Source organism: Canis lupus, chromosome 9 (genome assembly GCF_011100685.1).
Source record: "Canis lupus familiaris isolate Mischka breed German Shepherd chromosome 9, alternate assembly UU_Cfam_GSD_1.0, whole genome shotgun sequence".
NCBI lineage: Eukaryota > Metazoa > Chordata > Mammalia > Carnivora > Canidae > Canis > Canis lupus.
In genome coordinates, this window is record NC_049230.1 from 23,239,370 (window position 1) to 23,519,767 (window position 280,398).

Here is a 280,398-nt window from a genome sequence, read left to right on the forward strand (position 1 = left end):
CAGCACAGGGTTTGCTCACTAAATCACTGGTTTTCTGCACACTGTGAGGATGACAAAGGGTCTGAAGCACCATCAGAGGAGTTTACCTGCTGGAGTCAGGGCTGAACACAGAACCGTGGTTAGGATTTTTACTGGCAGAAATGATGAAGAGATGGAACCATAAGTAGAAAGGCACAGAGGCAGGAACAGAGCACTTTCAGAGAAACCCACCTAGAGGGCGGGCTGCAGGGAAAGACAGGGAGAACTGTGGAGGAGTATCTGGAGAAGCAGGCTGGGTGCTTGATGAAAATCCATAAATACACGTTGAGGACAAACACAGACAATGGAGAGCTAATGAAGGGACTTTGCAGAATTGTCACCGTACCTTAGGAATGTTCACCTGGCACAGCAAGTATCATGCACTGGAACGGAGGGGAAAAAAACAGAGGCCTGAGACCAGATAGAGGGCCCAGAGTGTATGCTCTTCTGCTTACTTATCATGGCCCCTGCTGAAAACAAGTGGGCCGTATGAAATAAGCCTTCAGCTGGCTCTCAGGATCTTGGGGAGTGGGCCAGCACGCATTCTTTGTTTTCCCAGGGCCTGGCACATAGTTGGTGCTTGTTAAATAGTAGTGCCTGGCACATAGTAGGTGCTCAATAAAGAAAGACAGAGAGAGAGGAAGGGAGGGAGAGGGGGGAGGAAAGAAGGAAGGAAGGAAGGAAGGAAGGAAGGAAGGAAGGAAGGAAGGAAGGAAAAAAAAGCCAACCCTGTGATATGTTATGAAGATGGCTTGGGGAGAGGCAATGACGTCCTTTCTAAAGAAGCAGAGGAGTTAGAAGTGATAAGGTGTGAAGCCACAGATACTTCACGGGGGGGGGGGGGGGGTCAGGGGGAGAGGCTGGCAAGTGGGCTGACAGCAAAAACCAGAAACCAAAGATGACCAGGAGAATGATGGGGCCATGAATAAAAATAAGACAACGAGGAGGAGAAGCAGGTTGGCAGGGAAAAGGCAGTAAAAGGATGATTTTCATTTGGACACCTTTGAGTTTCAGGTCCCCCCGAAAGTAGCCAGGACGCAGAGAGGAAAAGCTGCAGAAAGGACCTGGTTCCAGAAAGTGCAGACTGCCGTGGTATCCCTCCGCAGAGCCGGTCCAGTGGCCAACATGCGAATGGGTGAGATCATGGGGCAGAGAAGAGAGAGGGGCCGAGCCTTGAAGGATGCCAGCACCATGGGAAAAAGAACAAGCAGTTTCTGGGAGACACAAAAGGGAAACCGGGAAAGTGCAGCCTGGCCCAGCCAAGGGGGAGGCTTCAAGGGGGAGGTGAACAGCAAGACCAGATGCTTCAGAAGTCCGGTGGGATGAGGTCTGAAAATGAGCCCACGGGATTTGGCAACAGGAGGTCACAGCAGCCCTTAGGAGGGCACAGTGACTGTGACGCTCCGGCGGGATCCAGATGGTGCCTGGTAAGCAGGGAGTGGGCGGTGAGAGCCCGGAGGCAGCCAACTAAGGCACTCCATGAAGGGCCCTGGCAGCCATGGGGAGACGTGAGGGAGGACCACGGCGGGAAGGGAGGGAGGGCTGGAGGAAGATGGGCTTTTGGAGTGGGTGAGATGAGAACAGATTTGTAGGCGGGAGAGAAAGAAGCGGTGAGGTGTAAAGGAAGGAGACACAGGGCATTTGGGCGAGCAGAGCAAAACAAGAGAGAAGGAGGGGGGAAATCAAGAGAGTATATATTCTGAAAAAGCCTACCAATCAAAGCAGCACATAAGTGAAATGCAATCTACAGAACATTTTAATGTGCTTTATCTGATTTAATCCTTGTGAGGGGCATATTATGATCCCTACTGAAATAGAAGGTTAAATGACTCACCCAAGATCACACATCTAATAAGCAGAACTCAAGATCAAAAAGTCCATCATGAGACATGTCTTGATTAAAGAGTCCATCGTGAGCCTGCTGTGCCAGCACAGTGTTTGGTGCCAAAGATCTCAAAGAGAACAGAAATGGCTCCTGCCCCCAAGGAGCTCACAACCCAGGAGGCTGACTGCCACATGACTGACCAATGTGCTCCAAGACATAATTGTGCTCAGACTGAGGAAGGAATTGGGATAGGAATCAAGGGAAGCTTTCCAGAACTGGTGATGTTTTGCTGAGTGTGGAAGGATAAACTAGAATGAGCTGGCGAAAGGCATTCCCAGCAAAGATTGGTGTGCAAGAGTCTGGAGCCTTTGGAAGCTAAGAGCAATTCGCTCTGCTGGAACACAGGGTAGGTGTGGCAAGGTACAAGAGAGACCTGTGCCAAGTCCAGGGTGGGGGAGCATGGCATGCTACCCCGAGGACCTCTGATCATATCCTTAAGGTGAGAGCACCAGCAGAGGATTTTAAGCAAGGGAAAGGTATCCGATTTGTGTTCTATCAATCACTCTGGAAGACTTCGGAGGCAACATGGAGGATGGATTAGAGCAAGATATTATGGGAAGCAGGGACACCAATTGAGATGCAAATGTAGTGATCTAGGCAAGAAAGGATGAAGCCAACCTGGATGGGGCAGTGGGATTTATAATGGACTAGAGGACAAATATTCCTATGTAAGTGATGAAAAAATGGGCCAGCCTTAGAGGAGAGCAGAGAGCAGAGAAATAAATTTCTCTTATTTTCCTTAGAGAAATAAGGAAATGGAAGGGTCTAAGATCATTCCCAGTTTCTGGCTTGAACAGAAAAGCAGGAAGAGAAACAGCTACTGGTTGGAGGTGGGACGTTGAGTTCAGAATGTACTGGGTTGAAAAATCCATGGACATCCAGGAAGAGGTGCTCAGTAGGTAGCTGGATATGGAATCTGGGGCTCCTGGGGAGGCTGACCTGAAGATATATCTTGTAAGTTACAGATTAAGGCAGTGGTGGGAACCACAGATGGGGGAGAGTAATTGGGAAAGAGAAAATGGTCTTTTACTCAGCCTTATGAAGCACTGACACTTAAAGAGTAGGTGATGAGAAGGGGCACCTGAGAAGGAGGTCAGAAGGAGAGGCCAGAGAGGCAGGAGAGGGGGAGACAAAGGAGAAAAGAATGTTCCAGAAGATACTGAGATGCAGCAGGTCACTTGGGAAGATGCTGCTGAGAATAAGAGTACCATCTTTAGGGGCACCTGGGTGGCTCAGTGGTTGAGTGTCTGCCTTTGGCTCAGGTCGTGATCCCGGGGTCCTGCGATAAAGTTCCACATCGGGCTCTCCACAGAGAGCCTGCTTCTCCCTCTGCCTATGTCTCTGCCTCTCTCTGTGTGTCTCTCATGAATAAATAAATGAAATAAAAAAAAAAAAGTATAATCTTCATTCCCTTCCAGGGGGAGAGGAGATGACTTCCTCTGGCTGGTCAGAGAAGCTTTGAGGAAACAGAAGGAAAGCGAAAAAAAGCAAAGCCCTTTTGGGCTGAGAAGTGGAAGGAGAGAAGGTTATGTTTACCGTCTCATCTCCTCTTTGCTCTGTTTTCTTGACTCTGGCTGCAATAATCATTGCATTCATAGAAAATAAAGCATGTTATTTGATGAAATGTGGAGAATCAGATGTTCAAAATGTTTCAGTGACGTGCTTCGAAACCAGACATGCTAAAAATGGAGACCATCCAATGCAATGTGATCATGCTGTCCTTAAAAATATTCCTTTGATAAACACTAAACTGTTCTGTATACCAGAAATGTTAACAAGGAAAATAAACAACAGGGCTATTTAGGAGTACTTCAAAACTGAAGTTTAAACCATTAAAAAAAAAGGCAAAAAAAAAAAAAAATCCAAAACTGCATGCACATTGCAAATTTCAGCTGCCCTTGAAATCTTTTTCTCCACCTAACATTACATTCTTCATCAGCCCAAGCCATCAGGTTCACATGCTAAAATTCGGTGAGTATGTCATACTCAAAGGACAGGGTATTGAGAGCGGGGAAATGATGTAAAGAGATGGGTAAAAGTTTGACACATAAAGGCCTGAGGATTTTCTAGAGGAACTTTAAGAGGATTCTTGAAAAATAGGGGGTGCCTGGCTGGCTCAGTTTGTAGAATGTGCACTCTTGATCTCAAGGTTGTGAGTTTGAGCCCCATGTTGTGTGTAGAGATTATTTACAGACATAAATTATTTATTTATTTATTCATGAGAGACACAGAGAGAGGCAGAGACATAGGCAGAGGGAGAAGCAGGCTCCACGCAGGGAGCCGGATGCGGGACTCCATCCCAGGACTCCAGGATCACACCCTGAGCCAAAGGCAGACCTCAACCGCTGAGCCACCTAGGCGCCCTAAGACCTAAATTTTTTTCAAAAAATAATATTATTAAAAAATAAGTGATGCAAAAAAAAAAAAAAAAAGAAAGAAAGAAAGAAAAAGAAAAAGAAAAGAAAAGAAAAGAAAAAGAAAAGTAAGTGATGCAGACTTCCATTTCACATGATATAACGAACCCGGGCACATTAACTGCTGGAAACAACTAAATGCTCTGGATAAAATACTAAAAATATCTTCCCCTAAATACATGAATAAAAGTAAGAAATAGCCCAAACCATGTGACAGTAGGAGTTCGAGAGATAAATGGAGCAATTGTCAAACCAGTTAGCACTCAGTTTTCAACTCAGCTCCTCACAAGGAGCTCCAGGGTCAGAAGACAGAGCCTGAGTCTGCCTGGAGGGGAGATTCTGGTTGGATATCCTTCCCTGTGGCCATAAAGACTATACCTTCACCATTAGGCTAATCTAGATATACAGATAGTCCCCGACTTGTGATGGTTCAGCTTGTAATTTTTCGACTTTACATGGTATGAAAGTGATGCCCATTCCATAGAAACTATATTTCAAATTTTGCATTTTGGTCTTTTCCTGGGCTAACAATATTCAGTATGAATCTTTCTCATGATGCTGGACAGGGCAATCAGGAATGTAAACAATCGATACACTTACAACCACTCTGTACCCATACAACCATTTGTTTTACATTTCCAGTAAGGTAATCAGTAAATTACATGAGATAGTCAACACTTTATTACAAAATATAGGCTTTGTATTTTGTCCAGTTGCAGGCTAATATATGTGTCCTGAGTACATTCAAGGGAGGCTAGGCTAAGCTACGATGTTCCGTAGGTTAGGTGTCTTAAATGCTATTTCGACTTAATGGTATTTTCAATTTACCACAGGTTTATCGAAGGTAACCCCATTGTAAATCAAGGAAGATCTGTAAGTCTAATGCTTCTACCTGGAGGGTTTGCAACCAAAATGGGCCATCTTGGTTCTTGGTACCATGTGCAAGTGAAACTAACTCCCAAGAATGTGTACCCAAAGCTAGTCCCCACACAAGTTTGCAGCCCACATCCATATTAGTTGTTTGGGCTGAAAGCCTTCAGCAGAAAATTTAATGTAAAGTGGCCCTGAGTGCCTGAAGTATTGGGAGAAGCAAATGCAAATCCTCTCTAGATGAACCCATCTTTATCTCAGGATCCCTCCAAACTCACATAGGTAAAGAAAGCTTTAAGAAATGTCTACTCTCAGTGAAAATCATAAAATCCAAGGAAACTAGGGACCATTAGCAAGAGAAGCTGAAACACAGCAGAATCAGATTTATAAACTTTAGATATAGGACTGATCAGAAACCTGATATAAAATAACTACTTTAGGGCTTTTAAGAAATAAAAAAATAAATATTTTTAAGAAAAAAAATTTATTTAAGAAATAAATGAGTAAATAATGAGACTGTAAAAAATGATCACACAGATGTAAAAAGGAAATAAAAGTTTGGAAGTGAGGGTGCCTGAGTGTCTCACTCAGTTAAGCATCTGCCTTTGGCTCAGGTCATGATCCCAAGGGTCCTGGGATCAAGCCCCATGTTTGGCTCCCTGCTCAGTAGGGAGTCTACTTCTCCCTCTGCTGCTCCCTGTGCTTATGCTCTCTCTCTCTTTCAAGTAAATAAAATCTTTTTTAAAAATCTGGAAATGAGAAATGGAATAATTAAAAAATGTAAAGCTCAGTGGACAAATTTAATAGCAGACAGACACAGTGAAGAAGGAATTCATGAGCTAGATGTCTAAAGAAATGATTCTGAGCACAGTGAGACAAAGAAATGGGAAACAGAAGGATACTCAGATTTAAGAATCCCAATGAATCCCTACTAGAAATAAAAGGAAATTTGCATTCCAACACATTGTAATAAAATTGCAGGTTACCAAAGACAGAATCTAGATTGTAAAAGGAGAGAAAAAAGTCAGATAACTTCAAAGCTGCAACAATTAAACTAATGGCTGGTATCTCGAGAGCAATAAGAGTCAAAAGATAATGGAATTCATTGTGTTGAGAGGAAATTACAATCAACCTAGAATTCTATACCCACTGAAAATCTGTAAAGAACAAAGGTAAAGGGCTCTGGGCTGGCTCAGTTGATAAAGTATGGGACTCTTAATCTCTGGGGTCATGAGTTTAAATGCCACATTGGGCATGGACCCTACTTAAAAAAAAAAAAAAAAAAAAGGTGAAAAGAAGGAATTTCAAACAAATAAAAACTAAAAGCATTTGCTACCAAAGAGTATCACCAAAGGAAATTTCAAAGTATTTTGGGGTAGGGGGTTTTAGAGTGAGAGAGAGTGCATGCAGGCAGGTGTGTGCAATCTGGTGGGAGAGGGGGGAAGGGCAGAGGGGGAGAGAGAGAGAGAGAAAGAATTTTAAGCAGCTGAGCATGGAGCCCAAGGCAAGGCTCAAGGCTCAATCTCACAACCCTGAGATTATGACCTGAGCCAAAATCAAGAGTCAGACACCCTATCAATTAAGCTACCCAGCCACCCCTTACGGTATGTATTTCAAGCAGAAGAAAAGTAATCTCCAATGGAAGGAATGAAGAGAGACAAAAGTGGTAAAATAATTAATCAAATATGGACTATCTACTTTACTGAACTTCTATTGACTGTATAAAACTATAATAATGTCCTATGGCATTGAAAAACTAACAAAAGGCTATCTATCTGCTGTCATCTGGCCCCTGGGGCTGCAGTACAGGTCCAGCCATGGTTCTGTACTATCCCATGGCCATGGATCTCAACAAGGGGTGCGAGGTGACCAAGAATGTGAACAAGCTGTGGAGGCCAAGAAAAATTAAGGCCATCCCACCTAAAGTTTAGCATTAGCACAAGTACAGCCATTTTAGGCCCCTGTGAATAATAGCTGAACTTTACCGGAAAAATTGCAGAATGTCCTCAATGTCCTTGGCAGGGAATCCCATATCAGAAAGACAACAGAGCTCAGAATTGCCCTGGCCAGAGAATCCCATATCAGAAAGACAACAGAGCTCAGAATTGCCCTGGCCATAGAATCCCATATCAGAAAGACAACAGAGTCCCCACCTGTGGTAGAAAGTCCCATATTAGAATGAGAACAGAGCTCAATGCCCTTGAAAGCCCCATATCAGAATGTAAACAGAACTTGAGAAATTCGTCCACCCCTTCTGAAAATCCCCTAGACCAGCCTATAAAAAACCCAGCTGTAACCCACTTCGGGGTCCAAGTCCCTGTTCCGCTGTGTCGGTATATACTTGGACCCAAGCTCAAGCTTGCTAATAAACCCTTGTGTGCTTGCATCGGTGTCGGCTCCTTGGTGGTTTCTCGGATTCGCAATCTTGGGCACAACAAAGCCAAGACATAGATGTAACCCAGGTGCCTCATCAAGCACACCATGCTCCAGTGGGGCATAATCCAAGAGATGTGCAATTTTTATCTAAATGGAATATGAACAACACACCATGGAGCTGCTCAAAGTCTCCAAGGACAGGCAGGCCTTCAAGTTCATCAAGAAAACAGTAGAGATACATAACTACACCAAGAGGAAACAAGAGAACTGAGCAGTGTCCTAGCCACCAAGAGGAAAGCAGCTGCCAAGAGGACCAAGCCCCCTCCTGGCTGTGCATAAGAAAGCTTTACAGATAAATAAATAAATAAATAAATAAATAAATAAATAAATAAATATAAACCTAGCAAGAAGTCAGAAGTCAGAATATGGGTAATGGAAATTATTGTCCTGGGATCCGTGGGTGGCGCAGTGGTTTGGTGCTTGCCTTTGGCCCAGGGCACGATCCTGGAGACCCGGGATCGAATCCCACATCAGGCTCCAGGTGCATGGAGCCTGCTTCTCCCTCTGCCTGTGTCTCTGCCTCTCTCTCTCTCTCTCTCTCTCTGTGTGACTATCATAAATAAATAAAAAATTTAAAAAAAAAAAAAAAAAAGGAAATTATTGTCCTTACAGTGTTTGGAAGAAGGCAAAAGAATAATGATTTACTTTGGGTTTGATGAGTTAACTATGCAAGATAAAATTTCAGATTAACTACTAAAAGTCTAGGAATAGAATATTTAGCTTCTACACTAATAGAGGGGGAAATGAGAAGTGATAAAAAGTAATTTTTTAAAAAGTTAAAAGAGAAGAGGGAAAATAGCATAAAAAGGGAACCAAATATAGTTGATCCTTGAATGACATGAGGCTTAGGGGTGCTAACCTCCTACATAGTCAAAAATCCACGTATAATTTTTGACTCCCCAGGGATCCCTGGATGGCGCAGCGGTTTAGTGCCTGCCTTTGGCCCAGGGCGCGATCCTGGAGACCCGGGATCGAGTCTCACGTCAGGCTCCCGGTGCATGGAGCCTGCTTCTCCCTCTGCCTGTGTCTCTGCCTCTCTCTCTCTCTCTTTCTCTCTCTGTGACTATCATAAATAATAAATAAAAATTAAAAAAAATAAAAAAAATAATTTTTGACTCCCCAAAACCTCAACTAATAGTCTACTATTGACCAGAAGCTTGACCAATAATATAGTCAATTAACACTTATTTTTATATGTATCATACACTGCATTCTTACTCTAAACTAGAGAAAAGACAATATTATTAAGAAAATAACAAGGCAGAGAAAATATATTTACAGGACTGTACTGTAAAAAAAAAAAAAACCCGCATATAAGTGAAATTGCATAGCTCAAACCCATGTTGTTCAAAGGTCAATTCAAAAAAGAAAAATAGAGGACCTGGCTGGCTTAGTCAATGGAGCACATGATTTGATCTCAGGGTCATGAGTTTGAACCCCATGGTGAGTGTAGAGATTACTTAAATAAATAAACTTTAAAAAATAATAAAATAAAGAAAAAAAGAAAAACTATTAGCAAACATAATGGTGGTATACAAAAATTATTTCCTTTAAGACTGGAAACAAGACAAAAATGGTTGATTTTCTGTATTGTCCTGGAGACCAGCAGAGTAAGAATAAGTATAAAATTTGGAATGAAAGAAAGAAAACTCATTATTAGTAGATAATAGTATTAGTCACTGAAAATCTCCAAGTATCTACAGAAATTATCACAAGAATTAATAAGAATTTAGCAAGCATTAGATGCAAAAATCAATAAATGAAAATCAAGTGCATTTCTACATACCATGTACTGATAGAAATTATACTTTTAGAAAAAGACTTATTTATTTATTTGAGAGAGAGAGAGTGCCCGTGGATGGAGTGGGGGGGGGGCGGGGCAGGCAGGGGACAGAGGTAGAGGGAGAGACAGAATCTCAAGCAGACTCCCACTGAGCATGGAGCCTAAGTCAGGGCTCCATCTCATGTCACTAAGAACATGACCTGAGCCAAAGCCAAGAGTTGGACACTTAACCAACTGTGCCAGACGGGTGGCCCAAAATTGTACTTTTAAAAGAGATATTTATAATCAAATAAATAATATGAAATACCTAGGAATAAATCTAACAAAGGATGTACCAGACCTCCATGAAGGAAAATTATAAAACTTTATCAAGAGATGTTAAAGAGGGCAGCCAGGTGGCTCAGCAGTTTAGCGCCGCCTACAGCCCAGGGCCTGCTCCTGGAGACCCAAGATCGAGTTCCACATCAGGCTCCCTGCATGGAGTCTGCTTCTCCCTCTGCCTGTATCTCTGACTCTCTCTCTCTCTCTGTGTGCCTCTCTCTCATGAATAAATAAAATCTTTAAAAAAAGAGAGAGAGATATTAAAGAATACTAAAATAAAGGGCTATACTATGTTCATAGACTGCAAAACTCATTAATAAAAATATCATCTCCTCAAAAAAAAAAATCATCTCCTCAAATAAACCTATAAATTCAATGCAATCTGCATTTAACAGATTAATTATTAAGTCTTTAAAAGGAAAGAAATTCTGACATATATTATAACAGGGATGAACCTTGAAGAATTTATACTAAATTAAGCAAGTCAGTCATGAAAGGACATATATGATTCCACTTACATGAGGAACCTACAGTGGTAAATTCATAAAGAAAGAAAGTAGGAAGGTGGTTGCCAGCTGCTGAGGGGAGAAGGGAATGGAGAATTAGTGTTTAATAGGTGCAGAGTTTCAGTTGGAAAGAGGAAAAAGTTCTGAAGATGGGTGAAGGTGTTGCAGTTGCACAACATTTTGAATGTACTTAATGCAACTAACTGTACACTTACAAATGGTTAAAATGGTAAATGTTGTGTATATTTTACCACAATGAAAATGGCTAATACAAAATTCCAGACAATATTCATCTCTGGGATGAAAATAGAAGATCCAGTTGGACAGATACATACATGAGTCTTCTGGGATATGATAATGTTCTTTCTTGGCCTGGAAATAGATTTACAAGTGTTCCTTTTATTGTTGTTTTTCAGAGTAAACATATACTTCCATGCATGATTTTGTTTGCATGCCATATTTCTTTTCAAATTTTAAACACATATAAACACATATGCTAAAACAATAATGAAAAGCAAGGACATGGGATACCTGGGTGGCTCAGTGGTTAAGCATCTGCCTTTGCCTCAAGGCATGATGCCGGGTTCCAGGGATCATGTCCCGCATCGGGCTCCCTGCATGGAGTCTGCTTCTCCCTCTGCCTGTGTCTCTGCCTATCTCTGTGTGTGTCTCATGAATAAATAAAATGTTTTTTTTTTTTAAGAAAAGAAAAGCAAGGATATTTATAACCACAAATTCAGGATAATGGGTACTTCTGAGGGGAGAGGGAACATCAGAGGTCATGCTGAATTATTTTCTAATACTGAGTAGTGGAGGTGCCTGGGTGGCTTGATTGGTTAAGCACTGCCTTGGGCTTAGTTCATGATCCTGGAGTCCCAGGATGGGGAGCCCCACATTGGGCTCACTGCTCAGCGAGGAGTCTGCTTCTCTCTCTCCCTCTGCCCCTCCCCACTGCTTGTGTGCATGCTCACTCACTCCCCGCCCCTCAGATAAATAAATAAAATCAATTTCAACCCTGTAACAAACTGGAGGAGCTGCAGAAAAACTTTAATATCCCCCAAAGGAGGGCATGTTCTCCTTTCCACCACTTGCATAGGAGAATAATAGTTTATTAGGCACTGAAGTTGTCCATTCATCACTTCACAAGTGCTATTTCAGACCACTGTGGTCATCCAATGGCATCACAAAGGTACCAGGAAAGAAGTAGCCTAGACAAGTAGCCCAATTACATAGCTGGCCTCAGTGTTTGACATGTGCCAGATTTACAAATAAAGCTGGACTTTATTTTTATTCTAACCGTTTTGTTCTTTTAAAAATTTTTATTTAGGGGCTCCTGGGTGGCTCAGGCGGTTGAGCATCTGCCTTGGCTCAGGTCATGGTCCCGGGGTCCTAGGATTGAGCCCTGCTCTGCGGGGAGCCTGGTCCTTCCTCTCCCAGACTCCTCGCTTGTGCTGTCTCTCTCTGTCAAATGAATAAATAAAAAATCTTTAAAAAAATAAAATTTTTTATTTAAATTCAATTAATTAACATATAATGTATTATTGGTTTCAGAGGTAGAGTTTAGTGATTCATCAGTCTTATAGAACACCCAGTACTCATTACATCATGTGACCTCCTTAATGTCCATCACCCAGTTGCCCCACCCCCCTCCTCTCCAGCAACCCTCAGTTTGTTTCCTAGGATTAAAATTCTCTTATGGTTTGTCTCCCTCTCTGATTTCATCTTGTTTTATTTTTTCCTCTCTTCCCCTATGATCCTCTGTTTTGTTTCTTAAATTCCACATGTGAGTTAGATCATATGATAATTGTCTTTCTCTGATTGACTAAAGCTGAACTTTAAAAATATACACATATATTAAGGTTTTCCTTAAAAATTACATTTATTAACTATTGAATAAATAAAAACGAATATTTTCAAAAATATGTGTAAGGAGTAAAGAATCATAATATAGGAGTGCCTGGGTGGCTCAGTGATTGAACATCTGCCTTTGGCTCAGGTCATGATTCCAGGGTCCAAGAATCGAGTTCAGCATCACACTCCCTGCTGGGAACCTGCTTCTCCCTCTGCCTATGTCTCTGGCTCTCTCTGTGTGTCTCTCATGAATAAATAAATAAAATCTTAAAAAAAAAAAAAAAGAATCATGCTGTAAGGGACTCCCAAGTCTATCCCACCACTCAGTTTTATATTTTAATTTTTATTTATTTTTAAAAAGATTTTGTTTATTTACTTGACACAGAGAGAGACAGAGCATGCACAAGTAGGCAGAGGGAGAAGCAGGTTCCCTGCTGAGCAGGGAGCCCAATGGGGGCTCAATCCCAGGATCCCTGAGATCATGACCTGAACCAAAGGCAGATGCTCAACCAGCTGAGCCACCCAGGAGCCCCTAAATAAAAATTTTTAAAAGAATAAAACGGTCAGAATAAAAATAAATAAAGTCCAACTTTATTTGTAAATCTGGCACATGTCAAACACTGAGGCCAGCTATGTAATTGGGCTACTTGTCTAGGCTACTTCTTTCCTGGTACCTTTGTGATGCCATTGGATGACCACAGTGGTCTGAAATAGCACTTGTGAAGTGATGAATGGACAACTTCAGTGCCTAATAAACTATTATTCTCCTTATGCAGGTGGTTGAAAGGAGAACATGCCCTCCTTTGGGGGATATTAAAGTTTTTCTGCAGCTCCTCCAGTTCTTTACAGGGTTGAAATTGGGCCACTATGTCCCTTGGCTGCATTCATCCCATTAGCTTCCTCTGCCTTTTTCCCAACATCAACAAAGAAACAATACAGAAAATACAATCGCATAAAAGATCCAGTCATATTTGACAAAGAAAACATTTTTCTAGGATAAAGTACCAATTATCTCTATTCTCTCAGAAAGTGAGTAGCCTATCACGGGTGGGGGGGCGGGTGGGGATGGGCAGAGGGCCATTTGGCTTGAGCCCTCACAGTCACAAAAGACCTCACACTTAGATCTTTGACTTCCTCTCCAAATGAGATTACAATACAGTCACAAAGACACACACACAAAAGATGAAAACATTTGTGATGCAGTTTTAAGTGTATGTCTCCCTATAGTGTCCTGAGAGTTAATAGTTGCTCTAAGCCCTATCATTATCTTGTGACCAGCATAAATATGGCAAAGTAGTTTTTGTTAGGAATTCTAGTTTATTAAATGTTAAGTATTTAAAAATTTAGCACAAATTTTATAACACTGCTTTGGCATTTCTTCATTTTGAAATAGATCAGGAGTCTTTAAGACTTAGAGTTGCCAGATTTAGCAAGAAAAAACACAGAACACCCAGCTAAAATTTTAATTGCAGCTAAATAACAAGGAATTTTTTTAGCATGAGTATGTAGCATGCAAAATTAGGGACATATTTACACTAAAAAAAAAAGTGTTGTTTATCTGAAATTAAAATTTAACTGGGTGTCCTGTATTTTACCTGGCAGCCCTAGTCATGAAGTACTCAGTCTTTCCATTTCTGTGTACCCTGGAGTGGGAGGAAAAAGCAAGTAACATTCATTGAGTGTCTGCAATGGATAAGCCAAGTACATTACAAGGGCAAGCTCATTGAAACCTTGCTACAGTCCTATGGCACAACCCTACATTCTCACTCCATGGTCCTATCTTATTGCTCCATTTTACAAGTAAACACAAAGCTTTATTACTTATTCAAAATAATTTGAATAATTTGAATTTTGGTTTATTCAAGGTGCGACAGCAGACATGGGATGGATGGAGAATCAAATTTGAGTTTGCTTCCCTAATCTATATTTTCTCCCTCTCGATACACTTTCTACCAGACAGCTTTCAGATGGCTTTTTAAAAGATTTTAATCAAAAAGAGACAGCGTTCTCTTGCCATTTTGCAAATACATGAATGGAACTAGAGAGTACAATGCTAAGCAAAATAAGTCAGAGAAAGACAAATACCATATGACTCTGCTCATATGTGGAATTTAAGAAACAAAACAAACATGCAAAGGAAAAAAATGAGAGTTAAAGCAAGAAACAGACTTCTAATCATAGAGAACAATCTGATGGTTACCAGAGAGGGGTGAGGGTGAGAGGGATGGGTTAAATGGGTGATAGAAATTAAGGAATGTTCTTGGGATGAGTACAGGGTGTTGTGTGGAAGTGCTGAATCCCTATATTATACACCTGAAACTAATATAACACTGTATGTTAACTACCTGGAATTAAAATAAAAACTTTTTTAAAAAGAGAGTTCCGGAAATACTCCAAAGATCTTTTTTATTATTATAACTTAATATTTCATGTAAAATATTTTCTTGTATCTAATTAAATGTGTTTGCATGGCATGGAATGTAATTATAAATTAAATCTGCATAGCCTGACATGTTTCAAGGAATTTTAATGAAGAGCTTTGCCTTAGGAAGGTCAGATAATTTCTCTGGAGTCAGTTTTCTTATCTGTGAAAGGAAAGTGTTCTGTGACAACGAAAGTGCTTTCCAGTCCTCTGCCTTTAGGATTTCCACACCTGGGGGGGTGGGGGGGTGGCGGGGGAGGGGAACATATTAAAATCTTATACAGCTCTCTGCTGCCACCTGCTGGAAAAATTGCAGAGCCCATTTCTGCTTGAAATGCGCTCTGTTCAGTAACCAGCCAGTATCCTTGATCCATCCTGAAGTTTATTTACTTAGTAATTTCAGTCAATTAATGAGAATTATAGTTTTCTGAGTTTTCCCAGTTTCAGTGTTTTCAATTTGTAAAACATTCCAAATGAGTCAAGCCTGAACTTTGACCATGTGGAAATTAATTTTTTAGCAGGTTTTCCCACAGGGATGTACTTTTTTATACTTGTCCAGTGTTTTGCAATGACTGTCCTGCCAAATCTACTCACATGGAATTTGCTTTAATACTTGCCATTAGTAAAAACAAAACAAAAAACCTGCCATTAGTGTTGCATTCATGAGGTCTGATAAAAAGAATTTAATAGAATAAAAAATATTTTTTTTCTTAAAATGTCTTTTAATTTCTGAAACATCTAATTTTTCTGCTTCAAGAAGACAAAGATACAGTTCTCATCTACTTTCCCACAAGGACACACAACCTTGGAATACGTGGGTTTTTCTGTTTGTTTGTTTTAATTTGAGTGCTTTATACCTAGAGTCTCTTTTCTTTAATCAGAAAAATAAAATCCATTGGGGAAAACAAAATTCCTAAATTAAAGGCTAAGTGGTATGTTTGCTATACTGGAATTAAAATATAAACTTAAAAGAATAAAGCCTTAGTGCTGGCCTGAAAATTTTTTTACACATAGACTATTTTTTAGAGCAGTTTTAGGTTCCCAGCAAAATTGGGTAGAAGTGGGTGCTTGGGTGGCTCAGTTGGTTGGGTGTCTGCCCTTGGGTCAGATCATGATCACCAGGGTACTGGGATCAAGTCCCATATTGGGCTCCCTGCTCAGCAGGGAGTCTGCCTCTGCCACTCCCCCTGCTTATGCTCTCTCTCTCTCAAATAAATAAATCTTTTTAAAAAATTTAGTGGGGCAGCCCCCAGTGGCGCAGTGGTTTAGCACCGCCTGCAGCCCAGGGCGTGATCCTGGAGACCCTGAATCGAGGTCCACGTCAGGCTCTCTGCATGGAGCCTGCTTGTCCCTCTGCCTGTGTCTCTGCCTCTCTCTCTCTCTCTGTCTCTATGAATAAATAAATAAAATCTTAAAAAAAATAAAAAATAAAATAAATAAAAAATAAAAAAATTTAGTGGAAGCTATAGAAGTTTTCCACATGTCTGTGCCCCCCCTCCCACCAATGCACAGCCTCCCCACTACCCCTGCATCAACACCCCACACCTGAGTGGTACACTTGTTAAAACTGATGAACTTTTATTGTCACCCAAAGTCCACCGTTTATAAAAGGATTAATTCTTGGTGGTGTACATTCTATGGGTTTTGACAAATGTATCATGACATGTATCCACCATTATAGTGTCATACAAAATATTTTCAGTACTGTAAAAATCCTCTGCGTTCTGTGTCTCAAACTGCCCCCCCCCCCCCAGCCGCTGGCAATCCCTAGTCCTTTTACTTTCTCCATAGTTTTGCCTTTTCCACATGTTATGTAATTGGAATCATACAATATGCTGCCTTTTCAGACCAGCATCTTTCATTTAGTAATATGCAGTTAAGTTTCCTCCTTGTCTTTTCATGGTTTGATAGCTCCTTTCTTTTTAGCACTGAATAATATTCCATTGACTGGATGTACCACAGTTTATCTGTTCACCTACTGAAAGACATCTTGGTTGCTTGCAAGTTTTGGCAGTTATGAATAAAGCTGCTATAAACATCTGTGTGCAGGTTTTTGCATGACATAAGCTTTCAACTCCTTTGGGTAAATACCAAGGAGCATGATTCCTGGATCATCTGGTAAGAATATGTTCAGTTTTGTAAGAAATCACCAAACTGCTTTCCAGAATGGCTACACCACTTTGCATTCCCACCAGCAATAAATCACAGTTCCTATTGCTACACATACTCACCAGCATCTGGTGTTGTCAGAGTTTTGGATTTCGGCCATTCTGATAGGTGTGTCCTGGGATGGCTGCTTAAATTTGCAATTCCTTGATCACAACATGATGGTGTGGAGTGTCTTTTCACATGCTTATTTGGCATTTGTATATCCTCTTTGGTGAGGTTTCTGTTCAGGTCTTGTGCTCATTGTTTAATGGGGTTGTTAATTTTCTTATAGCTGACTTTTAAAAGTTCTTTGTGTATTTTGGATAATGGTTCTTTATAAGCTATGTCTTGTGCAAGTATTTGCTCCCCGTCTGTGGCTCATTGGCCTTAATTTTTCAAACAATTAAAACCACTTTCCAGAATTCCCATCATAATGCTAAAAGTGCAGTCCAAATAATTCAATCATAAAATATAAAATATAGGACTAAGTATATTGCCAGTAGGGGTTGAGTCAGCTTCAGAGGGTGGGAGCCAATAGCCAGTCCCTTCATATCTGAATCCACATTATCTCAGGGTTTTGTTGTATAGCTGCCAGGAGCTTGATGTAATCTGAAGGGCATTAAATTCAGAATCCTACTCCTTTCTAAAAATTAACCTTGGGGGTAGGGCTTCTTGTGAAAGGAGATCAGAAAAAGATTTGAGGAAAAAGAGGAAATGCCCACTGACGGCTATTCTATTTGTTCCTTCTGCTGCTTGACTTCCTGGCAGAACTATCAACAGGTTTAGGTATTAGAATACATTTATTTATTACCATCTTTCAGTTGATGATGATACATGAAAACATCCAAAACTACTTTCCAACCCTTCCATTTATGGTACAGTAATATACAACAGTGCATATTATTAATATTTTTTTCTAATAAAATGACACAGGCTCCATACACAGAGCTTGGAAAACCGGAAATGTACAAAAGAAAAAAGAACTTAGTTGAAGTTCCCTTCCTATTGCCCTGCAAAAATAACTACTGCCCACATATTAATGGTGTCATTCCTTCCAATATTTTATATGCCAACAGACACGTTCTTCCCTCAAAAATAATAGTATTACACTGTACTTATGAATTTACAGTTGATTTGTTAACTATACAATTTTCCAGGCAAAATTTGACGTGACTCAAATGTGACTGACTCAAACTGGCTTCGTGCCAGGATGCTGGAGTTGAAAACCTTGGGAAAGACATTTAATTCCTTGGACCTCGGTGTCCTTGTCTGAAAAGTGAAGAATCTCTTGCCATTCTCCTGACAAAGCCTATTTTGGGATGAAATTTTGTCACTATGTCATATTCTGAGGACTCCATGTAACAGCCCCCAAGTTCCACATATCCTAAGTTTATACAGAGTTTTATTTTGTGTTAGTATATATTTTCACCTGCCCTATGCAAATCATTTGAATCTGCCTTATTATTTTTGCTGGCAATTTTTGTGATTCAGCTGACTAGCCTTTAAAAACAAAGAGTAAAAATAAAATATCCATCTTTTTAGTAAAAAAGGATGACAAAAGAAAAGTTGAAAAATCCATTATTGGGCTTTATTCTTACTGTGTAAAGAAATAAATGCACCAAAGTAGATGATGAAAATCACTATATTTCAATTCAATTCAGACAATTATGACTTAGTAAGAAAAAAAGGTACAAAATGTGGGGACCAAAATAAAGCAACATCAATAGAATACAACAAATATCCCAGAATGACAGAATAGGATTTGGAAACTCTAAGGAAATGTAACTAGAAAGGAAATTACTTTGTCTAAAGAAGGGAAGTGAGAGGTGACTTTAATTACATTCAATTATATAAAAGACATAAGCCAATTGTGTGTTTTCTCTATCAAGAACCAACAGGAAATTGGTTTAGGCTGTTGTTAGATTAATTTATACATTAAAAACTATTGAAAAAGGGATGGGAAAGAAGGCAAAGTGTACCAAAAATGGAAAATGTGCTAACCTATAGTACAAGAACTGCTGTTATACTCCGATATCTGCTCTTTCCTCTTCTTCCCTTCTTTTTTTTTTTAAAGACATGTTGGTGGGGTGGGAGGAGGCAGAGGGAGAGGAGAGAGAAAATTTCCAGCAGATGTCATGCCCAGTGCAGAGCCCAGCTCAGGGATCAATCTCAGGACCCTGAGATCATGACCTCAGCTGAAGCCGATAGTTCAACACTCATCCAACCGAGCCACCGAGGTGCTCCCTGCTCTTTCTTTCTTATATAGTAATAGAGTCCCCTATTTTTCAGTTGGACACAGGGCCCTATGAAATAGTTCCCAATTAAGAGTGGGAAGAGTGACTATGTTACTATATTCTGGCCAAATCTATGTCAAGGAGTATTTAAAAGGTCAAAGAGGGGGCACCTGGTTGGCTCAGTCAGTCAAGTGTTTGCCTTCAGCTCAGCTCATGATCTCAGGATCCTGGGATCGAGTCCCACATCGGACTCCCTGCTCAATGGTGACTCTGCTTTTCCTTTCTGCCTTTACTTTTGCTTGCACACTCCCTCTCTCTTCCCTCTCTCAAATAAATAAATAAATCTTAAAAAAAAAAATTGCAACAGATCTCCCTGGCCACACGTGGCACATCTGGGAGTCAAATATTTGGATCCTTGCAAACTTCTAAGTAAAACAACACCGGCACCATCTAGATTTGGGTGGTGTATGTGTGTGTATGAGGTGTAGAAGGAGCATGGAGAGAAATACCAAGTGAACTAACTCATCTCTAAGTTGAGACTCCATTGTTAGTGCTTTCAAAGAGCTTAAGGAATAAAAGGATAATGAAGACCTGTACATAATTAACCATGATTCAAGGCAGAATCAAGTGCCTATAGAGCAGTACCAGAATGAAGAGGGTTCAAAAGAAGGCACCTGGGTGGCTCAGTTGGTTAAGCATCTGCCTTTAGCTAAAGTCATGCTCTTAGGACCTTAGGTGCTCTCAGCACCTGTCTCCCTGTTCAGCAGGAAATCTGCTTCTCCCTCTACCCCTCCCCGCATCTCATTTTTTCTCTCTTTCTCTCATGCTTGCTCTCTCTCAAATAAATAAAATCTTAAAAAAAAAAAAAAAAAAGAAGGTTCAAAGAGGAAAAACATTTATTATAGGGATTTTTTTAAAGGTTTAAGACACTTAGAAGAAGTAGCCTGGGAAATGGCCTAAGTCTGTATATCTCAAACTTGACTGTGGATTTTGTTAAAATACAGGTACTGATTTCACTAGCCTGGAGCAGGGTCTGAGATTCTGCATTTCTAATAAGCTCTCAGGTCATGCTGTTGGTCCTGGGACTCCTCTTCCAGAAGCAATGGTCTATCTATCTTAGGATGTCAAAAGGTAGAGTTGGAAGAGAGGATTTCAGAGCAGAGAAAGCAGCATGAACAACTCCCCCAGGTGATAGCAAGGGGGTCAGTGTTGGGGAAGTAAGGAGAGTCTGGGGAGTCATCTGGAGACATAAAAGTCAGCCACATCGAGGCAGGTCTTGAAGGCCAGGTTGAGAAACTTCTACTTGATTAGAGGCAATAAGGAGCCATTGAAGGCTTTTGGGAAAGGGAATGATATAATCAGTAACTAAAATCTTCATATAAATTCCAGTGAATAAAACAAGCTTAATAAGTCAATAAATATTTGAAGGTAGTTAATTTGGAGTCCATCAATAAACATGTGTTCAACGTCCCTGTGCTCTTTATAAATACAAAATTAAGTGCAGGGCGTTGGAAGGTGTCTGTGCATGTAGGAGGCCCCAAAGCTTAAATTTCAGTTGGCTTATGGTTGATTCATCCCTGTATTTGTTGTTCTTCCATATATGAAGGCTACAAAAGAGATATAAAGCATCTCAAGGTCATAGTATTTATGAGGGAAAGCATACTTATTGAAGAAACAAGCTTCATGCAAGGTGTGAATCTTCAAGTAGGACCCAGAGAAGATTTAGAAAGGAGGGAAATCACTTTTTTTTTTTAAGTTTATTTTTTTATTTTTTATTTTTTATTAAAATTTTTATTTATTCATGATAGGCACACAGTGAGAGAGAGAGGGGCAGAGACACAGGCAGAGGGAGAAGCAGGCTCCATGCACCGGGAGCCTGACGTGGGATTTGATCCCGGATCTCCAGGATCGTGCCCTGGGCCAAAGGCAGGCGCCAAACTGCTGCGCCACCCAGGGATCCCTTTTTTTAAGTTTAGTTATTATTGTTTTAGTAATCTCTATATCCCATATGGGGCTGGAACTCACAACCCCTGAGATCAAGAGTCTCATGCTCTTCAAACTGAGCCAGCCAGGTGCCCTGAGATATCCTTTTGTTGTTTTCGTTTTTGTTTTTAAGATTTTTTTTTTTTTTTTTTTTTTTTTTTTTTTTTAAGTAATCTCTAACATGGGGCTGGAACTCACAACCCTTAGATCATCAAGAGTCTCATGCTCTATGGACTGAGCCAGTCAGGTACCCTGGGAAATCATTGTTGATGGAAATTTCAACACAAAGAGGTAGGGGTAAATCTGCTAAGGAGACACCTCCCCCATCCTTTCTCCCCTACCCCCACAGAAGTAGCAGGTTTGTCTCCTAGGGAGGGAAGAGAATATGTATCCGTCCAGGTCAGGTGCTTGTGACCTTGAGACACTGGAAGGCAGAAACTGTACTTACTCTGCAGTTACTACTGAGCTTGGCAGAAAGTAGGCATGGATCGAATGTAACATATGAATGAACAAGTAGAAGGAAAGAGATAATAGAGAACACTAAAGAAATGGCAGAGATTTGCATTTGATGTGGCTGGCAAGGCAAAGCCGCTGTACATTCTTGAAAAAGGAAATGACAATGTGGACCCAAAGTACTTCTACCTCAGCTGGACTGTCAATCCAGTGGACACTGGTAGTACTCATCTAACAGACACCTTGCGGAACTCAGCAGCACTCAGCACTACTGACCCCTCCTCATTCTTGAAGCACTCCGTTTCAAGTCTCCATGACTCCATTCTCTCCTGGTTTCTACAGTTTACTCTACCACGTGCTCTTTTTCAAATTCCTCTAAGAACTTGTCCTACTTTTCCCAATCTTTGAATGTCCATAAATGGATAGCTCCAGCCCAGAGTTTTTCTTTCAACCTCCAGGTTTGTAAATTCAACTACTTTCTTGATAACTCTACTTGGATGTCCTGTAGATACATTAAATTTACTATCTGCAAAATTAAACTCTTAATTTTCTGCTAGAAACACTCCTTCCCACTTGCATATCTCAGTAAATGAGATTAACATTCACCCACTCATTAAAATTAAAAGCCTAGGAATCACTTATATCTTCTTCCTTTCTCTCCCACCAGTGTCTAATTTATCAGCTGATTCAGTTACTTCTATCCCCAAAATACATCTCAAACCTATCTCTCCAGGGCCACTACTCTAGTCAGCCATCAACATCCTAACAGATCTCACCTCTTCTACTTCTACCAACTTCATTTATTCTCCACATAAAAGCCGGAGAAATCTTTCAATGACATAAATTAGATTCTATCACTCTGCTTCAAACTCCTCCATGACTTTCCAGGACACTTTGGATAAAATGTAAATGGCTGACCACTCAGAATCTTTGTATCCAGTAGGTACTCCTGGCCCACTGCCTAGGGGCTGAGATCTTTATGGACCTGTACAAAATGTTTGAAATTGGGGGTGGGGGGGGGGGGGGGAGAACTAGCTCCAAAAAACTGCAAAGTCGAAATTAATAAATGTTTCTGACTACATAATATAACAATATGTCAGCTAATCCTAAATAGAAAGTCAATCGTTATGTAGTCATTTGTGTATTTTATTTTAATGAAGGATGTGGGCTATATAGTGGAGTGGGTCCCCTAAAGCAAGAGTATTATAGTGCCTACAGGGGTTCTAAAATGACCCTTTTTTTTTTTAAAGGTCTTTATATAAGGTCCTGTATACCCCATCTGTGCCTACCTCTCCACGGTCTCCACGGTGCTACTTTACTACTTGCTCACTAAACTCAGCCAGGTAGCTTACAAATTCCTACAGTGTACCAAAATCTTTCCTGCTGTACCCCAAGTCCTTTTCCTGACTGGCTGCTTCTCCTCCACTAGTTCTTAAATTAAGTGTAACCTCCTCAAAGGGACCGCCCCGACCAGTCCATTTAAAGTAGGCACCCCTCTCGCCCAGTACCATCTTATTTTCTGTTGTCTTATTTTCTCCATAACACTCTTTATGCTATCTTTCCCATTAGACCAATAAACTCTACTAAGGCAGGAAAATGATGTGTCTTATTCTGTTGTATCCTTAGGGCCTACTCCAGTAGCTGGCCCAGAGAGGGCTTTAATAAATAGCTATTGAATGAATAAATGAATGAGGACTTCATCTTCGGGACGCCTGGGTGGCTCAGCGGTTGTGTCTGCCTTTGGCTCAGGGCATGATGCCTGAGTCCTGGGATCGAATCTCACATCAGGCTTCCTGCGTGGAACCTCCTTCAGTCTCTGCCTCTGTGTGTGTGTGTGTGTGTGTGTCTCGTGAATAAATAAAATCTTAAAAAAAAAAAAAAGAGAGAGAGAGAGAGAGAGAGAACTTCATTTTCAAGGGAAGAGGGTCAAGCTAGTAAGTTCTGTCTTGGACTCCACCTTGGGAGGCTGGAGGCACGTATCCACGTATCCTTGTCTGAATCTAGGCACCCAAGAGAGGTTTAAAAAGGAATGTTTGGAGGTTTCTTCCAACAGAAGTTTTGATGAAAGCGCTTGTAACTTACCCTACTGCGATGGGGGCAAGGGAAACAAACAAACAAAAAAATGGGCTCAAAACTAGGCTGAAGGGAAAGGAAGTGGTTTGGAGCTGATGCGTGGCGCGCCAGGCTGGGGCTCCCTTCCTTTGCACCCTCCCCTCCCCCTAGACTCTAACGGCTCCACCCCTTCCTGTCTGGAGCTTGGAGCAAAGAGTCGCTTTAGCCTCGGCTTGGGCTCCGAGGACCTTGTCCTCGTTAATTATTCATGAGGTAGGTGGGCACTATGGGCGCCGGGCTTTTACTATTCATGAGGAGGCGGGGCCTCCTGCCTCCGGGGGTTCCGGAGGGGGTTTTCTAAAATATTCCTGAGGGAGGAGGGCACTATGGGAGCCTGGGTTCTTGCTATTCATGAGGGGGCGGGGCTTCCTTCCCGCTGGGGCTCCTGGGAGGATTCTAAAATATTCTTGAGGCCACGGGGGCGCCTGGGAGGCGGGAACGCGGCTCCGGAGCCGACCGGAGCTGGGTCCGCCCTCTACCCGGCGGGAAAAACTTGAGGAAAGAGTTTTCTTTTTTAAACATTAAGAAATTTGAGGATGGTGGGGCAGAACAACTAAATCCCATTTGCCTGTGATTCCTTAGCCGGAAAACTGTCAAAATCTGTGGTAAAAAGAGTTTTTTTTTCTCCCCAGTACTTTCCTGAGATAATTTCACCTTTTCATGGACTGAGGGGATAAAAACCTCATCATCATGTGGTTTGATTCTTCTATGGGCCAAGTTTCTGCTTTGTGGCCTCCCTAGTTTACCTCTCTCTAGAGGGGTTTGGGGCCAGTATCCAAGCAGATGTGGTGGGTCTCTAAGGGTTTTTTGTTTGCTTTTTGTTTTGTTTGTTTTGTTTCTTAGATTAAAACAAAATAGAAATCGCGGGTGAATTGCTATTGGACGGTTTTCTCTGAAGGAGGGGCAAAGTTCAGCCAAGAAGGCCCTCAAAGCCTTTCAGAGTGGGGTGGAACGGAGGCATCGAAAATTTTTATTTATTAATATTATTTTGGTCAGTGATTCTCATTCTCTTGGGGGAGGAGAGAACCGGAAATAGTTTGGGTTTACACCTTCAGGGTTTTCAGAAAAGCCTGCATCCCCCCCCCACCCCACCCCCACACCCCCAGCACCAAAAGCGTCCAGGTCTGAGTGAGGAAAATTAGGAATTGTTAAGAGGAGACTTTAGTGTTAAAAGAATGGGCCCATTGCGTTTTAATCCCGAGAGGTTTCAATATATACACTCAGTGGTTGACACAACTGCAGTCCCCTGGGTCCCCAGGTGTCAGTGGGTCTCTGAAGAGCCCGCAGGTCCCACCCACGTCCCCACTTGACACGCTCCTCAGAACCAGGACAGATCCTAGGCCCGATTTATAATTCTGTTACAGTGAAAATGCTTTATAAAGTGCGTACTGTGAAAAGTTAAAAACAACCTCGTGGATTAAATAAATTAACATTCTTCCATTTGGTGTATTTACATGCAGCCTTTAAAATAGATATGCTTGTAGAAGTAGATTGGCATGGAAAGGAATTATTTTTACTTACAATTACAATGGGGAAAAAAGCAGATTACAAAAGCAGGGCATGAACAATGATCCTTTTTTGTTAGAATATATATTTATTTATTTTTTTTTTTTTTTATTTTTAGAATATATATTTATATATGTTTTTCACTAAGAGCCAAGTTTCTTGGCCATGTTTTCCGATGGATAACTGATTTTTAAATTGGAATGTAACTTTTTAGATACGTTAAGTAACATTGTGATTTTAGCAATTTTGTGACAAAAGGAGAAAGTGGATTTGGGTCAGATATATTTGTAACGCTTTGATGAAACGTCTTAGTTGTTACTTCAGAAACAGGGAGGCCTGGACTGGAGTTGTAGTTACGTATATGTACATATACTTATATATAAACAAAAGGCAATGTTTTCTGAATTGCAGCAATAGTGACACAAAGTCACTGGGTACTATGAATATTTTTTTAAGAACTTTTTTGGGGGGTAAGTAAATTATCAGTGATTTCGATAAGTTCTAAGAAGTGTTCATTTTGAAGTCAAATTGTATAGGTCCTTCCTCAGACTTATAAGTAACTAGTATTAACCAAATTGGAATTAGAAGGAAAATCATTGTTCATTTATTTATTCTATTCTTATTAATTTTACAAGACTTTAATTTCACTGTTTATTTGTGTTATATAACACATAATTGGTAATGGTAATGCACCCTTCTTAATCTATTAGAGCTAGTAAATTTTAAAAACTCCAAACTTAGAATTTCTACTTATCTCTTTATTTTTACTGTTTCCAACAAAGAAAATGTCAGTTTTAAAGAAATAGAAAAACTTTACTACAAATTTTTAAAGCTACATTGATATTTTGATTTTTTTCTAGAATATGAGGATTGTTTTGTTTTGTTTAGAATATAAAGATTGTAAAAGCAACATATTAATTGACAGATATCGAACGTTTTGAATTTGTTACATTGTTTTTTTGTGTCAAATCTTTTACTTTTTAAAGATTTTGAATATTTTCTTAGACTATCTCTCATCCAAATACATGTTTCTTATTCTTTTTTTTTTTAATTTATTTATGATAGGCACACAGTGAGAGAGAGAGGCAGAGACACAGGCAGAGGGAGAAGCAGGCTCCATGCACGTGGAGCCTGACGTGGGACTTGATCCCTGGTCTCCAGGATCATGCCCTGGGCCAAAGGCAGGCGCTAAACCACTGCGCCACCCAGGGATCCCCCCCCCCCCCATGTTTCTTATTCTGCTAAAATTCTTTTTTGTAGAATATTTAGCTAAGAGGGGAAAGACTTTTAAACATTTCATATCATGTGAAGTGAATAAATACACTCTTACTGGTGGAAACTCCATAAATTGGACATTATAAGTTTTGTAAATAGAGGGGCTCCTGGTTGATTCAGTAGAGCATATGACTCTTGATCTTGAGGTGTGAGTTTGAGCCCCACAATGGGGGTAGAGATCACTTAAATTTTTTTTGTGAATAGATAGACCATCAAAGTATCAACTTTTTGATTTTAAAAAACAGCTCTTTATTGCTATAATTTCCTTTCTTCTTTGTCTCTTGTGTTTTATTTTTCTAACCAGGGTAAATTCATGAGATAAGAAAAAGAATGGCGTCTAGAATAAATACTGGTTTCACTTTGATTCCCAACCAGAAATATAGACGCAGTAATCGTCGATCCACCAGCTATTTTTCCAACACCCTTGGCTCAGATTCTCAGCCTTTATCAACGCTTGGAAATTTTAAAGCCTTGCCATTGGAAATATTCCAAATAATCTTAAGATATTTGTCAGGTGAGGTCTGGGGACTGTGAGTAACTATATAGACCCTTGATTTTTTTTTTCCCCAAGAACTAATTTGTCATCTTAGACAAACTAGAATGCTAGAATGTTAATGATATTTACATTATGTTTATTTTCTAAAGTTTTGTCATTGTTAGGTAAGGGGTACAATGAAGAAAGTATGACACTCAAACTCTTTAAAGCATGCCTCTAATTATAACAATATGATAACTTGACTATTACATCCCTGAATATTTCCAATTTTCCCTACTTCTCCCCAGTTTTTTATGTATTTTATTATGTAGTATTATTATTAATGAGCTAACATGAATTAATAGATTGTACTGATAATGACATTCTTGTAATTAAGTTATTTTTTATATATGTATATGTATTTTTTTTGGTAGTGAAAGATATCAGCATGCTAAGTATGGTGTCCAAAACAGTCAGCCAGCACATTATTAATTATATCTCAACCTCATCAGGAAGCAAAAGACTTTTACTACAGGATTTTCATAACCTTGAGCTGCCTAGCAAGAGACAAGACTCTATCATACTGGAATATTACAGATCTCTAGGTAGGTAATTTATGTAATGAGAATTGTAACAAGTAAAGAACTACACTGAGTTAAGGGGATTTTATTAAACAATTCTGTTAAGGCCTGTGAGAAAGGGGATATTTCTTACAATGTGCCTATTTCTATGATGTTTTTTACTCTTCCCATAATAGTCCCTTATACTTATCTTTAAAGATGAGAGAATGTACTTTAATGTAAAGTATCAGTTCTTGTGATTTCATGTACCTACAATGTCACCTTTGCTTATTGTCTAGGTGGCTTGCCAGTGTGTTTTCTATGCTTTACTTCCTCTAGATCTAATGAGTTTTTTTTCTGAACTTTTCTCTTTCACCATAATCTAGTCCTTAAAATTAGAAAAGAAACGTAAATACCTTATTGTGGAAGATCACTTATTCTCTTATCAGAAATGATGTGTTTTCTTAAGTACTCCACACATTTACTAATAAATCATTATGCTATAATAAATTAATCTTATCAAAGGAAATTCCATGTAATCTCTTCCCTTGATTTATTGATTTTATTCTCCCTTCCTCAGAGTGCTGAAGTAAAATTCTAATTTTGACTTGACTGGTGACACCAGTTTAATTATGAAACTACCTAATAATTAACCAAAGCATGGCAATAAAACCAAAAATTAAGGTGATGTTTTCAAATTTTAAATAGAAGTGTAATAGTTAAGTGGTTATTACCTTTTAGTAGCCCAAGGATGCCTAGCTTTAAGACAATAAAATAAGACTATATACATGTGTAAATACATAAAAGTGTATTTGATAAGTGTATTTAATAAGATTAAATGAAAGATATGTAATCTGATTACATTATTGGTTTCAGTATTTGTGAGTAGACTTTGTAAAGCCTGTAACAGAGTATAGCAATGACTTTTTGCTACTTGTCATTTAAACATCTTTTTTCAAACATCCTTAATTGCAGAACAAGTGGTACGGTAAAAGAGCTTATTTTTTGGTTTTGATCTGAAATAATTTTTCTTCTCTCTGACCAAGACTCAATCACCTAAAGAACAAAAAAATTAAAATAATTATTTGGAAAATTCAGTGGAAAATACAAATATGTATCGATCTTAATAGCCAGGTTTTAAGAACAGTTTTATTCATGTAATAATTTCAACCCTCCATTTAATTTTGGTGCAGACACCTGGTTTATGACTGATTCTTTAGGTAAATGTTTGATGTACTTACCAATTTTTCATGTTGCCATTGCTATCTGATCCATTCTTGTTTTCAGACATTAAAATAACGTTTTCAGAATTCTGTGCTCTGAAGATTATAAATTTTAATTTGCTTCTTCATACAAATCAGAGCAGATGGCTAGTGTGAAAAGAACATTACATCTGACTCTATTTTAGTGGGAAGAAATTTTAAAAGTTGATCTCTAAAGGGTATAGCAGAGCACCTGTGTTAAAAAAATAAATAAGTCAGCCAGTATTGGTTTTTATGGTAAATTGCAACCCTTAAAAATAGGAGTTTTACATTAGAAAAAGCAACCAGCATACAATTATAGCTTACACTTCCCCAGCTATGATATGCCATGGGACTGGATGCCAAAACATGAAAGGAAAAGAACTCAGCTTAAAAACCAAACACTGAAAATGTCTTTTTATGTACAAAAATAAGGAAGGTTTATATTTCAAACTCAATTCTGGTCATGTGTTGCCCAAACATAGCAACTTCTAAAAATAAATTGGATTCCCATAGATTCTACAGAATTATATAAAGTAGCTATCATATATGTTGGAAAAAGTAAATGTAGAAAACATAAAAATGGAGAAATTCATGATATTCAGGTATTTATTTTCCTACTATATATCTTATTTTTAGTGTAAGGAAAACATTGCCCTTATAGGAATGTTAACAACATATTGCCATTTTAGGAAAACAGAACACATAAAGTTAGAAGAAACAAATCATACACTTCTGTCTCTGTAGTTCAAGTTACATGTCTCACTGGGAAATTGAAGAGTTTTTTCTTCTTTTTTAAAATATCTGAACACAAAATTCTATACATTCTTAACATGCATGCCCCATAAAAGGATATCATTGAAAAAGAAATGGATATTTCATCCAAACTGGATACTTTCTGTGAGCAAAAATAACTTCTAACCTCTGTATTTTAAGTACTTATGATTTAAAATTTTTTATATGGAGAAAAGAATATAAAATCTCTTTTCTCATTTTTTTCCCCATGTTCTACAGTAGTAACTCTTAAGGCATTTTGCTTCATGAACATGCGATTAATTTCAAGAAATAATTGGAATCTGTTTTCTATAGAATAAAGTTCCACTAGTGTATTTTTTGTATCTGTTATTATATATTTTTAAATCTAAATATTTTCTATATTTGTCTTTTAATATAATTTCATAGTTTTTGTAATATTTTACGCCACTTAGTGGATATCACATTACTTGGTAAACACCATATATTGTAAATAATTGGTGCCCTTGCTTCCAGTCTTCCTCTTCAGAACCATATCAGTTCACAGTCCACTGTCATTTACTATACTTGACTTTCAAGGAAATGTTATGCTGTGCTTTACAAATACTCTAAGTACATTAATTATATTGTTGTCATTTTTTTCATGTGTTCTCTTTACTTTCTCAGGTCTGCTATTTAAAAGATGTACGTTGCTGCTACCCACAAAGGAAAGACTAAAGTACATTCACAAGATACTTGCAGAAGTAAGATCATACTTCTTAATTGGTTCACAATCTTGATTTCTAGTAAAGATATTTCTTATATCTTACACTCATTTCAGATCCATCTTTAATTAGTAGATTTTCATGAAAAACCTAGTAAAAATTGATGATAATCTAATATTATACCAAGTACCTAGAGATTATAAAACAGCAAAATATAGTAGTCTTTTACTTATTATAAACAATTTTTACATATAGCTAAGAATATCATTCAAGTTTATTAGATTTATCAGAGAATAAAAGTGTTTTTTACCTTACATGAGAATCCTGAGGCTGTTTTAAAATAGTGATTTAGATATCTTATTAAAATGAAATAATTTCTGGGGCAGCCCAGGTGGCTCAGCAGTTTAGTGCCACCTTCAGCCCAGAGTGTGATCCTGGAGACCTGGGATTGAGTCCCACGTCGGGCTCCCTGCATGGCGCCTGCTTCTCTCTCTGCCTGTGTCTATGCCTCTCTCTCTCTCTCTCTCTCTCTGTCTCTCATGAATAAATAAATAAAATCTTTAAAATAAATAAATAAAATAAAATAATTTCTGAATGTTAACTTACTGTTTAAATGTACAAAAACATAGGAAACATATTTTTAATTTTAAAATGACAAAACTTTTGGAGGCGTCTGGGTGGCTTAGTTGGTTAAACATCCGACTTTCAGTTTTGGCTCAGATCATGATCTCAGGGTCATGGGATTGAGCCCTGTATCAGGCTCTGTGCTAAACAGGAAGTCTGCCTAAGATTCTCTCTCCCTCTCCCCTCACACACCTACATGTGCACACTCTCTCTCTCTCAAATAAATAAATCTTTAAAACATTTAAAAAATAAAATAACAAAAATTTTATGATAATTTATGACTTAGAAATGTGTATCTGTGTTTTTAGGCATAATCTCTGTATAAGCTTTTGAGTTTCACTATACAAACTCAAACATACATCCAACACTAATAGTTCAGTTCTACACTCAATAGCATGTGAACTGTTTCTGATGCATTAGCTTTGTTTCATGTCAGTATTTGCACTGAGTTCAGGTCTATATTATTACAGCAGCTTCTCAGATCTTTCTGCCATCTATTTCTTCACTTCCCAAGACATTCTATATGCTGAATCAAGGTTATTCTTCCTAAAGCATTCCTTTCATAGAGTTATTTTCTTACTTAAAAATCTTTCAGTGGCTACTCAGTTTTGGCAAGATAAGGTCCAAAGTCCATAGCTGGTATTTTTAGGGCTCTTCCTGACAATGCCGCCTTGCTTCCTACTACATTGAGCCTAGTTAAGCATGTCCCACATAAAGCTTCTTTTTTTTTTTTATTTTTTATTTTTCCACATAAAGCTTCTATACAATTTTGTCCTTATTTTGTTTCCCTCACTTATCTTTTCCATTCATTGTATTTGAATCCTACTTTGAGACAATGCTTTTTTCACATGCTTCAGAAGGTCTTTTGATCATTCCCAAATTTATCTTGTTTCTGCTTTCACAGTGTCTGATATAGTGTATATTCGGTCATTTTAACATTTATGTATATTCTAACCTGAATTATCAAAATAATTTCATTCGCATATATTTTATTCTTCTAAATTCTTCTAAATTAATTATGAACTCCTTGAAGACAGAGACACTGTTTTATACTTCTTTTGTGATCTCACCTACGTGATACAATGCTTATTAGTTATTTTACATTTTAATTATTTTCAATTAATATTGAAAAATTCCTGCATATTTACATTAAATTTGAATGTCCAATAATTGTATGGTTCGATTGGAAAAGGGGAACTAGGGGTGGCTGGATGGCTCAGTCAGTTAAATGTCTGCTTTGAACTCAGGTCATGATCCTGGGGTCCTGGGAATGAGCCCCCACCCATAGGGTTCCCTGCTCCAAGTGGAGCCTGCTTTTGTCTCCCTCTGCCTGATGCTCCCCCTGCTTGTCCTCTCTTGCTCACTCTCTCTCTCTTTATCAAATAAATAAATCTTTAAAAAAAAAAAAAAGAGGAATTAATTCTTGTTTTCTTTACAGGTTTCCTGTTTTAAATTCAATGGCTGTGCAGCTCCTATTCAGTGTTTAGGATTACCATGTTATGGCATGTTTTTACAGGTACATTTTTTTTTTTTTTTTTAGTGAAAGAAGAAAAAATGTTTTTTGAAGTGTTAACAAGTAGAGTATGTAGTCTACCTTTCTGTAAGTTAATAAAAATAATAGTAATCTAAAGGAGAACAAGATAAAATTATAAAGATTTGAGGAAGTGTTAGTCTAATAATGTGTCTGCCACCTCAGATTTTTTTTTCTTGAATTTCTTGAGGGGAAGAACATTTAACATTTATTTGCTCTACAGGAATATCCTTGAACTTTCCAGCCAATTGTAAAGACTAGAAGTCTTGTGGGTGGTGCATGTGTGTATAATAATTTTTTAGTTTTGAGCTAGTTATTTAAAATATGATTTTAGGGATCCCTGGGTGGCTCAGCAGTTTAGTGCCTGCCTTCAGCCCAGGGTGTGATCCTGGAGTCCTGGGATCGAGTCCTACATCGGGCTCCCTGCATGGAGCCTGCTTCTCCCTCTGCCTATGTCTCTGCCTCTCTCTCTCTCTCTGTCTCTCTGTGTCTCTCATGAATAAATAAATAAAATCTTAAAATATATATATATATAAATAAATAAAATATGATTTTAGAAGTGAAAAAAAAGTGTAGCTTTGGGAGATGGTAGATGTGTGTGTTAACTAACCTTATTGTGGTAATTATTTTGCAATATATACATATATAAAATCACTACATTGTACACTTTAACTTAGACAATGTTATATGTCAATTTTATCTCAATTAAGCTGATAAAATAAGAAATCAACTACATGATTTTTTAAAAGTTTTTGACTAATCTTTTATTATAAACAAAGAAGATAGGACACCTGGATGGCTCAACGGTTTGGTGCCTGCCTTTGGCCCAGGGCGTGATCCCCGAATCCCAGGATCGAGTCCCGCATCAGGTTCCCTGCATGGAGCCTGCTTCTCCCTCTGCCTGTGTCTTTGCCTCTCTCACTCTCTGTCTCTCATGAATAAATAAATAAAATCTTAAAAAAAAAAGAAGATAATAAGATAATACTATTATTTAATGTTATTCAATATTAATGATATATTATTAATCTATTATATTCTAAGTAGTTTAAATGTACAGTTTACCCTTGAACAACATGGATTTGAACTGTCCAGGTCTACTTATATACAGATTTTTTTTAATAAATACAGTACTGTAAATATATTACTTCTCCCTTATGATTTCTTTGTTTTATAATTTTCTTTTCTTTTTAAAGATTTTATTTATTTATTCATGAGAGACACAGAGAGATAGGCAGAGAGAGAAGCAGGCTTCTAGCACGGAGCCCGATGTGGGACTCGATCCCAGGACCCCAGGATCACATCCTGAGCCGAAAGCATAGGCTCAACCATGGAGCCACTCAGGCATCCCTGTTTTAGGATTTTCTTGATAACATTTTCTTTTCTTTCACTTTGTTGTAAGAATACGGTAGACAATACACATATCATACAAAATGTATGTCAATTGACTATGTTATTGGTAAGACTTGCAGTCAGCGGTAGATATTAAATAGTTAAGTTTTAGGCAAGCCAAAAGCTATATGCATATTTTTTACTGTGCAGGGGTGTCAGCACTCCATCCCCTGTCTTGTTCAAGGATCAACTGTAATAACTTATTTAAAACTTACACAACCTTGCAAGGTTTACAACAGTCTTGCTCTGTATCCCAGCTTGCCAGCCACCATCTGCAAGCCCAGATTCTGGTAGCCTACGCCCTCCTACCATCCCTTTTCTAAGATAGACTTTTGCTTTTGGGGGATGGGAGGTGGGTAGAGACGTAATATAAACATATATTTATATAAAATTCAAAAGGTACGAAGTTGTATAAAGTGAAAATTAAGTCTACCATCAAGGCCTGTTGCTGGTCCACCAAGTTCCTTTCAACAGAAGTAACCATTGTTAGCAGTTTCTTCTATGTCCTTCCACAGAGAAAGAGATTAATTTTTAAACTACTAAAATCCAGGGCACCTGGGTGGCTCAATGGTTGAACATCTGCCTTTGGCTCAGGTCATGATCCTGGGGTCTTGGGATCAAGTCCCACATCAGGCTCCATGCAGGGATCCTGCTTCTCTTTCTGTCTCTCTCTGTGTGTCTCTCATGAATAAAATATAAGTAAATAAATAAATAAACAACTAAAATCCAGTTCAACTGCTTTAAGAGAAACTTATTATTTTATTATTTTAAAAAAATATTTATTTATTCATGAGAGACAGAGAGAGAGAGAGGCAGAGACACAGGCAGAGGGGGAAGCAGGCTCCATGCAGGGAGCCCGATATGGGACTCCATCCTGGAACTCCAGGATTACTCCCTGAGCCGAAGGCAGACACTCAACTGCTGAGCCACCCAGGCATCCCTACTTTAAGAAAAATTTAAATCATTAGTCAACCTTTTTCAAAATCTAACAATAGTGGTGAGCCATTTGAATTTCCTTTCCTTTTTTTTTTTTAAGATTTTATTTATTCATTCATGAGAGACGCAGAGAGAGAGAGAGAGAGAGAGAGAGAGAAAGGCAGAGACACAGGGAGAGTGAGAAGCAGGCTCCATGCAGGGAGCCCAATGTGGGACTCGATCCCAGGGCTTCCAGGAATACACCCTGAGTTGAAGGTGGCGCTAAATCGCTGAGCCACCGGGGCTGCCCTGAATTTCCTTTTCATATATGTTTAACTGTACAGTCTGGTTGGCTCAAAGACAATTATTAAACTTTGTCCTAATAAAAATTTTTTGCTTGTTCACATCAAAATGTTAATAATAAATGCTCATAATTGTCACATTAAAATGAGATCACTGTCATTTGTAAGCAATATCATAAATGATTAACCAGAAGAAGACAAAGGGATTTTATTATAGTCTAAAACTAAACCACCGTATGGTTGTGAATCAGATCTCTAATGTGTGTCCTAGGATTTTGGCCTTTGTTATTTTACCCATACTGCCAGAGTTCAAGATTCAGTACCATTTGAAAGTTCTCTGAAATAATACTCCCTTTACAACCAAAAAAAAAAAAAAAAAAATTGGATCTTGGAGCATTTCTAGGATTTCTTTATGTAAATTTTCTTTTTAATTTTAATTTTAACATTCCATCGTGGATAAAAATTGTATGTTACTTCGATCATGTGCTACAGCAGTTATGCTCATAAGCTAGTAGTGACTTACATTTTGATTTGATGATCTGAACATCTGCAATGTTTCCTTTATTTTACTATTCTCAGACCTTAACAGCAGGTTGGGATGAACTTGAGTGCCATCGTGTATATAACTTCTTATGTGAACTGACTAATCTCTCCCGCAAGATGCAGACCGCTGTCTGCAGCAAACCAGGTAAAAAAAAAAACTATAGCTCACAGGTAATATTATACAGATATTAAAATAGAAAAAAAAAAGCAGAGCTCAAAAGTATATTTAAAAGTCAACCATGGGGGATCCCTGGGTGGCTCAGGGGTTTGGTGCCTGTCTTTGGCCTAGGGCGCGATCCTGGAGACCTGGGATCGCATCCCACATCGGGCTCCCTGCATGGAGCCTGCTTCTTGCTCTGCCTCTCTCTCTCTCTCTCTCTCTCTCTCTCACTCTCATGAATAAATAAGTAAAATATTTAAAAAAAAGAAATATAAGGGGATGATAAATACTGAATTAGATTTTGAGGCAAACATGGCATATGATTAGAGAAAGAAGTATTCGGAGGGCTCAACTGTATTAATAATATTTTATTGTTTAAGACTGGATGGAGGGGCACGTGGGTGGCTCAGTGATTGAGCCCCTGCCTTAGGCTCAGGGCATAATCCTGGGGTCCTTGGATTGAGTCCCACACTGGGCTCCCTGAGGAGAGCCTGCTTCTCCCTCTGCCTGTGTCTCTGCCTCTCTTTCTGTGTCTCTCATATAAATAAAATATTTTAAAAATTTTTTAAAAGAATGAGCATAACAGCATGTAACCATGAAAAACTGCCTACAGGGGCAGCCCGGGTGGCTCAGCGGTTTAGCACTGCCTTCAGCCAGGGACGTGATCCTGGAGACCCGGGATCGAGTCCCATGTCGGGCTCTCTGCATGGCGCCTGCTTCTCCCTCTGCCTGTGTCTCTGCCTCTCTCTGTGTGTCTCTCATGAATATATAAATAAAATCTTTAAAAAAAAAAAACTGCCTACAATCTAAATGCCCATCATCAGGAGAATGGATAAATGAATTAAGTATCCATACAGTGAAAACCATTAGTAGTTAAAATGAGTGAACCAAAGCCACATGTAGTAATATGGATAAATCTCAAAATGTAAGTTGAGGGTAGCCCGGGTGGCTCAGCGGTTTAGCACTGCCTTTATCCCAGGGCATGATCCTGGAGACTCGGGATCGAGTTCCACATCAGGCTCCCTGCATGGAGCCTGCTTCTCCCTCTGCCTGTGGGTGTCTCTGCCTCTTTCTCTCTGTGTCTCTCATAAATAAATAAATAAAATCTTAAAAATATATATATAAATTGAAAAAGATAACCAAAGGATATTTTCAATATGATATTATTTATATACAAATTAAAAACATGCAAAATAACTCTATGTATTTTTTATGGTAACATACATATATTAAAAAATATAAGACCATAGTTGGGAGATGTGATGTTAAGTTTAACTTGGCTGGGCCACAGTACCCAAATATTTGGTCAAACATTATTCTAGATGTTTCTCTACATTATTTCTTAGATGAGATTAACATTTAAACCAGTAGACCAGATGCGTGGTGGCTCAGTCAGTTAAGCATCTGCCTTTAGCTCAGGTCATGATCCCCTTATCCTGGGATCCAGCCTTGTAATGAGCCGTGCATCAGGCTCCCTGCTTCTCCCTCTCCCTCTGCCTGCCACTCCCCTGCTTGTTCTCTCTCTCTCTGTCAAATAAATAAATAAAATCTTTAAAAATAATAATAAATAAATAAATCAGTAGACTTTGAATAAAGATTACCCTCCATAACATGAGTAGGTCTCATCAATCACTTGAAGGACTTAGTAGAAAAAAACTGACCTCCCAAGCAAGAAAAATTCTACCAGCAGACTGCCTTTGTACTTGAACTAAAACTCTTCTCTGGTCTCTAGTGTGCCAGCATACCCTGCAGATTTTGGACTGCCAAATCTCTACAGTCTTGTGAGCTAATTCTTCAAAATAAATTTTTTTCTGTGTGTGTGTGTGTGTGTGTGTGTGTGTGTGTGTGTTCTATTTTTCTGGAGAATACTGACTAGTACAAGAAAGTCAAAACCCAAATTCAAGATGCTGATTACCTCTGAGGTTGAAGGGGAAGAGGATTGGGAATGATATACAAGAAGCTGTAACTGTACCTATGTTTTATTTATTTTTTAAAATCTGAAGCAAATATAGCAAAAAGTAAAGCTTTGACAAAGCTAAGTGATTGGTACACAGTATTTGTTGTAGTATCTCTGCTTTTCTGACAGCTTGAGCTATTTCATTATGAAATCAAATTATAGATCAAAAGGCAGATTAGAAGCCCAATGAAACAATAACAAAATTAATTTATCATGTCCCTCTCTGGATCAAAAAAATTTATTGGCTTCCTGATGTCTTCAAAATAAAATCCAAATGTTTATACTGGCCTTCACATTCTAATCCCAACCTACTTTTTTTTTTTTTTAAGACTTTATTTATTTATTCATGAGAGACACAGAGAGAGACAGAGGCAGAGACAGAACTAGGCTCCATGCAAGGAGCTTGATGTGGGATTCAATCCTGGGACTCCAGGATCACGCCCTGAGCCGAAGGCAGATGGTTAACCGCTGAGCCAGCCCCCAACCCACTTTTTCAAATTTATTCCCTACTGTTCTCTGTATCTGTTTGACATAAGAGTAGTCTTTATCACTCTCCTCACTGTATCTCACACATCTCTTAAACATTTCTATTCATATCTTTTATTCATCTCTCTCTCTTTTTTTATCCCCTAAAATACCATCTTTTAAGACCCAATTTGCCTGACTTCCTCTGTAAACCCTTTCCTGATCCTCAGGCCTTCAGTAATCTCTGTCCTCTAAACGTCTGTGTTACTCGGCTTACTACCTCAGGGGGTACTTATTTCATATGACCTTAGATTACTGGTGGACTTTCTATTTACTCTTGTCTTACCTACAAGTAAGTAGAACATAAGTGGTATAAAGATGTAAAACAATGCCACCACTATGGAAAACAACTTGATTGTTTCTCAAAAAGCTAAACATATTATTATCACATTGCCAAATAATTCCACTCCTAGGTATTCCTAAGGGAATTGAGAGCTGGGACTTGGAAAGATACTTATATGCTAATGTTCACCACAGTGTTATTCGCAAAAGCCAAAATTGGAAACAACCCAAATATTCATCAACAGATGAATGGATAAACAAAATATGGTGTATCCATACAATGGAATATTTTTCAGCCATAAAAAGGAGTGAAGTTTTGATACATGCTAAAATGGATGAACTTGGAAAACATGATAAGTGAAATAAGTCAGACACAAAAGGACAAATATTGTGATTCCACTTAAATGAAGTACCTTAAACAAGCAAATTCATAAAAACAGCAGATTTGAGGTTATTAGGAACTGGGGGCAGAGGGAAATAGGAAGTTATTGCTTAATGATTATAGAGTTTCTCTTGGGGTAATAAAGAGTTTTAGAAATAAAAGTTGTGAGGTGGAACAGCATTGTGAATGTAAGTGATGCCATTGTATTTTATACTTTAAAAATGGTTAAGATGGCAAACATTATGTTATATATTACTTATATGTATATAAAGATATAGAAATACATTTTTCTATAATTAAAAAATTAATAAGATAATATATTTTTAAAAGTTTGTTTATTTAAGGGGATCCCTGGGTGGCTCAGCAGTTTGGCGCCTGCCTTTGGCCTGGGGCGCGATCCTGGAGTCCCGGGATCGAGTCCCACGTCGGGCTCTCGGCATGGAGCCTGCTTCTCCCTCCTCCTGTGTCTCTGCCTCTCTCTCTCTTTCTATGTCTATCATAAATAAATAAATCTTTAAAAAAAAGTTTGTTTATTTAAGTAATCTCTACACCTAACATGGGGTATGAACCCATAACTCCAACATCAAGAGTTGCATCTTCCAACTGAACCAACCAGGTACCCCAATAATATAGATTATAAACTATTGAATTATATACTTTAAATGGGTATATTATTTGGTATGTAAATTATATGTATTTTAATAAGTCTGTTTAATAACACAACCACAAGATACCACTTCATTCCCAGTAGGATGGCTAGAATCAAAAAGTCAGAGAACAACAAATGTTGGTGAGAATATGGAGAAATTGGAACCTTCATACATTGCTGGTCAGAATGTAAGATGGTACAGCCACTTTGGAGAGCAGCCTGAGTTCCTCAAATGAGTAAAGAGTTACTGTATGACCCCAAAACTCCACTCCTAGGTATATCCACAGAGAAATTAAAACATATGTCCACACAGAAATTGGTACACAAATGTTAAGAACAGCATTATTTATAATGCCCAACAGGTGGATACTATCAAAATGTCCATCAGTGGGTGAATGGATAAGCAAAATGAGGTATATCTATGCAACGGAATATTATTTGGCCATAAAAATGAAGGAAGTACTGATAGATGCCATAACATGGGTGGAACTTGAAAACATGCTAAGTGAAAGAAGCCAGTCACAAAAGACTACATACTATATGATTTCATTCATATGAATGTCCAGAAAAAGGAAATCTTTAGAGATAGAGGGTAGATTATTGGTTAAGGCTAGGGGTGGTAAAGAATGGAGGGTTGGGGGTGATAGCTAAAAGAACAGGATTTCTTTTTGAAGTGATGAAAATATTCTAAAATTGACTTGGTACTGGGTGTACATCTCTGTGAATATACTAAAACCACTGAATTGTATGATGTGTCTATCTCAATAGAATTTTTTATTTTTAAAATATTTTATTTATTTATTCGTGAAAGATACAGAGAGAGGGAGAGACATAGGCAGAGGAAGAAGCAGGCTCCCTGTGGGGGAGCCCCATGTGGGCTCAATCCTAAGAACCTGGGAACACACCCTGAGCCAAAGGCAGACGTTCAACCACTGAGCCACCCAGGTGTCCCTCAATAGAATTCTTTAAAAAAGAGTCCCTTCATAATCTAAAATTATTACAGAGGAAAATGAAATAACACTTATAGTACAAAGTATATTACAGACATCTATCACTGACCATATCCACGTGCATATCCAATATGCATATAAGCCTTTCTTTTTTTTTAAGATTTTATTTATTCATGAGAGACACAGAGAGAGAGAGGCAGAGACATAGGCAGAGGGAGAAGCAGGCGCCCTGTGGGGAGCCCAATGTGGGATTCCATCCCAGGACCCTGGGATCATGAACTGAGCCAAAGACAGACGCTCAAACACTGAGCCACCCAGGCATCCCCATATCAGCCTTTCTAGGAAGAATGGTTTATATAATTATTTTGTCTTCATAGGAAGTGCCCGAAAACTGGAATTAAGGATCAGACTGTTCTGTAGGAACGTCCTGCTTGATCACTGGACACATCAAAGTGATTCTGCTTTTTGGTTGACACGTATATTAAAACCATGGCCAATGGTGAATCAGGCAAGATTATTGTATATCATCTTCGGACCAGTATCTCCTCAAGATGGTGAGCATACATTTTGGGGGGATGTATGTTACAAAACTGGTTAATTACTTCTATTTTAGAAAGCATATCTTTTTGTACCTGCTCACTTTCCTCATTCCTTATGACTGAACTATGTTTCATGATTTCATAGATGTACACAACTTTAGCTTATGCATAGCTTAAGCTTCAAGACTACAGGCCATTACCAAATATATTCCCATCATCTCTGGTATACCTAAAGATCACTATCTTTCATTTGTAAACATTACCTCACCTCGAGATTATGTTTGCTGCTAGAAGGGAATCACAGTGTCTGTAAAGCACAGTAGTAGTTGAAATTGACATTTACTTAATTTTGGATGCATAATATGATTATTTGCATTTTTTGTCTTTCTAATTAAGTTTTACTTAGATTATTGTTAATATTAGTGTGCAGTTCTTTGGTTTATGTTGACTACGTTAGGAGGTTACCAGTTTAAAGTATCAGCAGGAAACCGATCTGGGATTAAATTTTATTGTGTGTAATTCACAAAGAGAATTGGTCATAGGCAAATATTCAAAACTTGACTGGATTACTGTATTTTCATATTAATGTTTGGAAGATACTCAAATACAGTGTGGCCTCTTTTGGGGAGGTTATCAGATTTCATCTGATTTTAGTAAGATTATATTAATTGTTTATTATCATTTTTGTTACAGGAGTAGCATTATCTTTGAACTAGAAGTGCTGTTCTGCTTGGTGAAACTATGTTTTCTTTACTTCGTGTAGCTATTGTTGCTAAACTTCATCACAGCAGTCAGAGACATTCACATTTATACTGTTAGCAGAATTGACTTTTCACTATGAAAGTAGCATATATAAGCAATGGGATTCCATAATGCAATTCAATTTCCTTTCCATGAAGTCTTTATCACAAAGCCAACTATTCTGTCATAGCCTAGTTTTTGTTTCAATTATCCAGGACAGGTGGTTTGGCAGAAAATGATAGAAGGACCTACGGATGAATCCAGTCTGAAAGATTTGGCTGATGCTATTAAATTACTGTATGACACAGGCACCAAAGAGTGGACAGCAGATGATGTTATCAGTCTTGTAGATGAACTATCAGGTAAAATACATATTTAACACATAGAGTAGTTGAAATGTATTCTTAGAAGACAGTTATAAAATTGTAAGGATAATGCTACAGGTAACAAATGAATTGCCTATTCAAAATCACTAAATGTTCTAAAATATTTAAAGAGTTTGGCATTATATCTGAAGAGAATGCATATAGTCAACTTCCTTTCCTCCAGTTGCCAATTAATATGTATGTTTATTACTATTATTATTTGAAAGTTTCATAATTAAATTACCTTTATTATTCCCATTTTGCAAATTCTCACAAACAACCTCCTAGGTTGCATAAGAAGAAAGCCCTCTCCTGTTGGCACAGGAGAAGGAAAACAATTTTTTCTTAAATTCTTGCAGAATCTTTTAGATTCTAAATTTTATAAGATTTCTTTCCTTATACAGAATTAGACCATCTTGCCTTTTGATCTATGTGTAGGAGGAATGCTTTGACTATATTACTAGGACATTTGTAAAAGCCACCATAACTTGGCAGTAATCTCTGTCTCTGGTTGAATGCTGTAATTGCAAAACTAAAGCACTTTTTCTGAGCTTTTTCCTTGGCACTAGTATTTCCAATAAGGCGATATAATATTGCATGTATTTAATGATGTTTACTAGAACTATTATATAATTTCTCACCAAATAACTGTTCTTCCTCTAATAAAAGTGGTTCCCCGTGAATGGCTTCTAGAGAATAATGCACGTCTCCTAATCCTAAGTGGGAACAACATCTGTTTCACTTTCATGGCTAGTAAAGCTGTGAATGGACGGGCCATTGAACTGGCAAAGCTCATTGTCTTTTTGGCTTTGGTAAGTAAGAACAAATTTTTCTCTAGCAAATTGTTTACCATGATAGTTGGCTTACCAAGGAGCTGCCCTGAAGGAACAGAAATATGTTCAAAACATTTTGAAAGAATCAGTATTTAAGGGCAGCCTGGGTGGCTCAGCAGTTTAGCGCTGCCTTCTGTCCAGGGCCTGATCCTGGAGACCTGAGATCAGGTCCCATGTCGGGCTCCCCACATGGAGCCTGCTTCTCCCTCTGCCTGTGTCTCTGCCTCTCTCTCTCTGTGTGTCTCTCATGAATAAATAAATAAATAAAACCTTTAAAAAAAAGAATAAGTATTTAAGCATATATTTTTATGTATACTTAAAAATCTATATATTATCATATCATATTTGGAATTGTTCCTTATATTAACGTCTCCCCACTTTATGTCCATATTTTCATTATGCAGCTCTGCCAAGTTATATTCTTTTTCTAAAATTCCATTTAAAAACACTTTTTATGATTTGCTTCAAAATAATCAGTGGGCAGCAGGGAGAGGATGTGAAAGTAAATGGTAGTAAAGAGGAAACAGGATCAGTAAGTGATGAAACTAGGGAATGGCTATTGGAAGTTCATTATACTATTATCTCCACTTTTGTATAGTTAAAATGTTTCTCAAAAGAAAACATTAAAGAGGCATTAAACGGGGTGGCTCAGTTAGTTAAGTATCCGACTCTTGATTTTGGCTCAGGTCAGGATCTCAGGGTCATGAGATCTAACCCAGCGTCAGAATCCATGCTAGACATGGAGCCTGCCTAGATTCTCTCCTTCTCTCTCTGTTCCTCCCCCACCCCCCTCATACTCTCTCTCTAAAAATAATACTAATAAATAAAACATTAAAAATATATCAAATATTCATTCAATACAAATTGAGTGCTTTACTATGGGCCATATACTGTATGAGATTCTAAGACTATGGAAATTAATAGAAAAAATCTTCTACCAAAAGCTGCTTAAGGTCTTTGAGATATCAAGGTATATATAAATAAGTTCAGTGTGATAAGTACAAAAATATATGTACAAAAAAACACAAACAGAGGTAGCAGAGAGGAACCAATGTTGGGTGAATACAGAGCACAGACAGGGCTTCCCTAGCCTCAGTAGAAATATGTTTTTAAAAATGGATAGGAGGAATTTGCCAGGAGATTGGGGGGAGGTACAAATTATTCAAGGGTGTACCTGCATGAGTTACATAGAAATGTCATTGATTTGGCTACCATCACAGATGCCATCCCAACCAGTGCTTCAGAAGCACTGGAATAATCTTCCAGGTGACTCTTGTCAGGAGTGACTGAATGTAATCCATTTCCTATGGAATGGAGACAAGGACCTTTACCAGCCCAACTGCTTAAAACATGAGAAACCTCTGTGGCTCTTCTTATAATGTGAAACTGTGAAGAAAACTACTAAGTTAACTACATTCTCAGTGTAAATATTTATTTTAGTAATTAAGCAGATTGCCTCAGAGAGAGAGAAATGGAACTGCATGGCTATATGTGCAGGACTGTAAGCAGCTCAGTATTACTTCTGGAGTAATATGTGCAGAGGAGGAGGAGGAGGAGGAGGAGGAGGAGGAGGTAAGGCTAGATAGGAAGGGAAAGGCTAGGTAAGGAAGGGCTTTGTCAGCCATTCTGTGGGGCTTGAACATATCCTCTACTAGGAAGCTGCTGAAAAGTTTTAAGAAGGTGAGAGACATGATCAGTTTTAAGTTTTTGGAAAGTCACTTTGGCAGCACTATAGCAAGTAGAATGAAAAGCACGTCACTTCGGGTGACTTCCCTAGAAAATCTCCGATAAACATCTCAACTCTGATCACTGATTTTCTCTAAGTGGTTTCAGATTTGTCTTTTATCTTCGTTTACTACTAGTGTTCTTAAGCCATTGTATGTGTGGTAAATCATCTCCCAGAAGAGATTGAGAGTTCTTTGACATCCAGGACTAGGTGGCTTATTTTTTTCATAGTATCTGGAAGAGTGTGTTACACTTAATATATAGTCAACGAATCTTTCCTGCCAGGTTTACGTTATAACTAAATGTTGCACTACTATATGGTTTATCTTCATGCTGTGTATTATTTGGCTGAGTGAATTAAATTAGAATGTTAGTAAATAAACCTCTTTCCTTCTGGCCAGTTTTAATTAACATGTAATCGCTAAATATTTTATCTTTTATTTTTTTAAAGATTTTATTTATTTGAGACTGAGTGAGAGAGAGAGCATAAATGGGGGGGGGGGCGATATAGAAGGGGAAGAGAGGCAGAGGGAGAGGGAGAAGCAGACTCCCTCCCTGCTGAGCAGAGCAGCAGATGCTGGGCGGGATCCCAGGATCCTGGAATCACAACTCAAGCTGAAGTCAGACATCCAACCAACTGAGCCACCCAAGTGTCCTTAAATATTTTATCTTTTGGGCAGCACTGGTGCTCAGTGGTTTAGCACCGCCTTTGGCCCAGGGCGTGATCCTGAAGACCTGGGATTGAGTCCCAGGTCGGGCTCCCTGCATGGAGCCTGCTTCTCCCTCTGCCTGTGTATCTGCCTTTCTCTCTGTGTGTGTCTCATGAATAAATAAATAAAATCTTAAAAAAAAATTTTATCTTTTGGGGATCCCTGGGTGGCGCAGCGGTTTAGCGCCTGCCTTTGGCCCAGGGCGCGATCCTGGAGACCCGGGATCGAATCCCACATCGGGCTCCCGGTGCATGGAGCCTGCTTCTCCCTCTGCCTGTGTCTCTGCCTCTCTCTCTCTGTGACTATCATACATAAATAAATTTTTTAAAAATTAAAAAAATTTTTATCTTTTAAATAATAGGTAAATATTCCCTGCAGCTTTCATGGTGGAGTCACCATAGTTCTCTTGCCTATTAAAATTGCCTGTTTGTTGGGGCACTTGGGTGGCTCAGTTGGTTTGGGTGTCTGCCTTGGGCTTGGATCATGATACCAGAGTCCTGGGACTGAGTCCCACGTCGGGCTCCCTGCTCACCAGGGAGTCTGCTTCTCCCTCTGCCCTTCCCCTCTGCTCATGGTTTCTCTTTCTCTCTTAAATAAATAAATAAAATGTTTAAAATATGTAAATAGGGATTCCTGGGTGGCTCAGTGGTTTAGCGCCTGCCTTTGGCCCAGGGCGTGATCCTGGAGTCCCGGGACTGAGTTCCGCGTCGGACTCCCGGCATGGAGCCTGCTTCTCCCTCCTCCTGTGTCTCTGCCTCTCTCTCTCTCTGTGTCTATCATAAATAAATACATACATACATACATACATACATACATACATACATAAATACATAAATAAAATATGTAAATAATAAAATTGCAAAAAATAAAATAAAATAAAATAAAATTGCCTGTTTGTCACCCTTATTGAATTTCTGGAAAATAGAGGCCCTGTCTTTATGGCTTAACCACTGTATCTCTAGCTTTTAGCATCTGCTCAGTAAATATTAACCAAGTGAATAAATGAGCAGAAATCTTATTTTTGATGTGTTTAATATTTGCGATATTAGTTCTTACATTAATAAATAATGTGCTATGATAATCTTGAACAAAGCTTTTATTTACATCATATTTTTTGCCACTAAAATTGTACCATTTGAAAGCAAAGGAGAATTAGATGTAAAAGCATTTCCCACTTATAAACTCAATATGATGTCATGTGTAATAACTTCTGTAAAGTCATAAAGCATCATTGTCAGTACCATTTTCAAATTCTACAGTTTTCTTCACATGAAGATTTACCGTAACTCTTTTCGTTATCTAAATCAGGTATGTGAGAAAGAACTCTACTGCATGGATTGGGCAGTTAAAATGATGCAAAAAGTCTGTAAAGTCTTTAGCACTCCAGTGGAAAGAAATAACTTCCTACAGAGTGTGGCAAATGCGTTTGCATGTGTTATAATGGAAATGCTGCAGTCAGTTATGTCCGGTGAGTGAGAATGCGTGTAGACGGTGCACAGGTGTGACTAAAATGCATCCTGGTCTCCATTGAAAACAGAGCTAATTCCATGGAGACTTTTATTTCCAAACCAAGAATAGAAGAAGCAGACCTTTGTTTGTTTGTTTTTCCACAAGATATATTTAGCTCTTGGTTTTGCTCCTTTTTATATCTCATATGGATTTTAATGGAAAACCTAAAGAGTCTGCTCTGAAAGGAACGAGTTTCAGTTTTGCACAGCAAAATGCTCACTTGCTCACTTACCATCTATCATAAACATCATAATAATGCCCTATGTTGTTTTGTTGCAACATATATTATTGTATAGTTTTATTAGGTAGCCAACATGATAATTAACCCTGTTTTACAGATGAGAAAACTAAGGTGAAGAGAAATTATTTGACTTGCCCAGGGTCATGGAGTTAGAGGCAGTAAAGCATGGACCAGCATCCTTTTCTGCTGACTTCTTATATAGAGCTCTTATCTGATTCCCTGATTTCAGTGTTAACATCTGACTTAGTAAAGATCACTAAGAAGTCTTCTGTTACATATTATTAGGGAAAATTGGAACATCTTGTTCCAAATAAATCATGTATTTAAAAATTTAACTGTCATTTCCTTTTCCCTACTGTCCATTCCTGTGTGGGGCATACAGGAGACCGTGACGAAGATGACAGAAGCTTCTTGAATCTGTTCCATCTTGTGCATGCTCAGGCTAACTTCCATAAGGAAGTCTTGTATTTGACCATGAATACTCTTTCTACCTAAATACTCAAAAAGCCTTGCATTGAGAGAATACCTCACTGAACTAACAATTCCAAGAGTGCTACTTTTCCACCCTCAAAGAACAGCAGCCATGGGACTTTTTATCACCTAAGTGACCTAAGAACTCAAAAGCTGTACAGAATTTTAGAAGCAACTGCTTGCCCTATTACTAACATAAAAATTACAGGCAAATCCAAGAGTGTATTGAGATTTCTCGGGAAAACAAGCTGTGCCTCTCCAGATTTTGGTAAACCTCACACCCAACTCAATACAGCATTAGTGTCCGAGAATCTGGGGCTAACCTGTATGTGTGGATGTTTGAAGCAAGGGAAAATTGTTTTCTAGGTAGAGCTGACTCAAATTCACTAAATGGTTTATATCTGTTCTCTTTGCTGAGGTTCTGTAGACATAATCTAGAATGTTTTGTGAGGATCTGCAATATGATGTTTTGGAATGTACAGATATAAATCACATCTTTTACCACCTTTTTGGCATATGATTACAAAAACATTATATTTTGTTCATGTTTTGCATGAACTAATCAAAAACCAAAAACCAAAGGAAGTGGATCTATACATATTCATACATATATATGTGTGTGTGTGTATATGTATATATACATATACACATATACATTTTCCTCTTTAAGACAAAAGTCTATAAATAGAGGAAAGTATACGTTGTCTTAATACAATTAAATCATCTTTTATGCCTTCCTGGAGATTAGAGTAAAATGTTGCAAATAAGGGAAAATATAAAATAAAGTACCTGTTCTGCTGCCAGAACAATCTTTACAAATAATTTGCACTTCTTCCTAAAGCTTTCCTCCCTGTCTAAAGAGTGGAACTTGAAGGAAACTGGAAGCAGCATGCATTGGCTAGAGCAGCCCTGAGAGGGTGGAGTTTTCACTCAAGTAAATGGATTCCAGGAAGCTCCAGGACTATTTCAGTCTTACTAGCATTTACCCACTGCTTTTACTATTAAAATTGAAACTAATAGTGTAACAGGGCTGAAATCATGCCGGGGCCCTCCTGGATCTCCCATTTTCTTCTCCTTGGGTTTGATCATTTTATTTCTGTTAAAGACATACTCCTTCCCCCTGGACTTCTCAGAGTCTGGACTTTCTTTTCCTAAGCCCTTGACTTAACTCTGTAGCTGAGGAAGGAAAGGAACACTAGAAAATATAGAAACTACTCACAAAAATGGGGTGTAAATTATGGAAAATTCTCAGGTGTTTGGTAAGAGGGGCTCAGAGATTTAGTAGGATTGAGGAAGAGTGAACATTTTGGAGAAAATAGAAATTGTGATAAGATTTTACTATATTTCAGTAGCATAAACACTTACCTTCATTTTTGGAATGTCAGAAATTAACTACTTTTTCCTGATGGATCATCCAGCTATAATTCCATCAGTGGCAGGAATTTTTTCTCTAGAGTTCAGTATTTGTATATTCGTGTAGAAACAGAGTTCTTGCTTTTATCTTAGCTTCATTTTCTTCCTCTCATTTTAATAATTCACTCACCATTAAATTATAAAGATTAAAAATTGGCAGATACCAAAATACGAAGTAATACCTTGCTTTTAGCCTTTTCTTCCCCCTCTCTCACTCTTTTTCCTATACATGCTCTGAAAAGCCTAACCCACTTATTTATCAAAACACTGGTGATTCCAAGTTAGCAAAATATGCCCATTAAATTATTTGAGGAGGGATAGTAAAAACTTTAATATTAACAGTGAATATTTTTAGTATTTTACTCAATAGATGTTAAGTCTCATTCTCTTAGAGAAAGAAATCTGGCCTTGTGAAGTTTCCTTGAATTATCGAAGTCCCCACAGTGATTATTTTCAGCACATTTACAAAATTTTGAATCTCGTTATACACTTGAATTGACATGACTGCTGCTATAAAATTTTTCAAACATATTGTATTATCCTGGCTAATTGTGAGATTATTATCTCACTCTGCCCCAAAAGTTGGAACATAAAAAAATCGAGTTCATTCTTTGGATGCAACAGAAAATGAAGTTGTCTTGCTACCAATAAAAAGTAAACTGACAAGTTCCTCATTTGGTTATTAATAGATAAAAATAAAATTGCAACCAAACTTGCAATTTCCTCAATTTAGCAGCTCAGTGTTTTTTTGTTTGTTTGTTTGCCAAACGCATTTGTCATCAGGAATAAAGTGTGACATCAAATGTTAAAGTGGGAGATTAGCTTGCAAAAGTACATATGGTTATCACTGGTATCAATGTTTAAGGGACAGTATAGACACGGTGCCATCAAAAAAGGAGTATCGGTAAAAATGCATAGCCTAAAAAATGCTAGGAGATTGTCCATTTCTAACTAACTTTAGAACAGTCATAACAGAACAACATGAGCTGCTAACAGGTCTAATAATTTATCCTATTCTTTTCCTAAGTTAGAAGATTGACCTGGCCTTCTAGTTCTTTTTTTCCTTTTGATAGTGATTCCCTCATCTCCTTTGACTTTCATTTGAGGCTGATTTTTACTTCTACTAAAAAGCAAGCCCCATGATACATCATTATCTTTACTATTGATTCTAAACACACAATACCATACTAATAAACTAAGGACACTTCTTATAAACTCATTTAAAGCTTATATCTTATGATAAATACTCTGCACCTTAAGAAACCATGGAACATCTATCCTTAACACTTTTTTGAGTAATTTCTTCTGATGGCCTTCTGATCCCTCAACTTCTTTATTGTATTCACAATGCAGGCAGTAAATTGCTGTGTTTGGGAAGCGGTTTAATCACTCAGGAAGTTCAAGTAGTTGCTTATTGGGTTGCTCTCCACAGCATGAACAATAGACACCTTATTTCACACTTGTCCCGTCCTCTGATGACTTAGTTCATGCTTCCAGTTCTTCTGTTACGAACAAAGATTTTATTGCCAGGATAGTCATCTACCTGAAGTAGGATTAGAGCAAACATGAGGTGTGCAGGAAAAGATGGAACTGGAAGAACCATCTTATGGTAATAAAAAACAAACCTTTACCTCTTTGTGTGATTATTACTTAAGAGTTAATCTCTTTAAGTGAATAGTACTCAGTTATATGATTACAGATTTCTTTTCAATTCCACTAGCAGGTAGCAGTGAAACCTGTAAGAAATCAGGTTATGAACATATGCTCCTTGGTTTATTGAAACATCACTAAGATAGGAAAGATGACCTGAAAGACAGCTGTATTGGATAGTCTTCTCTAGATTAAAAAAAAAAAAAAAAAAAGTGCCGAAGTACGAAGAACACATTGTTTTTCCAACAAGAAAGCAAATATAACTCCAGAAATTTCCTCAAGTAACCAGAGACTTTAAAAAATTTTTAGGTTAGCCCTTGAAAGGCTTTCTTATAAATGTGTACAAAACTGAAAAATATGCATTGTTATTTTTTAAATATTGTATTTATGGTAAAATGTCTTTGATAACCTAAATATTTGCTAAACTTTATTTGTTATTTATTAATATTAATAAAATAAAACTTAAATTGGAAACATTCTAACTTGTATAGAGTTTGTCATTATGCAAATCATTGAGTATAATTTCTTTATTTTTTATGGAGGAACTTATTTTTATTTAAGCTGTTAGTTATAGCTCTACCATGATCAAAACACAAAACATCTTAATATAATATTGCAATTAGCTATATCTATGTCTATTTATGCTTAGTATTACAGTACATAAATCACTTTAGTCAAATAATTTCATTTCGTGGCAACAATTCACAAACTGAACAATAATCTAAAGTAGAACAGTAATCTGTACTATTCTATTTAATTCAGAGACCAAATTCCCAACAATTAATGTTCCAAATACTACAGTTATTGTAGTTTAACATTAGTTTCAGAAACCAAAATATGAAATTAAGTATCGTGGATTACCTGCAATTTCCCATAACTACAAGATCTGTTTTTCTAAGAACAAAGAACTTCTTACATAAGTCTAAATGTACTTGACTTAGCATGTTTGAGTTTATAATGGAAGTTGTGTCAATGGCTTTTTCTGTTTCTTCTTTTATATATGACTTTGTTTTTATTTTTGTTTAAAATGGATGGAAGCAAAACTAACTTAGAAGAGGTCATTCTAGGGATGCCTCGGTAGCTCAGCGGTTGAGCGTCTGTCTTTGGCCCAGGGCGTGATCCTGGGGTTGGGGGATTGAGTCACACATCAGGCTCTTTGTGTGGAGCCTGCTTGTGTCTCTGCCTTTCTCTCTCTCATAAATAAATAAAATCTTAAAAAAAAAAAAAAAAAAAGAAGAAGAAGAAGAAGAAGAGGTCATTCTAGGTTTAGCAAATATCTGTAGTGTGATAAAGCCAAAGCATGTAATCTACAAAGACAATTTTCACTTCACTAAGCTTGTCTTTTATTAAGGGAAATTCCCTTTTCTTGAGTAATTTAAAATTAAAATGATATTTTTAAGGGATCTGAAGTCTGAATAAGGCCAATTTAAGCCCTTCAAAGCAAATAAATTTTTTGAAATTCAATAAATCATGTCATGCCAAGTTGCAAACTCAAAAAGTTTAGATTTGATTCTGTATACCCAGAACAATGAGTCTTAGGTGGTTCAAGACTTAGTAACATTTATCTTTCCATTATTTAACTGTTTCTCAAAATATATCCTCTTTCTCCTGAAATAAAATACATCACTTTCTCATACAAATCCCTATTTTTTGTCAAGAAAGCAGAAATTAGTGTAATAAAAAATATTAATTTTTTCTAAGTAATCTACAATTATTTAGAGATGTTTTGACTGCATTGATGTGGGCCAAGTACAATACCCATTCTATAGGACAGGATTGCCTCATGACAAATTTATAAAATTTATACAAAACTTCCTTTTACAGATGTAACTTTTTTCAGTGTTTTATTACATATTAGGATGCCAATATATACCAATATACAAATAGTTTAAATGTGAAATTAAAAAATATCAAAATGATGAACACCATAAAACTCTATTATCAACTGGCATATTATAACACAGATATAGGCACAAAGTCCTAAGATTTTTTTCCAAAATATAGCCACTTATTTTTTTAAAACCATAACATTTCATAAGTAATATGGACACTCTTTCTGTCCTTACATTGCACCCAATACCAGTGATATGTGTCAATGGGGTATAACTGAAACTGGCTGCTTGTTTTCATTGAAATGCTTAGTGGTTTCAACTATGCATGAATACAGGCTAAAGAGCCTTGACCTCATAAAAGACTTCAGAGCAAACTTGATTAGAGACTAAATCTTGAAGAGTCATATCACTCTAATGAACTGTGTCACTCGGACCCCTCCAAAACACTGACACTTGCCTTGAAGTAGAAAAAAATTTAGTTTGAAACACAAAGTTAGCTAAAGAGTCAGAAGAATGTTTTAGTGGAAAATGTCATGTCAAGTCAAGGACTCCCCAGATAACCAAAGATCATCCCTGAATGTATTAATGTTCAGAGCCATGCTTCTCGACTTTAGCATGTCAGATCACCTTTATGTTACCACCACGTAGGACTGCACATGTTAATATTTCCTAAATGGCTTAGGCAAATTGTCACTGCCACATATTTGGAGTAAATAAATATTGTCATTTTCTCCTCACAGTGTGGTTGGTAGTGCCAACAAAAGAGTTTTGCAGTTGAGTTTTCATTATAAAATGTCATGTGGAGAGAGCAGAAAAGCGAACTACTGATAAACTATTTTAAAAGTTTATTCCATAGGAATTCTGTTCTCTGGGACGCCTGGGCGGCTCAGTAGTTGAGCATCTACCAGTGGCTCAGGGCGTGATCCCAGAGTCCTGGGATCAAGTCCTGTATCGGGTTCCCCACAGGGAGCCTGCTTCTCCCTCTGCCTGTGTCTCTGCCTCTGTGTGTCTCTTATGAATAAATAAATAAAATCTTAAAAAAAAAAAAGAAGGGACGCCTGGGTGGCTCAGTGGTTGAGCGTCTGCCTTCGGCTCAGGGCGTGATCCTGGAGTCCCGGGATCGAGTCCCACATAGGGCTCCCTGCGAGGAGCCTGCTTCTCCCTCTGTCTCTGCCTCTCTGTGTCTCTCATGAATGAATAAATAAAATCTTAAAAAAAAAAAAAAAAAGAAGGAATTCTGCCCTTAAAGGTGTGGTTTCCAAAAATAATGCATCCTAGAATTGTAGAATTTTAAAATGAAAAAGGGAACTTTAAAATTAAAATTAAGTTAAAATTTAATAAGTAACATAATAAATAAATAGCAATTTTTTAATCCAATCCTTTCATCTGTCAGAATAAACAGAAGCCCTGAAGGCTAAATGACTTATTGAAGGTCATTCATTTATTGCCAAGACAATGCTTCTAGAGCAGTGTTTTTTCTTGGCCAGAATTTTAAAACGCAAGTTTTCCATTTTAATTGGATCATATATTGTAGTGCCTCAATTTCACTTCCTTTTAAGACATAGAAATTGAATACAGTATTATAAATAAAAACTATTAAGTTAATCTTTCTCCCGGTTTATTTTTAAGCTAGAAAGGAAAATCAAATGTAGAACAATGATGATGGACTTTTCAAAGGACTGGGTATTACAGATTTGGAGCCCAATCTACTCTGGACTCTAAAATATATGGTTTCTTCAACCCTAATTGGACAAAAAAAAAAAAAGAAATATGTTGAAAGCTTTTTTTCCAGACAAGGAACATTTGACAATATATAAAAAAAAAAAAAAACACACTTATTTGGGAGTAAGAGAGAGATTTTTCCCCAAATAACAAGTGAGATGATGTATAGCTACCCTATTTCTATAATTTATAATTCAGCTAGTCACAACAATGAGGATTATGTAACAATTTCTCTCTTGAAACGAGAAGCTGGGGCACAAGTGGTATGGAGTGGAAGAAACTATGATAAATCTTAAAAATTCAAACGACAAGTTCCTTCTGGCTGGAGAGTGAGACAAGGGATACCACACAAGCTCACACGGTGCAGTCTGCAAAGACAGTGATAAAGTGACCGCTTCATAGATGAAGATAGACGATGAGCTCTTGAACTTACAAGGGGCCCCCTACGTGTGGAACGGAAAGGAAAGAACATGTTCTAGCATCATATGTTGCATTTACACCCTAAAGAAAGGCTGTCAAGAATGAATATTTGAGCAGTTCTCCATGGTAAGTTTAATGAGTCTACATTTCAGCTCTGTGCCTCAACACCCTCTATCTACAGTTAGAACACACAGTATCTGCCAGCCATGCCCACGAATTCCTGAGGTCCCAGATGAGGGCCTCTGCCTTGGAGCTCAGAAAGCCCCTTGCTCGATGGTGGTTAGCCATATCCGGAAGGCTCTGGAAGAGGTCTGCTGGGCAGCAGGACTGTTGCTGCTGATAAGAGGCCTCTGGCTGGACTGGAGACCGGGAGCTGTGGGAAACCCAGAAACAAGACTCAGATGGAAATAGGGTGACGCTATCAGCAGCCCAGTATTGGCTATGGATTAACAAATGAAGTAGTTCCTCTCTCTCGGCCACCAAACCCCACAGCTGGGAAAGAATGGACAGGTCTCCCCCAGGCCCCACCCCCAAGTACATTTCATTAGCCACTTCATCTTCAAGTGAAAATGAGTCACTAATTAATGCAACCAAGGAAGCGTAATTGCAAACCACTCTGTTGACATATAAAGATGTGTTTTACCTTTAATTACCAAGAGAGAGAGGGGAAAAAAAGATAACTTGGAGCCGGAGCACCTCACTTGAAGAAAAAAACTAGGAAATCATAGTCCCACCCCCCCAAGCACACCACTCCCGACCTGTCCTATCTAAAAATCCTTCGCATTGGGGGTTTTATTTTTTCATTTTAAAAAATCGTTATTTTAAATTAGGTCTCAAAGAAAGAGGTTGGCATCTCTTATTCTTTTCAGAGTGGTCTGAGAAAGGCTCTATCAATGCATCTGAGGAAGAAAAAAAAAATAGGATAACGAGATCTCTTTCAATTTTGTTTTGGAATCAATACCCGAAATAATGACCAGAAGCAAAAATCCACCGGTGCGTCAGCAAAGCAGGATGCTCGGCCAGTCAGCTTCATCCTTTCCCCCTGAGCTGTTCTGAGGGCTCCCGGCGCAGCTGCAGGCCACTAGAGCAGATAGATAATGTAGGACAGAATGACCAGGCCTATGATGGCAAAGAACATCAGGATGAAAATATCCAGCATTATGGAGTCCTGGGCTGAGGAGGCCTCTGGATTCCGGGCAGACGGGAGCTGGGAGCTGGGAGGTTGCAGCCAGTGGAGAGAAATGGCTCCCTCCTCCCTCCACTGCGCTCCCTTCCCCCTCCCAGGCCTGAGACTAAGATGCTGCAGCTCCATCAGCAGCTACTGGCCGCCCCCCTCGCCGCCCCCCAGCCAACCAATCACAAGGCCCGGGAGCGGGGTAACCAAGGCACTGCTCGATTTAGACCCGGCAGTAGCGAAGAGGCTCAATTTCTCCCCAGGAACCCAATCCCACCTCTTTGTATCTAAATGGAGTCTGCATGATAGGGACGTAGGAGGAGATCTGATCTCTATCCGGATCCCCTAGGAATGAAGCCTCCTGACTGCCTTCCGTCTCTGCCTTTTTCCTCTAACACATCCCTGGCAAATGATCTCAGCAAAATAATGGCTGGGAGTTGGGTGAGCCATGGGCAAGTGGTAAGGGTCAGGCTATGGAGGGACATAGACAGAGGTCTCTTCTGAGTCTCAGGTGGCACCCCTGGGGTGGGCGATTCCTGTGCTGTGCCAGGTGCTGCACACTGGCCATAGTTTCAGCCTCCCTGCAAGCCGTTTATAGATGAGGCTCCGAGATGGTCAGGAATTTGCCTGATGTTTCATTGGAAGGGGGGAGACCAAGATTTAACCTAGGCAACCAGGCTTACACACTCTGGAGTCCATAGTCCTTTAAAAAAAAAAAAAAGATTTTATTTATTTATGAGAGACACAGAGAGAGAGAGAGAGAGAGAGGCAGAGACACAGGCAGAGGGAGAAGCAGGCTCCATGCACAGGGAGCCCGACGTGGGACTCGATCCCGGGTCTCCAGGATCACACCCTGGGCCAAAAGTGGCGCTAAACCGCTGAGCCACCTGGGCTGCCCCCCTCCCCTTTTTAAGATGTTATTTATTTATTCATGAGAGACACAGAGAGAGAAGCAGAGATTTACGCAGAGGGAGAAGCAGGCTCCCTGCAGGGAGTCTGATAGGGGACTCTATCCCAGGACCCCAGGATCACGACCTGAGGCAAAGGCAGATGCTCAACCACTGAGCCACCCAGGTGCCCCAGGAGTCCATATTTTTCTCCTGTCCCCCTGACTGGCCCACCTTGTTAGCCTGAAATGCCCCCTCGGCCCTGCCTGCCCTGCTCAGATCACTCCGCGTACACTGTGAGCCCCGGAGTTCTCTCCTCCAGCTATTCCGAGGCTCTTTGTGGTCATCACCACAATCTTTGTCCTCCTCAGGGAGCTCAGGACAGTGTTCTACCCGAAGAGCATACCATCCAACTCCCAGGACCCCATTCCTGTGCAGTGAGAGTGTCTAGATGTGCAAATTCAAGAGAGGCCTTCTGGGAGGTATGGAGAATTAATGTTTTATTTTTTTAATCTAGGTGGTGGGTACTCAATTATGTCTTGTGTTGTTTTTATGCCTTTTTATGTTTTACTTATTCTCTGTAAAATGAGGGAATATCCTTGACTCTAAACAGTTCTTTTGAAAGCCCAGCAGGTGGGGGTGTGGAGGCGAGGGCATAAGTGACCCCCTTCCACATGCTAGAGGCGGCTTCTAGAAGGGGGTCTGGAAACCCTCCTGTTGGCTTGTGCCCAGGAGGTAGGGCCCAGAGCTTTCTGTGACCAGGGAGTGGAGTGGAGGCAAGGATTCCCTCCCAAGCTGACTGCCCCCTCCAATCGCTCTGGTGAATGAAGCCTCCAGGGAGGGAGGGAGGGAGGGAGGGAGGGCTGCTGCTCGGCAGACAGAGGGGGCAGGCCAACAGGAGGCAAGATTTGCCAACTCATTCCCTTCTGCTGGGAAAATATTAGGCGGCCTGCTCAGTCCGCTCGAGAGGGAGTGGGTGTCGGCACTGTCTTTAATTATCCCACCCGGGGCCTCCGATGCTCCCTGCACCACTCCCTGCAGCCCTGCAGCCCTCGCATCTTTCTTTCTCCCTATTACCAAGGCTCAGAGAGGGCCCTTCCACCTCCACCGCTGCTCCCCTGAAGCCAGAGGATGCCTTCATCCTGAGCCCCAAGTGGGAAATGCCCCCCCTGCAAAGCACCTGGACAGGAGGCTGACTGGCAGCACCATCCTGGGAGGGGCGGCTCCAGATTCCTCTACCACTGTCCCCTTCCCAGTCCCGCAGAAGAGGGAGAGGCCATCTGGCCCTCTGGTGGGAGGTCAGACCCAGGGCACCTGGAGCAAAGGACAGAGCAGGAGGTGGATACAGAGATGAGAGGTGCAAAGGGCATGGGTGCAGGGCCCACGGGGCAAGGTGGCATGGCCTGAGGCTGTTGTGAGCATTGCACTGGGGGTCCTAAGACCTCCGGCCCTGCCCCTGGCTGTGCAACTTCCACCAAACCACGCCCTCCCCGGGTTTCAGAACCCCACCAGTGGGATGGACATGGTGGTAGTTATTCAGCTTCTGAGTGGGTTAGGTTGCCAGATGCCCCCCCCCCCATAAGATGGCTTCATCCCATGTCTTACCCCACCCAGACTTTCCCTGTCATTTCATTCCTCACACAGCACCAAGCTCTTCCCGTGTCCCAGGCAGTGGCAGAGGGCTAAACCTGCTCCTATCCCTGGGCTGAGCTCATGCATTAGTGCAACAAATATTTGTTTCACAGCTATGAGCCTGGCCCAGGGCAGGCACTGGAGATTGAGAGGACTTAGACCCATTACCTGCCCCGTGAGTGCACTGGCTCGTGGAGAGACAGTGGTGGGTCAAACTAAGGAAGTCAGACAGGACGAGGGAGACAAAGGAGATCAGGGAAGCTTCTGGAAATGTCACCAAGGTGGCCTCAAACTGTAGCCAGGAGCAGACTGGCAGGAAGAATTCTCCACGAGAAGGAAGTAGGTGCCAAGTCCCCATCGCAGAGCAGACCGCTGCTCCATTCAGGCGGACAGCTCTCCAACTGGGCATCATCTCCTCAAGGGGGGGGCAGCAGGACTCCCGGGGGAGTGGGGCACAGGGTAATGGCGCACATGCACAGCACACACAGCAGCACTTCAGAGCCAGAGAGAAAACCAAGTCCGCAGGTAAAAATTATACTTTTATTATTTGAGTCACCAGGAGAAAGATTCACTTGTGGTCCAAGTCAAATGTCGAGAATCATTAACAGGCCAGAAAGAGTTGATCCCAAGCACAAGCCCACGAGGGAGAGGACCAAACAGACCAAGAAAAGACAACCACCCCATATAAAAAGATGAACGGACGGCTTCACACACACACACACACACACACGCACACACACACGGATGAAATGTTTGGACAAAGGCAAATTTCACATGGTCATTTGTTTCTTTTTAAATACAGGTTTGTGGGGTGGTATTTTTTTTTTCCAGCTACTTAAAAAATAAAAAATAAAAAGGCCCAAAAGTGCATATGTGAGAGGAAAAAGGCAGAAATTAAGCAATAGTTTTCCCTGGAGGGACATGAGGAATAGGAAGCAGTGTGACAAATTCACTTTTCTCACTATTGGGCTTCTTGTATTTTCTTATTGGTTGGTCCACTAAAGTTATAGTCACATTCTAGCTTTGATGTATCTGCTTTCCTGGGATTAGATTGGCCAAAGACCTTTGTGAACTGTAAGAAAAGACCTGGGACTTGGCCCAGCCCTCAGTTCTGTGCTCTTTTAGGGATGGATGGTTCTGGAAAGGAGCAAGGACTCCTAGCAGCCTCTGAGTCCCTCAGCACCAGTGTGGCAGTCCTTCTCTCTGGGGGTGTGTACAAAAAGGTCCCCTATTTTTAGGCCGGGAGGAGCAGAGTGGCCGGCAGCAAGATTCCAGTGGCTGGCCTGCCTTGTTTTGGAAGAAAAATTAAACTAAGGGAAGACAGGCTGCTTCTTGCTCCTCCAGGCTCTCCTCCCGCCTCACCGGGCTCCCAACCACAGGTCTTGCAACAGGACAGGTCTCTGACCTTGGTTCCCAAATCCAAATTGTGCTTTGAGATCAAGAGGAAAAGTAATGGCCAGGTGCCCCCTTCTCAAAGCTCCCCAGATTGCTCCTTCTCTGCCTCCTTCAGCTCCCAAATTGTCCAACATAAAGCCCCTCCACCTGCCTTCGCCTAGGTCGGGGCCAGAGAAGAGAGATGGGCCAGGGAGAGTTCTCCCCCCACAGTCGTTTCTTCAACCTTCTGATTTGGGGTAAATATTCCAAGGTTGACTCCCAAGCAGTGAAGACCTGATTGCCGCATCTGCCTGCAGGGTCCTCCCTCCCCCAATGGGACAAGGAGGCAAAGATGTCGAGGCTGAGGCAAAGACAGGAGGGGGAAGCCCAGAGGGATGCTGAGAGAGCCCAGAGATGAATAAAGCCAAGCAAGGGTCGTCACAGCCACCAGCGAACGAGAGAAGGGACTTGGAAATAGCACCATCTTTCCCTTCCTCATCCCGGGGTCTGTGCTTCCAGTTTTGTAGGCCTGGGACCTTCTCCCTCTGCTTCAAGGGGGCGTTAGGTTAGCGGGGAGATGGTGGGTAAGGGCAGTGAGGCACCCACACTGCGGGTGACACAGGGTGGTCTGCAGCCCAGGACACAGAGATGGGGGGAAAGAGGCCTAGAGCCACGAAGCCTGCCCCACCGACCCCAGCGAACTGTAGGCCCCAACATCAGCCTCGCCAACCCCACGACCACCCCCCTTACCTCTGGCCAGCACTCTGGAAGGGGAAGGGGGTGGGCGGGCTTCTGCTGTTTGGCAATTGAAGGAAAGGAGGAATCTTCACTCCACAGAAACCACGAGGCACGTGTCTCCCCCAGGGCCCTCCCCCACTGTGGGTTCTGAGGAAGCCATGGCAGGGAGGCGGCTCCTGTGAACTCTCGCAGAAGCCCAGGGGCTCCCGGCGGCCCGGACCCCGACTGCTTGCTCAGCTAGCCCGTCAGACACAGACGCGCCCCTTCCTCCACATGCGGAGTCCTGGAGACACAAAGCCCTGTGGCTTCGCACAGTTCCAGTCCACATGGCCCTGGGCCGAGGAGGGGTGCCCGTGGGAGGCCTGAGACATCTTCCCACGGGGAGGGGGGTGGGGAGGGGCCTACCTAACCCAGAGCTCAGGGGCCAGGAGACTGGGGGTGGAGGAATGAAAAGGGCTGTGGGAGAGAACACCCTGTTCCCCTCCTTCCTGCAACTGTCCCTAAGAGTAAGAAAGGTGAGCACTTGACCCAAGCCGTGCTTCCTGGGGAGCCCCTTGCCCACATGGCCGTGTGTGTGGGCACAAGAGCAAAATCACAGTGAGAGAAGGAACACGAATGAGGAGGGGCGAGTGGATCCCAGAGCAGGAACCTACCCTCCTCTGTGGTCCTAGAGACTGGGGGGGGGGGAGGAGGGGGGGGGGCGCAGCAGCCCTGTCTTTGAGAAGTAGAGGCCAAGCCCTTCCCAGGGGCAAGGGTGGTGGGGTCCCACTCTGGGAATGTATGGAGCCCCTCCCCCAGGAGTCCTGGAAAGTTGGGGTGTGTGAGGAGGGCAGGGAGATCGGAGGGGGGCAGGAAAGAGAGAAGCCATGGGTCTCCAATTCCAGACCCACTCCCTGTGCCTCAGCCTCCCCCGGAGAGGTCCACACCTTTTCCATCCAGAGAGAAAACCAAGAAGTTGGTCAAAGGGAAAACCTGCCAGAGGAAGAGCCTGCGAAAGTGGCAGAACAAGGCTTCGGTTGGCAAAAGCTGGAGGAGGGTGGGAATAAACAAGCTGTCGCAGATTAAAACAAAACAAAACAAACAAACAGAGACACTGAAGGGGGGACAGGTGACGCCCAGGACAGATGCGATGCCGTGGAATGCACTGAAGACGGATGGGGCAGGGAGGCCGGGCCAGGCGCTCAGATGGCCTCCACGTAGTTGGCCGGCAGCATCCCCGTGTCGCCCGTGCGCTCCACGGTCCCGTACATCCAGCCATCGTCGATCTGCTGCACGTTGACGATGGTGTCCCCGTCCTGGAAGGAGACTTCATCCTCATCGGCGGCGCTGTAGTCGTACACGGCGCGGTACCGCTTCTGCAGGGTGGGGGACACAGTCAGGGGCCTGGCCCGGCCCTTCCTTCTGCCCCCACAGGATGGGACAGAGCCTGGATGGGTCACGAACCAGGGGCCCAGGGGCCGAACCAGGGGCCGGGAGACAGACAGGCTCTGCCACGAATTTTCTCTCCTCTGCGCCTCGCTACCTGAGACCCACCACCCTTTCCACAACTATCTGGCGTCTACTAAGGGCCAGGCCCAGGACGGGGCCTGAAACGGCCACAGCTCTGCCCCACCTCTCGCGACAGGAATGCAGCAGGCCCAATGACTACAGGGCTCGGTAGTGTTTTCAAGACCTATTCTGGGGAGAAACATCTCCAGGTGACACAAGAGATTCCACCCTCAAACCTCAGCCAAAATCGTCCGCTGAAGCCCCGGCCTAGGAAACGGCCAGCGAAGCACCTGCAGTCCTCCTGTGGTCTTAGACGAGGGCCCGATTCGAACGTCCTCACCGCCCTTTACATGGACTTGTCTCTGGAGGGTCAGCTCAGCCTCTGTGGTCTCCCCAGCCCGGGCCCTGGGACCTGAATGCAGACTGACCCGGGACTGGAGGAGCCCCTCTGGACCTCCCAGGTGTACACCCACAGTCCCACTCCACTAGGACCCCTGCTCAGCCCTTCTGTTTCTGGCCTCTGATCTGTTCATCCGCTGTCATCTCAGGGGGATCTTTCCAAACTGCAAACCTGATCATGTCACTCCCTGGCTTTTAAGCATTCAGAGGTGTCCCACGCTCTTGAACACCAATTTTTTTTCCTTCTATTTATTTTTTAAGATTTTATTTTATTTTTTATTTTTTTTTAAAGTATTTTATTTTATAGGCACACAGTGAGAGAGAGAGAGGCAGAGACACAGGCAGAGGGAGAAGCAGGCTCCATGCACCGGGAGCCCGATGTGGGACTCGATCCCAGGTCCCCAGGATCGCGCCCTGGGCCAAAGGCAGGCGCCAAACCGCTGCGCCACCCAGGGATCCCAAGATTTTATTTTTTCAGTAATCTCTACACCTAATGTAGACCCTGAGATCAGGAGTCACATGCTCTATTGACTGAGCTAGCCTGGCACCCCAGTACCAAATTGCAAACTTTCTTTCAAGCAGCAGAAGCCAGATCCATCAGCCGCAAAGGCTGTGTGTGGCATAAGAGGTCACCCCCCCCCACCCCCCACAAAGTGACCTTGGTCTCTTATCACCAACTCTGCCTCTATCTCTTAGGCTGAATTGCCACCAGCTACGCCTCCATCCTACGACAGCCTCCTCCCTCATCTCCCTGCTTCCACCCTCAACCTTCTGTTGCCTCTTCTCACACAGCCGTCAGAGTGATCCTTTATTTTTCACTCTTTTTATTTATTATGCAAGAGAGAGAGAAAGAGAGAGAACAGGCACAAGCAGAGGGGAAGGACAGAGATAAAGGAGAAGCAGACTTCCCACTGAGCAGGGAGCCCAATGTGGGATTCAATCCCAGGACCCCAGGATCATGAATCATGAGCCCAAGGCAGACGCTAACTGACTGGGCCACCCAGGCACCCCAGAGTGACCCTTTAAAAAAACATAAATCGGGCAGCCCAGGTGGCTCAGTGGTTTAGCGCCGCCTGCAGCCTAGGGTATGATCCTGGAGACCCTGGATCGAGTCCCACGTTGGGCTCCCTGCATGGTGCCTGCTTCTCCCTCTGCCTGTGTCTCTGCCTCTCTCTCTCTCATTCTGTGTCTCTATGAATAAATAAATAAATAATCTTAAAAAAAATAAATACAAAATAAAAATTAAAAAAAACATAAATCAGAACCTGTCACTCTGCATAGCTCGGCAATCACAAAGGCATTCCTGTGGCCTACAAGTCCCTGCATGATCTGACATTATCTCCTACCCTCCTCCCTCCTAACCATTTTGGCCTTCCTGCTGACCCCAGGACCTTTGCAGTTGCTGTTCTTCCTCAACCACTCACTCTTTCATCTTGTTGAGGACTTTGCTGCTTTCCCTCACATTGCCCTGCCATATTTTTCTTCACAGCATGTGCCTCTATCCGACCTTATATTATATACCTACTTACTTTTTGCCTTTTTGTCTCCCTGACTGAAATATAAGCTCCAGGATTGCAGGATGGTGGTCTTTTATTCAGAGACAAATCCCTCATGTCCAAGACAGGTTTAGCAAGTATTTGAAGGACTGGCTGGCCTATCTAGAATCTTATCCTACAGATGACTTCTCCGTCCTGCCCAGCACCTCACACAGCATGGCCACTCCCTTGTTTACTGCCCTGTGTCCAGAGCATGAGGCTCCAGGAAGGCCTGTATCTCGGGCTATTTTACTTCTCTAAGCATGTCTCTCCTGCTCCTACATGAGCTACTTTGAATTCCCAGGAACCAAGCACAGAAGAGCCAAGCTCAGCCAGGAGCTCAGTATGGGTGGCTCAGAATGCCCTTCATTGGAGGACCTCAGCTCTAAGGACTGGTAAGCCTGATCCTGACACCTGTCCCACTCTGCTCATCACTAACTTGGCAATGTCAGTGAGTGCCCACTCTGTGCCTGGCTCAGAGTAGCTGAACCAAAAGGACACTGCCTGCCTGCACAGAGCTTCAAATCCAGCAGGGGATGCAACTGAAGTTCACAGACAGAACAGTTTTGAGTTGGGAATAGTGCTCTGAAGAAAACCAGCAGGGTGGAGTAATAAAGATGTCAGGGGAGACCTACTTGACAATTGGGGGCGTGGTTTGGGAGAACCCTTCAGAGGCAGGGGCAAGCTGAGATCTGAAGGACGTGTTGGGGGGAGTCACCCTCATGAAGACTGGGGAGTGGTGCCAAGGTTTGGAAGGCCCTGGACAGAAAGGTGCTTCTTGTGCTCCTGGGGAGCTGGAAAGGTACCCAAGATACACCCAGAGCTGGAACATTGGGCCCCAATCCCAACCCAGGGCTCTGTCCACTAACCACACATCCCCTGCTCAAAGGCTGTGATCCCTATCACCTGCAGTGGACAACAGGAGCTGGGGTCAAGGGTCAGGGGAAGCCAGGACTCCTGGGTGGATTTCTAAGGAGAATCTAGGAGCTATGTCTCTGGGCCCAGCTACCTCTGGCCTCCTCAGGCTTCTGACCCCACCCCCTCCCTCAACCCCTGACCTCCCAGCTCCAGGCTCTTTCCCTCTGGCCGGAGCTACTCACCCCACCCCCGCCTGGGGCGCTGCGTGGTATGGAGACTGGGGCCGCGGGCTCCTTGTAGCCACCATAGGACTGTGCCACCTGCTGCTGCTGGGGCTGCTGGTAAACTGGATGATGGAGGGGGGAGACGGGATTCAGAAACCATCTTGCCAAACCCAATCCCTCCCGGAGCCCCCTTCTTCCCCTGCGAAGCCCCCATCATGCATTTCCACCCCCACAACCTTGCTCAGCCCCCACTTCTCAAAGGCTCATCTGTGTGTGTGTGCACATCTGGTGTCGTGTACTCTAACGGGGGGGTGGGGGGGGTTGGATCTCTGGCAACACACCGGGACCCAGCACAGACCCTGCCCCTGGTGCCCATGGCCCTGCTGGGATGGGGCCTGAGACTTTGTGTGAGCACAGGTACAGGTGTGCATGGACATGGGGATCCCCTCCAGCATCCTCCCCAGCCCACGGCTGGCCTGGTCTCGGGCCCTCTGCTGCCACAGGCCTCAGGCTCACCTGGCGCGCTGGCTGGGATGTGGTGGGGCGGCTGCTGCTGCTCCTGGGGCCGCCGGTAGCTGCTGCTGTCCTGCGAATCTCGGCGCTCAGGTTCCACGCCCTCGCCCCCGCTGGGGCCCATACGGCTCTTCTCGAACTCCTCGTGGTATTTTATCTGCAGCGGCAGAAAGGTACTGGGTGAAGGACTTCTAGCAGATGGACCAAATCTCCCTTCCTGTTGCCATCTACTAGCTCCCAGGAGAGGAGACTCGCCGAGGGCCACAGGCAGAGAGAACCAGATTCTTGTCGGAGCTTCTTGGAGATGCTACTTAACCTTGCTGGGCTTCAGTTTCCACCTCTGTAAAATGGAACATCGGTGTCGACCTCAGGCCTTGCTGGAGGATGACAAAAACACCTGTTCACGGAGTACCTGCTGGGTGTCAGGCATTGCACTAGGTGTTTTACGTCACAGGCTTGTCAGCAACGATGAGGGGTTCCCCACTGAACAGATAAGAAGGACACGAAGGCACTGACAAGCTAAGTGAGTTGCTCAAGATCATGCAGATTCTCTTAATCATTAGGCAATTCTGCTTCTGTGGACCTGACCTCACAGAGCTCTACTGAGGACCCCACGCTGTGGGACCACAAATGCAGGATCCTCCCTCTTTGTCAAGGAAGGGAGAAGAGCACAGCCTGCCCTGTTATCTGGAGCAGAAGGAACCAGTGATTCTGTGCCTCAAGGCCTGATGGGAGTTGTCCCAGGCCAGGGCAGTGCCTTTTGGCCATCTCTTCCTACTTTCTCTGCTGCCTTCTCTCCCACTCCTTGGCATTCACTTTGCAAGGAGAGCAAGAGTTAACATTTGGCCAGGCGGGGCTCACACTTAATAGCTGGGCTAAAGGTCTGCAGGCGCGGCCGTTTAGAACACCCCATTGCTTCTACTGGCTAAATGACACTCACCACAGCCTGGGCTGGGAAGACAGGCAGGGCAGCAGCGAAGCCTCACTTAGGGGCTGGGCAGGACCAGCCCTTTCCTCTCATGCCCCAGCAGGGACCCACACCCCTGTGGTGAAATGGGCTGAGTGCATCCCTCACGGGGAGGCAGCTAGGCCTGGCCAGCCTGGAAACCCACGGATTCCCCTAACTCCTGCTTGGAAGGGCACTCAAGAGGGAAGTTTTCAGACACAAGGCCAGGGGCCTGCTCTCAAATTCCTAAGACAGAGCAAAAGGCGAGTGTCCCCGAGCTTCACTCCCTCAGTGATCCTAGTCCACTGGTGATGGGGGAGCGACAAAGAGGGGCCACCCCTCCTGAGGTCATTAGGCTCACAAGGCAACTGCCCTTCCGACTTTTGTCCTAGGGGTTAGAAAGGTCAGCTTCCTGTGTTTACTTTCTGTGAAAGAAAAGAGGCCTAAACCGGGGAGTCAGTGAGCAGGGGAGGGGAAGTGCATGTGTAGAAGCGGGGTGGGGGGGGTGCGTGCAGGCGTCCCTACAGCTGGGGGCCCGGCTTCCCTGTGTGACAGCCCCCTTCTCAGGGTGTGGAGGGTGATGGTGAGCCCTGGGGAGAGGATATGTCAGTCCCAGCTCCTTTTTCATACCAAGGCCCAATGCCTAGTGTCCCCCATCAGTGTCCTAGAAATTCAGTCCTTTCCCCACCCCTGCCTCATCCCCGGAAGATCATCAGTTTTTTGCTAACTCATGTGACCCTGGGAGAGTCTCCACCCCTTTGGGCCTCAGTTTCTTGCTCTGTAAACAAGGGCCTGGTACCATCTGTTCCCAGGAGGTCTTGAGGCTCCGGACCAGGTCTAGGAACCAAACTGGACTCTCTCACAAGCTGAAAGCAGGTATGGACACGTGTGTTTCCACAAGTGGCTGGGAGAATCAATCCTGTTCCTTACAAAGTCACTACACAGGAGTAAATATTTATAAAATTAGGGCCAGCTGCGTCAGATGGCTGGAGTCGTGGCAGCCGGAACACAAGAGAACCCCACCCCCACCAAGGTACACACCACCTGTTACTGTTAATATTAATAACCTTCACATTTGCTCCGTCATTCACACTGAGTGCATAAAGGCCCTTTGCACATTATCTCCCTCGGCCCGGGTGATAATCACCCCCTCATAAAGAAGCTGGACAGGTACACTTTAATTCCCACTTTACAGAGGAAAATGTGCTCAGAAGTTAAATGACTTCCCAAGATAGAGCTTTCATTACTGGGTAAGGGCTGAGGCTGGTGACACAGGGACAGAGTCACAGCTAGATGGGCCCTTTTCTGGGGGCAGGTGCGGAGCATGGTGACCAGACACCCAAGTCCGCCACTCGTCCCACTTCATGACTTCTGTTGTGGAAGAAATCTGAGTAGCGCCTCTCACTCGCAACAGGGATGATGACGATAAGGTCACCCTAACTTTGAGAGGAGAGGCAGTACGGTAGGGATAAGGGGGATGAAAAAAGTGGGGTACAGCCCCTCTGTCCGAGCCAACTGGGATAAGATGCCACTACACTCCATTTCCTCTTCCTCCCTTCCACGGCAATATGAGAAAATTGTGTTTTTCTTTGCCGACTGGCTGAATGGTGTGAGAAGCAAATAGGTACACTAAAGGGAAGCTAGGAGGGCACCTGGGGGGCTCGGTCGGTTGAAGTGCCTGCCTTGGGGCTCAGGTCATGATCCTGGGGTTCTGGGATCTAGCCTCACATTGGGGTCCCTGCTGAGCAGGGGCCTGCTTCTCTCTCTCTCTGCCACTCCCCCTGCTTATAACACGTGCTTATAACTCTCTAATAAATAAATAAAATCTATAAATAAATAAATAAATAAATAAATAAATAAATAAATAAATAACTAGCTAGCATATTTGAAAGGGAAAGAAACATTTTCCAGACTCTGGGGTCTGGCTGGTCCCTGCTCCACGGTCGGCAGTTTGATCTCCCAAGAGCCCTGCTAGGGGTCACCAGAAGCCCAGAGGTGTCAGTATGGCCTCAGCTTAAGAACTGTCATGGGTCCCCTGAACCCCGTCCTATGCCCAGAAGATGCAAGAGCGCGCAGGTGGAGAGGCGCATGCCCCTGCTAGCCAGGACTCCGGGATGACTAGCGGAGGGTCCATCCCAAAGCTAAATCAAGAAACTCCTTTTCTCTGCTAGCCAATGTTCTGTTTTCTGAACCCCTGGCCTCCTGATTATGGCGGAAAACAAAGGCCTGACACTGCACGATGCCGCCACATGATTCTACATCATGGTCAGCAAGGGAACGTGGGCTCTGAATGGAATCATCCACTCACTGAGCAGGGGCTATTTTTTATAACAATGTCTCCCACTTTTTGAGGGCCTGTTTTGTGCCCTTACACAGATGACTCATTTCCTTTTCTCCACCAGCCCTCAACTACGTGTCACTATCAACCCCATTTTTCTTATAGATGGGGAAACCAATGCTCAGAGTGGGTAAGTGGTGGGTTATCAGAATCCAGCTCTAATATCACATCCTTACTTCTCAGCTACCATGCAATACTGTTCCCTATTACAGACTAACGATATTTTGTTTATAAAACAAATGTAAACCTGTGTTCACCTTCATTAGTCATCAGAGAAGTACAAATTAAAACCCCAGGGCAGCTTGGGTGGCTCAGAGGTTTAGTGCCGTCTTTAGCTCAGGGCATGATCCCGGAGACCCGGGATCGAGCCCCAAGTCGGGCTCCCTGCATGGAGCCTGCTTCTCCCTCTTGCCTGTGTCTCTACCTCTCTGTCTCTCATGAATAAATAAATAAAATCTTAAAAAAAAAAAACAATAAGATACCACTACACCCAATCAAAATGGCTAAAGTGAGGGCAGCTGGGTGGTTCAGTGCTTGAGCATGGCTCAAGTCATGATCCCAGGGTCCCGGGATTGAGTCCTGTATCGGGCTTCCCACAGGGAGCCTGTTTCTCCCTCTGCCTATGTCTGCCTCTCTCACTGTGTCTCTCATGAATAAATAAATAAGATATATTTTTAAAAATGGCTAAAGTGAGTAAGGCTAAGAATGGAGAGCAATGGAAACTCATCACTGCTGGCAGGAAGTTAAGTCAGTACAACCACTTGAAAAATAGATCAGTATTATCTGGTAAGGTGGAAGGATCATAAACTCTAAGACCCAGCAAATTCCACTCCACACATACACCAGGGAATATGTATGGGAACATCCACAGCGTGTGGAAGCAATCTAATGTCCAACACCAGAATAAATAAAATGTGGTATAAGCATCAAGTTGAATACTATATACAGCAATGAAGAAGAATGACTATAGCTACACGCAAATATGTAGATGAATTTTAAACCCACTGTTGACCAAAGGAAGTAAGACACAACAAGAATAACTAGTATATGTTCAAAGTCATGGAAAACAAAACTATGGTGCTTAGGAATGCATAGTTGCATATTAAAATTAGAAAAAGAAAAACACAGCAGATGTTTTCAAAAACTACACTAGGGCTATTCCACAAGCCTGTCTCCAGGTCACTTGACCCTGGACATAGAATTTTTGTTTGACTTTACTATTTACTACCAATTAGGCCCAGCCTCTAAAGACGGAAGCTTACAGAATATGTGCTGCTAATTATTTTTCACTGTTAGAAATGCTTTGCATTTCTGCCTGTGGCAAAGATATTCATTCCCAAAGTTTATGGCTTTATGGTCCTGTAGAACATTACCCAGTTCTGCTGATAATGGCAGGGCACTAACCAGTTCTGTGTCTAATTGTATCCAGCACTTTCTTTCACTTGCTAGGCCTCACATCTGCCTGTCCTATCCTCCCACAGAATTCAGTGAAATATATGATAGGTACTCGCTGCATGAGAGTAAGGTTTTTAGCACTTTAAAAACTCTATTTTAAAAGGGAGTTTGGGCAGGGGGGAAGAGGAGTTCGGTAATGTTTCTTGACTTGCACGGTGAGTATGCACGCAGGTGTTCACTGTGTGTGTTACTGGGTGTTACATTTCACAGAAAACACAGAATTGTAGATAGAAAATCAATATATAAGCAGATATGTGGGTAAACAAAAGCAGAGCTTCTCTACTGGGAGGCAGGGGTTCCCATAAAAGGGTCTCAGTCATGAAAATGTCCTAGTGCATTACAGCCATTAGAGCTCATGACCAAAGGCCAGGAGTCCAGAAGGATACACTACATTCCAGAATGTGAGGCCCTGGCCTCTCAACCCTTTGCATGCCTTTAACGAAGACACAGTCACCTCAGAAGCATAACTTACGAGCACCCCACCTCAAAAATTTTCACACATTCTCAGTACCAGACAATTAATGGCCCAACTTTTCAACCAAAGCTTTACTCCCTGCCTCTTCTTTAGCCACAATGTGGAAAGCAGGCAGGTCTGCCTTTACAGGAATGATAATTATATTGACAACATTGATCTGAGGAATCATAGACTGCACACATCCAAAGCCTTTAAACACCACCTGGGGAGACCAGATACTTTTTCAAAATGTTCTTGCTTGTAAATCCTCTAATCTGGAGTATATTCCTCCGGGGAGGCAAATCCCATCTCTATGCCAGATGGTCTGACCTCTCTGGAAATAGCTAGGAGTCTTTGGGTACTGACCGCAGAGGTGAGGGACAAACTACATCTAGGACACTATTCTGGATGCAAACCAAAAGGTGTGGCTCTCTAAACACTATTTTTGCCAAAACTCTTCTGGAGGTTGGGACACCTTAACAATGACTCTAAGCATGGTTTCAGGTTCCCTTAGAGTCTGGGGATGTGGCCAGGTCTGGCACTCTCTGACTTAGGGCTGGGTGTAGCTTTTTCAGGCTTTTAAGTAATGGTTCTCAAACTTCACTGAGCACCACAGAAACCCAGCAAATGTGTTTACAATACTGGTTCCTTGATTTCGGCGCAGGTCATGATCTCAGAGTCATGGGATGGAGCTTCAGGTCGGGCTCCCCACTCAGTAAGGAGTCTGCTTGGGATTCTCTCCCTCTCCTTCTGCCCTTCTCACTGCCGTCTCTCTCAAATAAATAAATAAATAAATAAATAAATAAATAAATAAATATTTTTTAAAAATTTAAATGAAATAAAATGCTGGTTCCTGGGCCCCACTCCCAGAGATGCTCAATCAGGCAACCTATGCAGAGCCTGCCTGTGAGCCTGCATTTTCAAAAAATCTTCCCACATTGGGGCATCTGGCTGGCAGTCGGTTAAGAGTCTGACTTGGTTTCAGCTCAGGTCATGATCTCAGGGTTGTGAGATCAAGCCCTGCATCTGGCTCCAAACTCAGTGCAGAGTCGGCTTCAGATTCTTTCTGCCCCTCTCTACTCGTGGGTGTGCGTGCACTCTCTCTCTCTCTCTCTCTAATAAAATCTTGGGGCACCTGGGTGGCTCAGTGGTGGAGTATCTGCCTTTGGCTCAGGTCGTGATCCCGCAGGTCCTGGGACCAAGTCCTGCATCGGGCTCCCCAGAGGGAGCCTGCTTCTCCCTCTGCCTGTGTCTCTCTCTCTCTCGGTGTCTCTCATGAATAAATAAATAATCTTTTTTTTTTTTTTTAAGATTTTTAAAAATGAAAGAGAGAGAGAGAGGCAGAGACACAGGCAGAGGGAGAAGCAGGCTCCATGCAGGGAGCCTGACACGGGAGTCTTCCAGCTTTGCGGTCCACCTCAGATGTCCTAGCTAAAGCTGCAAAAGCAAAACCTGGTCAGGTTCAAGTTACCTCCTCCACCTCAGAGCCGAGTACAATCAGCTAATTGCAGCCCAGTGATTAATGATAAGATGGTTATCTCCTTAGGTGTAGATGTCTTGGCCACAGTGAGTTGTTACCAGAGCACCTCAGTAACACCTCCAATAACTGGGTATGGAATATTCTGGAAGCCTTCCAGAAAGGGAGACAGGGATGACTGGGCTTGCTTGTCTTCTGCCTCTAAAACCCACAGACTGGAAGCAATGAATGAATGTGCTGGGGTGTTGGGGTTGTAGATGAGAGCATGTGTCCTCACAATGAAAGGCCCCGAGACTAGAGTCAAGATTCCAGCTCTGTGAGCCACTCCAGGTTTTCCCCATTGCCCAAGGCTTCCCCCTCCCTCACACTTGCCATGTGGAGAGCTAGAAGAGACAGAGGTCTTTAACCCTCTTTACCCTTCTGAGGGTCTGGGCAGCTTAGGCAGGGAAGCTCTAGGGTATGAGGCCAGACCCTGGCTTCTAAAGAAGCAACTGAAACAGGCTTTATTTGTGTGTGTGTGTGTGTGTGTGTGTGTGTGTGTGTGTGTGTGTGTTGAGGAGGGTGAATTAGAGTCCTCCTAGCCCAAGGGAAGCGCTCCCATTTCCTCAAGCCACAAATTTCAAACTATAGGTTAACAGTCTTGTTGCAAAACCCACTTAGCTACCCATTTAGTTAAGTCTGCAGTAGGCATCTTTACAAAATAAAATAGAATGGAAAATATCTAAAGGCTCTCCAAGTAGTAAGGGCTCTTTCATGAAAGCTTTGATTTGGTTTTCTCTCTAAATAAATAAGCACGCCTGTTTGGAGGGTCACTAAAGTGAAATGTACTTCATATCGTAGGTTGCAAAGTTTAAAAGCCAGGGTCCTGAGCATGGTTCTCCTGGCCTAGACTCTGAAACCCACCTGAGCCACTGTGGAGCACAGCACCCCACCCCCACCCCCACTCTCCCCACCCCCACACCTCAGGCCGGGGAGGAGGAATGGGGAGGGATGTGGATCCTGGGGATGGGTGCCAGGTGGACCACCTGAAACCCAGGCCCTCAGTGACATTGGCCAACTTGCCAACTCCCTTCTGTTCTAGACATAAAGGCAATCGTTCGCCCAGGCTTCCATTTGTAGGACCTCCCAGTAGAGGCTGGCTGGCCACATGCTGCAACTCTGTACCCCAGGACTCTGGGTCACGGGTCTGCAGCCCATGCTCTGTGCTTGTGGCTCACAGCAAGTCTCCACCCCCACATGCCCAAAACCCCCCAGAGCTTCCCCACGAACCCAGATACACATGGGCTGCTAGTCCGTGGCTCTGCCAAGCAGGAAACCAATTCCTATCCCCAGCCACAGGTGCCATGGTCCCATCAATCTACTGCCCACTCTATATCCAGGGCTGCCATAGGCAGACACTGCTGACCATCCCCAGCCCAGGAAGGCCAGACCAGAGGGTATGGGGCCAGCCAGCAAAGCCGGCTGGGGTTTTTACACAGGAAGGAAGAGCAAGCCGAGGTGGGGGTGGAGGCCGAGGGAGGGCGGAAATACTGCAATATCAGCACCCAGAGACAGACAGGAGCGGGGAGGGGGTGGGAGCTGGCCCCACCCTACTCCTGCCACCCAGTTATGACTTTTGTGCTTAGACAAAACAGCCTGGACCCTGACACCCACCATAGCCGGGGGGGAAACAACAGAAAAACTTCAGAGAGGCTGGGGAGTGATTAGCACATAGGCCCTCCCTGTACACCCTCCCCCACCACTGCATAAAAAAAAATAGTGCTTTCATGGTAGAAATGCCAGGGTAAAGCAGAGAAATATGAGGGTACACAGAAAAAAAAGCTTCTGGGAATCCCAGACCTTTTCTTCCCTCTGCTCAAACAGCTGCCACCCAGGCACGCCCAGAAGAGCAGGGGCAGCGGAGAACCGGCCTCTCTCACGCCTGCCAGGCCGGCAGGGAGGGGGCGAGGAGGGAGGGCGGCGGGTCAGCGTGGGCACCGTGGCGGGCAGGGGAGCGTACGTTACTGATCTGGTCCTGGGTCTTCTTGATTCTCTGGAGTTCGGGTGTGTCTGCCACCACGCTGAAGCCTTTGCCCTTGTTCTTCTCAAACTCCTCCTTATAGCGCACCTGGAGGGCCGAGCAGGGGAGACGGGTTAGAGTGGAGACAGGGCCAGCAGAGAGGGCCTCGGCCTGTGGCCGCCTCTGAGGCAGCAAGCAGCTGGGAGGAAGGAAATCCCCCCGCAATGGCATCCACCGCCCAGCCCCGAACTCAGAGCGGGAGCCTTGGCCAAAAAACGGTAGGCCACCCACAATAACCCATTAAGACGTATTCAGTGCATGCTGAGTCCAAGTGCGTTACATGAATCATCTCATTTAAGTCTTACTGTATTCTAGTATTAGCTCCATTCTACAGATAAAGAAACTGAGCCAGAGAGAGGCGAAGTCCACTGCCAAGGTCACAGAGCTTGGCCACACACCTCCAGAGCCATCAGGGTGCAAACATTCATCTGCCTGACTCCTGACCCCTCACTGCCGGCCTATCCTGCCTGAAAGCGAGAGGAAGAAGGTTCTTTCCAGAGCTCCCAAAGACCGCCCCAGGCCTCACCCTAGCCAGGATGTGGCCCTACCAACCAAGAGCCTGGAAGAGTTTTTAAGCGACCAGCTGAGTGAAGGCTGTGCCAAGGGACAAAGCTGGCACCCAGAAAGGAGGGCGGTGAGACAGCCACTCGGAAGGACTCCATCAATGAGCCTTTGACAGGCCCGGTGGCTTCCTGGAGCCTGCCAGGCCCGCTTCTGAGGTCAATGCCACATGAGGGGAGTGAAATGGTGGGACACGGACAGGACTTCAGGACAAGGTTCCGAGCTCCAGGGAAGAACGCTTACAACTCCACCACTGCCTTCCTCTTCTAAGAAATCCACAAAAACTCAAGTGCCAGAGGAATGCCAGTCAGACATAAGAAAGGACTTCCCGAACACTAATGGAATTGAAATATGAAAAATATCCTGTTCTCCCCTGGGGAGTTTTAAAGAACAGAATGGAGGCTGGAAATGCCCATGGGACAGACAACTGTTCCCTGGCTTCCAGAGACTTCACCGTCCTCCTCTGCAACCAGCTGTTCCAATCCCACCAGCTGCCTGGACTTCCTCCAGGGGGCCGCACTATTCTGGAGGCAGGTCAGCCCAGGACATGAAGCCCAGGGCCTTGGGAGCTTCCAGGATGGGACACCCACCCAGGCAGCTCTCAGGCATGGAGTCGGGAGTCACCTGGCCACAGGGCTGAGCTGAGCTGCGCCCTGACCTAACTGACAACATGAATGTGTGCATCCGCGGCCACGCCTGTCTGTTCCTCTGTGCACTGCTCCAGGGTCAGAGGTCCTGGTTCACCCTCTAGAGCCCTGCTTACCTACCCACCCATGGGGTTCTATATCCTAAAAGGTTTCAGAAGCTCCTTTGTTCTTTTCTTTTCTTTTCTTTTCTTTTCTTTTCTTTTCTTTTCTTTTCTTTTCTTTTCTTTTCTTTTCTTTTCTTTTCAAGAAGCTCCTTTATTCTGATCCAGACTGAAAACAAAGGCCTGGATGTACAACCCATCAGACTAGAAGTTAAGGCAGTAAATATGAGGACTGATCCCCTGCAACCCTCCCAGCATCAGCTCTTCCAGGAAGCCCTGGAACAGCAGTACTGGAGGCAGGGAGACTCTTCAGGAAAGAAAGGCATTAGAGTCAGAAAAATGTAGCTCCAGGTGCAGAAGCTCCAAATCCAGGGGCTCTGGCCTTGATCCCTCATCTGTAAAAGGGTCGTCACAGGAATCAGTTAAAACATGGGGAGGGGGCACTTCCCATCGCCAAGCTGGGCAAAGAGCCAGAGGGACCTGGTTCTAACGTGCTCAGCCTCCCACCTGCCAAGCAATCGTAGGCAAATGACAACCTCTCGAGCCTCCATTCCCAATCTGTCTAATGGGGATAGTACCACCCATTCCAGTCAATGGTGCAGCCAAAAGACGGTGGCTCAAACACAGCAAATGCATCCTGGAGCATCGTGAAGTTAAGGAAGGGCTCACCACCTCCTGATAAGGGCAAGTGTGGAAATGTTTTGTCAACATTAAAGTGCTGAACAAGTGCCAGACCCCCACTCTTTCCTCCACTTCCTGGCCTTGCAAGGGTCAGGCCCCTAATCCAGGGCAATAATTGCCATGGCGACACGACAATGACATCAGCTAGTTCCCAGGCTCAGGAACTGCCTCTCCCCCGCTACTGGGGACTGGGGACGGAGAATTCATTTCACTCCTGGCACAGGCAGCCAGATAGGGCGGAGCCGGGGTGGAATGGAGACAGAAAGGATGGAGGGAGCTCGGGGTTCAGCACCTTTGTGCTGTGTGCCACTAGGCAAGTCAGTCCCCCTCTCTGGATCCCTGAGTGGGGGGCTGTCCAGTTGCTCTCTAAAAACCCACCTAGCAGTGGTTGTGTGACTCAGTTGGTTAAGTCAGTCTGCCTATGGCCTAGGTCATGATCTCAGGGTCCTGGGATCAGTCCTGCATCGGGCTCCCTGCTTGGCAGAGAGCCTGCTTCTCCCTTTCCACTGCTGCTCCCCCTGCTTGTGCTCTCTCTCTCTCTGTTAAATAAATAAATAAAATCTTTAAAACAAAAAAACCCACCCAGCTCTAGAGTTTGTGATCATTTTTAAGTACCTGCCAGCCTTCACTATGAAGAATCAAGGTGAGAGTCTCTGAGAGGCCTTTTGGTGCTGGAGTGGGTGGCAGAAGTAAAAGGTAGAGAGCCAGTAATGTGGGGTGGACTCTGCCCAAGGTCATTCAACCCAGTTGCTCATAAGGGCAGGATGCAACTCTGCACTGTGGGTGGATGATTCCACACCTGGGCCTCTCATCCTGAAAATTCCCAAGGCAGGGCCCAGTCTGATGCCCGAGGCTCCTCCCACCCCACAGACACTGCCTGTGAGACTCTACTTTCTCTATGCACCTGTATTAATAGCTCCCTGGGACTATCTTGTTCATTACTTACCCCAGCAAAGTAGGTACAAATAAATGTTTGCAGTGTGAATGATGAGTGGACTGAATAGACACAAAATATCAGAACAGACTATTTAGAAAGTGTAATTTAGAATTTAGAAAGTAACTGCTTTGCTGACCTAACCTAAGGAAAGATCATGACTTAAAAAAAAAAAAAGGGATCCCTGGGTGGCGCAGCGGTTTGGCGCCTGCCTTTGGCCCAGGGCGCGATCCTGGAGACCCGGGATCGAATCCCACATCGGGCTCCTGGTGCGTGGAGCCTGCTTCTCCCTCTGCCTGTGTCTCTGCCTCTCTCTCTTTCTCTCTGTGTGACTATCATAAATAAATAAAAATTAAAAAAAAAAAAAAAAAAAAAAGGCTTTTCTCCTAAATAAACCAGTATGAAACAAAACAAAACAAAAACAAAAATCGTTTTAAAAAAAAAAATACAATACCAATAATTTCCACTTCCTATGTGCCTTCTCTGTGCTGGGCCTGCATACTATGTAACTTAGCCCCTTCTAAACAAAAAAGAAATCAGCTTTAGAATTAGACAGACACAGGGGCTCCTGGGTGGCTCAGTCGGTTAAGCATCTGCCTTCGGTTCAGGTCACGATCCCAGGGGTCCTGGGATGGAGTCCTGCCTCTGGCTCCCTGTTCTGGGGAGCCTGCTTCTCCCTCTGCTCCCGCTCGTGTGCATGAGCTCTCTCTCTCTCTCAAATCAATAAATAAAATATTAAAAATAAAATAAAATAAAATTAGAGATGGGGAGGAGAACGAATGAAAAAAGTCAGTGCTGGAAGCAATTATCAAAAGGTCAGAGTCTATTCTGCAGCTCCATTGTGCCCAGGCTCCATTTCCTCTCCTTTCCAGAATAGTTAAGAGTGAACGTTTATTGAGCGCTGACTCTATGCCAGGAACTGTTCTTAATGCCTAAGATATACTAATATTCTCCATAACACATAATGTCATATATTCTACATAATACATACTATCCCCTCACGACCACCTTTGGAGAAAGGTAATCCCCATTTTACAGATGAAGCCACTGAGGCTCAGGAAGGTATAATATCTTGCCCAAAGTCACACAGCTAGTGGTGGCAGACCCAGGATCTGACCTTCAGCCGGCAGGTCGGAGTGACACAAGTATGTCGCCTGCAGTGCTGGGACAGATCATGCTGTCCTGAGTCTGGGATTGCACAGTGCCATAGAGTATGACAATAGGGGAAAGAATGAAAGAGGCATTCTCCTTGCACTTCTGCCTGGGTTTCGGGGGCCACACAGACATTCCCAGCTGAGACTCCCCCCAACGATGTTGCCTCTACTCAGCCTGGGTCCGGCAGGGGAAGGGGAGCTGCCTTGCGAGGAGAGTACAGCTGGGCCCCAACCTCCAGTTCCCTGCCTCAGCCAGGCCTGGGCAGGACCACCCAGAGGGTCATTTCTGGTCAGTTCTGTGGTTACCTCCCCCGCAGAGGAGGCTCCAGGTGTCCCAGACACCCAAAGTACCACTTTGGGAACCAACCTAGAGACAGGAAAACAAATAAAGTTGAAATAGCACTGGCAGCTTCCAGAGACTGAGGGGGGCTGAGACACCCATGAGGCCAGGAAGGGGTTCTGGAAAGAGACCAAGTGACACCCTGGTGGGGTGGGGCCGGGTAGGCAGAGGAGGCTCCCACTTCCCTTCCCGCCAGCCACATACTGCTCTAGCCAGCCCTGCCCCCCACAGCAGCCACAGGAACCAGAACCTGTCACTACCCCCGGCCGGGCCCACTCAGCCCTTCCAAACCTCAGCGCATCAGCCCAGCCCCCAGCCTCCAGGCGACAGGGGGTTTGCTGTCCCCACTTTCCCGGGGAGGAAAAATGTCCTCTGAGAGGACAGGAGCCAGGCACAGAACACAGAGCTGGGGGCAAGGCAGAGGGAAGACAGACCCAGGCTTGCAAAGAAGACAGGGCCCTGGCCTCCACCCTCCTTACCCTAGCCCCCAGCCCCAGGAGCCCAGCTGCAGGTTAGGGCTGTGTCCTTGGCACAGAGCCCTGACTTCACTCAGAGCAGAAGCAAGGCGAGCTCAGGTCAGTTCCACCCAGCTCCCTGCCTGCTCCCTCAGCCCCGGCTCGAAGTCTCTCAAAGTAAGTCCCTAAGGCTCATGAGAATCACCAGGATAGCCAAAATGCAGATTCCTGGGCATGGCCCAGACTTGCCAACCAGAAACCCCTGTGTGGAGCCTAGGAATCCGCATTCTAGTTCTCTCAATCTCTCTCTCTCTCCTCCTGCCCCCGACCTGTCTTTCTCTTCCTCTCCCCCCATCGGTAACCGTGCATCCTGTGGGCTGAGAGTAAAGCTGGGTGCCAGCCACATCAGGCTACGGAACTGGCAGGAGCAAAGAGCTTGAAATCTGCCTCTGTCACTGGGCTCTGGGCCAGTGGCATGGCCTATCTAAATCTGTGTTTCCATCTGCAGAATGGAATTAAAAAATCCCTGCTTCATCAGGTAGTTGCAAGGATTATATGCAGTCAGGGCCTGGCCCTCAGTGAGGACCTAATGGAGAATGATTGCCATTCTCGCCATTTCCTCAGCCTTCCTGAAAGACAGGGGGGCCCAGGAAGCCGGGAGGCAAGCAGCACAGAGGCCAGGTCCTGGGGGGATGGAGCGAAGGTGGAGCAGGGGAACTCAGGAGCCTGAGCCCAAGCCCGAGCCCGAGCCCGAGCCCGAGCCCAAGCCCGAGCCCGAGCCCGAGCCCGAGCCCGAGCCCGAGCCCGGTGCTTCCTCCTACAGACCCCACCCCTGGGGGACCTAGTTCCACCTGCAAAAAGAGCTACAACCACGCTTCTGTGGTGCTGCCAAAGGCTAAGGAAATTAACAGGGTTTGAATTTCTCCTCCTGAGAATAGGGGTGTGTGTGTGTGTGTGTGTGTGTGTGTGTGTGTGTGTGCGCGCGCGCTCGTGTGCAGGCCTGCCCTTGCCTCTGCCTGAGTATGCACACACTCTCGCACCTGTGGGACCTGCACCTTTTCAAAGACCTGAGGTCCCCTCCCCACACCTCTTCTTCCAGGTCCCTCTGGTGGGGCCCCCAGCACTCAGGGTTCTGACTGCCCCCCTCAAGCTGTGGGGGTGAGTATAGGTCGTCCTGGATCCTGTGGCCTGCACACCCCTGGGAGCCCCCTCCACCTCTGGCCCCCTGGGACCAGGATTGGGAGTCCCAGACACTCATCAGCTGTTGGCTAGGGTCTGACCGAAATCTTCACTGTGCAGACCAGCCCGAGGCCCCAGGCTGCCTCAGTCCCTCTTCCTGCCTCCTGGACCACCCTGGCCTCCTCAGCCAGCAGAGGTCAGGACTCCATATCGGCTCCCCCTTACTACAGGTTCCACGGAAAGCAGGTCAGCATCCGGGTTGGCAGATGTAACCTGCGGCCGACAGAAAACAGCTTCTCCTACTTGCTCCTCTGGCTGCTGTGGGACACGCAGGAGGTCACGCAGTTCAGTCACGCCTGAACGTCAGGCCGGGACTGTAACACGGTCAAGGTCATTGTACTTGGGAGTGGAAACTTCATGTGAAAATTCACTTACTGTGCGTGTCAACAGGCAAAGCGTCAGTCCCTCCTCTGACACCCACCTTGGAGTAGGGTCAAGGATGAATGAGGCCAAGTAACTAAAAGTGCTTGCTAAGCTATCAAAGTTCTCACTAGCACCAGGAACTACTGTGTTTATTATCAAGGTAGAGATAAGTTCTGCTTAGGGAGCTGGGTAGAAAATTAGAAAGAACAGAAGTCTCAGAATTAGCCAAGCCAGCCTTCAAGGTCAGCAAGTATCCCTTCCCTCAGCCCTACAGTGGTACTGACGCTGCCAACTGCACAGGCTCACGAGGTACCCAGGGCATGAGGCGCTTGATACCACAGCAGTTCATATCATTCTACCCCTACTACCCATATGGTCTTAGCAAGTCCCCTCATGTCTCTGGGCCTGCTTCCTCATCTGTGCCAGGGGAAAAACAGCTGCCAGGAAGAGTCAATGAGAGAATGCACATAAAGCCCTCGAGAGCACAGGGCTGGTTCTCCTTCCCATGACCTCCTGGGAGACAGGGACCCCAAGAGGTCATGTTAACATCAGACAGCAGGAATCCCACTCTGGAGGGATTAGGAGAGATCCCCCTCTGTGACCCAGGTGGATCCTCTGCAACATGTTCCCCGGCCTTGGGCACCCTGTCCACTTGGCTAAGTTCCTTGGTTGGGGGGGGGTCTTTGCCAGAGCCTCAACCCACCCCCATCCCCCACCACCTATCTGGGCCAGGATGGTCCCAGAAGCCCACCCACAACTCCAGGCAGAGGGACCTGTTCAGGTCCCAAGGCTCTGGATTCTTTGCTTATTCCTCGCTGTTCACTAAAGACCGGGTCCTTCCTGGGGCAGGAGGCCATCTTCTCCCCTGCGACAGTGGCAGGCATCACTCCCCACAAAGCAGGTGCTCAAAAAAAACCAAGCCCTAGGAGACAAAGGTGGGACAGGCCCCAGGGCAAGGCCCCCTCCACAGCCTGCCCTCTGAAGGGTGGAGGAGGTTCGGAGACATGGCCATAAAGGGTGGGCTGACCTCAGATTGGCACGAGCCTGGAGAGGTGAGTCCTGTCCTTTGAGGGAGGGCATGAGTAGAGAGTAGGGAGTAGTAGACAGGGAGGCCCTCCTGGAGGAGGTAGGCTTTAGAAGCCCCATGAGAATTCCTGGAGCAGAATCAGATATCCATATCTCTCCAAGGCAGAAGGAGGAGGGAGCATGCCTTCCTCCACTTCTTTGATAAAAATCAGGAAATATGAAGTAACCAGGCGCAGGGGTGTGGGGGCAGGGAGACAAGGCAAGTGCCAGGATTTCAGCACCTTGGGCTTGCTGAGTAACCACAGGAGGAAGGAACCCTTGCCAAATGCAGAGGTTACAACAGGCCTCCCTCCCTGCCAGGCCACAGTGCCACCCCGCCCCCTCACCTGACTCTGGAGCTCGCTCTGTTGCTTGAGGCGGAGGTTTTCCGGGGTGTCAGCCACCATGGTGAAGGACTGCTTGGGGTAGTGTCTGCAGGAAGGAAATAAAGAGTGAGGTCACTCTGGGGAAGGGGCAGGAACCTCTGATGAACACCATGTGATTAAAATAAAAACTTAAAAAAAAAAAGTAGTAGTAAAGGGGAATGGGACATGCATATCCAGGGGGACTTCCTGGAGGAGGTGGTGAGAGAAAATGCACACATCCGGAGTGGTGTTTCAAGAGGCTGACAAGGTCTAACTCAACTGAAAGGTGGGGACACATTAGCATGATGTCAGAAAATCAGCTTGAGGCCCCCGAGTGACAGATAACACTATAAGAAAGGCTGATGTTCGCCTGGTGCCTTAGTTCATCAAATCCCCACAAACACCCTCTTTTCCTGCTCTGACAGAAGGGAGAACTGAGGCTTGGACAAGTTGAACAATGTGGCCAAGGCACAGGGCCAGTAACTGGTAGCATCTAAATTTGCACCCAATCTCCCTAGGGCCCAGCATCCTGTACCAAACCCTCTAGTCTCCAGACACAGGACAGACCAGAAGCCTGTTCCCCAGAAAGAGCGCTGGCTTGGAGGTACCAGGAGCCAGGGCAGCCCTCAACGCCAAGCCTGCAGGGACCTCCAGGATCACAAGGGGGCCTCAAGGACCTCACTTGAGGGGGCAAGTGAGTGCCCCCTCACTTCCCAGAGGAGGAAATGGTGTGCTGGTGCCAGGCCCTTAGCACTTCGCCGTTTTCATAATTAACTTATTTATCACACTGGTTTCTTGTCCTCTCTCTACTTCTCCCTGAGGTGAGAGGTTTCTGGTCTCTTTTGTCCACTATTTTATCCCAAACTCCTTAGAACAGTAGCTGGTGTTCAACAGATGTTTGTTGGATAAATGAATGTCACACAAGGCACTGCACTGTTCTAGGCCAAGACTAGAACTCGAGTCTCCTATGTCCACTGGGGCATGAGCAAGTCCCTCAGCAAACCAGCTACTGACAGGCAGCCTTGAGTCACTGGTTTGTGGGTATGTGCTGCTATGTAACACGGTTGCGGGTCCACACAAGTTCCAAATAGTTCATAGACTGGTGAGCAGCTTCTCTGAGCAGGAGCTGAGGTCTGGCCGTCTGGTCATTTGCAGGCCTGGGTGACCATACCTCACCACAACCATGATCACCTGCGGATTTCCAATTCACAGAAGAAGGTCCTCAGCCTTCTTCTAGGTATGTTCCACCCCGGCTGGCTGATACGCCCTAGAGCCAGAAATGAACTGCCCTCCTACTGTGCGCTCACCAAAGCTGGAAGGTTCTTGCTGGCAACACGCTGAGCCAGAGGTACCTGTGAACACAGGACTTCCCTCCAGGCCACCACTTGTGAAGGGGAAGACTTAGGATTTGCAGAACTAAACCAAGGTGGCTAGGGAGGGGAGGGTGACTAGAATGGACACAGCGCTGGGCTCTGGCCCTGCCACTGACCCTCTGGGTGATGTTAGCAAAATTTTTTTCCGCCTGGGCTAGTTTCACTGTCCTGGACTGAGGTGATTCCGGCTGTACCCCACTCCCAGCCTCCACTGCCTCTCCTGGGTCCTCCCTCCCACATCAGCTCAGGCCTTCAGCAATCCCAGCAGAGGGAGAGGACAGAAAAATAAACACAGGTGCCTGCAGCTGGCAACAGAAATGGCCCATGGATGAATGAGGGGCTAGGGCTATGGATCCAGGCCCCAGGCTTGGCCCAGCTGCAGGAAGCTAGGGCCACCCACAGGTGAGGTGCTCCATTCAAAATTCCTTAGCAGTTCCAGAAAAAGGGAGGGTCATTGGGAGTCTGTTCCCAGATACCAGAAAGAGAATAGCAGGAGGCATCCAAGTAAGATCTTCAGCAGAAATGGCTAAGGTCGTGGGAGGGAAGGCTTCAGAGATGACCCTCCCACCAAATCAGAGTCCTTCTGAAGGTGTCATGGAGGTGAGAAGAGCATCCTGTAAGTAGAGACTCATGTTGCAGAGGAGGGAGGTAAGGTCCTGACACCAGAGGAAGGAAGGGAAGACACCCCCACCCCCACCCCAGGCAGCTCTGGCCCAGGACTTGAAGGGTCTGTTCCACGATGGCATTGCTTAGCACTTGGTGGGGAAGGGTGGCCGGTGGGCTCAGCAAACACGCATGCTCTGGAGCCAGTCTGCAAACCTGGGCTTTCCCATGTGCCTGAATGTACAAGGTGAAAATGGAGTGCCAGCTCCGGTGGTCCAAGGACAGCCAGACGCAGGCACCTGCCGTGCACCCTCCACTCTGCAGTTCTCTGAGGCTCCTACGGTGTACACATGCCGCCGTGTTCCTCACACGCAGTGAATACAGAGATGGGCCCTCTGCAACCATGCGTGTCTCCTAGACGCCTACGGCCAGCAGGTCCACACCCGACAGCACGCGTTCCAGGCCACATTCACGCATCTCTGCCACTGCACCAAAGGGTATCGGGAGATCCACCCCAACAGGCAGCAAGTGTCTCTTGATGATACTGCCAGGTGTTTCACCTTCTCTTTGGAACCATCATGACCACCCCCCCCCACCCCAGATCTAAGCACCCCACGGCCAAAACGCCAATCCCATCAGAAGGGAAGGGGAGCTGAACCTAGATGCGCATGCAGCTTAATCTGGCAGGAAGAGGGGGAAGTAGGGAAGATTTTAATCCTGCATCAGATTAACTAGATTATAGTGGGGCTCCAGAACCTCCAGTCTCTTACCCCACCTCCTAGACCCAACCGTGGGCGGGAGGAAGGCAGGCAGACATCTATTCCCCCTGCTCGGTCAAACCCATCCCCTCCCCACAGCCCCCAGCCCTGGAGAGACAACCGTGCCTTCCCCGCCTTCCCTTCCCTTCCCTTGCTCACTGCGCTTCAGGTTCCCATAGCAACCCCATCTTCAGCTCCAGGCAGGAGCAGCAGACACAGAGTCTGTGGGGGTGGGGGAGGCGCCCACGGCAAGGGTGTCCTCAGCTGCAGAGGAGCCCATGAGGGCCAAACCAGGAGACTACGGATGCAGGATCCTTGGAGACCGTGGCAGTGAGGACGACAGGAGACACTGTGTTTCGGGGGGAGGACCCCAAATGTCGGTGCTGTGCCCTTCCCCCACCAGCATGACTGCCTTCCAAGAGGGCTGCAACTGATTTGACCTCCTTCCGGAGAAGCTGCTGGGAATTCCACCTTCTGCCTCCCTCTCTCCTCAGACTGAAGCTCTCCCCACCCATCACCCTCAGATTCCGGTCGGCGAACAGATGTGTGTGTGTTTGCCCATGTGGGCGCTGAGGCAGATGGGGGGTCATCACCCCAGCTAGTGACCCTGCTGGCACCCCAGCCCCACCAACAGGCCAGACCATGGTGAGGGAGCAGGGAGCCAGGGTGGGAAGAATTGGGTGTCCCAACCCTACCTGGAGCTGGGTGCAGAGCATGGTTGTTCTTTGTCCTTTCTGGTGGCCGGGCTGCACCAGCCCCTTGTTATCATTCCAGGCAGTGGGCCCTCTCCTGACGCCCTTCCCCACCTTTGACTGCGGTATCAGCTGCTCTGGGGAGAGGGAGACATGCAGACTGTCCAAGTCCACTAGGGCAGGAAGCCTGGGGAGGGGTGGGGGTGGGGGGCTGCCGGGAAAGGGATCTAGCATCCATGAGGGCAAGATCAGGGACCAGCAGGGCAATCAGGCAGTGGCTGGCAGCAGCCTGGGCCTCTGGGAGAACCTAGAGGAACACCAAGTGACTTCTGGATAGACTGTATCCTGTGCACATTCTCTCGTGAAATCTGCTACAAGGCTTTGGGTTAGAAAAGGCAGGTATTATCACTGTGTCTGTTTTACAGATAAAGAAGCTGATGCTCAGTGTCAAGGACAAAGACCTTGCCCTGTGCACTCCCCCCTCCCCACCAGTGCCCAGGCATCTAGGGGCAGGCTGACATCTCTCTCAGATGGACCCCAGTCCACCCCCAGCTCTCAGAGCTCTGGGGAAAGATGTGCTTGGCAGGGCGGGTGGAGAATGAAGTACTTTATCTTTCAAACCCCACCAGTTCCCCCAGCTTGGTCATCATGAGAGACCCTCTGGAGGTCAGAAGGCAGGCAGACAGGCCAAAGCCACCTACTCCTTAAAACTTTTCTAAAGCAGGTATCTCGAGAGTCCAGCCAACGACCCACATGGATGCAGGAGGAGGGTCCTCCGCCTCTCAGGGGCTTTCCCTGAGGACCTCTGAGTCACCTTCCTGATCAGAAGGACTATGAGGACAGGTGGGATGCAGAGAAGCTGCCAGGCTCAGGCTTCAGGCACACTGGAGACAGGGACAGCTTAGAGGGCACGGCCCCACTCCCGCTCCTGCCCTTAGCTGCATTCCAGAGGCCAAGCTAGAATAGACCAGAAAGCCCGGCTCTCCCTTTCTACAAGCAACCTTGCCCCTTTCAGCCTTGGACCCCTTCAAAAACTACAGCTTTTTGTTCAGGGAGGAACAAAAATACATCAACAAAAGCAACAAGGAGCCTTTGGTTTTACCAAAAGAAAAAAAAAAAAATAGCCCCTGCATCCTGTCTCTGGAAGTAGCGGCCGATTCCCCTGCTGGGAAGGCTGCCCACGGGCCAGCGGGGAGGGCTACTTTCTAACCCAGTTTCTCCCCAGTCCCCCAGGCCTGAGGGGCTGAAATGGTGGGGATAGGAGACAACAAGGAAGCACTGTTTGACCAGTCGAAAAAAATGAGCAGCCAGAAAGATCAAGGCCAGACATGAAGAATTTACCAGCCCTCAGGTATCAGAGACCAGATGAAAAATCAAAGCTGGGAGCTGTCCCCAATGGCAGTACACCAAGAAAAATGATTCTGCCAAGTTGGGTAAGGCATGCAAACTGGGCCTCAGTTTCCTCATCTCTAAAATGGGGGCATCAAACCAAAAAAAAAAAAAAAATAAAATAAAATGGGGGCATCAGGGACGCCTGGGTGGCTCAACAGTTGAGCGTCTGCCTTAGGCTCAGGTCATGATCCCAGGGTCCTGGGATCGAGTGCCGCATCGGGCTTCCTGCATGGAGCCTGCTTCTCCCTCTGCCTGTGTCTCTGCCTCTCTGTGTGTCTCTCGTGAATAAATAAATATAATCCTTAAAAAAAATCTTTAAAAAAATAAAATAAATAAAATAAAATGGAGGCATCAAGAAACAAAGTGGTCTCTGAGTTTCCTTGAGGCCCCAACATCTCTGAGTGTAAGACTTTGGGGATGAGAGTGGTGGCCCGGGGGAAGGGGAGTGCTGCATCTGGCCATGTGGATGCCCCATTGAGCCTGCCTCCTCCCTCCCCAACTCGCATCACATCCTCTCACTCCCACTCCTGGTGCTACACCCACTCCTTGGGACATCAGATCCCATTTTCTCCCCATCAGAGGCAGGGAAGAGGGAAGCAGCAAAGCCCCAGGCCCCAGTCCTGGATCTACCCACCAATGAATCCAGGGACACTTTGAGCACCCAACCTCACCAGCACAGGCCTCACACACTCTGAGACCCGAGGGAAGGAGCAGGATGACAGTCCCTTATTCTCCAGAGCCATCTCCATCCTCATTAGCCCTTCACCACCTAGCTCAAGGAAACTGAAGGATGGAGGGAAGTCTGTAGGCGGTGAAGAGGGGGAGGGTGCTTCTGAGTGTGCCCCCTTTCTTCCCTGGCCTGCCTTGTCCATGTCCACCCCCACACTTGACAGCCCCAAAAGCTGGTTCCCCTAGTCTGAATCTCTGCCTCAGGTGTGCAGGCTACATTAACTCATGGCCCCGAAGAGAGAGGAAAAGGCCACATTCTCCCCACCCCCATCCCACCCCTGACCTCCACACTCCTAGACTATTTGCATGGAGACAAAGGGGCAGGTTTGTGCGTGCTAGCCCATAGCACATCAGCCACACTTTCGGAAAAGATAGTTTACAAAACAAAAAATGGAGGGCATAAATATTCCTCTAACAGAGGGAGCAGACTCACTCCACTTATCTAGAAATTTCACCAAAGAACTTGATTGACAGTGGTTCTTGCACCACCAGCCATGGTGCAAAAGTGGCACCTCTACCTTGCCACAGCAATGCCTGGATGGCTGTGCCTGGGGAATGTGAACACAAACGCAGCCTTTTCAGTCTGACTTGGCATTTCTTCCCGGCCCCACACCCAAATAAGTGTGTGTGTCTGGATACGCACCAGGTATGCATTTAAGGGCATGTCTGTGGGGGTCCATGATGGCCCAGCAGGCTGGCTGTGAGCTCTAGCCTGTGTTCTCTCTGTTGGCTAAGCCCAAAACAAGTCTGGTGCAAGGAGAGAAACTGAAGAGGCCTTTTTGCTGCTTACAGTCACTTTCTAGAAAATATTAAAATCTCAGTCTTGAGAAGCTACCAGGGAATGACAGACAGCCTTCTTCTCTCTTGACCACCCCCTTGCAAGATCCTGGCTCAGAGACTGGCCAGAAATAGGCACAACATAGAAGCCTCCCTGCACGCCAAACTCACACACTCACTCACCAAGTGGGTCCAACTTCCTAGCAAAGGGCCAGGAGAGATCACTGGTCCCTCTGAGTCTTGAGCAGGAGGTACTGCTGAGAAGGAAGGAAGCCAGGCCTGAGGTCTACAAAGCGAGGCCAGGATGGGAGTGGGGGCAAAGCTACACCCTGGGAAGCCCCACGACTCAGGAACCTGAATGTCACTGGAAGATGGGGCCAGAGGAGAAAAGACACAGGAGGGAATGAGGAGGGGACATCAGCCCAGTGCACATGGCACATGGCCGGTGCTCATACTCTTTGGTCTAGGGGCCAGCACCCCTGGGTAGGAATTTGTAACTGGAGAAACTGAAGCTCAGACAAGTCCAGAGGGTACTGCTCGCAAGCCAGGCCCACTACATCTGGCTTATTCTGGACTCGCTATGTCAGGTTTGCTGGCCTAGACTAGCTGCTCTACAGCGATGCAGTCGCCCTCACTGAGGGAATGTGAATGCCTGGGGCAAGGTGCTACTCTGCTCACTCCCAGCTGAAGTGAGGCCCTGCTGGGCCACACACCCACCGGAGGTCTCGAGATCTCGGCTCTCATTCAGAGTCCTCCCTAGATAACATCCCAGCTGAGCCAAAGGTCAACTGGGCAGAGGCTAGGGCTGTAAAGGCTGGGGAAACAGAGAAGGGCCAACCTGCTCCTATGGCCAGGGTGGGGGTGAGGGAGCCAGGAACCTCTGCCTGGGCAGTTTGGAAGCAACATCCCGGAAGCGGTGCTTCATCTCCTGCCTCTCCTGGAGACCCCAACACCTGCAGGAGTCCCCCAGCCCCCCTGCTTGCTGCAGCCTCTCCAGAAGAAGTTAGAAGAGCTAAGCTGGGACTCTGGCACCAGGCTGAAAAAACGCAGAGAAAACAAGGACAAACCTCTGACTTCTTTCACCAACTCCCAATGCTCACTGAATTCTAGGCTACTAGAGTCTTAGGAAAAGACGTGAGTAAGCATCAGTCTGTGCCCACCCACCAGGCTCTGGGCTAGGCCACGCTTCTGCCTAGAGAGGCAGAGGCTCAGCAGCTGCCCCCAGAGGAGCCTCAGAGCCCAGAATCTAGCTTTGAGTGGTCCAGTCCTGAAGGGGTTAAGCTGCCCCAGCCTCTGGGCTCTACTGAACCCCACCCCACTCCTCAGCGGAGGGAGGAGGGAGGAAGTGGCAGAGAATCAGGGCTTGTGTGAGCCTTTAAGAATCCTAAGAATGTCCCATTTCCCTTGGGGGGGTTGGGAGGGGTTGGTAGGGGGAAGAGGATCAGTGGAAGCTAATAGAAGAGCAGAGGCAGCTGAAGGAGGAGCCAGGACAGAGCTGTGACCCTCCTTCTACCCGGGGGCAACCTTCTGGTGCCCCAGTCCCTCACAGAAGGGACAATATCCAAGCTGCTTCTTGGGCTTGAGATTTGTGTCAGAAATCTCCTTTCCCAGCACCTGGCACCGGTTGGCACATAGCAGCTGGCAGGCAGTAGGTGCCTAATGAAGGTTCAAATCCCAGGGAGATGACACTGTGGTGTTAAGAGGGCACTGGGGGTGCCGTAAAGGAGAGACTGCCTTTCAAAGGGGTTTAAGCCCCCCATCCTTTTTAGCGAAGTCCCAGCGCTGCCCTCCTTGGCAAACTTCAGCTTCGGAGAGCCTCCTGACTGAGAAAAAGCCTAGACTCAAGTCAGATGCTGGATTCTCTGAATATTGATTTTGCCACTGCTTAGTGACTTGACCTTCTGAAGCCCTCACCTAGGACAGCGGGAGGGGGGAGGGGGCAGGGTGCCAGGAGGTTGTGTGTGTGTGTCCCCTCCCCCACACTGGGTTTACACTTGCTACAGATGAAGTCAACTTGCTACATATGAGGTCAACATGCAGGTGGAAGGTGGTGTGCTCTCTGGAACTGCATGGGACCGGAGGGGGGTGTCCTGGATGGAGTGAGTTCCCCACCTCTCCCTCTCTCCTCACAGCAGGATAGGCTGCAGGTCCCAGTGTAAAAGAAACAGAGCCCCAGCCAACTCCACTGGAATCCACAGCCTCCTTCACCAGGCAGGGAGGGAAGAGATCTGCCCCCAGGCTGGGCACCCCCTGAACATTGCCCCCAGTTCTCAAGGGATGAACACCGGGAAGTGCTAGAGCCGGAAGCCCCCAGAGCCTAGTACCCAGAACCTCTGGCAGGGGGCGGGTAAGAGAGAGAGATGAGGGGAGGCAAAACCAAGGGAAGGCAAAACTGACAATTCTCACAATAGGCCAGAGGACAGTCCCCTGAAGAACCAGGCTAGGCCCCTCTCGCACGGCGGGGTGCAATGGAAGGGTCAGGCCTGCTTCACAGCGACCAGAATGTCACTGGGTTCACCTGCTTGCCTGGATTTGAACTAGCCTCTCACGGCCACATCATCTGGGGCAAATCCAGTCCCTTCCCCAGCCTCAGTTTCCCTCCCTGTAAAATGGGCATATCAGCAGCCCTTACTTCATTCTGCTGAGGTGAGGACTAAGCATGACGAGTGCTTATCAGGTAGGGTGCAGGAGTGCTGGGCAGCCTCGGGGAACAGGAGAAAGGGGGAAGGGAGGGAGGGAGGCAGGACTCACGCATTGCAGTAGGGGATCTTCTCATAGCCCTTGTAGTTTTTCATGTTGAGTGTCATCTTGCAGGTCTCGCAGTGGAAGCATGCTTTGTGCCAGAACTAGGGACAGAAGCAGAGGGAGGACAGCCATCAGAACCAGGACTTCAGGGAGGGGCACTCGGTCCCAGGGACTGGAACATGGAATCACTCTGGGTGAGCTGGGGCCATCTCAGTGGTTCCGGCACCTGCTGACTCTCCCCTTCCTGCCCCCACTTGCCACGGGCCAGCTGTGTGAGCTAAGAGGGAGTGAGGAAGAGGCCAGATACAGCAGGGACAAGCTGCCCCCAGAAGGCGGGCCCCACCTCCCCAATACCACTGTGTTGCCCCTATGCGCCCGCTCAAACACACACACACACACACACACACACACACACACACACACACACACACACGCTGGAGAAGCCTCATTGCTTATGCAAAGCCGCACCAGGGTTGCTAAGAAGCCATTGGAAGAGTAGCTCCTCAGCTTTGACAGGGAGTAGAGAAGAGGAGGAGGGCCCCAGCCACCTTGGCACTCCTTGCTCCCGCTCCAGGGCCCTGAGACACCCATGACACCGACGATACCCATGAGGCCCCGGGACCGTTCCAGCTCTCACCTCCCACTTCCTGGGGAACCTGGAGTGGGAGGTGGGTGTCCCAAGCTCTAGTCACCATACCCAGACCCTTCCTACCCTTCCTCACCCTTCTCTCAGCCCAGCCAGACAACTGTGGGACAGCACGCCCCAACTGCTCTCCCTCTGAGGCACTACAGAGCCTTGCTTGGAGGTGAACACGCCCTACAGTGGACATCCCAGCTCCACCCTGACCAGCTTGTGACCTTGGTCAGGGCCTATGCCTCTGAGCCATTTCCAGGTCTGTAGAATGAAAATAAGAAAAACAGGGCAACCGGGTGGCTCAGTGGTTGAGCGTCTGCCTTTGGCTCACGCTGGGGCTCCACATTGGAGCCTTAGACCCCAAGATCCCGGGGTTCTGGGATCAAGCCCCACATCGGGCTCCCAGTGGAGAACCCGCTTCTCCCTCTTCCTTCGTCTCTGCCTCTCTGTGTGTCTCTCATGAATAAATAAATAAAATCTTAACAGTGAAGATTAAATGAGAAATCACCTGTAAAGCACTCAGCACAGCACTTGGCCCCTCCAAGGACTTGACTGTTAGGTGCTGAGCACTGAGACAGGTACAAACCCAGCCCAGGGAGCTCAGTGGCTCATGGTGGAGGTTTGCATATGCTGGGGAGCAGGTGGGGTGGCCCAACCACAGCTACATCGGGTGTGCCAATGAGTGACAGATAAGATTTCAGCAAAACCCAGGGACCAAACCAGGGAACAGAGTCAAAGACCAGGAGGGTGGATCCCTGGGTGGCTCAGTGGTTTAGCGCCTGCCTTCAGCCCAGGGCGTGGTCCTGGAGTCCCGGGATGGAGTCCCACGTCGGGCTCCCTGCATGGAGCCTGCTTCTCCCTCTGCCCGTGTCTCTGCCTCTCTCTCTCTGTGTCTCTCATGAATAAATAAAATCTTTAAAAAACAAAGACCAGGAGGGAAGGGGGCCCGAGGCCATAGAAGTGCCCCATCCTGAGAAATGCTGATGCTCAGGCCAACCCATGTAAATGAGATAGAAACTGACCGCCCGTCAGCCCAGGATGAGGCCCCAGGATCAACACAGCCCTGTGAGGCCAGCCTCCAGGACCCCCGAATCTGGGCTGTGTGGTAGCCTGGCTGGCCTATCTGCCCCATTTCCATTGATCAGAGGAAGACATTCCCGACCCCTCAAAGAAGGAGGCCAGAAGCCAGGGAAGGGCCCAGGGAGACTTCCGAAGGTGCCCAGCACAGAGCTGCTTGTCGGCCATCTGTTAAGGAATTCCCCAGAGTCAGTGCTTTTCAAAACGTGTTGCCCAGCCAAGGGGCGCTTCTGAGACGCTTGGGAGGAGGGGACAGAAAAAAAGGGAAGCTGAGGGACTGGGACATCACCTCTTCAACCCTGGCCCACTTCAACCAGAGACCAGAGGATAATTTGGGGGTAACTACCTTCCAACAGAGTCCTTTCCCTACCAAGTAGACTTGCCAAAGGTGGAATAGTAAAGGAAGTGATAGGAGAACCACACTTTTGGGAAGAAGGCCAGCTGAAGTCTGGGAGCAAAGGGATGGTTAGTGTAAGCTTGGCCCTCACCCCAACCTGGGCCTATCCCAGAGCCCAGCCCAGACTCCTCCCAGTACAAAACCCCGGCACACACAACCTGGCTGGGAAACCAGAACAGGGTAGGCCCTGCCCCCCATCAGCACCCAGAAGTGACAGCCCCTCTCACTCCCCCAATGCCTGGGAGGTGCTGGCAGAGTGCCCCAGCCCTGTCACCACCCAGTCTGCTGGCCTCTGCCTGCCTAGCTGCACAGGCCCCTGCCTGGGCCTCCTGGCCTCCCCCCCACCCCCTCAGGGGCCTGCCAGGAAAAACATTCTCTGGAATCCGGACCATGACCCACTTTCACACACACATATGCAGGAATATGCACTGTCCTAGGACTGGGGACCTCCAAAGCTGCCTCCTGATTGACGTGGGGGAGACACAGGGCAAGAGGGAGGCAGCTCAATCCTAGCAGATGGCCTAGTCCCCACCCTGGAGGTCCCCACCCTCAGGAAGGGGGGCAGAGCATGCTGGCCAGGCTGGGGGTACAGGAGCACCACAGAAACCTCCTAGCTGCCTTTTGGAGGAAGGGGAACCCCTAGCAGGGGATGGTACCCATTTCCATCAGTAGTTCTTCCCCCCCTCACCCCCAGAGACACCATGCTCTCAGCTAAGCACGTTAGAGGCCCAGGCAGTAGTGCCTTGCTCCCTTACAGGGGCTCAGGAGCAGGATAATGAAAATGAGAGTGGCCTGATTGCCTTCAGCGTGTCTACTGAACTCAGGTTCCATGCCCTGCAAAGTGGTCTCACAGAGGTGTGGGGTGGGGGCGTGGGAGGGATGAGATGACCCAGATGCAGGCTCCAAGCCCAGCACAGATCCCGTCACTTCCCTCCTCCCTCTAGAGGAGGGCTCCAAGGTTAAAGAAAATCTGGTAGCTCCCGCTACTGTGTCTCTTTGGACAAGGGTGGGCAGGGGGAGTAGATGGGGAGAGCAGAAGGTGGTAAGTCACCCAACAGCCCCTGTGAGCCAAGCCTGAGCTGGGGACACCAAGGGGATCCCAAGATCAAGGAAATCCCATCCCTATTTCAAACACGTCTGGCGAAGGGCATGGGGAAATAAATCAGTACAACCCCAGTGACCTGTCTGCTTCCCTCCTCTGCCCCATACGCCCTATCCCAGAGTAAGAGTGTCATCCCCCCCCACTCTCTCCCTCAGCCACCTTTCCTGGAGGCCCCAGGTAAGACTTGCGGAGATGCATTCCTGAGACTCTAGTCTCAGGGGAGCAAAGTACACCTCTGGGTGTGCCACTCTAATCCTTCCTGCTGCCCTAGAAGTCCACTGCTTCCCTAATCACAAAAACCAGCCTCTGGGGCCAGTTAGAAACCTCTGTCCATTTCCAGGTTCCAATGGTGCCCTCAGCACTCTTCAGGTGCATCTCCAAAGCTGCAACCCATTCTACTGAAAACCCACTCCACAGAAGCCCAAATGGAAGCTGAGCGGGGCAGAAGCAAGATCCCCCACACTTGGTCAAGGCCTTGGGCCAGCCTCTCTCTCTCTCTCTCTCTCTGAGATCACTGTGTAAGTGGGGGAAGTGGCTGCTCACAGTTCTGGGGGAGGGGGATGCAGTGATCTCCAGGTCACTGTGCCTGCAGCCAGGCACCCTGCCCTCTGAACCCAGGCTGCCTGGGGTGGCCATGACTCAGGGTTGGAGTATGAGGCCCTTTCCTCCCTCCCTGTTGCCAAGGGTTACAGTGTCTCCCCCCCCCCCCCTCCAGGAACAACACCAGCTGTACCCAGGCCATCCCCTGGCAGGGCTGGGTCACCATCCTAGTTCAGTTGGCCACCTGGGATGCTGGCTAAAAGGAACAGGCCTTGGGTGCACCTCCCCAATTTTCCAGGGGAAGATGGTTATTCCTAGCGCCCCAGCTACACACAGGAGCCCAGGCCCAGAACATTCCTCAGGCCAGAGTCAGGAAGGAGTGGACTGCTATAGACACTGTGAGACAGTGTCAATAAAAGTACCTTTTGCAAACACAACAAACACAAGCGCTGAGCATAAAGAACTTTAGATTAGGATTTCAGCTCTGGCTGAGCAGGGAATGAGCCACATGATCTGTCTGAGCCTCCATTTCTGGGCTTATCATCTACAGGAGCAATCACATCTGTTTTGTGAAGACGGAACCTGGCACGTAGCAGGAAGGAGTAGCTACTGTGAATGGATGATCACAAAGTGATTGTTGGGTATTCTCAGCTTCAGCTGGGAAAGTGGGACATTGAGGCTACATGGTGTCTTGCCCAGCTGCCTTCGGCCTTGTTACCCCCTGTGGGGGTGGCTCAGACCACCAGAGACCGAGAGCCCTACCAACGAGGCGTTCCAGGGGGAACTAGCAGCCTGCCAACCTAGCCTTCCACAAAGTCTCCACCTGTTTTCTGGGGCCTGGGGAAGTAAACCAGGGGACAGCACTCTTGCAGTACAGATCCCCAGATGCAAATGCTTCCCAACAGGGTCATTTCCCAACAGGGTCACTTCCCAACAGGGTCGGGGACAAAACTTCACCCTTCTCAAAATGTAGAGGAGGATGTTTTGAGACACAGACTCCCTTCCTCCCCAAAAGCCCTGCAGCAGCCATTCAGGGAGCCTGGCACAAAGCAAGTGCTCAATAAATATTTGTCCAATGAATGAGCGAATGAGGTCACCCATTTCTCCCCCAACTCTAAGCCCAGAAGTCCTCTGGGGAAGCACATTTCAACCTCCTTCCTTGAACGCCATCATCAGCAATACATATTTATTCAGCATGCACAGCACACTGGGTACTGGGGGCAGGTGGGGGGCAGGGTGGCTATCAGAAGTGACATGGCCTCTACCCACCTAAGCCCTTGGGGATAAGGCTCAGGGAGAAGAAAAAGCTAACAGCAAGGACGTAGTTTGTGCTCTGGGTCACATCGTGAGCTATGTACCATAGGGAAATCATAGTGAAATGAATCTAATTTGACTCTCTCCTATAGTAAATGGGAGGCCTTGGGAAGTTGGTTAGCAACCACACCTATAAGACTGTATGTTCTTCCTCCCAGGTTTCAGTCCTTTGGGCACGAGGTCCCTAGTCCAGGTGCTTGTCTTTATTGCCTGTAGAGGGTTTGGAGGAACAGGTCTGATACCTGAATATTCTAGGCCTCCAGCTCAGTGCAAGAGTGGGGGAGGTGTCCCCAGGGACATTTCCTGTAAGGAGAGCTCTAAAAAGAGGGAAGACTAACCAACACCCACTTCCCAGGGCAACCCCACCTGAATGTCCTCTTCCAGTTAGGGCAAGAGAACCGCTGGAGAAGGCACCTTGCAGGATCCCTACCCCCTCACCTCTGGCACACAGCACCAAAAGACCTTACGTGGGAGCTGGGTGTGGGGCTGGACCAAGTATCCCAGAAAGATAGGGAGGACACAGCCTATACCACATCCCCTTCCAGGCACTTCAGCACACTGCCCTGCCTCCAAGGAAATCATATCATTCATACCCATCTGACAGATGGTGACTACTGAGGCCTACAGCCATTCATAAAGCTGGTGGGAGCAGACCTGGAACCAGGGCCAAGTCTCCCAACTCCAGGCCTAGCAATCCCTCCACCATATATTGTTTCTGCCTTATATGGGTGAAAGAGCCCACAGCCTCTTCCCAGTTCATGACTATGGAGAATAAGAGGGTGGGGTGGGGGGCATATGGAACGTAAGATGCAGAAGACAAAATCCCTCCCATCAAGGAAAGGTCAAAATCCCAGTGCGCAAGGACTGTGAGTTCTTCAGCCAGTGCCTTCAAGTTCAAGTCCTGCCTGCCAGAAATTGGCGCGGTCTTTGGGAAGGTCAGCACCCCCATTGCTTGGGCCCACAATATGGCCCTCCTGTCCTCCTGCCCAGCCAAGCCCAGGAGAGACGATGGAACAGCAGCAGCCCCATATACCTCCTGACTCCAAAAGCAAGTTCAAATGTATTTCTGGACCTGGGAACGACACCCGTGGCCCTGACTCATAGACAGGCTAAAGATCGCTGAGGAAGCTTCAACAACAAGGGGGAGGGAAGAGACAAAAAGTATCCAATGAACTATCCTTTCCCAAACAAAACCTGGCTCCAGGTGTGCAATGAAGTTCGCCCCAGGGCCCTGCACTCACTACTCTTCCATTCCATGCCCCCCCAACCTCTGCCAGTTCAGACAGGTCAGAAGGGATATTTGGATTTGGAGTCAGCTTTGGAAGGAGACAAAACCACAGAGCCCTCTCTTCCAGAGTGGGGAGGAGATGCAGAGGGGAGGCATCGCCTTAGGATCTTAGGGAGCTTAAAAGACCTATCCTACCCCAAACTGCTGGAAACACCCAGTTCTACTCTTCAACCCCCTCCAAAAGTATAATAGCAACCAGATGAACAAGTCCAGCATGGATGGGGGGGTGGGGGGGAGACGACGAGTAAAGGCCCCCGGGGGACCGTGAATTTCCAGAAGGCCACCTTCCCTTCTTGGCTTCCCCAGAACTCAGCCAACCCCACCCTCCATTGGGGAAACCTGCTTTGAAAAGTTAGCTCTTTGTTCTACAGGCCAGTCTCAGGCTCTGCGCACAATTTCAAGAGATCTCTGCAAAGCACCCCCCACCCACCCTACTCCAGCACCCGACCCCGCCCCGTTCTGGCTGGGCGGCCTAGCCCCGGGAGTTGGCTTCTAATTTGAGGTGGGGGCTGGGAAGCGATGGAGGATATCTCCTAGTCCCTTAAGCCCTGAACCACCGAGGGGGGTACAGGTCGTCCAAAAAAAGGTGGGGCTTGGGTCCTTATCCGAAGCCCAATTCATCAGATGCAACACTCGCGGCTGATAGCCCCAGCCCCCCTGTCTCCAGGCCACGAAGTCCGGCCATTTGCGGCCAGCGCTGACGGTTTCGCTGGGCCCCCCAACCTCTGCCCCGCCCCCCCGCCGCCCCCTCCCCCTCCCCCTCCCCCTCCCCCAGCGCCCGGCGCTTCCGCCTACTTGGCGCTCAGCTCGGCGGGGAGAGGGAGCGGCCGTCTCCTCTCACTCTCTCGGCCCTAGGGGGCGGGACTGCACCCCTAACCTTCCCCCACCCCCCACCCGGGGCCTGGCCTCCCCACTCCTCTTCCGTCCTCCCAGCCCCAGGGCTCAGAGCCCACTATTCTCCAGTAGTGGCTACCGCCAAGCGTGGACTCCCTGCCGCGCCGCACATCCCCCGTCTCCGGACTGGGGTCTGTCCCCACACCCCATGACACCGCCCTCCCTCCCTCCTCCCGGGATCGCGGGGTTGAGGCGGCACAGACCCGGCCCTTCTCTCCTCCCCTAATCCGGAGCATTGCTCGGGGGTTGCGAGGACGCGCCTCCCGATCCCGGAGCTCACCTTATCCAGACAGTTCACCTTCTCCGTGGGGTACACGATCTTGCCGCACCGGGCGCAGTTGGGATTCATGGCTCCGGGAAGGGCTGGGGCGGGGACGCCCGAGCTCGCGCGCGTTCTCTTTCCCCGGAGCGAGCTGGCGGGAGGCGGCCGCTGCTGCAACTACACAGGCAGCGGCGACGGCGGCTGGAGCTAGGGAACTGGCCTCCGCCTCCGCCCTCCTTCCCCTAATAAACACAGCGGGGAGGAGGGGCTGCACCGGGGCGGGGACGCGCCGCGGGCGCGGGCAGGGGCGCGCGCGGGCGGCGCGCTTCCCGGGCGACGTGGGGCTGCGCGGGGGCGGATTCCGGGGAGGGCGGCTGGGCAGGGGGCGCGCGCCTAGGTGCGTCCAGGGGGTCCCCCGTGCGCGGGCGCCCTCCAGCAGAAGGTGCGGGGAGAAACGCGCCCGGAGGCCAGGGACCCCTCGGCGCTGGAGGCGGCGCGGAGCCGGTCTGGCTGCACATCTGGGGCGCCCGGGCTGCGGGAGGCGGGCAAAGCCCTCGCACCTCGAGGGTGGGGCTAGAACCCTCCTGAACGCCCGATCGGATTCACCAGATTCGGGGACTTTCCTTTGTGCCCGTCGGTACCTGGCGTGAACCTGCGGACGGAACGGGAAGCCCCTGCCCCGCCCCTTAGTTCGCCTCCCTTCCCCCCACATCCTTTCCCACATTTGTAGGGCGGAACCGGTACAGCCTGGACGCTGCGCCTTGTAGCCCCGGCTAGTTCTTCCCTCCCCGACCTCTGTCCTGTCGCTGTCCCAGGGTTCTCCGGGTCCGGACACCATCTGCTTTCCGCTTGGCCCCCTTTCTTCCTTCATTCCTTTCTCCTTATTCCCTACTCTTAGTGTAGTAATGTCTTAGTACCCAAAAGAGCCATGTCCAGGCGCAGCAGCGGCGTGGGGGTATAGCTCAGTGGTAGAGCATTTGACTGCAGATCAAGAGGTCCCTGGTTCAAATCCGGGTGCCCCCTTCGTGGTTTTTCCTCCACGCTGTGACGAGCATTTAACAACTTGGATTAACTATTGAACATTGGATTCTAGGTTAAGAGAAAACAGAAAGTAGGATTTTTTTAAATGCCTTCCGCGTTTTCCAACCTTAGCAGAAAGCTTTCGGTTTTGCTTTGAACCCAGCAGGAGAAGGACCGGGTGCACGCACAAATCCAAGTACAGAAGCTGCGTGTCCCTATTATCCGCGCCAGAAGCGTCAGGGTTTCTGTGGCCGATGCCAAGCAGCCTCACGCTGGGATCGGGGAACAAGATTACCCACCCACCCCCCAATTTGGCTTTCCATTTCCGATGAGGGAGGTGGATGGTCAAGATAAGGAAACCCACAAACACCTTTCCCCGACTTCAACTTTCTTTATTAACAATGTCATGGACCTGCTATATTCACCCTTCCCTATTGCTCATGACGCAGGCAGGATGAAAGCACACCCATAGGCTCATTTTAATTTATAAAAATAAAGTTACATCCGGATGCAAACTGATATATACTGATGACCCGACTCTCAAACTTGAGCGTGAATCAGAATTACCAAAAGAGCTTGTTAAGACACCCCCAGTTTCTGATTTTGTAGACCGGGAGTGGAACTTCAAGAATTTGCATTTGTAACCAGTTCCTGGGTGCGGGTGCTGCTGCTGCTGCTGCTGCTGCTGCTGCTGCTGCTGGTCAGGGTTCCACACTTTGAGAACTGCTGAACTAGTAATAGGGGACAATTGAGTTTCACAACCTGAAGGTAGGGCAGATATCTATTGGCTTCCTGACTGACAATTATCACTGTTGGGCCACAGGGAAACATTGTGTTAAATCAGCAAAGGCAACCCCCTCGACTAGATTTTGCCCAAAAAAAGGAAAAATAAAGGAGAAAGGGAGAGACATGCTGCCTGGGTCAGGGGGCAGCTGTGATATTTTAAACCGGGAATCTGGTTGTGTCATTCTTCGGAGCCCCTGGGGAATACTCCAGTGCATTTTTCCCCATAGCTTTCATAAATGTGAGAGGCATTCAAAGTCTAGATAGATATTGAGATTGAGCAGAGCCACTGTCGGGTGAAAAGCCCAGTCCCAAGAAATAGCCAGGTTTTCACCCCGTTTCTGGACACGAGGCCTCAAACTTACCACCTGTAGTTTTATCCAACCAAAGCCCTCCCTTTGAGCTAACATAAAGAAGGAGAAAGCCCTTCACTTTTGACATATCTTCTCTCTGTGTGCTGGGTCTTAAACTTCGCAACCATGTAGATATGCCTTCTGAACTTGGATTGTGTTCTCACAGTCTTCTCAGAGTATGAACTCAGCGCAATAATATTGCCCAAAGAGAAATATAAATAATATTAAACCAATAGATCTCAGTCTCAGAGATGAAAATAGTTTGGTGCCTTCTTTTTTACATACAAGTGGGCTTCTTGCCACTGAGTTGGGGTATATATACTGAGTGGGCAGAGTAATCACCATTCAACCTCTGGGGCTTTGCTCTTTGCTTCTCAGGTATAAGGAACAAGTACCTGCTGGGGGAAATCAGACAAGTGAAAGATTGGGATTCCAAAGAGTTTCGGATTCAGAACCTACAGAAGTCCGAGTTATACCTGAACAACTGCGAAAAACAGTAAAGGCAACCAAGGGGGCACCCGGATTTGAACCGGGGACCTCTTGATCTGCAGTCAAATGCTCTACCACTGAGCTATACCCCCTCTGCTGGTGAAAGCCTGGTAAATTCTCTTTACTGCAATCCTAAATTTTTCATCCTGAAAATTATTTGTTCAAAGTTAGTTTCTTAAAAAAAAAAACAAGTTTCTTCTTGCTAGGTGATACTGAATTTTCTAGTAAGGAGGAACAAAATTATTTTTTTTTTTTTTTTTTTTAAAAGGAGTCCCCAAGGCTCCTTTTTTTTTTTTTAATTTTTATTTATTTATGATAGTCACACAGAGAGAGGGAGAGAGAGGCAGAGACACAGGCAGAGGGAGAAGCAGGCTCCATGCACCGGGAGCCCGACGTGGGATTTGATCCTGAGTCTCCAGGATCGTGCCCTGGGCCAAAGGCAGGCACCAAACCGCTGCGCCACCCAGGGATCCCAGGAGGAACAAAATTAAAATACAGTTGAAGACATGGCATTTTGAAAATGTGTGAACTCAGATACCAATCTGCCTTTTCAAAATGGGCTCAATTCTTTATCCACAATCCAACCCATCTCTTTACCCAAAGAAGTCAGAAAACAACCTTTTGCAAAACTGGGTGGGGAATCCTTTTGCCTGGTCTCTCTAAAAAAGATACAAACACCAGCTAACAAGATACCCCTAGGAGATGTTCCAGGAGTATACTCTCTAGGGGTGGCTCTCCCCTTTTATGGAGCAACTTCTCTACTTTAGGTGCCAAACACACTTTCTGTTCTTACAACGAGTTTAAAATCTAGTGAACACAAACAACAAACTAGAAAGTTAAGATCTGAAAGACATATAAGAAACAGTTTGGTTATCTGGGAGGGCAGGAATGCTAGGTAGCAGAAATGACTACTGCAAATCCCTAGAGCCAGAGTGGCTGGACAGGTGGACAAGGGGAGAGCAATTCAAAAGAGCTGCACAGGTAGCCTGGGCCATAGAGGGGCTTGTAATCCAAGGTAAGGAGTTTGGATTTTATTTCAAATGGATGAAAAGCCAGCCATTGGACGGTTTTGAGCGGGGATTTGAAATCATCACCCACACTACTGTGGGACTCAAGAATTGGCATAGAGAATACATAAAATGGGATATTATTCGGCCTTAAAAAAAAAAAGGCAGGAAATTTTGCAATATTTGACAACATAGGACATTATGCTAAGTGAAATAAGCCAATCATAGAAGGACAAACACTGAATAATTCCACTTATATGAGGTATCTAAAACAGTCAAACTCATAGAAACAGAGAATAGAATGGCTGCCAGGGATGAGGAAAGAGACACATGGGGAATTGCTAGCCAGTGGCTATAAAGTTTCAGGTATACAAGATAAATAATTTCTAGAGATCTGTTATACAATAGTGTGCCTATAGTTAGCAATATTGTACTGTACACTTAAAAATCTGTATGTCTGGGTGGCTCAATTGGTTGAGCATCTGACTCTTAGTTTTGTTTCTGCTCAAGTCATGATCTCACAGTGGTGAGATGGAGCCCCACATCAGGCTCAATGTTCACTCGTTCTCATAAATAAATAAATAAATAAATAAATAAATAAATAAATAAATAAATAAATAAATAAAATCAATCTTTAAAAATCTATAAAGAGGGTAGATCTCACGTTAAGTGTTCTTGCCACAATAAAGGAAAAGAAAAAGGTGGACACAGAGACAGATTAGGATGCTATTGCAGTAGTGCAGGTGAGAGATGGTGGTGGTGTCTTACACTACAACAGTGTACTTATTTCCTATTGCTGCTGTAACAAACCACCATGAACTTATTTCCTTAAAACAACACAAAAGTATCATCTTACACTCCTGGAGGTCAGAATTGCAAATCAAATTCACTGGACTAAACTCAACGTGTTGACATGCCTGTATTCTTTTGGAGGCTTTAGGAGGGAATTGGTTTCTTTGTTTTTGTTTTTTGTTTTTTGTTTTGTTTTTTGGTGTTTTTTTGTTGTTGTTGTTGTTTGTTTTTTTGTAGTTCTCAGAGGCCACCTGCATTTCTTGGCTTATGGCCCCTTCCTCTATCTTCAAAGCCAGGGTAGTATCTTCTTACCCTCTGATCTCTGCATCCATCCTCACATCTTCTCTCAGTCTCTGACTCTAATCCTCCTGCTTCTCTAAGGACCCTTGTGATTAAATTGAGTTTATCTACATAATCCAAAATAATCTCCTAAATTCAAGATTCTTAACTGAACCATACCTGCAAAGTCCCTTTTATTTTATAAGCTAACATATTCACAAGAGGATTGGGACATGGAGATACCTAGAAGGCCATTATTTAACGTCCTACAGTGAGAACAGCAGAGCTGGAGAGGGGTATAGGTATCCAGATTGATCATGACAGAGGAGCTCCATGATTCCTGTATATTGGATGGCTTGAGGAAGAGGAGAGAAAGAGATAAATCAAGAGTGACTCTTCTTTTTTATATTCACTCTCTTGGTGAATGGTTATGTGGTTTCCTGAGATAAAGAACACTGGGAAAGGAGTATGTTAGGAGGGAAAAAAATTAAATTTATCTTAAAAACTCTTACCCAAAGTAAAACAGGATAGCCTCCTATCCTCATGGACTTCACATTCTAATATGGGTCAATATGTTAAGAGAGGGGTGCTGCCCCATAAATGTTGAAGAGGAGATGTTAAGAGTGCAGTTGAAGATCCTGTTAATTCTAGGGATCAGGGAGGGGTCTGGGTTGGAAATGTAATTCTGGAGTTGTCGGTGTACAGTGGGTAGTTGATGAAGGAGGTGGTCAACCCTAGAAGTGTGCTAGATTTGGCTCATACCGCTTGTGAGAGCTGATGATTGAATTTTCAGGAATTTAAAAAGCCAGTTGATTTCATTTGGGTAGCTTGAAATTGGCGGGTGGGATATTTGCACCATGGGAATTAGCAAATGCTATAAATCAGGTCCTCTTAAGCCAGCTGTTAGCCATTTACCAGCATACCACTGCTTCTGACAGATTCTAATTTTCTCAAAAAAGGAAGAGGCCAGCTTTTCAGCTAAGAGAGTGAGGAAAGATAAGATATGGAAGGTTTAAGACAGGAGAAAGTGTGTGGAATAAACATTTTGGAGACTGAGAAAGTGAACCTAGCTAGTCAGCCAGTGGTGTAGGAATACTAGGCAGGGAACACTAGCCTGTTTGAGACTGATGAAGTGACACAGAACTTGTGAGTTCTTCTCCGACAACATTCAGCTGCTTGAGTGCTAGCGTGGTGTAATGTAATAGTTGAGTTTAATCAGGATTGTGGTTTGGCTATCAAGTACAAACTAGGGCGTGTAGTGAACCAGGCACTGTGCCAACTACTGTGGGGGAATCCAAGGAGGAATGTAAAGTGATCCCTGCCCTCAAAGAACTTACAGTCTAGTTGGAGAAACAAGATACATACTCCAGGGGAAGAAATTAGTGACAGTCGAGAAGGCAAATGCAGAGTAGCAGAACTGCAGAGACAGGTAGTGGATAATGAAAGAAATGAAGTCACTGCCTTTCTTATAAATTGGTAGTGAGAAAGAAGAAATGCGCAGGCGACTGCAGCTGTACAAAGCAACCGAAAGGCTTTCTGATCTTGGGGAAACCTGATGATGTTTGAAGAAGCCAGAGAAAGTGACTGAAGATGCTGAGAACGGAGACAATAGAAGCTCGTCTGGTACAGGAGCGGAGAGGGTCTGAAGAAGGACAAGGGAAGCACTTCCTCTCTTGCACAAAGCACCGGGCTGGGGATTCAGTGCAGCTCAGGTTGCAAGCAGGGAAGATGGTAATGCACAGAACAGTTAATTCCCAGAAGCTAGAGGTAGAAAAGCCTGTAGTTGTTGGAAAGAAGGAATCCTATCCACACCCCTCCCACAGGACCTTCAAGCCTGGGTCAGAGCTGACTTTGCATTCCTCTCCCACCACTGGGTCCAGATCACCTCTGCAATCTTCTCTTGGTTCTTTGTATCACCCCCAGGAAACCTCAAAGAATCGATCACAGGTACCAAACCATTATTAATCACCAGAAAGGTCTGGTCAGTGAACACTACAATTAGGATATAATCCCTCTCCAGCCAGCAGAGGGGGTATAGCTCAGGGGTAGAGCATTTGACTGCAGATCAAGAGGTCCCCGGTTCAAATCCGGGTGCCCCCTGCTGTATTCACTTTTAAGCCTTAGCACCCTCAAGATGATTAAAAAAAAAGAGAGAGAGAGAGAGAGAGATAATACTAAGGAAATAGTCATCCTGTCCATTTCGCCCAGTGTTCTGGAACACACAGAGAAAGTAATGAACCACAGCACTGAGGATTTCATGTTCTAATACCTGAGTCAACATGCAAACAAAGGAATTAGTGTATGAGGTAATGATGTCCCTAACCATTGCAGGGCCCTTTTATGCAGGTCAGTGGTTCCCAAACAATGGTCTGAAGATTCCCCGGTGTCTCGGAGACACTTTCTAGCAAGAGAAAGTTAGTTTTACAATACTACATTATTTACCTGTTTCTTGAGTATTCAGTAGAGCTTTCCAGAAGCTACCATGTGTGATATCATAACAAATTTTGTATGGGAGCATGAAAATCCAGCTGTCTTCCTTTAACCCAGACATTAAAGGGATCCCCAAAAGGATGTAAAGCAAAGTCACTCTTCTCATTAAATTATTTTTGTTTGGGGACGCCTGGGTGGCTCAGCAGTTGAGCATCTGCCTTAGGCTCAGGGTGTGATCTCGGGGTCTGGGATTGAGTCCCGCATCAGGCTCCCTGCAGGGAGCCTGCTTCTCCCTCTGCCTGTGTCTATGCCTCTCTCTCTCTCTCTCTCTCTGTCTCTCATGAATAAATAAATAAAATCTTTTAAATAAATGAATAATTTTTGTTTGGAAAGATGTATTTTTCATTTTAAGATGTTATGTATTTTTAATAAGCGTAGACTTATTATCTTAGGTGAATTAACAAATACTTAAACATCTCACAATTTTAATGTCTAATCTGGTCAATGTCGATAGACATAACCTATATAAACAAAAACTCTTTGGGGTCCTCAACAATCTAAGAATGTTAAGAGGTCTTCAGACAAACACTTGAGAACCACTACTCTTAGTAAAGAGAGGGCTCAGGGGAGAGCATGCTTTGGTTGTGAAATGGCACAGGAAAGGTATGACATTTGAGCACAAATTTTGAAGAACATGAGGATAAAGCAAGAGTCCTGAAATTCTAAGCAGTTTGGTGTTGCTGGAGAATGAAGTGTAAGAGGCGAGGTGATCAGAGATGAGGCCAGAGAGAAGGTAAGCCATTTCAGAAAGAGACTCCAATACTGTGCTAAGAGCTTGGACTTTATTCTATAAGCCCTGGAGAGCCAGCTTGGTGTTTTAAGCAATAAAGTGTTATGGTCAGACACTGGTAGTAGCACCAGCTAAGACAAATACAGGGAAGCCTGGCTGGCTCAGTGGGTAGAGAATGCAACCACTGATCTTAGGGTTATGAGCTTGAGCCCCATGTTTGGCATAGAGTTTACTTTAAAAAATAAAAAGGGGATCCCTGGGTGGTGCAGCGGTTTGGCGCCTGCCTTTGGCCCAGGGCGTGATCCTGAAGACCCGGGATCGAGTCCCACATCAGGCTCCTGGTGGGTGCATGGAGCCTGCTTCTCCCTCTGCCTGTGTCTCTGCCTCTCTCTCTCTCTCTCTCTCTCTGTGACTATCATAAATAAATAAATAAATAAATAAATAAATAAATAAATAAAATTTAATAAAATAAAAAGAAGAAAAAAACTAATACAGGAAGAAGAGCAGATTTCCTGGGAAAAGGATGATTTTTGTTTTGGACATGCCAGGTTTGAAGTCCCTCTGCAGTAGAGGTATCCCAATCATCATTTCCGTATATTGGTGAGAGCTAAGCAGAAATGTCTGGGCTTGCAGATATAGATGGGGGAGCAATTAGCATATAGACAATGATTGAAGCTATCAGGGTGGGCTTGATCACAAAGGGAAATACAGGAGGAAATATAGCCAACATAGTGGTTAAGGGAATGTGTTTTGAAATGAGCCAGATTTGGGGGGACATTCCAGCTCCGCCTTTCATGAACTGTCTTCCTGGACTTTACCTTTGTATGTCTTGGTTTTCTCATTGGTAAGTGAGAATAAGAATACCTACATCACAGGGTTGTTGGGCGGATCCAAGAAGTCACGTTCCAGTAAATGCTTAACTCAATGACTAGGACTCAGTAACATTGCATAAATAGTAACTTCTTTTATTAGCAGCATCATGAAAACCACGGGTGACAAGATATTTAAGCCAAAAATCTGAAAAATTATAGGCATGATATACATGATGAGGGAAGGCAGGGTAGAGAGTTCCAAACATGTGAGAGGCCTAAGGGTATTTAGGAGCATGGGCAGTTTCCGAGACTAAAAAGCCAACTCGTCAGAACAAGAGCAAGCATGGTGTAAGATACAGTTAATGAGGTAGGGCAATGCCAGATCAGGGCCTAGTAGGCCATGATACAGATTTTAACTTTGATTCTAAGAGTGCTAGAAACCACTGGAGGATTTTCAGGAGGATGACTTTGTAATTGTATTTCTGAAAAATCATTCCTGGCCATTATATGAAAGGTGAGTGGGTGGAGGGGGAGAAACAGAGGTCAGGAGGTATGCTAGGAAGCTTCAGAAGTAGCTTAGGTTAAGACATGGACCAGAGTAGTACTAGAGGAGATGGAGAGAAGTGGATAGATATAACAGATTTTGTTTGAGATTTTTTATTATTTTTTAAATATTTTGTTTATACAAGAGAGACACAGAGAGAGAGGCAGACAGGTAGAGGGAGAAGCAAGCTCCCCGTGGGGAGCCCGATGTGGGACTCAATCCCAGGACCCTGGGATCAGGACCTGAGCCAAAGACAGATGCTCAACTACTGAGCGAGCCAGGTACTCCGAGGTTTTTTATTTTAATTTTTAAAAAATATTTTATTTATTTATTCATGAGACACACACACACACACACACACACACACACAGAAAGGCAGAGACAGAAGCAGGCTCCATGCAGGGAGCCAGACGTGGGACTTGATCCCGGATGTCCAGGATCATGCCCTGGGCCAAAGGCAGCGCTAAACCGCTGAGCCACCCAGGCTGCCCGATTTTTTATTTTTAAAGTAATCTCCATGCCCATCATGGGCCTGAAATGCACAACGCTGACATCAAGAGTCACAGCTCTACCCAGTGAGCCAGCCAGGCACCCCGTTACAGACATTCAGAAGACAAACTGAAAAGAACTCGGGCAAGAGTCTCAGATGGGACACCTGGATGGATAGGTGTTCTGTTCATTGAGAGACAAATTTGGTAAAGAAATCATAGAGAAACACATGGAAGTGAAGGAGAGCAAAAAAAAAAAAAAAAAAAAAAAGGTAGCTAGAGAAGTTGGCAGGACCAAATGAAGGCATTTTAAGAGTGTTAAGAGAGATTTATAAATGAACAGATTTACAGACTTCTCTACTGTTGAAGTGCCCCAGAGCTTAGATCATGGTCTTTATTTACCCTTATTTCTTCTTATATTTTTTTATTTTTAATTAATCTTTACACTCACTGTTGAGCTCAAATCCACACCCCTGAGATTAGGACCCCCCTGAGTCAGCCAGATACCCCTACCTTATGATATCATCCACCATTATGGTTTGAAATGTGCTTAATCCTCAAACAACATAGGTTTGAACTGCAGTCCCATTTTTTTTTAAATGCAGTGCAGTACTATAAATGTATTTTTTTCTTCCTTTTGATTTTTTAAAGATTTTATTTATTTATTCATGAGAGACACAGAGAGGCAGAGACATAGGCAGAGGGAGAAGCAGGCTCCATGCAGGGAGTCCAGAACTCCAGGATCATGCCCTGAGCTGAAGGGAGGAGCTAAACCACTGAGCCACCCAGGCGTCCCTCCTTTTGATTTTCTTGGTAACATTTTTTTCTCGATTTTATTTATATTGTAAAAATACAATATTGATACATATAACATATGTTAATTGACTATGTTATTGGTAAGGCTTCTGGTCAAAGTAGTCTACTAATAATTAAGTTAGGGGAGTCAAAAGTTATACATGAAATACATGGATTTTTGTATGTACAGAGGGGTCCATGCTCCTAATCCCAGAATTGTTCAAGGGTCAAATATATACCTATATTCTGACAACTTCCAAATTTATAGCTCCTCCTCTTCAGAACTCCGGGTTAATATGTCCAACTTGTTATCTGAATCTTGTTTGGTTATCCAAAATTGAAGTCCTATTCTTTTTTTCAAGATTTTCATCTATTTATTCATGAGAGACACATAAAGAGGCAGAGACACGGGCAGAGGAAGAAGCAGGTTCCCCACAGGGAGCCTGTTGTGGGACTTGATCCAGGACTCCAGGATCACACCCAAAGCAAAAGGCAGATGCTCAACCACTGAGCCACTCAGGCATCCCTGAAGTCCTATTCTTAACCCCAAACCTGTTCCTTCCGTAGTTTTCCCTATCCCAGTTGACTTCAACTTGGTCAGACTTAAAGCCTTGGAGACATTTTGACTCCTTCTTTTCTTACACACCCTACATTTTATTGGCTCTACGTCCAAAACACATCCAGAATCTGACCACATCACGTTACCTCTACTGCTACCACTGTAGTCCAAATCACCATCATTTCTTTCCTGGTTATTGCAAGAGCTTTCGTCCTCTCCCAGTCTACCCTCAGTTAGCGTGATTCTCCTGATATATTAGTCAGATCATGTCCCCTCACTGCTTACAGTGGGGCAATGGTTCTCCATTTCAGTCCACAAATGCCAAAGTCCATAGAGGCATACACAATCTCATTCCATTATTTCTGACCTTCTCTCTTACTACTCTTCCCTTCACCTTACTCTGTCCAGACACATCTGGCTTCCTTGCTGGTCCTCTTATTGCTCAGGCACACTTCAGCCTTGGGGCCGCTCATTGGCTGATGTCTATCTCCACTATTCTTTCCAGACATTGGTATTGCCAACTCCCTCACCTAAAGTCTTTGCTCTAATATCAACTTTGTCCATGGAGCCTACACTGACCATATTGTTTCATATTGCAATGTGCCCCTATTCCCACTTCCTGATTCCTCTTACCTTGTTCTTTTACTTTTCCATAGTACACATTATCGTCTTACATACTATACACTGCAGTTAGTGTATCTATTGTTTAGCGTCTAATACCGGGTATCACTGCCACTCTAGCAGAACGTAAGCTCCTCAAAGGCAATAATGTCGATCTGGCTTTTTTCCCTGAGGTAGTCCGAAGTATGACAGTACCTGGCATAAACCAGGTGCTCAATAAATATTTGCATGAATGTATTGACAAAAGGAAAGCCAGAAAAGGGGGAAGTTGAAGCTGTGAAAGGGATACTAAGCCAAAGTTATCTAAAATACAAATGGCGGTGCGCCTGGGTGGCTCAGCGGCTGAGTGTCTGCCTTTGGCTCAGGACATGATCCCAGGATCCCGGGATCCAGTCCCACATCAGGCTCCCTGCGGGGAGCCTGCTTCTCCCTCTGCCTGTTTCTCTGCCTCTCTCTTCGTGTCTCTCATGAATAAATAAAATCTTTAAAATAAATATAATTAATTAATTAATTAAGATACAAATGGGTATGGGACCAAACACACATATGTGGGATTATACATAGTGCTAGTGGCCCTTCTCAATACCACATCCTTTTTGGGGGACGAGGGTTGTTGATTTTTATTCGCAATCTCTCTTTCAACACAATTTTTTTTTCTTTTTTTTCAATACCACATCCTAACGACACCATTTGGAGCTCTTTCTAGCTCGGTCCCCCATTCCCTGTGTCCCCGGGGGCCCCTACACAGCAGACCCTTTTAATCATTCCCGAACCTCGAGTGTCCACCAGCGAAGTTCCGGACACATAGTACGTGCTCCGAAGAGGTTTCTGGGTAAATTAACCAATGTTTCTGCATCCCCAACTACCTCGGAGCTCGTCGAGAGGACGCTCCGAGAGGCATTGCCTCCGGCGGCCCTCTACACGCACGCCCTTCTCTTCGCAACCCGAACGCACGCCGAGGCGCAGAGTTTATTACGTAATAGGCCAGCGCCCGGGGCCGGAGAGAAGAGGCGGATTGAGCAAACTCCGGGCCACGTGACGATACTGGGCGGGGCATCAAAGTTCATATCCCAGAGTCCTTTGGTCTTCCTTCCTTTCTGTCCTTTTCCGGTGTTCAAGATGTCGAAGCGAGGTGAGGTTTTGAGTCTTGGGTATCCTTCGCCATCTGTCGCGAGGTGGCTGCTGGCCTCGCCCGGGCGGCGGCCATGGGCAGCTGAGGCACTTTGCTCTCCTCCGGGGCGGAGAGGGAGAGGAGGGCACCGTGAGAGCCCTGGAACGGCCCCCGAAAGCGGCGGGGGGTGGGTGGGTGGCTGGAGAGTTGAGGTGGCAGGATCCGGACAGGACTTTAGGCCAAACCCCGCGGGGTCCTCCCCCTGCGCCTGGCGCTCCTCCAGTAATGCTATTGAAGTGGGATGGTTTAGGCCCCAGAGTGGACGACTGCTGCCTTCGGGGAGAGCTACGTGGTGCAAAAGTTGGAGCGAGGATTGAGAGGCTCAGGCCCCTTCATCATAACGTAGGGGCGGTAATAGGAATTGGCTGTTTGCTATGGGGAGGGGTAGGCGTAGTCCCGGAGAGAGGCAATTGAGTATACCGTTGCCCAAAGCATGTGCAAATGAATTTATTTCTTGAGAGTGGGAGGGGAACTCCGAACCATGAGTAGACAGTGACCCCTATGCTGTTTTTCTTCTACCCGCAGGACGTGGTGGGTCCTCCGGTGCAAAATTCCGGATTTCCCTGGGCCTTCCGGTAGGAGCCGTCATCAATTGTGCTGACAACACAGGTGAGACCTTCAGCTGCACTGTGCCAAACTCCCCCTTTTAAAAGCACTCGGTGGGCCTTGACTGATGACCCACTGAGCCGTCAAGAAAGGGTAGAGTAAAAACACTGCTTTTGGGTGAAGCAGCAGCATATTGTGTTGTTTTGCTTCAATCGGTGGTGTGACAAGGTGTACCACCTTGGTTGGGCGTGGGAACTCACTTGGGAGTGTGAGCAGAGGGATAGGCTTTGGAAGTGCAGGAGAAGCATTATACTGGCCAAAGAACAATCACTTTTGTTTACACTCTCTAGGAGCCAAAAATCTGTATATTATCTCTGTGAAGGGGATTAAGGGACGATTGAACAGACTTCCTGCTGCTGGTGTGGGGGACATGGTGATGGCCACAGTGAAGAAAGGCAAACCAGAGCTCAGGAAGAAGGGTGAGTAGACACTGAATCCTCGTTGCTTGGTGGACAGGTGAAGGACTTTTCCCTTTATTGGAAAATGGAATAATTTTACCATTCTAAAGGTTTCTTAAACCTTGATTTTCTTTGAGAGGCAGTGCGAGATAAATACCTGGAATTGACGTTCTGCCCCTGCTGTCTTAGAGACTACTCTCCGCTACCTGGTCTTGCTGTATTTGGTTTTTTTTGTTGTTGTTGTTTTTAAGTAATCTCTGCCCAGTGAGGGGCTTGAACTTCCTACCCTGAAATCGAGTCACACACTATACTGGCTGAGACAGCCAGGCACCCCATTGTTCTATTTGTTCTTGCCCTCTTAACTCCTTAAATATTTTTGCCACATTGAAGTCTGGGCCCATCTTTTAAAAATGTAAATTATGGGGCACCTGGATGGCTCATTCGGTGGAGCATGGTTCATTGCTCATTGGTTGGCTATAAATGAATATGGTGGTATTTAGTAAAAAATTTTTAAAAAATATTTTATTTATTTATTCGTGATAGACATAGAGCGGCAGAGACACAGGCAGAGGGAGAAGCAGGCTCCATGCTAGGAGCCTGATGCGGGACTCGATCCCGGGACTCCAGGATCGCGCCCAGGGCCAAAGGCAGGTGCCAAACCGCTGAGCCACCCAGGGATTCCCCTAGTAAATGTTTTTTAAGTAATCTGTATAGTCAACATGGGGCTCGAACTCACAATCCGAAGATTAAGAGTCCCACACACTACTGACTGAGCCAGCCAGGCCCCCTAGTTAATGTATTTTTTATTGATTATTTGGTAGACGTTTAGAGTTGGATGAGGTGTCAGGCAAGTTTCCTTTTTCTGGAACAACTGATTTGAAGGAGAATAATATTTGCATAGTTTCTCAAGTGGTTGTGAGATTCGGGTAATAAGCTGAGAATGTAGAGCATTTGGCCTATGACCTGACAATTTGTAAGTAGAGAATAACATGCGTCCTGCTTTAGGACAGGTTCTTTATATAGATGAGATTTTTTTTTAGTATTTTATTTACTTATTTACTCATTCATTCATTCATTCATTCATTCATGAGAGACCCACAGAGAGAGAGAGGCAGGCTCCATGCCGGGAGCCCAACGTGGGACTCCAGGATCACGCCCTGGGCTGAAGGCGGTGCTAAACCGCTGAGCCACCCGGGCTGCCCTATATAGATGAGATTTACTCAAAATTGTGACTTGTCAAAGGTTTAGCATAGTTGCTTCTAAATTTCTTCTGGTAGAAACTATAATAGGGAACTGCTCATTGCTTAATTCCCCTAGGAGTAGGAGTTGGGTGGGAGAGGGTCTCAGAGCACTTCTGACTTGTAATGTAATAATGTTCTGTCTGGCTTTAGAGCTCATGATACTCCATGCACTTAACTTCAGCTCCTGAACTTTGCTCTTGTACCTGCTTAGTCTATCTCTGCCCTGGGACATCTTGCTTTTTTGAGAAGTCCTGGTCATCTCTTGATGTACAGTACGAATACGATGGGTTGTGACCACATACTGCAGTTATTCCTTTTAGGCCTATACAAGCAGCCCTCCCACCCCCTGCTTTCTTAGCCTTTGGGTCTGAAGTCTTTGCTCACCTTGAATACCCACTTGAGGGCTTGGAGTTGTGATTATTGATTAATCAGTGTGTAGATTGGGATCTGCATACAACTGGACAGGCTTTCCTTTTAGAACACTTGCTGGGTCTGCCCTGTGGCCTGGGAAGCTGTCAGAGAAGGGCAGAGCAGTCCATTGTCACTGATGAGATGGCAGCGGGATGTGTTGTTGGTCTCAATCAGATTGTTGTGGGACAGACCAGAGGACACTTAAATGGCTTTAAAAATCGTGAATTGCCAACACTGTTAATCTTACTGGTCCTTGTTTCTTTTTTTTTTTTTTTTTTTTAAGATTTTATTTATTTATTTGAGAGAGTGACAGAACAAGCATGAACAAGGTGGTGGGGGGTGGGCAGAGGGAGAGGGAGAAGCAGACTCCCCTCTGAGCAGGGAGCTGATGCGGGGCTTGATCCCAGGATCCTGGGATCATGACCTGAGCCGAAGGCAGATGCTTAACCACCTGAGCCACCCAGGCGCCCCTGGTCCTTGTTTCTGCTGAATGAATAGATCCCTTCACCTTGGCCTTCCATGTAACAGAAGTGTGGAAAGGGGCAGTTCTGGAGGTCCAGAGTCCTGGATTTGTGTGTGGCTATGAGTAGATGAATGAGAGTCCAATAGAGGAGGGTCTCAGTAAATACTAGTTATCTTTCAATGTGTATTTCATTGTTAAAAACCTAATCCAGAGGTAGGGGATTCTGGCTGGCTCAGTCAATGGAGAATACAACTTAATCTTGAGTTTAGGGGTTCGAGCCCCACATTGAGTATAGAGATTTTAGAAAGAAAAAAACCTTATCAGGGGCTAATTTTATGTATAGTGAAAGTATTAGCCTCAAGGATAGACAGGATCCGTGTCCTGTATTTGCAGTGTCTGATCTTGAATGTGGAAATGTAACTATTATCCCTATTTTACAAGAGGAAAACTTGAACCTCAGAAGATAAGTAACTTCTTCAAAAGTCTCTAAGCTAGTGACAGTCAAGGTTTGCATGCAGGTGATGTCCTGTCTTCAGTGCTTTCTTTTTTTTTCTCACTATTTTATTTATTCATGGGAGACACAGAGGCAGAAACATAGGCAGTGGGAGAAGCAGGCTCCCTGTGAGGAGCCTGATGTGGGACTTGATCCCAGGACGTCCCTGTCTTCAGTACTTCCGTGCAGTAGGTGAAGGTTTGGGCGAGTGTTTACTTTAGTGCAGGTAGGTTTTTTTAAGTTACTTAAGACCTTGGAAAACAGTTCCTCAAAAAGTTAAACACAGTTAAGTACATAGGAAGTGGAAGTTAAATTTCAGTTATCCAACTTTCAGACTTCCAAGAGATGATCACATAATATTTTGTTGTATGTCCTTTCTCTTTATTTTATTTTATTTTATTTTTTTTTTAAAGATTTTATTTATTTATTCATGATAGTCACAGAGAGAGAGAGAGGCTCAGAGACACAGGCAGAGGGAGAAGCAGGCTCCGTGCACCGGGAGCCCGACGTGGGATTCGATCCCGGGTCTCCAGGATCGCGCCCTGGGCCAAAGGCAGGCGCCAAACCGCTGCGCCACCCAGGGATCCCTCTCTTTATTTTAAAGATTGTATTTATTTGGGGCACCTGGGTGGCTCAGTGGTTGGTTATCTGCCTTTGGCTCTGGTCATGATCCTGGGGTCCTGGAATCAAGTCCCGCATCAAGCTCCCTGTGAGAGGAGCCTGCTTCTCCCTTTGCCTATGTCTCTACCTCTCTGTCTCTCTCATGAATAAATAAATACAGTCTTTAAAAAAAAAAAGATTGTATTTATTTATTTGAGAGACAGCATGAGCAGAAGGAAGGGCAGAGGGAGAAAGTCTCTCCACTGAGCAGGGAGCTTGATGGAGGGCTCAATCCCAGGACCCTGAGATCAGGACCTGATTGCAAAGTAGATGCTTAATCAACTGAACCACCCAGGTGCCCCATCCTTTCTTTCTGACTTATTTGCAGAAAATTAGCTTGTAAACTTCTTAAATGGGACCATGGCGTTCCTGTAACCTGTTTTTTTCTTGCTTCACAGATGATAGGTCCTATATGTGAAAAATTACAGATAGGTGTAAATTTTTGTTGTTATTAGAGGGCATGAGTGAGGGCAGGGGGGATGGAGCCTGACACGGGACTTGATCCCAGGACCCCAGCATGATGACCTGAGCCCAAGGCAGATGACTAATTGACTGAGCCACCCAGGCAACCCCTAAGTTTTTGCTCTATTAAAAAAAAAACAAAAAACAAAAACAAAAAAAAACCAAACACACATTTGCCGGGCAATTAGGCATTTGAAATAAAGTAGAGTGTGGTCAAGATCCTGGATGTATTGCTAGGATTCAAGGAGTATCTGTATATATATGCACACTAGAAATTACAGGGCTTCTTTGGTTAAATTTGTGTGAATGAACTTCTATTTGTAAAATCTAACACTGTACGTACTCAGTCCTAACCCTTGAAAGCAGTAGTTTTTAGATCAAGGTATGTACTTTCCTGGAGGTTTTAATACATACTGGGATGGAATGTTGCCTAATGAGTTAATAGCTTGACCTCTGCTTACTCCGTCCAAAAGGGGGTCCCATTTTGTGATACGAAGATTGTAACAGTATCCACCTGTTCCTGAAGTGGGAACAAGTATTGAGGTGCTCAGCAAGTTTCCTGCTAATGTGTTGCTAATCTTTCTAAAAGAGTACAGATTTATACTTGCAAGAAATGCAGGCAGTTTTGACTTGGAATAAGGTCTTTCCTTAAGTCCTTAAGAGTTGATTGGTATTTGCAGTATCCCACACTTGCTTTGAGAAATGAAAAGCGAATCATGAGTATATATTCTGTCCAAGTGGGAAATGTTGGAGAACTAAGTGAGATGTGAACTACTTTCTTGTGGTGGCTCTGGGACTTGACAAGTTAATGACTGCTCTCCTGTTTTCCCTCTTAGTACATCCAGCAGTGGTGATTCGACAACGAAAATCATACCGGAGAAAAGATGGTGTGTTTCTCTATTTTGAGGATAATGCGGGGGTCATAGTAAATAATAAGGGTGAAATGAAAGGTAAGAAAGAAATCAAAGTGTTGCCTAGGTCTTCGAGAGCAGTTGACTTATTAACCTTAGGGTCTATCTGAGCTTATCTGTCACTTCGTTCTTTTTTTATGTAGGTTCTGCTATTACAGGACCAGTCGCAAAGGAGTGTGCAGACTTGTGGCCCAGGATTGCTTCCAATGCTGGCAGCATTGCATGATTCTTTGGTGTATTTGTTTTAAAAAAAAATAAAAATTATTTGTTCTCAGTGTTTGCCTTCCTGTTTTCTACATGTCATTCTTCTTCTTCTTTTTTTTTTTTTTACATGTCCTTCTTGAACACCCCCTAACCCTTGCTTCTTTTTGTAAAATGAAGCTACTCAGTGCAGTACTTGCACTTTGTGACTTTACAGACACTTTTGGACTATTGAGTTTCTGCTATAAAATTTAGTGGTTTTTTTTGTTTGTTTGGAGTCCTTAAAGTAAATTGCAGATAGTAAATACTGTTTAATGAGAGGTCACCCCAGGTAATTGCACTGCTCTTTTTTTTTTTTAAGATTTTATTTATTCATAGAGACAGGCAGAGGGAGAAGCAGGCTCCACGCAGGAAGCCCGATGTGGGACTTGATCCCGGGTCTCCAGGATCACACCCCAGTCTGCAGGCGGTATTAAACCACCACGCCACCGGGGCTGCCCAACTCCACTGCTCTTAATTTGAGATAAAGTGAATGATTGGATTGTGGACACAGATGGGAGTTCAGGGAGTGATGTGAGGAAGGATCAGGTGCATGTCTATATATGCATACTTGGGAGTTAGAGTTTTCTTTGGGTAAGCCAGCACATAAAGGACTATAGTTGTAAAGTCTAACATGATTGCCATATAAATTTGCTCTTGTGGAAGGTAATTAAGTTACTAAAAATATCTGCATGTTTTTTGCTGTCAAAACGTTTTGACAAGATAGCTGTATAATGTACCTGCCAAACCCTAGTTCATGAATAAAAAGTGATCTAATTAACCAGCATAATGGGTGTAAACCTTGGCAAATTAAGCATGAAAGCATCGGACATTGCAACTTTTTCTAAACCATGATTTATGTGACATTCAGAGCCTGAGAGAAAAAATAAGCACTTAGCAGGTTTGGGTCAATTGGCCTAAAGATGTAGGAATAGGCTTTTTAGACTAAGATGTTCATATATCTAGTATCTGAGTATACTCCGCCTTAGGTGTTCTCTGTAAGGCTGAAGCTTAGAGTATGTGTAGGTCCTAGCACATATTTGGTAAGACCTAATCAGTGGTTCTCAACCAGAAGAGTTAAGAAATGTGTCCAGGCCATACAATATCCCAGACCAATTAGGTCAGATTTGGAGGTAGGATCCAGGCATCAGTACTTAAGATCCCTAGGAGATTCCAAGATGCAGCCAAGATTGAGAACCAAGGCTGTCTAGACTAGACCTATCTTGGCTTTAGGAATATTAAATCTGGGGATCCCTGGGTGGCGCAGCGGTTTGGCGCCTGCCTTTGGCCCAGGGCGCAGTCCTGGAGACCCAGAATCGAATCCCATGTCGGGCTCCCAGTGCATGGAGCCTGCTTCTCCCTCTGCCTGTGTCTCTGCCTCTCTCTCTCTCTGTGTGTGACTGTCATAAATAAATAAAAAAAAAATTAAATCTGGAAGTCTTTTAAAACAGACCTGTTTTCCTACCCTATCCTCCAGCCTGGTGAATTTGAAGTCTAATGTGATATGAAGCCCCCAGGTCCTCCACTTAAAATTAATCCTTTTTATCCCTTTGTGTGCTCTATATGAAATTTCTCACTTTCCTGCTTCCATGTTCTCCAGGTTTTTTGCAAATTTTAATAGAACGAACTCAAACTATAGACTTCATTTCCTATGATTCCAGATTTCTTAGGAATTTACTGGTCAGTGGGACGCCGGAGTGGCTCAGTGGTTGAGCTCCTGCCTTTGGCTGGGGGCGTGATCCCCGATTCCTGGGATGAGTCCCACGTCGGGCTTCCTGCATGGAGCCTGCTTCTCCCTCTGCCTCTCTGCCTCTCTCTCTGTTTCTCATGAATAAATAAAATCTTTTTAAAAAGAAAAAAGGGGGATCCCTGGGTGGCGCAGCGGTTTGGCGCCTGCCTTTGGCCCAGGGCGCGATCCTGGAGACCCGGGATCGAATCCCACGTCGGGCTCCCGGTGCATGGAGCCTGCTTCTCCTTCTGCCTATGTCTCTGCCTCTCTCTCTCTCTCTCTCTCTCTGTGTGACTATCATAAATAAATAAAAATTAAAAAAAAAAATAAAAAGAAAAAAGGAATTTACTTGTCAGAGACATCAAATATATTGAGTATTGAATTGCCAGAATGTGTTTTTTTGTATAGATATAAAGCAACCTTTTTCCAATTAATACATGTGCGTTTATATAATAGTGAATATAAGAGATTTCCCTAATCCTGTTGTCTAGTGTAAAATAACAGCACCTTATAGAGAAGCAGTTTGAATAAAGCACTTTGATGTGTAAAGCATCTATGTAAGGGTTTATTATTAAAGAGGAAAATTTTGGAAATAAGTAAAAATTGGGGTTCCTGGGTGGCTTGGTTGGGTTTCTGCCTTCAGTTCGGTTCATGGTCCCAGGGTCCTGGGATCAACCCCCATGTCCAGCTCCCTGCTTGTGGAGAGCCTGCTGCTTTTCCCCACTTGTGGTCTCTTGCTATCTCTCTCAAATTCTTTCTTGAGTGTTTTAAGAAAAATAATCACTTCATGGTTTGCTGTAGCTAGTCATATACACATAAAATTAGAGGAAAAAATATGGTACTGTGTCAACCTGCTGGGACTTTTTGCTTTTGGGGTTTTTAAAAGATTTTATTAGCATGGGGAGGGGGGCAGTACCAAGGGAGAAGCTGGTTCCCTTGCTCAGCAGGAAGCCTGCTGTGGGGCTAGATCCAGGACCCCAGGATCATAACTTGAGCTGAAGGCAGACAACCTACTGAGTCACCCAGGCGCACCTGTTTGTTTTGGGGTTTTTTTTTTGTTTTGTTTTTGTTTTGGTTTTTAATTTTTTTTTTTTTTTTTTTACAAGGAGAAATGCTAGCTGATGAAAATAATTAGGTAAGTAGAACTGCTTTAAGTGAACTTAGTGGAAGTCAGGAGTCCTGAATTCTGGTTCTGGATCTGCCACTAAATGGATTTAGGGAATATCCCAATGTTTCTGAGCTTCAAATTCCAGTTACGTAAAATGAGATTTGGAAGTAGGTGGTATCTGAACTCTTTCTGATCCATTCTGGGTACGAGCTTTTCAACGGAACCGAGTTTAGGAAATGTATATGGCAAGACGGAGGGTGGGGGCGGGGCGATGCCCGACTGCGTTCACACCGCCCCAATTCCACAACACCCCTCCAATCTCCAATTCCTCTTGCATGATCTCTTAGTCATCCTTCACCTCAAAGAGCCTTGCGGGCAACTTACGCCACAGCCCTAAGAGCCTACCGTGTTGGATGGGACAATAGGGTTTGTGTCGCAGGAGTCTTTGACACCACCCCACGTAACAATGCTACTAATGCGCAGGGGGGCCCCGAGCTAGGGCGCTGCACTCCCACCAGAAAGGCCCTCGGAGGCTGCGGTGGTTGGGATGTCGCACTTGTGCGAGTGTCCTCTGCGGCTGGAGAAGAGCTTCATTTTGGATGGCGTGGCCGTGAGCACCATGTCCCGCGCCTCCGAGCGCGTGAGGCCCAAGCTCTGGTCGGCGATTCCGCCCTACAACGCTCAGCAGGACTGCCACGCCCGCCGGTACTTCCAGAGCCACGTGGTTCCGCCCGTTCTGCGGAAGACTGAGCAGGTTATTAGAGGAGCACCCGGGACGACCCCACTGGCTGTCCCCGCAGAGCCTGACCCCGGGGGCGGGGCCGACTTCCGAAATCCCGGCCTCCCCACTCCCCCCCTCCCCCCACCCCCGGCTTTCTCCACGAAACCCCGGAACTGGCGGGGCCAGGTGACAGGTATCGAGCTCCCTGAGCTCAAGGAATCGCTCTCCACCCCTGAATTTGAGAACGAACTCATCTGGGGTTTCTGCAAGCCTGAGAGAACGGTGGTGAAGCCCGCCTCCGGCAGACCGATCGGTTTCATTGTCCTTTTTGACGTCACAGACCCACACTTTGGGGTGATCTCACGCCACTGATTCTCCGAGTGCGAGAATCCTTGTGACTTCAGCGAAAGAGACAAAGCGACGCCTCGAGCCGCCAGGCGGGGCGCCCTCCTTTGGTGATGTCACGGTTACAGAGGGGCTCGCTCGGTGGGCCTACCCGTGAGGAGGTGGGAAATAATTTCCAAAACCTCCTCGGACCTCACTTCTCTCCCCGCCCCGCCCCGGGCCTTTGCCCTCGTGGATCCGAGATCCTGACGCTATTTGCTGATGGTGCCAACTTCTTTCAACACCCCCAACAAATATGGGAGGCCTTTTCAAGTCTCCAATATTTGTGTGCATATGTCACAGTGGTATGGGGAGGGGAGAGGTGGTGTTGGTGCGGGTAATTCTGCGAACAAATCTTGGGGCTTATTTGTGGTCTCCGTGTTTGTGTGTGTGTGTGTACATGTGCCTGGGTGTGCACTGTGTGTGTATGGACACATCAGTGTGTGCCATACTGGAGTGTGTACTGGCTATCTACCTGCGTGATGTTTACAACAGAAGGATCCAGAGCTTGGGAGGAAAAAAAGAGAAAAACTTGAGTATTTAAAAGCTTGAAAAGAATATGGTGCGCACACTTTCAAAACTATCTGTGTTTCATTTTATAAGGATTTAATCATCACAACCGTTTGTAGTAGGTATGATTTTCATTTATATAAAGATAATGGGGGGTGTTTTGTTTTTAAGTAAACTGCTGCCTAAGGTGGTGCTTGAGCTCACAACCCCAAGATCAAGAGTGGCATGGTCTGTGGACTGAGCTAGCCCTGTGAATAGGGGCGCTAGGGTGGCTCAGTTAGTTAAGCATCTGCCTTCAGCTCAGGTGGTGATGGCGGGGTCCTAGGATGAGCCCAGGTATCCTGGGATTGGCTCAGGTCGTGATCCCAGGGCCCTGGGATCCAGCCCTGCCTTGGGCTCCCTGCTCAACAGGGAGTCTACTTCTCCCTCCTCTGCTCCCCCTCCCCCTGCTCATTCTCTCTCTCTCTCTCTTCTCTCTCTCTCTCTCTCTCTAATAATTAAAATCTTAAGCCAAAAAAAAAAAAAAAAAGAAGAAGAAGAAGAAGAAGGAGGTTTACTATGTTAGGCCCTTTATTTGAACTATCTCTCTTAAATCCTACAGTCCTCCTTTCACTGATAAGAAAGCTGAGGTCCAGAAAAGCTGTGTCATTGGCCCAGGGTCACAGCTTGTTAGTGACAGAGCTGGAATTGTAACCAGTCTGGCAGCAGACACTGAGCCTTTAACTATCCACCTATACTGCCTCTCCCTGAGAGACAATAGGTCCACATGTATATTTATATTTCATCTGTCCTGCCTGGTGACCCCTGGCTGTGACCTTGTCTCTCTCCCCCCACAACTAGCCCAAAGGGACTTTACCTGTGTACCCCTCAGCATGGTTGCTGACAGTCTTCTGTGTTCTCTCTCTGACTCTCAGGATCACGGTGGCACAGGAAGAGACGGCTGGATAGTGGACTATTTCCACATCTTCGGGCAAGGACAGAGATACCTGAACAGGAGAAATTGGGCAGGGGCAGGCAAGTGCCACCTGGCTTTGCAGCCTCAGTGTGAACCCACCTGGAAGAGTGGTGTGCATTCCCCAGTTTAGAGAGAGGAATCAGGCCCCAGAGAGCCCTGGTTTCCAGGGGATAAGGGTTCGGGGGTCAGAAGCCCTGGAACTGCATCACCAGCTTTTCTTCTCATACATGAGCAGATGGTGTCACCATGCTCTTGTTCAGTGACTAAGCACCTCTGTAGGTCAGGTGGTTTTTGCCTTCACACTACCCCTGTGCTAAGCTGGGCAAAGTGAAGTGTAGGGAGGTGAGGTGACCGGCCAAGGAGAGCTTAGCTTGAGATTGGAATTCCCCTCTTTCCGACTCTAGAGCCCATGTTCTCCTCCCTGCTCCCTGAACAGGCTGTGTCCTCCTTTCACAGGCCCAATTTCACAACAGGAAAGGAAAGGTTGGGAGATGTTTTTCTGATGGCGTGAGCCCTCCCACCCCACAACCCCTTCACCCTTTGGCCACACTCTAGTCTTGTGACCCTTGGCACCAGTGGGCGAAATCGAGCTCATCCATTTTCTCTATGTGGGTCAAAAGGAAGGGGGAAATGTTTTTCAGTCTTCCTGGGAGCCAGGCAATTGTAGCCAAGCCCAGAAGTTTCTGGCCCCTCCTGTCTTAGCACATACCATTCACATTCCTCCTGTGTGCTACTCCTGGTATGTGGTTTGGTTTCTAGAAAGCTATCTCTCTCCTTGACTTCATCAAACCTTGGCTTTTAATCAAGAGGCTTGAGACATTTGAGGATTGAGGGTTCAGCTGGGACATGGGGAGCACATTCTCTACCAGCCCTGTGGGAGCAGGGGGCAGGGGTGGGGAGCAAGATGGAGCTGAATGCAGGCTGAGGCCTCTCTCTTTGCCCCAAAGGGCATTCCTTCCAGCAGGTGACCGGGCATGATTACTACAATGCAGAACTGAGGATGATCAGGGGGTTCAATGGCCGATTTGGCTACCGCCGAAACACCCCAGCCCTCCGCCAGCGCCCGTCGGTCTTTGGAGAGGTCACCCAGTTCCCCCTCTTCTAACAACATCTTTACCTTTCCTACTCCTGGACCTGAATAGAAGACAGATGTTTAGATGAACTTTTTAATGCTATTTTTATATAAACGATGATGTTAATTTGTGCCTGCAAGTGTGCTTGCTGTTTCTTTGCTGAGGTTGGGAGGGGGCAGACTGGTTTCCCCACCCTGAGCTCCTCTAGCCCGACGAGGAGGTGGGAGGAGAGAGAGTGTTGTCAGGCCTGTGCCCTTGTACACCATGCCCTGGAGTGTGAGGCTTGAACAGAGGCCTCAGATCTCCCCTGCTCACGGCAGAAGGAGGAACACCTCACCCTACACAAAGCTCTGCCCCAGGCAGCAAGCAGAGCCCCAGGCTAGAAGTTGGCTACCATTTTCCCATCAAGAATGGACAGGCAGTTCGTCCAAAGAGATAGTGATTGGTTGCCTGTGATTTTCCTGAGAGTCATCCCATCCAACATAACTGACATCTTCCTTCTCCTTTCCACCCTCAGTGCATCAAGAGTCCGGAGGTGAGCAAGGGGATATGTGGGACTGCTTTTTAGCCTCTAGATTCTGACATGGTAATTCTGGCACAGTGCTCGTGGACACTTTGTCTGCTGATGTGCTGTCAATTTCCTTTTCAGCTAGTTTCCAGGATGTCGTTTTTCATTTTTCAAGTGTCCCCACCCAGTTTATTGGTGGCCAAGAGAAAAGCCAAAGCAGATGATGGATACAAAAGAAGGTGGAGCTTTAGAACACACAGCTTGCCAGACCTTGAGTGTGGGTGGAATCTGATGGCACTGAGTCACCATAAGTGGACAAGGAAGAGAAGGACACTAGGTCATGGGGGTATAGCTCAGGGGTAGAGCATTTGACTGCAGATCAAGAGGTCCCCGGTTCAAATCCGGGTGCCCCCTTCCTCTTCCCTTTTCTTTACTTCCACTAAATGGAAGCAAGTAAATGCACTGTACTTCCTAACTCCCAGCCAGGATTACTAGAGAGGATAAGGATCGCTTGACTCATCTGTGTACTGAAATGATCCTAGTTCCCCCTACATTCCAAATGACACTTAGCTGAGACTGCCAGAGGATCCCATTGGGCTTCAATTAAAACAAAGGCCCTAAGGAGATTCTAAATCTAAAATTAGGTGTGAGAGGGATGTCTGGGTGGATCTGTCAATTAAGTGTCTGACTCTTTTTTTTTTAAGACTTTTATTTCTTTATTCATGAGAGACAGCAAGAGAGAGGCAGAGACATAGGCTGAGAGAGAAGCAAGCTCCATGCAGGGAGCTTGATATGGGACTTGATCCCGGATCCCAGGTTCACACCCTGAGCCAAAGGCAGATGCTCAACCACTGAGCCACCCAGGCCTCACAAGTGTCTGACTCTTGGTTTTCCCCTCTGGTGATGATCTCAGGGTTGTGAGATGGAGCCTTGCATCAGGCTCTGCTCAGTGTGGAATCTGCTTGTGATTCTCTCTCCCTCTCCCTCTGCCCCTTCCCCCACTCTATCTTTCTTTCTAAAATAAAATAAATCTTTAAAATTAGGTGTGAGAGCTGTGAACACAAGTTTAGCAATCTGATGTATGAGAGAACAGATAAAGAGGTTCATACAACATGTATTTTTGAGAGCTTAGTATAGTACATGCAAAGCAGCTGTGAATTAAAACATGAAATGGGTCACCTGGGTGGTTCAGTTGGTTAAGCGTCTGCCTTGTGTTCAGGTCACGATCTCAAGTTCCTGGGACTGAGACCTGCATCAGGCTCCCTGCTCAGGCTGCCTGCTTCTCCCTCGGCATCTACTCCTCTCCCTGCTCATTCTCTCTCTCTCTCTCTCTCTCAAATAAATAAAATCTTTAAAAAATAATAATACATGAAACAGGGCCTCTGACCCCAGGGAATTTCGTGTCTGCTGGAACTTGAAATATTCATACACAGCTGTCAGAGGGAGACATTTGTTGGTAGCTCCAGGAAGACATACCTTTTAAAAATACCTACACACCTTTTCTAGACTAACTTCTAACTGAATCTTTCCTACAATTGGAAGGAACATTTCTGTCTGATCTGAAAAGCTTATTAACACATTTCCAACACTGTGCAAATCCCTCTCTCGAAGGTTAGGGGCACTTTCCTCTTACCCATGTATTCTGCTAGTCAGAGTTCTTGGAATGGAACAGATATCCACTCTGCCCACTAAAAGCAGGAAAGGAGGTATGGTGGGGACTCGCAGAATTGAAGAAGATTGGAGAACCTAACTCACAAAGCGGTTAACTAAGAAGAAGGGCAGAGGAGGGAAATCCAGCTCAGGTCTCATCTCAGGAAGTGTCCACTGTGGGAGCCACCCACTCAGGGCACTCATCACTAAGTCGTGGGTACTGTTCTAGCTGCACCTGCATTCCCAGGACAATTCCTCCCCTTTTACACGGCCAGGTGGAAGCAGTTGATTGGCCGAGTTGTGTTCTGATGTGCGTGTGTGTGTGCAGTTTTCCGCCAGGAGTGGGAGAAGGTAGTGTTGCTTCACCGAGTTTGACCATGTGAGGTACTCCCTGAGAATTGGAGGGGTGTTTGGGCGCAAAAATTTCCAGTTCTAGCTGTCGAGGATTTGCCCTCTCACACCCCTTGACTTCTCATTTGCTGAAATTAGGTCAAAATTTTGTATTAAATCACTTATGTTCACATTATCATGATCATGTCAATACTATTTAATATTGAGTCTATATATACTACAAACAGCATTGATTTCTTTTTTTTTTTAATTTAAATTCAATTAGGGGCTCCTGGGTGGCTCAGTGGTTGAGCCTCTGCCTTCAGCTCAGGGCATGATCCTAGGGTCCTCGGATTGAATCCCATATTGGGCTCCCCGTAGGGAGCCTGCTTCTCCCTCTGCCTGTGTCTCTGTCTCTCTGTGTGTGTCTCTAAATAAATAAAATCTTTTAAAAAATTAATTCAATTACATACAATTTATCACCCAGTTACCCCAGCCCCCACCCCTTCCTACCACTGATTTCTTGAAAACTTTTTTCTCTTGAAGATAATTATCTCATTTTTTCTTTTTTTAATTTTTATTTATTTATTTATTTATTATTTATTTATTGTTATTTATTTTTATGATAGTCACACAGAGAGAGAGAGAGAGAGGCAGAGACATAGGCAGAGGGAGAAGCAGGCTCCATGCACCGGGAGCCCGACGTGGGATTCGATCCCTGGTCTCCAGGATCGCGCCCTGGGCCAAAGGCAGGCGCTAAACCGCTGCACCACCCAGGGATCCCTCATTTTATCTTTTTTAAATATTTTATTTATTTATTCATGAGAGAGACAGAGAGAGAGAGAGAGAGAGAGAGAGGCAGAGAGAGAAGCAGGCTCTTTGCAGAGAACCTGATGTGGGACTCCATCCCAGGACTCCAGGATCACATCGTGATCCAAAGGCAGGCACCAAACCTCTGAGCTACCCAGGCATCCCTCATTTTTCATTTGCATGTTTTTCTTTCTATTAGAGCCTTCAACAGCCTCACAGTACAATTATTCACTTGGTCCAAACCTATCAAATTAATTTTTTTCAAGACAGTCTTCCTGACACCCTCCATCCCTCTGCTTTCAGGCAGACTGTTTAGACATGTCACCCACCTGGTGCCTGGGGAATTCGCCTTCCCTGTCCTCTGTGTGGGATTCTCAGTTTCCTGAGCAACGCCTTCCTTTTTCTAGTTTCCTTCTTTATATGGTGGAGAATAACCCTGAGCAGCTTCCTGAGGAAAAAAAATATATATGCCAGGTAAGATGCTTGAGTTCGGGCATACCCGAAAATAAATTTTGTCTGAACACTTGAGAGATACTTTGAGAACATAATTTTTGCTGAGGAGTTTGCTTTCAGAACTTTGAAAATCCTTGTCTTCTAGCTTCTCTTGGTAAGTTCAATGTCCTTATTCCCATATGTGACCTGTTTCTCTCTGTAAAATCTTAGGCTCTCTGTTCTTGATGTTCTGGTTTTTCCATGATCTATTCCGTGATCTCTTTCAATCTAGAGATTCATATCCTACCTTAAGCCTTATTATGTCTGATAATTTCTTCTTCATCATTTGCTAATGGGAGGACTTATCTGTTCTTGTCTCCTGTTCATTTGTCTTTTTGTTGTACTTTCTAGGAGATTTCCTGGTGCTATATTTCAACTTTTTAAAAATTTTTTTTATTTTTAAATTTTTATTTATTTATGATAGTCACAGAGAGAGAGAGAGAGAGAGAGAGAGAGAGAGAGAGGCAGAGACACAGGCAGAGGGAGAAGCAGGCTCCATGCACCCGGAGCCCGATGTGGGATTCGATCCCGGGTCTCCAGGATCACACCCTGGGCCAAAGGCAGGCGCTAAACCGCTGCGTCACCCAGGGATCCCTTTTTTTTTGTTGTTGGCTTTTGAGTTTCAGTTTTCTCATGTGCCCCAACTGCAGTTTTTTTTTTTTTTTGTCATGACATCCTATTCTAGTTTTAGTGATACTATTTTTTCCTCTTGTTTCTTTAAAATTATGGTGGTTTCTGAAGTGTTCTTCTCCAAGGATTGTCTTTTCCCCTTCTTTTTGCTGCTGTTTCCTTTGTTTTTAGACGCTAGTGTTGAGGGCATTCGCCAAACAACTGGCCCTCCAATAGGTTAAAGGTCATTGGAAGCTCTGTTCTTGGGTAGGGCTTGTTGATTGGTGGATTTCTTTGTGGGTTCTCCAACAGTGAGCCAGCCTTTTCATTTGGGAACTTCCAAATGTGGGTCAACATTCTCCCTGACTCCTCAAGCTATTTAGTTTCTCCATAGAATTCTGAGATCTGGGGTACCTGGAAGGCTCAGTGGTTGAGCATCTGCCTTCAGCTCAGGGAGTGATCCCAGGGTCTTGGGATCAAGTCCTGCATTGGGCTCCCAGTAGGGAGCCTGCTTCTCCCTCTGCCTACGTCTCTGCCTTCCTCTCTGTGTGTCTCATGAATAAATTTTTTAAAAAACCTTTCTTTTTAAGATTTTATTTATTTATTAATGAGAGACACAGAGAGAGAGAGGCAGAGACACAGGCAGAGGGAGAAGCAGGCTCCATGCAGGGAGCCTGACATGGGACTCGATCCCGGGTCTCCAGGATCAGGCCCTGGGCTGAAGGTGGCGCTAAACCGCTGCGCCACCCAGGGATCCCCAGTGGTTCCCAATCTTGGGCACACATTGATGTCACCTGGGAGAGAAATAAATCTGTAGGCCTAGGTTCCATTAAGCATCAATAGTTTAAAAATCTCTCTGGGGGGTGGGGGCACCTGGGTGGCTCAGTTGGTTAAGCATCTGCCTTCAACTCAGGTCTTGATCCGGGGAATAAACCCTGTGTCAGGCTCCCTGCACAGTGGGGGGCCTGCTTCTCCACCTTCATCTGCCTCTGCATGCCACTTCCCTTCTTGTGCTCTGTTGAATGAATTAAAAAAAACAAAAAACAAAAACCTCTACAGGTATTTCTGCTCAGATCATGATCTTCAGGGTCCTTGGGTCGAGCCCCAAGTTGGGTTCTGTGCTCAGTGAGGAATCTGCTTAAGATTCTCTCTCTCCCTCTCCCACTGCCCCTCTTCCTGTTGGTGTGTGTGCTTGCTAGCTCTCATTCCCTCTCTCTCAAATATATAAATAAATCTTAAAAAAAAATCTTTAAAAAAAAAAAGATTGAGAACCACTGCCTCAGCTAACACTTGGGTTTCAGCTTCCTCTGCTTTGCTGTTACTTCCACCCTTCCTTTCCATCTTTGAAAAATGTGTGACATGGTTCTTCTGTTCCCTCTCCAGTTTTCCTTTCCAGTCCTTTAAGAGTTAAACACTTTAAGAGTTTTGGGAGGGAGTGGAGATAAATACATATGATCCATAGAAACTTGTTGCTCTATGAGAATTATTTATATATAAATTTTCAAATGTATATACTTGTGGCTTATCTCTTGGGTTGAAATTTCTTAGGAGCAAGCACTTTGGCATGCTTGCTCTCTTTGTACAGTAGCCAGGAAAGAATTTTCTTGCATTCTTATATTCATTCACTCATTCCGTACTAGTTGAAATAACAGATAGCCTACTACATGTTAGACACACACTGGGTGCTCCATATAGGATGGCAGTTGTCTGGGGCACCTGGGTGGCTCAGTCAGTTAAATTAAGCATCTGACTCTTGATTTCAGCTCAGGTCATGATGTCAGGTCATGAGATAAAGCCCAGTATCGGCTCATTGGGAAGTCTGCTGGAGATCCTCTCACTCAGTCTCTCCCTAACACTTTCTCTCTTTTTCTCTCTCAAATAATAAATAAGTAAACTTAGAAAAAAAAAAAAAGGATGGCAGTTGTTAGTGACACAGTAAACATAATTCTACCAATATACACATTTGGTCAAATGAAAGTTATCTTCAGTTTCTTGCGCCTTTTATGGTGTCTCTGTTTTGACAGACACATGCCTTGATAATATTTGAGGTTGCTTTCAACACACCTACCCACCTCCACCTTCTTACCCTAGTAATTAAAAGGCCACCTTTTGGGATCCCTGGGTGGTGCAGCGGTTTGGCGCCTGCCTTTGGCCCAGGGCGCGATCCTGGAGACCCGGGATCGAATCCCACGTCGGGCTCCCGGTGCATGGAGCCTGCTTCTCCTTCTGCCTATGTCTCTGCCTCTCTCTCTCTCTCTGTGTGTGACTATCATAAATAAATAAAATAAAAGGCCACCTTTTAAGGTGAGTATTGTGACAGTGAACATGGTTTGGCTTTATTAAAGCAGGAGTAAAACTTTTCATCACACAGCAGATAACTACAGGTAAGCCTGCAGTAGACTATGATTTCAGTGACATCCGAAGTGTGTACTATTTAAGACTATTTAGAATACAGGAAGACTCACTTCTTAGTAACTGGGGAATCAGCCAAATGCTATGGGCTAATGCCCCAGATGCAGAAAATGCAAATCAGTGAATCAGTGACGATAATGCTCTGTAGCCTCCTCATTGTTTCCTAAGCATTTTGATCGGCATGATAGCCTCTTTCTGGGTGTATATGGCCTGGAGAAGAGTTTTGTGAGTATTGATGCCTGTGACACCGGGCTACACACATTTGTACAGATAGATTTCCCCTTTTTTAATGACCTTGCCCTGTCCAATACTTAAATGATTGTCTCAGAAAAACTCAAGAAGGATCATAGACAAGCTGTTAAAGGAAAACATAGAAAAATGGCTTTCTGTCTTGAAGGATGGCAAAGGTTTCTTAGTGTGTGACCAAGATATTCTCTCCATGATCAAACGTTGGACAGGCTTTTCTGAGCTCTTTTTCAACTGGGCCCTAACTTTAGGACTTCTGATTTCCTGTTTGCGTTGTCCATTTTTTTTTCAGTGAAGACAGCAGAAGAGATGATTTATTGTATATGTGTTATATTCAGCCACAAATGAAAACAATTAGTCCCGAAAGTCACAGGTCCAGGGCAAAGGACCAAAAGGGACTGTTCTGGTTTCAATTTTAGGGTATGTGCTATGGAAGTGAGCAGAAAAGGGATTGTTTTGGTATGAGCAAGGCAGATTTCTCAAAGGTGGTCACTGAGATCAGATGGCAATGGATGTTCTAGATCCATTGACTCAAGCTCTAGAAAGTAGGCCTGCAGTCCAATAATTGATATCAGCCTCCCTGGCCTCTGGCTTTCCTTATTTCTGCTCCTCTGGCTCCATGGGTGTGTAAGCTAGCAGTTTACTGGACCTCTGCCTCCTCTTTTACACTTCAGTGCATTCGCTTCTTCCTCCATTGGGCTCTCACGGAGCAGAGGTTTCCAGAAAGATTGTGCTAAGGCTGAGAGCTACCTTGTCCAATTCTAGCAAGAACCTTGCTAAGTCAGTTTAGCCAGGGTCAGAATCCCACATTTTTCGTATCTGATCACCCTCAGTATCTGATTCAGTTCCTCATCCCCCACCGCCCTGGAGGCAAAGTCTGATCATCCTGGCCTGCCTGCCATCAGTAACAATCATGTAAAGTCAGTTTAGCCAGAAATACCCCTTGGCCCATAATGTTTCCTTTGAGTAATTTTCCATCTACCCCTCACCTGACCCCAGTCCCGCCTCCTCCCTGCTGCTTGGCTATAAATGCTGTACTCAGAGCTGAGATCCATCTCTCTCCCCCGCTGCAAGGTCCCATTGGTATTTACTGCAGTAGTCCCCCCCTTAAAGAAAGTCTTCCTTATCTTTGATCTTTAGTATTATGTGTAATTTTTTCTCCAACAAGAGGATACAAAAAGGAAAGGAAATATTAATGAATTAGGCTTTAGCAAGTCTGTTTGTCAAAAGACCCTGTTAAGAACAGGCAAGCCACACACTAGGAGAAATGATTTGCAAAATACAGATCTGATAGAGAACTGGTATTCAGAATATATAAAGAACTCTTGCAACTCAAAAGTAAAAAGACTATAAACAGCCCAATGAGGAAATGGAGTAAAGGCCCCATGCACAGAGGTTATGGAGCTTTTCCGTGTCTCCCCTGCAGATGGGCTCTGTGGCCTAGGGTCCCCACCACCTGGGATCGTGCACTGAGTTCCTGGAGGGCTCCCCACAGACATTTCCACCAGCCCACAAGCCATAGCAAGGCAGCCATCCCTCAAGACTGTTACCCATGCTGCCGGGGTTCTACTACCAGTAACGGGTCCTGCATAAGTGCAGAGCATCCTAGGGAAGCCATTCCTCACCACCTTTGTCTCCCCAAAGCCCACCTGGGGCACTGGTGGTCAAGCTTCTTTTTTAGGAAGTCCACTCTCCCATCCACAGCTACCATGTTGGAATTCCCCCTTTCTGGGGGCCAGGTGAGGGAGATGCAGGCAGGTGTTAGCAGCCTCTGGCCACAAGCTCTCCCCCAGCAGGGAATCTCCCCAGGCTTCCAGTGACAGGATCACCTGTGACTTGACTCTGGAAGCCATGATGAAACAGCCTGGCAGCCAGTCTGGCAAAGCCAATAGCAGGCTCTAGGCCTGAGGGGCCACCACAAAGCTTCAGGAGGCACTAGCCTCATCAGAGGCCCTTCCTTCCCTGTAGACTACAGGCTGCAGCAAGCAGAAGCAGCTGGGTTCTTTTATAGCAAAACACCAAAAGGAGGTTGAGAGAACTTCACTCTACTATCCAAACCACACATGTCTTCCATACACCCTGTAACCTGTGCCTTGCACGAAGTGAAAAATAAACTCCAAGCAGCCAGTCGAAAGAAAGAAAGAAAGAAAGAAAGAAAGAAAGAAAGAAAGAAAGAAAGAAAGAAAGAAAGAAAGAAAGATTTATTTGAAGAGACATTTCATAAAGGAAGAGATACAAATGGCAGATAAACCCATAAAAAATATTTGACATTGTTAATCATCAGAGAAATGCAAATTGAGATCACATTGTTACACCACACATGGATCAGATTGACTAGAAGCACACCAAACACTAACTCTTAATTGGGGGAATGTAAAATGGTATGCCATTTTGGGAAAAGACCTGGCAGTTTGTATGAAACTATACTGACCTTCTGGCCCAGCAGTTCCATTCCTAGGATTTTACTCAGGATAAATGAAAACACATGCTTACAACAAGACCCACATAGAAATGTTCATAGAGACTTTCTTCATAATAGGGAAAACCAAAAACAGACTAGGGCTCACCAATAGGAAAATGATTTTTTATTTTTTTATTTTTTTATTATTTTTTTATTTTTATTTTTTTAGGAAAATGATTTTTTAAATCTGTGGTTTATTCATACAAATAAATACTACTCACCCATGACAAGGAATGGATTACCCATGCAAGATGGATGAATCCCACAAACATTATGCTGATAAAAATCTTACAGAAAAGAGTGTATGTCGTACTATTCCAGTTATATGAAATTCTAGAACAGGCAAAACTAATCTATGGTAAAAAAAAAAAAATCCAAGACTGGTTGTCTCTAGGCTGGGGATGGGACAGAAATTAGCCAGGAAGGGGATGAAGGAATCTTACTGGGATAATGGTAGTGTTCCATTTTTTCTTCTTCTTATTTTTTAAAAATATTTATGTATTTATTTGAGAGAGAGAGAGAGAGAGAGAGAGAGAGAATCTCAAGCAGGCTCCCTGCAGATCATGGTGGGGCTTGATCTCACAACCTTGAGATCACAATCCAAGCCAAAATCAAGAGTCGGAAGCTCAATTGAATGAGCTACCCAGGTATCCCAGTAACGTTCCATTTCTTTCTTTTTTTTCCCCCCATTTCTTTCAATTAGCAATAATTGTGCCTTGGATAAACTTCATTGACTATGATACTGTCACTGAGCAAAGCTAATGTTCCATTTCTTGATAGCTGTTTGGGTTACAGTAGTGTGTGCATCTGTCAGAACTAGTGAATGGTTATTTTAGATTTATACATCTCATTTTATGTAACTTTAACATAAAATGAAAAATACTATAAACAAATATGGACTCTAGTTAATGACATACAAGCTGAGGGGTGCCTGGGTGGCTCAGTCAGTTAAGCGTCCGACTCTTGATTTCAGATCAGGTCATAATCTCAGAGTTATGAGATTGAGCCCAGCACTGGGATCCCTGCTGAGCATGGAGACTACTTAAGATTCTTCTCTCTCCCTCTCTCTCTGCCTATGCATTTGTGTGCTCTCATGTGTACAACAACAGCAACAACAAATGATATGCATGCTGAAGTATTTAGGAGGAAGTATATTATTGTCCATTATTTATTTTGAAATGCACTGAAAAACAGATGGCTTAATGGATGGAGAAGGGAATACATATGGGTATGCATATATATACATACATAGGAGGAATGTGATAAAGCAAGTATAGTAAATATACTAAAATGTTCATTGTAGAATCTAGGTGGTGTGTTTATAGGTGTTCCATGTCAAGTTCTTTCACTATGTTGAATGTTTGAAAATTTTCATAATAAAATGTTGGAGACTTTTTAAAAAAGTGAATCAATATAAGTAAATGTATTAAATAAGTATCATTGCTATATGAATATGACAGACTTATGACAGTGGTACTTGAATGACTGAAGTGGGTTAGCAGGGCATTGCTTCATTGAAGCCACACAACAACCTTATGGAGTAGGTTAGGTACTAATAAAATGATTGTTTTAGCATTGGGGAAACTGAGGCTCAGAAAGGTTTTTCTGACTTGCAATGTGGCATTCCAGGATCCCAGCCCAAGTGTATTTTGACTCCAGAGCTCATTACACTTTGCTGCTTGTGCAAAAAATTATTTCTCTGTGTTAATGTGTACATTACTTTGTACATTTCTCAATTATAGCCTGAGTTATACCATAGTGATGCTAAGTGTTTACCTCTTTCATACCACGAGCGCTTTGAGGGCAGAAACAGTTTCCATCTTTGTAGCTTCTGTGTATAATATAGTGCTAAGTAGCCTATAATCATTTCTCCCTTAAGGTGCTGATGGATGAAGAAAGAAGAAAAGCGAGGAAGGAAGGAAGGAAGGAAGGAAGGAAGGAAGGAAGGAAGGAAGGAAGGAAGGAAGGAAGGAAGGAAGGAAGGAGAGAAAGAAAGAGAGAAAGAGAGAGAGAGAGAGAAAGAGAGAAAGAAAGAAAGGGAAAGAAGGAAAGGAAAGGAAAGGAAAGGAAAGGAAAGGAAAGGAAAGGAAAGGAAAGGAAAGGAAAGGAAAGGAAAGGAAAGGAAAGGAAGAAAAAAAAAAGAGAGAAGACTTCCTGACTTCGATGATGTTTTGGCTTAACCTACCTCCAAAGCTCTCTCTCCCATCACTTTCTGCAAAGATCCACGCCTAACCAAACCATTTGATTAGAGCCTATCCTTGTTCACTGGGCTCAACAGCTGTGGGACTATTTATGGTTACTTGACATGGCTAGTTGCTACAAGCCCCAGGGAAACATAAGTTGGAGCATCTGTCTTTGGAATAGCTGGGGAGTAGCAAAGACTTAACTTTACCTCGGGAAGAGCATTAATTAGTTTGCAAACTATGGCTACAATACCATTTATTCAGTGTCTGACATCTATCGAATGGATGAATGAATGCTGTATAGCTGGATGAAAAGACAACACAAGTCAGCAATGGTGATTCATTCCTTTTTTCTCTCCTCACTGGGGAAACAGCTCTGTATTACAGTGTTTGTGAACAACCTTCACACTTCCTGGCTTAAGACAACACTACTTTATTTTTCTTCTTTGAAAGCTAACTTTATTCTAAAGAGGTTTTCAAATTCTACTGTGTATTTGAATCACAGGAGCAACTTGTTAGAATCCGGGAATTCCACCCTCTGGGAAGTCTGATTGAGTGGTCAGGCGTAGGGCCCAGAATTCTCTAGGATTTAATAAAACTCTCAGGGCGATCCATTATGGGTAATCCCCAGGTCACAGTTTGAAAAACACTGGTGAGATGAAATTGATTATTTCTAGTTCTCTTTCCTCCAAATACAGCTCTGTCCTGTTTTCAAATATTTCCCACCACAAAACTATGGCACTGTTGACTTTTAGAATCATCCTTGTCCTCCTAACCTTTGGTGTCAATCAGATGGAGTCCTAGAACAGAAATTATTGTGGGTAATAGTAACACAGTAGGTAGAATGATCATTTTTTTATTTTTAAAGATGAGAGAGATATCTTTTTAAAAGATGAGTGAATAAGGGGTAGGAAGTCTTACAAGGCTGGAGATTTAAGATGTGTCAGGTCATGAAGGGCCTAGAGAGAGAGGCAGAGACACAGGCAGAGGGAGAAGCAGGCTCCATGCAGGAAGCCCAATGTAGGACTAGATCCTGAAATGCTTTACAAATGCTATTTCATGTCATACGACAACTTTTCACAGTAAGTGGTAGTAGAGTTATTTTACAGATGGGGAAAACCCCTCCAGAGAGGCTATATAACTTGTCCAAAGTCACAGTAATACACACAGCAGACTTAAGATTCAAACTCAAATCAAAGCCATTGGTTTTCAAATATATAATCTTATTTATTTATTTAAAGATTTTATTTATTTATTTTAAAAAGATTTTATGTGTCTCCAGAGAGACACACACAGAGAGAGGCAGAGAGAGAAGCAGGCTCCCTACAGGGATCCTGATGTGGGACTCCATCCTGGATCCTGGGATCAGATGCTGAACGACTGAGCCACTTAGGCATCCCTATCCCATTATTATTGTTAATTATTAATAACATTAATGATTACTATTATTTCTATGAGATCATACCCTAAAGAAATATCTTGGTCAACTTTGACTCCAGGACACGTGGCCTTTAAGAACTCAGTAATCCATTCACTCATTCATTTATCCACAGGTTTTTTTTTTTTTTTTTTTTTTTTTAGATTTTATTTATTCATGATATCACGAGAGAGACAGAGAGGCAGATGACGCAAGGGAGACGCAGCTCCAGCACCGGGCCGGTGGGATTCGATCGGTCTCCAGATCACGCCGGCCAAAGCAGGGCCAACGCGCGCCACAGGATCCTATCCAGTTTAGGCACAGAACCACGAAAGGGACCGAAGGTGCTAAAGTCTCTAGCACTATGGAACTCATTTAGATACAGACAAGTATACAGGCAATTTATAAAACAGTGATAAGTGCTGTAACATAATTCTCCAAATTAACCTAAAAATATGATCTATCCTTCAAAAAAAAAACCACAAAAAGGACTATTTCTGGAATGGACAAGTTGACGTTGAAAGTCACTTGGAGAGGATCCCTGAGTGGCTCAGCTGTTTAGCACCTGCCTTCAGCCCAGGGCATGATCCTGGAGTCCCAGGATCGAGTCCCACATTGAGCTACCTGCATGGAGCCTGCTTCTCCCTCTGCCTGTGTCTCTGCCTCTCTCTCTCTCTATCATGAATAAATAAATAAAATCTTTTAAAAAAATAAAAAAAAGAAAGTCACTTGGAAAAACAAAAGTGTAAGAAGGGCCAGGAAATTCTAGAAAATAAAAGAGCAGCGAGGAAGAAGTAGTTTACCAGTCATTAAAAGGAAGTTATAATAATGAGGTCAGTTTGGTAACAGCATATGAATAGATGGACTAATGAAGTGAAATGGAGAGTCCAGAAACAAACTCAGATACAAATGGGAATATAAAAATAAATAAATAAATAAATAAATAAATAAATATTTAAAAAATGGGAATATACTATATAATAAAGGGATATTTTACAACAGTGGGGGGAATATAAGATTATTCTGTAAAATGTTGAGGCAAATGTGTAGCCAACTGGAAAGACAATATGCAAAAATAAATTCTTTTTTTTTTTAATTTATTTTTTATTGGTGTTCAATTTACTAACATACAGAATAACCCCCAGTGCCCGTCACCCATTCACTCCCACCCCCCGCCCTCCTCCCCTTCTACCACCCCTAGTTCGTTTCCCAGAGTTAGGAGTCTTTACGTTATGTCTCCCTTTCTGATATTTCCCACACATTTCTTCTCCCTTCCCTTATATTCCCTTTCACTATTATTTATATTCCCCAAATGAATGAGAACATATAATGTTTGTCCTTCTCCGACTGACTTACTTCACTCAGCATAATACCCTCCAGTTCCATCCACGTTGAAGCAAATGGTGGGTATTTGTCATTTCTAATAGCTGAGTAATATTCCATTGTATACATAGACCACATCTTCTTTATCCATTCATCTTTCGTTGGACACTGAGGCTCCTTCCACAGTTTGGCTATTGTGGCCATTGCTGCTATAAACATCGGGGTGCAGGTGTCCCGGCGTTTCACTGCATCTGTATCTTTGGGGTAAATCCCCAACAGTGCAATTGCTGGGTCGTAGGGCAGGTCTATTCTTAACTCTTTGAGGAACCTCCACACAGTTTTCCAGAGTGGCTGCACCAGTTCACATTCCCACCAACAGTGTAAGAGGGTTCCCTTTTCTCCGCATCCCCTCCAACATTTGTTGTTTCCTGTGCAAAAATAAATTTTAAATGGATCAAAGACTCAAATATAAATATTCAATATATAATTGTAAAGGAACATGAGATAAAAGAGCTCTGAGGAGGATATAAGGATAGTGGGAGACTTTTTTTTACTTTATTGTCTTTTGCATCTTTTAAAATATATTTAAAATGTATTACCTATTTAAAAAATGTTAAGAGTGCTTGGCCAGGGAAATAAAAGGAGAGCGAATAAGGGGTAGGAAGTCTTATGAGGCTGGAGAGGTAAGATGAGTCAGGTCATGAAGGGCCTAGATACGTTTAAAGTGTGGTCTTTGGGATGCCTGGGTGGCTCAGTGGTTGAGCGTCTTGCCTTTGGCTCAGGGCATGATCCTGGAGACCTGGGATCAAGTCCCACATCGGGCTCCCTGCATGGAGCCTGCTTCTCCTCTCTCTGCCTGTATCTCTGCCTTTCTCTGTGTGTCTCTCATGAATAAATAAATAAAATCTTTAAAAAAAAATAAAGTGTGGTCTTTATAGTATGGATAATGGGGAATTATTAAAGGTTTCAGAGCATGGGGATGGATACATCAGCTTTGCACTTTAGAGAGATCACTCTTAGCTATAAAGGAGAGTATTCTTTTTTTTTTTTTTTTTAATTTATGATAGTCACATAGAGAGAGAGGCAGAAATATAGGCAGAGGGAGAAGTAGGCTCCATGCACCGGGAGCCTAACGTGGGATTCGATCCCGGATCTCCAGGATCGCGCCCTGGGCCAAAGGCAGGCGCTAAACCGCTGTGCCACCCAGGGATCCCTATAAAGGAGAGTATAGATGGGTAAGGATACAACTGAAAGTAGGGAAATAAGACTTCTCTCAGAGGAGGGATGATGGGGCCTTAGGCTGGTGGTGAATGTGATAGAGAGGTGGACAGATGTGAGAGATACTTAGCAGTGAGGATCTTGTGAACTGATTGGATGTTGGAGGTGAGGGAAAGATCTTGAATGATGTCCAGATGGAGAAGTGGTGGTAATGAGAGAAAAGAGCCAGACTGGGGTAATGGGGATAGGTTAGATAAGGAGTTCAGTTTCCAACTGGAAATGTCTAACAGCCAGGTTTAAAACCCTGGAGCTTGAAGGAGAAATAGGACTGGACATAATGAATTTGGGATCCATCAATATACAGATCGTAAGTGAAGCCCTGTGAGTAGATGAGATCACTCAGGGAGAGCATTCAGTGTGAGAATACTCAAGCCGGAACCTAGAGCAAGATGAAGAGGCAAAATGAAGTAGAAACAAAATGTTCCCTGAGAAGGGAGTAGGGAATAAAACAAAACCCTAGAGAGTGGTGCAGACAAGTCATGGGCAAAGTGTTTCAAAGAGGGGAGCGTTGTCCTCAATACCTTTCAAGGCTAGGGGAGGTCAAATGGGGATGCAATGTGGCTTTTGACTTAAATCGGGGCGGGGGGATTACTGAAGATTATGGGGGAAAAATAGTTAAGTGGAGGGTTGAGGTTAAGCAGAAGATGAAAGGGAGGCACCTTGTCTCCTGAGTGGAGGCAGCCCATTTAAAGTTTGGTTAATAAGACAGAGTGAAACAGCTGGGGGGAAAGACGTGGTTGTTTTCGTTTGTTTTGTTTTCTTAAAGGGTCAATTGAGCGCATCTAAAAGGCTGGTGACCTGGGGCCTGGCTGGCTCAGACAGTAGAGCTTGGCTCTTGATGGCAGGGTCCTGAATTCGAGCCCTACGTTTTGGGTAGAGATCTCACCCAATAAAAAAATAATCAAAGTCTGGTGCAGGGGAGCTGATGGAATCTCCGCTGGATGCTTTCCACCTCACTCGGTAAACCAGGCCGGGACTCAGGGAGTTGACCCTGCGCGGAGGTCGGGGAGGAGTGCAGGTGTGGGAAGCGTTTCTACAGGGCCGGTGTGTGGGCGTGCGTGCCGGGGGAGGCGAACCAGCCAAAACTGTAGCCGAGCCTCGCGAGGAGAAGCGGGGTGCAGCCTGTGGGGGGCGGGGTGAACGTCCTGGCACGCTGCCATGGCAACGGACGGCGGGGCGGAGCCCCCTGTAAGTGGACCGGCGCGGTCTCAACGCAGCTTTCCCGAAACCGGGTGAGGCTCCAGCAGAGGAGTCCAAAACGGGACCGCGAGCGCCGCGAGATCTGGGCCCCAAACCACGAGACTGCCCGTGGCGCTACCCTCGCGCTGCGCGACAGACTATTCAACGTCATCGTCGCGCGACGCCGACGCAGTAATAGGACGCCCTCCCGGAAGTGGGCTCTAGGTCGGGCAGTAAAAGTGGCAGCCGGTGGCCTCCGAAATCCGAGGAGGTCGCAGCTGATCTCTTTCTCTACGTTTCCTCTTGATTCCGCCTGAGCCCTCCAGGTTCGCGGCGAGAGAGGAAACTTCGCCGCCGTCATGGGGGGCGGAGATCTGGTAAGTGAGCGAGGCCTGGGCGGGGGAGGACGGAGCCGGAGATTGACCGGGGGCTGGGGACGGAAATTGGAGGGTGTGGGAGTGGGTGACCACGGCTTTCGAGAGAAGGGAGCCGTAGCCTTGGAGAAGGGCACCGGTCTCTGTGGCCATGGAGGGACCGGGCGGAGACTTGGGAAGGTGTGCGAAGCGTGTCGCCAACGGTGCCGGCTGATGTTTGTGTGTTTGTTGGAGGGGGGGGCCCTTACGCCTGGAAATTCTGGGAAGGGCCAGGAGGGGGTGGTGGTGCTGGAACCATGCCTCGGAAAGGAGACAGATACCGAGTCGAGCAGGCTTTATTTTGTGCATTTTGGGACCCTTCTCTCTTCCTCAGCTGGGAGTTGAGCCTTGTTTTGGGCTGTAGTGGGAGTGTCGTGCTGCCCCATTCTCTAAGCCCTTGAGCCATTTCTATTTCAAACCTGAAGAACTCTTCTACATGTCCACTTTTCTGTCTCCACTTCTCCTTCAATGCTGCATTCTGATTTGTAGTGACAGTTTTCTTCTTAATTTATAGCACTTAGTATAAGTCATGTGGCAATTTCTCTTGAACTGTATAGTTCATTTGTAGTGTGCTGAAGCCCTCCGTAGGGCAGAGGACCCACAGGAGCATGGTGCAAGATCGGAAAGATGCTAACCTGTTTAAAGTGTCCCTGATTGAATCAGCAAATAGATCAAATTAGCCACCTATCCAGTATCTATATTAGAGTTTGTCAGGGGTTGTTGATTAGAATGCTTTCCAAGACTCCAAGATTCATGTAATGTAGTGTATTCTTCAGGTAACTGCATTAAGAGACAGGAAAGCTGTAATTCAGGTTTCTCAGCCTTGGCACTATTGACATTTTGGGTTGGATACTTCTTTGTTTTGCCTTGTGTGTGGTTGGGTGGGTGGTGGTCCTATGCATTGTAGGATGTTTAGTAGCATCCTTGGCCTCCAGCCATTGGATGCCAGTAGCACTCTTCTCCTCTGATTGGGACAACCAAAATTGTCTCTGGACATTTACCCTAGGGGGCAAAATCACCCATATTGAAGGAGGGAGAGAAAGACCAGTAGGATAGGGCAGGGATGGGGTCGGGGTAGGGGACTGAGTGGGTAGGGGACTGACACGATGAAGGGAAAAGAAGGACAAGGCGGAAAAGAGAAAGGAAAGAAAAGAGCCGTCATTAACTGAATACCTTCTACATGGCAGGTACCTTGTGTAGGTTTTCTCATTAGGCCTCTTAACTGGTCTCCTGGTCCTCAATCTCTGCTCTCTCCAGTTCATTCTAAACACAATAACTAGGGGACGCCTGGGTGGCTTAGCAGTTAAGCACCTGCCCAGGTGTGATCCTGGAGTCCTGAGATCGAGTCCCACATCAGGCTTCCTGCATGGAGCCTGCTTCTCTCTCTGCCTGTGTCTCTGCCTCTCTCTCTGTGTGTCTCTCATGAATAAATAAATAAAATCTTAAAAAAAAAAAAAACGCAATAGGTAGTCATGCCCGTCACCTGCATATTACTGTTTAGTGTTTCTTCTTGTTTACAGGAGAAAGCCCACACCTTTAACACGGTTTCAAAGGCCCTTATTCTTTTCCTTTCTTAGTTGTCTTGGACCCTCATCATTATCTTACATGCTATCTTTTTTTTTTCCTTGCATGCTATCTTTAGCCACATGGAATCATTTGTGCTATGTTCTTTCTCCCCACTGAGCCTGCAGTTGTGTGTGCTCTTCCCTCTGGAAATCTACCCTGCTCCTCCTTGCTTCCTGCATCACTAGGCTAAATTGTAATTGTCATTAGAGATCACTTCTTCTCCCCTTCCCTGGTTGGAAGCTGAAATAAAGCAGTGGCTTATGGGGAGGAGGGAGAGGGGAAGCATTTTTGAGGTACTTCAGTGGTGCAGCGTGAAGGAGAGATCAGAACTAAGGGGAGATTCCCAGGAAGGAAGACTGAAAGAGGTACTTGGTGGGGTCATAAACTATGCAAGGTTAAGGCTGGTTAACTGGACTCAAGGAGAAGAAGATTGTGTTCATAAAAACGATTGTCCCCTGCTAAACACATTTGAGTTCTCTTGCCTTTCAGAGTTTACCTTCCCACCCCTCTGCTCATTCGTGAAGTCTGATCCATAAGCATTTCAAGCTAAAAGTGTTCAAAGGAATCCAGAAAAGGCATGTTCTATCCTGAAGCTTTACGTACTTGAACAAAACCCCCATACGTGCAAGAAATAATTGGGTGCCATTCTTGCCATTATGAAGGACATCTTGCCCTTAGATGTCTGCTTTGGCACAAATGGAATATGGGGAGGGGGGCCCACCCTCACCCCCTGCATTGTTTTCTCCCTCCTTTCATTCACAGAATCTGAAGAAGAGCTGGCACCCACAGACCCTCCGCAATGTGGAAAAGGTGTGGAAGGCTGAGCAGAAGCATGAGGCTGAGCGGAAGAAGATCGAGGAGCTACAGCGGGAGCTGCGGGAGGAGAGGGCCCGGGAAGAGATGCAGCGCTATGCTGAGGATGTCGGGGCTGTCAAGTGAGTAAGAAGCTGAGGCCGCAGCGGGGCAGTGGGTCTGTGGCTGTCCTGGTACATAGGGCACCATGAGGCTGGCCTGCCACTGCATCATCCTTTTGCTATAGAACTGCTGGCTAAGAGCATGGGTTTTGGAGTCAGTCTGACCCAGGCTCTAAGGCTGGCTTTGTGTGTCCTAGCTTAACGGTGTAGCTGGGAGCTAGTTGGGGGGGGGGGGGGGGCCTCAGTTACCTTTAGAACTGGGGGAGTGAGAGTACCCAATTCTCAAGGTGTGGGGAGGATCAGATGAGATAATATGTAAAGAAAGGGCTTAGGGTAGGCCTAGCTCATGGTAGGTGATCGACAAATAAGCATGCCATGCCTCTCCCCTGCTTCTCAGTGTGTGTCTCAGCCTCAGTCCTCCTTTTGTTTGTTTATGTACTGCAGACTCATTTTCAGTGGCAGTGAGGTCTCATGGAAGCAAGTGGGTGGCATCTGTCAGTAAAAGTTGTGACTGTGGACAGTCCCACTCAGTTTCACCCGGCTTTAATTTCCTCGTATATAATATAGGATAGGAGTAGCAGATACTCGTTAATGTATCCATCTCATAAAATGAGGCAGGAGCAAATGTATTCTGAGAAAAATAAAAGGCATAAAATGTACAGTGTATTCTTAAGTTTAGTGAAAACAGCCCATAGACTAAAATCGAGTAATCTGTACTGTCATTCTCCTGTTCATGTCCTTGTGAGCAAGTCCCTGGAGTGGTGTATGGCATACTCTCCCCATTGGATATCTAGGGCTTTTCCTTAATACTTCATGACAAGAGGATCTGTGACTTGCAGTGTTGTGTGTCTGTGTCAAACTTCTACATGGAAATGCCGTTATGGAACTTAGGCATGGTGACAATCATATTCTTTCAGGATATTGGATTGGGAAGAAGGCCATTCTGACTCAAGTGCGAAACTTGGAATGTTTTAAAATAACGTTTTAGAATTTTTAAGTAGAATAAAATTTATTTATGACCATAATACATCAAATGAGATAAGGGAATGAACTTTTATGGTTTTTTATCGATAGACATACATTAAGTTATTTTACTTTATATAGTTTATGTAAATTATTTACTTTACAGTTTTTAAAACGTGGGGGTTTTTTTCTTTCTTTTTTTTAAAGTAAACTCTGCTCCATCTTGGGACTCAAACTCACAACTCTAAGATCAGGAATTGCTTTCTCTAGCCAGGCACCTACATTATAATTTTGTGTAAATACATTTCACACATTCAGATTAATTCCTGAGCAGCTTATAAGGTGCACACACATGGTTCTATGGGAAACTTTATTTATTTATTTATTTATTTATTTATTTTATTTTATTTTATTTATTTATGATAGGCACACAGTGAGAGAGAGAGAGAGGCAGAGACACAGGAAGAGGGAGAAGCAGGCTCTATGCACCGGGAGCCTGACTTGGGATTCGATCCCGGGTCTCCAGGATCGCGCCCTGGGCCAAAGGCAGGCGCTAAACCGCTGCGCCACCCAGGGATCCCCTATGGGAAACTTTAGATTTTGTGAACCCTTGATTTTAAAACAGATACCAATTTTAGATTCAGTACTCATTAGTCAGGAATTTGCTTTCCCACTAACCAAAAGTAAAAGATTATTTTGGAAAAAAAATTTTTTAAAGATTTTATTTTAATATAATCTCTACACCCAACATGGGGGTCAAACTCACAGACCCCAAGATCAAGAGTCACATGCTCTTCTGACTGAGCCAGCCAGGTACAAAGCACCCTTTGAAATTCTTATTCAGCAAAGTATTACACATCATATACCTAATGTATCAGAAATTTGGGCTTTGCAGAATCTAGTTAATGAGGTGGGAGTATAGTTGAACAGCTCCAGAGCAGGGAGCTAAATGTTTATCCATGGCTGATCCTCATGCCTGCTTATCTGTTGTGAATAGGAGGAAGTTGATTGATTGATTGATTTCCCCCTCATATATCCTCCAACTTTATAAAACACAAATGTTAGCATGTATGTCCTTTTTTTTGGTCTTTACTTGCAAATGTATTTAATCATTTGCTTGTCTCATGGCTTTGTATAGCTGTTTGCACAGTGGCATGGTTTTAATTTATCCTATAAAATGCCAGTAAGAACTTTTTACTATGTAGTGATTAACTTCCATGGGTCAAATAATCTTTCCTGTGTTTGTAATGCATCTCTCTGAACAATTAGAAACCTTAATCCACATATTATCCTGGATGTCCAAATCTTTCTTTTGCAATAGTGTTGCTATAGGGTTTACTGATAATGCTAGGAAATTATGTGTTCTATAAAGTGGTCTATACCAGTGTTTCTCAATCTTTTCACTTAGAGTGTTCTTGGAAGATTTTATTTTATTTTATTTTTTTAAAACAGGCTTTTTTTTAAAGATTTTTTTTTTTTTAAGATTTTATTTATATATCACGAGAGACACACACAGAGAGAGAGGCAGAGACACAGGCAGAGGGCAGCCCGGGTGGCTCAGCGGTTTAGCGCCGCCTTCAGCCTGGGGACTGATCCTGGAGACCCGGGATCAAGTCCCACATCAGGCTCAAGTCCCATATCGGGCTCCCTGCATGGGGCCTGCTTCTCCCTCTGCCTGTGTCTCTGCCTCTCTCTCTCTGTGTCTCTCATGAATAAATAAAATGAGTAAAATCTTAAAAAAAAAAAAAAAAAGAGAGAGAGAGAGAGAGACACACAGGCAGAGGGAGGAGCAGGCTCCATGCAAGGAGCCCAACGTGGGCCTCGATCCCGGGTCTCCAGGATCACACCCTGGGCTGAAGGTGGCGCTAAACCACTGAGCCACCTGGGTTGCCCTTTTTAAGATTTTATTTATTTATTCATGAGAGACAGAGAGAGAGAGAGAGAGAGGCAGAGACACAGGCAGAGGGAGAAGCAGGCTCCATGCAGGGAGCCCAGTGTGGGTCTCGATCCCGGGACTCCAGGACCACGCCCTGGGCCAAAGGCAGGCACTAAACCGCTGAGCCACCCAGGGATCCCCTGTTCTTAGAAGATTTTAAAGATGGGATCCTAATGGGCAGCCTCAATTGAGAACCTGGTTATAGCCATAACAAAAATCTATAGATCATTTTATTTTTTTTAAGACTTTATTTATTTTAGAGAGAGAGATGGCATGAGTGGGAGGGACAGAGGGCAAGGGAAAGGGAGAATCTCAAGCAAACTCCATGCTGAGCGTGGAGCCTGATGTCAGGCCCTGAGATCAGGACCTGAACTGAAATCAAGAGTCAGACATTTGACTGAGCCACCCAGGCGCCCCTGTTTTAAAATATTCTTATTTTGGGCAGCTTGGGTGGCTCAGCGGTTTAGTGCCACCTTTGGCCCAGGGCCTGATCCTGGAGACCTGGGATCGAGTCCCACATCGGGCTCCTTGCAGGGAGTGGGCTTCTCCCTTTGCCTGTGTCTCTGCCTCTCTCTCTCTCTCTCTGTATGTCTCTCATGAATAAATAAATGAAATCTTTAAAAAATAAAATATTCTGTTTTTTAAAGATTTTAGTTATTTATTTGACAGAATGTGTATGTGTACAAGTAGGGGGAGTAGCAGGCAGAGGGAGAGGGAGAAACAGACTCCCCACTGAGCAGAGAGCCCCTGAGGCTCAAACCTAGGGTCCCTGGGATCATGACCTGAGCTGAAGGCAGATGCTTAACTTACTGAGCCACCCAGGCGTTCCCTAAAATCTTATTAAGAGTGTCCAAAGACATAACTTAGGAAGATATTCTTTATGTTCATAATTATTATATAATCTTAAAAAAATTTTTTTAAAGATTTTATGTATTTATTCATAAGAGACACACACGGCTGGGGGGGTGCGGCGGAGCAGAGACACAGGCAGAGGGAGAAGCAGGCTCCATGCAGGGAGCCTGATGTGGGCCTTGATCCCAGGGCTCCAGGATCACACCCTGGGCTGAAGGCAGGCGCCAAACCGCTAAACCACCCAGATGTCCTTAATTGTTATATAATCTTAAGCAAAAATATATACACAAATGTTAAAAAAGCATATTCAAAAAGTGTTGAATTTGATGTTACAGTTGATGCTGTTTTGATGAAACTACTTTGCTGCTTTCAGTGTGAATGATATGTTGGCTGCTTTAACACATGCACTTGTGAATTCAGCATGCCTTTACTGTCTGTTGTGTGAGGGTTCCATTTTCCCACCACTTTTTTCTCTCAGAACCACCGGGCAGTATTTGTTTGGCAAATATTGGACATACTTGGCCCCTCTCTTTTGGCTTGAAAGCATAATTTACTTATTTGGTTATCTCTGATCTTTTCTCCTTATCTTCTCAAGTGTAGAATTAGTGCATGCTTGTGCACATGTGACCATACACACCAAAACACACTTCACACAACTGCATATGTGGTCATTGAAATTGTTCTTGATAATGAGATGACCCAGAATCTATTGTTTCATATTATCCTCAAAATGAAAGCATAATATAAAGGCTTTGTAAAGGAGGCTTAAGAAGCCCTGAGCAAATGTCCTGCCCCAGGTTGAGAGATACTCTTTCCACATAAATGGCTTAAGTGTGTGGAAACGATGTCTTCACTGAATGATGAGCCCCATGCCGACAAGCATCATTTCTTCTTGTGTGCCACATGGAGCCCAGTGTTTAGCCCCTGCTAGATGCCTGGAGAATGAGTCTTGCTCTGACCAGCTGGAGTCCTCTACCTTGTGTTCAGGTTGTATGTGCAGGTCTTCAAGAATCTACATTTCCTTTGATTGTATTTTTTGTCTCGAACTAGGAAAAAAGAAGAAAAATTGGATTGGATGTATCAGGGTCCTGGTGGGATGGTAAACCGTGATGAGTACTTGCTGGGGCGTCCCATTGACAAGTATGTTTTTGAGAAGATGGAGGAGAAGGAGGCAGGCTGTTCTTCGGAAACAGGACTACTCCCAGGCTCTATTTTTGCTCCTTCCGGTGCTAATTCCCTTCTTGACATGGCCAGCAAAATCCGGGAGGACCCACTCTTCATCATCAGGTACTGATAACAGGGTGGGAAGGGTTGTTGTTGTTGTTGTTGTTTTTTCATAGCTGGTTTCCTCTTGGCTTTTGTCTGCCCTGTAAAAGGATTTGTTTCCATTTGGGCTCCCTGATGTTAGGAAGGAGGATCCATCAAGTGTGTCTTATCTAGGCCATGTGATAGGACTATGGCAAGTGGACCAGACCAGACCAGATTATTCATTTGCCTTTGACCCTTGAACAAAAATAAGAGTTAAAAGCAAGGTGAGAAAGGCTGGCAGCTTCTTGGAAATGTGAGGATATGTATAGAGTGGGATAGGTCAGTGAGCAGTCCTTCTGCCTCCCCCAAGCCCCTCTTTTTTTTGTACAGCAGAACCTTTTAAAAAGAAACCTTAGAACCTTCCTTGAAACCCTAATATATACTATATCAAAGTAGAGTTGCATTTTGAGTGCCAACTCATGCTGTGTATACTAATTTTTTTGGTTTAATTTGTAGCATTTTATTTCAGGTATATAAAATTGAACATCGAAAACATTTGTCATATTTTTAATTTTGAAAACAATTTTAAGGTTATTTACATAATAAAGACATTGCATAGCCGTATATAAAGGTACTGTGTGTGTGTGTGTGTGTGTATATATATATATGCAAATATTTCTCCTCCTTTTGTCATCTTCTTAATTACCTTAGTCATGGTAAGATAAAACATAACAAAATTTACAGTCTTAACCACTTTTAAGTGTACAGTTCTGTGTACATTCACCGTGTTATGCAACCATTAGCACCACCCATCTTTTTTTTTTTTTTAAGATTATATTTATTTATTCATGAGAGATACACAGAGAGAGGCAGAGGCATAGGCAGAGGGAGAAGCAGACTCCCTGCAGGAAGCCTGATGCAGGACTCAATCCTGGAACCCTGGGACTGTGCCCTGGGCTGAAGGCAGATGCTCAACTGCTGAGCCACCCAGGTGTCTCAGCACCACCCATCTTTGGGAGTTTTTCACCTTGCAAAACTGAAATTCTTTAACCATGAAACATGAAATCCATGTTTCCCCCTCCCCCAGCCCCGGGGAACCACCATTCCAGGTTCTGTGTTCATGAGTTTGACAACTCTAGGAACCTCACATAAGTGAAATTACAGAATAATTATCCTTTTGTGGCTTATTTAACTCAGCAGAATGTCTTCATGGTTCATGTTGTAGCATGTATCAGAATTTCTTTCCTTTTTTTGTTTTTTAAAGACTTATATTTACTTATTTTAGAGAGAGAGTGCACACATGCAGGGACAGGGACAGAGAGGGAGAGAAAACCTCAAGCAGACTCCCTGCTGAGTGGGGAGCTGAGTGAGGGGCTCAGTACCACCACCCTGAGACTTGACCCAAGCTAAAAATGAGTGCAACGGATCGAGCCACCCAGGCACCCATCCTTCTTTTTTCCATTATATACATTCTGTTTGTCTCTTCATCTGTCAATGGACATTTGGGTTATTTTCACCTTTTGGCTATTGCAAATAATGCTGCTCTAAACATTGATGTGTTTATATATATATTATTTTATAAACTTTTTTTAAACCTAGTTATATATAGCAAACATCTTTCTGTATCACTAACTGTGCTTTTAGAATATTTTTTTGTGTGTGTCTGTATTGTGTGAATATACCGTAATTTATATGCTTTCTTACTGGGTCCCTAACTTGTTTCCAAATTTTAATTGTTATAATATGGACAGCTTTGTAGGGACCTTCCTTGATTATATCCTTACAGTAACAAATTCTTATGGAAGAATTTATATGATTAAAGAGTGTGCACGCTGTGATAAGTGTTGTCCAGTTGTTTTCCATGAAGGCTGACCAGTTTACCCTTAGTAGCAATAAATGAGAGTAGGACTTTTTTATAATTTCCTCTTTTTTCTTTTATTTTAGGAAGAAAGAGGAGGAGAAAAAAAGAGAAGTGTTGAATAATCCTGTAAAAATGAAGAAAATCAAAGAATTGGTAAGCAATGCATCAAAGAGGGTCTTGTAACTACTTTACATGAGAACTTCTCTCCATTCCCTCTTATGAGAGGGAAAACAGAATGGCTTTTAAATTTTGACTTTAAGAGACCTTCTCCTGGTGATTTTATGCAATCTTCCTTGTCAAGCTTAATTAAGCTTGATTTCCTCTTATGTTGTTTGGTTGGAAAAGCACCATATGATGTCATTTGTTTTAGAAAAGAAGGAGTATGGGATGTGCCTGTGAAGTCCTGATCATACAGTGTGTTCAGGAGATCAGGTGTTATCAAGCCTCTAGGGCCCATTTATCATTCACGTGACAAGTCATGCGATTGTGTTTTGGATTAGTTGGTAAGGGAAATGTAAAATTGATCTTGCAGTCCCCGATTGCTTTCAGGGGAGTTGGCGTTCTTTTGACAGTTGGAAATTCCTAGGCATTAGTTCTAGGGATGGTTTAAAATACCAGTTCCTAGCCCCAGCCACCAGAGATTCTGTTCAGTAGTCTAGGGGGTGTCTGTGTACTGCCGGGGTTAAGACTTGCCCCTCTTGTTGACAGGGAAGCTCTGATGGCATCTTGGACCCCTGTAGACCCAGAGGCACAGAGTCAGGTAGTTTGTGTATAAACCAGGCCCTTCCGAGGGACTGACAGGATCTCAGTGATCCTATATGGCTGTGTTCTGGCTGTTTTCTAGTTGCAAATGAGCCTGGAAAAAAAGGAGAAGAAGAAAAAGAAGGAAAAGAAAAAGAAGCACAAGAAACATAAGCACAGAAGCTCAAGTAGTGATGGTTGCAGTAGCGAGGATGAGCGCGGTCGGGGGAGGTGAGTGTGTGGAGGCGGGCCTCCTTCATTGACTCATTGACTCATTCATTCTCCAGATAGTCATGGATGCCCCGCTCTATGCTGGGAACTGCCAGGCACTGAGGTTGCAATGGTGAGCACTCATATGTGGGCTCACCATGTCCACAAAACTTGCCATCTAACACTAGAGTTCTTTGGAGGTCTTGGCATTGCTCTGGACAGAGCTGACCATAGCCTTGCAGGTCTTGGTGCAGACATCCTAGATGTGACTTTCATCTCTGCTCGTGACTCCTCCAAAGTGGAAGTGGATTTTATGTAGGCCTTTTTTTTTTTTTTTTTTTTTTTAAAGTGCATTAATGGGCCCATCTGGGCCCATTCTGTGTGTCTTCTCTGTGGGAGCAGTGAGCATTGTCACTGCTGACTCACTCTCAGTCCCTGGAATAGCAGCACGAGGTGAGGAGGAGAACGTGTTCAGGCACTGAGGCTGAAAAGCTAGGCCCACGGGTTTTCACAGGAAAAACATGACTGTGCTGGTGCATCTTCCAGCAGAGAGAGTCCAAATAGAGAGCCACGCTCCTGAGTGATCATGGAAGTGGGAAAGGTCACGTTTGAAGCAGGAAGCACATTTCAGCACAAGAGACTTACCCTGGACCTTTATGCGTTACCTTTTTCAATGACTGTCTTAATCCCTTAGATCTCAAAAGAAGTTGGCAGATTCTTCCTCTGTGTTGTCCAAAGCCTCTGGATATGGCTTACAGGTAAGGATGTGAGCTTCTCGGAGTGACTGTGGGCTATAGAACGTGTTAACTCAAGAGCGTTTTTGGACAGAGAGCATTTCTAGCAGCCAATCAGACATAAGGGAAGGGAAGTTTGGGCAGCCAGGGTGGGGGCTTCTGGGGAGCCTGGCCTGTTCCTTATCCCGTAGTCTCTGACCGGGCTGAGAGCCCTCTGAGCGCAGAGCCTAACCCAGCAGTGGGGCCTGTTGCCATTCTGTCTGGTCCTCTGCAGATAATTTACATGGAATGCAGGCATTTTAAGCTTCCAGGTCGATGACTTTTGACAGATGGACATCCCTCTGGATTCCTTTTTTCCTTAGTAGGTTTAACCTTAGGCCTTGTTCTCCTTGTCTCCCCTTGTCTCTTGGTGCTGCCCAGGCTGTGCTGAAGAGTCAGCAGAGTGCAGGTGGCTGGTGGCGTCCGTTCTCTTAGGGGATTCTGCAGAGAACTTGGCTGCTAACTTTGAGTGGTTCTCTGTGGTAGCTGTGTGATAGGATCGGTACGCCTAGTTGGCTTCTTAACCTCAGTGCTTATGTCATTTCCTTGTATTGCTGCCTTTTCTCCTGAGCTGCAGATTTTCCTGTGAATACCTTTTTTTCTTTTCCTTGATGCTGCAGATCAGGGACCCCTGTCATAGCCAGGGAGTACAGAGTTCTTTAATGGCCAAGCAAAAGGGAATGCACGGGTTGAGGAATCATTCCAGGTCCAGAAGCTCCTCCCACTCACCCCCCAGACATGCCAACAAGAAGAGCACCAGGGAAGCAGGGTCCCGGGACCCAGGCAGAAGGTCACGGTCCCCGAGGCCAAGCAAACCGTGAGTGTGGGAATTCACTGGGAAATGGCCTGTAAATGCGGGGGCTGGTTACAGCAGATACTTGCTTTTACTGATGTCTGTTTGTTAATTTTTCTAAATGTCTTTGCTTTATTTCCTTTATATATTGTCCCCTCCCCACCTCAATGTAAAGCTCAGGCTCCTAGAACTACATATTTAGATATGTGGAATCTTTGGAGGGAGTTCAATATCAAATCTTATAAATCTTTATGTGTTTGTTTTTCTTCCACTTCTGCCCTCTGTTCTCTTCAATCTGGATTATAATTCTAAGACTGTTAGCTTTTCTCCAGTTATCTGAGGGACATGATAAAAGCCCCTGTATTAAAAAGGCTTTTCTCCTCTCTGCCCTCTGTGTGTCTGTCACAGGCACAACTCTAAGGTAAACAGGAGAGAGAGAGGCCGAACTAAGAGCCCATCGCCCAGAAAAGAGGTCTACCAAAGGCGGCACGCTCCCGGATACACCAGGTGAGTCAGGAGCCCCAGAGGTGAACTGCAGACTCTGCAGGCTTAAGTCCAGGAGTGGCTCAAACCGGGGCAAGTGGAAAATCTACCTCACCTTTCCTTGCCAAACCAGCCTTTTTTTTTTTTTTTTTTTTTTTTTAATTTATATATTTGACAGAGAGAGAGAACACAAGCAGGGAGAGCAAGCAGGCAGAGGGAATGGGAGAAGCAGGATCCCCACTGAGCAGGGAGCCCAATACGAGGCTTGATCCCAGGACCCCATGACCTGAGCCAAAGGCAGACGCTTAACCGACTGAGTGACCCAGGTGCCCCTAAAACGACTTTCTTAACAGCTATAAAGATAAAGCTTCTCTTTTGTAGTAAGATGCTCAATTTAAAGAGACTTTTGAGGTACCTTAGTGGCTCAGTTCGTTAAGCATCTGACTCTTAATTTTGGCTCAGGTCATGGTCTCACAGTTATGAGATTGAGCCCCACCTAGGGCTCCATGCTCAGTGTGGAGTCTGCTTGAGATTTTTCTCTCTCTCTCCCTTTGCTCCTCTCCCCGCTTGTATATCTCTTACTCTCTCTCAGAATAAATAAATGAAATTCAAAACAAAACAGGGACGACTGGGTGGCTTAGTGGTTGAGCATTAGCCTTTGGCTCAGGGCATGATCCTGGGGACCTGGAATTGAGTCCCACATCGGTCTCCCTACATGGAGCCTGCTTCTCCCTCTGCCTTTTTCTCTGCCTCTCTCTGTGTGTCTCTCATAAATAAATAAATAAAATGTTTGGATCCCTGGGTGGCTCAGCGTTTAGCACCTGCCTTTGGCTCAGGGTGTGATTCTGGAGTCCCAGGATTGAATCCCACATCAGGCTTCCTGCATGGAGCCTGCTTCTCCCTCTGCCTGTGTCTCTGCCTCTCTCTCTTTCTCTCTCTCTCTCTCTGTCTCTCATGAATAAAAAACAAAACAAAACAAAACAAAACCCACTTTAAATAAATAAATAAAATGTTTTTTAAAAATTTGGAAAAAAACCTATTTTTATGGGATGACTTTTTCTTTTTTCTTTCTTTCTTTTTTTTTTTTTTCTTTTTTCTTTTTAAGATTTATTTATTTAGAGAAACACAGAAGAGAGAGGCAGAGACAGAGGCAGAGGGAGAAGCCGGCTCCATGCAGGGAGCCCGATACGGGTCTTGATCCTGGAACTCCGGGATCATGCCCTGAGCCGAAGGCAGACACTCAACCACTGAGCCACCAAGGCATCCCAAGACTATTTTTTCTTGTAAAATTTCTTGGGGGTCTTGTGGGATTCCTATTTAATTAAATATTTTTCATTGCTTTCGAAATTTCAAAATTTCTTATAGGCAACATAGCACTTTTATAATTTTTAAAAAAGATTTTACTTATTTTAGAGAGAGATGTATTTTAGAAAGATTTACTTATTTTAGAGAAAGAGTGAGGGAAGGGTCATAGGGAGAGCATCTCAAGCAGACTCCCCACTGAGCTCTGAGTGCAGAGCCCCTGAAGCTGATCCCTTGACCCTGAGGTTGTGATCTGAGTCAAAACCAAGAATCAGGCACTTAATGGACTGAGCCACCCAGGCATCCCCTCCCTAATTTCCAAGAGCTCTTTTACATTCTGATTGTTCCATTTTAAAAATCTTTCTCTAAAAAAAATAAAAAAATAAAAATAAATAAATAAAAATATTTCTCTTTTCATCAATGTAATATATTCATTATCTCTGAGTGAGATTTTTAATTGTAAACTTTAAAAAAATTAAAAAAAAAGATTTTATTTATTTATTCATGAGAGACACACACAGAGAGAGAGAGAGGCAGAGGCAGAGGGAGAAGCAGGCTCCATGCAGGGAGCCTGACATGGGACTCAATTCCCGGGTCTCCAGAATCCCGCCCTGGCTGAAGGCGGTGCTAAACCGTTGAGCCACCAGGGTTGCCCCCCAAAAAAATTTTCTATAGAAGGAAAAAACCCTCTGGTTGCCTGACTGATGGCTCTAACAGGCTGCTGACATCTTGGGAGACATTATTTTCACCCCTGGTGGCCCTGCCAGCTTTCTTTACTATGCCTGATGCACCTGAAACTTCTGAGTTCTTGTCTGGCTTAGTTCTTCAGAAACTACCAAAACGGTCTCTTTTGGATGGTCTCCTGTTGATGTTTGGAAGAACAGTCACTGGCTTCCCCAACTTAGGCATGAGGACTTGGGGTGTCTTAATTGCTTCTCATACAGACTTTAAATCATTCCCTTTGTTTATAGCTCTACCACCATCCTCCACTTGGTGCCTGCAGTCTCTGAGCCTTCCCTGGATTTTGCTTCTGATTAGTGTCTGGCACTTCACAGGATTGAGTTTTCTTTAGTCTGTGAAAACTAGTTACAACTCCTTCATCCACTTCCATCTTCCAACAGTTTTTAGACATCTCTTACCCAATGTCCTCTCCTCTCCCATTCTCTTTGTGGTTTTGTATATTTTATTTAGTGGGAGTTTTGAAATGGATCATTGTCATTTCACTATAGACAACTAAATGTCAAGTTTTAGTGTTTTAAGTTTCTGTCTCAAAAGTGGGCTCCACTCCCTTATGAGACTCCACCAATTATTTTTCCTCTTTTTTTTTTTTTTAAGATTTTATTTATTTGAGAGGGAGTGAGAGCATGAGCAGTGGGGGGTGGGGGGGTTGCAGAGGGAGAGAGAGAAGCAGGCTCCCCACTGAGCAGGGCCATGGACCAGGATCCTGGGATCATAATCTGAGCCAAAGGCAGACGTTTAACTGAGCCACCCAGGTGCCCCAATTATTTTCCTCTTAAAGGGTGATATTTTACATGGGTATATCACACCCATTTGAGAAACAATGGATTTGGATTTCTAACCTTGTTAAATGGTGATTGAACTGGTTCGTTACCTCCTCTTCTTGCTCTGACTTCATTTGCAGTGAGTGCCAGGAAAGAAGACCTACCTATTACTCTCTGAGGTTAACTTGAATTGACCTGAATTCTTCAGACATCTGGCTTCTAGCTTATTCCTAAAGTGGTATACTCCTGGGCTATGTCCATGAATTTCCAAGCATTTCCAGCGAGGGGATGGTAGAGGTCCACAGTCACATGGCTAACTTAGTCCTGTGTTCTTAAATAAGTCAGTGAACAAACAATTGGAATATTTTGAATTTAATGTTTAGAATAATCACTCCAGATATTATTGAGAGTATGAAATCCTTCACTACAAATGTTTGGGATTTGGATGAAACCACCTGCCCAAGATAGTAGGAAGGAAGGAACCTCATGCCGAGTGTGGCTCTGGGTTGGGCATTTCCATGGAAAGAGCTGGGTGAATGGAGAACCTGGGTCCTACCTGATTTCTGTTCTCCCTATAGTGTTTATTTTTTTGCTGGGAGAGAAGCAGCCCTGATATGATGGTTTTTGTGTTCAACAGAAAGCTCTCATCAGAGGAACTAGAGCGGAAACGTCAAGAGATGATGGAAAATGCCAAGTGGCGGGAGGAAGAGAGGCTGAACATCCTCAAGAGGCATGCTAAGGATGATGAATGGGAGCAGAGGCTGGAGAAGCTGGACTCCCGAGATGGGAAATTTATTCAGTGAGTGCATCTTCTTGCTGCCTAACAGCTTTCATGGCTATGGACCCAAGGAGGCAGCTAGGCAGCTGATCCATTCATTGTGTCCTGGTGTTTCTGTGTCTGTGCGGTGAGAACGGGGACATCAGCCTCCAAGCTAACCTTTGTTATTACTCCCAGCATCTAGCCAGACATTGGGATATTTCTCATTTGAAGGGAGGAGCAGTGAAGTGTTATTTTCATTGAATCTCCTTGATTTTTATTTAAATAAGAACTCATGGCTCCAGAGGCCTTTTTCCAATGAAGCTTTACTTGCTTTCCAAAACAGATAACTTTTCCCTGATGGATATTGCTTTAAAAATTGAGTTCCCGGGACGCCTGGGTAGGTCAGCGGTTGAGCTGTATGCCTTTGGCCCAGGGTGTGATCCTGGAGTCCCGGGATTGAGTCCCACATCGGGCTCCCTGCATGGAGCCTGCTTCTCTCTGCCTGTGTCTCTGCTCTCTCTCTCTCTCTCTCTCTCTCTCCTCGTGTGTGTGTGTCTCTCATGAATAAATAGATAAAAATCTTTAAAAAAATAAAGTAAAATTGAGTTCCAGATGGGAATCCACTCAAAAATTACCTACATGGGTTTAAAAGAGCTTGGGTTTCTAGATCTGTTTTATGGCAACCTGTTTCTTCTAATTCTGCCAGATAGTTGACCAGTTGACAAGTATTTGTTACTCCTATTATTCTCCTATCTTCTCTTCCTAGCCGCATGAAGCTGGAGAGCGCATCTACTTCCTCTCTGGAAGATCGGGTGAAACGGAACATCTACTCTCTACAGAGAACCTCAATAGCTCTGGAGAAGAACTTTATGAAAAGATGAAAATTATTCCCTCTCCTGCTGGTTTTCCTGAATTTTCCAGGGAGGCTGCTGATCCCTTAAAAATTCTCTTTATAAGAGTTCAAGTGACTTCTTCCATAGTTGGCAAACCACCACTGTTCAAAGTGACTCTCCTCCAGTGATTCCTGAAACAGCTTCCTTCCTTTGAGAACCAGTGTGACTCGCTTTATGGGACCCTCAGTAACTTTTGCTGAGTGCCAAGTAGGTTTTAACAGGTGGGCAACTGTGTGCCTCGGTGTAGACCGTACCTTTCAGAAGCCTCTCTCTGGAGTTGGCCAGATAGATTGTGCTTAGTGGGGTAAATGGACATCTACTTGATTTAGTAGATAATGTATATCAGCTTAGGGCAGAGACAAGGGGGGTGACAAATAATCTGGACAAGGAAACAATACAAAAAGCACTAAATGAGCTGTTGAACTATTTGGACTATCTTTTGAACTGTAAAAGTGTAGTGTGTATGTGTATATAAATGTATGATTTTTACATGCTTTTTAAAAAGTTAGCTTCGTGAGAACATCTTGTTTGGTAAGTGACTTTACCTATATCATGGAACCATATTGTATCTTGTTACTGAGTAATTACAGTAAGGCAGATCAACTATTTTTCCCCTCTGGGTCTGGCTAGTTTAGGAGAAGCTTGGGTTTGTAGATAGGATCCAGGGTATCTATCCTTTTAACCCTTCTTACAGTCTCCCATGTGGGCAGTGCAGTGGTGAAGTCAAATGATTTAGGAGTCAGGACCAAATTACTTGTGTGCTCCCACCCTGGCTCTTAAAATGGAAGCGGTTTATTTCATGGCTTCCTTTTTATCATGTAACAATCTTATTCTAATTCTAGATTTTCAGGAGTTTGCTACTATTTTTTTAGTCAGGTATAAAAAACAAACCAAAACAGGATCCCTGGGTGGCGCAGCGGTTTGGCGCCTGCCTTTGGCCCAGGGCGCGATCCTGGAGACCCGGGATCGAATCCCACGTCGGGCTCCTGGTGCATGGAGCCTGCTTCTCCCTCTGCCTGTGTCTCTGCCTCTCTCTCTGTGAGACTATCATAATAAAAAAAAAAAAAAAAAAAAAATTAAAAAAAAACAAACAAACAAACCAAAACAAAAACAAAGACCTAAAACTTGTGGGACCAGTCTCCTAATTTTACGCCTTTCCCTTTACTGTTTTACCAGAAGCCTCATTTGACCCATGAACTCCTAGGCCTTCTTGACCCACACATTAGCTGGGTTAGTTCCTTGTTCTGCTAATCCCTAATTCTGCTTAAAACGAATTTGGATTTATATTTTTGCGCACTCAGGATGCCAGGCACTGGAATACTTAAAACCCAGTTTTAAGAAGAGAGAGAAAGAAAGTAACATACACTTGTTATTCATTTAATCACCTCATCCTGCTTCTCTATGCTAATTATGTCTTTTATTTTATTACTTGGTAATAAAGGCTACATTTATTTTTGTAAGTGTTTAAAGAGCGACCATGCGCTGAGTACCGAATTTACAAACAATTCCTGTACAGAACAATACTGACCCCGTAATTTGTGTGGCATGTATGGAGATCCTTCGTCCGAGAGGAATTATGTAACAAAGCGTGGGCAGTTTACTCAAAAGATGTCATGAAGTGAACCAGAGAATAAGACGATTACGATGCTCTGCTGTAGAATAGGTGTCTGAAGGTGCCGCCGGTCTCTGAACTCGACGCTTTGGAGGGAGGGGGCCGAGCGGCCGGTGGGTGGGTGCGGGACCCATTCATAAATCCCAGGGCTCCCGGCCCGCGGCTGTCATTGGCCCCGGGGGAAAGGGGTGTGACCTGCGGCTGGAGTGCGCGCCCGGTCCTGGGGAGTGGGAAGATCCACGCACGGGTGGAGCGAGGGGGCGTTCCTTGGCTCTCCCGGCTGGACTTCCTTTTCCCCCTGCTGTGTTCCGCCTCTCTCCCCCGGGGTGGGATGGTACGTCCCACCCTCCTCGCATTCCCGCCCCTCCTCCCCTACGGAGCTGTGGCGCCGCCGCCATCTTGGCACGTCAGGTTGAGGGAAAGAGCCAAGCCTGGGCTTTGGCGGGCGGGGAGGGGAACCCGGACAGGGGGACTCTCCCGCGGTAGACAGCGACCCTAGCCCCAGCCCTTCTCCCCTCCCCGTTGCGGTGCGGGGCTCTGAGGCGTCTCCAGGCCAGCCTGGTTTCTGTCAGGCCCGGGGAGGAGGGCCGGGCGGGGCGGCCGCTGCCTCCCCGGGGCGGGCGCTACCACTCGGGCGGGGAGAAGCGAGCCTAGTGACGGCGGGGCGGTGGCGGCAGCGCCCGGGGGCGGGGCGGGGCGGGGCGTGGGGGCGGGGCGCGGGGCGGACGAAACCACCGGGGCGGGGTGGGGAGGTAACGGGACGGGCGCGACCATGGCGCGGTGAGGGAGCGGGGGTGGGGATCGGTCCCGGGGAGGCCTGGGGCCGCTGGCTTGTGCGCCGTCTCGGCCGCCCCCCCTTTCGCCGCCACCGCCGCCGCCGCCGCCGCCGCCGCCCCGGGCATGTCGTCCAACTGCACCAGCACCACGGCGGTGGCGGTGGCGCCGCTCAGCGCCAGCAAGACCAAGACCAAGAAGAAGCATTTCGTGTGCCAGAAAGTGAAGCTATTCCGGGCCAGCGAGCCGATCCTCAGCGTCCTGATGTGGGGGGTGAACCACACGGTAACCAGCTCCCCCGCGCGCGCCCCTCCGAGCGCGGCCCCGCGCGCTCCCACGCCCCCCGCAGGCCCGGCCGTCGCCCCGCGGGCCCTGACGGGGACGCCCGCAGCCCCTCGCCCAGCCGCTTGCACGCCCACCCCGCCCTTGCACACCGTCCCGGCCGGGTGTGCACTCCCCGCGCGCCACGCGAGGCCTGGTGTCTCCGACGGTGGTATGCCGTCGCCCCCTCCCTTCCTTCCAGCAGCTCCAGCTTCCTGCGTCTGGCTTGCTCGCTACGGGCAGTCCCTGGAGCGCAGGGGGAAGGCCTGGGTGCGGCGGAGCCGCTTTCATCCGCTCACCCTGTGTGTTGCATGTGTTTTACCCCCTTGTTCTTTAACTGGCGGCCAGCTCACTGTCCAGTTGACAGGGCAGGTGGCATCGGCCTGCCTGAATGTTCCTCTGTTTCTGGTTATTTGGTTGGTGCGGCTGCTTAAAGTTTCCCATCCTCCAGACCTTACCCCTGACTGTAGAAATCCTCCCTGGGTTTCCTTTTTTTCTTCTTGAACAAGATATATTAACTGGAGAAACACAGGCTTCCTTGAACCACCGACTCTTTACCGGGGTCTTCCTAGGTTAGGGAGAAGAGAGAATGTAACCATTTGAGAGAAGGTGAGGCCTGATTATAAGGAAGACTATCCGCAGTAGAAATAATGTGGCTTCCTGCATTCTCCTGTCGTATTCATGTTAAAGACGTTGACTTCTCTTTTATTGAGCCTTCTGTTGTATGATCATGAAAGCTGTGGTAATGGGCAGAAGTTAGGATGAGAGGGTGATCCCTGGACCCTTAGGGTGCTTGAGAATGTCCCATTAGGAAGTTCGAGCCCAGCATTAGCGCTTGAGCTTCGAGGACTTTGTTTGTGCCCTGTTTGTTGAGGGTCTTTTTTCTTTTCCAACCACTCGCTCCTTGCCTTCTGACCATTTGCACTGTGAGTCCCAACGCCAGGAATGAGCAGAGGAAATAAAAGGACCTGAAACACCTAACTTCACCAACTACAGGTTTGGAATGAGGAAGATGGAGCTAATAGCTTGGGTTTCCTGTTAATTTCAGTTCTTTAGGCACCCTGACTTTTCAGAGCACTTGAAATTGCCCACAAGATCAAATGCTGACAGAGGGACCTGAGGCCAGCGAGACTTTTTGCTTTGCTTTGGTAGAGGAGCCTTTGGCTGGAGGCGGATGAACCTTAGTCTGAGCCAGAGTTTTAGATCTTTGCATCTAATACAGAAAAGTGCATATGTATGCGGGTGAGGTCGCTATTGGTGTTTTGGTCTTGGGCAGGTTACTTGTTTTCAGTAACCTCACTCTGGTGAGAGTCCTGGCCAGAGTAGGGAGTAGTACTGGTTTAATGTCCAGACCCCTAGAAGCTGTTTTGGGCCAGTAGTCCAGCAGACTTTGTTTCTCCTGCTTTCTGCTGCTTCAGGGGTCGTCTGACAACATTGCAAGGGAAACTGGGTCATCAAAATGTGGACCTTGTGTCCCTGCCTGGAAGTCAATCCTTGATTTTGTTCTACAGCCTGTTTCTCACTAGAAAGCATCCTGTCTGTATAAGAACTGGTGGAGGCTCTTAACAGCTCCTACATTGGAATAGTACACCTACCTACCTTGGGTCCCTTATTTTATACACGAAGAAATGGAGACCCCAGGTGGAGAATTAGCTCACCCATGGCCACAGCAAAAGATGCAGCTCATTGTCCGGCACCACGGACTGTTATTCAGCAGTAGTGCTTGAATGGTAGGTCTCGCTTTTTGTGCCTTCTGGTCCTTATTCTGTTTCTCAGCCCAGTGCCGGGATAGGTGGGGATTATGGTCTTGTTAGGGAACTCAAAATGTACGCTCAGGTGTGTGTGCCTGTGCATGCCAGCTCATGGGAGTGTGTGTGATGTTGGGTGTTCTGATACGCAAGCAGTGAGTCTGCCTAGATGGGGGCCTCTGAATGGTAGATGGATAGGCATCTGTGAGTCTTACTTTCTTGGACTAGAAAGTCACCCTCTTTCTTTGCCAACTTGAAGGAAAGTTGGAGGGCTAGCTGGAAAGGCATTGACTTTAAGCAAGACCCAAGGTTCTGGGCATAATGAGTGGGCGCCTCAGGGGAAAGGCACTGACGCAGCTCCCTGGACAGGGCAAGTTGTGCAGGCCACCTGGTCCCTAGCATTTAGTGTTTCTGGACCTGAGGTAAGGTCTAGAACTCTAGGATTTCCATCTGGGAAATGGAGGCATCTCCCCAGAAGAAGAGTGGTATAAAATCTTGTGGTTCTCCAGGGAGTCAAGACCACATAGTTCTTGGTGGATTGCTAGCCTTTCTGAGAAGTTACCTTCCTTCAGAAGCCCACTTTTGCCACTTTTTGCAATCTGAGGTTTCAGATGTCACATTTCTTTGATTCTTTAGTTCCTCCCCCTTTTAGGTATTTAGGGCATGATAGTCTATGGCCGATGGTGAATGAGATATGAAGGATGGATATATATCTTTATCGAGAGCAAAAGTCACTCTTTCCTGATGTGGTTGATTTACTTCCAGGTGGAAAAAGAGAGGTTTTTGAGCTTGGTGTTGTCACAGGAGCTCCTCTCTTGGACAAGAGTTGCAGCCCGTGGACTTTGTGGAGAGAGAGTATAGGAAACAGGATCTAGGGTGCCTGGCTGGCTTAGTCAGTGGAGCACATGGCTCTTGGTCGCAAGTTTTTGCCCCATGTTGGGTGTAGAGTTTACTTAAATAAAACTTAAAAAAAGAAGAAGACTTTAGCTCTGTCAGGGAAGAACTAGTAAAGAGAGAACACTAGTGTTTTAGTGGATGAAATACAGTGTAGAGGCTCTGGAATTAGAGAAGAGATTTCCCTGGAGAGGGGCATGGAGACCAGAGGGTCATGGAGACCTGCAAGAGGAGGCAGACCTGCCTTGATAACCTGCTGGTTTTAGAAACCAGGTATTCATGAAACGTCACTCAGATGGTCACAAGGAATAGGAGCAATTGGTGGTAACTGTATTCAACTATATTGGAACCTGCTAGACTGTTCTTTAAAGTGACTGCATCATTGTACATTTCCACTAGCAGAGTGTGTGTGTGTGTGGGTCCAGGTTCTCATCCTTGCACTTCTCTGCACATCCGCAACACTTGTAATCATCTTTTTTATTATAGCCACATTGGTGGGTGCGAAGCGTTACCTCATTGTAATTATGATTTATATTTCCTTGATAACTAATGGTGTTGAGTATCTTTTCATGTGCTTATTGGCCATTTGTATATTTTCCTCAGAGAAACGTCTGTTAAGATCCTTTGTCCATTTTTTTTTTTAAGATTTTATTTATTTGGGATCCCTGGGTGGCGCAGCGGTTTGGCGCCTGCCTTTGGCCCAGGGCGCGATCCTGGAGACCCAGGATCGAATCCCACGTCAGGCTCCCGGTGCATGGAGCCTGCTTCTCCCTCTGCCTGTGTCTCTGCCTCTCTCTCTCTCTCTCTGTGACTATCCTAAATAAATAAATAAAATATTAAAAAAAAAAAAAAAAAAGATTTTATTTATTTATTCATGAGAGACACACAGAGAGAGGCAGAGACACAGGCAGAGGGAGAAGCAGGCCCCATGCAGGGAGCCCAGTGAGGGACTGGATCCCATGTCTCCAGGATCAGCCCCTGGGCTAAAGGCGGCGCTAAACCACTGAGCCACCCAGGCTGCCCTCCTTTGTCCATTTTTAAAAAACATTTTTGCCCAGTTTTAAATTGGGTTATCTTTTCATTGTTGAGTTATTAAGAGGGTTTTTTGTTTGTTTGTTTGTTTTTATAGAACTCCAGCACTAGTTGGGGTGGGGGGAGGCAGTGAAGGGCAGAGGGAGAAGGAAATGCTGAGCAGGGAGCCAGATGTGGGGCTTGATCCCAGGACCCTGAGATCATGAGAAAGCAGAAGCTTAACTGACTGAGCCACCCAGGTGCCCCTAGAGTTATAAGAGTTCTTTGTATAGTTTAGGTACAAGTCCCTTATTAGATATATGATTTGCAAGTATCTTCTCCTGTTCTTTGGATTATCTTTTATACTTTCTTTTTTTCTTTTTTTTTTTCTTTTATACTTTCTTGATGGTACCTTTTGAAGCTCAGGTTTTTTAATTTTGATAAAGTCCATTTATGTATTTTCTTTGCTTGCACTTTTGGTGCATATCTAAGAAGGCTTTCCCTCACCCAAGGTCATGAAAATTTACTCCAATATTCTAAGAAAAACTCTCATAGTTTTAGCTCTTACATTTAGGTCTGTAATCCATTTTTAAAAAATTTTTTTATTTATTTATTCATGAGAGATACAGAGAGAGAGACAGAGACACAGGCAGAGTCAGAGAAACAGACTCCTCACAAGGAGCCTGATGTGCGACTCGATCCTGGATCCTGGGATCAGGCCCTGAGCTGAAGGCTGACGCTCAACCGCTGAGCCACTCAGGCGTCTCAGTCTCTGTAATCCATTTTGAATTAATTTCTGCTTGTGGTGTAAGGAACAGATTCATTCTTAAGTCTCCATTCTCTCCCACACTCCACCCCCATTCTGTCCATGCATTTTCTTTGCTTAATGCAGACCTAGAACTTCTTTTACCAGCCTTTTTCTCTTGCTCTGCTACTTTGAAAATCTTTGGTAAATATTCCTGCTCTGGTGAGACCTTTGGACAAATTTGCCCTTCACCAGACCTTTCCACCTCATGGAGAACAGGAAGAGAAGAAAAACCAGGGTGTGAAAAAGGAGGAATAAACCTAGGAGTGAATTTGTTGGCACCTGTGGCTCTGTTCTTGCCCACTTCCCTCTCTAGCTTGAGGTGTTGCCTGGACTTCCTTGGTCTTAGGGTTTTTCAATATATCATATTTTCTGATGGTGGCAGGTGAACATGATTGTCTGCTGTAGCCAGCTTATTGCTGAGCCCCCCACAAAATCACAGGACAAGTCAGGAAACCTGCATGCCCTGCCCACCCCTCCTGCGTAACAATTCCTATGAAGGTCACATAGGGAAGTAGAGGCTTCTGGACTCAGAAGTTCAACAGACTGGAACTAGTGACTGAATTTTCATCTCAGTAGGATCAGTGTAGAGTGAATTGTCTGCTCCTGAATTTCTTACTCAACTCGTTTAGCCTCCTTATTATTTATGCTGATGGCTCCTGGAGTTAATCATGTGGATAATCCAAAAATCACTTACATGTTGTGAGATACAGCAGATTTACCATCCTAATATGTTGTACTTAGCATGATACTTGAATGAATATGCATTCCACAAGTGTGCTTATGCTGAAGGTGAGAGGGGTCGGCCCAGGATTATGCTAGATAATAGAGGACAGACACATCTTCCTGAAACATTCAAGAAGTCATGACCTTTCATGCTTCAGAACTTTTAGTTACTTTCCTTTGTCTACTACATAAAGTTTACTCTTCTCTCTCTGCTATTTAAGATTCTTTATAGGGACGCCTGGGTGACTCAGCGGTTGAGAGGCTGCCTTTGGCTCAGGGTGTGATCCTGGAGTCCCGGGATCGAGTCCTGGGATGGAGTCCTGCATCAGGCTCCCTGCATGGAGCCTGCTTCTTCCTCTGCCTGTGTCTCTGCCTCTCTCTCTTTCTCTTTCTGTGTCTCTCATGAATAAATAAATAAACACATCTTTAAAAAAAAAAAAAAGACTCTTTACAGTCTGGCCATAGACTCCATAGCCAACTTTAACCTTCATTCCCACCCTCCAGACCGAGTCTTTGGTATGGTCACAACAGCTTTGCTGTCTCTTTTCTCTTTATCCTGGAGTTAGCCATACTTCAGTCCCCTTTTTCTAGCCATCCATCCCCCTAGCCAGCATGTATTGTGCAGCTACTCTGTGCCAGTTGTTGTGCATAAACATGGATACCATATTTTCTTCCTTCTAGGGCTTCACAGCCTTGTGGAAGAATCAAACATGTAAGCAAACATTGCCCAAAATGAATGTGCCATTTGGGATATAAAGATGCACAGAGGAGTGAGCATCTAATTCAACCTGGGGAAGACAGGGTAGCTCTCATAGAGGAAGTGTCATTTAGCCAGATCTTGGATGATTCTATTAGCTTTATCCTTTCTTCTCTTCTTGCTGCCATAGTCTATCACCTGAACTACTAAAGTGGCCCTATAAATGGCCTTACTGCTTATTTTTACCTTTTCCAATCCCTGCTTGATTTTGATTCCAGGATACCTTTCTGTATCACCCGTTTTATCATGTGAATTCCCAGACTTGAACCCAAGAATACTTCCCATTTCCTGCATAGTCAAGTCTAGATTTTTATAGTGGACAAATCTAAGTTTAAATCCAAGCTCTGCCCCTTACTAAGAGCTTTGGAGCTTCATTTTACTTTTCTGTAAGATGAGCAGAAACACTTTCCTTGCAGATTATTAGGAGAGAAGCAAGGAATGGGGAACACTGCCTCAGTCAAGTTAGCTATCCAGAAGAAGGCTCACACAGCACTGTATACAGAGCCAAGGTGTGGGCACCAGACAGACCTGGGAGCAAATCCTGACTCTGCACATCCTGTCTGTGTGACCTTGAGGAAGGTTTCTTGAACTTCTTTTGCAAAATCAGATTAATAACAATTAGTGTGGCAATTAAGTATTAGAAATAATAGCACAGGGCAGCCCAGGTGGTTCAGCAGTTTAGCGCCACCTTCAGCCCAGGGCGTGATCCTGGAGTCCCGGGATCGAGTCCCATATTGGGCTTCCTGCGTGGAGCCTGCTTCTCCCTCTGCCTGTGTCTCTGCCCCCTCTCTCTCTCTCTGTGTCTATCATAAATAAAAATAAATAAATAAATCTTTAAAAAAATAGAAATAATAGCACAGAATATGTGATATCTATGTGATACCTATGATATATAATATATAACATTGCCTATGATATATAATATATAACATAAAGCCCCAACCACTTCTAGGTATTCATTAAAAAGAAGCAGCTGTTATTTATTAATATTAATCATAGGCTAGGCCATTCCCCTATCTTCCTATGTTCTTTCCATGCACTCCTTAGAACTTCTATCCTACCCTGCCACCTGCCAGTCTACCGCCACACACCGTACTTAAGCTCTTGAGTCTTGGGTCTGACTCTTTCCACTACCTGGGGATTCCCTTACCCCTACCCCCTACCCTATCCTCTCCCTCTCTCTCTCTCTCTCTTTTTTTTTTTTTTTTTTGAGAACTACTGTCCTAGGCCTTTCTCACATGTATTTATTTCTCTACAGCTTCCTCTAGCAAACAGCTCTTGGGAGTCTATCCCCAGGCAGCACCGATTTCTTCACCTGTTTTTCCCCCCTCCCTTTATTCATAACTCTGCAGCACTCATCACATTGTATTCTTTGTTGTCTGTTTTCCCAGCTGGACAAAGCCCACCTTCTCATTGTTGTATCCCCAGCTCTGGCACAGTCCTGGCATATATAGTAAGGCCCTCAATACATTTGTAGAAGTTAACTGAAAAGGAGTTTGTCAGATCAGAGTCTGAGCCAGGTCAGGAAAGGCCTTAAGTGCCAGGCTAAGAAGGTGAAACTTTACCCTGGGATTGATGAGGAGCCATGGAAGATCTTCAGTGGGGGTATAACATGATCTTGTAGTCTTCCAGTGTCAGGTGCTCTTGGCAAAACCAGGAGAGGCATTAGGTGCTCAGTTTCTAGCCTGATGTGTGAGGGCCAGGAGTCTTTGTGACCATATTAACCTCACCCTCAGCTGTTCTTGCTGTCATTTCCCCGTGTTCGCACTCATTGTATACTACTTGATTTTTAGTTTCTCTGTGCCATGAGTCTGTCTCATCTCCCAGATAAGAGAATAAGCCGCCTCCTTTTTGTGTGCACAGTGTGCAGTGTGCCCCCTCCTCCCTGACATGAAGTGAAGCATGTAGTAGGTATCTTATTAAGTGCTTGTTCAATTGAAATTGGCTAGAACTCTCTGGGGTGGTAGAATTTAGCACAACTAAAAAATAGTACAGCTAATCCCTAGAGTGAATCATCTGCATGGGCCCAGTGGAAATGAAGGGTGGGCCTACCTAGTTCATATATATGGATTGTTCACCAAAAATTATCTCAGAAATCTCCTGCCATTGGGTTGTGTAGTCAAGAATTGAGATGAAGGGAGAACTAAAAACTGACTAATTTACGACCTTCTGAAGTAGGTGGAATCAAAAGTTACAGAGAATTAACGAATAGAGCATTCTTGAATAGCTGCCGTTAGAAAAATCCACCGTGGCTGGCTCTCAGGAAAGGGCTTCAGTCTTTTCTAGTTCTCGCATCAAGCCCTGGCCTTCACACCAAATCTAGATTTTAGACTAACCCAGAATCAATGAGTAGTACATTCTAGAACATTCTGTATAAAATCATGCTCTTTGAGCCAGTGTGGAAGATGAACTAGAAAATAGAAAAGGTGGGATTACACAAGAGCCATGAACTTCTTAACTTCTTCAACTGTCCAAGCCAAGCAAGCAATACATGCCAGGAAAAAGGAAGTGGGACAGCTACCATGAATTGTTTCTGTTGGCAGGAAAACAAGGAAGTGGAATGGTTTCCTCTGTAGGCACACACTTCACAGTCAGGTTCCCTCGTGAGCACCTCCTGGAATGGGAATTGGTGTGGTTTTTTTTTTTTTCATGTGGCTGGTAAGCCAGTGTGGTAGGTACCATAGACCTGGGTGCTGAGAATTTTCAGTGTCTGGTTTGATGAATTTCGATAGATGTATATATGGTCATGTAATTATCACCCCAAACAATACGTAGAACACTTCTGTCACCCCAGAATCAAATCTCTTATGTCCCTTTATAGTCAGCTGCCCCTAGCCAACCGAGGCAGCCTCTTACTGGATTTCTCTCACTGTAGATGCCTGTTCTAGAATTTCATGTAAATAGACTCATACAGGATATACTCTTGTGTCTGTGCTCATCACTTTGGGCCAGGAGTTTATTGAGTCTCTGCCCCACTGCCAGTTTCTGCCACCTCCCCATATATACACATGCCTGTGCCTTCCTTCATTTCCCCAGGAGCAAATTAGGTTTTTCACCACTGCTAGAAAAGTAGGGTTCCCCAGCCCAGATACTGCATTAATTTGAACATCTTCCGTCCTCTGACATTTCTAAATAAAAAAGGTTTGGAGCATGAAAGGGGCAGCAAATTAAATGCTGTTTCCCCTATTTGTGCTCCTAATGACTCTTGGTTATCCCCTCACTGCCACATGGGCCTCATTGAGATAATAGGATTTGCAAGGAAAGTTTCTGGCAGACCTAAGGCTGTGCATCCCCTCCCCCCCATCCATTAAGGCAGACCTAAGGTTTCCTCTGTAAATCCTGAATGCATTAGTGGCAACTGGGTTGAGGGTCAAATGTCAAATACTCTGCTGTGAGGGGAGAGGACATCTGTGGCTAATTAGACCACTAATTGGCTAAGCTGGGGACAGGGAAGGGCAGGGTATACTCTCTGAGCTCTGTGCCAATGGGAAGCCAGCTCCCTGTCAGCCTCCAGCTCCCTTAAGAGGGATGAAAGCCAATGGGAAGGTTTGCTTGCAGTGGGTGCAAGGCATCCTACCCCATCTCCTTCAGTTCAGCATAATGCAGGACATGGCTTTAGGAACTGGCCCTGTTTTAATCAGGAGAGTAAGAGTGAGCCAGTGGCCAGATGTCTACCTCTTCTTCTCACTTTAAATTTGATCCTTTACTTTGGAGATGAGTTACATACCCACACAAACTCATCCAGCTTTTTTTCCTACCCCATCCTGACATCTTGAGTGACCCACAATTTGTATAAAGATGTTAAAAGGCCTCAGTACCCACATAGGTTGTGTAATGTTTATTCATTGATCCACTTATTGCTACATTTAACAAATATTTATATTGTACCTGCCATAAGCAAATCACCGGGCCAACCCTGAAGGAACCTCCAGAGATCAGTTAGATGACCTTTGCTTAAAAAGATCAGTAATACAATCTTGCCTCACTTATAGTCTAGCAAGCTTGCGAGGTTTATAAGCATTAACCATGATATGAGGGAGACTGTGTTATGGCCAAAGGATGGATACAAGCACAGGAATTCCAGAATGAAGAAGAACATTTATGGTCTGGAGAATCATGGAAAGCTTCATGGAATAGGTGCCTTTTGAGCTGGAACTTAGCAGGTGGGGAGAATTTCAATAGGTGGAGATGGGTTAGGAACTTATTTGAAAAGAAGAGCAGAAATAAAGGCAAGGAGGGAATCCATGGACATGTTTTTGGTAAGATGGTGGCATTCACGTTGTGGCATATTGTGTCTCTGAGGCAGGTGGCCTCCTGGCTGAGAACGTTGGTTTTCCCTTGCTTTGCAGATCAATGAGCTGAGCAATGTCCCTGTCCCTGTCATGCTAATGCCGGATGACTTCAAAGCATACAGCAAGATCAAGGTGGACAATCATCTCTTCAATAAGTAAGTGGCCTCCTGAGTGGGCTCAGGTTTTGTGGGTAGTCCTTTCCCTCAAGGCAGAGAACTTCTGAAAACTTGCACATGGCAGTGCCAAGCCAGCACCTGGCAGGGTGTGACAGCGACACCTGGATCTCAGTGCTGACAAACTGGCTGGGAAAATGCATTCATTATGTGCCTCTCCTGTTTGTGTCATTCTGTCATCTCCTGTATCCGCCTACCTCCAGGGTCCCTCAGGGCATGTGGTCCGGGCCAGGGTGATTCATCTGGGGCCAGATTAGGTAGCAGTGAGCTGCTCACGAGCTGTGGTATCTACTGTGAGGCTGACAACAGTGGCCCTATCTTGATCTTTGTCTGTGGCAAGAAGCTGCCAGACATTTTCCTGGCCCAGGATACAGCCAAGCTCTTCTCTCTCCCGATGGGTGTGTGAGCCACAGGCTGAGCATGGTGCCCAGGGGTGCCATCCAAAGTAATTCCTCCCACTTTTGTTCCTTGTGGCTTCTGGGACGATGTCTGAAGGGCATCTCCAGGTTGGAGCAGCTATCTCACCTAATGCAGGGTGGGGCCTGCTCTAAGCCCTTGGGAGGCCGTACTTTTTCAGCCCATCTTGGGTCATCTGGAGGAGCTCTTGCTGCCCACACCCTTCTTTCTGCGCTTGCATCCTGGCACCACTTTCCATTGTCCCACGGTCCCTGGCACCCCTCCAGCTGGGCTCTGTCACCCCACTGTTGCCAGACTGTTAGCCTAGAGGGGAAGCTTGGTTTGAAAATATCCCTTAGTGTCCTCTGTCTGCCATAGTAATATCAACATCTTATTCTAGAAGCCATCTGTCTTCAGAGCTAAGTGGCTACCTGTATAGAAGAAAGACTCCTGTTTCTGCTCTGTTCTCACACTGCCACCACATTTCACTTCACTGGGTTTTCGGAATCAAGCAATTCTGAAGGATACCAGCAGGGTGTCCTGCCAATTCAGTTCAGCTCTGATACTATCTACCTGAACTTAGCATCAGGTCCCTCAGGTTCAGCCCCACAAAACTGCCCTCCTGCCTTCAGATCCCAGTTAGAAGTCTAGGTTGTCACCTGTGTTAATGACTAACTTGCTGTGGGTCCCACATTCCCATGACTCTCACCCCCTGGATTCAGTGAGTTTGCTAAAGCGGCTCACAGAATGTGGTAAAACATTTTATTTACTCAATTACGGGTTTATTATAAAGGATACAGCTTAGGAACAACCAGATGGAAGAGATGCATGGGGCAACGTGTATGAGGAGGGGCATGGACCTCCCGGACCCTCTCTAGGTACACCACCCTCCCCATACCTAGACATGTTGACCAGCCTGGAGCTCCTGAGCCCTGCCTTCATTGCAAAGCGTGATTGATAAAATCATTAGCAAGTGTGGCGATTGGCTCTACCCCCCAGCCCTTTACCCCTCCCTGCTGGCTGGTTCCCCTGGCAACCAGCACCCAGCCCTCAAGTCTTCCCAGAAGTTACCATGCGGCTCTCCAAAAATCACTTTTTTTTTTCTCTCTCTCTTTTTTTTAAAATAGGCTCCATAGGATGCCCGGGTGGCTCAGCGGTTGAGCACCTGCCTTCGGCCCAGGGTGTGATTCTGGAGTACCAGGATCGAGTTCCTCCATCAGTCCCACACGGAGCCTGCTTCTCTCTCTACTTATGTCTCTGCCTCTCTCTCTCTCTCTCTGTGTCTCTCATGAATAAATAAAATCTTAGAAAAAATAATAATGAAGTTGGCTCCACATCCAGTGTAGAGCCCAATGCAGGGCTTGAACTCACAACCTGAGATGAAGACCTGAGCTGAGATGAAGAGGCAGATGCTTAACTGACTGAGCCACCCAAGCACCCCCTCCTCCAAAAGTCACCTTTTTAACATAAACTCAGATGTGGTTGAAAGTCTGAGAAACAAGCATTACTAGAATGTAACAGGGCTTGTTGAAATGTTGAAAGGGGTTTGTTATGAATAAAAAAAGACATGTTTATTGCTCTTATGACTTCAGAAATTCCAAGGGCTTAGTTGCTCTGTGCCTAAAACAGGAATGAAGGCTAAATATATATTTCTTACTGTATCACAATATTATACCTTCTAAGAAAGGAGAGGCAGTCCTTGGCCCTGAGTCAGGAAAGGAGGTGGGTCTGTCCCAGGGCTCAGGGCTCTGGAAGAAGACATTGCACTGTCGCCTATTTCAGGGTTTGTGGCCTCTGGTGAAGTTCTACCACCTTGACATCTTGGCCTAAAGCAGAGCGTCCAATCTCTTCATTTATCTTTCTTTATCCCTTTGTCCTTTTAGCAACTGTTGATGTGCTAATTATTGGACTACGGTACGGTTTACTAAAAGAAGGGCACATGAGGCAGAGCAGGCCCCTGCCTTCATGAGAAGCCACTGCTGTTTATTTCCTCAAAGTATGTCATCCTGGAGTATAGTCAGGGAGTCGTATTTCTCAAAGGGAGTTCCCAAGAAAGGGGACATTGTAAAGGTGGAGGATTCAGAGAAGGCATCCCTTCAAGGCGATTCTCTCCCCTCCTGGGATTATTGACTAACAGGTGGGCAGGGTGGAGATGGTGCCAGCAGTCCACAGATGAGGCTTCCTGAAAAAATGGGATCCTAGTCAATTGACTGAGGACCTCTTCAACCCAAAGCACCCTCATCTTCCATCCCAAGGGAAGCCCAGTGTAGGGCTTCCTGGATGTTACCATCTTTAGAACGTGTTGATAGAAGCATCCTCAGAAGAAAGGGTCCCTGGGTCAAGAAAGGCCACTCCTTTTAGTGGCCAGACTGCCATCCACCTCACAGCAGCTGTTCACATGCAGCCACTCGCATGTAGCAAGTATAGCTCTTAAGCAGTGGACCTGCACTCTGTCACACTTCTCGGCAGGTGAGGGTTTTTCCCCTTTAATGTAAATTTTGTCAAAAGAGACCATACACTCAGAAAAAGTCCACAAATTTTAAGTATACAGCTCAACTAGTTTTTACAAAATGAACACATGGATGTGAAGTTTAAAAACTTTTACATGCTCAGAATCACCAGGATTGTCTGTTAAAAGTGCAGATTTCCAGACTCATCTCCAGAATTTCTGGGGCCTAGAAACCTACATCCTGAGTGCTGCAGATTGTTCAGATCCCGGTGACCTGTGGACCAAACCCAGAGAAGTTCTTTTTTTTTTTTTTTTCCCCAGAGAAGTTCTGATGTAAGAATTAGATGGACAAGAGAGGCTCACAAAGACATTTCTCTGCTTTGCCCTAGGGAGAACCTCCCCAGCCGCTTTAAGTTTAAGGAGTACTGCCCGATGGTGTTCCGGAATCTCCGAGAGAGGTTTGGGATTGATGATCAGGATTACCAGGTACTGGCTATGGGCTTTTTTTTCAAAGTCAGAGGGGTCAGAGAGTGGAGTGGGGTCAGGAGGCCACGGGACAATTTGAGGAAAGACTTGTCTACTGTCCTTGTGCTATGCCTTCCTGTGTTGTCCTGTTCCAGCCTGTTGGTCTCTACCTGGGTGCTTGCAGGCTCCTGGAGGGGTCAAAACCCTAGAAGTGCTTCTGAAGCTGCCTGGCAGGCTCATGCTCCTCTTGTGGGGGAGAGAGCAGCAGGAGGGACAGGGGCTGCAGAAGCAGCTTCATCTCAGTCTGACATTCCCAGTCTAGGCCCAAGAACCCTTCTCCTCCATAGTTTGGCTTAAGAGAGAGAATTGTTGCCAGCGGGTGATGAGGCCTCTTAAAACAGATAAGACAGAGTAGAAAAGGAAGACTTCCAGGGTGGTGTAACCTTGCCAGGTACGCAGGCCGCCTCCTACATGCATCCTGGCCTGCTGTGGGAGTGGGGCAGGCGTGGCTGGCGACTGTTCCTCCTGGGCCTGACAATGCCAGGTCCCAGTATCAGGGATGGTACAGTCTGACTCCTACTCAGTGGTTTCTGTTCCTGCTCCACCTCACACCTGCCTCCAACCTTCTGCCCCTGGCAGACAATCTGCCAATGACTGTGGGAGAATTTTCCACTTCACTTTGCTAGCAATAAGAAATACAGCTGATTTGTGGTTGTCTGGAGAGAAGAAAAGGAGTGCATTTCCTAGTGAAATTTAAAATGGATGTCCAAATCTTTTAAAATACTGTAATGCCTCACGGCTGGCTGGCCGGATCCCAGCAAGCCTTTCGGGGAGTAGTTCCTGAGGAGCAGAATGCACTTCAGTGAGGCCCCTCCCTGCTCCCCTCCACTCGGAGGACCACCTGCAGAGATGCCATTTCCCAAGAGGAGGGCATGGGGAGGCAGGGGTGGAGATGCCAGGGACGGAAAACTCAAGAACAGCTGTGTCTAAGGTACTGGGAAGAGCTTCCGGCCCCTTCTGTCAGCACCAAACCCTGAGCTAAATCATGACCTGATTGGAGCTGGAGGTTTTCTGAAAACTCTTGCCACTGTTGAAACCCCAGGTTGCCTGAGACATCTTCCTTCTGCTGCGGCTCCTTCCCTTCCCCTTGGTGCTCTAACCACATCCTTTCCATGTCTGCATTTTTTACTCTGCGAACCTTGTGGGCAAGTGACTGTGCTCACGACTGAGGGAGATGGGGTGTGTGGTGCTCAGGGAGGGGACTCTAACCGTGTAGAGTATCCAAGCACGCAGCCTGGAAACTAGGCAGGGATGGAAGCATGCTTCCCCATGAGGCTGGGCACCTGCACATCTTACCAGAAGTAGGAGAGTGAGGCCCTTGGCTGAGTACCCTACTCAACATTTCTGGGTTGGGGACACCCTATTTTGGGGGTGTCCTTTTAATTTAGAGAGTGCCTCACTACCTCAGACTTGAGTCTTCCCTTGAAGGTGGCACTCTGGGCAGCCTGGGTGGCTCAGCGGTTGAGCGCCTGCCTTCGGCCCAGGGCATGATCCTGGAGTCCCAGATCGAGTCCCACATTGGGCTCCCTGTATGGAGCCTGCTTCTCCCTCTGCCTGTGTCTCTGACTCTCTCTGTGTGTGTTTCTCATGAATAAATGATCTTTAAAAAAAGAAGTGGAAAAAAAAAAAAAAGAAGTGGTACTCCCTCTTGCCCCCAGGGTCTTGTGAGGAGGCACTGGGTGAAGGCAGAATGTGGACTCCTAGGTGAGAGCTGATGAGAGGGCTTGGAGAGGAGGCATTTCTGTGAGCAGATCCCTATATGTGTCTGCTTGGGAATAGGGACAGCTGGGGCCTCTCTCTCTGCCTCGCCTTTCAAAGGTCCTCTCCCGGCATCTGCTTTGTGAACACATCCCTTTGCTTGACTCACACCTCCCCCTCCACCCTCTCAGAGGCTTCTACTGCTCTCTGATCCTAATGGGAATGGGGCCTCAAGGAGGAGCAGTGTCAGAGCCAGAAAAGCTCCCCAGAACTGCCTCATAGCTCTGCACAGACAAGCAGGAGTTTGAGGTGCTCAGGGAGAGGTGCTGGGCAGAGAGGCCAGGAACACCTGCCTGCTTCGGGAAGGGTTCTCCAGCATGTATGTACAGGGAAGAGAGGTGGCTGCCCATTGCTGCTCTATGCTGGCCTGCTTAAATATTTCCTAAGCTTTGTCTTTGTCACCCCAGGAAACTGGGAAAATCATCCTGGACTGCCTCCTTGTGTTCCAGGTCAGGAAATTCAGGAGTGGAAAGGTGAAGTGGCTCACCCAAGGTCAGGTTACCTGTGGGCGTCAGGGTTAGGGCCCAGCCTGAGGCAGAGATTTAGTTGACAGGGGAGTTCCAGGGGTCAGAATGAAAGATGTTTCACAGCCAGCCCTCTGCCCATCCAGTCGGGGATTAGGAGCAGGTGGTCTGGAACAACTTTACCACTCTTCAGGAGGACTTTTGGGAGAGAAGCAAACTTCCCATGAGACCAGGGGTGGGTAAGTTCCTGCCTGTCTCAGCATTGTTGGCCTTAGAGCAGTCTGGCCCAAGTAAAGATCAGAGTCCTTGTTCTTCTCCCGAGACCAGCCTGCTTTTGTCTTGGTCCCTCAGAACTCAGTAACGCGCAGCGCCCCTATCAACAGTGACAGCCAGGGCCGGTGTGGCACACGTTTCCTCACCACCTACGACCGACGCTTTGTCATCAAGACTGTGTCAAGTGAGGATGTGGCTGAGATGCACAACATCTTAAAGAAATACCACCAGGTATGGTGAGTCCCGAGCCTGGGCGGTAGAGGACAGGTGGCAAGGGGGAGGAGAGAGCCCCTGGGCAGCTTCCTGGGGAGAGGTCAGTCCCCTCATGGTGGTCCCCACCTCCCGAGACCCAAGCGCTTGGCCCTGCCTGGCTCTCCCTTGGGCCATGTGCTGAACTGAAATGCTTGCTTGTAAAAAGGGAAAAAGGAGAAATGAAGGCATGTTACCCACTCAGTCCCCATTGAACAGCTGTTTCTTGTCAGAGTCGGGAAGTTTCCCACTCTGGCACCTGCCACATTTCTTCTAAATGAGGTCCTGTGGGCTTGCAGGGTAGCTTCCTTTCCATCTCGACTCTCCACTCGTCAGGAAGCTGCCCTGGAGAGAACTAGGGGAAAGCTGCCCTCTCCCCGGAGTACCTGGAATGTACTGAATGGGACTGCTGATCTCTGGGGCTCCATTGGAACCCCTGGGGCACAGCATGGCTGAGAGCTCCTGGCAGGAGGCCCTTGCTCTTTCCCAGACCACAGTTCCGCCTCCATCTCCCCCATATGCCCCTGGCCTAGCCTACCTCAGTGACTCTCCGGTGGCAGAAGCCTATTTCAGACAGAAGTCTCAGCAGAGTCCCAGTAACATGAAGCCAGAAGGCCTCTGCCAAACCTGCTGGGGGTGGGAATGGCGTGGTCTGTTTAAGTCCAAGGAACCCCCTGGGACCTCCTGGGACCCATCTGAAAGACGACTGGTCTGGAGGCCTGGGGAGAGCCCTGTCCATCCCGGTGTCTTCATTGTCCCTCAGCCACCGACCTTCCTCCCTCTGCTCTAGTTCATCGTGGAGTGTCATGGCAACACCCTTCTGCCGCAGTTTCTGGGCATGTACCGCTTGACCGTGGACGGTGTCGAGACCTACATGGTGGTCACCAGGAATGTGTTCAGCCACCGGCTCACTGTACACCGCAAATATGACCTCAAGGTAAAGGGCTTGGCGTTTCCAGCTCTGGGGCTGCCATCCACCCCCTGCCCCCAAGGCTTGGAGGGGCCGAGGCTCCACCTTGCACAGAACGGGAAAGCCTCCGGAGCATAGGTTTTGGTACAGAATGGGAACTCTGGAGTTGATGTGTCTAATTCCTTTGGGTCAGAAGCTGTTTGAAGTCCAAGTGACAATGACAAGAGGTTATTTAATGCACCATATTTACATCACAGTTGATGTTCTTCAGCTCCCGTCAGTAGGACGTGCACACTGAGGGTCAGTCTGGGGATGGGCGTGCTGACACCCTCACCCTGGCATCTGTGAGGGCACTGTGGACTAGCAGCACAAACACGTCTCTAGACACAGAAAGGGACACGCTTGTGTCTGTGAGCTGTAGTGCTCCGCTGTTCTGAAAGCTGCCTTCGTGCTTCGTTACCTCACACCTCTGTCTCTCTCCCTGCCACAGCCACAGCGCGTCTCTTCCATTCCTGCGGGGCCTGTGGTCTGCTCCTCCCCAGTGCCTCTCATGGCCGCCCAGCCTCTGCCCTCCTTGCTCTTTTGTTCATCTCTGCCTTTCTCAACCTGATTACTTCTTCCTCGGCTCAGATGTCACTTCCTGCAGGAAGCAAGCCTGGACCGTTGCCCCGCCCCAGCCTAGACCACCCTGTGCGACCTGCTTGCAGAGTGTGGTCCTCCCTTGTACCACCTAGCACCCATGTCATTGATGGATTAATGAATCGTGTAACTACTTCTTAATGCCTGTCTTCTCTGTTGGAAGGAAAGTCCCCTGAGGGCAGGGACTATGTCTTAGTACAGTCCTGTTTGCTGAGCGCAGGCCTCATGTCTACTCAGTTCTGACAGTGGTCTGTGAAAGAGGATGTTGAACAAATTGCTGCCTCCTGGCCCCTCTAGGATTCTAACCAGCCTCCTTCCGTTCACCTGCTGCCTCTCCCCAAAGACGGGTGCATGTTTCCCTGCTCAACGGACTTTGCCTCAGCTGGACCTCTCCTGATGGCTCTTATCCTTTCAGGGCTCTACTGTTGCCAGAGAAGCGAGCGACAAGGAGAAGGTATGCTGGGACCTGTACCGATCAAGTGTGGAATGGGTCGCTTGGAATCAGAAACACCTTCTGTCGGCCATCCTGTCCCTTCCTCCACCACAGCCCCTGGCCTGGTTCCCAGACATGCAGTCTGTCAGTGCTGTGTCACTGGGCACCCGTCTGTCCTCATCTCTGGCCTAGGCCTTGCTCTCCAACCTTGCTGGGTTGTCCACAGTCCCACAGAGCTGGTGATTTCTGTCTCATAGTCCAGCTTGACTCGCGGAGTGGCTGCCTGAGCCCCGAGGTGGTCCAGGCTCATTGTGTGACATATGCCACATATTTGCCATCCCTGCCTACTTGAGGCCTGAGACTATAGCCTCCTGTGCTGAACCTATTGATTTGACAGGTTGACCATCTGTGCTCTAAGGACCCTTCCCCTTTTTGTACCATCACCTCTTGGGGTGAGTGTATTAGGTCACCCAGCCTAACAGTGCTGTTACTCTCCCAGGCCAAGGACTTGCCAACATTCAAAGACAATGACTTCCTCAATGAAGGGCAGAAGCTGCATGTGGGAGAGGAGAGTAAAAAGAACTTCCTGGAAAAACTGAAACGGGACGTAGAGGTACTTAGTAACCCTTATTTTCACCTTGGTTGAGGAGGCCCCCCTCTTGTCCTCAGAGCAGGAGCCTCTTTAACCTTAAGAAAAATTGAATTCATGGGGCACCTGGTAGGCTCAGTTGGAGGAGCATGTGACTCTTGATCTTGGGGTTGTGAATTCAAGCCCCACATTGGTTGTAGAGATTACTTAAAAATAAAATCTTAAAAGAAAATTTTAATTCACAACATTTCACATTCTTGGAAAGGAAGGCTGGTGATTTGAATGGTATAGGTGCAGATGAGTATCCCATCAGGGGAACACATTTATGCCAGTAGAATCTTTGTAGCACAAGTTGGAATGCTTTCCTTTATCTTTTCGCTAATCTGTTTCAACACCTTTTTCTAAAGCCCCTAACCTTCCTTTCTGGAGGTATCCCCATAGTGGAAGGGGGGTCGGCCATCAGAGCAACGGGAAGCCAGCTGTTAAGATCCACAACCAGGCCATTCTGTGGCTCGGATTCTTCACTTACCCAGCAGCCTTCTTTTAGAATAGGACTTCCTGCGGAGAAGTTCTTCTGGGGAGGACAAGTGCTAAATAGTGAATTTGTCACCTGGACCACTTGATAACTGAGCGTCTCCTATTTTAATAAATTGGGAACCTGTTCGTTGAAACTAAATCCTACACACTGTTAGAAGTGTTTTCTTATTTTTTTTATTAGGGTAAAAGATGCATAAAGTTTACTATCTTAACCATTTGGAAGTGAACAGTGCAGTGGCATTAAGTACATCCACACTGTTGTACAACCATCACCACCATCCATCTCCAGAATTTTTCATCTTTTCAAACTGAAGCTCTGTCCCCATTCAACAATAATTCCCCATTCCTCTTCTCCCTAGCCTCTGGCAGCCACCATGCTACTTTGTGTCCCTGTGAATCTGACTATTCTAAATACTTTTTATATAAGTGGAATCGTACAGTATTTGTCTTCTGTGTCAGGCTTTTTTCACTTGTCATAATGTCTTTGAGGTTCATGCATGTTTAGCATATGTCAGAATGGCCTTCCCTTGTAAGGCTGAATAATATTCCATTGTACATTTACACTCCACCTTGTTTACCTGTTCATGCATCAAAGGGCCAAAGGGCTGGTATAATAGTTAAGATTTTCCAGAGAAACAGAACCAATAGATGGTGCTGAGACATGGATGGTTAGACCAATAGGTAGTTAAGTAGACAGGCAAGTGTTTATTATAAGGAATTGAATCTCACAGTTATGGAGGCTGGCAATTCCTAGAGCCATAGTTGATACACTGGAGACCCAGGAGAACAGATGGTATAGATTCAGTCTGGAGGCCAGTGTGGTCTCAAGACCAGGGCAGGGCCAATGGTTTAGACCATGTCTGAAAGCAGGAAAAATTGATGTTCCTGTTCAGAGGCACTCAGGCAGGAGGAATTCCCTTTTACTCACAGAAAGGTCACCCTTGGGGATCCCTGGGTGGCTCAGCAGTTTAGCGCCTGCTTTGGGCCAAGGGCATGATCCTGGAGACCCGGGATCAAGTCCCACATCGGGCTCCGTGCATGGAGCCTGCTTCTCCCTCTGCCTGTGTCTCTGCCTCTCTCTCTCTCATTCTCTCTCTCTCTCTCTCTCTCTGTTTCTAATGAATAAATAAATAAAATATTTTTTTTAAAAGAAGGGTCACCCTTTTTGTTCCACTCAAGCCTTCAGCTGATTAGATGAGGCCCACATCAGGCCCAATCTGCTTTACTCAATTTGCCAATTCACATGTTAATATCATGTACAAATACCCTCAGGATGCATGCAGAATAATATCTGACCAAATGTCTGGGCACCTAACATTAACCATTGCACTTGGATTGATTCACTGTGTGCTGCTATGCACATGGGTTTTGCAAATGGCTTTAGTTCCTGGGAAGCTTTTTTTTCATCCCTGCCTGCTATGTCTATGGCTTTATTCTGCCTCTAAGTTTGTCCAAAGTCTTTCTCCTCCCTTTCTTCCCTTTCTCCCTCCTCTCTTTCTGAGAGGAATTTAAGGCAGTTTACACATTTTGTTTGTTTTCACTTGCCTGTTGCTTTCCAAATGTTCTCAGGTCGATAGGAGTGGGTGTGGGTCATGTACTCTCTTTGGTGACCTCGGCCCCCTCTCCTTGGACCTTGAGAAGGGCTCTCGTCTGGGGGTGCTTGGCATGGTGCCCCCGCCTTTCTCTATAGAGGAGATGCACCTGATCTATCATCAGGGCTTCTTATGTTTTTAGCAGCCCAAGAGTCTGTGTAAGGCCGCTCTGGTCACAGCGCTCAGTCAGACAGTTTCCTGGTGACTGGCAGAGTCCTGGCTCATGCCTATTGGCGGTGGCCAGCTACCTAACAGGATTTGGACCATGACTGTGGCCTCAGTATTCACTGAGCTGGATTTCCAGCTGGCCGGTTCCATCCGTATCAGCCCCACACTTTCATTTTTCAAGACATGGAATTCTAGATCAAGAGACCTGAGATGCCGTCTTGCTCACAACACTCCTGTAGATGTGAACTCTGCAGCCCGTGCCTTCTCCCCCTTGCCATCTCCCCCTGTGCCATAGCCTCTTCTGACCTTTGGAAAGAGGTTCAATTGTCGCTTGGCTCTTATGGGATGTCCCTTTTCTTTATCTCCCTGTTCTCACTCTTGACTGGTGAAGAAGCTGAGTCACATGGTGTTTCAAACCGCACTTGTGAGTCTCAGAGGTACATTTACTTCACAACCCAGCACACACACATACACGCACACAACTGAAATACTGTCCATCTATTTCATATTACAAACTCTGGCATTATCTATTTCTATTCTATTCTATTCTATTCTATTCTATTCTATTCTATTCTATTCTTAGTATTTAATAATTTAAAAAAATTCCTGGCCCCAGACTACTCAACTAGATACAGGGCTCCTGACGGGGAAGGTTCATGGTCTGAAGGAAACCGGCCTGTGGTGTCAGCCTCTTTTGATCCCAGACCCAATGGGTCATTTCTCTTCCTTGGTGTTCCTTCTGCCTTTCCTCCCACAGCTTCTGCCATCCTTCTCAACTCCTCTCCCCAGGGAGGCCCCTCTCCCCACTGGCCCTGGTTCCTGAGGCTCCTTGCCCTCGGGGAATGGCTGTCCTCCCTGCTGGACTCAGAGCTCACTGAAGGCAGAGATTCTGATGGCTTGTTCTCACCTGTTTCCAAAGTAGAGAATGGACTCAAAGGGAGTGCCTTTTCTCCCCTTGCCAGATGCTCCCCGGATGCCCTGTGTAACCTCTTCCTTCCATCTCTCCTTCCCCACCTTTGCTAGTTCCTGGCCCAGCTGAAGATCATGGACTACAGCCTGCTGGTGGGCATCCACGATGTGGACCGGGCAGAGCAAGAGGAGATGGAGGTGGAGGAGCGGGCTGAGGATGAGGAGTGCGAGAACGACGGACTGGGTGGCAACCTGCTCTGCTCCTACGGCACGCCTCCCGACAGCCCGGGCAACCTCCTCAGCTTCCCCCGCTTCTTTGGCCCTGGGGAGTTCGACCCCTCCGTTGATGTCTATGCCATGAAAAGCCATGAAAGTAAGTGGGAGGCCACACCTGCCCCGCCCAGCCCTGCTCCCATGGCCTATTGTGTAGATACCGCTGGGATCTGGACCCCCCACTTCATTCACTGCTGACTTTGGCCTTTTCCTGCCTCCGGGCTCTCCTACCAAACCACCTCCAGGAACTGTGGCTTCTGGGGCCTCCAGGGTCCTTCTCTGTCAGGCTTTCCTTCACCTCTGCTTATCCTGGATGTCTGAGGCTTGCTTCTGCCCTCCTTCACGGTTCTGAAACCTTATACAGACTGTCAACAAGAAGAGAAGAGCACTGAAGACTTGTGAAAAGGGCCCCATTAGGATTCCTTTCCTCAGGTCCAGAGCACTAGGGGTGGCTCTGGTTCTCCGGTCTGCAGAGTTCCGGAGCCCCTGCTTTCTGCTGTTCTCCCTGCCACCTCTCCTTCCTTCCCTGCTCTAGGTGCCCCCAAGAAGGAAGTCTATTTCATGGCCATCATCGACATCCTCACGCCATATGATGCGAAGAAGAAAGCTGCCCATGCTGCCAAGACAGTGAAACATGGGGTAAGTCCTTCCTGCTGCCTCCAGGCCCCCTGCTCCGAGACACCCCGCCCCCCCAGACCCACCCAGGCGCCCTACTGCTCTCCCTGTCAGGTGGTTTGCCTAGTTGATATTCCCTGGTTCTCAGGCCGGCAAAAAAGCTTTTGTGGCTTTTCCCTTCTGGCTGGGCACTAATAGCTTTGTACGTGCCCAGTCTGCTCCCCCAAGAACCTCTTCCCCATGGACTTGAAGCTCCTCTGTCCAAACAGGAACCTGGCCCCAAGATCCCGAGTCTCTCCACCACTTCCCCACAACCTTGCCCCTCCTTCAGTGGGTGCAGGCTTAGGGTTGTGAGTCAGAGGAGCAAGGCCAGGGTAACTCTGAGTGGGAACTGCCGTCTGGACATAGCGTTAGGCTCTCAGGCCGAGCCAGAGGCTGCTGAATCCGCCCCCCACCCCCCGCCGCCCCTCCCACTGGATCCTTCCAGTAGCCTCCCATTTGGGGCCATGAGCTCCACCTGAGTCAGCCTCTGTGTGTTACAGGCAGGGGCCGAGATTTCGACTGTGAACCCTGAGCAGTACTCCAAACGCTTCAACGAGTTCATGTCCAACATCCTGACGTAGTTACTTTCTACCTTCAGCCAGAGCCAGAGAGCCGGATGTGGGGTCGGGTCGGAAAAGGGAGAGGGTAGATTTGGGCTGGAGGGGAGGGTGGGAAGCAGAGTCAGAGTCGGGGGAGGGGAGGGCTTTGGTGAGGAGCTGGCCGCCTGTGAGGGAAAGACTAGCTGGGGGGCAGGAGAGATGCTGCGTGAGCTCTCTCGGACTCACAGGGTGTGCCTCACCTTCCGCTCACCTTTGATTTTCCCCCCATTTGACCCAGGTTGAAAAGGGGTTTCCTTTTTGTTCCCTTGTAACCTTTTACAGTACCTTGGGGCTAGAGATGACTTTGTGGGTTTATGTGGGTTTTGTTTCTGAAATCTCATTGCTCCAGGTTTGCTATTTATAATGACGTATGTCATCACCCCATCACTCTCCCCATCCCTGCTCTACTCTGGGTTCCCTTTAGTTAAAGAGGCACCCCATGGACCTGGCCAACGGTCCAAGTGCTCTGATGCCAGAGAAGAAGAGGTCAGACACCTCACCCCTGCTGCATTTGATCATGTCTGGATTAACTTTTTAATTTTATGGAGTTTTGTGCACAACTTCCTCCACCTTTCGCCTCGGATCCAAGTGAAATGTTACCGGATTCCTCCATGTAAATGCTGTCCTCCTGAAGGAACGTTCCAGATCAACATCAGGCACCTTGGATCAGGAGAGATCTCCCAGGGGCGTGAGTTCATCCTCATGGGATGGTTAGGGGTGGGGGTAACGGCTGGGCTCTCGGACAGCTGGTTCTCACAGAACCCCGCGAACGTCACCCAGGCCCCTGGCTCCTGGCGTTCCGATGTCCTGTCTATAATGCCTGCCTCTCATTGGGTCAAGAGGAACGAGGGAGCCTCTTTACTTATAGCAGGACCCCCAGAAGCTGATGAGTATCAAATGAGGTCTTGTGCCCTCCATCTGTTCACTTCCTTCTAATCTTGGCCCAGGCGCCCTCCCTTGTAGTTGAGCTTTTAGCTGGGGCACATCTCCACGTGCCTGGGGTGTTCCTTGCAGAGATACCTCAAGTGCCAGGGCTGCCATGTAGATAATCTGATGCCCTGTGCCTGTGGTCTGTCCCTCGGATGGTCTTGGCCAGCAGGGAGCCCACCCCCCACCTTGGAAGGTGGCACCCATGCCTGACGTTGCTTCAGAGTTACTTGATGAGACCCAGGAAATCGCATTTGGAGGCCTGATACGGGGATCGACCTGGCGCCAGCTTTGGGACTATTTTCCTTGATGCCTGGGTGTCAACTTTTAGCAGATCTGCCATCCCCGGGCTTCCTCAGGAGTGGCATCCTGCAGCTTCCTTCTGGGTCTCCACCCACCTGCTGAGCTACCCAGATCTTAGAACTGAGCCACGTGTCATTCTTGATGCCATCAGAGCAGCTTGGTCTGGCTAGGAGAGAAACAGCCCTGTGTTGGGGGAGGTACATTCCTGCATCTTCTCACCCCCTCACCAGGAACTGGGGATTTGGGATGAGATATGGCAAAACTTGTAGATAACCCCACAGATGCGAAGAAAGTCTGTGGAAACACTGACTGAATGGATTGCTTTCCTGTGGCTCCCTCCAAACCTGGCCAAGCTCAGCTTCCGGAGCAGGAACCAGCACTGTTTCCGTGCCCTCCCCACAGCTTTTAAGGTCAGGGAGGAATGGAGGCAACATTTTTGGACTCCACAGGGGCTTACTGGCACTGTTCTGGAAGAGGCAAGCAGGTCAAACAACCACCCTGGCCCCAAGAAGGGGCCGTAGGTAGCTCTGAACATCAGCAGCAAGACCACCAGGTGATTTGAGGAAGAACGTGACACCAAGTGGCTCATGGAGAAAACAAATCTGATGTAGGAAGGGATTATGTAGGAGTAATGTTTGGACTTGATTTCCCCACCTCCTAATCAAGAATGAAAATTTGGATCTGCCCCTCGAGAGGCCCAACATCTTCAGAACTTGGCAGGCTGTCCTTCCATGGCTGCCACAGCCTTGGGCTCCCACCGGCTTCCTGCGTTTGGTCCACTGATCATGTTGCCATCATGTGTATGAAAAGTGTAACGTAACACAATCCATCAGTTAAAGATGAGCTACCAGGTATCTAACTTCTTTAACATTGAGTTTTTGTGGGTTTTTTTTTTTTTTTTTTTTTTTTTTATTGTTTACATTTTGAGAGTAGCATTCTGTTTCAAATGCTCTTTGTTTTTCTGACAGTATTGTTTGGGCCGAAACATTTGAGCTGTGGTTGGGTGGATTTTAGATTTTTTTTTTTAAAGGTCATTCTCTGTGCTTCTTCAAAACCTTGGGTTTGGCTCTCTAATTCCTTTGCCATTCAAATGTTCAAGAGCTATTTATCTTGGTTTCTGTCAGTTTTCTTTCTCTTTTTTGGAATGACGCAGGTATATTTGGTTTGTGGTCTGAATGTGGAGAAAGGGAACTGACCCCCAAGCTTTTGTGTGCCCCTACTCCTTTCCTGAGCCCCACTGTTCCCTCTGTGGGGGCCCTAGAAGGTGTCCAAGGGCACTACCCTCAGCCCTCCTCTCTGGAGCCTTGCAGAAAAGCTCCAGCGGTCTCCCAGCAAGCACCCCAGAATAATTTGGGGTCTCCCAAGAACAGGGGTGTAGGAATAGGACATGACTGATGGGGTGAAGCCTGAATGGAGAGAAGAGCAAGATTCCTCTCCACCCACCCCCATCCCTGCCCTGACCGCCTAGCCAGCCACAGCTTCTCCCGTCCTCAAAGTTTGTGGCTGAGACACCAGCCTCCCAGGCCTCCCAACCAGAGCGAGGCTTTTCTGGAAAGTCTGCCTAGATCACTAGATGAAGGCCTCTGGCCCTCGTTCCTTTTCACGCACCAGAGTCTTTGTCTCCCAGTGCAAGCTCCTTCCCTGTGCCCTGCAGTTTGGGGGTCCCGGGCAGAAGCCAGCAGTTCCAGGAGCAGACTGAAGCAGTGCTCCATCTCTCCTTCTCTAGCTCAGGGGTTACTGGTCTGTGGCTGTGCTCAGTGGCTCCCTCTAAGTTCCCACCACAGGCAGCTCTTCCTCCCCTCCTCCTTCCTGTTTCTCCTGCCTGTGCTTTAGGCCTCAGACAGGTGTGTCCCCCCCCCCCCCTCCCGTAGTGCTCAGGACTGGGGACAACAGACTTCTGCCCTAAGAATCTGCCCTGGGGAGGTGGACCAAAGACCCGGGACTTTGCTCAGCAGCCAGTCCCACTCCCCCAGTTGTCTTTTTACCAATTCTTGTTGGGAGAGAAAAAAACTTCAGCACTCCCTAGCATTTGAGCTACTCAAGTGTTAGGGGCCAAGAGGAACCTTACAGCTCGGGCTTTAGAGCTGTGGTTCCCCCAAGTCTAGGGACCTCACTTCTTTCTGGCAGAAATAGAGGGAGGGTCCGGCCTGAGCACAGGAATCCTAGGGAAAACCTATTTGCCCCCCAAATCTACCAGCCATCTGCAGGGGGCAGGGACATGGCCCACCTTTCCGCTGAGATGTGCCACCTATGAAGAGTGCCTCCAAAGGAAAGACGAGATTCAGCTGCCCCCACTGGGTTGTCCTGAGATCCTTGGGAGGCTGAGGAGGAAACTTCAGAGGAGCCCCTTCCCCTGCTCAGAGCTATTTCATGAGTTGTGAACCAGCAGCCTTTAGGGGGAGGCCAGAACTGCTCGGCACATCCAAGCATCAGGTCAGATCATTGTCATCAAAAAATGTGAATGAAGCTTAGATTCACCTCTTGGGGGGCGGGATACACTAGCACCCATCAGATGTACGTGACTTCTCAGTTTCTCACTGCGACCTCCATTTTTTTAAATAGGAATTTTCAACCCCTTGTGCTTGTCTCATGTCTGCTCGAACAGTTCGAGACCCTGATTACTGTTTTAAAATGCATGCACGTTAAGATGAATCTCCAACCCAAGGAACAAATAAAACTCAAAAAGCTTTGTGTACACACCTGTCACGTGTGAGTCCTTTGGAAACAACCCTTTTTTTCAGAATTAAAAGGTTTGGGGGATCCCTGGGTGGCGCAGCGGTTTGGCGCCTGCCTTTGGCCCAGGGCGCGATCCTGGAGACCCGGGATCGAATCCCACATCGGGCTCCCAGTGCATGGAGCCTGCTTCTCCCTCTGCCTGTGTCTCTGCCTCTCTCTCTCTCTGTGACTATCATAAATAAATTTAAAAAAAAAAATTAAAAGGTTTGGGTCCCAGCTTCAAAAGTTGCTTGGACAAAATCCATGTATGACTTGAGTCTGGAGAAAGGGTATAGGCTGGGACTGTGGCCACCTACTTTCAGACCTGGCTAATAAGCAGGGATTAAGGGCACAGGCACCAAGCTGGTCAGGTATTGTGACCTCACTGTGCACATTGAGAAATGGACAGATTGCTCACCTCTCACTTCCAGCTGTGTAAAACCAACACTGGCTAGGAGCCACACACATACACCTGTCCCAGCTCTCCCTTGACCAGCTACATGGCTGTCTTTGAACAGGTCACTTCTGTGTAGCTCATGTTCTCCATGTAGACTCTTAGCTTAAAAATCTAGGGGTCCTCCCAGTGTGGTCCTCCACCAGCAATAGCAGTAGCAGCTGGGAATCAAAAGTGTCCAGGTCCCGCTATAGGTCCAAATCAGAAATGGTTTTAGCGGGCCCTCCAGGTGATTCTGATGGAGGCACAAGTTTGGGAGCCACTGCCACAGGTTGCAAGCAGGAATCATTTGAGAAGCTTTTAGGAAGGACAGACCTTTAAAAGCCAGTTAAGTCACAATCTTGAGGGATGGAATCAGAGTAGCTGTGTGACTAATGTGCAGCTAAGGTTAAGAAACGCTAATCCCCAAGTTATTACTTGTGGCTACCTGGCCCAATTTCTACCTGAAACAATGAAAGATTTAAGAGTTTTCCAGTAGAACGGAGTGAAAAAGTATTCTAGGCTTTGAGGTCAAATGGAATAGGAGTTTCCATCTTTGCTCTACCACTTATTAAAGTGGCCCTGAGCAAGTTAACTGCCTTAAGTCACCGCGGTGATTAAACTCTAGAATGTGTAAAGCACTTTGTGCGGGCCTAGCACACAGCAGGCACTCAGGAAGTGACTTGTAAGTGTCATCCCCACTGGCTTACCACTAGGGAAAGCCACCAGTCAAGAAGAAAACCAAGGTATACCCTGGGTAGCTCCTTTTAACTGCCCAGATGGAGACAAAGATCCCTGGTAAAAGACCCAAACACAAAGAAACAGAAATGAAAGAAAAACGATTTATTAAAAAAAAAAAGTAGTCTCTGGGAACAGAGGGTTAGTCCATGCGGGCCTTCAGTGTCCTGGTGGTGATTTTGTCCTTCTCACTGCAGAGGGAGAAAGTCACAAAACATCTGTACCATTCTAGACTGCAAAACAAAGAGCTGTGCTGCCAACTCTTGGTGGAAGTGTCTTGCTCGTGTTACATTAGCATTAGCTTGTCTGCCTGGCCTGGGATGAGGAAGGGGAGAAAGGCAAAAATGGGGAGCCTAGTGAAGGATGTCCACAGCTGGAACCATCAGGAGTCCAAGTGATTCCGGGCCTGGCAGTGCAGCCCTCAGAGAAGGGCAGGGGCTCCCCCAGGCCCAGAGAACAAGGAGGTGTGTGGTGTTTCGTCCCCAAGAATATAAAGGACCCGAGTGGTAAATTCTCTATCAGCCTCAGTCTGCTTTTCATGATAATTAAGCAAGCTATCCTGTAACAAAAGGGTCCAAATGCTTACTTTGGGATGCACCCAAGGAAAGCTATCGGGAGGACCTCTATTTCATCCAACCAGGATCCTGGTGACAGCTCCAGAATTACTTAGGGGGAAAGGGAATGGCGGGGAAGAAGCTGGCTGGGGCTGGAAAATCCATTCCCAGAGCTCAGGACATCATCCAGATGTGCCTCAGAATGTCACCCGGAGGCAGGAGCTGGGCGAGGAGGGAGTCCCTTAGAGTTCTGATCAATCTGCAGGAGTTCTGCTGTGGCTCATCCCAACACAGGTCCCTGAGACCTTGGGGACACTTAGGAAAGAAATGTCCACTGTGAGCAAGCGGGGAGGAACTCAGGGTCATGGAGCCTCACCTGACAGAGGCCAGGGGACCCAGGAGAGGCTCCCTGTTGCCACCCTTGGAGAGGCACAGATTTCTATCCCAAGCCTGCCACAACTGCCTTTCCTTCCTCACACCTGATCAGGGAGGTGGGAAGATCGGGTGTTTGTTGGGGAGAGGAGAAGAAGGTGTCTGCAAAGCTTCTAGACTTCTCCCAACTCATACTCACATGATGTGGACAATGACTCCCATGCCTGACACCGCATCCCGATCCACAGCATTCAGCATGGCTTGTGAGATGGTTTCAAACAGGTGTTCTGGGTCCTGCCAACAGAGCAAAAGCCTCAGACTCAGAGCCTTGGACCCTAACTGGGTTTGACCCCTTAATTCTCTTTTTATAGGCTCAAGGTACCCCCACTCTGCCTATCCCTGTGCCTGAAGTGAGGGATGGTTCCCTGGATGTGGGAAGCCCCATGAGCTCCTCCAAAGAAAGCAGGGAATGTAAGGGAAAGTGAAGGAGAATTCAAGCCCTGAACTTCCTCCACTAACCAGCAGTGACCGGGGCAAATCACATGTCCCTTCACTAAGCTCAATCTCTTCTGTAAAATAAGGAGAATCCCTGTTCAACTTCCATGTGCTTTACGAGTTGTCTATGGGCTCTCCTCCTGGGTATCACAGGAATGTCAGAACCTGTCCACGAACCCACACCCCTCACAAACCTGTTCCTTCCACATCCTCCATCTTGGTTAGCTTGGCTAGAAAACTCCGATATCTGCATTATCTCACCACTCTCAACTGTTTGAGGTGACCAAATCCTCTGGACTCTGGCTGCCCCCAACCTCCGACTCCCTCTCCCAACAACCTTTGTTCAGGTCTCACTCAGTGCCTCCTACAGGTGACCACGAAGCCTACGAAGCCTACGGCATCTACCTGCAGGCTCTGGATCCTGATTGCCTTTGATATCAAGCGCTAGGAAGAAGTTCAAGCTCTTTGGCACGGCATTCAAGGCCTTCTGAAGTCTCAGCCCACTCTTGCTCTCCACCATCATCTCACCCCACATTTGGCCCACACTGCAGCAGCCACAGCAAGTTCTCCATCACTGAACACACCTGGCCCCTCCAGTAACTTCCCACAGGCTGTTTCTTCTGCAAGCCAGGCCCTTTTCGCTTCCCCGATTCCTGGCAAACTGCATTTTAACACCAATTCGGGTGTCTGTCTTGCTTCATTAGCTTGCAGTAAACCCGTGAAGACAGACTCCCTGGTCCCCAGGGCCCGGCAGCGCTGGCACGAGAGCCAGCCCTCACTATCAGGCACCATTCCAGTCTTCATGTCTCCCCTCACACCACTCCCCCTAACAGAACTAAGTGACAGGTGGGTCCAGGTTTCCAACCCAGACAACCTGACTCTGGAGCCCATTCTGTTGAGCTTCCTCTAACCCTACACCTGTTAAACATCTATTTGATGAATGGATGCGAGAACTCCGTAAACCCAAGGTCAGAAACTATCTTTTGTTGCAGCAAATATCTGACTGGGGTCTCCTAACAAAAGATGCTCTCCCCTGGAGCTGGCCTGCATCAAGCCCTGGCAGATGGGGTTTCTGGACACCCTCACAAGGCCCAGCAGCTCTTGCTCTCTCCCGTGTCTCCTCTTATTACATGCCACACAAACACTGATGGCCAAGGGGTGGACAGCTCCGAGCCTAGCCCTACTCCATGCCACCAACTTACCATGTTGGGCTCCCAGAGGGACTCGCACATCCCATACATTTGTTCGGAGCAGGTGCCACTGACCACAAAGTCATCAGTCACCATGGGGCAGCCGATGAGGTCTAGAGAGCAGATGAAGGGCTTAAAGGTCTTTGGGTCCAACCCAGCGATGACTGGCTCTGTGTAGTAGGGGCCAAACCTGTGAGGGCCAGGAGCAGAGAGAAGCCACAGCTCAAGAACATTTGCTTTCCTGCTCAGGCCTACTCAGACAAGGCCCCAGCTCAGACCCGGGGAGGAACACAGAGGACCTATCTGGGAAGATCCACTTTCCCGACGCCAGCTTTTATTTATTTATTTTTTAAAGATTTTATTTATTTATTTATGAGAGACAGAGAGACAGAGAAAGGCAGAGACACAGGCAGAGGGAGAAGCAGGCTCCATGCACGGAGTCGATGTGGGACTCCAGGATCACGCCCCAACCTGAAGGCGGTGCTAAACTGCTGAGCCACCCAGGCTGCCCTGTTTTGTTTTGTTTTTAACTCTATAGACCCAACATGGGGCTTGAACTCAAAGACCCTAAGATTAAGAGTCACCTGCTGTGGGATGCCTGGGTGGCTCAGCAGTTGAGTGTCTGCCTTCGGCTCAGGGCGTGATCCTGGAGTCCCGGGGTCGAGTCCCACATCAGCTCCCTGCATGGAGCCTGCTTCTCCCTCTGCCTGTGTCACTGCCCCCTCTCTCTGTGTCTCTCACGAATAAATAAATAAAATCTTAAAAAAAAAAAAGTCAACTGCTCTACCAACTGAGCTAGCCAGGTGCCTCCCCATACAGCCAGCTTTGGTTCACCCTTCCCCACCTCCTGACATCTGAAAATGCTCTAAGACTTCTTTTCCCTGACACTTGCCTTCATATCCTCCTCACGTCTGACCCTCTCTTCCACATTCTTTTTTTGGGGAATTCCTGATTTCTTCCCATCTTCCTTATCCTCACCAAAGTCCTACCACCATTCAATTCTCTATTCATACATCTATACCTCTACTCCTTTAGAAAGCAGCTTTGAAGCAGTTCATAAGAAAAACACTGAAAAATAAAATGAAACCATGAAAACAGAGACACACAGACCGAATCCAAAGTTTTGTTGTGAGTCTCCTGGCAGGCAAGGCAAAGGACACTCATCGAGTTGGGTTATTTCCTTGTCTGCCTGTGCCTACAAGGAAATAGGAGATTATCAGTTACTTGTTCTAGGGGACGGTTAGATGGCTCAGTAGTTGAGTGTCCGCCTTTGGCTCAGGGTGTGATCCTGATCCTAGGATCAAGTCCTGCATCAAGTCCCGCGTTGAGCTCCTGATGGGGAGCCTGCTTCTCCCTCTGCCTGTGTCTCAGCCTCTGGGTATTGCTCATGAATAAATAAAATCTAAAACAAAAACAAAAACAAAAACCCAAAACCTTGTTCTAGATCCTGAGCTTCGAGAAGAATTAATCTCTGGAATCTCTCTATAAAATACTCAGAAACTAAAAAAAATAAAAAAAAAAATACTCAGAAACTAATGACCACTAGTCTCAATAGAAACAGTAACTAAGATGTTTTGTCTTTACTTATCCATGTCTTATACCAGTTCTCAGTAATATCTAAGAGTATGACCTTCAATTACAGCTCTACAAAAGAAAATTCTAAAGACAAAAACCTAGTTAATTGTAACATGAAGGGGTTGAGATAGTGTGCTTTGAACCCTTGTTTCTTGAACAGATGCCTGGGTATCAACTTATTTAAGAAATTTAAAATCCAGGGGCACCTGGATGGCTCAGTGGTTGAGCGTCTGCCTTCAGCTCAGGTTGTCATCCCAGGGTCCTGCGATCGAGTCCCACATTGGGCTCCCTGGTCAGTGGGGAGTCTGCTTCTTTCTCTCTGCCCTTCTCCCTTATTCATGCTCTATCTAAAATAAATAAAATCTTTTTAAAAAATTGAAATCCTGTATTTAGTTTACAATAAACTGTAAATACATATAAGAATATTCTAGATTATTTGGGCGACTTTTTTTTTTTTTTTCTTAAGATTGCATTTATTCATGAGACACACAGAGACATAAGCAGAGGGGAGCCTGATGCAGGACTTGACCTGAGCCAAAGGCAGACGCTCAACCACTGAGCCACCCAGGTGCCCCTTCAAGTGACAATCTTAAAACTAAATACAAAACACAGTTCAGGGTCAGCATTTAGACATCAAGTCACACTGACCAAGGTTCCACCCGAATGTAATAACTTTTACGGACAATGTCTCACAAAGAGAGGTACTTGGATGGATTCTCTGGGACCACGGGAAGTTTTTTCTTTGAAAAAGGCTTTGCACATTGCTCAAATTTGCAAATCACAGCACTAGCCTATCCTGCTGGAAAGTCACTGACTTCAGCTGGGCTTATAGAGAAAGCTCCTGGCTAGCTAAGAACCTAGAATTTTCCAGGTCAGCCTCAATGTTCTGCGTTTTTCTTATTTTCAATAAACAAAGTAGCTAAGTTGGTAGAGCATGTGACTCCATTTGTGGGTTTCTTTTTTAAGTTTACTTTTTTTTTCAAATAAATTTTTATTTATTTATGATAGTCACACAGAGAGAGAGAGAGAGAGAGGCAGAGACACAGGCAGAGGGAGAAGCAGGCTCCATGCACTGGGAGCCCGACGTGGGACTCGATCCCGGGTCTCCAGGATCGTGCCCTGGGCCAAAGGCAGGCGCCAAACCGCTGCGCCACCCAGGGATCCCTTAAGTTTACTTTTTTATTTAAAGTAATCTGTGCACCCAATGTGGGGCCTGAATTCACTACCCTGGTTGTGAACTCAAGCTCTATGATGGATTTATGTAGAATTTACTTAAAAACAACAATATGAGCCATTACAAATATACCTAAATGTGAGTTATCTTTAGGACTGTATAAGACATTGTCCCCCTCTATAAATCAGTTTTAAAAATCATTTAGGCCTTTGTCAATTCAGGATTTTGATAAACATGGTTACCATACATGGCAGACAATACACATCTGAGGATAGATATTACCACACCTAGAAATACGCAATCGTTTTATAGGTTTTTATTTTTATTTTTATTTTTATTTTTATTTTTTTTATTTTTTTAACTTTTATTTATTTATGATAGTCATACAGAGAGAGAGAGAGAGACAGAGACAGAGGCAGAGGGAGAAGCAGGCTCCATGCACCGGGAGCCCGACGTGGGATTCGATCCCGGGTCTCCAGGATCGCGCCCTGGGCCAAAGGCAGGCGCTAAACCGCTGCGCCACCCAGGGATCCCTATAGGTTTTTAGATTGTATACTAAAAAGGCAACAGTATTGCTCCACGTATGGAAATGGCAAAGACTTAGTTGTAAGAGCTAAAGAGTACTTCTGTAACTTTTCCACAAAGTTTGAAATTATCTTAAAATAAAAAGTTTAAAAAGAAAAAAGAAAACAAAAGAATCCCACTTGTCTTTCTGCCACCCAGTGTAGCCCAGAGATGAGTGGAAAAGTCCCCGTGGGGCTCTTCTTTAATTTCTGCTTCTGCACTGGATTCTGTGCCTAGGCCTTTACTTTCCTCATCATGAAGTCTTCAAAGAAAACTCCATTCCTAGGTCCCGAGAATCTAGTGCCAACAGAATTAGCTCTGGAGTCAGGATGGCTCCTGGCTGGGAGACTCCAGGGCACTCTCTGGAAGGGTTAATTCTGTTGCCTGGAAACAAGTTTGTCTGCTATTTGCATTCCTTGTCTTCTTCTGAAGTAACTGTTCCTGTCCTATTTGGTTATCAGAAAGGCCCATGGAAAACAGACCCAAAAAGTAAGGTTATCACCCTGCAAACAAGAAACGGGAGGCAGAGGAACCTTCCCAGGCATCTCTCCATACCACGTGCCTACTCGGCCCAAGGTTTCTGCATTCCCCAAGTCCCAGGCTACACTCCGCTCACCGTTTCTCATACAAGAGGTTGGCCACCATGCTCATGAGTGTGTAGGGCTTGATCTGCCGGCCTTCCTTCAGCTCATACAGGTTTAGCCGGAACTTGAGACGCTGGGCACTGTGACAGAAGAAAAGTCAGGTAGTAAGTCACAAGTGAATGGTCCCCTGGTGTCCACCCCCTGGAGGTCAGGATGTATGTAGGGAGACACACAATCGCCTCCCCCTGACAAGACTCTTCTCTTTCCCTCCCAGTGATTTTTCTCACCGGAAGTCCAGCCTCACGTCCATGTTTCAGATTATCCAACATTTACCACCTGTAAACATACCATTCTGTAATACCTCTCTTCCCATACCTTTTGCTGAGGTGAGGGGAAGTAAGGAACAGATTTTGCCTTTCTTTTTTAAAATTTTAAAATTTTTATTTATTTATTCATGAGACACACAGAGAGAGGCAGAGACAGAAGCAGGCTCCCCATGGGGAGCCCATGCGGAATTTGATCCCAGGACCCCAGGATCACGACCTGAGCCAAAGGCAGACGCCCAACCACTGAGCCACCTAGGCATCCCCTTTGCCTCTCTTTCTTGAGGGACAATTTATATACCATAAAATACACAGCTCCTCTACACTCTTGGCAAGAGTCTACCTGCAGACACACAGATGGGAAATGACAGTCAAAAGAGCAGTGGACCAAAAACAAAACAAAACAAAACAAAACAAAACCAAAACCAAAATGAAAGAAAGGAAAGAGCAATGGATTGTAAGAGTTGACCTAAGCCTTCGTCCTCCCACTTAATTTTACCATCTGTAAGACAGGAACACAACAAATCACTAGGCAGTGAGGCAATGTATGGGGGGACGATCAGGTGCTTGGAAGACCACAGTCTTCTGTGCATTAAGCAGCAGCTGCTGTACTAATGGCCTGGGAGGTGCATAAGCAAAAAGGTGGGGGATCCCTGGGTGGCTCAGCGGTTTAGTGCCTGGCTTCAGCCTGGGGCCTGATCCTGGAGTCCTGGGATCGGGTCCTACATCGGGCTCCCCGCATGGAGCCGCTTCTCCCTCTGCCTGTGTCTCTCTCTGACTCTCTCTGTCTCTCATGAATAAATAAATAAAATCTTAAAAAAAAAAAAAAAAAAAAAAAAGGCAAAAAAGCCACACCTTCTCCAGTGCCACAATTCAGAGCCCAGGATAGGCCCCTGCAGAGGGCTGACCAATGCCAGAACTGCCAGAAGCAAAATGGTGAGTCAAAGGAAATGGAACAAAGCCTTAGACAAAACATGAGCTTCCTTACAGGTGAAGAACCTGATGCCTAGCAAAATTACAAGTTACTGCCCACAAACACACAAACTTGGTGAGAAAGCTTCCCGAAGAAAAGGAAGGAAATGGTGTGAGGGGAATGCCCGTGACTGGGGAGAGAAAGGCTGATGGGGGCCTTTAGAGGGATGGGAACTCAAAGCTGTCACCTTGATTCCACCAGGATCTGGCTGGAATCTAGGAAGAATTTCTAAGTCCTGTGTTCTTGAGACTGAGGAGCTTCAAGGGGAATGAGAAAGAATTCTCTGACAAACTTTCACCCACATTAGTGAACCACTGTCTTGGTTTCCTAAGAACTAAGTACAAGAATTGCTGTTCTTGAGACGCCTGGGTGGCTCAGTGGTTGAGCATCTGCCTTCAGCTCAGGGTGTGATCCCGGAGTCCCAGGGTCCAGTCCCATGTGGGCTCCCTGCATGGAGCCTGCTTCTCCCTCTACCTGTGTCTCTGTCTCTCTGTCTCTCACGAATAAATAAAATCTTAAAAGAAGGGATCCCTGGGTGGCTCAGCAGTTTAGCGCCTGCCTTTGACCCAGGGCATGATCCTGGAGTCCCAGGATTGAGTCCCTGCATCGGGCTCCAGGCATGGAGCCAGCTTCTCCCTCTGCCTATGTCTCTGCCACTCTCTCTCTATGTCTATCAAGAATAAATAAATAAAATATTAAAAAAAAAAAAATCTTAAATGGAAAAAAAAAAAAAAAGAACTGCTGTTCTTCAGGCCACCAGCTTCCTGCAGGACCTGCCACCTGCAACTACATCTTCCCTCTTCAAACCCTATCCTGATTCTTTCCCTTTGGCCTCTCTTCTTCGCCCATTGCCAAATATACAGTTAGTTAAGCTCTCAAACGGCAGCTAATTTTTCTCCTCTACATATTTGTCTCTCCAAAATCTGTTCCCACAGGGTTAAATGATCACCAGAGCCTCACCAGTCCTGAGATACATAATTTCAAGATCCCAACTGCTTGAAGGTTGTTTCCTACTTGGCTTGGCTTGTCCCTTTCAAATTAGTGTCAAAATCAGTCATCACCTTTCCCTAAAACTAGTCCTCCCAATTTCCATATTTCAGTCAACATGCTCAAAACACAAATCATCTTTAAAACATTTCTGGATTAAAGACTATACTTTCAGAGATCATTTCTATATTTTGTTCTCTAAAACATTTCTGGATTACTTACATGCCATGTACTAATCTAGATGCTAGTAATAGATAAAAAAAGACACAAGCTCCACTCTCAATGAATGACTCTGTACTCTCACAATATTCAGGCAGCCACTAGGGCTGGTCAGCAACAACTCTCAGAAACACCGTCCTTTCCTTTCCCACCACTACCACCCCGTCAGGACAATAACCCTCATACCTGGACCAACACAAGAGCTACCTATTTCATCTCCCAGATTCCCCCTCCTTTCAAATCACACAGCCTCTATTCACTAGATGACACATCTAGCAGGTAATATGCGTCCGGTGTATGCTGGGGTTAGTTATCTTTCTGTATGCGTTTCCCAACTAAACCTAAAGTTATTGAGGGACTGCCCACAGGACTGAAAGAGCCCTGCACTGGGATTCTGGATGACATCCATTAGCTTTCCTCTTGGGCATAAAGCTCTAAGACTCTCAGTTTCCTCATCTGCCAATGGGACAGCAACAGGGTAATGTAGTTAAGAGGATTAAATGAGTCCATGCATGTAAGGTGCTCTGCGCAGAGTCTGGCACTGAGTAAATGCTGGTGCAAGCTGGTTAGGACACAATTCTGCAAGGTTTACGGTGTCCGGCAAAGTCTCTGATCCACTGGTGCGGTCTGGTACATGACTGATACCTGGGCCACTCAGGACGCTAGGCAAGGCTAGTCCAGGAAGAGGCCCGCGCGTGGGCGGGGACCCCGACACTTACACAGTCTGGACATCCGTGGCGAGCCCGGCCAGGCCTATGTACAGCCGATCACCCATGGGAAAGATCTTCTGGAAGTCCGTGGTCACCATCTGGGCCTGGATCCCGAAGCGCCTGTCGGCAGCGATGGCCACGCAGTTCTTCCCCTTCATGGCCATGACGGCCCCTCCATTATAGGACATAATAGACTGCGGCAGACAGAGCGAGGGGGGCTCAGCGCCAGGGGCCAAGTGCGACCAGAGCCCCCGGCGCGGCCCCTGGCCCAGAGGCGCCCGGACACCCCGAGCTCCAGCTCTGACACGAACGCTGTGCAACTGCGGGGAGCCGCCTTCGGCCCCTTGGTCCTCACCGTGGTCCGCTTACCTTCGAACTCCCGACGACCACCGAGCCCTCTCCGCCTCCCACGCCCCCCAGGCCCCCCGCGTCGTTCACCCCTACCCCGCGTCCTTCTGCTCGCTCCCCATCTCACCATGGCTGCGGTGCCGAGGGACCCCCAATCGCCGCAAGCCCACTCTACCGGCTACAGCCCTCACCGCGCAGCCACTCCTGCTGCCCTCCCCGTATTAGCCGGAAGGCCGACCCTTCCGGGACACTTTGACTTCCCATTGGCTGAGGCTCTGCGTCAGTCATCGGTGCCGGAGTTTGGTTGAGAAGCCAACGCCGAGAACGCGAAAGCGGAAAGTGAAAAGTCACTGTGAGTGCGGAAGAGCCTGGAGCCGCGTTGCAAGCTGGGATCGCGGCGGACCGGGACTCCGGACGCCAGCGGCCCGGGGCGGGGACCTGTGAGCACGTGGGCTGGGGAAGCCTGAAGCGGCCGCGGTCCTAGCTGAGGAGCCAGGGTGTTGCTTATGAACGCGGCGTGTGCGTGGACGTATTACTCACGCTAGCTTGTTTCATTTATTCACTGCAGAAATACATCTCTTACGTGCCAGGTACTTTGCTGGGCTCTGGACGTCCACTGGCCTAGAACGATGCCTGGTGCTTAAGAGGTGCCCATTCCGTAAATATTGAATGTCCCGAGCAGGGTTAGGGTTAGGGTGGAGCAGGGGGAGGGCGTCACGGGTGTACAGCGGGGCTACAGGGGTTCAGCTGCAAAGGTTATTATGCTTTTTGGGACTCTCAGCAGGTCGACTTCATGTATCCCCAAGACTCAGGTCACCCTAAAAAAAAAAAAAAAAAAAAAAGACCAGAGTCGTCTTGTCTTCCTCTAAGAGCGCCCTAGAGGAAGCCGGCGACTACCCCTCCCAGAACCAACGGAGGAGAGACGTGAAGGTCCCCCCTCCTCCGCTCCTTCGATCGGGACCCTTCTCTTCCTCTCCGGGGTCTGACTTCTTTCGCCCGAGCGCAGGGTTTCGGTTGGATTCCCGCGCCGTCGCAGGCTCGCTCCCATTGACTCCGCTCGCAGCCACGCCAGCAGTTGTCGCAGTCTCTGTGGCGCAATCGGTTAGCGCGTTCGGCTGTTAACCGAAAGGTTGGTGGTTCGAGCCCACCCAGGGACGCAGCTGTTTTTTCTCCCTTCCTATTAAAAGGAAAACCTAAGCGCATCCTCTCCACCTCTAAAATGCCAAATTTCGTTTTGAAATGGCATAGAGACTTTCTCTGTAACAAATCAGAGCATCAGTGATTGGAAATTCCTTGTTGTTCAGAGATTTTTTTTTTTTTTTGATGGGATAATTTTCTCCAGCACTTTCCAACCACTGCCTACCTCCCACTCCACCCCCAGGCTGGATTGTAGGAAAGGCAAAGACAGAGGTTTTTGTCTCAGTGTGCAATACGTTTCAGGTTGCATTTTTCATAGGATTAAGAATGAATTTGCAGTGGAGGTGGGACACTTTTCCATTGTCTGCCTGAATCGATGTGACAGTCTGGAAATACTACGTTTGGAAGGGAGGAAAGTAGCGCCGGAGACAAAGGCAGGGAGAAACTGTGGGATGAAGCGAAAGGTGAGAAAGCGAGGACATAGCTGAGATATACCCAGACGGAAAAGGGACACCACAGAGACACCACAGAGAAATAGGCGCGGTGAGTGGAAGGAAGGCTCCAAGAAAATGGAGGGAAATCAGAGGCAGTTAATAGAAGCTTTTGAAAAAGAAAAATGACAACAAAACTAGACACACAGAGAAGTGGGGCATCCGTTGGAGAAACAGAAACTGACAAAGGACATTGTCTCGGGGAGAGAAGAGTGAAGGACAGGTAAAAACAGTCATAAAATTACTAGAGGAGCTGCCCTGTGCTACCATTGTCATCATCTTCAAAGGGATCTTATCTTCCCAGTAGCTCTTGGCATATGCCAGAAATTGATTACATATCCTGGATTCCTGCCCTCTGGAAGCTTCTAGTCTGTGACAGACACAGTGATTCTTCTGATGAGAAGTTGTCAGCTAGAGGACCCTGTGAGATGACGACTAGCACAGAACGCAGGGGAAGCATTGACATCTAATGGCAGCCAGAGGCACATCCCAGGACCAGGAGCTAAGCAAAGGACTCTCAGGCAGTTCCCTTCAATGTCTGGCTTCTCTTCGAGTTTGGACTCAAAGGACGCCTCTTCTGAAAACCTTTCCCAGCTGCCCCCCTCCCCCTTACCAGGTGCTCACAGGACTGGTGGGGACAAACCAGAGGGATACCTAGTGTCATGGAAGCTAACAGGACAGGCTATGTAGTACCACTGGCCTGTGAGCTCCTTGTGGGCAAAAATGTGGCTCATCAGCTTTAGGTCTCTGCTGCCTGGCAAAGTATTTGACTTCGTATATGACAAGTGCTTTTTTTTTTTTTTTCCCCCCGGGGAAACCAAAGAACTTCAGATTAAAGGTTGGGTCTCCGAAGGCTCTCCTGATAATTCAGGAAAGGTCAGGGATGTGGAGACAGGTGGCTCAGGATGGAAATGATTAAAATGAAGTTTTAGTGGTAGTGGGGTCTTCATCTCTGTGTCTCATAATTTGCTAGTGACTGGCACTTAATAACTGAGGGACACGTGAATGGATGCCCCGCCAGCTCGGTGGGCCCCCTTGCTGCAACGCTCCTGGATAAAGGACGGAAGCAGGGACTTATCAGCCCTCTTCCTAGTAACTGAGACCACCTCCCCCACCCCCCACGTACATACATACATACATAACCCCTAGGTCCCAAGTGGATTGTGTGTGATGGAGATCTTCAGGAAGCCCCTACAGTTTGCCTTGCCCCCAGATCTTCTAGCTGGAGTGACAGACAAGGAGTCCCTGCTGCGCTCCAGCCCCACAGGGCAATTAGGGGACAGTAGAGGATGCACAAGTCTTCCCTGGCAGAGTTCGGGAGGCTGGCGACACACTTGCCCTAGGAACAGTGGGTGTGTCCACCCCAAGAGCCCCCTTTCCAAGAAGGGCGGGGAAATCCCAGTCTCCGCGTGCAAGTACAGGGGAATAGGTGACCGGGTCCTCCCCCGGACCTTCTCCCGCGGGTTCTCAGACCCCCCCTCTTTGGGAGGAAATCTCTCCCGCCCAGGCTCTTCCTCCCCGCCCCCATTCGGCCGGTGTGGGCTGAAGGCTGAAGCTGGGGTCACTGGGCGGCCAGTGTCCACAGGTCTCCCGGTCGCTGGCCACAGGGTGAAAGCCTTCAGTCCGGGGGGCCCAGCTCCGGGTGGGCCTGAGCTGCGAGCGCGGAGAGAAGAGCAGGCGGCGGGCACTCCGAAGCTTGCGGATTCGTCTCCTAATTTCCTAACCCGAGCCACCCACCGCCAATGCGCTTAATGGCCCGTCTGGCCGGATAATCGAGCTCTCTGGAGGGACAGACCCAGCGACCATCTCTAATAAATCTTGAATAACGAATAAGCGAATCGACCGTCCTAACGAGGCAGGGCCCGGGTCGTCGCCGTAACGTAGTATCGATTGGCTTCCCCGGCGCCAGCCTCGGCCGCTCCTCCCCGCCTTTCCAAGCCTCCCTCGGCGTTTTCCCCTCCCGGCGGGAGCCACTGGCGACGGGAGCCCGAGCGCTGGGAGGAGCTGGGAGCGGCGGTCGGAGGCGGACTGGCACCAGCCGCCTTTGCGCTCGCCCGGCTCCTTCCCGCCGCCCGGCCGAGGGAGGCGCACCAGCCGTGCAGAGCTGCGAGCGCGATCGGCGCCCCGGAGAAAAATGCGGGAAGCAGCGCAAGGCAGGAGTAAAAGCGCGGGCCCACTTTCGAGCCCCAGCGCCCGGTGTTCTAGTCCAGTCGGACCGGGTTATTGTGTCCCGGACCCGGAGCCCGAGTCCCCGTCTTCAGCTTGTCTCCCGGCCCAAGTTGTATTCCATTCTTATCCGCGCGAGCACGCGGGGGACACCAGCCTCCACTCCGGCAGACCGACCCCCACCCCCAGCCTTCCCCCGCTGGCCTTTCCCCCGAGGCGCCCCAGCTGGGTCCCGGGGGGACTGCCTTTTAGAGCCGGTGATCCGGCCGCCGAGAGGGGCCGGGGGAGGGGGGGGGGTGGCGAGGACACGCTCTCTCCCACGGTTGCAGTTATTAATTTTAAGGGAGTGTCACTAGGAGTGAATGAATATACCCTGGACGGGTGGCCGGAGGCGTCGCGTCCGCTGCGCCAGCCCAGCGCCCATCGGCCCGGGCCGAGGCGGGCAGGACTGCAGAACGAGCCTCATTTCAGCCTAGTCTTCATTTTCCAGGCGCCCCAGCTTAGGGGCGGGGATCGCAGGGTCAGGGGGTGGGGGGCACACACACACACATTTTGGGGAGAGGCAGGAAGGGTTAACGGAGGTTAACAGAGAAGGTTAACAGAGAAGAGGATGCACCTTCCAGGCTCACGGGCAGTTTGGGAAGAGTGAGGTCGCGTCCCAGTTTAGGGGGCCCCGCACCCGGTGTGGGGGCAGCCGCGTTAGCCTCTCCCCCTCCTCCTCTTCCCCTCTCCGCAAACACCCTAAAGGAATGAGGTCACGTGGGTGAGTAGTGGGCGGGACCTACTCTTGTCTGGAGGAAAAAAGCCATTTTGTACCCCCCCAGCCCCAGTCCCTCCCCTCCCCCCTTCGTCCCCTCCCCTCCCCTCTCTCCCTCCCACCCCAAGCCGCTTTCACAAACTCCTTTCTTACCGTAGGTTTCTCCCCTCCCGCCGCCGGAGCGAGCGACCCGGCTGCGGCCCCCCTCCCCTCCCTTCCCTCCCTCCCTCCCATCCCCCCTTCCCCGAGACCCACCGGACCCCGAGCCCAGGTAAGTGGAGGCGGACTCCCTGTGCTTCCCTCCTCCCACCCCGCCACCGGAACGGGGCCGGGGGGCCGGTCCATCCCTCTTTACACACCCCTGTGGGAGGGGGAGACTCTGAGCCGGGCCTGCTCCTCGCGTCCCCGCCCCACCCCGCCAGCCCCTATCCTGGCTCGCCCCGTCCGCCTTTCTTTCTCCCTTTTCTCTCCCCTTTTCCCTTTCCTCCCTTCCAAGATGGCCGAAGCGGATTCCCCCTTGTAGCGATTTGGCGTCTCCCTCGACCACCACCTCTTTGTGCCGCAGCCCCCTCGCAGACCTGCTCCCAAGGTAGCGAGGGGGAGGGTCCGAGGCCGCCGCGGGGGCTGCGGGCTCCGCGCCGCGCCGGGTCTCTGCCCCCCCGGCCGGCCCCGCGAGCCGGGCGGCCCCTGGCCCTGCCCTACCGCCCCCTCGGGTTTGGGGAGGGGGCGCGCTCCGCTCCTTCCGTGGGCACCGGGGCGTCGTAGACGCGCCAGGACTTGAGGCCGGGGGCCGGGCGACAGGGCTTTTCGATCGCCGCGGGGCCGGGGGAGGGCGCTCCTCCTCGCCCGGGGTCTCCGGCCTTCCGGGCACCCCCCCAGCGGGTCCCTTTCCCCCCCTGGCCCGGGACTGGGCGCCCCGCCCCCTCCCCGAGCCACCCCGGCGGAGCCTCTTTCCCCGGAACACCCCTCCTTGGGCCCCGCCGAAAGTTTGACTCTAGGGAAGGTAGGAGCGGCCGCCGGGTAACTGGGGTCCCCGATCCTCTGACCCGGGCTCGGGGGGAAGCCCCGGAGGAGTGAGCAGGATGGAGATGGGGGGAGAGTTATCGCGATATTTCTCGTCGCCGGCGGAGGCGGGAGGGGTCTGCCCGGCGGGCCCCCTCCTCCCTGGAGCCCCGGGCCGCCCCCTCCCTGCCCCGGCCTCGGATGGGGTGGGACCTCTGGCCCGCGGACGCCACTGCCCCTCCTGCCTCCACGGTGGGCCCCGGCTTGCCTCTCCCCCTCCCCCACTGCCCCCATCTGCCCAGAATTGCTCCGGATGGCTTGAGGTGGGGAAGGAAGAGGCCTGGGGGTGGTGCCTTTGCCTGTAAATATTGTGGAAGTGTTACCCCGCGCGTCTCCCCGGTCTTTGTCTCTTGGAGAAATCCCTCTCCCCATACATAGATCTATGCCTCAGTCTCTCCTGGGCTCCCCGTCGCTCCCGGGGAGGCAGAGGGTTTGTCTCCGGGTTGTCTCCCGCTATTCTGATGCCTCCTTCCCTGGACCTCTTGCAGTTTGTATATGTTCCTGAAACTCTAATTTCTCTTCCTCCCGTCTTCACTCTGTTCCGAGGTGTTCCTGCTTGGAGCATAAAGCCAGCTCTGTTGCAGCTTTTGGGCTAGGAGGTTTTCCCTGGGGTTCCCTGGTTTGGAGTTGGGGATTGAGGTCTTAGAGCTGTCTTTGGAGGAATGAGGCCAGAAACAGACCCCAGGTGAGGCCTGGACCCAGGATGCGGACCCTGTGTAGTTTGAGGGGGGTTCAAGTGGAAGTCTTTGGGGGTGGGCAGCAAGGTGGGGGGTGCTCTCTACTGCCCCTGGCCTTGCTGGAGAGATCTTGGTTGATGGAGCTGTTGCCATGGGAATGGAGAGAGCCTGAACAGGAAGAGGCTGCATCTTTGTGCAGGTCAGATGCCCACCCTACCTCCTGCAGCCTCTGGCCTCCAGAGTGGAGGTTGGGAGCTGCACTGCCTTTGTTGCTGGAAGACTTATGTTATAATTTACCCTGGGTGGACCAGGGATGCATAAATGGTTAGTGGGTATTTGCAGCTCTGGTTTCAGGCAGGCATGTTAGACTGTGTGCTTCTGGGGTGGGTGGGGGTAGCTTGTGCATCTGGCAAGTGTGGGCCTGGGCTCTGGTCTGGCTGTGTGTGTGATGGGGTGTGTCTGGCCTGGGATGTGTGTGTGTGTGTGTAGTGTCTGGCCTTGTGTGAGAGAAATGGAGGGGGTGTGTCTGGCTTTGTGTGCATATGTGTGTATTCGGCAGTGTGTAGCTCTGCGTGCATATTTTGGGGTTTTGTCTTTGTTTGGTCTTAGGAAGCTGTGAGGGGCAATAAGCCCAGTTTCAGGAGATGAGAGGATGTCTCGATGCTGCTGGCAGGAGAAGCAGGTTCCAGGTCCAAGGATCAGGGAACACTGAGAGGTTGACGTTGTCCCAGGGCAGGCCCCAGTACTCCCCCTCCACACACAAATACACGCAGAGCTTGTTCAGTTGGACCCATGACACCTCGAAGAGAAGCGGATCCAGTAGGTTCTGGCTCACTGTACTTCCGTGGAGCCTCAGTTTTCCTACCTGTTCCATGGAAGTGGGATGAGGTGATTCTTCCCTGCCCCTCTTCCTGCTTCAAAGTGAGAATGTATGCTGAAGGTCATGTTTGTGCCAGACTCTGACCCCTCCCAGAAGGCTCACTGAGTGGTCTTCTAGGGAACCTGGAGTCCTTCTACCTCCTACCTACCTGGATGGAGTCAGGCCAGGCTTACTGATTTCTTAAATGAATGGGGAGCCCAGCCTGTGTGCCAGTGTGTCAAGAGCACTGGAATGGGAGTCAGGCAGTTTCTAGTCCTAGGACTGCTGCCACTGTGTTAGTGGGTGATCTTAGCCACCTTTCTTCACCTGGAAAATGAAAAGATTGGACAAGATTCTTTCTCTCTTTCTTTCTTTCTTTCTTTCTTTCTTTCTTTCTTTCTTTCTTTCTTTCTTTCTTTCTTTCTGATTTTATTTATTTGAAAGAGAGCATGAGCAGGGGGAGGGGCAGAAGGGAGAGGGACAAGCAGACACTGCTGAGCAGAAAGCCCTATGCAGGGCTGAATCCCAGGACCCCTGAGGTCATGATCTGAGTCAAAGTCAGAAGCTTAATTCATGAAGTCCACTTAGGCACCCCTCTTTTTTATGATTTATTTATTTATTTATTTATTTATTCATGAGAGAGAGAGACAGAGACAGAGACAGAGACACAGGAGGAGGGAGAAGCAGGCTCCATGCCGGGAGCCCGACGCGGGACTCGATCCCGGGACTCCAGGATCGCGCCCTGGGCCAAAGGCAGGCGCTAAACCGCTGAGCCACCCAGGGATCCCCTGATTTATTTATTATTTTAGAAAGAGAGAGAGCAGGGGTGAGGGGAAGGGGTAGAGGGAAAGGAAGAATGCATCTCAATTTGACTCCAAGCTGAGCAGGGAGCCCAACGTGGAACTCTGATCTCACCACCCCAAGATCATGACCTGAGAATAAGATGTTCCACCGACTGAGCCACCCAAGTGCCCCTGGAGAAGAGGCTTATAAGATCCCTTCTACTACTTCTGTTATTGTAGGTGTTGGGATGTGACCTTGAGTGACTTTTCCCAAGACCTGATGATGCTCTAGTGGGGGAGTGAGCTAATTTCATGTGAAGGAAAGGCAGAGCAGAGAATGCTATCTCAGAGCATCTGAAGGAGCAGAGACCTCTGGGTTATCAGAGACAGGCTATCCTGCAGAGGAAAATGGAAAAAAACAAACAACAAAACCTGGCAGTGGGAGAGGCCTAAATGGCAGGGAGCTTCCAGCAAAAGACTGGCTAGAACAGAGGGGAGGTGGGTGGGGGGGCTGTAATTAGTAGGGACTTTGAGGAAGGGGAAAGACAAATGTGGCTTGAAAGGCCAGGAGGAACTGGGCTTGGGTGCTGGGTGCTCACCCGAGGTCCTTTGCTGCCACTGTAGCAGAGACCTGGATCCCCAGGGGCCAGGAACATGGGCTGCCCAGAGATCGTGTTCTTGTAAAGACAGTGGTTTGAGGATAAAAAGTGTTGAAGGAGTTGGCTGCCGCTGAGGTGGGGGGCAGTGCTCACGTCCCTATGTTGCTATCATTGGAATTGACCTGTTAAAGCCCCCAGAGCCCCACAGAAGCCACTTCCAAATGGCCCATGGCCTCTGTGGATTTTGTTTCTTTCTCCCTCAGGCTGTTTCCCATTTCCCAATGTCTTCCCTAGAGTGATGACAGCTGGAGGTCCAGCCACCATCACCCCTCTTCCCTCTCCTTCCCACAATACACCCACTAGCTGCAACGGGGGAGGAATTGGGTGTCAGGTGTGGGGCCCTGAGGCCTTGGGTTGGGAGGTGCGCCAGGGGGGAACTGGGCTCCTGTTTACAGTTGTTCTTGGCACCTGCTGGCAGGGCCCTGCAGGTAACCATGGCAATCAGGTGCAGAGCCAATCAGTGCTTCTCCCCGCCCCCAGCCCCAGAGGTAGCAGTCTGAGGCCCCTGGGGATAGGGTGGGGGGAGCAGGGAGCACAGTGAGGGGGCCTGTTCTTACACTGGAGGAGGAATATTTCATTCTGTAAGCACCACAGGGCTCCCTCTACCCCTGCGTCTAGAAAGGAGTTGGTGTGGGACGGGTAGTCATGGTCAGAATTCTCACCTATGCTAAGGGAAGTGAGAGGGTAAAGGTCATGGCCACTTGTCTAGGAACTCCCTTGTGTTGAGGCTGCAGTCTGCCGGACAGGAACTGGATGGGAATTCTTAAGAGAAAATGTCTGTTTTGAAAACACAGCCAATGTGTGAATGGGGTGACTAAGGCAGGGGGAGGCGCCTGCATGTTTGTGTGTATATACATGTGTGTGTATGTGTGTGTGAGAGAGAGAGTGTGAGAGAGACGGGGGTGCAAGATGCATCCGTGGCAACTTGGACACCCAGCATCAGCCACCATGTGTTGTTTCTCTCTGTGCGTGCACATGTAGATTCATCTGGACCCACATACACGTAGGAAGGCCGTCACACAAAGTGCCTTTGGAGGCCCAGACATCACGTACACATCCGATGGATATTACACACACACTCAGCGAGACAGGCACTGGGAGTTTGCTCTCTGGATGGTTGTAATAATATTTGGGCATCTTGCCAGGGCCAGGGTTACTATGGAAACAACCAAACAGTGGAGTAGCCAGCGAGTCTGAATCATTTTTAAGGGGGAACCCTTGTAGAGAGGGTCTGGCCCTGGGGCTGCCCTCTGAGAGACAGGCACCCCTCCTTCCCGAAGCCAGATTGCTGCTGCCCGGTTGCTGCGTGTCCACTGGCTCCCTGGGCTTGCCCGTTTCCCCTCCGTCTGCCCTGCAGACTTGCTGTCTCACCCACATGTGGCCTTTGTGCGTCTCTCCATCTCTTTCGGTCTCTGGCCAGCCTCTGTTGGCTGTTTGGGTCCTGGCCAAACTCATCCTGGGGTCTCTATAGAAACTGTTGATCCTGGCTGCGAATTTCTGGTCCTAGAAAACCCAATGTGGTGGCTTTAGAAATCTTTCTGGAAAGGAGAGGAGGGTGTGTGTTGTGAAGGCGTCTTTGGGGGTTTGGCCACCTTCCCGAGCCCCATCCCTTGGACTTTTAGCTGGAAAAGAGGAAGGAGGGAGGGGCCTTCTGTAGGTGCGGGTTTGATTTCTAGATCAAGAAGTTAAGCATCTCAGCCAATCCAGAGTTCAGCTCTGACTGACCTGTCTGGACCCTGCCAAGGCCTGGCTGTGTGCTCGGGGCTGCTGCTCAGAGAACTTTCTTGCCCCGCTTTGGCAGGCATCCCCGAGAGCCTGCGGTCTGTCACTGGACAGTCTGTGGAGATGTGCCCACATAGGGGAATTCGTGGATTTGCATGAGACGGAGGTCCTGGGATCCAGGGGGACTTGTGCAGTGTGCTGTCCACCCGGGAACGGTGGCCGCATTCCTTTGGAAGGGGTGGTAGTGTTTGTTTTTTTTTTTCCCAGGCTCTCTGCCATTACCTTCAGGGCCCAGGGCCGGGGTCAGGCTGGAGCTACATGGTCCCCACTGTGGGCATATGAGCACCAGACCCAGGGCCAGGCTGGATGCTGAGCTAGGAAGACAAGCGATGAGGTGCTCCTTCTAGTCTTAGGGTGGTCCATGCCTATGGTGTTTTCAGGGCTTCCTGGAAGAAGAAGTGTTGGGATGGAAGGAGAGGAGGATGGAGCAGAGAGACCCAGGCGGCAGTTGGGGGGTGGCTCATATCCAGGTAGAGGGAGAATCTATGTTTCCTCAGTTCCTAGCACTCACATGAGAGAATATGGGGTTGGGGAACATCAGGGACATTTTTAAAAACTATTCTCTTCCATTTTTCCTGCCTCCCTATATCCTCTGGAGAGTTGTTCTCACTTCAGACTGCTCCTGCTCTTGAGATGGAGCCTGACCTCATTGCCCAAGGTCGTAGGACTCTCCACAGCTCCCCAGTCCAGGGAACACACAGGGACCAGGAGGAGCCAGTCCCAGTCGCGTAGCCAGTCTAGCCTGGGAGGCAGAAAGCAAGGGTTTTGGGCTTGGGGCCAGATGTCGGGTGGTGAGGAGGGGACTGTGGGAAGGGCTGTCTGGTCTCTGGATGTCTGATTCCACTCTCATTTCTCAGGGTGACGCTCCCCAGGCCCCCTGTCCCCCACCCCGGCATCATGCACCGGACCACCCGGATCAAAATCACGGAGCTGAATCCTCACCTCATGTGTGCCCTCTGCGGGGGGTACTTCATTGATGCTACTACCATCGTGGAGTGCTTGCATTCCTGTGAGTTGGGTGGAGGGGCTGCCTCTCAGGGTGGGCGGTCTCTGCCTGGGTCGGAGGGGCATGGCCTTGGGAGGGCAGAGCATGAGCTCCTGCCCTGAAGAGAGCACGTGTCCACATGTCTGGTGGTGGTCCCTGGTCTCAGGAAGACTACTGGGGTGGGGAGCCTCGAGGGTTCAGCCCAGAGGTTTGTTTCAGAAGCTTTCACCTGAACCCTCATGGGTCCCCTGCACTGGCAGTCTTGGAAGATGCAGGTGCCCCTCACGTGCACTCTGGGCTTGGTGGCAAGGGGTCAGGGACCCTGGGAGGTGTCCCGACAGGCTGGCTCTTGTTCTGTACTCTGTCAGACTTGGGGCTCACCCGCTTGGGACACAACACTGGTCTGACACAAACACACCCACACTCCGTCCTCTGAGGATAGACAAGGGGCGATTGCCATCTATGCAAAATAGGACCACGTTGAGCCTCTGAGTGGGCTGAGCTGTGGGGACAAGCTGGAGAGGAGGGGATACCTGAATGTGAGCAGTGAGCGTTGGTCCTGGATTACAAAGGGGGCTCTGACTCCGCTTTCTTTCTCCACACCCCTAAGTCTGCAAAACCTGCATCGTGCGCTACCTGGAGACCAACAAGTACTGCCCCATGTGTGACGTGCAGGTCCATAAAACCAGACCGCTGCTGAGCATCAGGTGGGCCTGGCGCTGTCCCTCCTGCCACGCCGATCCTCTGGGGCTGCTGCCCTCTGTCCTCAGGCGTCCCTGCTTCCGACAGCCAAGGTGGCAGAGGGGAGAAGCACAGGGCGTCAACCCAGGGCCCTGCCCCTCCCCTTGTTCTATATCCAGCTTGTCTAGGCTGCGAAATGCCAGAGGGGTAAAGACCACACCTCCAGGGACCCTGATAGCTGGGCCCTGGATCAAGGAAGGGAGGTGGGAGTAGGGATTCCTGGCTGGGGAGAGGAGGGTGAAGTGGTCACCCACAGGACTCCGTACGTTTTTTCCAGATCTGACAAGACCCTCCAAGACATCGTCTATAAACTGGTCCCTGGGCTTTTTAAAGGTATCTGCACACCCTTTGTCTGCCCTGCTGCCCCCCACTTCCCTGCCTGGTGCTCCCATCCTCACCCTGCCTCCCTCTTCCAGATGAGATGAAACGGCGGCGGGACTTCTACGCAGCGTACCCCCTGACTGAAGGTGAGTGTGTGCACGTGTCCGTTCGTGGGAGCGTGTGGTGCTGCCGCTAGCACGTGGGCTGTCCCTCTTGCACAGACCGCCACACCACCGTCCCAGCCTAGAGGATGGCTGGACTCACCCCGATGAACGCTGAGGTCCCGGGGTCCTTGGAGGGGCTCCTTTCGCCGTCTTAGGCCACCCCCTCAGAGCTCTCTTCTTCTGCAGTCCCCAATGGCTCCAATGAGGACCGCGGCGAGGTCCTGGAGCAGGAGAAGGGGGCTCTGAGCGACAACGAGATCGTCAGCCTCTCCATCGAGTTCTACGAAGGTGTCAGGCAAGTGTGACCCACGCTGGTCTTCTGGGGTTCTAGGATGGGTCGCCCCTTTCTCCCACCCTGACCCCTCCCCCTAGGAAGAGAAAGGACCCTTGGGAGGGCCTTCTGGATGTATGCATTAGGGGATTAGGGGATGCTGCCGGTTCCAGGGTCTCCCTAGCTTCATTCTTTGTCCTTCCCCCAGGGACCGGGAGGAAAAGAAGGGTCCTCTGGAGAATGGGGATGGGGACAAGGAGAAGGTGAGTGCTAGGGGCCTGCTTAGGAGTGGGACGTGGGCTGGGAGAGAGTGCCTGGAACGGACCCCAGCCCTTGGGTGCCTCTTCCCCAGCAGACAGGGGTGCGATTCCTGCAATGCCCAGCAGCCATGACTGTCATGCATCTCGCCAAGTTTCTTCGCAACAAGATGGATGTGCCCAGCAAGTACAAGGTGAGTCCCTGGGCCTTCAGAAACTTGAGTGTCTGTGCATGTCTGACAATCTGTGCATCCCAGCCACTGTTCTGAACTGGCTGTGTGATTGAGCTCGAAGAGAAGAGTAATTGAAACCAAGATTAGGGTGGGGCAGTCATTATCTGTTGAAGCCAGTGTTCCAGGGTGCTGGGACCAAGATGACGAGTAGTGTGTGTGCATGTCTGTGCACACACATGCATGCTTGCACGTTCAGAACTGTGGCAGAGGTACAGGTGCAAAAATATAAGGTCTTGTCTGGGGCAGCTGGCTGAAGGAAGGCTGGTCTAGACTTCCAATGGCGCTCTTGGCCAGTGCTTCTCAAATGCGAATGTGTCAGTGATTCTCTAAGATCTTGATAATGCGAATGTGAATGTGTCAGTGATCTCTAAGATCTCTAAGAGTAGATTCTGATTCAGTAGATTCTGCAGTTCTAGCAAGCTCCCAGGTGCTGCCAGTACTACTAGTCTAAATACCACACTTTGGGTATCAAGGCTCTAGGACAGTGGATCCCAAACTTTGCTGCAGGTCAGAATCAAGTGGGGAGCTTTATTTAAAACTCAACTTATGTCATACCAATTAAATCAGAATCTCTGGTGAGATCCAAGCATTGGTATTTCTTTTAAAGCTCCTTGGGTCATTCCACTGCAGCCTGGGTGAGAGCCACCTTTCTATGTGAGATCTTTCTCAGCAGGGTTTTTCTTTGCCCCCATTATCTCTGCCCGAGATAAAAGGGGACCCAGACAACTGTGTGGATGGCAGCAGGCAGGGGTTGTTAACAATCTGGAGACTTTCTCCAGATCCTTTCCCATCTGGTGGTTGGGAATTCTGTTGGGTCAAGTCTGGTAGCGAAGTCAAACCCACCATGAAACCCCAGAGTATCTAAGGGAACACCTGCTAACCCCTCCTCCCCAGTGTCCCATCTACTACCCCTGGCTTAGAGCCTCATTGCCAAATGGCTGGAGCCTTGAACCTGACCAGGGTCAAAGTGTCCTCCGTGTCCTCCTCTAGGTGGAGGTTCTGTATGAGGATGAGCCACTGAAGGAATACTACACCCTCATGGATATCGCCTACATCTATCCCTGGCGGCGGGTGAGCTGGGCAGGATGGCGCAGGGCAAGGGCAGGGCCGGGAGGGGAACCCTGCAGGGTCTGGCATCGGTCTGTGGCCACAGAGACCACACAGTGACCAGTAATCACAGTTTGTGCCTTGTCCCGAGAGCTGGGTGTGTCCAGGGTGGCCTGCCACACCACACCAGCCTCCAAGCCATCCTTTGATGATGACCTGCCACACTCTGAAGTATAAAAGGATCCTTTGGCAGATGACATGCCCCAATTTGGGTCAGAAAGTAGGGTCGGGTGGCTACAGAGGAGCAAATGTTGCTCCCTGCTTTTCAACCTCCCTCTCCTCTCCAGCCTGTGGCCTTGCGTGTTCTTTTTGCCTCTCTGGGGCTTTGTGTGCTCCTGTATCTCTGGCCTTGCTTGGTCCCTCGGCTTTGCCTATCCCCTCATCTCCAAGGCCTGGACCCCTTTCTTCCGTTGGGGCACTGTGGGGTGAACGTCAGCTCGCTGCCTGACCAGCCTCTTTCCCCTGACCCCCTCCCCTTCCCTGCCTCTCTCTGCCCCCTCTCCCTGCAGAATGGGCCTCTTCCCCTCAAGTATCGGGTCCAGCCAGCCTGCAAGCGGCTCACCTTGCCTACAGCACCCACCCCCTCGGAGGGTACCAACACCAGCGGGGCATCCGAGTGTGAGTCCGTCAGCGACAAGGCTCCCAGCCCTGCCACCCTGCCAGCCACCTCCTCCTCCCTGCCCAGCCCAGCCACCCCCTGCCATGGCTCCCCCAGCTCCCATGGGCCCCCGGCCACCCACCCTACCTCCCCCACTCCCCCTGCCACAGCCGGTGGGGCCACCGCAGCTGCGAACGGGGGTACCTCGAACTGCCTGCAGACACCATCTTCCACCAGCAGGGGGCGCAAGATGACTGTCAACGGAGCTCCTGTGCCCCCCTTAACTTGAGGAAAGAGACCCTCTCTGTCCTTCTCCAGCCATGCCTCTCCATCCTCCACTTTTTCTGGGCCCCCTTTCCACCTCTGACTTTCCCCAGCTCCTCCCGCCTTAGGGGTGGGGGGCGGGTTTTATAAATAAATCTATATATATATGTACATAGGAAAAACCAAATATACATACTTATTTTCTATGGACCAACCAGATTAATTTAAATGCCACAGGAAACAAACTTTATGTGTGTGTGTATGTGTGGGGGGTGGAATGTTCATTTTTAGGGGGTCTTGTGTCATTTGCCCTGCTCTCATTTTGGGGGTGCCTGGAGGTGGGCTAGAGGGGCCACCTGAGGCTCAGTAAAGCTCTGCTCCATCCTCCTCCTGTTCCCCAAGGCAGATGGGGTGTTCAGGGAGCACTCCCAGTCCCCAGAGCTTTAGACATAACTCCAGCTGGCTGCGTGTGGGGCCTCCCCTCTCTTCCCCCTGCCCCTGTCTTGGCTGCTGTCCTGCCTCCACTGATGCCCCTACCCCCACCCCCCATTGTTGAATGTCCAGAGAATCGCTAAGACAGTGCCTTTTACAAATGCAGTTTATCCCCTGGTTCTGAGGAGCGAGTGGGTGGTAGAGATGGCATCTCCCTTACCTCCTCCTCTTGCAGTGGAAACTTTGTGCAAAGAATAGATAGTTCTGCCTCCCCCCCCCCCCCCCCCCCCGGCCCCATGTGTGTGGCCTTTGCATCATTTATCTTGTGGAGGAGAAGATTCAGGCCACGGGAGGCCTCAGCCCTTGAAATTCCACTGTGGCTTTAGCAATGTGAACCGCTTCACTGGGTCCTGCCCCTGCCCCCAGCTGGGAGCCCTGACTGGCAAGGCTAGCACTCCTGGGGGCCTGGGGTGCAGTGGAGAGGTGGAGGGGGGTTCATCTCAGACAAGCACAGACCCCAGATTGTGCCAAAGGCCATCAGCCCTGCAGTCCCCTCCCTGCCCCCAGGTGAGGCTAAGTCAGGACAGACTAAAAGCACAAGATGGAAACCTGTAAGCTCTGACCTTGGCTCCATCCTGAGAGGTCAGTGGACTGCCCCCTGAAGGGCAGACCCCAGCAGATCCCTGCACACTTGTTTTTCCTCCAATGTACATAGGATCAGCTTGGGGAGGAGGTGAGGAGGCAAGACTCCCTTGGAACCTAGGTGTTTGGGGTCAGGACCCCGCCCCCCCCCATCAGGTTTGTCTGTGTTTGCACCTTGTCTTGTGTCTGAGGTGACTGTACCCTCCTTCTGCCCTGGGACATTTGTATCTCCTGGCTTTGTAATAAATGCTGCATACTCTCCGGAACCTGTAGTTCTTTGGGGGATAGGGGACAGGGAAAGGGTGGGCGGGTCCTTTGGCCTCCTCCTTGTGTCTCTTGTCTCTGGGCTCAGCCAGCCTTGGGAGGCCCCATGTGGAATGAATGTGAACTGCCCCTTCCCTGTGGCCAGTCAGGTGCCCCACCCCAGGTTAAGATCCAGAGCGGTGGGACACCATGTGCCTCACACCAATGACCACAAGAGCACCACGCTGGGGTGGGCAAAGTGTTTAATGCCATCTTCACTGACAGGCAGTGAAACTGGGGGCATGTTCCTGGCTGCCCGAGACTCCTCAGGTATTGGGAGCAAGCCCTTCACAAGCCAGCAGTGTGTACTGGGATCTCTGGGTGGACCCTTCTTGGGCTCAGCACTCCCATCTCCTTCCCCACAAATGGGGTACCTGTCAGAGGCCTGGGGCTGGGCAGCAGCCAGCCTCTCAGAGCGGGGAGCCCAGTTCTGCCTTCTGCACCCGCTCACTTCTGTGGGTACCATCGCAGTACGGAGGCTTCTGGGTGGCCTTGCAGGTACAGAGGGCCATTACTCGGGTCTCCTGGGCCTTGAACTTGAGTGGGGAGAGGCCAGTGCGTTGGAAGAAGTGGGAGCCATCACAGAAGGGCTGGTGAGGGAAAGAGAGAAGTTAGAGGCCCAACCCCACCTTCTGAGGTAGGACAGGTCTAGAATAGGGCTCAGGCTCCTGAGGGAAACTGCCTGGATCCCCTAGTTTACTCTCATCTGCAGTGTGAGAGTGAGAGGAGAGCTGTCCCAAGTAAAAGAAATAAATAGTGGTTCTTACACACTTTGCTGGCAGAGAGTGTTCAGTAAGGAGTCTACAGCATTCATCTCGGGGACCCAGAAGACCAGGATACAAGGGCAGAATTTTCAAGGTGAAATGGGACTTTCAGTATCAGCAATGAATTACGTGAATAGATTTTTTTTTTTTATGTATCTGAGTCTCCGGTGGCTCATGAAATTTACTTCCTTCCACATATTCTCAGGGTAAGACCTCTGCGTGGGAGAGAGCCTGCACGCATCACAGTGCTCTGAGACTGGGCTATCGCTTTGGTTTGGCCCCAGGAAATAAGTGGGCATGTTATAGGGAGTGGATGTCACAGGGAGGAAGGGTGAACCAGTTGCCTGGTGCAGGCATATATTTCCCATCCTTCCCAGAAGCTGTTCAGGCAGAGACAGGGTAATGAAAACAGGCCTGCCTTGACTTGCTAGTTAGCAGCAGAGCTGAGCCAAGCAAGGCCTCTGGACCCTGAGGTCAGGAGAGGGGAGGGGAGGAGGCGACCTGAGGGAAGTATACAAATAAAACACAGCAACCTGTCCCAGAGGGCAAAAGGCAGGGAGGCAGAGTGCCAGCCTGCGCCAGCCACATGCCTGGCGTTCCCCCAGCACTGCTCTCCCCTTGTGAGGACATGCTCCAAAGTCAAGTCAGTGGCAAAGTAGGACTTGGGACCCAGGGCGCTGACACCACACCACACCCACACCACTTAGAGGCACACAGTTGAGAGCCCAGCTCAGGAAGGAAAGGGGCCCTGGAGGCCAAGTGTATGGGTCAGGTTCCTGCTGGAAAGAAGGCTCCTGGGTCGGGAGGGAGAGGGAGGTGGGAGCAGGCAGTGCGGGGCAACCAGGGAAGCCACGTCAGCTGAGAAAGGGAGGGTCTGTAGGAGAAGACGCAGGCGAGGGGCACTTGGAACCGGAGAGCCTGCAGTCTTCCAATGCTGGGGTCTAAGGCCTGGGAACCTTTGGCTCAGATGCTTCCTAGAAGGAGGGACAGAAGAAGGGAGAAAGACAACCCAGCTTCTCAGGGCTCAGAGCAGAGTCCAGGCCGGGGCTCCAAGGGGGGCACACGGGTAGAGGCCAGAACCCTGGGCTCCAGCCACCTGGCTGTGGGGCTGAGTCTCTCTGTCTCTCTGGCCTCATCTCAAATGGTGGATACAGAAAAAAGGGAGTTCAGGGATGTGGGTGGCATTGGCTTGAGGGCATGCTTTCGCCCCCAACCTCCCCTGTACTTCAGGTAAGTGTGGGAAAAGAGGAAGGTCTCGGCAACCAGAGGTGCCCTATGGTAATGAGAGGCGGGTAGGGGTCTCTCACCTGCTTCTTGCTGCGCCCACACACACACCATCTGTAGGTTTTCCCAGCTACCAACTCCACCTTGATGGGCGCTTTCAGGGCCACCACAGACTTGGCTGGGGTTTTAGGGAACCATCGGCTCTGTGGCAAGGGAAGACGAAGGGCTTGGGGTCAGCCCATGTCCTGGAAGCAACTTCCAGCCTATGGACTTGTCCAGGTTCCCTGTGGCTCTGGCTTATGGCAGGCTTCCTCTGCAGGAGGCTGATTTGATGCCACTCCACAAAGACATTCCCCCAGGACAGGACCCTGAGCTCCAGACAGGGAAGAGATTTCAAGCCCATGCAGGCATTCTAGTTTCTGGGGTGCCCAGCTGCTTTCCCCAGGTGGGAGTCCAGGATCCTGGCAGCCTGGGGCTGTGTTTGTCAGGCACTGCCATTCCCAGCCGGGAAGCCTGGCTCCCTGCCCTGTGCCCCCTGGTCACTCTACCTCCCCTGAGCCATCGGGGAAGGGAGCTGGATAGAGGCAGGGCATTCTGAGGTTGGAGTGGGGAAGCAGAGCTGACCGTTTCTCGTTTCTTCTCTGGTCTCTACCTTTGGGGGTCTCTGGGCCGGGGGGACTTGGGGGAAGGGAAGGGGAAAGGGGTACTTACCAGCCAGGAGGAGAGGTCGCGCCTCTGGCTCAGCCTCTGAAAGGTATGCAGGCGTGACTAGCCAGGCGGTTTGGAAGCGGAGGGAAAAAAAAAATCAGTGGAAAGCGTTGGAATTCCAGAGGGAAGTCATCTGGGAGGGAAGAGACGCCAGGGATTCGGGGCGTAGGAGAAAGCAGAGGGTAAGAAAAAGAGGGTCACAGACAGGAAGTGGAGTTGCTGGGAGGTGCTGGCTGCATCCCGCCCGGCGCGGCGAGGGAGGGCTGCGCGGCAGCGGGCGAGGCGGGACTCGGGGGCGCTCAGCGGGGGACGGACGGGGCTGGGGCGCGGGGCCGAGGTGCTCACCCAGGCCGCAGGCCGCACGGCCGCCCCCACGCCACTCATGCCGGTCCCCGCCGCCGCGCCGCGCCCCGCCGGCTCCGCCCCGCGCCCGGGTCACCGCCCGCTCCCGCCCAACGGGCCGGCCCAGCCTGCCGCGGCCCGGAAGACGCCCCGGGGCTCCGCGCGGTGGGGGCCGGGCCTGCGCGGTGGCCGGCCCCGGGGAAGGGGGAGGGCTGCGCGGGGGCCGTCCGGGCCGTGCTCCCGTAGCCTCGCCGCCGCGTGTGGGCGGGGACCTCCCGGGAGCCGGCGGCTCCACGTCCTCGCCCGGGGGCTCGCGTTGCGAACGGATTCCCGCCGGGCACAGGTATCGGAGTCTTCCTCAGGAACCTGGGGGGCTTGCGCTTACCGCTCTGTGAACTATTACGAGTGCTTCTAGAAATACGACAGACCACCAGCCGCAGCCCCTCCCCAGGCTCCCACAGTTGGCACTCCCCCGCCTTCCCCTTCAGTAAAGCCAGACAAAGCAGGGGTCTTTGGATTTTTTTTTTTTTTTTTGTAAAACATTCTTTTATTAAAAGAACAAGTGCTGTTTACGAACTGCCCTTCGTACAAATAACATCCGTTATACAAAGATACAAGATCCGGGTTATGCACAATTCCAGGCTTGGAAGTGAAAGGAGGGGGGCATTGCCTTTTGGGCTGAGGATATAAAGGAGGTTCTAGAAAGAATGTAAAAGGAGCCCCTGGGTTTGCAAACTCTGGCTTCCCCTCCCTGCTCCCCTAGGAAGGGTCTGCTACATTGAGACAGGCTGGGATGGCTAGGAGGGAACAGGGCTGGGAGTCAGGATTTGGGTCTCCAGTCCTGCCACCTGAGTCCCAAGTTGGGCTGGAGGAAGTGAACAAAGGGCAATGAAGGCACCCCTCAGTCCCCAACTTTTCAGTAGATCAAGTCAAAGTGGTTGGAAGCTAGACACACTTTGAATCTGGATTGATGTGACTGGAGGGAGCCAGGGTATTGTGCCCCACTTCCTCCAAATTCCCCACCAAAGTCACCTTAATCCCTCTAGGCACCTCTCCCTGGGGAAAAATAAATTGAGATAAAGGACAATTGGGAGCAAGCTGCCTACTCCTAACTTTGGCCCACTGCACACACCAAGAAGATGCTGGAAGTTGGCCAAGGGAGCCTGTGCCTTTGAAAAGTTGTCTGCATTTCCAGTTTGGATGAAAGGAAAATGTGGAGGTTACCCTTTCTCAGAGCTCACCCCTGGCTCTGTATCCCCTCACTCGTCCAGGCCCTTCCCTGGAACTCAGTATAGGCATGGGTGGGGAGCTCTCAGCCTCAAGGTTAGAGCACCAGGAGGCAGTGGGAGACCCAGGAGCCTGAGGGGAAAGACACACACAAATAGGAAAAAACTTAAAAAAAAAAAAAAAAAAAAGCAATCTTTAAAGTGTCATTGTCTACGGAGAGGATCCATCAGCTCTGAGCTAAGACTATCAGTGCTACATAGACACCCTCCCACCCCAGGGCCAAGCCCAGCCCCCCCCCCCCCACAGGGACAGACAGACAGCCACATGGAGGTGGTGCAGTGGGGGGCGAGAGAGCCCAGGACCAGGAGGCCAGGGTCCTGAGGGCTGGTCCTGGCTCTGCCCCGAGCCCCTGCCCCTCCTAGGCTTGGAGCTATCACCTGTGAAGCAAGGAACCGGTTTCCAACCACCCCTAAAGACAAGTCCCTTCCAGCTCTGATATTCATGCACCAGTCGTGACCTCAAAGCCAGACAGGGGTTCTGCATGCACACCCCTCACACCTCCACGCTGAGCGTGCTTACACACGAAGCTCCTCTCATGCATTTTCAGACTCAATTTCCGTCCTGCAAACCACATCCTTTCTCTCTGCTAGGCAGAGAGACCTACAAATCTGTATTTTTTCCCATTCCCCATCCAAATTCGTCCTTGAAAAAAAAGGAACAGGGGATGGGAAAGGAGGGTGAGGTCAGTAATAGCCATTCCCCTGCATTGGGATCCAGATCTCTAGAACTTTCCTATTATAAAGCTCCCTCTGAAGAAGGAAATGCACTACTTCTCTCACGCCCTGCCCCCTGGCAGAAATAGAGGGACAGCAGCGATTCATACCCAGCCTGGGTCCCTTCTAATCTAACCTAACCTACCTGCTGCTGCACCCCAGCCTGGGGAAAGCTGAAAAAAACATAGGCTCTTGGAGATGAGAACCCCAGGCTCTCGGGTGCTGGGAGGGAGGGGGAGGTCTTGGTTCCAGTGCACTAAATCCTAGGGACCCCTCGCTCTCTGCCACAGCAACCTTGGAGTGGACTGGCTTCCCTCAGCATCCAGAACAGAAGTTGACTTCAGCTCCTAGTGGGTGTGAGTGTGAATGAGCAACTCTTCTAAGAATCTCTGAAGGTTATTTTCAGTGGTTTGGGGGCAGGGAATTAGAGAGCTTAATAGATGAAGATGAATAAAATGCTGAATCCTATCATTTCTTTCTAATTGATATTTAGCCTTAATAAAAAGTGAGTATTTCTGAGGTCATCACAACTGCCTTCCCCCCACCCCCAAGCCCTTGCAAGTGCCTAAGAAATTGCCTCTGAAGGATTCCCACCCACCCCCTCCTTTATCAGCTCCCTAACATCTTACAAAGTCTTATCAACAGGAATATTAATATTATTTTCAGTATCAGAAAAAAACCAGTTGAGCAGCACAGGCAAAAATATATCTGCACTACGTTTCTGTCGTTGCCAAAAATATACACATCTTCTTTTCTTTATTTAAAAAAAAAAACCAACAATAACAAAAACCCAAACAGAAACACACACAAAAAATCCACACATGCAAAGACTGACGAGACATGAGCATCAGGGAAAGCTGGAAACGCCTTCTCCTGGCTCCAACCCCAGTGCAACTGAAACAGAGACACAGGCTTCCCCCCACCACTCTCCTGGCTGCCCTACTGGCCCCTCGGCCTTTGCCACCAAAGGCTCTGAGCAGGTGGGGGCTCTTTTAGGTGAGAACTGCCCCCTCCACCCTGGGGAAATAGCTGGTGGGGGAAGGGATGGCTGTCAGGTCAGCTCAAGTGAAGGCTCCTGGCTCCCATGGTTGGTCGGGGCGGGAATAGGGTGCCAGGGAAGCAAGCTGGCTAATCCTGGGAAGGAGGTTTTCTCTGCTGAAGGACGTGGCACTTTACCCCCCACCCCTGCCCCATCCCCCAGATCCTTGGGACTCCCCCTGTGCCAGTGAGGCAGGACCAGCTATCAGTGGGGGAATGAGAGCTCTGAAGGGGGCAGTGAGGCCAAGTGGGGTCTGGGGGAGGGAAGGCAGGATATTACCCTGATTCAAAGCCCCCAGCCCCCATTACTCTCCAATAGTGGAGTACTGTTCTGGTTTTTGTTAACCATTCACGCCCCAGAAAGGGACCAAAGTTGGTGAGGTGGGGAGGGTGCAAACAAAAGTTGGGAGCCCCCTTCTGGTGCTGCCTCATCTGAGCACTGCTCCTATCCCTGCCCTCGGCGGCCCCAGGCCCAGGGGGAGTCAGTCAGACAGACAGACAGACACACACACACACACACACACACACACGGACACACAAGCACACACGCTCTCTGAGTCAGGCAGCTCCATCTTCCCACCCTCCGCACTCCTAAATCCAATAGTGCAAACAAGGGGCAGGGCCCCAGGGGGCTGGGCCTCCTCCCCCTGCGCTCCCCCAGCCAGTCACCTGGGGGCTCTCGACAGGTGGGGAGGCTCAGGCTAAATCTGAGGCCCTGCTGCCCCTTCCTCAGCTCCCTAGTCTGTGGGCTTTTACAAGCTCAGCTTGTAACCGTTGTTGGGGGGGCGGGGGAGGGGTACCAGGGAGACAGTCCCAGGGATCTCTTCTGCCATCTGCCCAAGCTAGGAAGAAACTGCAGGTAAAGCAGGGCCACCCCTTCTTTCCTAAGAGATTTCCGCGCACGAACAGGCCCAAGCCTGTCCCCCTACTTCTCCCCACTCAAGTGCTGATCCATTTTCTGTGGAGGGTCCAACCAACCCCCCACTTATGCCATAACCCACTTTGCTCTTGGAGGACCTCAAAGCATTACTGAGAGTGGGGGCTCCTAGGTGGGCTGGGAGCCTGTCCTCCCTCTGAGCCCCTCACAAAGGGGACAGTGCGGAGGGAGGGGGGCCCAGTGGAAGGGGCACCCTTCTCTGGCTCAGTCCTCGGCACCAGGTGCACCCTGCACTCCCCAGGCCTCAGCACAGGATCTGGGCTGGGGCTCTCCAGGGTCTGGATGCAGGTGCCTGCTCCAGGCTAGGACCCTCAGGCCAAGATCTGCCCCCTTCATCTGGGGATCAGGAGGGGCTGGGTGGATTTAGCCTTTTTCCTGGTTGGCTGAGGTTCCTTTGTCAGCGGTCTGGAAAGAGAGGAAGGGAGGCTGGGGGTTTAGGAGGTGTCTGGTTCTAACACCCAGTTGAGAACAGCTGCCAGGGGAAGGATGCTATTGTAGGGTCCGGTGAGGGAGCCCAGCTGAAGCCCCTGCCCTGGGCTCTTGGCTAAGGCCTGTGTTTGTGGTTCATAGGGGGAAGGGGAGGGCAGGCTGCCCTGCACAAGCGCACCCATCTAAGCGGGCATGTGCCTGCCAAGGCTGGCAGCACCCTGGGCTCTGACAATATGCCCTCAGAGGAAGGAGGGAGAGATGGAGCCTTTGGAGAAAGGCCCACCCAGAGCATCATCTTTTTCTAATTGGTCCACTCAGAGAGCAAACAGACTTTTCTAATTGGTCTTCCAGAGGAACATCATTTTCCAACTGGTCCTTTTGCTACTAGCCTGTGCTCAGTTTCTCCCTGGCAGATCCAACAGAGGCCCTGGGGCCTGCAGCAGGGTGCCTGGCTGACCTAGGGGGTCACTTCCTTCCTCCTTCTGATGCTCCACCTCTGCCCCTCCCGGAGAAGGCAGACAGGACAGCCCTGTGCCCCCTACTCACCCCGCCTTTGGGGCCACTGCCATCCGCCCCCGCCAGGCTGAGGAAGGGGTTGGTCTGGGCCGTGAGGACTGGAGGTCCGCCTGCTGCTGCTACTGCTGCGGCTGCTGCCGCCGCGGCCATGAGACTCGTGTTGTTGCCGAGCGAGGGAGCTACCAGGGCCCCGGCAGGCAGCAGTGGGGGGGCGGAGGCCGCAGGCAGCAGGCCAGGGGTGCCCGCAGACAGCAGCGGGGTGGAGCTTCCCGCCAGCAGGCTGGCCATGGGCAGCTGGGAGCCCCCAGCCATCTGCAGCCGCTGCAGCTCCCGCTTCTGCTGGATCTGCTGGATCATCTGGTAGACAACAGTCTGGTGTTCCTGCAAAGGGGCCAGAATGCTCATGGGCCAGTGGTCCCCGGAGCCAGCTTGCCCTACTTGGCCCAGGCCCCGTCCCATCTCACTGGAGCCCTGAGGAAGGAGACCTGGGGACAGTCAAGGTCCTGTCTCTAACTCCCTGCTCGGGGCCTCAGTCTCCCCATCTGGATAAGAAAGTGGTTGCTGCCATCAGTGTCGGTAGACAGGCATTACAGGCCTAGTGCTGGAGGATGTTTGACATCCCTGGCTCCACCCCCTGGCTGAAGCGATTCCTCAGTCGCTATGACAACCACAAATGCCCCCAGGGGTGGGATGACCCCAAGTTGAGAAACAACTAGACTAGGTCAATAGTATTCAACTCCTCCTCTTTTTGTTTGGTTTCTTTCAAGATTTATTTTTGCTTTGAGTAGGCAAGGCGTTTTCAGTGTTCTAAAAACCAAAACGATATCCAGGTTTACCTTTAAGGAATCTTGCTGCAACCCCTGTTCCCTTCTGGCCCCTACAGGTAACCAGCTGAATTGGTTTCTTGGGTTTTTAATGTTTCTTTATAGGAAAATGGTTCTGTTTTCTGGTTTTTCAGTTCCCTCCTTTTTAAAAAGAACTTTTCTCCAAAGGAAACCTTCGAAGAACCCGACATACAACACAGACGTAAAAGGGGCTGCTCTGGTTGAGAGGGTGACCACCTGCTCAGCCACAGACCCTGCAGCTCCCACTGAAGATCCTTGGGACTGGGACTGGAAATGCTCCGGTCACTGGGAACTCACCTCCCAACAGACCTTTCCCCTAGGATGTGATGCGGGATCACTAGAGCATCCCTTCTGCTATGCCCAGGGCCGGAAAGCGACCCTTATCCCTTTTGTCCCTACATGCCCCACAGGGGCCCAGCCTGGGGCTGCCCTCCTCCTTCCACCTTCCCTCCCAATCCCTGCGGTGCCAGCCTGGCCCAGCCCTGACACGGTGAACCCCCACCTTCACCCTGCAACGCGGGAGCTGCCTGGGCAGGGAGGGCATTACCGGGGTCAGCTGTGGGGAGGCCAGGAGCTGCTGGAGCTGCTGGAGCTGCTGCTCTTGCTGCTGCAGGAGATGTCTCTGCTGCTCTGTCAGGCTGAGGCAGGGGGACAAAACACAGACCATGGGAAGGGGCGGGGCGACACTCCTCTCCCACCCAGGCCCTCCAAGTTCCCAGACTCCCTCAGACCCAGGTGGAGAAAGGCAGGGGTGTGCGGTGTTAAAGGACTACAGAGAAACAGTGTGAGCTCAGAGACCACTGGGAGGGAGACAAGTTGGACAGAAGAATTTTTCCGGACGGGAAATCAAGATTGGGGATGCAAGAAGGAAACTGATGATTTTGTCCCTGGAGAGCTACCATCCAGAGGACACTCACATCTACCATCTAGGGAATACTTGGGGCCAAGAAGTGACTAGATTCTATACCCTGTAAGACTGAAGAATGTTCTTCCTTTTGGGGGTGGGAACTATGGGTGTTTGGGGGGGGAGTCCCTCCCCAAACCAGCCTCCCCATTCCCTTCCCCAGGCTGAGCTCTCCCTCACCTGTTAAGACAACCTGGCAGCTGCAGCGTGGGGGCCCCGCCAGCCTGGCTCAAGCCCGCAGGGTTGGGGGCGGCAGCCCCATTCAACCCCCCCAGGAGCCCATTGAGGGGCAGGGCCCCGCTGCCCGCCAGCCCCCCCAACAGCCCCTCAGCCATGGGCATGGCCCCCAGCCCCGCTGCCCCCGGTGCCCGGCCCAGCCCGTTCTGTGGCTGGGGCGGGAGCGGGGCCGGGGCCCCAGGCAGGGCCAGGGGCAGAGTAGCAGGGCTCTGCTGGAGCAGGGGCAGCGGTGGGGGCGTGCTGTGGAAGGACAGCGACGAGCTGCTGCGGCTGGGGCAGCCTGAGTGTGGGTCCTGGGGAGGGAGGGGGAAGGGAGGGGTCAGAGGGGCAGGGGGCCAGCATGATCTTTCTGGCCCCCGGCCCAGCACCCACCAGCATTCTCACAGAGCACAGCCACCCCCACCTCACCCAGGCAGAGCCACCCAGGGGGAAGGGGCATGGCCCAGAGATAAAGGCTAAAGATCCCAACAGTCTTCACAAATATTTACAGATCACATCCTGGGGGCCCAGTGCCCCTTGCAATCCTTGTTAATCAGGAACAGTGAGGTTGGCGGTGGACATCTAGTGAACTAGACCCCAGCCCCAGGGTTCACTGCTTGCCCTGAATTATCTAATTATTCCCATATACGGGTGAAGCCATTGATTCTTAGGCAGGCTAAGTAACTGCAGGCTGGAGAATGGCAGCTGGAGGGAAAGGCTCAGGTTCAAATTCTGTGTCCACAGTTCACTGGCTTCTCTGTCTTACTCACTCATAACGTGGGGGCAATAGTAACACCTATTCCATAAAGTCTAAAAAACAGTGCTTTGAAAATCTCAGCATAGGACATGATTTCAGAGGGCAAGTGTGCAATTAATATTCATTATTGCTATGATCATTGTTGCTCAGGTACACAAGCACCCCATTTGTTTGATTTCACTAGTAACCACAACCTAACAATAGATTGTTCCTCCTCACATTGACCGCCAAGCACAGGAGGATTATTTGTGCCAGTTGCTGTAATGAACCCTTTCCAAATAGTCTCAAAGAAGCCTTCCCTAACCACCTCCTAGCTCCAGAAGAATCCCACCCCCATTCTGCCTCACAGCCCTCAAATTATTCCCATTTTTGCACTTTTCCTGGTTTGTAATGATTATTTTCTTGGATCGCTAGTCTATCTTCAGAGGCGGGGCCCAGGCCGTTTTGCTCACTGATTGTTGAGCCAGTGCCCAGCATTAAGTAGGCACCTATAATTATCATTTAAGGAAGGAAGGAATGGATCGGTCAACCAATTGCTCAGCCAGTCACTTCACTGCCAGGCCTCCAGTAGCTGCAGCGTGGAGGCCTGGCGCTTCCCCTCTTGCTCCCCCCACCCCCTCCTTGCCTCCCCCCGCGGCGCCCACCTCGGAAGACGTGGACAGAGAGTTGTCCAGGCCAAGGCTGTTCTTCCCTGGGGGGCTCTTGCTGGTGCTTAAGGAATCGCTGCTGCCGGCTGAGGGAGGGGAGTAGGAAAGGAGGTCAAGGGCTGCAGTCGGGGCCCTTGTCGCGCCGCCCGGCCGAGGCTCCCACTCCCGGACCGGGTGGGAGTCCCCTTACCTTGGGGAGGCAGGCCATAGGGCCCAGGGACTGGGCCGTTGGCGGCAGGCAGGGCGGCAGGCAGGGCGGGAAAGGGCACAGACAGCTGCACATTGAGAATCTGCAGCCGCTCCTTCTTGGCCGTCAGGCTCAGGATCTGCTCCTGAAGCCGCTGGTTTTCCTTCTGCAGCGCGTGCAGCGCCTTCAGCATCTCCACGACTGCAAGGAGAGGGCGAGAGCGCCTGAGCCCCGCGGGCCGGGAGAGGCGGGGCGGAGGCGGGGCGAGAGGCCCGGGGCGGGGCCTGGAGGGCGGGGCCTGGCGGAGGAAATCAGTCTGAGACCTAGAAGAGAAGGCGCCAGGCAGCAAGAGACTCAGGTGAGCTCCGGGGAGGCGGGACCCGGGGGAGCCAGAGGTGTGAGGACTAGAGGCGGGGCCTGAGGCTCGGGGTCGAGGTGTGACCGAGAGCGTCGAGGTGGGAGGAAGTTGGAGCAGAGTAAGGTAAGGGCCAGGAGGCCGCGGGGGCCGAAGGCGGGGAGCACAGGTGGCGGGTCCAGGAGTCGGGCCTAGCGAAGGTTAAAGGTAAGGCTCGGGGTAGCCCACAGTTAAGGCTGGAGCGGGGCCCAGGGACGGAACCTTAAAAAAGTTTGGGGACCTCGCAGAGAAAGGTGACCGAGCCTGGGGGTCCTAGGGCAGGTCTCCCCGCCCGGCTCCACCCCTCCTCACTGTTGACACCGGCCTCGCCGTCGCCCTGCTTCTCCAACAGCTGCTCCATGTTCGTCGTTCCGGGGGCCGCTGGGTCTAACTGGCCGCCCCCGCAGGGTGCAGACGCTGTCTGGTCAAAGAGTGCCGGAAGGCTGCTGATGGGGGACCTGGGGTCAGAAGAGAGAACCGGGCTCAGGCTAACCTCACGGCCCCACTCCTGTCTCCCTACCTCCCCCCTCCCCCCTCAGGGGTCCCAGTCGCCCCTTCTCGGATCCCACCCTCTCCTGGCGCCCCGCAGCCGTCCCCTCCTCCCCCTAGTGTCCCTCCAGCCCCGCTCCCAGCCCCTCCCCCAAGCCGCCGCCCCCTCCCTCACATGGAAGACAGACTCTCCTGGGGGGAGGTCCCCCGACACCGGAAGCTGCAGTCCTCCAGGTCTGGCTCTTGGAAGGAGAAGGGGAGCAGGGATCAGCGGGGGAGGGGTGCCATCGGCCTCACGGTCCCCGCCTGGGAAGTGGGTGAGGGATCTGGGACTTTACCGCAGACTCCTTGCCCCCAGGATCTCCCCCAACCCCAGGCTGGCAGTTCTAGCTGGTAAGGCTCTGGGAGCCCGGTCTTGGAAACCTCGCCCCGTGGGAGGCAGTTATGGATCTGGTCTCTTCTCCTTTCTTTAGGCCGAGAGGCGGCCGCTGCCTAGCTTCTTTCAGAACCACCTCCCAAGTTCTTTCCTGGTGGATTCGGGGTTCTAGAAATTCAGGGCCTAGACAGTCCTGGGTTGAACTTGGACCTGACACTTCCTACATGACCTTGAAATGGAAACTAATCTCAGTGGGACGCCTGGGTGGCTCAGCAGTTGAATGTCTGCCTTAGGCTCAGCAGGGCGTGATCCTGGAGTCCTGGGATCGAGTCCTGCATCGGGTCCCTGCATGGAGCCTGCTTCTCTCTCTGCCTGTGTCTCTGCCTCTCTTTCTCTGTGTCTCTCATGAATAAATAAAATCTTTAAAAAAAAAAAAACAACCCTATTCTCTCTGAAATGACTGTTAGGAGGATTAAAAATAAGGTAATAAATGTGAAGTGTCAGCTGTCCTGCAACAAGTCCTAATAACTGCCACTATTCTAATAAGTCTTGTGCAATTTTTCACATCATAAACTCACAGGTTAGAGTGCAAAACCTTTTGCTGGGCCACAGAATGCCAATTTTGGTCTTGGAAAACGTAGTCACCCTGCGCTATCAGGCCATTAATTCTGGGATCGGATTCGGCCCCTTTAAGAAGGTTTACCTGAACGGGCGGGCGGGAGGTGAGCCCCGCCCCCTAGCCAGGCAGGTGGTGTCACAGCACCAATGAGCTCTCTGGGGCTCGGTGGACTCTCCAGGGAGGGGGAGGGGCGCTTGCGATCTTCCGAACCCTTAACTCCGAAATAACCGGAGCGCAGCTGCCAAGCTAGTGGACTCTCTGGAGGCCCCATCCCGGGGAATAAGAGGCCAGCTGGGAACTATGCTGCAGTGACCAGAAAACTGGGCTTGGTGTCAGGACCAGAATTTGAGCTCTGGCTCTGCCTTTCTCTACTTCAACTGTTTTGAGCAAATCATTAAGCCTCTTTCTTCTGTGGGATGGAGCAGTAGACATTCTGGCCGGTCCTGCTCCCACCGTCCACGGTTTTGTTTTGGTTTTGTTCTTAACGTGAACGCATACTCTGGTTTGTTGTGTGTGATTTTTTTTTCAGGGCAGGCAATGGCCAGAGGGAGGGGGCAGCCAGAAAGCCCTCCTATCCTTCTGGGGTGACATGCAAGTGATGAGTGCCCCTCAGGTCCTTGGGAAGACAGGGGAATGGAGTCAGAAACACATACCTGTGTGGCTGCTCTCAGCTTGGGTGAGGAGGGGGTTAACGGCACCCATGGGGGTTCCAAAGATGTGGGTAGAAGGGAGGCTAAAGGTAGAGCCAGCCAGAGAAAACACCTGAGGGAAAGGAGGTATAGCCCAGCCCATGGTTATTCTTGGATCTAGGGCACAACTGTGTGTGTATGTATGTGTGTGTATAGGGAGGGAGAGGGGGATCAGGTGTGCTGGGGAGGAGAGTACCCAGGAGAGGGAGATATTCTGGTGGCCATCAAGCCCCATCTCTCAATCTCTCCCCTGGAGAGTTGGCATCCTGGGCAGCCTGTCCCCCACCTGCCCAGGGATGGAGGAGTGCAGGGGTAAGGCCTCACCTGAGTGGTGGAGATAGAAGCAGAGGAGGAAGGGAGGGTGCTGGTGAATGGGGAGCGGCTGAGGCGGGGCAGGGCCGAGGTCCCTGGGGGCCCCAGCAGGCTGGAGGAGAGAGGGGTGCTGCAGACAGCGCGCAGCATTCCGCCACTGCCACCATGGGAGATGGGGTCCTTATTACTGGTGTAGATGCCTACAGGCACAAGAAGGACACAGAGGGAAGCTTACTGTCACTGCTCCCCCAGGCCCGTCCTCAGTCAGATGGCTGGGGCAGCCCCTCCCCAGGGAGGATACTCCCTTGGATCTGGCCACACACATCAGTCTGACCCTCTTGCTGCAAAAATGTCACTTCTTGCCTATGTGACATCTGCTTGACATGCCTGCTTATTAGACTGTCCTGCCAAGACCAGCGGGATTCCAGGGTTTTTGAATAGGTTAAGTCCCATTGACAGTTGACTCCAATCTCTCCCACTACAACTCTGCAGAAAATGGCTATAGGGGAGTGTCTTACAGGTGATTGGCTCTTCCATCCTTTATCTCTGTCTTTGGAGCAGTTTCTATCACATTGCCCTCTGACTGCATGCTTATGCCTCTGTTCCCTCACTAGACTGGCTGGGCCCTGGATGCCCAAGGGTCACTAACCTGCCCCCAGCAGGGGGGACTCCAGGCTCAGGCTGGGAAGGCTCCCTGAAGGCCCAAAGGTGCGGGAGGCCAGACCACCCAGGCCAGAGCTGACCAGGGAACCTCCGGAGAAGGGTGAGGCAGCAGTGGCAGTAAAGCCAGCCAGCTGGGCACTGGGCAAGGAGGGAATGGTGACGCCCCCAGCCCCCTCCTTGTTCCGGCTGCCCTTAGGACGACCCGGTCCATGTCGGCTCCTCTTGCTAGCTTTGTGCTTCTTCTCCTTCAGGCCTGTCTCAGGGGTCTCCTCAGCAGGCGCAGGGGCAGCACTCAGTGTGGGCATCCGCTTGTGGGTGCCTGCTGAGGCCCCAGACCCCGAAACGTGGGGAGACTTATAGTCTCCAGGGGACGGGGCCCGGGCCCGGGCCGAGCTGGAGGTGGTGGTGGAGAAGCGCATGATGGGCCCAAAGCCAGAGAAGACCACCTTCTGCTCAAAGAGGTCTGCCTTTGGGGGCTCAGGGGCTGAGGGAGAGGGGGGGGCCGAAGGGGTGGGGGCTGCAGGCTTGGAGTACTTGTCCTCCTCTGGCTGCTCCAGCTTGGGGAATGCCGAGAAGTCAGGGGAGCTCTGCAGGGACGAGACTGCACAGAGGGAAAACTGCATTACAGCCGCCCCCCCACCCTACCTCCCACTCCCAATGGCACTAGCTGGAGAGAGCTCTGGTCAGGGGGCTGGGGAAGCCTGAGTTCCTATCCCAGCTTTGGCACTGTCTCTATGTCTTGGGATGAGTGTCCTCTGCCACCCCGCTCCAGCTTCCCCACATGCAATAAAGGGGAAGAACTCCTGCTCAACTGACCTCACTGGACTGTAGAGATTACTGGAGAGATCATTAGTGTTGGTACTTTAAAAATGGCACCTCATGGTCCAAGTGCAGGGGATAATGAATACAGCTATGGCAGTAGAGGGATGGGGCCTGAGAGGGAGGGGGCTGAGGGGAGGGATTTTAGAGGAGTAACTTGGTGAGGAGCCCCCATCTTTAACCAATTTAAGAAGCAAATGAGATGCAAACCAGTGTGCAGAGGCCCTTGCTAGAGAAGCTCTGAGCCGAAGGCTGTCCCGCCCCCAGCTTCTTCCATGATGCCCACACTCACCTGCAGGCTGGAAGGGCCCCCCAGAGGAGGAGGAAGAGGAGGAGGAGGAAGAGGAGGAGGAGGAGGCGGAGGTGAAACTGCTCACACCTTTCCCACTGCTCAGTTTCTTCCCCTTGTGACTCAGGCTATGGCTGGAAGACTTTTTCCCCTTGGAGTCCCTGCTGCTCTCAGAGGTCTCCTGAGTGCTGGCCTCATGGTGGGAGGAGGAAGAAGCTGAGGAGGGGACCTGAGAGGAGAAGAGGGGAAGGCTCAAGGCCAGCTGCCTGGGCTCGCCGGACCCGGCCAAGGGGCAGGAGGACACAGGGCCCTGGCTCTACCAGAAGAGCCCTAGTTTGGTTTGGGAAGGACTTGTAGGTGGGGAGGGCAGATCAGGGAAGTGGATGGCAGGAGAGGAGAATCTGTCTGTCCTCCACCTGAGGCAGAAGAGAGTGAAAACAGTCCCTGGGCCTATACAGATGTGCCCATCTGTTCACTCATCCATTTAAGAAAGGCTTAGTGGGTCGCAGAAGGCTGGACTTGTGCTGGCTGGGACATGTGCCACGGAGAGAAACCGCTGCCCTGGCCCTGCCCTTGAGCCTGCCAGTCACCACCCCTCCCTGGGTGGGGGCAGCCACCTGACTAACACCTCCTCCCCTGGTCACTCTGTGCCCTTCCTAGACAACCTGAGATTGCAGTGCCAAGCTTCTGCCTGGGAAACCTCTCATCCTTCCAAATCCAGCTTGGAAGTCCACGAGGCCACCTAGATCCCTGAGGTGGGCCCGGTCACTCTGTCCTCTAGTTCCTGAACACTGTGTCCTCACATCAGCCATGCCAACAGTTGCCACACAGTACTGCAATATCCAGTCCCATGTCTGAGGCCTCTGGCAACCCCCTAGAGGGCAGCAGGGTAGTGGCTGGAGGAGCACGGGCCCTGGAGTCAGGCAGAGCAGGCTGTGAGCCTGGTGGGCTCTGCCATCTGCTTTGTTCTGTTGTGCAGCTTCTCAACCTTGCTGAGCTGCAGTGTCCTTCCACGGCCAACTAGGCCTCTTTGGAATGTCACGAGGAGCATAGAGCCAGATACATACATAGTGTGGGGTCAGTAATGTTGACAACTCTGATGCTGGTAGCTGCTATGAATATACTGCAGAGATTGTCCTGTGGTGGGCAAGAGCATGGGCCTTTAAGCCAGACTGCCTGCACTCAGATCTTGACTCCACCACTTGCTGGCTGTGTGCTTTTAAGGTAAATTACTTACCCTCTCTGTGCCCCGGCTTCTCACTTATTAGGGTTAATAAAATAGCTAATTCACTGGATTATTTTGAGGATTAAAAGAGCTAATCCCCACAGACCCCTTCTACCCTCCTGTTCTAGAAGGGACCCTGGCATGTGGTGAGTGAGTGAGTAAGTGAGTTAAGGCTTTGTATTCCTGCCAGGGTTGGTGCTTTTCCTCCGGGTGGAGACCAGGTATTCAGTAAGAGAACAAATGCTAGAGGAAGGATGGGTCAGGGGGAGGAGAGCCACCCTGCACTGCCCTTCTCTGGGAGGAGTCCTGTCTCTGTCTTCCTCTTTGTTCTTTTCAACAGCTGGAGTTCTGAAGGGAGCCAGATGTGGTTCTGAGCAAGGGAGGAGAGGGGCAAGGGGGCGGGGTAGCTGAAATGCTGGGGTGGGCAGAGGGGGGATGGGCAGAAGGCTCCCAGAGGTCCAAGAGGACACCTGGCCTCTGGGAATTCCCATTATCTCTGGCCCTGTTTCCACCTGCCTGCAGGCCCCAGGGAAAGGTCAGAGGGCATGAATGACAAGCTTTTCCAGGTGAGCCCTGGGAAGCAGGTGGGGACAGGTTTACTGGGACAGTTACCATAACATCACCCTGGAAACCTGATGCCTGATCCTCCTACTAAGATGCCCAGAGCTCTGCCAACCTCCTAAGGCCCTAAGGCGGGTGGAGGTGAACCGGGTAGTAATGGCGACAGGAAGAAGTGGTTTCTCCAGGCCCCTGTGCTCCTTCCATAGTGGGGTGTGGGGGTGTGGGCTGGAAGGAGGGGAAGGAAGGGGCTGCTCTGGCTTGGATTAGCGATTCCCTAGCCTCGGGTAGGGCCTGCTGGTTGCTCCTCCAGATGTTGCCCATTTCTGGAGACAGGCCTGACATACCAAGCCTGGGAAGGGTGGGATGAGTGGGGGGTTTCAGGGTACTGTCCATGGGTCTGCCCCCTGCCACCATGGGATTTTGGCTGGGAAATGGGCTTTGGGCAGTGCCCTGTTGGGAGGGGTGAAAGCCAAGAGGTCCTCTCTATCTCTGGGGAAGTGGGTCCCAGAATTTGTAGAATCAGCCTGAGTACAGTACCCGCAGACAAGAGCCAGTACTGAGGCTCTCTGTCTGGACAGAGGCAGATGTAAACATCTGGCAGCCAGCAGGCAGGGCAACACCCCTACTGCACCCCAACCAGCCTGGTAGGTCAGTGACTGGTGGGGCTGAGGAGCATAGGGTAGAATGGGGAGGTGGAGAAGTGTGGAGTAGAGAATATTGGCATTAACTTGAAGCTGCTGGGGGTGCCCAGAGTCCCTGGCTCACTCTGAGCCTCTCCCTTCCTACCTCAGCCACTCCCTCCCCCCACACTGGTGTGGGCAGCAGTACCTTGTCAGCAGTGGGGACCACAGGCGGGGTGAGGATGCTGGGGGGTGACTCAGGCCGCTTCTTGTGCTTCTGTTTAAGGCGTTCTTTGTCCTTTCGACTCTGGGGAGGGAGAAGTAACCAGATATGGGTTGTGGGGGACTGTCTGGGCTACTGCATGGCATGTGCATGCAGGCAGTAGCCCTCTCTTGGACAGACTGGGAGACTCAGGCTGGACAAGAATGGCTCAGGCAGGTTGCTTTGGGAGCCAACGGCCCCTCCCCCTCATCTTCCCTGCTTATTAAAGATAGCCTGTCCCATTTTCACACCAGAGACACAGTACCACACACATGAGCACACACCTGCAAGGGTACCCACCTGGGACATGGAGCTGTGTGTGCAACTGAGATGGGAACCAGGCACGCTGTGATGTACAGTGCAAGGGGACAGAGACAACCTGGCTGACACATGGCTAGACTGTGGAGGGGTCTACAAACGTGCATGGCCAAGTGTTGAGGGCTTTGGAAACATGGTCATGTCACAGGGAAGACACGAAGGAACCACAAAGACAGCTCCAGAGAAGCCAGGCCCTCATGTTACCCTCCATAACCCCCATGTGTCACTTCCTCAGCCCCTGCTGGCCCTTAGTGGACTCTGAGGAAGAGGGGGCAGGCCCCAAGGCCTCCTGGGCACCTTGTGGTGGCTTCTTGAAAGACTTATGTGTGTGTGTGCGTGTGCGTGTGCGTGGGGGGGGGACAAGGAAAGAGAGGAGACATTTACCTTCTTCTGGCCTCTTTCATGGTGAGAAGGGTGCTTCTCTTGCTGGGTGGATGGAGAGGCTGACCGGCTTCTCCTGCCAGCAATAAAACCACTGCCACCGCCCCCTGTGCTTCCTCCTCCCCCTGCTCCTCCGCCTCCCCCACTGGTATGCCGGGATGTCTTCTGGGGAAAGAAGAGAGAGGAACAGCCAAATCCTCCTTTCACTAGGTTAGGAAAAGATTCCTGAAATGATCCTGGTGGGGCCAGTCCCTCCCACCCTGCTTGTCACTCAAAGGACCTTGTGTCTTCAGTGATGCTCCACTCAGCAGAAGGCATTCTCTAGCCTTAAATCCTAGAGCTTTCCCAGCTGGCTTATCTAATGCACAGATTCAGTAACTGAGGCCCAGCAGAGCTAGAGGCATCTTGGCCCCAGCAATGTACCACTGGAGGTAGGACAAGTCTCTTCTTATCCACCTACATCTTTCCATGGCACCTCTTGGCCCATGTCAGGCAGCCCAAGCAGTCCAGTTCTGCCTCTTTTGCTGGGGTACAGGCGAGGTGGGGGCCCTCTCAGGCAATCCCTGCTTCCCCTGCACTCCACTCCATGCGCCCCTCCAGATAACTTCATTCCAGCCATCAGCCTTCTGTCTCTTGATCCTGGCCCTCCCCCTCCATCAAACACAGCAGATCCTTCTGTCCCAATGAAGTTGATGCCCTTAAAAAGGGGGAAGTAAACATGCACAACAGCAAAAACCCAAATGATCCTCGTTCTGCATCTCCTCCTAGCCAGGGCCTGCCCCCTCCTTCCCTTCACTGCTGATAACTTCCCCCTATCTGACCGTTTCACATGTCCCACACCAGCAGGTCACCCACTACCTCCCAATTGCCAAATCGAAGGACTAATTGCCAAATCTAAGCCCTTTCCAAGCCACTTCCTCCCCAGTGGTGGGTACTGCTCCTACCTTGCCAAGCACTAGACTCCCCCCTTCACAGTCCCCCTCACACCCTGACCCAGTGTACCCTGGTGGGCACCTGAGGATTCCAGCCTTGCCTTCTATCCTTGGGACTGCCACTACCCTGCCTGTGGGGCTGATAGCCACCTAATCTGAACATCCCCACTTGGCACCTCCTATCTGCTGCACTGAGCTCTCTACCTTGTCCTAAGTTGTCAACAAACCCTGAAACCAAGGTGACTATATAATTTATGATTCAAACCAGGACACTTTTGAAAACAAAAGGGGGAACTATTAATAATTACACCAAGGTGACAGGCACATATGGAACTATCCAGGGCAGTGTAGGACATGTGCCAATCCTACAGAAGAAGCCCACCACACCCCGTTCACAGCATTCCCAGGTGCCCAAGCACTGACAGCCTGACTCCTCTGTCCCACCCTCACTCGGCCACCCCCACATGTAGGCCTGTCTACCTAGAAATGGTTCTAGAGTCCAGCTTTATCCCTCCAGCTCCCGCCCCCCCCCCTCGCAGCTGTCTCCCAGCCGCTAGCCTCAGCCCTTTGGATCCAGCTTCACATTGGCTGCCAGGGTAATCTTCCTAAAAAACAAATCTGATCATGTTACCCTCCTGCTCACAAGCCTGTGGCCTGGGGGTGAGGTCCAAGCTGCATTCCCAGGCAGGCTGCAGCCTCCCTCTCTAGGACACCTCACAGTTTCTGGAGCATGCAGGTCTCTCCACAACCAGGGAATAGAACCCCTCCACCAGCCTCTCCTTGGGCCCCAGAAGCCTAGGGCAGAAGCTGGCCCTGCTCTGGCCCTGCCTGAGCACTCTGCTCATCTCCTGCCTCATTCTCACCAAGCTCCCTGTTCTGTTCCTACATTCTCTTTTTCATCTCAGGACCTGGCCCATGCCAGTCCCTTCACCTAGACAGTCCCAGCACCTGTCTTTGCTTGGCAGGTCCTCGAGGAGCTTTCAAAGCAAATTGTGTGTTCTGAACCCCACATGCCAGCTGTAGTGGAATAAGTTACACGACCTCGGTGGGTCTTAGTTTATTTGTATAAAATGGAAAATACAGTACACCTAGTTCTTAGGGTTGTGGGGAGGACCACATAAAATAACACACGTAAAGAGTTTTAGAAGCTGGAGCACAATAAACCCCCACAAATGTTGGCTCTTATTGCTTCCACTTCCACTCAGCTTCAATGCTGCTTATTCCTTGAAAACTCTCCCACACTCTGACAGGCAGGTGTCTGAGCTCTGTCTCCTGGGATGGACTGCTGGCTTTGGCCCTCATTCACCTCCCTTGGGCTGTACTTCAACCTATTCCTTATCCAGTGGCAAAGCTCCTCAGAGCAGGGACTGGGCTCCTTCCATCTCTGTCTCCCAGCACCAGGCACCAGCCTGGTCAACAGCCCATACCCTCTAAGGCATGGCTGACTGACCCACTCACACCCTGGCAGACAAGACTCACCATTTTGCTGAAGTGGTATTTGCAGTAGCCACAGTACTTGACGTTGTCCACCTCTAGCACTTCCTCCTCACACAGCAGGCCTGCCATTTGGGCACTAACCAAAGGAGGTCATTCTGAGAAGGGCAATGGCCACAAACCAGACCAGCCCCCTTCTTCCCACCCGCCCTGGACCATAGCTAGGGTGAGGCCAAGACCATCCATGGAAACCACTGCCATCACTACCAAAGAGATAGCTGTCTGTGGCAAACCTCGGAGGGGGTCGGTACAGCTGGCCAGGGATTCTCAAGAACCCTGAAGGGGGTGTGGGACAGGCAGGGGGTCTCACCAGGTGACATGGAAAGCTTGCCGACATCCGTGGCGGTTACAGGTCATGCAGGCTCCCGAGGCCGCCTTGCTCTCCCGGCCCTGCTCCTCACAGATGTAGCACGTCTGTGGGACACAGTACAATTGTCCTCTCCTCCCTTCTACCTGAGGGATCCCTTGGCCTTCTCAACTCTCTCCTCTCCCCATGATCCCACATCAGTGCCATCTAATCAAAGTTTCTGTGATGATGGAAATTGTCCAATATAGTAGCTATAAACCACACAGGCTACTGAATGCCTGAAATGTGGCTAGCATGACTGAGGAATTGAACTTTAAGCTATACTTTATTTAAATTAATTTACATAGCCACATGTAGCTGGTAGCTACTGAATTGGATAGCAGTCCCTGGATGGTGAGCCCTGTCAGGGCGGGGACTGTTGCTTTGCTTCCAGTGAGCTTATCCCCACCTCTGGGCCTTTGCTCATCTAGGTTCCTTCTGCCTGGATCTGGAACCCCATCCTCTCAAGGTGGGCCTCAGTCTACATATCTCTTTCCTTGACCACTTATCTATCGTAAGCCCCCCGTGAGGTGTTCTTTATTTTAGTACCTTGTTTCTTTTCATACCACTTACCACAAACTGCATGTATTTTATTTGCCTGCTTATTGCTAGCTACAGTCTTCCCACACGGAGAACACATCTGTTTTGATATGTAACGCTGTGTGCCTGGTGCCTTGGCCCAGGTTTGGCCCATAGTAGGCATTCAGGAAAACGTGTTCAGCGGATGAATAAGCGAACCCCCCGCTGAAGTCTACCCCTTGGCAGTACTAGTTTCCATAAGTTCCAGAGCACAAGTGCGTGTCTGTTGATGGAAGGGGCCTAGCCACCTCCTCAGTTCCCCTTTGGCTGCATAGAATCAGATTACACTGGATGAAGAGAGAGCTGGAGGGACCCAAGGATGGATGGCTGGGATGGGTGGTGTGGGCAGGGCTGGTATGGGGCAGGGCTACTGACCTTGTTGAAGCGATCATGAGGCACATACTGCAGCACGATGGGCTCCATGGTGAGCACATTGGCAAACTGTACCTCTGGGATGTAGAGGGCGCACACCACATGGGCCCAGCCTGGGGCGGTGGGAAGCTGGCCTCAGAGCCTGAGACCTGGCCTCTCACTACCCCACACTGCACAACCCCCTACCCCCACCATACCCTTCCCATCAGAATCCAGTGCCAGCCAGGGAAGGGAAACCCAGCCTCCATCCCCACCCTGCCCATCCCAATGTCATCCACTCCTGCCTTCCCAGACCCTGCTCAGGGAGCTTTGCTGACCTCCACAGATGAGCTCTGGGGCTCAGGGCCCCCCTCACCTCCATTATCAGTCCTCTTCAATGCCCCGTCTTTGTGTGGGCACAGCTCACACCTCTGCCAATGCAAGGGGGGGCACAGGGATTTGGGGTGGGGGATCTGCTGAGCTGGGCCCTTCCTGAACACATTCAAAGGGCCCCTTGATGAAATAAGCTGTCTGGGGAATGGATGGGGGTATGGAAGAAACAGGATTGGCCATGAGTGATAACTGTAGGACACGAGTGATGGGGACATGAGATTCATCATAGTACCCTTTTGGCTTCTGTATGTGTTGGCAACTTTCCATAACAAAAAGTTCACATAACTAACAAACAAAATAAAAGGCCCAGTGCCAGAGGTGAGGCAGAGTGAAGGATAAGCTGAGGGAGAGATGGGTTGGTGATAGATGACAGGAAACAGGAAGTCCTGTGTGACAGTCCCACCCTAGCCTCAGCCTCTGAGTCCTCTAGTTGAACTGGGAGGAGATGCTCAGGTGTACAGGAGCAGGGAGGGAGTCTCAAACAAACTCACCACCCTGGCTGCTCGCTCCTGAGATTCACATTTCCGGCAGAACCAGGGTCCCGTTGGCACCTGGACGATGCCATAGCAAGCTGGGAAGAGGGGGGAGAAAGAATCACCAAGTAAATCTGTCAGCAGTGGCTTTTCCCAGAGCAACCGGGGGGCAGAGGACTTTAAGGGAGAGGGGCTGCTCCCTTATCTGGAGTGGCTCATGAGACAGCAGGACCACAAAGAATGCCTAACAGCACATGGCCAGACTTCAACCACACAACCAAGCATTCTAAGAAGTCTGAGTCCTTGACCTTAAACTTCTAGAAGACCTCTCACCCCCACCCCACGCTCTTTCTGGACCTGTTTCCCAACTCTGGCCTGGGAACAGTCCTCATCCTCAGGAATAGAGAAAACGAGAGAGGGAGAACATTTACTATAGTCAAACACGTTTTGTTGTTATGGGGGGGGGGCATTTCTTAAAGGGCCAGTAAGGGAAGAGGTGGGGAAGGAGGGGGTCCAGGGACCTCATCTTAAGCCTCTAACTATAATAGGTACAGGTCAAAAGTCAAGGCCGAACGCAGGTGCAGTACAGGTAACCGATATGAGAGCGCAGGGAAGCCCGGACAGCAACAGCATTAAGGGTTGTCCCAGGAAGAGGGGGGGCAGCTGGCTGTGCCAGACAGGCGGGAGATGCCAGCCTGCGCCCTCGGCAAGACTCCTCAAGGAGTTAACTCCCGAACCATGTGCTGTTGGGGGAAACTCCAAACCTCCCTCTTCTCGATTCCCGGCCCCCTGCACAACCTCTCTCCTATGCGCAGCTCTTCCCGGAGGATTTTAGGAGTCCCCTCTCCCCTGGGACCCTTCTCTCCTCCCTTCCCAATTCCGCTCCTCCCAGTATCCGGAAGCGGGAGGGGGGGATGACCCCCCCTTGACCTCTCCCTCTCCGAGCCGGGACCAAAATAACCGGGCGGGAGGGGACACCTCGCAGGTAAACATTCCCCCAGCAGCCCCGACACTGGCGGTGTGGGGCGCGGAGAGTGCACTCACTGCCCCCTAGTCTGTCCCCAAACTCCCCCAACTTGGGGTGGGGGGCGCGGGACTGGAACAATAGGCAAGAAAACAATGCCTGACCCGGTCCTCCAGGACCGGGCGGGGGGAGCCCCCTGACGCCTCCCTTCCCTTCAGGTGGGGTGGGGGAGGGGCGCCCGAGCCCCGGGAGGTCTCCAGAGGGCGCGGCCCGGGGCTCCCCGCGCGCGCCGCCCCCGGGGTCCCGCCGCCTCCCGCGGGCCACCCCCGTACCTTGGTGGACAGCCACGCTGCACGCGTGCCCATCACAGTAGACCAGCGGGTTCTCGGCCCAGCCCCTCTCGTCCGAACATACGCAGCAGCCTCCTACCATCTCCTTCATACTCCCATGAGCTCCCTCCGGGGCTGGGGCGGGGGGCCGGCCGGCGGGGGTCGGGGGTCAGGGGGGGAGGGAGGGAGCGGGGGGCCGCGCGCCTCCTCGCTCCCTCCTCCTCCTCCTCCGCCGCCGCCGCTTCTTTTCTTTGCCTCCTCCTTCCTCCTCCTCGGCGTCCTCCTCCTCCTCCTCCTCGCTCGCTCTGTCTGGCCGCCCCCCCCGCCGTGCTCTCGCCCTCATGCCCCGACGGGCCCCCCCCCCAACAATGAGACCCGCGCGCCGGGCTCGCCCCCTCCGCGCCGCGCGCCCAGCTACCAGGGCCGCCCGGCCGCCGCACAGCCCGGGCCCGGCGGGGGAGGCGCCGAGTGGCACATCGCGGGCGCCCGCCCGCCCCGCGCCCGCCCCGCGCCGCCCGCTCACGCGCCGCCCCCCCGGCCCCCCTGCCCGGCCGCGGCAGCCATGGCCGCGCGCCTCCGCTCGCTCGCTCCCGGCCCGCCCGCCGCCCGCCGCCGGGTAAAGTCTTAGGTTCAGGGAACAAAGCCTGGCTTGGTAGGGAGCTTTTCGCTCGCTCGCTCCGCGCGTATTTTCTCTCTTTCTTTTTCTTTCGGTGGCTCTTGGTTGTTGCTCCTGAGCTCTCCCTCCGCCTTGCCCTTCCATCTCGGCCCCAGTTCCCCGATTCTCCATCCCCCTCAGCCCAGGTCTTCGTCTCTGCTCTTTAACTCCAAGGAAACTCAGAGGTGGAGATCAGAGGAAGGGGCGCAGGAACGAACGGGAGCTACGTGGGTCGCTCGCCTTTCCGCGTCTAGGGGGGGCTCTTTGGGTGGCCGTTCGTGGGCTCTTTCCTCGGAGGCCCCTCTGGAGGGTAGACACTCACATGCAGATGTTTGTTCATTTCACAAATATTTATTGAATGGTTACTATGTGCAGCCGCTGGGATAGAGCAGTGTACAAAACAGGTATGGATTCCTGCCCTCAGGGAGCTTCCGATCCAGCTTACAGACTCAGACGCGCGCGTACAGGAACTCGGACCCCTCGGAGGCACACCGAGGCACCCCAGACCCACAAACCCACCCCTAGCCTCATCCAGCCACACCACTTGACTCTCCCAGAGCCGCAAACCCCAGGTTCGGCCCCGCAGGCACGCTTACAGACCCACGCCAGTTAGAGACCCACGATTGCGGAAGTGCCCGCAGACAGCAAGGTTACACTTGACCTCTAGGCGCACACACAAACACCTCACATAAACCTACACACAGCACCCGCAAAGGATTAAGCCCCTGAAACTGGGTCTTGGAAGAAGTGAGGGGAGTCAGCCCGATGGCTTTATCCCAAGACCGGCGTGGGCCAGGGGAACGCAAGCTGACCCCCCTCCCCCGCTACTTCCTAAAGGAGGGGGCGGACGCCCTCAGGGACCAAAGGTCACACTCCCTCAGCGGGAGGTGGGGTGGCGGCGGGGAGAAGGCAGCCCTACGGGCTTCACCGACACTTCAAAGACTCGCGCCCGGAACGCTTCCTGCGGGGGAGGGGCAGAGGGAGAGGAGAGGGGAAGACAGGCAGGGGGACTTGAGGGTGGAGGGGGCTGCCCCCCCTTCGGCGCACTGCCCCCCTGGCCGACTCTTCCGCCGGCACCGCCTCCTTTTCACCAGCACCTGTTCAACCGGAACATCAAGGGGCCGGGACCCGCCGCCACCCCTCCCTTCGCGTCTATTTAGTACCTTTCATCCGGGAAGGGGGGGGGTGAATCTCCGCCCAAGGGGGGGGGGGGGAGTAGGCCGGGGGAGAACTTGTCCTTGACCTGGTGTTTGGCGTCAGGGATTTACTCCCTAATCCCGGCGACACTGGCGTTTGGGGAGGTCGGGGAAGCTGAGCTCTGGGCAGCAGCCCTCCACCTCCCCTCACTCCTGCAGGGACCAGAGAATCCCGGAGGGCTGCCAGGACGGCGAAGCTCTGTCTAAACGGGCGCGGCGGGGAGGAGGCCCGTCTCTGCTGCTTCCGTGCCTGGGGGAGGGGGCCGAGAGCTAAGGGATTGTCGGGGCTGGCCCGAGGACCGGGATCCCTGCGAGGACTGCCGAGTGCCCGTATCTTGGTCTGCTTTGTGAACTTCGCTCATACGAAAAGTTAAGAAACAGACGAGAAGTCTCACTTAGGAGTTTCTAACGAATTACTTTTCCTAACAAGGATAAAACTTCCAGAAAATTGAACGCAACAATGTCAGCTCCAGCCATGCACCGGTTTCGGAATATTTGAATATTTGCTTTCGGGACCGACCGCGGCCGAAGTGGCCGAAGTTCAGGTTTCGCCGGACGAGGGTCACTCGAAGGCCCATTGGTCCCTGCATCCAGGGTTGGGCAACGTGGAGTCTGGGGCGGCGGAGGCTTTGTCTCCGGTTCTCATCCCGTGGGGGTGCACCCCCGAAGATTGAGAGGTGAACGCGCGAGGATACTTGCACGTTTACTAAGTGTATTAAGAACACTGTTTCGTTTAATCCTTCCCATAACCCTTTGGGACCGGGGTTAATATCCCATTTTATAAATAGATTAGCTGAGGTTCTAGCGGATGAAGTGACTTGCCCAAAGTCACACAGCCTGAAAGCGGCAGAGCAGGGACTTGAACCCAGCCTGTCCTCCGCTGGGGCTGGGGCTGGGGCTTCGCCACCACGTGTTGGTCAAATGACTGTGTTTAACTGGTATGTCCACTCATCGCGAATGTTCCCTTCCGAGGTCTGGGGAAACCCGGTGCCGCGCGGGTTGGGCTGGATTCGTGGCGGGTGCTCCGAGGGCTGCGCTGTAAAGCTCTTATTCCCGGTCTTCCACTGTTTTCCTGAGAACCTACTCTGTGCTTCAATCCACACCGAAGAGAGAAAGAGCAGGAGTCAGCCAACAAGTGGTTCAAGTTCGCCTTGCTCTATCTGGCGTAACTGAGCACCGATCTGGGGTGTCACGCTGATCTCGGCTGTGCAGTTTTGGGCGAGTGACTTCACCTCTCAGGCTCAGCTCGTCCCTCTTAAATGGGTCGTTAACTCCCTCTGGCAAGTGCCAGAGTGAAGATCTAACGAAAATCCTTGGGGAAAGCACTGAGGCACACAGTAGGCGCTCAATCCCTGCTCTCCCCCTCTCCGCCCGCCCCTCTAAGCGTTCCGGGGCAGCGCGTTCCCGCTCCCGCTTCCCGCCTCCGGCATCCCGGCCCGACTCGCGCGTCCCGCGGCTAAGGGACTGGGGCAGAGAGGACCAAACAGAAAATTATTTCCGCCCGCTCGGCCCGCCCCGCCCCGCCCCGCCCCGCCCGTCCCCGGAGCCAGAAGGGGATTGTGGGGCCGCCGCGGCCGCCGCCGGAGCCGAGCGGGGCGGAAGCGCGCGTCGCGCTGCTGCTCGGGCCCGACCGCGCCGGCCCCCGCACCTCCCGGCCCGGGACTGCGGGCTGTGGTCGGGGCGGTCCCGGGGCCCGAGGCGGCTGCCGCCGCGCGCGTTTCCACGAAGCCTGGCTCGCTGGTTCCCAGAACCGAGCGGGGGAGGCTGAGGAGTGTTGAGGTTTCGCTTCGGCTAGCCGGCCCGGCGCTTGCTTGCGCGGGTCCCGGGGGCTGGGGGCGCGCCCTCCGGATTAGAAAGCCCCGGGCTCCGGGAAAGAACTGCGCCGGCGCCCGCGGCTTTGCGTTTCCTTTGCGTCTCGCTTTCTCTCCCAAAAGCAAAGCTTCTGACCTTGGGGGCGTTCAGAGAGGTTGAGTCACTTTCTCTAGGTAACCCAGTCGGTAAGAGGCTTCAGGTGGTTTCCTGCCGGGTGGGAGAGCCTGGCGTGCCCGAAGAGAAAAGGGAACGCGAGGGTCAGAAAGACCTGGATTCAAGACCCAGCCTAGCCTCTTGCTGGCTGCGCTCTCCAGTGCCCCGTCTCGGAATGCGGACGGTAGTCCCAACCCCAGGGGTGGTGTGAACAGTGACACTGTCAAGTGCCAGGCACAGGAAAGGGTGATTTCCCCGTCAAAGGTTATGTCCCTGCGGTGGTCTCTCCAGTAGGCCGGGCTGGGGTGCGAGGGCGGGTGGACAGGTTCTTTCCTAAGTCAGACATCCTGTGCAAGAGGGAAAGAAGTTCGATTTAAAGAGGAACTGATGGGACTGAGGGGATTCCCCGGCCATTAGGAGGCCACTCGTCATGATTATTGTAAATAGTGACTCTGCACGGGTGGGACTTTTGGCTTTTCAGATCTTTCTACAGAACAGCACAGTACTTAGTGTCAAATCCTGCCTCTGCCCTTAGCTAGGAGTGTGACACAGCCTGGCTACCTCAGTTTGCCAATCTGGAACATGGGGATAATCGGATGTCCTCTTCCAATAGTCAGGGCTTTGGCAACTCCAGCCAGCCAAGATCCCAACAGGGGTTTTAAAAGTTGTGAGTGAGCCCAGGCAGTCCCCATTGATTACTTTAGGCACAAGGGACTTCTTTTAGGGAGCTAAGATGGATAGGAAAGGAAGAGGTTCATGGGGTGAAGCAGCCATCTGGAATCTACTCCCAGCCCTGCCCCTAGCCAGCTGTGTGACCTTGGGCAAAGCACTTGCCCTCTCTGGCATTTGGTTGGGTCACCAGATCTTGAGAATCTCCTTGGAGTTAACATTTTGTGGTTGATGACTTTGCTCCTGGGAAGTTTCCAGGCTGAGAGATGACAGAAGGATAGTGTATTTGTCCTGCTGTGTTCCCCTTTTCCACCAGTTCCTCCTGAGGTCTAATCTTCATTCCTCCTGTTACAGCTGCCATCACGACAGAAGTTGAAAACGTTGTATTATTCAGTCTTTTAGCAGACACTCCATTGAATCATCTTGGATGGGCTGGCCATAGGAGAGACACAGCATCCAGGATGGTCGGAGTGACAGACATATAGAGAAATAACTTCAAGGATATAAGAGCCATGCTAGTGCTCAGAACAGTGCTAACACGGGCAGGAGGGAAGTAATTATGTTTATGGAGTCAGAGAAGGTCTCAGCTGGGACCAAGTGGGTACAGGCAGATAAGAGACAGAAGAGCATTCCAGGCAGGGTGGACAGCACGTTCAAAGGCACAGAGGTAGGAACCAGCAAAGTACTAGAGTTGTGCCTTGTGGCAGCGACAAGGTGGTATATGTGGCAGGAGAGCAGGAGGGAGGGTTAGAGGAATAGCCTTAAGGCAAACGCTAGATTAAGGGGAATTTGGATATTTTGCTAAGGGGTTTGGACTTAATCCTGAGGGCAGTGGGGAGTCACTAAGGGCTTTTAAGAGGTGCAAATGTTGGTTGTCAAGTTTGGGGTTGGTCAGTGTTGGGAGAGGCTAGAGGTTGGGAGATTGGTTAGGATAGCAATTCTCAACCTTTAAAATGCATGGGAATCCCTGGGGGGTCTTGTTAAAATGCAGATTATGAGTCAGTAGGTCTGAGGTGGGGGTCTGAGATCCAACATTTTTAACAAGCTCCCAGGTGATGCTGTGTTGTTGATCCAAAGAACACACTTGAATAGCAAGTGGTAGGAGAATTATAAGGGCCCTGCTGAGAGAAGATGGTTTGATTTCGGCAGAGCAGAAGGAATGAGTGGAGGGCTAGGGATGAGGATGTCCAAAAAGTGGGATGTTAAGACCAGGATTGGGACTGCTTGGCAGGGCAAGACTAAGCAGATAACTCCCAGAGGGGCAGCTTGGGGATTTGGTGCATGGGGCTTATCTGTCCACTCACTGATAGATCCCAGGAGTGAGGGCGCAGGGGAGATGGAGCTGGTAAGAAACTGCTTTGGGCACGCTGACATTGGGGGCTTGCGGCACATGGGTTGGTGATGCTCACTAGACAGCCGACTTTGTGTCTGGGTCAGCAGAGTCTGGGCTGGAGAGACCCAGAGTGAGAGGGCAGAAGCCTGTCCAGAGAAGCTGGAGAGTTCACATCATGGAAGTTGGAGAGGGACTTTTAATAAGAAGGAAATGATGCCAGGGTCACATGCCATTGAGAGGTCGAGAGAGGAAAGGGCTCTGCAAGGAGGAGGTCCCCAGTGATCTCAGCCTGGAAAATTCCAGGCACTGGCGGTGTGGCTCAAGCATGGATTGGAAGGGGATAGTGGAGAATGCACTAGGGGGATGGGAGGGCAAGGAGACAAGGATGGACACCTATGGTGATTATGATGATGACAGTGACAGCTCACTTTTGATGGAGCTGATGTGCCAGACACCGTGCCAGACTTCTCATGTGCTCCTTGCAGCACCACTGAGATAGATTCTGTTCTTGTTCCTATTTTACAGGGAAGGGAACAAGCTCAGAGCACAGAGAGTACAGCCAGTGGGTGCAGAAGCAGGATTTGAACCCTGCTTTTAACTGTGGGGTTGATCCAAATGATCATTAAGAGGGCTGTTCTGGAAACACTTGACAACTTACTATATCCCCTTCTCCCCAAATCTCTCCCTATCTGTGACACTAATTCACTGTCGCTTATTTAATCCACTACCATTTGTTGACTATGTGTGAGATAATGGGCCAGAGTTTGGTGATGCAGAAAGGGTCGAAGCAGGTTGCAGCTCTGCAGGCGCTCAAGGTGGACAGGAGGGGCTGGTTGGTGGGTAGGCAAGCCACACCGTGCAGTATGATGTGTTATAATGGGGGCTGGACCACTCTACACAGAGAGCCCTGGAGAAAGAGCTCCAGTGGCTGCCTCAGGAAGTTGGGCAAGGCTCTTTGGAAGAGACAGGGTCAGAGCTATGACTTGAAGGTGATCAGGAATTTGCTAGGTAGCCAGGTGAGGGAAGCGCTAAAGGCGGAATACTAGCAAGTGTACTTGCTAGCGTGAGAGCACCACTGTTTGGGGGGACAAGTGTTCAGTGAAGGAGGAGTGGAAGGTGGGTTGGTAGTGGGAGGAAAGGAAACATGAGAGCAGACAGGAGGGGAGAGATCAGGGCACTTCACATGTGGACCAGACTTGATCCCAGGAGCAAGAGATCCCGTGGTGGAAGGTGCCAAGCAGAAGTGCATGTTGCAAAGTCCAGTGGGTGTAGCAGAGTTGGAGGTCTGAGGGTGAAAGTAGAAGACAGAGTGACTTCTGAAATTATTGCAAGTGCTAGGATGTAACTTCCATAGAGCAGTGATTTTTGTGTGATGTGTTCGCTGACGTATCCCCTGTATCCCCAGTACCTAGATCAGCGTCTGGCACGTAATGGGTGCTCAGCTAATATTTGCTGAATGAATGAATGAATAGATGAACAAATGAATGAATGAGTGAATGAATGGATGAATGTTTGACCATCTCTGGGAGTAAGAAAGAGGACCTATACAGGAGTATGGGGACTAAGAGACAGGGCGTGTAGAGGGTGAACTAGAGAGAAGGGGGTGATGGACAGTTGGCAGCTGTGGAGTGGGAGCGTGACTGCCAGGTTTCTGTCTTAAATAGCAGGGCTCCTGACAAAGGGAGGAAGAGAAGGAGCAGGATTGGGAGAAGTGATGAATTCAGATTGGGGCTTCTTGAATTTGAGGTTTAGTGGACTGTCCCAGAAGAGGGTTGGATACATGTGTCACTTTAAAAATTGTATAATGCTTTTGAAGCATATGTGATATTTTGTCCACCTCGTCTGCCATATCCTTGATACTCTGAAAAAATATCAGAGATATCTTTGAGCATTGTCAGCACTAGACAGTAACTGAAGCCCTGGTGCGGGTGAGATCACGCTGGGAGGCTGTGCAGGTGCAGAGAGCAGAAGGCCAAGGCCAGAGGCATTTAAGAAGGGGTAGAGCGAGAGAAGCCAGGCAAAGAGCATGAGAAGTGTCCAGAGATGGAGAAGGACTTAGGAGAAAACAGTGTCATGGAAATGAGAGAGGAGGGAGGGTGGGAGTGGCCTGCAGGTTAGGGGTCTCAGAGCGGGACAACTGGTCCAGCATGGTGGAGCGGGGTGGCAGTAGATTGCACAAGGAGGAGGAGGATGTGTGAGTTTTGACAACCTTCCTAGGGACTGGTGGGAGACAGGACAGCAGGGGAAGAGAGTGCCAGGTCGTGGAGGTGTGGCCGGCAGTTTTCTGGGATAATCTCCTGCACAAGGCTGGGGTGGACCAGAGGGCGCTCTGTCTCTCTCTCTTTCAGGGAGGAAGTGAAGGATGGGACTGGTGAATGTCCGACTTTTCTGCTTGTTAGCACGTATCTTCTCTTTAAAAACATTTTGTAGGGGCACCTGGGTGGCTCAGCAGTTGAGCGTCTACCTTTGGCTCAGGTCGTGGTCCCGGGGGATTGGATCCCACATCAGGGTCCCCATAGGAGCCTGCTTCTCCCTCTCCCTATGTCTCCGCCTCTGTGTGTGTGTGTGTCTCATGAATAAATAAATAAAATATTTTAAAAATTGTTTACTTCTCTACATTTCCTCAGTTTTATTGAGATATAATTGCTAACTGCATATTACTTTCAGGAGTACAACATAAGTATATATTGTGAAATGATCACCACAATAAGCTTAGTTAACATCCATCATCCTCTATTTCCTTAAATCAACTTTGTATGGAATAATTCACATGTAATAAAATGCACACATCTTAACTGTACAAGTGATGACTCGACAAATATTTACAGCCATGTAGCCCCCACCCTGATAAAGATATAGAACATTTCCATCTCCCCAGAAGGTTCCTTCCTATTCCATTGCATTCCTCAGCCCCAGGCAAATACTGATGTGATTACTATCACTCTGGATCATGGTGGGTTCATTTTGCTGGTTCTAGAACCTCCTAAGCATGGAATCTTAGGAGATGTACTCTTTTGTGTTTGGCTTCTCTTATTCTGCACTGCATTTTCTTTTCTTTGAATCAGGAAGCAAAACTATTACTGGGATGGAGGCTCAGGTGGAGAGCAGGAGAGAGAGCCCCTTGGGACTGGGGGGCATCCAGTAAGCTGTGCTCCCCAAGTGTGTCCCATGGCAGAAGCAGAGAAAGCAGCCGTGTGGATGTGGGTTCAGTGATGAGCGTGTGCTCAGAGCGCTGAGCATTTTCGGTGCAGTTGACCTTGGTCACAGCAGGGGAAGGGAGGCCCCAGGGCTTATTGGTGTGAGGATGAGGAGGCCCATCAGAAGTGGACATTTCAGGATGGATGGTAGAGTTGGGACTGAAAATCCTGGAGTCACACCTCACTTCCTGCTCTCCAACATTGGCCCGGCCACATCTTCTGTTGAAACGTCTCTGGAATCCTTCTCTTTGTTCCTTGACCCTCAGCGCCTTGAGCTTGAACCTCTGCATGTCTGGGCGAAGCCTCTGCTGGGTCACATCTGTCCTCCTTCTTGTGGGGTCTCTTTATCCTGATCTACCTCTCCCGTATCTGCCTCTTTCTCTATCCCAAAGGCCACCTCTCTGCACTTGTCTCTTGGTTTCTCTGTCTCACACCCCTGCTCTGCTTTACACAGCTCCAGTTGACTCTCTGCCCCTACTCACCCCTGCTGAAATTGCTCTGTCAGTGGTCACCAGTCACCACCTGTCATGGGGATTTTCTGGAGGTTGTCTTCTGCTCAGTGCCCCCGTTCCTGTTTCAGGGGAATGTCCCACTGGGTGATGTACCATAGAACTCTCTATTTACCATTACTTCCTCACCTTCACCTGCGCAAACTGCTTCTCCCACGGCCTTCTCCATCTCCACTGATGGCAGCTTGATCTCTCTAGCTGTTCTGGCCCCAAACCTGAATTTTGCTCCCACCTCTGCTCTGTCAGCAGATCCTGCCAGCCTCACCTTCATGATGCACACATAATCTGATGACTTCCCGCCATCTGCACCATCGTCCTCTCCCCTGGGTTACTGTGGTGGCCTCCTAACTGCTCTCTCCGCCTCCACCCTTGCCCTGACATCTGTTCCCTACACAGTGGCCAGAGTGGTCCAATTAAGCTGTAAGATGATTACGTTGGCCCTGGGATCCAGAGAGTTCCCAATGTACTCAGAGGGAAGCCCAATTCCCTACAGGCCGTGAGGTCCTGTAGAACCCACCCTCCCAATCCCTCTGGCCCCATCTCTGCTCTTTTCCTCATTCCTGTGCTGTGGCCACACCAGCCGTACATGTGGGCATGCTCCTGCCTTATACCTGCAGCCTGTGCCCTTTCTACTCGACTTCTAACCTTCCTTATACTTTTCCTTTGTCCTTAACCGTCTCATTATTAATATTTCTGTCTGTTGTTTGTGGTCAGTGTTTCCCCTCCAGTGGAAGTGCCATGAAGATAAGGATCTTTTTGGATTTGGTTGCTGTTTTCAAGGGCCTAGAAGTGTGCCTGACACATACTTGGTACTCAATAAATATTTACTGAAAGAACTGAAGGAAGGATTTCTGAGCATCTGTCTTCGCACCCTGGACACTGAGATGTAGGCCCGGCATCCAAGCTTCGCCAATCTGATGGCTTCATGCTCAGCAAGTGACCAGAACAGAGGCTGGTGGGGGTTCCCTCTTGATGGCTTTGCCCGTGGTACCCAGGGGGTGCTGCATCCAATTACTGCTGAGAGACAGCTGTGCTTTTTGCTTCTTGGCCCCCAGGGCTCCAACTCCAGGAGATTCTTTCCATTTCTCTGTTTTTCCTAAGAAGCCAGAATCAATTTCCCAGACCCCTGGCTGGTTCATTTCAGAATCACTAAGGCCAGCTCTTGATCATGGTCCAGCTTAACTTCTCCATGGCATTGAATCCCCATGACCACCCTGCACGTCTCATCCTCTCATATTTCTCAGCCCCTTTGCTGGGATCCTTTGCCTCTGCCTATCCCACAGGGGTCCTCTTCTGGATCCACATGACTTTGCTTGGAAGAGTGTATCCATGCCTGTAGTTTCTACCCTGCCCTGGGTGCCCATAACTTAGTCCTGATACTCTCCAGTCCTAGACCTTTCCCCGGGGCCCCTCAGACCACACCCACTTATATCTGGTCCCTTGAAATGTCAATTCAAGACTGAATTGATATTTCCTCATCCTCATCCCTCCTCTTGTCCTACTTTAGTTAATAGCCTCCTCTCTCTCCTGAGAAAGAAATCTGAGGGTCCTTCTTAACTCTTTCTCTCCCTCCTCCTCTGAATCAGCCAGCAAGTCTCCTAAAACCTGCCTTGCTAAACCTCTTAAATCAAAGTTTCCCTAAACACAGCCCTCTTTCAGTCTTCAGCATCCCTATGGCCAATCTCAGCAGGTGCCTCCCAGCTGTCTTCTCTTAACCATCTTCCTCCTCACTGTGCCTCCACGTGGCTCTTGGAACCAATCTCTGGAGTACACTTCTGCTGGGCACTGAATGTGTAGGTTCCAGAACCCCACTCTCAGGCAGCTCCCTATCTGAGGGGGCGCCCACACTCCTAAGCCCCGGAGACAGACACACACTAGCTGAGAAAACAGACAGCACATCCACCAACTTCAGTTTCTGACCCACTTGAGCCAAGAGAGACTGCATGGCTCTAGATTCACACTCACCCTTGTATGGCTCACAGAAAACAGGTCTCATCAGAATGAATGGAAGAGTGTCCTTGCTTTGAATGAAATGCCAATGAAGGATAACTTAAGCTAATTATCGAGTCATGCCGGAAGCCAAATTATAGACATTGTCATGTTATAAACAACATTTCCTAAGAGAGTGGCTTGGAGACATCTGGGCAGCTGGAAGCTTGAGCTCATTATCTTCCCCCTCCAACCTGCTCTGTCTCCTGCTGCATCCCATCCATGATGCACAGGAAGTGTCAGCCTCCCCTCTTCCCCATGGCCAGTTGCTTACAAATACTGCTAATTCTCCCCGCAAATAACTGCCCAGGCTTGTGGTCACTGACTCCATCAGGTCTTCATCATCTCTTGGGTGAGTGACAGCAAGTGATGCCTCCACTTTCCTCATCTGCAAAATAGGATTTTTGTTTTAAACACAGCGGAGGTTTCATTTTGATCAAGTATGCCAAACACAGAGCACAGAGTTGGGTTCAGGCTGAGCATTCAGGAAATGCTTGTTCCCTAGTCCCTTCATGCTTCCCCACCCCCTTCCCTTGCTAAGTCTGATCATGTGATTTCCTTTGCTTAAAAGTGGTCCTTAATTCCCAATCCTACAGGATAAAATCCAAATTTCTTTTTTTTTAAAAAAATATTTATTTACTCATAGAAACACAGAGAGAGAGAGGCAGAGAGAGAGAAGCAAGCACCATGCAGAGGGCCCCACGTGGGACTCGATCCAGGGTCTCCAGGATCACACCCTAGGCTGCAGGTGGCGCTAAACCGATGCGCCACCGGGGCTGCCCCCAAATTTCTTTTTTTAAGAAAGATTTTATTTATTTATTTATTTATTTATTTATTTATTTATTTATTTATTTATTTATTTATTTACAGAGAGCAAGAATGGGGGTTATGGGGAGAGGAAGAGCAAGAGCAAGAGTTACCTCAAGAATCACAAGCAGAAGGACACCTGGGTGGCTCAGCGGTTGAGCGCCTGCCTTGGCTCAAGGTGTGATCCTGGATTTCCAGGTTCAAGTCCCACATCAGGCTCCTTGCATGCAGCCTGCTTCTCTGTTTGCCTGTGTCTCTGCCTCTCTCTCTCTCATGAATAAATAAAGAAAATCTTTAAAAAAAAAAAAAAAAAAAAGAATTTCAGGCCGACTCTGCTCCTAGCCTGGAGCCCAGCAGGGGGCTCAATTCCACAAAGCTGAGATCACAACCTGAGTCGAAATCAAGAGTTGGATGCCTAACCAACTGAGCCACCCAGCACCTCTAAAATCCAAGTTTATTTTTTAAAGATTTTATTTATTTATTCATGAGACACAGAGAGAGAGAGAGAGAGAGAGAGAGGCATAGGCAGAGGTAGAAGCAGGCTCCATGCAAGGAGCCCGATGTGGGACTTGATCCCAGGATTCCAGGATCATGCTCTGGGCTGAAGGCAGGTGCTAAACTGCTGAGCCACCCAGGAGTCCCAAAATCCAAATTTCTTATCAAGGCATTCAGGCCTTTGAGTTCCTGCCCTCCGTCCTTATCACTGTTCAGCCACACTGACCTACTTCATTCATTTATTAAAAATACAGTCATGCATGGGATGAGTGGCTGGTTGGTAGAGCAAGCGACTCTTGATCTTGGGGTCATGACTTCGACCTCCACATTATGCATAGAGCTTACTTTTAAAAAATTTAAGGGGGGCAGCCTGGGTGGCTCAGCGGTTTAGCACCGCCTTCAGCCCGGGGCCTGATTCTGGAGACCCGGGATTGAGTCCCACGTCAGGCTCCCTGCATGGAGCCTGCTTCTCCCTCTGCCTGTGTCTCTGCCTCTCTCTCTCTCTCTCTCTGTTTCTCATGAATAAATAAATAAAAACCTTTAAAATAAATAAATAAATAGATAGATAGATAAATAAATAAATAAAATAAGGATAAAAAATATAAAACCACGATCATTCCAAAATATCATCCCACAGATTACTAATGCTGGCCCTAAAGGAAGAAAATGCTCCTTCTCAATAAAGAAATCAGCTCTCACCAATGGGACCTACCAGTCAGTGGTCCATTACAAAGGTTCGAACTCAGGGATTGAGGAGATGTAGCGCAATATGAAGGAAGCATTACCCATGAGGTATTTTTGCTAGTCTAGTCAACCTGAATCTAATCAAGCCTATAGATCTAATTTCCAGTTTGTAGGAAATACAGGATAAACAACACCACGAGGAAGCAATCAGAGAAATCTAGAAGGTGGGACATGATGTCTGTAATTTACTTAAAATACTTCAGCAATTCAACAACTCAATGGCATGGGGGAAGAAGTTGTTCTAGATTTAAATGAAACTTAAGAGACATAACCAATTGCAATGTGTGGACCTGATTTATATTCTAGTTGGAACAGGCAAAATGCAAACACATTTTGGGGGGATAGTCTGAGAAATTTGAATATGGTCTGGGTATTGGATGATATTAAGGGATTATTGTTAATTTTGTAAGGTGTGGTAAAAATATTGTATTTTAAAAAATATTTAATTTATTTGAGAGAGAGAACAGGGGAAGGGCAGAAGGGGGAGAGAGAGGGAGAGGGAGAAAAGGAAGGGCAGAAGGGGGAGGGAGAGGGAGAAAGTCTCAAGCAGATTCTAAGCTGAGAGCAGAGCCTGATGCAGGGCTCTATCTCAGACCCCGAGATCATGACCCAAGTAGACATCAAGAGTCAGACGCTCAACTGACTGGCTCCCAAATCATAACATCATATTAAGAAAACTTCCTATTTAGGGATGCACAGTCATGCAAACTCTAAATCACTTGAAAATATTTCAGCAAACATGATAAATATGCAAAATGTTAATAATTATTAACATAATTGCCCATCTAGATAATGGGTATATAAGGGTTTATTTTACTGTTCTCTGCTTTTCTCTAGGTTACAGATGTGCATAATTAAAAAGATTTTTAGGAGTGCCTGAGTGGCTCAGCCAGTTAAGTGTCTGCCTTTGGCTCAGGTCATGATCCCAGGGTCCTCGGATTAAGTCCCACACTGGGCTCCCTGCTCTGAGGAGACCCTGCTTCTCCATCTCCCTCTGCCTGCCAACTCCCCCTGCTTGCACGCTCTCTCTCTGTCAAGTAAATAAATAAAATCTTTAAAAAGCATAAAAAAGATTTTTAAAATGTATTTGAGAGCCAGGGATGTGTTAAACACTGAGCTAAGGCAAAGTCTAATGTGCTTCCTGTCTACGTGAAACAGAGCGTGGTAGGGGAGAGGTGAATAATGTTAATCACAGTAATGAATAAATAGTGACAAATGGGTGAAAATGATTTGAAAGAAGATACATAGGTTTTGAGGGGGGATAAAGATGGAAGCTGACCTGGTCAGGGTTTGGAGGAGTGGGAAAGGTTTTCTTTGAGGAAAAAATGATTTAGTGAAGCTCTGAATGGGAGCAGATATTGGCCAGGTACCTGTGAAGGCAGGTGGGGGGGAAAGTTTGCAGTTGGACGGAACAGTATGTGCTAAGGGGGGAGGAGTGGAGGGAGCTTGTTGCTTTAGGTACTAGAGGAGGTCTAGGTGGCTGAAGGGATAGACGATGGCACAGGGAGGTGGGAGGTGGAAGGTGAGGGTACTCATCCCCTCTTCCCAGGAGGACCAGTGGATAGGGTTGTCAGACTCAGGTAATCCTGCCTGTGAGCCAAATCAATTATTTCACTCTGCATCTGGAAAGCAGTGGGAAGCTATTAAAAGGTTTTGAGCAAGGGGTAACACAATCCAATCTGTGGCTTAGAAAGATAACTGGTGACTACGTAGAGGGCATGGTGAGATGTGGGGGTTCTGCCAGCGTAGGTGGAGTAGAGGTAGGCAGAAACAGACATGGCCATGTGACTTGGTGAAGCATTGGCTTGGAGGTGCCAGGATGACCCCAGGGTTTCTGGCTGTGGAAGTGGGTAGATAGAAGAGTCATACACTGGGACACGTTTCCCTGGAAGTGGAACCGGGTGGGGGAGCAGTGGAGGCGGGTTGCTGATGATCTGGGACAGGTTGATATTGCTGGGCTTTTGGGACACTTGAGCTAGAGGCTGGGTGGGCAGTGGAATGTCTTGGTCAGAGCTGAGAAGAGAGGTGTCTGGCTGAGCCCCCCGGTGGATGGATGCTGATTGTGGAGTGGGCACAGAAGAAGGTCCAGAGGAAAAAAAGAGAGAAATTCTGGACAGAGCCTTGACGTTTGGGCTGAGGTGGGGAGAATGAGCCTGCGCCCATACCTCGAAGGAGCAGCCAGCGAGGCAGGACAGCAGGAAAGCAGTGCCCGGGAGGTGAAGGACTATAGAAGGTTCCTAGAAAGAGGAAGTGGCCAATCATGTGGATGTTGTTGAGAGGTCAAGACGAGAGAACTGGCAAGAGCTTGCCAGTTTTGATGAGATGGACGCCACTGGGACCTCAGCAAGAGCTATTTCGGTGGTGGGTGGGGGTGGAAGCAGATGGAAGTGGGTTGAGGAGCAAGTGGGAAGTGAGAAACGGAAGACAGTGTGTAGACAGCTCTTGGGGGGAAGTTGGGCTGTGAAGGGGAGGACAGAGGGATGGGGGCTAGAGCCTATGGGGTCAAGGGAAGACCAGGCTCTTTAATGGGAGAGACGTGCTGATGGAGTTGCCTGTGTGAGAAAGATAAGGGATGACTCAGAAGGCGGATGTGCCGGGAGTGATGCCAGGGCGCCCCCTCTACTTAACAGAAAGAGATGTTGATGGCTGCTAGTTGGCAGCACATGGGACAGGCACTTGCTTGCCTCTGTTCCTTACCCATAATGTTTCCTGGGTTGGAATTATTGTCTCATGCTTCCTTTGGCATTCCTGTTCATCCTTTAGAACCTACGTGGGAGATCACCTTCTCTGAAAAGACTTCTCTTTCATATAGTTACTCTGACTTGACCGTTCCAAGGACCATGGTCATCCTCCTGTTGCTCCTTCTCAAATTAGCCTGTAATGTCCATCTCCCCAATCAGCTGCGTCCCCAATCAACTCTGAGTACCCACGGCCTGGCCTGGGGCTTGCTACAAGGGGTGGAGGGTGCTCAGTGACTGTGGAGTGACTAGACGAATGAAGTACCTATAGATATATGGAGGAAGGGATCCCTGGGTGGCCCAACGGTTTAGCGCCAGCCTTTGGCCCAGGGCGTGCTCCTGGAGACCCAGGATCGAATCCCACGTCGGGCTCCCGGTGCATGAAGCCTGCTTCTCCCTCTGCCTATGTCTCTGCCTCTCTCTCTGGGGTGTGAGTAATTAAAAAATTAAAAAAAAAGATATGTGGAGGAAGTAGAGCAGCAGGAGGGCAAGCCTGGGATAATTCTCAGGTTTGATGTGGAGCAGGGGTGGGAAAAGGAAAGAAACAGAAAGGAGAAAGGCTAGTTTATTGCCAAGAACACTGGCATTTATCAAGGGCTTCTAATAGACCAGGCATTAAAATTAAGGGTTTCTTATTTAATCCTCACAGAATCCCCAGGAGGAGTACTGTCTGTTTGTACATTCCCTGGCTTCCCCTAGTTTACTAGAATGTAAACTCTCTGAGGGCAAGGAGCTGTCCGCCTTGCTCACTGCTGTGCCTCTAACACTAGATAGGCACACAGGTAGGGTTGCTAGATGATAGACACACAGGACGTCTGGTTAAATTTGAATTACAGAGAGAAAATAATTTTTCTATGAGCACCTGGGTGGTTCAGTGGTTGAGCATCTGCCTTTGGCTCATGTCATGATCCTGAGGTCCTGCAATCTAGTCCCACATCAGGTTCCCCACAGGGAGCCTGCTTCTCCCTCCGCCTATGTCTCTGTGTCTCTCATGAATAAAGAAATAAAGTCTTTAAAAAATAATTTTTCTAGCCTAAGTGTGTTCTCTATTTTTTGTGCTACATTTGGCAATCCTGCACATAGTAGATGCTTAGTAAATATTGTTGAATAAACGTTGCTTGATTGAATGATGCAATGGGGATGCAATCAGTAAATTCCAGACCATGGGAATTCTAGATGACAGCCTCATATCTTCAATGACTAAACTGTAAGGAGAAAATAAAAAGAGTTAAAGAAGGAATTTCTAAATTAGAAGTAAGAGAAACATCAGCCACTTGAAATCCTTCTTTGGATTCTAATTCAAATAAGGCAAATTATGGGCAGCCCGATGGCTCAGAGGTTTAGCGCCGCCTTCAGCCCAGGGCCTGATCCTGGAGACCTGGGATTGAGTCCCACGTCGGGCTCCTTGCATGGGGCCTGCTTCTCCCTCTGCCTGTGTCTCTGCCTCTGTCTGTGTCTCTGTGTCTCTCATGAATAAATAAACAGAATCTTTAAAAAAAAGGCAAATTATAAAGAAAAAAATATTATAAAATAATTAGAAACTTGAACGCTGGCTGGCTATTTGATGATATTAAAGGTTGAGCATTAATTCTTTTTATCCTCTAGTTCCTTTTAGATTTGATAGCATTGGGGTTATGTTTACTTCCAAAGAGTCCTTATGTTGTAGAAATGTGAATTGAAATATTTAGGAATGAAATTGTATGATATCTGAGATTTGCTTCAAGGCAATATGGGGTATGTTCTATACCTTAATTGTAGTGTTTACATTCATTCATGAAAATTCTTTGAAAAAAGAAAAAAGAAAACTCTTTGAACTGGGCACTTAAAATGTACGTTTATTGTATGTAAATCATACGCCAGTAAAGTTGATTTTTAAAAATGGGAGTAGGGTAGGAAGTGGATGGGGTAAGGATGAAACAAGGTTGGCTGAGTTGATAAGTGTTGAAGCTGGATGTTGGGTACATGGAAGTTTATTATGCTCCTCTGTTTATTTTGTATGGGTTTGAAAATTTCCATAATAAAGCACTTTTTAAATTGCTTGAAGGAAGATGCTATTTCTATTTTACAGATGAAGAAACTAAAGCAGAGGTTAAGTAACTTGCCCCTGAATTACACAGCTGGTAAAATGATGAGTCAGGAATATGAACAGACCATCTGAGTCCAGAACTTAAGCTATTAATCATGGTTACAGGGCAGCCTGGGTGGCTCAGCTGTTTAGCGCCGCCTTCAGCCCAGGGCCTGATTCTGGAGACCCGGGATCGAGTCCCATGTCGGCCTCCCTGCATGGAGCCTGTTTCTCTCTCTGCCTGTGTCTCTGCCTCTCTCTCTGTGTCTCTCATGAATAAATAAATAAAATCTTTAGAAAAAAATCTTTTAAAAAATCATGGTTACAAATTTCCAGAGAAGGTAGAGCAAAGTGTGCTTGTGGTTACAGGGGGAGGCAGCACTGCTGGGTGAGAACAGAGTCTAATTTAGAGAATTCTGGAAGTGAGATGTACAAAAGTGGTGGTGGCTAGCTTGCAGTGCATCAAGGAATGGGTTCTTTCTTAGATTCATTGCCATGGAGTAGATTTAGATTGGGAGCATGGTCTTGGGACCCTGCTGCCTGGGTTTGAGTCTTGGCTCTGACACCAGCTAGCAGTGACCTAAAAATCTTGTGATTTTAGGTGACTTGTGAAAGTCACCTAAAAATCTCTGCCCTTAGTTTTTTTTTTAAGATTTTATTTAATTATTTAATTATTTAATTATTTATTTATTCATGAGAGATACACAGAGAGAGGCAGAGACATAGGCTGAAGGAGAAGCAGGCTCCCTGTGGGAAGGCTAATGCAGGACTCGATCACAGGACCCTGGGGTCCTGACCTGAGCCAAAGGCAGACACTCAACCACTAAGCCATCCAGGTACCCCTACTTTTCCCAGTTTGGCAGTTTCTTAAAAAGTTAATATAAATTTACCATATGACCTGGCAATTCCTCTCTTAACATGAAAACATATGTCCACATGAAGAATTGTATGCCAATGTCCATAACAGTATTATTCGTAATAACTGAGAAGTGGAAACAACCCAAATGTGGTTGGCTACACAAAATGTGATGTGTCCACACTATGGAATACTACTCAGTGATAAAAAAGAACGGACTGCTAGTACATGCTACGGTATGGGTAAACCTCCAAAACATGCTTTTGTGAAGTAGTCAGACGCAAAGACCACATATGTTGTGATTCCATTTCTATGAAATGTCCAGAAAAGACAGATCTATATGGGCAGAAAGTAGATTAGTCACCCGGGGCCGGGGGTGGGAATGGGGAGTTACTGTAAGTGGAGATGAAGGATTTCTTAGGAAATGTTCTAAAATTGGATTGTGGTGATAGTTGTGTAACCTTGTAAGTTTAATAACATTCATTGACTTGGATACTTAAAATGGGTTATATATGGTATGTAAAATTAAAAAAAAATAGTGCCTATCTCCTAGAATTGTTATGGGGATTACATAACATTAAGTTCCTAGACAGAGACTGGAATGCAGTCTCTAGAAGTTACTGTACTGGGCTGGACCTCTGGGGCTCCTTCTCTGCTGTGCCCTTCCAGGGAAAGGACCACTGAGCTGCTCCCAAATCCTTAAACACAGGCCTTCGGGTGAGACCCAGATGGGCCACGGAGGGGGAAGGGCTGGCTTCCAACTCTCTCCAGGCCCTTTCCTATCCCTTATTCCTGAGGTGTCAGATGGGACCCAGCATCCAGCCTTGTCCCTCTTTTTCTCCTCTGTGGGGAAGGGCTCCTGAGAAGGGTGTTGCCTCCTCATCTTGCCAGCTAAGGATGGGGTCGAGTGTCCTCTACTGTAGGCAATGGGAATTGCAACAGCCCGGCCAGCCCGCTCACCTCACCCTCCTGACTGGTGAGGAGCACTGTTACCCCTTTTTACTGAGAGGGACACGGAGACTCAGAGTGTGTAAGTGACCTGCCCAGGGTTGCACAGCAGGCACCCCCAGCCTACGCCCTCTGAAAATGGAGGCTTGATGACTTCAGGTCCTTTCAGCTAGAGTTACTCACACCAACCCCTGCTGTTTGTAAAGTGCTTCCATGCCCACAACCCAGCATTCCCATCTGGGCTGTATTCTGGGGGTGCCTGATTCAAGGAAGGAGAAGTGGAGGTGGAAGGAATTCCTTCTCCAGGGAAGGACTCCCAACAGTAATGATCCCAACTAAAGCCCCTAAACTCAGATCTGAAGGACCGAAGGCTTTTGGAGTGAGAGAAGGAGGAGGCCGTTGATCTGCATGGTTAGGTAAGATTCATTCATTTATTCATACTGAAGAACTTCCTGAGCATTTTCTCCTTATGTCAACACTACACTAGGCACAGGAATGCAAATATGAGTGAGACTATAGGGGAGGATCAAAGGAGTTTCCTAGTCCAGGTTCCTGTAGGTGGGGCCCAAACTCCCTCCCCAGGATCTCAGCAGCGGAGGCTGAAGGAGTACAGTGGGAGGTTGAAGCAGATGCCTTCCGCCCCATAAGCAAAAGAAATCTGTCACTGCTGTCTCAGGGTAAGAGTTTTCAGCATTGTCCCCCAGAAGAGACAGCTGTGAAGATCATCATCCTTCCAGAATTTTCCTCCTGTGTGTGTATGGGGGGAGGGGTTGCAGAAAGTGGGGAGGGGAGCCAAGGCTTTTGGAGCACTCAGGAATCCTGGAGTGCAGACCTGGCAAGATCCCAGGATATCCCCTAGGACAACTGCCCTGAAGGCTTCTACCGAAGATTCTAGGGGGTTTTTGGAGCAATAGAACATCATACCCTCCGGTTCCTCAAACCCTGGCTTCACCTCAGGGCCTTTATCTGTGGCCTCTGCAGAAGGAACCCCTTCCTCCCAAATGTTATTTGATGATGACAGAAAAATGATTCTTCTGTTGTCACTGCCAGGAGCCCCAGGACGCAAGCTGCATCATTTGCCCCTTTACAGAAACCCAGTCTTACCCTGGCTCCAGAAGGAGATATTCTCTCTGTGACACTCTCCCCAACTTCCATATTCCTACTCCAAGCTATCATACCAATTTCTTTATATCTCTGGGGATGGGAAGCAGCCATATTCCAGTAACCTGATTTTTATCAAGAGAGAAACACTTCAGGGATTCATTCATTCACTGCAAATATTTATTGAGCACCTATTAAGTCTGGGCACTGTTTAAGGCAGTAGGGATGCAGTAGTGATTAAGATGAAGTTCTTGTCAGCTCATTTCCAGACTAATGAGAAACAGACAATAAAAATAAATATGTTCAGACTTTCGTATAATAGTAAGCTATACAGAAACTAAAGAAAGTTAAGGGGGATAGTACATGTTGGGGAGAGGTGGTCCTTCATCATTAGGATTTATTTGGGAGGGGAGATAATTCACTTTTTTTTTTTTTTTTTTTGCTTCACTCTCCTTGGAGACAAGAGGGTCTAGGTGTCCCCTACTCTGGACTCCTCGGCCCATTTTGGCAGCTCAGCTTCAGAGGGCAGCGTCTTGGTATTTGAAGGGGCCGGAAAACCAGCCCCTGGTAATTTGGTCAAGGGGCCATTAGAAACTGCATTAGAGAAACGCAAACAAGCCTATTTATCATCTTTCCTGGGTGAAATAATACTCACCGCCCCCCCCCATTGATTTTTTTTTCCTTTGTTCATCTTGCACACACTGAATGCCTAACTCCTTTTTCAACATTTTTCTTTCTTTTTTCTTTTTTTTTTAGCTCAGTGTGTGCCAGGCGCTGTTCTCGGGCTCCGGAACAGAGAGGAAGGAGACATTCTCTGCCCGCGGGAGTCCCTGCCTTGGCAAAGCTTGTAAACAACCATCGCCTCACTTCAGTTTTTCACCCAACTCAGTGTTCGCGATCCATCTATGTTGATTCATGCAGCCCGCAAGAGGGTAGATGTGAACATTCCCATTTTACAGATGCGAAAACCGTGGCTGCTAAGCGAAAAGCGACGCGTTCCGCGACGACTAGAGGGCGGGACGCCACCGGGCCACGTGCAGCGGCGCGTCTCGCCCCTCGCGATCCCACCCGCACACGCTCCCTCTCCTCCTCCCTCCCAGCCGCCGCCGCGCCGGGTCCACGTGTGTGTGTCTGTGTGCGGAATGGGGACGGGGGCGGTGCCGCCGGAGGGGTGGGGTCCAGGCCAACGTCACAGGCAGCGGCGCCCAATCAGCGGCGGGCTCGCGGCCCCGGCGCTGGTATTGGGGCAGCGAGGGGGCAGTTCTCTATAACGCGGTCTCCGGGAGCCAGCGGGGAAGAAAGAAGCCGAGCGGGCGGAAGGCGCCCTCCCCGCCGCCTGGGCCCGGGCACCGGGTGCCGGGCCCGGGGTCCTTCCCGCCTCCCGCGGCCGCCGGCCGCTTTGTTTCCCCGGCCTCTGCGCCCTGGTCTACTCGAGAGGGGCTCCCGCCGGGGCTGCGCAGGGAACGCGGCGGCAGGAAGGGCGGCCGACCGCGCCGGGACTCGCAGGGACCCAGGAGTCCGGCCGCCGGGAGGGCCGCGTGACGAGATCGAGGAGGGAGCCAGAGCTCCGCGGCCCGGGGTTGCGGGCCGGGGGCGCCCGTGAGCAGAGACCTCCCCGTCGAGGGGGGGCGATGTTCCCCTCGCCCGTGGGCTCTTCGGGCAGCCCGGGCACACCGCCGCTGGGACCAGGGCCCCCGCAGTGGGCACCCCCCCGGGCGGTTCCATGGAAACTCTGTGCCCCGCTCCCCGCCTCGCAGTGCCGGCGTCCCCGCGAGGGTCGCCCTGCTCCCCGACACCCCGGAAGCCGCGTCGGGGGACCCAGGAGTTCTCTCCGCTGTGCCTGCGTGCCCTTGCCTTCTGCGCCCTTGCCAAACCTCGGGCGTCCTCTCTGGACCTGGGGCCTGGGGAGCTGGCGCCGCGGGGCCCGGTGCTGCTGGGCCCTCGCGCCCCCCTGTGCACCGGCGGCTGGGCCCCGGATGGCCTGAAGCACCTCGCGGGACCCGCCGGGCGGTCCAGCGACCCGGACTCCCCGGCCGGTCAGGATGCCGACGCCGCAGTGTGCCGGGGCCGCGGCGAGGAGGAAGAGGGCGGAGGCGGTTTCCCGCACTTGGGCTCTCGCTCCGGCGGACCTCCCGGCCGCTGCCCGGCGCCCCGGCGCCCTCGGGAATCTCCGACCAGCTCCGCCTCCGCTCCGCCTCGGCCAGCCTCGGGTCTCGACTCCCAGCCCGGCCCCGCCGCCAGCCCCCATCAGGAGCCCGGTTCCCCGCCTCCGCCGCCACCTGCGGGCCTCGCCCCCGAGCCCGCGGGTCCCGGGGCCGCGCCGGAGCCGCCCGCGCCGGGCCAGACGGCCGCAGTCGATGGAAACGCCCCGCAGGCCGCCCCGGAGGCACCGGCCGCCAGCCCCCCGACGGCCGGCGGAGCCCCGGCCGCGCCCGGCGATCTGCGCCAGGAACATTTCGATCGTCTGATCCGCCGGTCGAAACTTTGGTGTTACGCGAAGGGCTTCGCCCTCGACACTCCGAGTTTGCGCCGGGGCCCGGAGCGGCCGCCTGCGAAAGGGCCCGCCCGGGGAACCGCCAAGAAACGCCGACGGCCGCCGCCCCCCCATCGCAGCGCACAGCCCCGCCGCCCGGCACCGACGCTCCCCACCTCGAGCACCTTCAGCCTCCTCGACTCCTTCCCCTGCCCCCCGGCCCTGGTGGTGGGGGAGGACGGAGACTTAGGGCCGGCATCCTCGCTTCGCCTGCAGGGAGACGCTAAGCCCCCGCCTGCCCACCCGCTGTGGAGGTGGCAGATAGGGGGTCCTGCTGTCCCTGAGCCCCCAGGCCTCAAATTCTGGGGGATCAACCTGGAGGAACTTTGAGCCTGAGACCTCTTCTGCCAACGGGGAAAATTTGGGGCCACGGCCAAGCTTTGGGCCCCAGGATAGGGCCTCGTTTCTCACATTTTGCCTGTTCCTTTACGTTTTATGGGCTGCGGTCAGAGGGACCTCAAGTGACAGTGATCTTCAAGCACCTAAGTGTTTGGGGTGACACCCCCTCCCCCTCATCCTTTGGAGACGAACCAAGGGCTGCAGTCAGGAGAAGGCTTAACGGAAAAAGGCTTAATGACATAGATTCCAATCCCTCCCCTCTTCCATCTCGGATCTCTGGGGGCAGGGCCTTCACCCCAGGGGGAGTAAAGGAGGCTACCGCTCAAAGACAAGGAAAAAAAAGAGGGAGAGAGACCTTGGTGATGGACAAACCGGTTGTTTCTGTGGGCGAGCCTGGGGTGGAGGGGGCCGTCGTGGGGGTGGGGAGGTGATTGGCAGCTCCCTGGGGGCATCCCCCACCCCCACCATCCAGGCCTTTAACCCTTCACTCCCCTCCGGCCTTCCCCTGCACTCCGAGCCCCGCCAGAGCCTTCATGGGGGAGGGGACAGCCTGAGCTGGGGACAGCCTGAGCTAGGGGCAGATCACTCCCTCCCTCTTTTCCCGAGCCCTCTCCCCCTGACCAAGGCAGGTGACCCCTAATTGGTGATGTCTTCAGTCTCAGCCACCAGCCTTTCCCCTTTTGTCCGCTTTTTGAAGTTTCTCCCTTTTAATTTTTCCTGTTTGCTTTCAGTTTAAAAGGTCCAATGGGTAAAATAGGTCCTCCTCCTGGATCCATCAGCCCCCCTCCCCCAGTTTGCTTCTCTGGTTTGTAGGGGACTGGCCGGGGGACCGCCTCCCCTCCAAAGGCGCAGACCTTGCCTGGGGAAAGGGCCGGGGATGGTCCCAGGGAAAGTAATAGAAGGTGGAAGAGTCAATAAAATCAGACCAAACAAGTTGCCTTTCGAGGTCCTCTCCACCGATTTATGCTTGAGAGAGGGTGGAGGTAGAGGGCAGGCCTGGGTCCAGTCTTTGGACACCCAAAACTCAGCCCCCTCAAAGGCTAGAGGTGAGGCCAGCTGCTCCTTACAGAAGGGGTAAATTGAGGAGTTCTTGCCCTAACCTCCAGGGTCCCGCGGGGCCTGAAGGAGCGGAGTTTGAGTTTGAATGGGAGCTGGGCTAGTTGTCTGCAGCTTCCTTCCCTAACTCCAGGCATTTCGGGAGTTGTCAGGGACCTGATGGATCCGATGGGGGCAGGGCTAGGGGATTAGTTTTGAGGTCAGAGGTGCTGTTTTCCAGGGGGGGAGGGGAGTGGTAGGCCTGGACCCCGCCCCGGCTGCTGCTGGGAGGACCCCCTAGAGTTTGAGAGGGCTGAACTGGCCCTCTCCTCCACCCAGGTGAGGTCAGGGGAGGTTAGCTCTTAGGGAGACTCCTTAGGTGTGAGGGGAACCTGGGGGTGACAGATCTGCCCGCCAAGTGAGGGACCCAGTGACCCTTCTGCCCACACTAGTGAATAGCACCCCCTTGCCCCCCCCAAAACGGGGTGAGGGAGGAACAGTTCCCACGTTCGATACTGGGGAAGGACTTGTCTCCTTTTCTGTGAAAATGCTTTGTAAAAAGTTGTTATTGTTTGCATAGAGCAGATTCCCGAGAAAAACTGTTTGGGGCCACAAAAATTTTGTTTGTTTTAAAAGCTGTCTCTTCTCATTTTTTTTCCCACCCCCACCCCAAGGGGGTGAGGATGGGGGTGGGGTAGGTGGGCGTGGGTTGGACTTTGCTCTCTTTCTCCTCAACATCTGGCCTTTCTGAACCCGGCTGACCTCCCCTCCCCCCTCCAGCTGTGTTGTGGGGAGGAGGGGGAGGGCAGGGAGAGGGCCTCCCACTCCTGTGCTTCAGGGTTCAGGGGTATCCAGCTTATTTTACGCCCCTCAAGATCGGGGAAGGCGGAGGAAAAAGGCCGACCTGAGAGGTGGGAAGAGGGGGTCTTGTCTATAAGGAGAAATTCTGAAAGGCAGGCTCCCGTTTTTAAAAATCTCCCTGCTTTTACTAATGTGGTCCGGGGTCAGCTTTGGCCCTTTCTCCACCAGCCTGGGCGGGATGGTGCGCGCTCTGGGAGCAGGAGGAAGGGGGGTCCTTAGAATACCCTTTGCGGACTCTACTTCCCTGACAGTGAGGTGTGATGCAGTGAATTTGTCTGCCCTCCTTCCTCCTTTGGTGAAAGCATTCAACATTAAACCTTAGCCTGGAAGGAGTCTAGGCGGTGAGTTAAAAAACACACCTTTTGGCCAGACCTGGAACTCCCCTCCCTTGCTGAATGGTTTAATTTGGAGAAACTCAGGGCTAGAAGCCTCTCTAGAAGCTTTCTAGTCATTCCGCAGAATGGGGAACTGTATTAGTTTTCCTGCAGCTGCTGTAACAATTTACCACAAACTTGGTGCCTTCCAACAAAGGGAAATCTTTCCTCTCACGCTTCTGGAGGCCAGGGGTCCAAAGTTAAGTTGTTGGGAGGGCCCTGCTCTCTCCCAAGGCTATCGAGGAGAATCCCTTCCCTGCTTCTTCCAGCTCCTGGAGGCTCCAGGCGTTCCTTGGGTTGCGGCCACATCACTCCCATCTGCCTCCATCTACACGTGGCCCTCCCTCCCTCCCTCCCTCTACTTGTGTCTTTTATAAGGACACTTATGGATTTAGGGCACACCCAGATAATCTAGCATGAGTTCATTTTGCCAGTCGTAATTTGGTTACATCTGGAAAGACCCTTGTTCCAAATAAGGTCACATTCATAGGTTTCGGAGGGAGGGGAGTTAGGATACAGAGATCTTTTTGGGGTATTGCCATTCAGCCCATTACAGAAATGGAGTTCCTGAAAGGGGAAACTTGCCCAGATTTTCTGGGGGAAGGAAGCACATGCTGCAGTATGTGGGGTTGGTTGGGTGTGGGGCCGTAAGTCTTCCTGAATTGGAGCAGTTTGGAGAAAGAGTAGACTTGGACTCCTTGCTTTTTCCAGGCTAACCCCAAGGATGCTAGGACTCCACCCCCCACAATACTGAGCCAGGAGGGCAACTCAGTCTCCCCAGAAGGGTCCCATGAGTCTCCCTTCCTCCCTTCCTGTTTCCGCGCCCTCCCTTTGGAGCCCTCCCTTTGGAGCCTCTTCAGTGTCCCCAGCCCCTGTTCTTAGATTGTCATTAGGTGTGTGTCCTTCCTTCTCCCTCTCTCCACCCAAACTTCGCATCCTCTGATGCTCTGCCAGTGGTCCCCATGTGTTTGGTGGGATATGGAGGTGGAGGGTCTTCCTTGGCTTCTGCCTGGGTCTCTTTCTGGGTGTTCTCTTTCCTTTCAGTCTCAGATGGTCTCTCTTCTGTGCCCCCCCCCCCCAACAGCTCTGGGGCCAGTTGTCTGCCCCTCCTCATCAAGACCACCTGCAGGACCCTGAGAGTGAAGGGACTCCTTAAATTGTGTTCCCCAGGCGCCTTGCCCGCCTCTTTCTAGTCTAGCTCTGCTTGCCATACCTCCCTCCTCCTGGGAGCTGCCCCCACATATTCTGCTTCTTGCCTCTTAAATCTTTGCAGCTTGACTTCTCCCTGACATGACTTTTTCCAGAGTCACTCACCACAGCCCCCCAACCACACATCCAGGGGTTGCCTCCGGGCCATCCTGACCCTTGTGTTCCTCCATGACTTCTGCTGGATATTCACCAGGGTCGGTTAGTTCTCCTCCCATAAGAAGTCCCTGCTCTGGGGCAGCCTGGGTGGCTTGGTGGTTTAGCACTGCCTTCGGCCCAGGGCATGATCCTGGAGACTGAGGACTGAGTCCCATGTCAGGTTCCCTGCATGGAGAACTCTCTGCTTGTGTCTCTGCCTCTCTGTGTGTGTGTGTCTCTCATAGATAAATAAATAATAATCTTAAAAAGAAATAAAAATAAAGGGATCCCTGGGTGGCTCAGCCGTTTAGTGCCTGCCTTTGGCCCAGGGTGTGGAGTCCCAGGATCGATTCCTGCATCAGGCTCCCTGCCTTGAGCCTGCTTTTCCTCCCTCTGCCTGTGCCTCTGCCGCTCTCTGTGTCTCTCATGAATGAATAAATAAAATCTTTAAAAAAATAGAAATAAAAATAAAGTAGTCCCTGCTTTGTCTTCTCTGCTCCCTCTTTTTCCTCTGACTTCAGGAAGCTTTAAAATACAAGGAGCTCCGTGATGTCCAGGTGGTGTCTCCCCTTCGCTGCTATGTCTCCCCAGGTGATTCCCTTCATCTCTTCCTCCCTCTCAAGTCATCTGGCACTTGCGTAGGTAAGAATCGAAATGACTGTCCCTGCCTCCTTGCCCTCCAGCCTAGCCCCTCTTCTGAGCTTTGGTCCCAGTATCTCCAAGTGGTTGCTGGCAACTCATACTTTCCTATTGAAAACTCAGCTCAGCGTCTCTACGCCCTGCCCACATCAGCCCCCGCCCCCACCAGTCAGCCAACATTCTGGTGACAGCTCTGCCTTTCTACTCCTCAAGCCTCAGCTCCTTGAATTCTCACCAGGGTCCTCTCCTTTGACTAACTGCTGTCTATTTCTGAACCTCCGCCTCCTGCTGGTGTCTTCTGAGCCTCTTGTATCCTCTCCATGAGGGTGTGACACACTGGATGCCTAGTCTGGGCTATTGCAGTAGCCACCTTACTAGTTTCTATATCTCTGGTTTTCCTCTGATACCCTCGCATCTGATTACCTTCCTACTCAGCAAGTTCCCTGATTTTATTAAATGCAGCCTCCTTGGCCTATCATTTGGGGCCTTCTAGGATTCAACCCTAATTCTCATGGCCCTGTTTCTTCACTTTATGCACCATGTGGTCCATCACATTGGACTATCCTTCCTTCCCCAGCCACCCACCTCTTTTTTACCTCCATTCTCCAAAGCTCATTTGAAATGGCATCTCTCCACAAAGTCTTTTTTGATTTCCCCCCGTTGGATGTCATCCATGCCATCTTTAGACCATCTTTATCTCTTTTATGTCTGGAGCAGGGGTGGTGGAGTGTGGTGGAGCAATTCGGGCTTTGGAGTCAAGCACTCCCCTTTCCCCCCTCTTCATGGAGAACCTGGGAAGCTAAGTCCAGCCACCAGGGGGGAAATCATCTTTCTGTCTGTCCTAAGCTTTTATTTCATTGCTTTGGCCTTAATTGGGAGTTATTAACACGAAACGGCCACTTCAAAATCACTCCTATAATTGTAGAAACTTCCCAAGGAGACACTATCCAGTGTGCCAACTTCCCCTACATAGTGTTTATATTTTCTTTAAATAGAGATTAAAAATTAAGGTTATTGATGATAAGCTTATAGTTGTGATTTTTTTCTCCTTATTTCTACAGTCATCTTGTATTTTGCATTTAATTTTCTTTAGGTCCTGAGTCTGTGTCCCGTAACACCAGGCACACGATGAATCCTTGTCCAATGCAGAGTGCATATTTTTAAAGGCTTATTTAAAGGATCACACAGGAGCGCGGGGAGTGGCACTTGGCCGGGATGCAGTTCCAGAGCCGTCCACTAGATGCTGCTGTCTGCCAGCGCCAGAGGATGATGCCAGGCTGGAGAAGGGTGGATGGGGGAAGGAAGTTAAGTCTTGCAAGTATTTGAGCACCTCCCAGTGCTGGGGCCTGGGGAAAGGGATGTGTTGGACATGGTCTCTGCCTACAAGGAATTTAGTCAGGTGCTTTGCATACATTATCTTGCTTTCGTAACAATAGATATTATTATTTCTGTTTAGTAGGTGAGGAAATGGGAAGCTCAGAGAGGTTAATTAATTTTACTGAGGTCACACAGCCAGTGGAGGAGCGGTTTAACTCTAGTCTGTCTGATTGGGTTTTCCCCTAATAGCAGTTGTCATAACAAACACTTACATGGCACAGGTTTGGAGCTGGGCACCGTTCTAAGGGCTTTGTGCCTAGTTGCTCATCTAATCCACAGAGCAACACTAAGAGGTAGGTATTATTATTATTATCCCCATTTTGCAGCTGGGGAAACAGGTATAGAGAGGTTAAGCCCACACAGAATTGCACCGTTAGAGTTTGTGCTCTTTTTTTTTAAGATTTTATTTTTTAGGGATCCCTGGGTGGTGCAGCGGTTTGGCGCCTGCCTTTGGCCCAGGGCGCGATCCTGGAGACCCGGGATCGAATTCCACATCGGGCTCCTGGTGCATGGAGCCTGCTTCTCCCTCTGCCTGTGTCTCTGCGCCTCTCTCTCTCTCTGTGACTATCATAAATAAATAAAAATTAAAAAAAATTATTTTTTATTTAGAGAGAACACATGCATACACTCATGAGTGAGGGGAGGGGCAGAGGGAGAGGGAGAGGGAATCAAGCAGACTCTGTGCTGAGTTCAGAGCCTGATGCGGGGGCCAATTCCACTACCCTAAGACCATGACCTGAGCCAAAATCAAGAGTTGGACGCTTAACCCACTGAGCCACCCAGGCACCCCGGAGTCAGTGCTCTTAATGACTACACTGCTGCCATGTTTCACCACCTCAGCAGCAACCAGCTGTAGACCAGAGGCAGCCTCCCACCAATATTTGGAAATCACAGAGTGCTGTGCCAGAGACACAAAGACACAGAACCTGACCCCGAGGAGCCTAAAGCTGCATGGGAAAAGGAGGACATGCAGTCTCCTTCTTGGCTCTCCACAGACGTGCTGGCTGCTCCAGCCAAGTGGTTTACCCTCTCTGGGCTTGGGGAGAGGGATGTGTAATATCACCACCTAAAACCAGGAGACTCTAGCAGGAAGTGACTCAGACACAGAAGGTTTTTTTTTTTTTTTTTTTTTTTTTTTGACACAGAAGGTTTTTATCCATGATGATCAATTGCACAATTATATCGCTTAAAAAAAAAAAAAACAGAGGTAAAGTTATCTACTTTAAAATGCACGAAAATCCAGCTTGGTTAACATTACACATGTGCCTACCAGTGTGATCACCACCCATTTTTCTAGTCTAGCCCTCTGGGAACAACCTGGACACCACCACCTTGCTGGCCTCTATCCCTGCAAATTCATCTGGAATGTTTTTAACCTTCATAGAAGTGAAAGGTACTTTTTCGGTCCTGGCTTCTTTTGTTCAACCTTATACATTTGATATTCATCGTGCTGTTTCATGTGGCAGTATTTCTTTTCATTGCCATGGACAATGGGCTAAGGGTTGTAGAGAAGAAATAGCTCAAACATTGTGTTCCTCTCCCCAAAGCTTGCGGCTTAGGAAGGGAGAGAGACAAGTGAGCAAACAGCCACAGTGTGGCACGACAAGGTAGAGATTAGTGAGGCTGAAGGATCAATGGAGCAGGTGGGAGCCCTGGGGAATCAGGGAGGACTTCCCAGAGGAGGAGAAATCTGAATTGGGTCTCAAAGGTAGATAGTTCATGAAGTGGAGAAGGCCAGGGAGGTGCTGAGGACAGAGCACAGAGTGGGCAGCTTGAGTGAATAGGGCCCTTAAACAGATCATATTGCCTGGAGTGCGGGATATGGATGACAAGAGATGAAGTAGATAGAGGTCAGATCACAAAAGATCTGGGTATATATCAGGGTAAGGAGTTTCTTCTGAAGGCAACAAAGAGCCCCTAAAGGATGGCCTGATCAGACTGCGACGGCCATAAACTTTCCTTTACTTACCTTTTGTTCAACAAATATTAACCGAGCCCCTACTTTGTACGGGGCATTGTGCCAGGCGTGGAGAGACTGTGTGAGCAAAACAGGCAGGGTCCTAGGAGCACCTGGGTGGCTCAGTGGTTGAGCATCTGCCTTTGGCTTAGGTTGTGACCCCAGGGTCCTGGGATCGAGTCCCACATTGGGCTCCCTGCAGGGAGCCTGCTTCTCTCTCTGCCTATGTTTCTGCCTGTCTCTGTGTCTCTCATGAATAAATAAATAAAATCTAAAAAAAAAAAAAAAAAAAAAAACAAAAACAGGCAGGGTCCTGGCTTTCTGGAGTTTGTGGGTGGGGGACAGAAGAATGAAGTCAACAGTCACACAGTTGAGACAAGTGCTGTGAAAAAGATGTGCAGGGGGCCAAGGGCTGTGTCCTGAGCGTTTGTCCTAGTCAGGGAGAGCAGAGGAGTCTCTGGGGAAGCAAAGCTCCTGATGAGCTTGGGAAGATGACTAGGGGTTCATGGCAGGGAGAGCGGAGGGCAGTGTTTGGGGCGGCAGGAACAATTGGATGATGGTGTTGGGGCTGGCAGAGCTAGGTACATCAAAGAACTGAACATGACTAGAGCCTAGAGCAGGGGGGAGAAGCTGCACAGGGGCAGAGGCAGGGCTGGATCTTGCAGGGCCTTGTGGTAAGGATTTTGGCTTGTTCTCAGAGCACTGGGAAGCCCGAGATGGGTTTAAGCGGGGCTGTGACAAGCAGATTTGCATTTGGAGAGGATCACTGCACCTTCAGAGTGGATCATGTGAGCCAAGGCAGATGCGAGGAGGTTGGTGAGGAGCCTGTTGTCACAGTCCAGGCCAGAGGTGGGTGGCAGGGGTGGGAATGGAGACCTAGAGCGAAGCCAACTCAGGTACCGTTGACCAGATGTGGGGAGGGTCAGCTGGGAGATGAAGGAGAGGGCAGTGACAAGAGCAGATCTCAGGACACTGACTTCAGACACTGGGCTGACAATGAGACAGGGAACACTGCGCTGAAGTGGGAGCTGGGGGCACATCCTGAGTTCGGATTTGAACCTGTGGGGTCTGAGACACCTTGAGACATCCAAGCTGGGTATTTGGGTCTGATGCTCGGTGAAGAGGGGAGGGCCACAGATATACTCGTGTGAGGCACCTGGGAGTCTGTGGGAATGGAGGCTGGGAGGCTGGATGTGGGGCTCAGGGAAATACTGGAAAGGGAGAAGAAGAGCGCTTAGGGCCTTGACAGATGCCCATGTTTCACTGGAGGATGGTGCGAAGTTTTGGGGAGGCGGATGGAGGCAGGGAGACCAGCTTGGAAGCTGTGAGAAACGATGGAGGAGTCAGCAGGGAGAAGGAGAACAGAGTCCTCATTGGAGATGAGTAGAATTGCCAGCGCTGAATGTGGGGTGAGGGAGAGGAGGAGTCTGTGAGGCTGGCTTGGGTCCCGGCTTTTGGATTTTGGTACCCAGGTAGGTCTGCTGCTCAAGTGGGAAATCTGGAGTGCAGATTGAAATGTTTGGAGTCGTCCACATATGACTGGACATGAAGGACCAGCAGCATGTGTCAAGAGAAGAGGGATCCAAGGAGAGAACCCTGAGGGACATTAGGGAAGGTGAGAGGGAGGCTCTGGTGACTGCTGTTGGTTTACCACCAGAATCTGTGCTGAATGGCTGCCCAGCTGACTTGCCTCCCAGCCTCCCTCAAGATCTCAAGGTCAGGTGCCACCATATTCCTGCCATGGGGTGCCAGGGGGAGGTGGTGTGGGCGCTTCTCAAGACCCTAAATGTACCTTTTCTACTCCTTTTCCCTTTCCTGTGCTGGGCAGCCCAGCCTGGGGGCCACCCAGCTCCAGTCTTGGGTCGTTGATAATGCCCTAGGGGGCAGTGCAGCAACACCACAGAAAGAACCTGGGTTTCGTTGGAATGCCTGCCCAGGGGTTTCCCACTTGCCCTGGAATGTTCACTCTGAACATGAGAAGAAGGAAACTACATTTTTAAGCCACTGTCTTTTTTGGATCTCTTTGTTATAGGAGTTTAGTGTAACGAATACAACTTAGCCTAACCAAGCTATAATACAATTTAGCATAGCCCAACTGATACCGTTAATTGGTCTAATAAAAAAATTAGGTAGGTTACTATTATATTATATTGCATTTTAATTTTGTATTGTGTTAGACTACTACTACACTATAACTTATCCTCATTAATGCAAGAAGCGAGAGCGGACAGTGTATCCAGGAAGAGAAAGAGGGGGACAGGGTTGAATGTTGCACAAAGATCAGATAAAATAAGGGATTAAAGGGCGCCTGGGTGGCTCAGTGGTTGAACATTCTGCCTTCAGCTCAGGTCATGATCCCAGGATCCTGGTATCAAATCCCACATTGGGCTCCCTGAAGGGAGCCTGCTTCTCCTTCTGCCTATGTCTCTGCCTCTCTCTCTGTGTCTCTCATGAATAAATAAGTAAGATCTTTTAAAAAGGGGGGGTGGTAAAGAAGATCCATGGCCTTGGCAGCGAGGAGGTCATGGCGACTGTATTTTTTTTTAATTTTTTAAAAAGATTTTATTTATTTATTCATGAGAGACACAAAGAGAGCAGAGACATAGAGGGAGAAGCAGACTCCTCACAGGGAGCCTGATGTGGGACTCGATACCTGGAACCGGGTCATACCCTGAGCCAAAGGCAGATGCCCAACTGCTGAGCCACCCAGGTGTCCCATGGTGATTGTATTGAGCCCTTTCAAGGGCATGCTGGGGTGAAATGGGAGGTAAAGAAGTAGATACAGCCAGCAGAGCCATCTCTTTGAGGAACTGGGATGTGAAGGAAAGAGATGGAGAAAGATCCAGAAGGGTACTCACATGAAGCATGGTTTTGGTGGATCTGGGGAAGATTGGGGGGTTGAAGACACTGGCAAAAGGATGAGTGAAGGAGTGAGGCCTCCCTGGAGGGGCAGGGGCTGAGACCATGAGCTCAGGTGGAGGGGGAAGGAAATGTGTGTTCCCAGACGTGCCTGACTCATGCACATATGCATACAGATATACACGCACATGCAAGAGATGGAAGAGCAGACGAGCATAAAGACAGGCAACTTGGCAGCTGTGGGAGCAGGGAGGCAAACGAACTTTCTAGAGAGCTTCCATTTTCTCTGAGAAGTCGGAGACTCAGTTGAGGGGTGCTGTGGGGCAGGGGAGAGACTTGGGTAGAACTCAGTTGAGAGATGGCATCTGCTAACAAGGCAGAGAGAATGGGAAACCCAGAGTTGGTGGAGCCCCCAAATTTCCTGGGGGAGGGGGAGCTTTTTCCAGCTGAGCTTAGTCTCTGGTGTCTAGGAGTGCAGCAGGTAGGTGGATAGGCCCAAGGTGGGAATTCTTCCCATTATAGGCAGAAGATGTCAGGGGTCACTGGAATGAGGGTCTGAAGTGATGGATTCAGGGGTTGGACAGGGAAGGTAGTTAAGCCCGGAGTGGGGGTGGGGGTGGCAAGAATTCAGCAGACGATGGAGAAGCATGGAAGGTGCTGGGGAGGGCACAGAGCAGCTGCATGGAAAGAGGTAGCCCTGGAACTGGGGAACTTTGGCTAGTGGAGGCTGCTTACCCTTCCACCTTTACAGGGACCTCCAAGGCCACGCAGGATGACAGCAGGACTTGGGTTGGAGAGGCATTCTGGGAGTTAAGAGCCGAGTCTTTGAAATATGGGCATGTGGGCAGTGCAGAGAGAGGAATGAGCCTTTCCTCTGCCCCTAGACTGTCTTCCCTGGGTCTCGGTCCCCCATTTCCTTCTGGGCTGAGTGACTTCCTGTAGCATAGGATGGGGCTGTCCGGATGCAGATGTGGGAGATCCCCTCTGCCCCCACGCAGACATTGACAGGCAGAATGATAACGATCTCTTGCATTTATGTGGCAGAGCTTAGCCATTTACAAAGGCTTTCATATTCTCTACCTATGCGATCAACTCTTTGTTTTAGCAGAGGAGTAACTGAGTGATTAAGATGCTCAAGGCCCTGTAGTAGAGGTTGCTTTGCTCCACCTCCTGTGGTGTCCACAGACCTGGCCTTGTAACCTTGATTTTGTTGCCATGAAAACGGAAGGGAAGTTCCCCGACCCTTGATCCCTTTCATGGAGGTACAGGGTCTTGTCACAGGGAAGTAAGACCTGCAGTTTTACGGAGTGGGCACAGTGGAGAGAGGAGGGGACACAGGGGATCCGTTCCTGGGTTTGGGGTGATTCCCATCCCTATGGCTGTGGCAGCATGGCAGCAGGGCCGGATGGGGGGCCACATGCCTCCTTTAGTGTTTTCCTGGCCTAAAGAATGAGGATCTACAAGCTGGAACTGGAGATGGAGTCAGGGAGCCCCTGTGGGGAATTGTGTCTATGGCTTATGAGGGCCTGTATGTCTGCCACTGTGTTCCCTGGTCCTGTGAACAAGAGAGCCTTGTGTATGTATGTGCCCATGAAGTGGACCCTGACATGCTCCTGAACTGGGAAGGTGTCTCCAGCTGTGTACACACACGTGTGCATGAGCCTGAGAGTGTCTGGGGATACACACCTGCATTTGTCAATCCCAGGCGCACTGAGGGTGTGTCTGTCTCTTGGCTATGCAGGGCTCTGTGTCTAGGAGCGTGTAAGGACGTGTCCCCTCTGCATTGAGCCAGAAACTAGGTCAGCGTGCAGGCGGGAGTGAAGTTAGGGATCGATTCTCCAGCAGTATCAGGTTGAATGGGGAAAGATGGCAGAGGTGGATGAAGAGGAGGGGGAGGGCACAGGGAAAGGCATCCTTGGACCTGGGAGCCCCCAACCTTTTCTTGACACCTGCCTTGGGGCGAGGGGGACAAAGAACAGACTGGAAGTATCAGAGAAGCTTCCCACACAGGGACCAGAAATGGGGGTAGTGGGGAGACAAAGGCAGAGGTCGAGATTTGGGGATGTACTGGCTTGGGGCTAGTGCAGTGGGGAAGCCAGATGTTGCATTAAACAGATGTTTGGGGCTTTGGTCAAGAAAAATGTCTCTTTTTCCCTTGGAAAAAAGGCTGGGGTCCCCCTTGCCTGATACCACCAGACCTGCCACAGCAGGGATCCATAGTGACACCCCTCCCTCCCTCCCTTCTCTCCTTTCACCTGGAGGTAAAGAGAAGCTGCAAGTAGGCCCTGAGGAGCCTCTTGCCTGGGTGGGGAAGAGGATCAAGGGCTGTCTGGTTGGATGGGGGGAGTGAGGGCTAGATTTACTTAAGAAAAAGATGGAAAGCATCCGTGTCTAGATACTGATGGAGGGTCTTTGCCAAGGATCTGGGGAGGGGGAAACCTCCATTATTTTTTATCTTGTCCCTGGGGAAGGATGCAACAGAGTCAGGGCACCTGCCTAGGAACCTGACTGCATGGGAAGGGTTTCCATCCCAGTGAGAATGTTTACTTCTGTGGGCCCTAAGTTCCCTAACCAGGGAGACACTTGTTCATCTCTCCCCCCAGTGCTGGATGCCCATCAACCCAAGCCCCTAAGCCCTAACCCCACAACCCTGCATGTCTCTATGTGTACTGGGAGCAGGGAATTGGAATGCCAGGGGCCCCAAATAGGGCAGTGAGCCCCCCTCAATGCCGGCCCTCCCTGCGTAGGACGTGCTCTCCTTGTGCCAGGGCCCGGTGCCGCCCTGGCTCTGCCTCCACCTTCCTGCTTCCTCCTCCGTCTGAGCTGTTGGGGCGGTGGCAGCAGCACCTACTCTCTCAACACCTTTCTCCTGGGGCCCAGCCAAGTACCATTCAGCCCGTGGCCAGCGGGCTCACAGCAGCCCCAGAGCTGGCTGCTGGGCTCCTACCCCTCCCCTCCTCTCCCCTGTGCACCATTCCTCCCATCCCTCCGTGGCTTCTGCATCCCAGGAGTCCACCCACGGAGAGCCCCTGCCACATCTGGGGCCCTTTCTTTAGGTCAGGGGCTCTGTTTCAGGCACCCCATCAGTCCAAACCCTGTGTGCTCCATGTCACTCTGTGCCAGTGTGGGTGTCAGCTTAGTCCCTTGTGGGTTCTGAGTCAGTCCAGACCCATGTAGGCATGGTGGGCTCCATTTCAATCGAATTCCTCATGGGCTCCATGAGACTCTGAAGCCAGTCGGGGCTTGTATCTTGTATCGTCAACTCAGTCCCCCTTAGATTCTGCATCACTCTCAGCCCTGTGGGCTTTGGTGGGTCTGGAGCCCTGTGGACTGCTTCTCCGCGTGGGCTGCTGGAGGCTCCCGGACACCCTGGCCTGGGCGTTCCATGTCAGCTTAGGCTCAGGCCAGGGCTCCATGGTTGTAATTCCTTGGATACTGCTGGAGCCCATGGAGAGACCATCTGCATCAGCACCCTGGACCCTTAGGGACTCCTGTGACTTCTAAGTCCATCTAAGCAAAGTCGCCTTCACGTCGTTCTAATTCCTTGCAGACCCTTGCTGCTCCGTTGGAGTTTGAGGACCAGCAGCACTGGCATCCCGAGATTTGCTGGAAACGCAGCATCTCAGGTCCCACCCAGACCTGCTGTATGGGAAGCTGCGTGGGTCCCCGGACTGCTATGATCCGATCCGATCTGATCCGTAGAGGAAATGTTGAGAGCAGCAGCATCGTAAACCTCACATCGGTTTGGACCAGGGCAGAATCGCACTGACCCAATGCCACGGGAGCTCTGTGACGCCCAGCTCAATGTGGGTGCTACGATAAAGAGCTTCCAGGGCCCCTTAAGAGTTGAGGGGCTCTCTCTGGGACTCTCGACACTTGTGCCTCCTGCGTCATCCACCTCTCTCTTCTTCCTTCTTGAGGCCTAGTCTCCAACCAATTTCCTTCTCCAAAACCAAATGGCTGCTCCCCTGCCCTGTGTCTCTAGCCCCCTCCGCCCCTGAGTCCAAGCACAAAGGGCTTTTGTCATCCCCACTCTGAGCTCCGCTGCTTTGGGGATCCTTCTGCCCCTCCCTCCCCACCAGCCGCCTGCTGACCTCAGGCCACCCCAGCTGGAGGCTGCTGCGCTAGTTTTCCACGCCTGCTGTTCCCTGCCTCATACACACGTTGCACAGATAGATCCAAAGTCTATATCTATATATACTTCTCACTCCCCCACCCCCGGACGGCGTGTGTCTCGTTTGCCAG

The 280,398-nt window shown here is 48.3% G+C and overlaps 10 protein-coding genes, 3 long non-coding RNA genes and 6 other non-coding genes across 41 annotated transcripts in view; 13 read left to right on the forward strand and 6 right to left on the reverse strand.

The window, feature by feature from the left end:
- The window catches only part of LOC111097533, a 4,454-nt gene extending 927 nt beyond the window's left edge, over positions 1-3,527 (forward strand). Inside the window, exons 2-3 of the long non-coding RNA XR_005364031.1 lie at positions 1,033-1,445; positions 3,322-3,527. This is a non-coding gene — a long non-coding RNA (uncharacterized LOC111097533). The remainder of the gene's footprint in view (positions 1-1,032; positions 1,446-3,321) is intronic.
- Positions 3,528-23,573: 20,046 nt separating this feature from the next.
- On the forward strand, positions 23,574-50,597 carry FBXO47 (F-box protein 47). Of its 3 annotated transcripts, none has more exons than XM_038547460.1 (11): positions 23,574-23,649; positions 26,522-26,731; positions 27,127-27,297; positions 29,913-29,989; positions 32,013-32,090; positions 35,291-35,399; positions 40,537-40,713; positions 41,655-41,801; positions 42,474-42,616; positions 46,381-46,540; positions 47,205-50,597. In XM_038547460.1, the coding sequence occupies exons 2-11, from the start codon at positions 26,548-26,550 to the stop codon at positions 47,315-47,317; spliced, it is 1,359 nt and encodes a 452-aa protein (XP_038403388.1). In that variant the 5' UTR covers positions 23,574-23,649; positions 26,522-26,547; the 3' UTR covers positions 47,318-50,597. The 3 variants fall into 3 exon arrangements, with proteins under 3 accessions (XP_038403388.1, XP_038403387.1, XP_038403389.1); XM_038547459.1 differs by lacking the exon at positions 23,574-23,649 and adding an exon at positions 23,857-24,041; XM_038547461.1 differs by lacking the exons at positions 23,574-23,649; positions 47,205-50,597 and adding exons at positions 23,857-24,041; positions 46,920-47,110.
- Positions 50,598-53,789: 3,192 nt separating this feature from the next.
- LOC106559292 lies at positions 53,790-55,642 on the reverse strand. Its single transcript, XR_005364032.1, has 2 exons — positions 55,292-55,642; positions 53,790-54,703 (listed from the first exon to the last, which is right to left on the reverse strand). It is a non-coding gene; the product is annotated as an uncharacterized LOC106559292 (long non-coding RNA).
- Positions 55,643-58,541: 2,899 nt separating this feature from the next.
- LASP1 (LIM and SH3 protein 1) lies at positions 58,542-111,042 on the reverse strand. 3 transcript variants are annotated; one of them, XM_038547463.1, is made up of 7 exons: positions 110,899-111,042; positions 90,862-90,956; positions 81,769-81,853; positions 73,822-73,929; positions 65,156-65,309; positions 64,658-64,761; positions 58,542-61,490 (listed from the first exon to the last, which is right to left on the reverse strand). In XM_038547463.1, exons 1-7 carry the CDS (start codon positions 110,929-110,931, stop codon positions 61,317-61,319), a joined length of 753 nt encoding a protein of 250 aa, XP_038403391.1. In that variant the 5' UTR covers positions 110,932-111,042; the 3' UTR covers positions 58,542-61,316. The 3 variants fall into 3 exon arrangements, with proteins under 3 accessions (XP_038403391.1, XP_038403392.1, XP_038403390.1); XM_038547464.1 differs by having other exon boundaries at positions 110,879-110,905; XM_038547462.1 differs by lacking the exon at positions 110,899-111,042 and adding an exon at positions 98,382-98,625.
- Positions 99,315-99,386, forward strand: TRNAC-GCA. The gene has a single exon. It is a non-coding gene; the product is annotated as a tRNA-Cys (tRNA).
- Positions 101,029-101,100, reverse strand: TRNAC-GCA. The gene has a single exon. It is a non-coding gene; the product is annotated as a tRNA-Cys (tRNA).
- TRNAC-GCA lies at positions 105,115-105,186 on the forward strand. Its single transcript has one exon. It is a non-coding gene; the product is annotated as a tRNA-Cys (tRNA).
- An 86-nt stretch (positions 111,043-111,128) lies between the features above and the next one.
- Positions 111,129-117,222, forward strand: RPL23 (ribosomal protein L23). Its single transcript, NM_001003100.2, is given in 5 exon segments — positions 111,129-111,257; positions 111,822-111,905; positions 112,193-112,321; positions 116,867-116,980; positions 117,085-117,222. Coding segments are annotated over 5 exon segments (423 nt in total). The 5' UTR covers positions 111,129-111,244; the 3' UTR covers positions 117,168-117,222.
- Positions 111,937-112,071, forward strand: LOC119873492. The gene has a single exon (XR_005365083.1). It is a non-coding gene; the product is annotated as a small nucleolar RNA SNORA21 (small nucleolar RNA).
- A 3,262-nt stretch (positions 117,223-120,484) lies between the features above and the next one.
- On the forward strand, positions 120,485-123,793 carry C9H17orf98 (chromosome 9 C17orf98 homolog). The gene is made up of 3 exons (XM_038546139.1): positions 120,485-120,772; positions 122,548-122,647; positions 123,536-123,793. Exons 1-3 carry the CDS (start codon positions 120,566-120,568, stop codon positions 123,691-123,693), a joined length of 465 nt encoding a protein of 154 aa, XP_038402067.1. The 5' UTR covers positions 120,485-120,565; the 3' UTR covers positions 123,694-123,793.
- Positions 123,794-124,511: 718 nt separating this feature from the next.
- Positions 124,512-124,583, forward strand: TRNAC-GCA. Its single transcript has one exon. It is a non-coding gene; the product is annotated as a tRNA-Cys (tRNA).
- Positions 124,584-140,661: 16,078 nt separating this feature from the next.
- CWC25 (CWC25 spliceosome associated protein homolog) lies at positions 140,662-158,327 on the forward strand. The gene is made up of 10 exons (XM_038547465.1): positions 140,662-140,936; positions 143,301-143,473; positions 148,254-148,490; positions 150,396-150,465; positions 151,157-151,284; positions 151,958-152,021; positions 152,657-152,853; positions 153,238-153,336; positions 156,754-156,915; positions 157,643-158,327. Exons 1-10 carry the CDS (start codon positions 140,919-140,921, stop codon positions 157,755-157,757), a joined length of 1,263 nt encoding a protein of 420 aa, XP_038403393.1. The 5' UTR covers positions 140,662-140,918; the 3' UTR covers positions 157,758-158,327.
- Positions 158,328-160,182: 1,855 nt separating this feature from the next.
- On the forward strand, positions 160,183-188,229 carry PIP4K2B (phosphatidylinositol-5-phosphate 4-kinase type 2 beta). Of its 2 annotated transcripts, none has more exons than XM_038547466.1 (10): positions 160,183-160,440; positions 170,767-170,864; positions 174,117-174,213; positions 176,826-176,978; positions 177,787-177,933; positions 178,961-178,999; positions 179,478-179,591; positions 182,888-183,146; positions 183,582-183,685; positions 184,204-188,229. In XM_038547466.1, exons 1-10 carry the CDS (start codon positions 160,282-160,284, stop codon positions 184,282-184,284), a joined length of 1,251 nt encoding a protein of 416 aa, XP_038403394.1. In that variant the 5' UTR covers positions 160,183-160,281; the 3' UTR covers positions 184,285-188,229. The 2 variants fall into 2 exon arrangements, with proteins under 2 accessions (XP_038403394.1, XP_038403395.1); XM_038547467.1 differs by lacking the exon at positions 160,183-160,440 and adding an exon at positions 162,186-162,206.
- Positions 188,230-189,508: 1,279 nt separating this feature from the next.
- On the reverse strand, positions 189,509-199,656 carry PSMB3 (proteasome 20S subunit beta 3). The gene is made up of 6 exons (NM_001252157.1): positions 199,614-199,656; positions 199,148-199,332; positions 195,959-196,066; positions 192,042-192,219; positions 190,544-190,638; positions 189,509-189,609 (listed from the first exon to the last, which is right to left on the reverse strand). The coding sequence occupies exons 1-6, from the start codon at positions 199,614-199,616 to the stop codon at positions 189,561-189,563; spliced, it is 618 nt and encodes a 205-aa protein (NP_001239086.1). The 5' UTR covers positions 199,617-199,656; the 3' UTR covers positions 189,509-189,560.
- A 913-nt stretch (positions 199,657-200,569) lies between these two features.
- Positions 200,570-200,643, forward strand: TRNAN-GUU. Its single transcript has one exon. It is a non-coding gene; the product is annotated as a tRNA-Asn (tRNA).
- A 3,486-nt stretch (positions 200,644-204,129) lies between these two features.
- Positions 204,130-216,135, forward strand: PCGF2 (polycomb group ring finger 2). 10 transcript variants are annotated; one of them, XM_038547476.1, is made up of 11 exons: positions 204,462-204,626; positions 210,066-210,192; positions 210,716-210,867; positions 211,454-211,550; positions 211,862-211,917; positions 212,001-212,051; positions 212,256-212,364; positions 212,549-212,603; positions 212,693-212,791; positions 213,821-213,901; positions 214,447-216,135. In XM_038547476.1, exons 2-11 carry the CDS (start codon positions 210,137-210,139, stop codon positions 214,822-214,824), a joined length of 1,134 nt encoding a protein of 377 aa, XP_038403404.1. In that variant the 5' UTR covers positions 204,462-204,626; positions 210,066-210,136; the 3' UTR covers positions 214,825-216,135. The 10 variants fall into 10 exon arrangements, with proteins under 10 accessions (XP_038403409.1, XP_038403404.1, XP_038403406.1 ...); XM_038547483.1 differs by lacking the exon at positions 204,462-204,626 and having other exon boundaries at positions 214,447-214,555; positions 214,706-216,135; XM_038547484.1 differs by lacking the exon at positions 204,462-204,626 and having other exon boundaries at positions 214,447-214,555; positions 214,776-216,135.
- On the reverse strand, positions 209,178-212,364 carry LOC119873279. Of its 2 annotated transcripts, XR_005364433.1 has the most exons (3): positions 212,170-212,364; positions 210,081-211,619; positions 209,178-209,579 (listed from the first exon to the last, which is right to left on the reverse strand). It is a non-coding gene; the product is annotated as an uncharacterized LOC119873279 (long non-coding RNA). The 2 variants fall into 2 exon arrangements; XR_005364432.1 differs by having other exon boundaries at positions 210,081-212,348.
- Positions 216,136-216,362: 227 nt separating the features above from the next.
- Positions 216,363-241,729, reverse strand: MLLT6 (MLLT6, PHD finger containing). Of its 8 annotated transcripts, none has more exons than XM_038547469.1 (22): positions 241,572-241,729; positions 240,294-240,373; positions 239,786-239,840; positions 239,434-239,543; positions 238,444-238,547; positions 238,119-238,212; positions 235,711-235,869; positions 234,955-235,053; positions 232,344-232,569; positions 231,219-231,833; positions 230,582-230,769; positions 230,222-230,330; positions 228,749-228,815; positions 228,397-228,542; positions 227,694-227,891; positions 227,501-227,589; positions 226,064-226,413; positions 225,527-225,617; positions 224,165-224,515; positions 218,876-218,932; positions 218,248-218,367; positions 216,363-216,766 (listed from the first exon to the last, which is right to left on the reverse strand). In XM_038547469.1, exons 1-22 carry the CDS (start codon positions 241,678-241,680, stop codon positions 216,587-216,589), a joined length of 3,597 nt encoding a protein of 1,198 aa, XP_038403397.1. In that variant the 5' UTR covers positions 241,681-241,729; the 3' UTR covers positions 216,363-216,586. The 8 variants fall into 8 exon arrangements, 7 of the variants coding, with proteins under 7 accessions (XP_038403397.1, XP_038403398.1, XP_038403396.1 ...); XM_038547470.1 differs by having other exon boundaries at positions 232,431-232,569; positions 235,711-235,872; XM_038547468.1 differs by having other exon boundaries at positions 235,711-235,872.
- A 21,846-nt stretch (positions 241,730-263,575) lies between these two features.
- On the forward strand, positions 263,576-267,377 carry EPOP (elongin BC and polycomb repressive complex 2 associated protein). The gene has a single exon (XM_038547485.1). The coding sequence runs from the start codon at positions 264,559-264,561 to the stop codon at positions 265,696-265,698; it is 1,140 nt and encodes a 379-aa protein (XP_038403413.1). The 5' UTR covers positions 263,576-264,558; the 3' UTR covers positions 265,699-267,377.
- Positions 267,378-280,398: the final 13,021 nt, after the last annotated feature.

Bases quoted from the DNA above. Each gene is read 5' to 3' on its own strand.
- FBXO47 (XM_038547460.1), top strand. From the start codon at position 26,548: ATGGCGTCTAGAATAAATACTGGTTTCACTTTGATTCCCAACCAGAAA. The intron at 35,400-40,536 runs GTAAAAAAAAAA...TTGTCTTCATAG, and splicing joins CGCTGTCTGCAGCAAACCAG to GAAGTGCCCGAAAACTGGAA. The intron at 40,714-41,654 runs GTGAGCATACAT...TCAATTATCCAG, and splicing joins ACCAGTATCTCCTCAAGATG to GACAGGTGGTTTGGCAGAAA.
- LASP1 (XM_038547462.1), bottom strand. From the start codon at position 98,450: ATGAATCCCAACTGCGCCCGGTGCGGCAAGATCGTGTACCCCACGGAG. The intron at 65,310-73,821 runs GTACGCTCCCCT...CTGCCGCTGCAG, and splicing joins CCCAGGACCAGATCAGTAAC to ATAAAATACCACGAGGAGTT. The intron at 64,762-65,155 runs GTGAGCCTGAGG...TCCATCATCCAG, and splicing joins CATCCCAGCCAGCGCGCCAG to TTTACCAGCAGCCCCAGCAG.
- C9H17orf98 (XM_038546139.1), top strand. From the start codon at position 120,566: ATGTCGCACTTGTGCGAGTGTCCTCTGCGGCTGGAGAAGAGCTTCATT. The intron at 120,773-122,547 runs GTTATTAGAGGA...TCTGACTCTCAG, and splicing joins TTCTGCGGAAGACTGAGCAG to GATCACGGTGGCACAGGAAG. The intron at 122,648-123,535 runs GCAAGTGCCACC...TTTGCCCCAAAG, and splicing joins GAGAAATTGGGCAGGGGCAG to GGCATTCCTTCCAGCAGGTG.
- CWC25 (XM_038547465.1), top strand. The intron at 143,474-148,253 runs GTGAGTAAGAAG...GTCTCGAACTAG, and splicing joins GAGGATGTCGGGGCTGTCAA to GAAAAAAGAAGAAAAATTGG. The intron at 152,854-153,237 runs GTGAGTGTGGGA...TGTCTGTCACAG, and splicing joins TCCCCGAGGCCAAGCAAACC to GCACAACTCTAAGGTAAACA.
- PIP4K2B (XM_038547466.1), top strand. From the start codon at position 160,282: ATGTCGTCCAACTGCACCAGCACCACGGCGGTGGCGGTGGCGCCGCTC. The intron at 160,441-170,766 runs GTAACCAGCTCC...CTTGCTTTGCAG, and splicing joins TGTGGGGGGTGAACCACACG to ATCAATGAGCTGAGCAATGT. The intron at 170,865-174,116 runs GTAAGTGGCCTC...GCTTTGCCCTAG, and splicing joins GACAATCATCTCTTCAATAA to GGAGAACCTCCCCAGCCGCT.
- PSMB3 (NM_001252157.1), bottom strand. The intron at 196,067-199,147 runs GTAAGTGTCGGG...CTTCTGTCACAG, and splicing joins GCCACGGATGTCCAGACTGT to TGCCCAGCGTCTCAAGTTCC. The intron at 190,639-192,041 runs GTAAGTTGGTGG...CTCTGTTGGCAG, and splicing joins CCCTCTGGGAGCCCAACATG to GACCCAGAACACCTGTTTGA.
- PCGF2 (XM_038547476.1), top strand. From the start codon at position 210,137: ATGAGCACCAGACCCAGGGCCAGGCTGGATGCTGAGCTAGGAAGACAA. The intron at 210,868-211,453 runs GTGAGTTGGGTG...CACACCCCTAAG, and splicing joins CGTGGAGTGCTTGCATTCCT to TCTGCAAAACCTGCATCGTG. The intron at 212,792-213,820 runs GTGAGTCCCTGG...GTCCTCCTCTAG, and splicing joins ATGTGCCCAGCAAGTACAAG to GTGGAGGTTCTGTATGAGGA.
- MLLT6 (XM_038547468.1), bottom strand. From the start codon at position 241,680: ATGAAGGAGATGGTAGGAGGCTGCTGCGTATGTTCGGACGAGAGGGGC. The intron at 227,590-227,693 runs GTAAGGGGACTC...CCCCTCCCTCAG, and splicing joins CTATGGCCTGCCTCCCCAAG to CCGGCAGCAGCGATTCCTTA. The intron at 226,414-227,500 runs GTGGGCGCCGCG...CTCCCTCCCCAG, and splicing joins CTCTGTCCACGTCTTCCGAG to GACCCACACTCAGGCTGCCC.
- EPOP (XM_038547485.1), top strand. From the start codon at position 264,559: ATGGAAACTCTGTGCCCCGCTCCCCGCCTCGCAGTGCCGGCGTCCCCG.